The 287,578-nt window shown below is 33.4% G+C and overlaps 16 protein-coding genes and 1 pseudogene across 24 annotated transcripts; 9 read left to right on the forward strand and 8 right to left on the reverse strand.

Annotated features, from left to right (window-relative positions):
• Positions 1–12,599: 12,599 nt before the first annotated feature.
• LOC135133548 (neprilysin-11-like) lies at positions 12,600–16,413 on the reverse strand. Its single transcript, XM_064062002.1, has 9 exons — positions 16,028–16,413; positions 14,807–15,977; positions 14,605–14,762; positions 14,258–14,557; positions 13,983–14,212; positions 13,480–13,938; positions 13,369–13,433; positions 12,925–13,323; positions 12,600–12,877 (listed from the first exon to the last, which is right to left on the reverse strand). The coding sequence occupies exons 1-9, from the start codon at positions 16,220–16,222 to the stop codon at positions 12,648–12,650; spliced, it is 3,207 nt and encodes a 1,068-aa protein (XP_063918072.1). The 5' UTR covers positions 16,223–16,413; the 3' UTR covers positions 12,600–12,647.
• A 13,111-nt stretch (positions 16,414–29,524) lies between these two features.
• Positions 29,525–31,315, forward strand: LOC135133411 (FAD-dependent oxidoreductase domain-containing protein 1-like). The gene is made up of 6 exons (XM_064061792.1): positions 29,525–29,800; positions 29,852–30,307; positions 30,359–30,504; positions 30,551–30,791; positions 30,838–30,952; positions 31,083–31,315. Exons 1-6 carry the CDS (start codon positions 29,579–29,581, stop codon positions 31,220–31,222), a joined length of 1,320 nt encoding a protein of 439 aa, XP_063917862.1. The 5' UTR covers positions 29,525–29,578; the 3' UTR covers positions 31,223–31,315.
• LOC135133410 (probable citrate synthase 2, mitochondrial) lies at positions 31,301–56,456 on the reverse strand. Its single transcript, XM_064061791.1, has 6 exons — positions 56,300–56,456; positions 39,509–39,670; positions 39,076–39,462; positions 38,829–39,028; positions 32,153–32,489; positions 31,301–32,081 (listed from the first exon to the last, which is right to left on the reverse strand). The coding sequence occupies exons 1-6, from the start codon at positions 56,342–56,344 to the stop codon at positions 31,812–31,814; spliced, it is 1,401 nt and encodes a 466-aa protein (XP_063917861.1). The 5' UTR covers positions 56,345–56,456; the 3' UTR covers positions 31,301–31,811.
• A 7,536-nt stretch (positions 56,457–63,992) lies between these two features.
• Positions 63,993–76,674, forward strand: LOC135133646 (secernin-3). The gene is made up of 7 exons (XM_064062101.1): positions 63,993–64,396; positions 64,473–64,622; positions 64,668–64,861; positions 75,110–75,309; positions 75,360–75,466; positions 75,523–75,720; positions 75,895–76,674. The coding sequence occupies exons 2-7, from the start codon at positions 64,473–64,475 to the stop codon at positions 76,231–76,233; spliced, it is 1,188 nt and encodes a 395-aa protein (XP_063918171.1). The 5' UTR covers positions 63,993–64,396; the 3' UTR covers positions 76,234–76,674.
• Positions 76,675–81,294: 4,620 nt separating this feature from the next.
• Positions 81,295–83,078, forward strand: LOC135133508 (probable citrate synthase 1, mitochondrial). Its single transcript, XM_064061946.1, has 3 exons — positions 81,295–81,743; positions 81,790–82,376; positions 82,422–83,078. Exons 1-3 carry the CDS (start codon positions 81,558–81,560, stop codon positions 83,062–83,064), a joined length of 1,416 nt encoding a protein of 471 aa, XP_063918016.1. The 5' UTR covers positions 81,295–81,557; the 3' UTR covers positions 83,065–83,078.
• Positions 83,079–87,044: 3,966 nt separating this feature from the next.
• Positions 87,045–97,564, forward strand: LOC135133691 (probable multidrug resistance-associated protein lethal(2)03659). The gene is made up of 14 exons (XM_064062167.1): positions 87,045–87,463; positions 87,511–87,938; positions 87,984–88,140; positions 88,188–89,382; positions 89,432–89,601; positions 89,649–89,810; positions 89,855–90,153; positions 90,198–90,422; positions 96,290–96,453; positions 96,500–96,634; positions 96,682–96,837; positions 96,881–97,004; positions 97,051–97,430; positions 97,480–97,564. The coding sequence occupies exons 1-14, from the start codon at positions 87,063–87,065 to the stop codon at positions 97,507–97,509; spliced, it is 4,026 nt and encodes a 1,341-aa protein (XP_063918237.1). The 5' UTR covers positions 87,045–87,062; the 3' UTR covers positions 97,510–97,564.
• Positions 97,436–116,484, reverse strand: LOC135133689 (NAD(P) transhydrogenase, mitochondrial-like). 3 transcript variants are annotated; one of them, XM_064062163.1, is made up of 11 exons: positions 116,118–116,484; positions 106,735–107,135; positions 106,541–106,681; positions 106,174–106,484; positions 105,967–106,122; positions 99,746–100,166; positions 99,469–99,695; positions 99,328–99,416; positions 99,079–99,277; positions 98,083–99,025; positions 97,436–98,029 (listed from the first exon to the last, which is right to left on the reverse strand). In XM_064062163.1, the coding sequence occupies exons 2-11, from the start codon at positions 107,108–107,110 to the stop codon at positions 97,671–97,673; spliced, it is 3,222 nt and encodes a 1,073-aa protein (XP_063918233.1). In that variant the 5' UTR covers positions 107,111–107,135; positions 116,118–116,484; the 3' UTR covers positions 97,436–97,670. The 3 variants fall into 3 exon arrangements, with proteins under 3 accessions (XP_063918233.1, XP_063918234.1, XP_063918235.1); XM_064062164.1 differs by lacking the exon at positions 116,118–116,484 and adding an exon at positions 107,919–108,098; XM_064062165.1 differs by lacking the exon at positions 116,118–116,484 and adding an exon at positions 107,355–107,378.
• A 112-nt stretch (positions 116,485–116,596) lies between these two features.
• On the forward strand, positions 116,597–125,602 carry LOC135133690 (isocitrate dehydrogenase [NADP], mitochondrial-like). Its single transcript, XM_064062166.1, has 3 exons — positions 116,597–116,713; positions 124,216–125,164; positions 125,224–125,602. The coding sequence occupies exons 1-3, from the start codon at positions 116,626–116,628 to the stop codon at positions 125,504–125,506; spliced, it is 1,320 nt and encodes a 439-aa protein (XP_063918236.1). The 5' UTR covers positions 116,597–116,625; the 3' UTR covers positions 125,507–125,602.
• Positions 125,603–135,159: 9,557 nt separating this feature from the next.
• Positions 135,160–135,850, forward strand: LOC135133545 (endocuticle structural glycoprotein ABD-4-like). The gene is made up of 3 exons (XM_064061996.1): positions 135,160–135,187; positions 135,241–135,455; positions 135,506–135,850. Exons 1-3 carry the CDS (start codon positions 135,176–135,178, stop codon positions 135,774–135,776), a joined length of 498 nt encoding a protein of 165 aa, XP_063918066.1. The 5' UTR covers positions 135,160–135,175; the 3' UTR covers positions 135,777–135,850.
• A 9,461-nt stretch (positions 135,851–145,311) lies between these two features.
• On the reverse strand, positions 145,312–146,098 carry LOC135133562 (endocuticle structural glycoprotein SgAbd-4-like). Its single transcript, XM_064062015.1, has 3 exons — positions 145,955–146,098; positions 145,704–145,891; positions 145,312–145,653 (listed from the first exon to the last, which is right to left on the reverse strand). Exons 1-3 carry the CDS (start codon positions 146,081–146,083, stop codon positions 145,377–145,379), a joined length of 594 nt encoding a protein of 197 aa, XP_063918085.1. The 5' UTR covers positions 146,084–146,098; the 3' UTR covers positions 145,312–145,376.
• Positions 146,099–161,140: 15,042 nt separating this feature from the next.
• On the forward strand, positions 161,141–164,045 carry LOC135133423 (integrin beta-PS-like). The gene is made up of 5 exons (XM_064061806.1): positions 161,141–161,501; positions 161,549–161,952; positions 162,011–162,560; positions 162,608–163,670; positions 163,720–164,045. The coding sequence occupies exons 1-5, from the start codon at positions 161,364–161,366 to the stop codon at positions 163,920–163,922; spliced, it is 2,358 nt and encodes a 785-aa protein (XP_063917876.1). The 5' UTR covers positions 161,141–161,363; the 3' UTR covers positions 163,923–164,045.
• Positions 164,046–164,129: 84 nt separating this feature from the next.
• Positions 164,130–165,345, forward strand: LOC135133425 (uncharacterized). The gene is made up of 5 exons (XM_064061807.1): positions 164,130–164,343; positions 164,396–164,462; positions 164,510–164,632; positions 164,688–165,104; positions 165,152–165,345. The coding sequence occupies exons 1-5, from the start codon at positions 164,275–164,277 to the stop codon at positions 165,307–165,309; spliced, it is 834 nt and encodes a 277-aa protein (XP_063917877.1). The 5' UTR covers positions 164,130–164,274; the 3' UTR covers positions 165,310–165,345.
• On the reverse strand, positions 165,329–175,782 carry LOC135133816 (neither inactivation nor afterpotential protein C-like). The gene is made up of 11 exons (XM_064062338.1): positions 175,501–175,782; positions 170,115–170,219; positions 169,387–169,772; positions 169,250–169,340; positions 168,920–169,201; positions 168,450–168,838; positions 167,861–168,403; positions 166,652–167,814; positions 166,417–166,601; positions 166,174–166,373; positions 165,329–166,124 (listed from the first exon to the last, which is right to left on the reverse strand). Exons 1-11 carry the CDS (start codon positions 175,780–175,782, stop codon positions 165,329–165,331), a joined length of 4,422 nt encoding a protein of 1,473 aa, XP_063918408.1.
• Positions 175,783–176,869: 1,087 nt separating this feature from the next.
• LOC135133817 (integrin beta-PS-like) lies at positions 176,870–177,839 on the forward strand. The gene is made up of 5 exons (XM_064062339.1): positions 176,870–176,956; positions 177,001–177,123; positions 177,174–177,590; positions 177,638–177,759; positions 177,825–177,839. The coding sequence occupies exons 2-5, from the start codon at positions 177,003–177,005 to the stop codon at positions 177,837–177,839; spliced, it is 675 nt and encodes a 224-aa protein (XP_063918409.1). The 5' UTR covers positions 176,870–176,956; positions 177,001–177,002.
• Positions 177,840–177,896: 57 nt separating this feature from the next.
• On the reverse strand, positions 177,897–181,278 carry LOC135133820 (neither inactivation nor afterpotential protein C-like; annotated as a pseudogene).
• A 730-nt stretch (positions 181,279–182,008) lies between these two features.
• Positions 182,009–233,789, reverse strand: LOC135133606 (protein Wnt-10a-like). Of its 2 annotated transcripts, none has more exons than XM_064062058.1 (5): positions 233,542–233,789; positions 218,557–218,828; positions 188,968–189,248; positions 182,582–182,766; positions 182,009–182,523 (listed from the first exon to the last, which is right to left on the reverse strand). In XM_064062058.1, the coding sequence occupies exons 1-5, from the start codon at positions 233,589–233,591 to the stop codon at positions 182,184–182,186; spliced, it is 1,128 nt and encodes a 375-aa protein (XP_063918128.1). In that variant the 5' UTR covers positions 233,592–233,789; the 3' UTR covers positions 182,009–182,183. The 2 variants fall into 2 exon arrangements, with proteins under 2 accessions (XP_063918128.1, XP_063918129.1); XM_064062059.1 differs by having other exon boundaries at positions 182,009–182,520; positions 233,542–233,784.
• Positions 233,790–249,779: 15,990 nt separating this feature from the next.
• LOC135133666 (phosphatidate cytidylyltransferase, photoreceptor-specific-like) lies at positions 249,780–258,958 on the reverse strand. Of its 6 annotated transcripts, XM_064062136.1 has the most exons (3): positions 258,476–258,579; positions 258,338–258,390; positions 249,780–251,032 (listed from the first exon to the last, which is right to left on the reverse strand). In XM_064062136.1, exon 3 carries the CDS (start codon positions 251,027–251,029, stop codon positions 249,848–249,850), a length of 1,182 nt encoding a protein of 393 aa, XP_063918206.1. In that variant the 5' UTR covers positions 251,030–251,032; positions 258,338–258,390; positions 258,476–258,579; the 3' UTR covers positions 249,780–249,847. The 6 variants fall into 6 exon arrangements, with proteins under 6 accessions (XP_063918206.1, XP_063918203.1, XP_063918204.1 ...); XM_064062133.1 differs by lacking the exons at positions 258,338–258,390; positions 258,476–258,579 and adding an exon at positions 258,754–258,958; XM_064062134.1 differs by lacking the exons at positions 258,338–258,390; positions 258,476–258,579 and adding an exon at positions 258,750–258,958.
• Positions 258,959–287,578: the final 28,620 nt, after the last annotated feature.

A 287,578-nucleotide genomic window follows, 5' to 3' on the forward strand; every position in this document is an offset into this window, starting at 1 on the left:
TTAAGGGAAGACAAGGGTGCAAATCTCGTACGATTTTTCCCAGAAACGATCGGACGATACGGCCTATAAAAGCGAAGACACCCCACAAACAAACAAACAACAAGATAGCGTTCTGCACTAACTCAGCCGGCTGTCGATGAACCAAAGATAAGCCGAAAATTGCGCGGAGGTTCATCGATTCAATCGGAGGGTGGCTGTGGGGCATTGTGTCGGCGGAGGGTTAAAGAAAGTGGATTAAAGATGCATGCAGGGACTGGTCATTTTGTGATTGTTTCGGGTGTAGTGTGTTTAAAATAGTGGACAACTTGAAGCAAACAAAACTGACGCTGTTACGATAGTTTTATACTGAAATTTTTAAATTTGTGAATAGTTTGACACATTTTGCTTCAAAATACAATAGAATAGGAAAATATGGGAACAAATTTGTTCTAATTCGGAAGAATAAATTTTGTTCCTTAGTTTTTTCGCTACATTTTGTTTGCATCATTTCAGTTTCTTGTTATTTTATTCCATTCTCTCCTATAACATTATCTCTCAGTCCAAGTCATGTTGAATAATTTTTTGTCTGTTTCAATATTTCCATTTTCCTAATTCTCCTCTTTGTTATCATCATCTTTCTGAATAAAACTTGTTTATTTCCTCTTCAGTTTTTCACAAATCTTTCAATAGTTAAACGAATAAAATAAATTAATTGTCTCTAAAGCACTAGGGACAGAAGTATTAAAAAAATAAAATACTACGAGCCTTCAAGGCACTAAAAATAAAATTCTAGGAGAACCCAAGATTATTTCAACTCCTGCAAAAAATAAAATACTACGATTCGAATAGATTATTCAATTTTGCAAAAAACAAAAACACCTGGTGGTTCTAAAGTTATTTCAATTTCTTCAAAAAATAAAACAATATGGGTTTCAAGATTCGTTCAACTATTTCAATCGGTAATACAAGAAAAACTTGCAAGATTCTTTCAACTTTAGCAAAATAAAACACTTCGAAACCCCAAGATTCTTTTAATTTCTTAAAAAAGAACAAAACACCAGGGACTCCGAAGATTCTTTCAATTTCTTCAAAATATAAAACACTTGAGCCTCCATGATCTTTTCAAATTCTACACAAACTAAAATACTAGATATCCCGCAAGATTCTTTCAGCTTCTTCAAAAATAAAACACTATTAGTCTCCATGATTCCTTCAACTTCTGCAAAAAATAAAACACTATTAGTCTCCATGATTCCTTCAACTTCTGCATAAAATAAAACACTAGGAAATCCCAAGATTCTTTTTCAAAAAGAAAACACTAGGGATTCCAAGATTCCTTAAACTTATTGAAAAAATAAAAACTAAAAACACAAGATACTTTCAACTTCTTCAAAAGATAAAACAAAACGAACCCCTAAGCTTCATTTAATTTCTTTAAAATATAAAACACCAAGCATTTCAAAGATTCTTTCAATTTCTTCAAAAAATAAAACACCTGGGATCCCAAGATTCTTTCTTCAAAACTAAAACACTAGATACCTCCAAGATTATTCGACTCTTGCAAAGAATAAAACACTAGGAAGTCCCAAGATTCTTTCAACTACTTCAAAAAATTAAACACTAGGAACCCTCGAAGTTCTTCTTGTTTCTTCGAAAAATAAAACACCAGACACCCTCAAGATTCTTTCTTCTCAAATAAATACTAGATTCCTTAAACTTCTTGAAAAATAAAACACTAGGTGCCACCCAGATACTTTCAAATTCTTTAAAAAATAAAACAATTCGAACCACCAAAATTGTTTTAATTCCTTTAAAATATAAAACACCAGACACCTCGAAGACTCTTTCAACTCCGTCAAAAAATAAAACATTAGGGACCTCTAAGGTTCTTACTTCAAAACTAAAACACTAAGGTTATTTCAACTTCTGCAAAAAATAAAACACTAGGAATCCCCGAGGTTATTTTTATTTCTTCAAAAAGTAAAAGACCTGGAACCCCCAAGATTCTTGCTTCAAAAATAAAACACTAGGAGCCCTAAGATTCTTTAAACTTCTACAAAAAATTAAGGTTCTTTTTGTTTTTTGAAAAAGTAAAACACCAAGAACCCCCAAGATTCTTTCTTCAAAAATAAAACACTAGAGGTCCTAAGATACCTTAACCTTCTTGAAAAAATAAAACACTAGTTGTCCCCGAAATACTTTCAACTTCTTCAAAAATAAAACACTAAGGACCCCCAAGATTATTTCAACTTCTCCAAAAAATAAAACACCTGGGATCCCCAAGATTCTTTCTTCAAAACTAAAGCACTAGGTACCTCCAACATTATTTCAATTTCTTCAAAAAAAATAAAACACTAGGAATCCCCAAGATTCTTTTTGTTTCTTCCAAAAGTAAAACACCAGGAATCCCCAAAATTCTTTCGTAAAAATAAAACACTAAAGGTCGTAAGATTCCTTAAACTTCCTAAAAAATAAAACACTACGAGCGATTAAAATTCTTTTAGATTCTTCTAAATATAAAACACTAGGGGCCCCTAAGATTCTTCAAACTTGTTTAAAAATAAAACACTTGGTGGCTCTAAGATTCTTTCAACTTCTTCAAAAACTAAAACACTAGGGACCCCCAAAATTATTTCAACTTCTCCAAAAAATAAAACATCAGGAACCCCAAAGATTCTTTCTTTAAAACTAAAACACTAAGTATATCCAAGATTATTTCAACTTCTGCAAAGAATAAAACACCAGAGGGTCCCAAGATTCTATCAAACTTCTTCAAAAAATAAAACACTAGGAACTCCCGAGGTTCTTTTTATTTCTTCAAAAAGTTAAACACCAGAAACCTGTAAGATTCTTTCTTCAAAAATAAAACACTAGGAGTCCTAAAATTCCTTAAACTTTTGCAAAAAATAAAACACTAGGAAAACCCAAGATTCTTTCAACTACTTCAAAAAATAAAACACTAGGAATCGCCAAGGTTCTTTTTGTTTCTTGAAAAAGTAAAACACCAAGAACCCCCAAGATTCTTTCTTCAAAAATAAAACACTAGGGGTTTTAAAATTCCATAAACTTCTTGAAAAATAAACCACTACCAGCCATTAAAATTCTTCTTCAAAAAATAAAACACTAGGAATCCCCGAAGTTATTTTTCTTTCTTCAAAAAGTAAAAGACACTAGGAAATCCCAAGATTCTTTCAACTTCTTCAAAAAAAAAAAACACTAGGAATCCCCAGAGTTCTTTTTGTTTCTTGAAAAATTAAAACACAACGAAGCCCCAAGATTCTTTCTTTCAAAAATAAAACACTAGGGGCTTTAAGATTCCTTAAACTTCTTAAAAGATAAAACACTACCAGCGATTAAAATTCTTTTAGCTTCTTCAAAATATAAAGCACTAGGGGCCCCTAAGATTTTTCAAACTTGTTTAAAAATAAAACACTTGGTGGCTCTAAGATTCTTTCAACTTCTTCAAAAACTAAAACACTAAGGACCCCCAAAGATTCTTTCTTCAAAAATAAAACACCAGGGATCCTAAGATTCCTTAAACTTCTTGAAAAAATGAAACACTAGGTGTCCCCGAAATACTTTCAACTTCTTCAATAAATAAAAAAATACGAATCCGCAAGTTTCTTTTAATTTTTTAATTCCTTTAAAATATAAAACACCAAGTATTTCAAAGATTCTTTCAACTTCTTCAAAAAATAAAACAATAGGGACCCCCAAGATTATTTCAACTTTTCCAAAAAGGTAAAACACCAGGGACTTCGAATATTCTTTCTTTAAAACTAAAACACTAGGTACCTCCAAGAATAATTCAACTCTTTCAAAGAATAAAACACTAGGAAGTCCCAAAATTCTTTCAACTTCTGCAAAAAATTAAACACTCGAGGCTCGAGGTCCTTTTTGTTTCTTCAAAAAGTAAAACACCGGCAACCCCCAAAATTCTTTCTTAAAAAATATAATACTAGGGGTCCTAGGATTCCTTAAACTTCTTGAAAAATAAAACACTAGGTGCCTCCAAGAAACTTTCAACTTCTTCAAAAACTAAAACACTAGGGACCCCCAAAATTCTTTCCTTAAAACCAAAACACTAAGTATCTCCAAGATTATTTCAACTTCTACAAACAATAAAACATAAGAAAGTGCAAGGTTCTTTCAGTTTCTTCAAAAAATAAAACACTAGATGCCCCCGAAATACTTTCAACTTCTTCAAAAATTAAAAAAATAGGGGTCCCCAAAATTCTTTCAATTTCTTTAAAATATAAAACACCAAGTACCTCGAAGATTCTTTCAACTTCTCTAAAAAATAAAACACTAGGAACTTTCAAGATTATTTCAACTTCTCCAAAATGTAAAACACCATGAACCCCTAGATTCTTTCTTCAAAAATAAAACAAAACGAGCCCCCAAGATTTTTTAAATTTCTTTAAAATATAAAACACGAAGTACCTCAAAGATTCTTTCAACTTTTTCAAAAAATTAAACACTAGGGACCACCAGGATAATTTCAACTTCTCTAAAAAATAAAACACCTAGGACCACGAAGATTCTTTCATTAAACTAAAACACTTGTAAATTATTTCAACTTCTGCAAACAATAAAACACTAGGAACACTTGAGGATTTATTTATTTTTTTTAAGAGTAAAACAACAGAAACCCCAAAAATTTTTTTCTTCAAAAATAAAACACTAGGGGTCCTAAGATGCCTTAAGCTTCTTAAGAAAATAAAAACAAGTTTCGTTCAACTTCTTCAAAAAATAAAACACCAGGAATCCCCAGACTCTTTCAAGTTCGTCAAGAAACAAACACAACAGGAACTCCTAAGGACCTTCAACTTCTTCAAAATACAAAACACTAAGGGTTTCAAGATTCATTCCATTTTTTCAAAAGATAATATAAGAGAAGCTTCCGAGATTCTGTGATATTTTTCAAAAAATTAAATATTAGATGCACCCAAAGTTCCCGAAGCCTCTGCAAAAATTAAATAATAGAAGTTCCTTAAATTGTTTCAGTTGTTTGAAAAAATTAAACAGCACGAAAAATTGAAATTTTTACTTAATTTCAAGAAACTCCTCTGTAGAATAACATGCTTTATTTTATATATGATCGTTTTCCGGGTTGGGACCGTGTCAATTGAGTTTTTGGGCTCAACTCTTCAGAAGAGTTTCGCCTCTGGCCCTCTGGTATGGTTGACATACTGAGTTACCGCGCTCTTTTGCCTTATTCCTAATTTCTCAACCCTGCTCCTGAAGATGCCACTTACGAAAGTGTGCGAAACGTTGATTCCAATTGACGGTCCCAACCCGGAAAACGATCATATATTGACTCCGACCGTGGAAGCCTTCTAAATTATGTTTTATTCTACTTTAGAATCATAATCTTGTTTATAAGCACCCAAGTGCGGGCATAAATTGACGTTTATGGCCCAAATCATTCAAAAATTGCTAAGCAACGAAACCACAAAAAAAGGGTAGAAAAAGTCTGCATTTCCTGTTTACATGTTACGTAATGTTAAAGGAAAAATATATTACAACTGTCAATAGTTGTCTTTCACACATAAGCGTTTTTATCTACTCGAATGGATAAAGTAGAAATAACTGTATCAGACACAATCAATATTTATCAACTATTTGCAGTGAATGAACTATTAAATTTTAGTCTGCTCTGTTAGAATTTCCAAGGAGATTGCTGTATCTTATGTTATTTCACCCACTTTAAAGATAATCTCTTCAAGTGAAAACTTTGTAGATAATTTCCGCGCCATCAGTCTCCCAGCATCTGGCTGGTAAGTGCAAACATGTCCCGAAAAAAATTGATTTTCAATTACGGAAAGCAACCGTTTAAACGTAGCGATCCGTCTCGATTGCCACCCCAATCGCCCCAACCCTCGTCGCCAGCGCCGCTATGAATGACTGAATTCACCTTCCCAATCAACCATCCAAACCAGTTCCAATCAGTCGGCCTCAATCGCGTCTTGTGTTTTATGAAGTTATAAACACTGATTGTGGTAGTTCGGCCTAGGAGGGTGCATCTCCACATTTTCATAAGAGCGGCGAGCCGGAAACGGCAGCCGAAAGAATGGCACTATAATTTGTACCACGTCATTTTGGCGTTGGCGAAGGGGTGAGAGTATCTCGAGCACGCATCTTGAGATTTAAATTCGCGGTGGCGCATCTTTATGAATAATTCATCGGCAAACATAGCAATATACAGATATCGATGGCGGCGGCCCGGGAAACTGATGGGATATTAATTAACTGGGGTTTATACAGAGGCTGTACCACTATTAATCACTTACCGCAACTTAATCTCAACACTTGTCGGCTTAATGTGTCAACATCTTGGGGTAGCGGACGCGGGAAAAATTCCACGTCTTATTTTGGCGGGATGGAGGCCGCCGGAAAACCGGATTAAAATGGATGGAGTTTTTGCCGCACATAAATTATTTATTCGTGTCGTAATCGTCAACCTGGATCAGGATGGAAATTGCACTTTGGGGTAAAAGGATGCGAAATGCTTGAGGATGGAGAATGGCGTGTTTCTTTTTACTCTTTTCGGGTTTTAATTTATTGTTCTAGAAATATTAACCTTTCGTATATCTGATTGAGACTAAAACAAGTTGTTTTTTCAATTGTCAATTTTTTAAATAATAATAACTACTTTTTTAGTCCCAAAGGACCCCCGAGGTTTCCATTTCTAAAACCTCCCTCTATCAAAATTTGCTTGACTCCAGCATCTGTCAACGTTATTCATCTCCATGGGCCGTGACCAGGAGATGTATAAATTTATCTAGAAGAAAAAGATGTTTGATGTAAAATTGTGGACATACTTACTCTTCAAGAATTTCGTAGGGTTAAAACACTAAAGTTATTACCGCATTTTATGTTTTTACAATTTTAAATCTCACAGAAATACTGCCGTTTTCACTCTTAATGATTCCTTATCAATAAAAAGCAAACTGCGTTCAGAATTAAAAAATAAAGCACCAAGGACCCCCAAGATTCCTTCAACTCCTGCAAAAAATAAAACGCTAGGAGTCGCCAAAATTCTTGCTACATCTTTTCCAAAAAAAAAAAAACACTGAAGCTCTTCAAGATTCTCAACCTTTGCAAAAACTAAAACATTTAGAGCAGCCAAGATTCTTTCAACTTTTTCAAAAAAGACACTGGAAGCCTTCAAAGTTCGTTCACGTTGAGCTTTTTTCAAAAATTAAACATTAGAAACCCGAAAGATTTTTTCAAATTTTTCAAAAAATGAAACACTAAGAATCGCTAAAATTCTTTCAAATTCTTCAAAAAAACACTGAAGGCCCCCAAGATTCGTTCACGTTCAGTTTTGTAAAAAATTAAGTAAGACATTATTACTAGAAGCCTTCAAGATTCTTTCAACTTCTGCAAAAAATAAAACACTTGAGGAACCATGATCCTTTACAATTCTTCAAAAATAAAACACTAGAAGCCTCTAAGATTCTTCAGAATTTTTCAGAAAATAAAACACTGGAGGTTTTCAAGATTCGTTCATCTTCAACTTTTTCAAAAACTAAAACATTAAGAGCAGCCAAAATTCTTTCAAATTTAAAAAAATATATAACAGCAAGTGCCTCCAAGATTCTTCATGAAACTCATTCAAAAAATAAAACACCAGGTGCTTCCAAGATTATTTCAATTTCTTTAAAAAAGACACTGGAATTCCCCAAGATTAGTCCACGTTCAACTTTTTCAAAAACTAAGTAAAACATTAAGACTAGGAGCCCCCAAAATTCTATTAACTTCTTTAAAAAATAAAACACTTGAGGTACCGTAATCCTCTCTTCAACTTCTTCAAAAAATAAAACCGTAGAGATTCCAAGATTTTTTCAACTACTTCAAATAATAAAAACAACTTTTTCAAAACCTAAAATATTACGAGCGCCAAGATTCTTTCAATTTCTTCAAAGAATAAAACACTACGAACCCCAAAGATTCTTTCAACTTCTTCAAAAAATAATACACTACGCACCTTCAAAATTCTTTAAGCTTTTTTCAAAAATAAAACTCTAGGAGACCCAAAAATTCTTTGAACTTCTGCAAAAAATAAAACATTAGGAGCTCCCAAGATTCTTTCAACTTCAACAAAAAATAAAACACTTGGTAGCCCTAAGATTATTTCAACTTCTTCAAAAAATAAATACTCAAACGCCCCACAGTTCCTTTCAATTTCTTCAAAAAATAATGCACTAAAATAAAAGTGTTTCAAGATTCGTTCAACTATTTCAAAAAAATCTTCAGTTCTTTCAGTTTATTCAAAAAATAAAACACTAGATTTTCCTAAATTCTTTCAACTTCTACAAAAAAATAAACACCAACTAAGATTCTTTCAACTTGTTTTTAAACAATCTTTTAAGAACATTGAAGACCCTCACGATTCGTTCATGTTCAATATTTTCAAATAAAACACTAGGAGTGCCCGAAATTATTTCAAATTGTTCAAAAAATAAAACACTACCAACCTCCAAGATGATTTCGTTCAACTCCTTCGAAAGATGAAACACTTGGAGCTCGATGGCCCTTCCAACTTATTCAAAAAATAAAACACGAGATATCTCCAAAAAAAAAATAATTTCTGCAAAAAATAAAACACAAGGAGCCCCCAGAATTTTTCTTTCAACTTCTAAAAAAAAATTAGGACAGCTTGAAATTATTTCAAATTCTTCAAAATATAAAACACTGCGAGCCACCAAGATTATTTCCTACAACTTCTTCAAAAAATAAAACACTTGGAGCTCCACGATCCTTCCAACTCCTTCAAAAAATAACACTAGATATCGCCAAAATTTTGTAACTTCTGCAAAAAAAAACACTAGGAGTTTCTAAAATACACTAGAAATCCCCAAGACTTTTTCAACATCTGCAAAAAAAAGCGCTAAAGATTTCTTCCACGTTCAAATTTTCAAAAACTGAAATATTAAAAGCTCCAAAGATTCTTTCAACTTTTTCAAAATATGAAACATTAGGAGCGCCTAAGATTCTTTCAACTTCAAAAAAAATCCTGGAAGCCCCAAAAATTCATTTACGTTCAATTTTTGCAAAAACTAAAATATTAGAAGCCCCTAAGATTCTTTCGACTTCTCCAAAAAGTAAAACATTAGGAGCCCCTAAGATTCTTTCAACTTCTTCAGAAAATAAAGCACTAGGCGCCCCCAAGATTATTTCTTTCAACTTGTTCAAAAAATAAAACACTATAAACATCCGAGATTCTTTCAACTTCTAGAGAAAAACACTAGATTCCCCCAAAAGCCGTTCGCGTTCAATTTTTGCAAAGAGTAAAACATAAGACTTCCGAAGATTCTTTCAACTTCTTCAAAAAATAAAACACTTGGTCTCCATGATGCTTTGGTCTTCTTCAAAAACTAAAATACTACGAGTAGATATCCCAAAGATTCTATCAACTTCTGCAAAAAAAAACTTTAAGAGGCCCTAAGATTCTTTCAAATTCTTCAGAAAATAAAGCAATAGGAGCCTCCAAGATTATTTCGTTCAACTTTTTCGAAAGATGAAACACTTGGAGCTCAATGGTCCTTCCAACTTATTCAAAAAATAAAACACTAGATATCACCAAAAAAAATTTAATTTCTGCAAAAAATAAAACACTAGAAAACCCCAGAATTTTTCTTTCAACTTCTAAAAAAAAATTAGGAGAGCTTGAAATTATTTCAAATTCTTGAAAATATAAAACACTGCGAGCCACCAAGATTATTTCCTACAACTTCTTCAAAAAATAAAACACTTGGAGCCCCATGATCCTTCCAACTTCTTCAAAAAATAACACTAGATATCGCCAAAATTTTGTAACTTCTGCAAAAAAAAACACTAGGAGTTCATAAAATACACTAGAAATCCCCAAGACTTTTTCAACATCTGCAAAAAAAAGCACTAAAGAATTCGTCCACGTTCAAATTTTCAAAAACTGAAATATTAAAAGCTCCAAAAATTCTTTCAACTTCTTTAAAATATGAAACATTAGGAGCGCCTAAGATTCTTTCAACTTCTAAAAAAAAATCCTGGAGGCCCCAAAAATTCATTAACGTTCAATTTTTTAAAAAACTAAAATATTAGAAGCCCCTAAGGTTCTTTCGACTTCTCCAAAAAGTAAAACATTAGGAGCCCCTAAGATTCTTTCAACTTCTTCAGAAAATAAAACACTAGGCGCCCCCAAGATTATTTCTTTCAACTTGTTCAAAAAATAAAACACTAGAAATATCCGAGATTCTTTCAACTTCTAGAGAAAAACACTAGATTCCCCCAAAAGTCGTTCACATTCAATTTTTGCAAAGAGTAAAACATTAGACGCCCGAAGATTCTTTCAACTTCTTCAAAAAATAACACTAGATATCGCCAAAATTTTGTAACTTCTGCAAAAAAAAACCACTAGGGGTTTATAAAATACACTAGAAATCGCCAAGACTTTTTCAACATCTGCAAAAAAAAGCACTAAAGAATTCGTCGACGTTCAAATTTTCAAAAACTGAAATATTAAAAGCTCCAAAGATTCTTTCAACTTCTTCAAAATATGCAACATTAAGAGTGCCTAAGATTCTTTCAACTTCTACAAAAAAAATCCTGGAGGCCCCAAAAATTCATTCACGTTCAATTTTTGCAAAAACTAAAACATTAGAAGCCCGAAGATTCGTTCAACTTCTTCAAAAAATAAAACACTTGGGCCCCATGGTCCTTCAACTTCTTCAAAAACTAAAATACTAGATAACCCCAAGATTCTAGCAACTTCTGCAAAACGAAACATTGGGAGCCTCTAAGATTCTTTCAACTCCTTCAGAAAATAAAGCACTAGGAACTTCCAAGATTATTTCTTTCCACTTCTTCAAAAAATAAAACACTAGAAATCCTCGAGACTCTTTCAACTTCTTCAAAAAAACACTGGAGCCCCAAGATTTAATCATGTTCAGTTTTTTAAAAAACTAAAACACTACAAGCCCCAATATTCTTCAAAAAATAAAACACTTGGGCCTCCATGATCCTTTGAACTGCTTCAAACTAAAATACTAGATATCTCAAAGATTCTAGCAACTTCTGCAAAAAAAAACTTTAGGAGCCCCTAAGGTTCTTTCAAATTCTTCAAAAAATAAAGCACTGGAGCCCCCAAGATTATTTCTTTCAACTCCTTCAAAAAAAAAAAAAAAAAACACTAGAAAAAAAATTCGTTCACCTTCAATTTTTGCAAAAACTAAAACATTAGAAGCCCGAAGATTCTTCAAACTTCTTCAAAAAATAAAACACTAGAAATCCTCAAGTCTCTTTAAACTTCTGCAAAAAATGAAACATTTGAAGACCTTAAGATTCTTTCAACTTCTTCAAAAAAACACTGGAGGCCCCAAGATTCGATCATGCTCAATATTTTTCAAAAATTAAAACATAAAAGCCCCGAAGATCCTCTCAAATTCTTCAAAAAATCAAACACTAGCGGCCACATGATCCTTTCAACATTTTCAAAAAATAAAACACTAGAAGTCCTTTAAATTCTTTCAAGTTTTTCAAAAAATTAAACACTAGGAAAAATTGAAATTTTTACTTTTAATACTTTTATTACGTATTGTCATTATTAAATTATTATTAAAGAAACAGGGTAATTAAAAATTATTTACAAGAAATTCCTCTACGAAATCAAGTGCTTTATTTATTAGACAATGTATCATCATCTTAAGGATAATTTTGAGCTCGAATTTTCTATCGCGTGATCAGCAGAGATGACTAAGTTCGAAAGTTTGCAGCTGCCAGATTGACAGATTGTTGACATTTTTAAATTTACAAAATATATCCAAAACATAACCTAAATTTATCACGTCTTTCGTTATACCAACATAAACGCAAGAAAAATTCACTTTTTTATTTAAAAAGTAGTGCCAACATAATTTATTTATGTATATTTTATATTTAATCTGTGCCATGTTGTATCAAGAGTATAGCGATTCTAATTAGTCTAATTACAGAATAATAAAATTTATTTACTCGAAAATTCAGTGTTTTTCTATTTTTTAAATAACAAACTTTATACAAACCATTCACAAAAAATTGGTCTCACGTATTAGACAGAACTTCCCTCGCCCCCGAAGTACAAACAAAAAATTAAACATTAAAACAAAAATGAACAACTACAATAAATAAAGTGATAGTAAGTGAGTTCATAAATCCACAACAAATCTGTGTGTAGCAGTATTGGTAAATCTTTACCACTTCTACTTTCTCAGGTCGGATTATTAACGATTTCTGCTACGCTTGTAACATTATTCACTTTACTGCTGACCTCAGCAAATTCTTACACACTCAGAGTGATACGTACACATTTTTACCGGGAAGCTTCCAGAAAATCGCAGTCGTTTAACACGTTCATGTTTACATTTTTATCTTATTTATCGTCTCAGATTAAGTAACAATATTTAATTTTTTACTCCCAACTCGATACAGTTTGTTAATTTACATTTTAGCAGCATAAATCACGCTGTATTTTCGTGGCAATAAACTGAAAAACGGGTAGTAGAAACACGCCGCCATCTAGCGAGCGACGTCGACTCAAAGCTCCGCGGAAAGCTCCCTGAAAGCACTGATTACCACGATCAATAAATACATCAAAATCGTACTTAGTATGTTTTTATTAATTACGCTACAAACACACAACACAATTAACCCTGATACACATCATCTCCCCCTTCATAGTCATCTTCATATACCTCCAAAAACGGAAACTGTAACTTTTGGGAGAAGTCCATACCGGAGCCCACCCCACACCCGAATTTCGAAACAAACTGCTGCGAATTGCCTATGATGTTTTCAACACGTAACACCGCCGGCAGATGGCGCTCTTCAAAAACTTGCAACATGAAGTCCAACATAGAGGTCTTCTTGCACATTTCTGAAAATTAGACGTTATCACAGAAATCAGAAATCCAACCAAATCACCTTGGGCTATCGCTATAAAGAAAACTTTCTCTCTAGCGTAGTCTGAGGATATCCAGGGCAGAAGATCTGCATCTGGGGCGAAGTTCACCGAGTCGTAAATTATTCGAAAAGCGGTGTTGTCGACAATCCTCTCATTGATAGATAAAGACCCGTTTAAAGCAAAACTGATGTTCTTGTCGTTGAAGATCCGCGGACTGGAGTAGTCCATGAGGGTCTTCATGGTTTCCACGAACTCAGTGTAGGAGGATTTGGAGGTCGAAGTGAGGGTGATTCCGTAGGTCATACCAGTCGGGTCAAAATGGCGGGCCAGTTGGCGCGCTATGGCAAACCCAGCACGGGTTTTGACCATGTAGTCTGGGAGTCCGGTGGGGGTTTTTCGCATCAGACCCAACGGAACGACTGGAAGGAGAGTGTAAGCGCGGAAAAAATAACCTGGGGACTTACCAATCATGGGGTTGGCGTAGAATGTTAAAGGTTTGACATCCAAAGGGTCTAAGAAGTAGGAAAATCTGCAAAAACCAGACAGTTGAGAAGTTTCAAACAACTTCGACTCACATGGTGTTGGCAGAAATGGGCGTGCCCGCTGTGGAATACACCATCCGTTTATAATTCTCCAACAAATTAATTAAGTTCGTCGGGTAATCATCCGTGACGTTTAACTCTTGGTAGTTTTTAGCCAAAGAAGCGCTATCCAGAGGGGTAAAAGTAACCAGATTTAAATTGTTGCACTTCTTGACTATCGCCACTTTCGTGTTTTCGTCGATCCATTTAGCACCATTGAGAGACTTGCAAAAATTTAGTTTCAACTCCTCGAACAACTTTTTGAGTTTGTTGTTGTCGACGGTTTGCTGGTGGGTGGAAATCGTGTTTTGGACGAAGTACGTCCACACGTCTGGAAGCAGCTTCTTGGACACGTCCATACAGAAGCTGGGTCGTTTGAACTTCTCCTTAGGCAGGACGGTATTAACGAACAAGTCGTAGGCGTGGATTGCCAGGAAGACGTTGTTTAGCACCCTATAATTAAAATTTAGGTAGGTTTCAACACGAGTTAAACTTACTTCGGGCTTTTACGAATTTTTTCAACTTTGGTTGGGTTGAAGAGTTTGCGAAAATAGTCGGCGAAATAGACTTGGACTAAAGTGTTGTCTTGGATCTGGTGACCCGTGAGTGTTTGGAAAAGTCGCTTCCAGTCGAGGAGACCAAAGTGTTTTTGCAAGTCCACGATCCGCCTCATTTCGTACTTTTTGTTCATGAAGGATTTCAAAATGGCTCCGGAATCCAGCAGGTCCTGAAAGTTTTAAATTAAAAAAATTCCAATAAAGTTACTAGTTACCTTAAGGGTGTCCAAAACTTCGAATTCTATGTTCATTTTTGTATTTGTGGTTTCTTTGAGTGAATCGTTAGGACTCAGACTGGAAAAAGCTTTCAATTCTCTGAGCACGTTGCCAACTGAGTCCACGTAAGGACCGTAGTCACCCTGACACCCTTCATACGATGAGTACACATCCGTTAGACTGATTTGGTCTTCAAGCACGAGCGACTCTTGTTTCCGAAGACACAGTTTCTTCAGTAAGGACAACTCAGACCAGTCTTCCAAAGCCGCACGTAGAAAACTTTGATGAGGCAAATTCAACTACAACAAAGAGATGAAAAATCACCCAAATTCCACCTTCAACAAACCTGGAGGATCAAATTCGAAGATTGCTTATCCACGTCAATTCCAACATCAAACAACGGCATCGATTGACGCAGCACTAGCGAAGACACCAACTCAGTTAGATCTATCTCCGCTGACTCATTGAAGTGGAACTGACCCACCTCATCCAGCAACTCCTCAACTAAAACCACCTTATTACCTTGTCACACTACAAAATCTACTTACGTTTCTCCATCCGACTCCTATAGTCATACTTATCTTCATACCCCAAACAACTCTGGTAAAACTGGTTAAAATCTAGCACAAACTTTGCAGACGAATCATTAACTTTACTCAGTTGTTCCTCCAGAAGGTTCAACTCTTGCGAAGATTCCTCTTCAGGGTGGTAACTCCGCCCGCACGCAAACTCGTAGAAGTCCTCGCAGGGTTCCGCCGAGTGGTTCATCATACTCAGGATGCGTGAAGACGCGGCTTTGCAAGTAGGGGTCTGACAAACCGGGTTGAACGATCTTAGTAACGGAGACGAAGTAAAAGTTTCCGTTTTGACCGCGATGGGTTCAGTGAAGTCATCCGGGTCGGACTCCATGACGAAGATCTCCGTTGTGGTCGTAGATGTAGATGGTTGCGACGCGTTGGCTCGAGGGGTTGTGGTTAGAACCAGCGACAACTTTTCCGGGATTTCAGTGGCTTCAGTTAAGTCTTCTGGGTCGGATTCCATGACTGAGACTTGTGTCTGAGTGGTGGGTTCTTCTGCTTCACTAGTTGAAACGTCGTGGTCTTCATTTTGTTGTTCTTGTTCAGTCGTGCTTTCTTCACCTTCGGTCGTCGAAGTGATTAGAAGTTTGATTTTTGCAAACAAAGTTGATTCTTCTGTGGTGGTTTCTTCTTGTGCTTCATCCGTGGTAGTTGCATTTATGACGCTTTTAAAACCGTCGTCGTCTTCGTTTTGTTGCTCGAAATGTGAATCAACTGTGGTGGAAATCGCTTCAGCTTCTTGTTCAGTTGTCGAAGACACCTGGTCTTTCGTTCCCGGTTCTTCTGAACTTTCATCTATGTCATCTGTTGTTGTAACTTTCGCATATTCGATTCTTCCTTGATTGGCTTCAGTCGTGGATCCCTTTTCTTCGTCAACTTTTCTAGAACTAGAAGTGTGTCGTTCGCTTTGTGTCGTAGCGTCGACTTTTTCTTCGCTTTCCGGTTCAGTCACTTCTTCAATATCTTTTTTCGGGAAGACGTCTCTGTTTCCTTGTGTCGTTTTATCTTCCTCGAAACGACGCGTCGCTTCTGCTTCTTTCACGATTTTCTGCGTCGTCGTCTCTTCATACACCCGTATTTTCTCGTGCGTCTGATTCCTCCGTCCTTCATTTCTTCCACTATCTTCAACCACGTGGTCTCCCTAGTCAAACCCTACATTCAGCCCTTGATACACAAAATTTCAAAACCTACCCTGTGTGCTGACGATTCTCCTCCGTGGTTCGACTCCGGTTTGGCTTTTCTGCCACCCCAGTTGATTGAAGCCAACAGAACGATTAAACAAATGCACAAAAAAATCAATAAGGCACATATGAAGGATCTGTAGGAGGTGTCCTTTCTTTGTGGACTGGGGGCGTCTTCACCTACTGCATAGGAACCTTTCGTCATTTTGGACCGATATGCACTGAAAGGTCCAATCTAATTTCGGTGGAATAACGAGCTTTCTAATCTTAATAGGAAGGAAACGGTCTTATCCGTTCTAACCACCGTTGTGTTATCAACCACAAATTTTTTCCATCTTGGGTTTTAGGTTTGTGTTTTCTTCATTTTTATGCAAATTGAGTGACTTTGGAAGATAAAGTTTTTAATAATTTTTGTAAATTGCGATATTGATTGTGATGATTTGATTGGGTTTTCCGGGCGTTTTTACTTAAATGAACAAAATCGAAACTGTTAACACTGAACTGAGTGGCACTGGACAAAAATTGAAGAAAATATTTAAGTTGGAAGTTTTTATGGATTCTTGTGGCTCTAAGAACAAAAGCATCTTCTGTTTGTTGAAAAGGCAAAAATTTGTCAGAAATAGGAGTGATTTCAGCTACAAAAAATTACGTATACATGAATTAATTCTATAACAAAATTTTCTATTTTGCTGAATTTAAATAATACAAGTTCTAGAAAAAGGCAAAATTTCAGCCCGCCCACCCGCCCTGTCTCAATTGTGATGATTATTTTTATTCGTCGTGAGCCAAGAAGGCGGAGCTTAACTGCAAAATACTTATTTCGCTACGAAAAATTAAAGCCCCACCCATACCTGCCTTGATCTAAATAGTAATGAACTTGTCGTTCGTTAGCAGATCTAGGGGCGGGGTCTAATTCAAAAACCATATTTTCTTACAAAAATTTACCATTTTAAACGTGTTTTAAGTTTCTAAGAATAAAAAAATAAAAAGTCATTCTTGTTAAATCAGCACAGGTATGGGTGGGGCTTAATTTTTGGCTTGTTTTTTTTAGTATACACAGTATTCTGTGAACAATACAATACTCAAAAACATATTTTTACTTCCCGAGCGTAAGCAAAGGAAGTATTGTAATCGAGTCCGTCGGCCGACTCTCTACTTTTACGTTTTCTCGATCTTTCATGACCCCTAGAAGACGAAGAAATAGGTCTCCCATTTCCGTCTGTCTGTCCGTCTGTCCGTCTGTCCGTCTGTCCGTCCGTCTGTCCGTCTGTCCGTCTGTCCGTCTGTTGTCACGGATTTTTATTAGACAGATAATCTCCGAAAGTACTCGACCGATTGTTGTGAAATTTTGTACTTATATTAAGAATATCATGTAGATGGTAAAACGCTAACCAAAATTTGTCGAATCATCCCCACCACTAAAGCGATGACGTCACTTCAAAATTGTACATAGTAAATGGGTTTTCAATTGTATAAAATAGCATAGTCCTACACATGTAGTTTACAACTCTGAATCGACTTTTCACCCGAAACGTCCAGATTTTTGGAAAAAAAATCAAAATTATAAAACAACATTTTGAAATTTAATTTTTAATCTGCTAACCAGAATGCTTTGAAATGTTGCAGATGTTTTAAGGCTATAAAGAGCATCATAAATCTTTAGTCAAAAAATATTTGCTTATCCCCTCCAAAAACTTGATGACGTCAGCTCAAAAGTTTGTGGAATAAATCATATCTAAAATGTACAAAATATGATGAGTCTGTACTTGTAATTTATCACTCCATTCATATTTTTTGGATTTGCATATACAGGGTGACTCAAAAAAATTAATGAATGCGTAAATATATTTTATTGATTTATACAGGAACTACAAAACGGAATGCTCTGACATCTTGCAGACGTTTTAAGGTTATAAAGAGCATAATAAATGTTTAGTCAAAATATATTTGCTTATCCCCTCCAAAAACTTGATGACGTCAGCTCGAAAATTTGCCGAATAAATCATATCTAAAATGTACATAATATGATGAGTTTGTACTTGTGATCTATCACTCCATTCACATTTTTTGGATTTGCATATACAGGGTGACTAAAAAAAATTAATGAATACGTAAATTTATTTTATTGATTTATTCAGGAACTACAAAACCGAATTCTTTGAAATCCACTGCGAAAAAAAAAACATAATAGGCATGACTCCGTTTCCGACAGCGAGGGAAGTACTGTCTAAACTCTTTAGACCAATTTTTTATTTCTTGTAGAGAAATAAGGAATTTGCAATTAAACTCCGTCCCCTCGACTTACGACAAACAGAAAAAAATCATTAGAATTGAGACAGGGTGGGTGGGCGGGGTTTATATTTTGCTTTTTTTTTCTTAATATACATAGTATTCTTTAAATAACATGACACTCAAAAATATGTTTTTAATTTCTTGTAAAAAAAAGTATTTTGCAATTAAGCTCCGCTCCCTTGGTTCAGGGTGGATAAAAAAAGTCGTCACAATTGAGACAGGGCGGGTGGGCGGGCTTACATTTTGCCTTTTTGTTTTAATATGTGTAGACTTCTTTTGATAACATGAAACTTAAAACGTTTAAAATACTGTAATAAATTATGATTATTATTATTATTATTACAATGAAAAATTTGTATAAAGAAATATCGATTTTGCAATTAGACTCCACCCTGTAATTGCAAAATCCATATTTCCTTGCAAAAATGTACCATCTTCTAAGTTTCTTGTTGTGAAAAAATGGCTATGCATATTAAGAATAAAAAGGACAAAATATTAGCCCCGCCCACCCACCCTATCTCAATTCTGATGATTTTTTTCTATTCATCGTAAGCCGAGGGGGCGGAGCTTAATTGCAAATTCCTCATTTCTCTACAAGAAATAAAAATAGTATATTAAAGAACGAGTTATATAAAGGATGAGTGCCACAATGGCCTTATGAACGAGTATTTTAAATTTGCGTTTTTTTAAATCTGGGGAATTTTGTCGTGGTTGGTGATGGGTTGGTCTGACACGAACCACGTAATATTTGAAGTTCGAATTTTCACAACAACAACTGTAATTCGAATTAATTCGAGTTTTTGTAAGTTAAAATGTCTTGTGAAGAAGTTAGTGAAGTCCTTACGCCTCCCGAAATACGGGAAATTTTAATTTGACATTTGCCACTGACATTCACCTGACATTTCTCGTCATGGCTACCAATCTTACCGATCTAAATTACACCAGATCTATTTCAGAACCCCTTTCGGCTACTAACGAACCGCTTTGACGTCATTTGGGTACTTAAATAGCTCTAGAAAATCAAAAAATGTATATATACTAAAAAATAAGCCAAAAATTAAGCCCCACCCATACCTACCCTGATCTAAACAGTAATGACTTTTCATTCGTTGGCAGATATAGGGACAGAGCCTAATTGCAAAATCCACATTTCCTTACAAAAATTTACCATTTTAAGCGTGTTTTAGGTTTCTAAGAATAAAAAAATCACCACAATTGAGATGGGGTGGGTGGGCGGGGCTTATATTTTGCCTTTTTGTTTTAATATGTGCAGACTTCTTTTCACAAAATGAAACTTAAAATATATTTAAAATAGAAAATTTGTACAAGGAAATATCGATTTTGCTATTAGTCTTCGCTCCATGATTGTAAAATCCATACTTCCTTGCAAAAATGTATTATTTTAAATTTCTTGATGTGAAAAGATGGATATGTATATTAAGACAAAAAAAAAGCCGAAATAGAAACCCCGCCCACCCACCCTATCCCATTTCTGATGATTTTTTTTATTCATCGTAAGCCGAGGAGTGGAGCCTAATTGCAAAATCCATATTTTCTTACAAACATTTACCATTTTAAATGTGTTTTAATTTTCTAATATTTTGTCTTTTGTTCTTAATTTACGTAGTATTCTTTGAACAATACGATACTCAAAAACATGTTTTTAATTTCTGGTAAAGAAATAAGTATTTTGCAGTTAAGCTCCGCCCTCTTGGTTCACGGCGAATAAAAAAAATCGTCACAATTGAGATAGGGCGGGTGGGCGGGCTTACATTTTGCCTTTTTGTTTTAATATGTGTAGACTTCTTTTGATAACATGAAACTTAAAACGTCTAAATACTGTAATAAATTATGATTATTATTATTATTACAATGAAAAATTTGTATAAAGAAATATCGATTTTGCAATTAGACTCCACCCTATAATTGCAAAATCCATATTTCCTTGCAAAAATGTACCATCTTCTAAGTTTCTTGTTGTGAAAAAATGGCTATGCATATTAAGAATAAAAAGGACAAAATATTAGCCCCGCCCACCCGCCCTATCTCAATTCTGATGATTTTTTTTTATTCGTCGTAAGCCGAGGGGGCGGAGCTTAATTGCAAATTCCTCATTTCTCTACAAGAAATAAAAATAGTATTAAAGAACGAGTTATATAAAGGATGAGTGCCACAATGGCCTTATGAATGAGTATTTTAAATTTGCGTTTTTTTAAATCTGGGGAATTTTGTCGTGGTTGGTGATGGGTTGGTCTGACACGAACCACGAAATATTTGAAGTTCGAATTTTCACAACAACAATTGTAATTCGCATCAATTCGAGTTTTTATAAGTTAAAATGTCTTGTGAAGAAGTTAGTGAAGTCCTTACGCCTCCCGAAAGACGGGAAATTTTAATTTGACATTTGCCACTGACATTCACCTGACATTTCTCGTCATGGCTACCAATCTTACCGATCTAAATTACACCAGATCTATTTCAGAACCCCTTTCGGCTACTAACGAACCGCTTTTACGTCATTTGGGTGCTTAAATAACTTTAGAAAATCAAAAAACGGACGCCGTAGAAAATATGTTTTTGAGTATCGTATTGTTCAAAGAATACTATGTATACTAAAAAATAAGCCAAAAATTAAGCCCCACCCATACCTGCCCTGATCTAAACAGTAATGACTTTTCATTCGTTGGCAGATCTAGGGGCAGAGCCTAATTGCAAAATCCATATTTCCTTACAAAAATTTACCATTTTAAACGTGTTTTAGGTTTCTAGAATAAAAAAAAAATCACCACAATTGAGATGGGGTGGGTGGGCGGGGCTTATATTTTGCCTTTTTGTTTTAATATGTGCAGACTTCTTTTCACAGAATAAAACTTAAAATATGTTTAAAATGGAAAATTTGTACAAGGAAATATCGATTTTACTATTAGTCTTCGCTCTATAATTGTAAAATCCATACTTCCTTGCAAAAATGTATAATTTTAAATTTCTTGATGTGAAAAGATGGATATGTATATTAAGACAAAAAGACGGAGCCTAATTGCAAAATCCATATTTCTTACAAAAATTTACCATTTTAAATGTGTTTTAATTTTCTAATATTTTGTCTTTTTTGTTCTTAATTTACGTAGTATTCTTTGAACAATACGATACTCAAAAACATGTTTTTAATTTCTGGTAAAGAAATAAGTATTTTGCAGTTGAGCTCCGCCCTCTTGGTTCACGGCGAATAAAAAAAATCATTTTGTCTTTGTGTTTTAATATGTGTAGACTTCTTTTCACAACACGAAACTTGAAATATGTTTAAAATTGAAAATTTGTATAAGGAAATATCGATTTTACAATGAGACTCCGCCCCATAATTGCAAAATCCATATTTCCTTGCAAAAATGTACCATTTTAACCATTTTCTAAGTTTCTTGTTGTGAAAAGATGGTTATGTCACAGTATATGTGATCTTTTTTTTTTCGTCATAAGCCGAGGAGCGGAGCTTAATTGTAAAATTTATTTTTTTAGGAAAAATTACCATGTGAAATATGTCCTTAAGTAATCGTGTTATATAGAGACAACTGAATGTGTTAATTAAAAAGAAAACCAAAAAAGAAGCCCCACGATTGAGATCGAGATGCATTTTTCATTCGTTGTCAGACCGAGGGGCGGAGCCTAATTGCAAAATCGATACTTTCTTATAAAAATTTACCATTTTAAACCTGTTTTAAGTTTCTAAGAATAAAAAAATTAAAAACCATTACTGTTTAGATCAGGGCAGGTATGGGTGGCCCTTAATTTTTGGCTTGTTTTTTTTAGTATACGTAGTATTCTTTCAACGATACGATACTCAAAAACAAATTTTTTATTTCTTGTAGATATGATATGTATATATTTTGCTTTTTTTTTTCTTAATATATATCGTATTTTTTGCACGACCCGATACTCAAAAACATATTTTTTTTAGTTTCTCGACGTTTTATTTTGCGATTTTTCAACTTTTGGAATCAAAAAAATGGGAGAGTTGCAAAATCATAAAACTGAATAATCAAAAATGAAAAAACGAAAAAGTATAAAAGGAAAATTTTAAAAAATCTAAACATTCGAAATTGAAGAAACGGAAAATTGAAAAACCGGATGATTAAAAATTGAACAATTTAAAAATTAAAAAAGTGCAAAATCGAAAAAACAAAATATTGTAAAAACGAAATATTTAAAATTAAAGTTCGGAAATCGGATAAATGAGAAAACCAAAAATCACAAAATTGAAAAATTAGAAAATTCGAAAACCGAGAAACTGGAGAATCAAAAATTGAGTAAACGAAAAATTATAAAATGAAGAAACAAAGAATTGTGATATAAAATTGAAGAAATGAAAATTAAAAAATCGAAAAATTAAAAACTGGGAAGTTGAAATATAGAAAAATAAACCATTATAAAATCGAAAAATTGCAAATTTAAAACACTGGAAAATCAAAAATGAAAAAATGGAAATAAAATTAAAACTCTGAAAAATTTAATCAATGGATATTAAGAATTTGAGAAAGGTTTTTTGAATTGTAATTTTTTGATTTTCGACTTTTTCGATTTTGCAATTTTTCATTTTTTGTTTAAAATTCGGAACATGAAAAATTGTGTAATTGGAAAATAGCAAAACCGTGAAGTTGAAAAAATTTAAACATTGAAAAATCGAGAAATTAAAAATCAAATTTTGAAAAATGGAGAAATTGGGAAAAGGAAAAATTGTAAAATTGAGAAACCGGAAAATTAAAAAATTCAAAAACTGAAAAAAAATTTAAAAACTGAAAAAAAAAATAAAAAACTGAAAAAAAATCACAAATTCATGGATTTAAGCCTGATTATTGTGAAATCGGAGAATAGCAAAACTATAAAGTTGAAAAATTTTAAAATCCAAAAATCGAGAAATTGAAAAATTAAGCATTGAAAAATCGAGAAATTAGAATTTTGAAACATGAAGAAAATGAAAAAAAATTTATAAAACTGAAACAGCGGAAAATTGAAAAATTCATAAATTAAAAACAAATGCGAAAATTAATAAATTTAAAAATTGGATTAATGTGAAACTGGAAAATTGCAATAAAACTTGATAAATCGAGAATAATTGAAAAATTTAAAATAGGAAAATACTAAATTTACGGAATTGAAAAATCAAAAAATCGAAAAATTACATGTCGAGAATTTGAAAAATTGGAAAATAGCAAAATCGTAAAATTTGGAAGTCGAAAAATTTTAAAATCGGCAAATTGAAAAATTAAGCATTGAAAAATCGAGAAATATAAAATCAAATTTTGAAAAATGAAGAAAATGGAAAAAGGAAAATTTGTAAAATTGAGAAATCGTAAAATTAATTGTGAAATTGAAAAATCGAAAAACTGATACATCATGAAACTGAAAAATCCAGTGACTGAAAAATCAAAGATTGAAAAATAGATATATTGAAAAATTAAAAATTTACAAAACGAAAAATTGATAAATCAAAAAATTGAAGTCAGACATTTAAAAATGGAAAAAAAATCGGACAAATTGTAAAATTGAAAAATCGAAAAATTAGGAAATGTGAAATTAAAAAATTGAACCATTCAACATCGAAAAATTAGAATAACCAAAAATTATAAATTCACAAACTGAAGAATCGAAGTGAAACCGGATAAATTAAAAAAAAAAAATCGAAATACCAAAAAATGTAAACAATTGAAAGTTGAGAAATCTGATAATTCCTAAATTGGAAACCTGGATAATTGGAAAATCGAAGAATTGAAAAATCCAGACATTATAAATTCGGAAAATAGATCTTAAATTTATTGTATAATTGAACCATCAGACATTGAAAAATAGAAACAAAAAAAGGAAAAATTGTAAAATCAAAATATTTGAAAAATCAAAAAAATGAAAAATTTCAAAATTAAACACTGAAATATAATTAGATTGGAATATTAGTTTCTCGATGTTTTATTTTTCGATTTTTCAACTTTTGGAATCAAAAAAATGGGAAAGTTGCAAAATTGTAAAACTGAATAATCAAAAATGAAAAAACAAAAAACTAAAAAACGAAAATTTAAAAAAAATCGAAACATGACATGAAGAACTTGAAAAATTGAAGAAACTAATAATTGAAAAATCGAAAGATTTTGAGAAACTTAAAAACCGAAAAATTCCAAAATCGAAAAAAACGAAATATGGACATTTTGTAAAATCGAAATATTGAAAATTAAAGTAATTAGAAATTCAAAAATTGGAAACTCTCATTTAAATAGCACATAAATAAATAAAATTGAAAAATTAAAATAATCGGGAAATTGGAAAATAAAAACCCCGAGTGGGCGGGGTTTTATATTTTACCTTTTTTTGTTAATATACATAGTATTCTTTGAAAAACACGATATTCATTTTTAGTTTCTTGTAAAGAAATAAGTATTTTGCAGTTAAGCTCCACCCCCTTCATTCACGGCGAATTAAAAAAATCATCACAATTGAGATAGGGCGGGTGGGCGGGCTTACATTTTGTCTTTTTGTTTTAATATGTGTAGACTTCTTTTGACAACATGAAACTTAAAACGCTTAAAATACTGTAATAAATTATGATTATTATTATTATTACAATGAAAAATTGGTATAAAGAAATATCGATTTTGCAATTAGACTCCACCCTGTAATTGCAAAATCCATATTTCGTTGCAAAAATGTACCATCTTCTAAGTTTCTTGTTGTGAAAAAATGGCTATGCATATTAAGAATAAAAAGGACAAAATATTTGCCCCGCCCACCCGCCCTATCTCAATTCTGATGATTTTTTCCTATTCGTCGTAAGCCGAGGGGGCGGAGCTTAATTGCAAATTCCTCATTTCTCTACAAGAAATAAAAATAGTATATTAAAGAACGAGTTATATAAAGGATGAGTACCACAATGGCCTTATGAACGAGTATTTTACATTTGCGTTTTTTTAAATCTGGGGAATTTTATCGTGGTTGGTGATGGGTTGGTCTGACACGAACCACGAAATATTTGAAGTTCGAATTTTCGCAACAACTGTAATTCGAATCAATTCGAGTTTTTGTAAGTTAAAATGTCTTGTGAAGAAGTTAGTGAAGTCCTTACGCCTCCCGAAATACGGGAAATTTTAATTTGACATTTGCCACTGACATTCACCTGACATTTCTCGTCATGGCTACCAATCTTACCGATCTAAATTACACCAGATCTATTTCAGAACCCCTTTCGGCTACTGACGAACCGCTTTGAGGTCATTTGGGTGCTTAAATAACTCTAGAAAATCAAAAAACGTGCGCGGTAGAAAATATGTTTTTGAGTATCGTATTGTTCAAAGAATACTATGTATACTAAAAAATAAGCCAAAACTTAAGCCCCACCCATACCTGCCCTGATCTAAACAGTAATGACTTTTCATTCGTTGGCAGATCTAGGAGCAGAGCCTAATTGCAAAATCCACATTTCCTTACAAAAATTTACCATTTTAAACGTGTTTTAGGTTTCTAAGAATTAAAAAATCACCACAATTGAGATGGGGTGGGTGGGCGGGGCTTATATTTTGCCTTTTTGTTTTAATATGTGCAGACTTCTTTTCACAAAATGAAACTTAAAATATATTTAAAATGGAAAATTTGTACAAGGAAATATCGATTTTGCTATTAGTCTTCGCTCCATAATTGTAAAATCCATACTTCCTTGCAAAAATGTATCATTTTAAATTTCTTGATGTGAAAAGATGGATATGTATATTACGACAAAAAAATGACAAAATAGAAACCCCGCCCACCCGCCCTATCTCATTTCTGATGATTTTTTTTTTATTCATCGTAAGCCGAGGGGCGGAGCCTAATTGCAAAATCCATATTTTCTTACAAAAATTTACAATTTTAAATGTGTTTTAATTTTCTAATATTTTGTCTTTTTTTTTTCTTAATTTACGTAGTATTCTTTGAACAATACGATACTCAAAAACATGCTCCGCCCTCTTGGTTTACGGCGAATAAAAAAATCATCACAATCGAGATAGGGCGGGTGGGCGGGCTGACATTTTGTCTTTGTGTTTTAATATGTGTAGACTTCTTTTCACAACACGAAACTTGAAATATGTTTAAAATTGAAAATTTGTATAAGGAAATATCGATTTTACAATGAGACTCCGCCCCATAATTGCAAAATCTATATTTCCTTGCAAAAATGTACCATTTTAACCATGTTCTAAGTTTCTTGTTGTGAAAAGATGGTTATGTCACCGTATATGTGATCTTATTTTTTATTCGTCATAAGCCGAGGAGCGGAGCTTAATTGTAAAATATTTATTTTTTTAGGAAAAATTACCATGTGAAATATGTCCTTAAGTAATCGTGTTATATAGAGAAAACTGAATGTATACTAAGTGCAAAAAAATCCGAACACCTTGAAAACGTCAATATTTTTAAATGAAATTTTATACACACATTGGTTGTTGTATAAGTAAGAAATGATGAACATATGAAGACAATTGAAGAACTTTTACGTCATTTTAATTTTTATTGTCCTGATTTGAGGTCTAGCAAGATGGGGCTGTTCTGTAAAATTTTGACGTTTTTCGGTATTCGATTTCGACAATTTACATTCCTTAAAAAGCCGTTAACATGCCCCCAGTGCGAAGACGTCTTCAGTATTCACAATTAGGTGATTTTGATAAGGGTCGAATAATAGGCATGCATGAAGCAATATTGTCCTTTAGAGGAATTGCATTTCGTGTTAACAGAGTTGTGTCTACAGTGACGGAATGTTGGTAGGCGTGAAGTCAAGACGGTAGAAGACACAGAGCTACAGGATCCGGGCGACCAAGAGCTACCACTGGGCGCCAAGACCATCGTCTGCGTTTGTTAGCTCTAAGAAACCGAAAGTCTACAACTCGGGCAATTGCCAACGAATGGTTTGCTGATGTTGTTAGACCTATAAACATGCGTTCCGTATACTACCGTATTAGATCTTTTGTTCTTAAAACTTACCACCCACACTTTGTTTTACCTTTAACACCTGCACATAAGCGTCAACGACTCGAATGGTGCAGGGAACGTAGTGGATGGGACAAGGAATGGAACACTGTTGCATTCAGTGACGAATTGCGCTTTTGTTTATCCATGCATGATGGCCGTATGTTAGTGAGAAGAAGACGTAGAGAAAGACGAAATCCTCAATTTGCTGTGGAAAGACATGTACACCGCACAGTAGGATTAATGGTCTGGGGGTGCATTGCTTATGGTAGTAGATCTACGTTAGTGTTTATTAGGGGGAGTACGACCTCTCCGCGATATGTGGAAGAAGTGGTAGAACCATATCTGCTTCACTTCTTAAGAACGCAACTTGGGCTTGGTTTTCAACAAGACAATGCGCGTCCACACATCGCTAGAAACACTTTTAACTTTTTTGAAGAGTATGAAGTGGAGTTATTGCCATGGCCTCCTAGATCTCCTAACCTCTCACCCATAGAACATGTACGGGATATGATAGGACGACGTATAACTCATCTTCAGCGGCCACCACAAACTTTAAACGACCTGAAGCGTGAAGTATAAGTTACTCGAGATGAATTAAATCAGGATGACATTGATCGACTCATTAGGTCCATGCCAAGACGTGTAAACGAATGCCTCAATAACAGGGCTGCTCCAACCCATTACTAGCTTAGGTGTTAATATTTCCATTTGAATTTTTCATCATTTACTAGTAGTAAGTAGTAGACTGTAAACCCAAAAGATTTTCAAAAAATTATTATTCTATCCAAGTGTTCGGATTTTTTTTGCACTTAGTATATTAATTAAAAAAAGAAAACCAAGAAGTCCCACGATTGAGATCGAGATCAATTTTTCATTCGTTGTCAGACCGAGGGGAGGAGCCTAATTACAAAATCGATACTTTCCTACAAAAATTTAACATTTCAACATGTTTTACCTTTGTTGTTGTGAAATTACTCACAGAAATCTATAGTGTAGAAAATGAGGGTTTCGGTGAACAGTCAAAATTTGATTTTCGTGGAATTAGTGCTGCCAACCAGAAAAATCTCCCCCTTAGTTCAGGGGGTTTTCCTCCAAGGTGGCAGCACTGCACACTACCGCAATTTGATTGGTTGAAAACGGCGAACGGCAACATCAGTGACAAGTTTATAAATCGACCTTAAGAAAAATTTCATCGAATAAGTTTTTAGATTTCACTAGGGAAGAAAGGGTTAACTGTAGTAAATGTGTTTTAAATTAAAAAAAAATAACATACTCCTACACGCATAGTTTATGAATCCGTGTCGTTTTTACCCGAGACATCTATATTTAAAAAAAAAAAAATATATGACATTTGGCAATTTAATTTTGAAACTGTAAAACTTAATGCTCTGAAATCTTGCAAACGTTTCAAGGATATTGTAATAATGAGCATAATAAATCGTTAATCAATATGTAACTGTTACCCCCTCGCAAAAATTGATGACGCCATCAGAAAATTTTGACAAATAAATCCTATTTAAAATAAGCAAAATATTACTCCATACTCCATTTTTTGTAGAGAATAAATACATTGTTTGTTAATAAATTAGCTTCTCAGGGATACTAATGAATAATTTTTTAAATTATTACACTTGAACGTGCTCGCTGCGCTCGCATTTTCACCTTTTTTTTAGCTTTATTCTCATAGAAGTGTACAAAAGAGTCTCAGCAAAGTTGTTTTGGTAAGAATAAACCTCTTGACTTTTTAGCTTCTCAGGAACACTGAAGAGTAATTTTTAATAACACCCAAACACCCTAACAATAATTAGAATGATTAAGAAGCAAAGTTTTAAGAGAACGGTGACCCAACTAGCCGCCTTTTTTACCCAATATTCTCTACACGAAACTGACATTTAAACATTGTCCTTTCTCTATTGTCCGGTAGAGGGCGCCACACAAAATATATTTTTCTAAACCTAAAAATCCGCAGCACGTGCCTTTTGTACAAGAAACAAAAAATGATTACCATCAAATATGTACTTTAAGATTTTATATATCCTCTTTTACGCAAGAACTGAACAAGTAAACGTCTGCTCCACGAGAAAAACGTCACACTAAATCCCCTCACAAACAAAAAATAACAATAATAATCCAATGCGTTTATGTATCAATTGTGTATAAGAAGAGATTAGCTTTGTTAAATAATGATAAGTCAAGTTACTAACGAACACCATTAGAGAGATAACATTGTATACAACACTTCATTATTTATAACACACTTTGTACCACTTTCAAAACTAGTAGATCAGAGATGTTCTCAAAGTTACCATCCAAACTATTGCGCACTTCCAACTCTTTTAACAAAACAAGTGATAACCAAATTGTCACCACAGTACTACAGCGTTTGTACTCCAACAATGTCGTCGTCATCGGAGGCGGCGCTATGGGCTCCTCTGTGGCCTACTGGCTGAAAGAAAAATCGTCCAAAAGCTCTCAAAACGTCAACGTCACAGTCATAGAAAAAGACCCAACGGTTGTAACACTCCCAATATTTTTCTACACCTCATTAACACACAAATTTTAGTACTCCAAGTGCTCCACAGCTTTGTCAGTCGGAGGAATCCGCCAACAATTCTCGGTCCCCGAAAACATCCAGATGTCTCTGTTCGGTGCCAGATTCATCCAAAACCTCAAAGAACGATTCGGACCAGAGGCCGACATTTCGTACATGCCTTACGGCTACTTGATACTAGCAAGCGAAAAAGGAGCCCCCCAACTGGACCAAAACTTCCAACTACAGACAAAACTGGGGGCTACGAACACACTGTTGTCCAAACGGCAGCTCCAGGAAAGGTTTCGGTGGCTGAATGTCGACGACGTGGAACTAGGGTGTCTCGGGTGCGATAAAGAGGGCTGGTTTGACCCATGGGGGCTGCTGTCTTTGCTAAAACGGGGCGCTGCGGGGAAAGGAGCCACGTTCGTCCAAGGGGAAATAGTAGATTTTGTTTTTGGTGTCAGTGGTGAGCCCCAGGGGGTCAAAGTAAGACTGAGTGAGTTTTCTTCCGTTCTTCTAGTACACGAGTCAGTTTAGGTCCGGTTACCCAGCAAAGAAGAACAAACTCTTCAGTTTGATTCGTGTGTCTTAGCAGCTGGGGCAGAGTCTGGGAAGATCGCGAAGTTGGCTAGAATTGGACTGGGGTCAGGTGGTTTAGCGGTGCCTCTACCCGTCGAAAAAAGGTCTCTTTGAAAGTGTGTGAAGTTTGGGGTAATTGGGTGATTTTAGGAAGCGCTTCGTCTATAGGTTTGATAGTCAAGGTACGAAAGCCCCTCCTTTGAGGTCCCCACTGACTATAGATTTCACGGGGGCGTACTTTAGGAATGATGGGGTTTCATACATTGGAGGGGCGTCTCCTAAGCCTGAGGATGAACCCACAACTGAGAATTTGGACGTCGATTTTGACTTTTTTGATCGGTATTTGTGGACACTTTTGGCTAAGAGGATACCAGCGTTTGAGAGCCTTAAGGTTCGTTGTCAAACGAGTTAATAGAATTAATAAAGTCCGTTTTTAGGTTAAAGGTGCCTGGGGAGGGTACTACGAATATAACACTTTCGACGAGAACGGTATTATAGGAGGTCACAATGTTTATAAGAATTTGTATTTTGCAACAGGCTTCAGCGGTCATGGTAAAGTCCTTTTAGTAACTATTTTTTTGACTAACTGTGAATATAATGCTCAATGCAGATGCTGGTCCTCCCCACTCTCTCCTCCAAAAACATTGTTGCTAAAAGATGTTGACAATTGTCGTGTTTTTAGGTATTCAGCAGTCCCCAGCCGTGGGTCTCGCCATCGCCGAGCTCCTCCTCGACGGCAAATTCCAAACCATCGACCTCTCGAGGTTAGGTTTCGACAGACTCATCACACACAAACCGTTATATGAAACTGAAATTTATTAAGTTCCGATTCTTATAAAACTACCACTGAATTTGTACACCAACAATGAAAAGTGAGCAAATTTTAAATAAGACATTAAATGGCGATGATATGAGTGTATATTGTCTTATTTGTTGATTGTTTACAAGTGCGCCTAGAATGATAAAACTGTACAGTATTCAAACGCCTACAGAACAGGCTATCGAAATAAATATCCACAGCTAAAACTCCTTACTGACAATGAAATTTTTACCGGTAGCTGCGTACTATATAAATAAAATAAATAAGACTTGTTAAAATTAACAACAAACAATAAAAGGCTACAAGAAAGCCGATCTTCGGAAAATTTTAAAAATCTTACTACAACAAGTATAACAGTTTCGACAAGCATCCACTAGTAGCGATCAAAAACCCCCAGACTGTACCGGACGCTCGAATTTCTCGAATTTCTCAAATTTCAGACATTCCCCCCCCTAAACATGAACACTTGCTCTTACTGGAATCAAAGAAGAGTTCAACACAACTGTAACAATACGAAAGACGCGTTCTTCCATTCCAGTAACCTAAGAAACATAAGTATGATTTAAGTACAGTGTGGGCGTGGCGTGTGACTTAAGCAGCTTTCAGAGCCTTCATTAGACCGTCCGTTGACAACGACTTGGGCCTCTCGATGGGCAAACCCAGCGCGCGGTCCCAGACCAGCGACGCCAGCACTCCCAGCGCTCGGGACACTCCGAACAGAACCGTGTAGTAGTTCATCTCTTTGAGTCCGTAATACTGTAAAAGAACGCCGGAGTGGGCGTCCACGTTAGGCCAGGGGTTCTTCACCTTGCCGAGTTCGAGGAGGATGGGAGGGACCACCTTGAAGACGTTGGACACCAGCTGGAAAGAAAGTGTCAGATTTACGTCAGTCAGTGTCACTTTGATGTGGTTTCTGGTGAGGGTGTATGTACCTGGAAGAGTGGGTCGCTGGGTAGGTGCTTCAAGGCGAACTCTCTCTGGCAGGTGTATCGCGGGTCTGTCTTCCTCAGGACGGCGTGGCCGTAGCCAGGTACGACTTGGCCCGATTTCAGGGTCTTCCAAATGAACTCTTTGAGTTGCTCCTCGGTGGCTTTGTCGCCGACCTGCTGGCGCAGCTTTTGCAACCAGAGGAGGACTTCCTGGTTAGCGAGGCCGTGGAGGGGGCCGGCGAGGCCGTTCATGCCGGCGGCGAAAGATAAGTAGGGGTCGCTCAGAGCTGAGCCCACCAGGTGGGTGGTGTGGGCGGACACGTTGCCACCTTCGTGATCACTGGAAAGAAGAAAATGCGATGATTTTTTAATTTTCCGCCCGAGAAGCAAAGAAAAAGGGCCTATGAGAGTGAAAATATGTTGGTTTAGAGTTGGCTGGAAGTAATGGACTACGGTTGGCATTACGGGTTTTAAAATAACAATAAGCAAGTTGCCGAATTTTATTGAAGCGACTGGTTTAGTAACTGAATTTAACTAACCAAAAATTAAAAAAATAGTTAATATAACGGTTTTGCAAGTTTTCAGGTCTTCATTAAAAAAATTTTGAACAAAAAGATATTTATTCTACAGGTTTTGAGTGAAAAGTGTGTTGTGTCAGGTCTTCTTATCCATTTTTTGTCAATAAAAAGTTATACAAATTTTCTTCCGGTCTTTGACCCTTCCATTTGACAGTCGAGGTATTCTACACGTTTAAGATAATGTTCTTTCTTCTAAAAAGAAATGTTCTAGATTCTTCGCCAACTTTCAGCTTACCGCTTCCTGTATTTTTAGGTGATACTTCTGGTTTTTGAATCTTCTAGAATCGCCTTAGAACATCTGTAGAAATTACCAGATTAATGTTCTTTGTGAATGGAACCTTCTAAAATTTCCTCAATGTAGTTGTAGCTTTCTTTAATCATATATTATGTGTCATTTTTAATTCCAGTTGATCTAGATTTTTCACTTCTAGTTCTGCGAATGTTCTAGAAATTCATGGAAACTCACTCGTTTGCGACCTTTTTCTCACAATCAAATTCTCCTGGCTCTTCTGATTTCCCAATCAAAATCTATTACCTGTGTACGATTATGTTTCCAAAGTGAACTTCTCTAGCATTCCTCTAGAATCTTCTAGGAAGTATTTCTTCAGAATCTATTCTCATCTTGAAATTGAAACATCTCTTATTCGACATTTGTTTTCACTTCTATCCTTCTAAAATTTTCTGTTTCTTCTCGTTTCTGGATCCAATTCTTCAGAAACCTTTACGAATTCAGATTAACTTCCTTCTTTCTTCAACCGAGGTTAGAATAAGTCTTGTAGAATCATGTCGAACGTACACTATTTTCCATATTCCTCTCAATTCCACCCTGAAGTTGAAATTATTCTACATCTTCTCTTTTCCGTACAGAATTCTAGAATATGTTTTTTTCTTCAATTCTTCTTCAAGCTTTGAAATTCCTAGCTTTTTTCTTTGTAATTGCACTATTAATTCTCAATTGTTCTAAAATCTTATGATGACGTCTTCTTAGATGGCACTTCTGGTTTTTGAATCTTCTAGAATCTCCTACAATATCTGTAGAAATTCCTAGATTAAATGAAATCTTCCAGAATTTCCTCAATGTAGTTGTAGCTTTCTGTAATCATTATTATGTCATTTTTATTTCCAGTTGATCTAGATTTTTCACTTCTAGTTCTGCGAATGTTCTAGGAATTCATGGAAACTCACTCGTTTGCGGCCTTTTTCTCGCAATCAAATTCTCCTGGCTCTTCTCATTTTCCAATCAAAATCTATTACTTGTGTACGATTACGTTTCCAAAGTAAACTTCTCTAGCATTCCTCTAGAATCTTCTAGGAAGTATTTCTTCAGAATATATTCTCATCTTGAAATTGAAACCTCTCTTATTCGACATTTGTTCTCACTTCTATCCTTCTAAAATTTTCTGTTTCTTCTCGTTCTGGATCCAATTCTTCAGAAACCTTTACGAATTCAGGTTAACTTCCTTCTTTCTTCAACCGAGGTTACAATAAATCTTGTAGAATCATGTCGAACATACACTGTTTTCCATATTCATCTCAATTCCACCCTGAAGTTGAAATTATTCTACATCTTCTCTTTTCCGTACAGAATTCTAGAATGTTTTTTTTCTTCAATTCTTCTTCAAACTTTGAAATTTCCCGCTTTTTTCTTTGGAACTGCACTATTAATTCTCCATTGTTCTAAAATCTTATGATGACGTCTTCTTAGATGGCACTTCTGGTTTTTGAATCTTCTAGAATCGCTTACAATATCTGTAGAAATTCCCAGATTAAATGAAATCTTCCAGAATTTCCTCAATGTAGTTGTAGCTTTCTGTAATCATTATTATGTCATTTTTATTTCCAGTTGATCTAGATTTTTCACTTCTAGTTCTGCGAATGTTCTAGGAATTCATGGAAACTCACTCGTTTGCGGCCTTTTTCTCGCAGTCAAATTCTCCTGGCTCTTCTCATTTCCCAATCAAAATCTATTACCTGTGTACGATTACGTTTCCAAAGTAAACTTCTCTAGCATTCCTCTAGAATCTTCTAGGAAGTATTTCTTCACAATCTATTCTCATCTTGAAATTGAAACATCTCTTATTCGACATTTGTTTTCACTTCTATCCTTCTAAAATTTTCTGTTTCTTCTCGTTCTGGATCCAATTCTTCAGAAACCTTTACGAATTCAGGTTAACTTCCTTCTTTCTTCAACCGAGGTTACAATAAGTCTTGTAGAATCATGTCGAACGTACACTGTTTTCCATATTCATCTCAATTCCACCCTGAAGTTGAAATTATTCTACATCTTCTCTTTTCCGTACAGAATTCTAGAATATGTTTTTTTCTACAATTCTTCTTCAAACTTTGAAATTCCTAGCTTTTTTCTTTGGAATTGTACTATTAATTTTACATTGTTCTAAAATCTTATGATAACGTCTTCTTAGATGGCACTTCTGGTTTTTGAATCTTCTAGAATCTCCTACAATATCTGTAGAAATTTCCAGATTAAATGAAATCTTCCAGAATTTCCTCAACGTAGTTGTAGCTTTCTTTAATCATATATTATGTGTCATTTTTATTTCCAGTTGATCTAGATTTTTCACTTCTAGTTCTGCGAATGTTCTAGAAATTCATGGAAACTCACTCGTTTGCGACCTTTTTCTCACAGTCAAATTCTCCCGGCTCTTCTCATTTCCCAATCAAAATCTATTACCTGTGTACGATTACGTTTCCAAAGTAAACTTCTCTAGCATTCCTCTAGAATCTTCTAGGAAGTATTTCTTCAGAATATATTCTCATCTTGAAATTGAAACATCTCTTATTCGACATTTGTTTTCACTTCTATCCTTCTAAAATTTTCTGTTTCTTCTCGTTCTGGATCCAATTCTTCAGAAACCTTTACGAATTCAGGTTAACTTCCTTCTTTCTTCAACCCAGGTTACAATAAGTCTTGTAGAATCACGTCGAACATACACTGTTTTCCATTTCATCTCAATTCCACCCTGAAGTTGAAATTATTCTACATCTTCTCTTTTCCGTACAGAATTCTAGAATGTTTTTTTCTTCAATTCTTCTTCAAACTTTGAAATTCCTATCTTTTTTCTTTGAAATTACAGTCTTCATTCTCCACTGTTCTAAAATCTTACGATGACGTCTTCTTAGATGCCCCTTCTGGTTTTTGAATCTTCTAGAATCTCCTACAATATCTGTAGAAATTTCCAGATTAAATGAAATCTTCCAGAATTTCCTCAATGTACTTGTAGGTTTCTTTAATCATTATTATGTGTCATTTTTATTTCCAGTTGATCTACATTTTTCACTTCTAGTTCTGCGAATGTTCTAGAAATTCATGGAAACTCACTCGTTTGCGACCTTTTTCTCGCAGTCAAATTCTCCTGGCTCTTTTCATTTCCCAATCAAAATCTATTACCTGTGTACGATTACGTTTCCAAAGTAAACTTCTCTAGCATTCCTCTAGAATCTTCTAGGAAGTATTTCTTCAGAATATATTCTCATCTTGAAATTGAAACATCTCTTATTCGACATTTGTTTTCACTTCTATCCTTCTAAAATTTTCTGTTTCTTCTCGTTCTGGATCCAATTCTTCAGAAACCTTTACGAATTCAGGTTAACTTCCTTCTTTCTTCAACCCAGGTTACAATAAGTCTTGTAGAATCACGTCGAACATACACTGTTTTCCATTTCATCTCAATTCCACCCTGAAGTTGAAATTATTCTACATCTTCTCTTTTCCGTACAGAATTCTAGAATGTTTTTTTCTTCAATTCTTCTTCAAACTTTGAAATTCCTACCTTTTTTCTTTGTAATTGCACTATTAATTCTCCATTGTTCTAAAATCTTATGATGACGTCTTCTAAGATGGCACTTCTGGTTTTTGAATCTTCTAGAATCTCCTTCAATATCTGTAGAAATTCCCAGATTAAATGAAATCTTCCAGAATTTCCTCAATGTAGTTGTAGCTTTCTTTAATCATATATTATGTGTCATTTTTATTTCCAGTTGATCTAGGTTTTTTACTTCTAATTCTGCGAATGTTCTAGAAATTCATGGAAACTCACTCGTTTGCGACCTTTTTCTCACAGTCAAATTCTCCTGGCTCTTCTCATTTCCCAATCAAAATCTATTACTTGTGTACGATTACGTTTCCAAAGTAAACTTCTCTAGCATTCCTCTAGAATCTTCTAGGGAGTATTTCTTCAGAATATATTCTCATCCTGAAATTGAAACATCTCTTATTCGACATTTGTTCTCACTTCTATCCTTCTAAAATTTTCTGTTTCTTCTCGTTTCTGGATCCAATTCAATACGAATTCAGGTTAACTTCCTTCTTTCTTCAACCGAAGTTACAATAAGTCTTGTCGAATCATGTCGAACGTACACTGTTTTCCATATTCATCTCAATTCCACCCTGAAGTTGAAATTATTCTACATCTTCTCTTTTCCGTACAGAATTCTAGAATATGTTTTTTTCTTCAATTCTTCTTCAAACTTTGAAATTCCTAGCTTTTTTCTTTGGAATTGCACTATTAATTCTCCATTGTTCTAAAATCTCATGATGACGTCTTCTTAAATGGCACTTCTGGTTTTTGAATCCTCTAGAATCTCCTACAATATCTGTAGAAATTCGCAGATGAAATGAAATCTTCCAGAATTTTCTCAATGTAGTTGTAGCTTTCTTTAATCATATATTATGTGTCATTTTTATTTCCAGTTGATCTAGATTTTTCACTTCTAGTTCTACAAATGTTCTAGGAATTCATGAAAGTCACTTGTTCACGACTTTTTCTTAGAGCCAAATTGTCCTCAAAATTGTTCCATCTTTTTCTTCTAGAATCTTCTCAAGATCACGTTTTTTAACTTCCACCTTTAACCTTAAACCCGGAAACCCAAATTCCTCTACCTTCTAATAGCTGACATTTGAATCTTCTGTCATCATTTCGAACTCATATCAGCTTTATTCTATTTTCTTCTTAAAATAGATTTCTTCGAATCAGCAGATATTCGGTTCTTAATTCACCTCAATCCTTCTAATCCACGACCCACTAATCTAGGTCTCTTAATCCCACGCCCTTCAATACCCTTAATTCATCAAATCCCACACTGACGTCACTATTACGTCAGAACGATTTTACAGAAAGATTAATGAAATCCGAAAACGTCACAACATTTATTTGAAAATAATTCTAACTAAACTCCCTAAAAAATGACTAAATTTGACAATTTTAGATAATAATAATAAAGTCGATCAAACATTCGAAAAGCCTAGATTTATGGTTTTATGGATTAAACATTTTTAGGTAGTAAAATTTTATTAGTAAACAAAAATAGCGCGCTTACGCGCAAGAAAACCGCTTCTTGTCACGGTGTCACGCGAATGTGAGGTTAAGTCAATACCACCAGCACTGAAAATTTTATAGTCTTTTTTTTTATTTCAAGTGCGTGACTATAAGGTAATAAAAGTCAAAGTAAATAAACTTTGATTTTTATTTTGTATAAGCCAATTGATTTTTTCGTATCGTCAATCAAAGCCAATTAAGAATCAAAATTTTTTTATCCTAATATTTGACTCCAAAAGACAGTCATTTTCTATGTGTCTAGTGCCTTTCGGTTATGGGTTGGTACCAAAAATGTCAAAATAGTGTCCCATTTCAGGTGTTCAAGAGTAAGACCAACACAAAATCTGATTTTAAGACTGCATTAAATGCGGTGTTGAACTAAGTAAATGGTGATGAAACAGAAAAATTTCTCATTTTTGGCCGAAAATCCAGCTTGTGGGCAGTCACAAATTGACCTAGTTATTTTCGTTATGGAACTACGCTCCAGGCAAGCCTGATGTGAATGACATTTAGCGATTCATGTGAAACTTTTAAAAGTTGATCACATTTACATTTATCCCACTTAAAAAACGGGCTACCTTAGTTAAAAACCATAATATTTTAATATTTTTAAAGGCCGTCGAACTCACAGAAGCCATAAACAAAGTGTTTGTGTGAACTGGATGGCACACGTGTAATGTAAGTTGCATACCTTCTTTAGATATTTATTTTATATTAAATGATCATGCGCAGCCTCAAATCACTCTAAAACCCTCGATATCTTACCTGTGAATAGTTAAATATAATCTCATAAGTTCAATAAATTCAGGGTTATCATAACCCAACATCTGAGTGAAATTATAACTCCAATCCTTTGAAGTATCAATGGCACCAATTCCTGACCCGTCCTTGAAACTATTACGATAAATGGTGGCCGCGATGACCGGCAACTTGGCGATTAAATCCATGGAATCCTCATAAACATACTAAAAAAATCCAGTTACCCTCCTTCCACTGCGACCACTCGACTCACCTCCCAGTATTTCGACTTGTGCACTCCACTCGAGTACGCCTTGGCGAATTTACTCTCGCTGTTCAGGACCGTCACCGCCGCCGCAAACTGCGACATCGGGTGCACGTTTGTGGGGAGGTTGTTCAGGAGGGTGACCACGTGAGCCGGCAGCTCGGCACGTTCCGCCCATTCTTTGGAAATGGCCCTGACCTGGCCCTCCGTGGGGACGTCTCCGGTGATCAGCAACCAGAACAGGCCTTCGGGGAGGGGCTCGTTGCCGCCGGGGGCTTTGGGGAGGAGTTTTTGGCACTCGGGGATTGAGTAACCGCGAAAACGGATGCCTTCGTCGGGGTCGAGGACTGACGTTTCGCAGACTAGACCTTTGATACCGCGCATACCTCCGTACATCTAGGGACAAAGGGTTAGTGGGGGTTGGGCGAAGTGGGGGTTTTACCATGTCGACGGTAACTTCTCCAACTTTTTGGCCTCCGTAGTTTTTACGGAAGTTTTTGACCCGTTCTTGTTCTTTGGGAATTTTGGCGGCGAGAACCGCCTTGAGATCGGTCGACGCGTCACTGAGCTGTCTTAAGATTACGGATACCTGAGGGACGATTTTCTGGAAAAGAAACGTGTTGTTAATGTTTTGTCATTTTGTCATTTTTAGTTTAATAATAAAGAAAAACATAATTTTTTCACTATTGTGTTTTTATCTTATTTTTGTTTGTCTGATTTAGCAATAATCTGTTATTATTATTTTTTTTTAATTGAATTAAGTAAATCGGCGTAGATTAGATATGGCCTCATTTTTTTCTTATTATTATTTTCACTGTGGAATTTATATTCTACGTAATTGCACTGTACGCTTCGTTCGAATTAATTTTTTGATTATTATTTATTTCTTCAATTATTTTTTCAAAATACTGGAATTTTGAGAAATTATAGAAACTTCTTAAGCTTCTTAAGATTTAAGCTCAATTATTATATTATTATATTTATTTATTTATACTAACACGAATTTAATGCTCCGTAAAATTTATTTAGTCATCTCCTCCAAAAAACCGATGACGTCATTAAAAAAATTAAATATATGTTTAAATTGAATCGCTTAAAAAGAGGGTAAGACCTAAATGGACTGTTAAAACAAATGTTTATTGACTGTCTGAGTAGTACTTTGATGTTGCTAATATCGTTAGTACAACAATAGCAACAACATTTTCATTGCTTTTAAACAACTATTTGTTTGATAAATTATCAAACCTATAGTTTTAATTTATTGTAAGCATGATTGTACGCATTTAGCGGTTATTAACTTGGCTTCGTCCGATCCAGGGGCGGACTGGACCTGGTGAACCAGCGCGGGAAAAATTTAGACCGGGGTCTGAAAGGCCGAAATTTTGCTTCTTTTAAAAGTTTGTAAAATTTTGCGTTCTGGTGTATCAGAGTTACTGGCGCCTCTGGAAAATTCCTAATTTCCAGATGGCCGAGTCCGCCCCTGTCCATAATATCTTATCTTTGAAGTAATTTTTATTTTCTTGATTTTACAATTTTTAGATTTTTTTATTTTTCGATTTTTCAATTTTTCATCCATTTTGACTTTTTCGGTTTAATTTTTCGATGTTTCTTTTCTTCATTTTTTGCATAAGTATTTAATTTGCCAATTTTTGAATTTTTCGTTGATTTTGAGTTTCTCGATTTTAATTTTTCGATTGTTCAGTTGTTATTTTATTCCTCGATTTTTATATTTTTCATTTCTTCAATTTTTCGATTTGCAACTTTTTGATTTCTTCTTTTCTCAAGTTTTCGATGTTTCCATTTTTCGTTTCTTCAATTTGTTGATTTTTCATTTTTTAGATTTTTAATCTTTCGATATTCAACTTTTCGATGTTTCAATTGTTCGATTATTTGGAGTTTCTCCATTTTACAATTTGTTCATTTCTCATTTTTTCAATTTTTCATGGTTTCAATTTTTCATTACTTAAATTTTTCGATCCTTCAGTTTTTGAATCTTCTTTTTCATTTCATCAGTTTCCTTTTACTTTTCCGATTTGCAATTCTTGGATCAGTTTCCTTATTTTTAATTTTTCGACTTTACGATTTTCCGTTTCTCCAATTTTCGAAATGCAATTTTTAAATTTCACAATTTTTCGATTTCTCTATTTCTAATTTTTTGTTTTTTAGATTTTTCAGTTTTTTGTTTCTTCAATTTTTTGATTTTGTAATGACCAACGGGCGGAATTGTGTTTCATACGCTAGATCCAGTGCTGTCGCGGCGATAGTTTGATTACAAATATATTTTTCTTTTGGACTATATCAACATAATATAACATTTCAAGATCACAAATCTGTGGTCCTGTGTTTGAAAAATTAAAAAGGGCATCGAGTATTTTTATTTGAAGTAATATAGTAATATAGAAGTAATTTTTTAACAAGCTGTAAACACTCCAAGCGACGCACTGGCTACGGACCTTGTGGACCAGATCAAAGCGTCCCCGCTACTCGCCGTAAAACACACCTTGCTTCAACTGGGGAATTGCATCCGTAAGATATTTTTCCGCCCAGTGGTAATGACTCAATTTCTCCATTTTGAAATTTTTTATTTGACGTGAAATTGGTCAATTTTTCTATTTGCAATTTTTCGATTTTTCAACTTTGATTTTTTAATTTTTAGTAATTTCAGTTTTAGATTTTTCAATTTTTCTACTTTATAATTTTCGATTTTTCAATATCTCGTTTCTTCAATTTTTTATTTTTTATATTTTTAATATATAGGTATTTCTTGTTTTCAACTTTTCGATGTTTCACTGGTTCGATGATTTGCAGTTTCTCAATTTTATATTTTTTTGGATTTCTCGGTTTTTCAATTTCTCGATTTTGAGTTTCCCCATTTAAAATTTTTCAGTTTCAGTTTTCCGATTTTTCAATTTTACAATTTTTCGATTTCTAGATTTTTTAATTTTTCACTTCAATTTCCTTCTTCAATTCTTCGATTTGCAATTCTTGGATCGGTTTCCTTATTTTTAATTTTTCGATTTCTCGATTTTTAATGTTTCGTTTTTTCGATTTTTCAGCTTTTTAGTGTTTCGTTTCCTCAGTTTTTTGATTTGATGTGAAATTTTTCATTTTTTCGATTTTTCAACTTCCATATTCTTTAATTTTTGACTTTTTTAGAATTTTTCATTTTTTAATTATTGGATTTCAAAACATTTATTCGATTTTTCAATTTTCTGTTTCTCCAATTTTTCGATTTGCAATTTCTAATTTCGATATTATAATTTTTTGTTTTTTAATTTTTCAATTTTTCCTTTTTAAATTTTTCTGTTTTTCGATTTCTCAATTTTCATTTTCTTGACTTTACAATTTTTCGTTTCTTCAGTTTTTCGACTCTTAATTTTTTGCATATTTATTTGCCAATTTTTGAATTTTTCGTTGATTTTTGAGTTTCTCGATTTTAATTTTTCGGTTATTCAGTTATTATTTTATTCCCCGATTTTTCGATTTCACAACCTTCCGTTTCTTCAATTTTTCGATTTTACAATTTTTAATTTCTCGATATTATATTTTTTTTTATTTTGGATTTTTGAATTTTTCTCTTCTTCAATTGTTCGATTTACAATTTCTTGTTTTTTCAATTTTTCCTTTCTTCAATTTTTTATTTTTTAGATTTTTAATATTTTTTGTTTTCAACATTTCGATTTTTCAATTTGCAATATTTTGATCTCATTTTGATTGTTTTCAATTTGTTGATTTTTCATGTTTTAGATTTTTAATTTTCCGCGTTTCAATTTTTCGATGTTTTAATTGTTCAGTTTTACATTTCTTCGATTTTTCGATTTCTCGATTTTTCAGTTTTTCATTTTCTCAACTTTCCGATGATTTTGAGTTCTTTCATTACTTCAATTTTTCGATTTTTCTATTTTTCGATCCTTCAAAAAATTGAAAATACGAAGATTTTGAATCTTCGAATTTTCAATTGTTCATTTCATCAAGTTCCTTTTAATTTTTCGATTTTATGATTTTCCGTTTCTTCAATTTCTCGACTTTCCGATTTTTCATTTCTTTTTCAGATTTTTAGTTTTTCGTTTCTTCAAATTTTTGATTTTGTATTACTCGATTGCTCCATTTTTAAATTTTTGGATTTGACGTGAAAATTTTCAATTCTTCGATTTTTCAACTTTCAGATTTTTCAGATTTATGATTTTTCAATTTTTCGTTTCAATGTTTTATTTTTTCAATTTTTAATATGTATTTATTATTATCAAATTTTCGATTTTTCAATTATTCGTCGATTTTGTGTTTCAAGATATTTCAATTTGTCGATTTTTCATTTTTTGGATTTTTAATTTTTCGTGTTTCAACTTTTCAATGTTTCAATTTTTCGATAATTTAGAGTTTCTGGATTTGACATTTTTTCGATTTCTCGTTTTTCCAATTTTTCGATTTTTCGGCCTTTCGATGTTACGATTTTTCGATTTTTCAATTTTTTTTTTAATCTTCGATTTTTCAATTTTTCGTTTGATCAGTTTCCTTTTAATTTTTCGATCTGCAATTCTTGGATCAGTTTCCCTATTTTTAATGTGTCGATTTTACGATTTTCCGTTTCTTCAATTTCTAGATTTTACGATTTTTCATTTCTTCAATTTGCGAAATGCAATTTTTGAATTTTACGATTTCTGGATTATTAAACTTTCGTTTTTTCACTTTTTTCGCTTTTCTTTTCTTTTCTTGAGTTTTTTGAATTTGTAATTACTCGATTTCTCCATTTATAAATTTTTGGATTTGACGTGAAAATTTTCAATTCTTCGATTCAGATTTATGATTTTCCAATTTTTCGATTCAATGTTTTATTGTTTAAATTTTTAATATGTATTTATTATTATCAAATTTTCGATTTTTCAATTATTCGTCGATTTTGTGTTTCAAGATTTAAATTTTTCGATATTTCAATTTGTCGATTTTTCATTTTTTGGATTTTTAATTTTTCGTGTTTCAACTTTTCAATGTTTCAATTTTTCGATAATTTAGAGTTTCTGGATTTGACATTTTTTCGATTTCTCGTTTTTCCAATTTTTCGATTTTTCGGCCTTTCGATGTTACTTTTTTCGATTTTCCAATTTTTTTTAATCTTCGATTTTTCAATTTATCGTTTGATCAGTTTCTTTTTAATTTTTCGATCTGCAATTCTTGGATCAGTTTCCCTATTTTTAATGTGTCGATTTTACGATTTTCCGTTTCTAATTTTTTAAATTTTCGTTTCTTCACTTTTTTAGTTTTTCTTTTCTTGAGTTTTTTGAATTTGTAATTACTCGATTTCTCCATTTATAAATTTTTGGATTTGACGTGAAAATTTTCAATTCTTCGATTTTTCAACTTTCAGATTTTTCAGATTTATGATTTTTCAATTTTTCGTTTCAATGTTTTATTTTTTAAATCTTTAATATGTATTTATTACATATTATCAAATTTTCAATTTTTCAATTATTCGTCGATTTTGTTTCAGGATTTAAATTTTTCCATTTTTCATTTTTTGGATTTTTAATTTTTCATGTTTCAACTTTTCAATGTTTCAATTTTTCGATAATTTCGAGTTTCTCGATTTGACATTTTTTCGATTTCTCGTTTTTCCAATTTTTCGGCCTTTCGATGTTACGATTTTTCGACTTTTCAATTTTTTTTAATCTTCGATTTTTCAATTTTTCGTTTGATCAGTTTCTTTTTAATTTTAAGATCTGCAATTCTTGGATCAGTTTCCCTATTTTTAATTTGTCGATTTTACGATTTTCCGTTTCTTCAATTTCTCGATTTTACGATTTCTCATTTATTCAATTTCCGAAATGCAATTCTTGAATTTTACGATTGGTGGATTTTTAAATTTTCGTTTTTTCACTTTTTTAGTTTTCTTTTCTTGAGTTTTTTGATTTTGTAATTACTCGATTTCTCCATTTATAAATTTTTTGATTTGATGTGAAACTTTTCACATTTTGGATTTTTCAGTTTCATGATTTTTCAACTTTTCGTTTCTTCAATTTTTGATTTGCAGTTTTTCTAGTTTTCATTTTAAATATGTAATAATAATTTTTTAAGTATTTAATTTTTTCAAAAATACTATTTTAGAATTTTTCCATTTTTTAATAAGTGAATGACATTAATTCGACTTTTTGATTTTTCGATTTTTTTTTTTTTTTGTATTTTCAATTTTACGGGTTGCATTCCAGAATTTCAATTTTAAATTTTGCAATTTTTCATTTCTTCAATTTTGCGTTGCGGCTTTTTATTTTTTTTATGTTTTCAATTTTTCGGTTTTTCAATGTGAAATTATTCAATTTTTGAATTTTTCAGTTTTTCAATTTTAGATTTCAAGTTTTTCACTTATTCAATTTTGCAATTTTTAGGTTTTCCAATTTTTCGATTCGATTCTTTTTTTCTTCTTTACACTTTTTGCATTCATTTTTTTTTTCATATTTCACGATTTTTTGTTTTTCAACGCTTCAATTTTGCAATTTTTCAATTTTTCGATTTTTCAATTTTCGTCGATTTTGTGTTTCAAGATTTAAATTTTTCGATGTTTCAATCTGTCGATTTTTCAATTTTTCATTTTTCCAATTTTTAATTTGCAGTTTTTCTAGTTTTCGTTATAAATATGTACTGATAATTTTTTCAATATGAAATTTTTTCAAAAATACGATTTTAGAATTTTTCCCATTTTTTAATTATTGGATTTTAAGACATTTATTCGACTTTTCAATTTTTCGTTTTTTCAATTTTTCGGTTTGCAATTTTTTTTTGTACGTAGTTTCATTTTTAAATTTTTCAATTTTGCGTTACGGCTTTTTATTTTCTTTACTTTTTCAATTTTTCGGTTTTTCAATTTTAGATTTTAAAACTTTTACACTTATTCGATTTTCCAATTTTTTTCGATTTTCATGTTTCACGATTTTTTTTTATGAAAAAAAATGCAACATTGTAAAACAGAAAAATCAAAAAGGAAAACTACAATTGCAGGAGTATCTTCTTTTATAATATTAAAAAATATATAAATTTTGGAGATGACGTCATCCCATTGGTGGTGGGGATGATTAGTCAATTTTTCGTTAGCGTTTTACCATCTATTCTATTCTGTTCCATTCTTCATTGATGCCATTTAAAAAAATACAATTTTCATGGGAATAAGTCAGAGCTAAATCTAAGTAATATACATACAAAATGTGAAAACAATCGGTCCAGTAGTTTATTTTATACATATTTTTGCGCAAATTTCTCTGAGTCTTAAAACTACTCCCATTAAAAACATCATGTGACAGAAACAAAGCTTTTTATCGTTAATAACCCCTACAATTGTAAACTGCAGTGTTATCCTTATCTTTACAATTCATGATCGTTTGATTATAGCGCCAGTTATGCAACTAATCCCTACGTCATAAATCATGAATCAATCGAAAATGAGGGAAAGGGTGTGGCAAGCTGTGTTCGTCTTTGATTTTTTTTCTACCAAATTCGTGCACGTGAATATCCCACAGGTTACACAACCCAACAAAGTGAACGAAGTCACTTTTACGTAACGTCGCTCCCTATTCCCGGAATCAAGATGAAAGGGATCCCCGACCGACGTCAATTAATTAGTACACCGCCCACTTTCGCAAATACTCCAGATAAGATACTCGCTCGAGTGCTACTGAAACAAAAAGATAAACAACGGAACCATAAATGAGGCAATTAATTGCCGTCACAATTTCCATTGTTTATAGATAAACCAGACACTCCATCGAGTACATAATCAGCAGACATGCCGCAGATAATAGACAACTCCACGATCTTGTGGAACTCCAAACCACTCAAAATTAGAATAGTGCTGTCGTTAACCGACGCATTTAGACCCGAATCGAAACCGCCGTAAACAATATCAAAGTTTGAAAATAGAACAGACGTAGGTTACGGACGCGCGGACCTTTGAATCCTGCACCGACAGCAGATAACCAACTCTCAAAATAAACTCCAGTTCACTCAGAACCACCACGTGACGACGCCACATTTACCAATCTCATGGTGTCCGAATTCGAAAAACCAATGTCAGTTCGAACTTTTGGAGGTGAACTATGGCATGATCGGGTCTTCGTTGGTGCGATAAGCCGCCGAGTGCGGCCAACGTGATCGAGTAGCCCTTGGACAAACAAATAACGCTGACCTACCGCACGTGAAAGCCGGATTTAATTTCAAGTTGTGCGACTCCCAAGCGTAATTAATCAGTTGTGTAACTGTTATACAAATTTTCGTACAAAAAAAAGTGATACAATTAGTGGACTTGGCTCCGTTGTTTGGCATGTTTTGATCTTTGCACGTACAGATAAAAGTAATTCCGTTTGATCGCGTTCTTAATGGGATCAAAATATGTGGGTTCGCTTTATTGTTTTATTTGAGGGGTATTTTCTTAATCTTTTGATAATGACCTATCTGATTGTGTTGATAATCACGAGTATTTTTTTAATCCCGGAGTGTGATGTAAGGGAAATCCACCGAACAGTCAAAGTTAAACATACTTTATGTAATTGTCCGTTTTTTTGTAGATAAGTTTGTCCTCTATTTCGTGAAAATTAGTTTTACTAATGCACTTACGTCACGTTGATAAGACCAGTGAGTCATTGGAGTAAAATGATTTGTTAATGGGTCCACTTTTGTGTTGCTATCAGTGATTGTTCTTTTTGAATCACTCGTTTTACAATTGATGTAAAAAACCGCAAGATCCATCAACACTTCACTTATCATTGATTTTGCCGTTTTTGATTCAAAGCTCACTTCATTGATTTTATTTATAGCAAACTTATAATTATTGTGTGTACTGTCAGTTTCATTAAAATACGCTTTAGCACAAGATAATTTCATACCTAGAAATCATTAAATACCATTTTGTTCTTCTGGGTATATAGAATTCGATTTAAATAACCAGTGCTTACTAAAAATAAACTTGTTTTAAACTGGATAAGTTTGAGGTTTTTATTTCAGTGTAAACGTGATTCATGCGGTTAACCGCCGATTTTGACAGATAACTAACCTCACAATTAATTCCAAAAATCAAAATATTCAAAACGGTACAACAAAATTTTACAATTTAACTTATAAAACCGATTATGAAATTTTGCCTACTGAAACACGATAAATCGCTAATCAGAATGACCTGTTCATCCCTTCCAAAAATTTGATGACGTCATCACAAAATTTTTCAAAATCAATCCCACTTGGAAAATTCAAAATTCATGTAATTTCTCTAAGAGAAGGGTTAAAGACATGGATGGAGAAAGAGACATGGCAAGAAAGAAAACAGGATAAAGGAGACTGGGGGAAAGAAAACAGGAGAAAAGAGCTTGGAAAGAAAGACAGATGGGGAAAAGAACAAAGAGGAGAACTACAGAAGAAGAGACAAGACAGACGCAGAAAAACACAAACGAAAAAAAAAAAAGAAAATTAAGACGGACAAATAAAAAGACGGAACGAAATACAGAGAGGGAAATCAGCAAAGGCAAAAATAGAGGGCATAAAACACACAAAAAAGAAGAAAAAAACACCCGGGGAAAAAGACACAGAAGGAAACGACAGAGAGAGAGAAAGAAGAACGAAAATACGGAAGGGGGAAAAGACAGAAAGGAAGGACGGAAAAGTGGAAAGACGGAAGAAGAGAAAAATAACAAAGGAGAAAACGGCAGATGTAACAAAAAATAGTAGAGAAGGGCAAGGGACACGGGCGGAGAAAGAGACAAGGGGAGTAAGAAAACAGGAATAAGGAGACTGGAGAGAAAGAATGAGGGGGAGAAGAACAAAGAGGTGAAATACAGAAGGGAAGGGAAGACAAAGAGGCAAAAGACATAAACAATAGACAAAAGAAAATTGAGATGCACAACGACAAAAACGGAGAGAAATACAGAGAGACAAACCAAGAGAGATGGGGAAAGACAGGGCAGCAAAGACGAGGGAAACGACAAATAGAGAAAAAGAAGATTGGAAAGACAGAAGAGGAAAAAATACAGAAAGGGAAAATACGAGAGTGGGAAAACAGAAAAGGAGAAAAATAGACGGGTGAAATGGCAAAGGAGAGAATGACAAATGTGACAACAACAAAGACACAAGGAAGAACAAAAAAGACGAGAAAGACGGCTAGGGAGAGAACCCGGGGGGGGAAAACATGGGGGAAACGACAGAAAACGTGAAAGAACCAAAAAAAAAAAATGGGAAATGACATGCGGAGAACCGACGAACGGAAAGACGGAAGGAGAGAAAGATAAACGGGCAAGTTACCAAAGGAGGGAAAAACAGATGTGATAAAAATAGTAGGGACGAAAGATAAGGATGGAGAAAGGGACAAGGGGAGAAAGAAAACGGAAAAAAGGAGACTGGAGAGAAAGAGAGATGGGGAGAAGAACAAAGAGGAGAAATACAGAAGGGAAGAGAAGAGAAGACAAAGGGGAAAAAGACAAACGAAAGAGAAAAGAAAATTGATGAACAAGGAAAAAGACGGAGAGAAATACAGAGAGGTAAACAGAGGTGGGGAAAGACAAGGAAGGGAAAATATGAGAGTCGGAAAACAGAAGAGGAAAAAAATACAGAAAGAGAGCAGAAAGCAGATGTGATAAAAAATAGAAGGGAAGAGAGACAGATAGAGAGAGAGAGGGGGGGAGAGAGGGAGAGAAAGAGAGAATACACAGAGAGAAAGAAGAATGAAACGACAAATGGAGGAAAAAGACAGAAAGAAAGAACGGAAAAGTGAAAAGACGGAAGAGGTCAAATATAGACGGGCAAAATAACAAAGGAGAAAAAGGCAGATGTGGGAAAAAATGGTGCAAAAGAAAGACAAGGGTGGAGAGACTGGAGAGCAAAACAGATGGAAAGAAGAATAAAGAGGTGAAATACAGAAAGAAAGACAAGACAAAGGGGGAAATCAACAGAGGTGGAGAAAGACAGGGAAGCAAAGACGATGGAAACGACAAATAGAGAAAAAGAAGATCGGAAAGACAGAAGGAGGCAAAAGACAAACGGAAAATACGAGAGTGGGAAAACAGAACAGAAGAAAGATACGCGGGTAAAATAACAAAGGAGAGAAAGGCAGATGTGACAAAAATAGAAGGGAAGGAAGACAAGGATGGAAAGAGAGACAAGGGGAGAAAAAAATGGGGAAAAAGAGATTGGACAGAAAGACAGATGGGGAGAAGTACAAAGAGGAGAAATATAGAAGGAAAGACAATAGAAAGGAAGAAAAAGACACAAACGAAAATTAAAATAAATGAAGATAGGGAAAAAGATAGGCAAACCAACAGAGGTGGAGAAAAAAAATAGGGGGTAAAGACAAACAAGGAAGAACAAAGAAGAGAAGACGGGGAGTCGGGAAGAAAAGACAGAGGGAGAAAGACAGGGGGAAACCGCAGATAGAGAGAAAGAAGACCGGAAAAACAGAAGAGGGAAAAGACAGAGGCGGAGAAAGATAGAAAGAGTGAATAGGAGAGTAGGGAAACAGAAGAAGAGAATGATACGCGGGTAAAATAACAAAGAAAAGAATGGCAGATGTGACAAAATATAGAAGAGGACTAAGACAAGGATGGAAAAAGAGATTGGACAGAAAGATAGATGGGGAGAAGAACAACGAGGAGAAATATAGAAGGAAAGGCCACAGAAAGGAGGACAAAGACAAACGAAAATTAAAAAAAAATGAATATAGAGAGAAAGACGGGAAAAATACAGAGACGCAAACCAACAAAGTTGGGGAAAAATAGGGGGCAAAGATAAACAAGGAAGAAAAGACAGGAGGAGAACGACAGATAGAGAGAAAAACAGAAGACGGAAAAAGACAAAGGTGGAGAAAGATAAAAAGGGAGAATAGGAGAGTGGAAAAATAGAAGAGGAGAAAAATACGCGGTTAAAATGACAAAAGAGAGAACGGCAGATGTGATAAAAAATACAAGAGAAGGAAGACAAGGACGTAAAAAGAGACAAGGGTACAAAAAGACAGATGGGGAGAAGAACCAAGAGGAGAAATATAGAAGGACAGACAAGAGAAAGGAGGAAAAAGACACAAACGAAAATAAAAAAAAATGAAGATAGAGGAAAAGAGAGGCAAACCATCAGAGGTGGGGAAAAAAATTGGGGGCAAAGACAAACAAGGAACAATAAAAAAGAGAAGAAGGCCAATCGGGAAGAAAAAACAAAGGGAAAAAGACAGGGGGGAAACCGCAGATAGAGAGAAAGAAGACCGGAAAAACAGAAGAGGGAAAAGACAGAGGCAGAGAAAGATAGAAAGAGTGAATAGGAGAGTGGGGAAACAGAAGATGAGAATGATACGCGGGTAAAATAACAAAGGAGAGAATGGCAGATGTGACAAAAAATAGAAGGGAACTAAAACAAGGATGGAAAAAGAGACAAGGGGAGAAAAAAACGGGTAAAAAGAGATTGAACAGAAAGATAGATGGGGAGAAGAACAACGACGAGAAATATAGAAGGAAAGACCACAGAAAGGAGGACGACGACAAACGAAAATTAAAAAGAAAAATGCATATAGGGAGAAAGACGGGAAAAATACAGAGAGGCAAACCAACAGAGTTGGGGAAAAATAGGGGGCAAAGACAAACAAGGAAAAAAATACAGGGGGGAAAGACAGGAGGAGAACGACAGATAGAGAGAAAAACAGTGGACGGAAAAAGACAAAGGTGGAGAAAGATAAAAAGGGAGAATAGGAGAGTGGAAAAACAGAAGAGGAGAAAGATACGCGGTTAAAATGACAAAAGAGAGAACTGCAGATGTGACAAAAAATAGAAGAGAAGGAAGACAAGGACGTAGAAAGAGACAAGGGTACAAAAAGACAGATGGGGAGAAGAACCAAGAGGAGAAATATAGAAGGACAGACAAGAGAAAGGAGGAAAAAGACACAAACGAAAATTTAAAAAAAATGAAGATAGGGAAAAAAAGAGGCAAACCATCAGAGGTGGGGAAAAAAATTGGGGGCAAAGACAAACAAGGAACAATAAAAAAGAGAAGAAGGCCAATCGGGAAGAAAAAACAAAGGGAAAAAGACAGGGGGGAAACCGCAGATAGAGAGAAAGAAGACCGGAAAAACAGAAGAGGGAAAAGACAGAGGCAGAGAAAGATAGAAAGAGTGAATAAGAGAGTGGGGAAACAGAAGATGAGAATGATACGCGGGTAAAATAACAAAGGAGAGAATGGCAGATGTGACAAAAAAAAAGAAGGGAACTAAGACAAGGATGGAAAAAGAGACAAGGGGAGAAAAAACGGGGGAAAAGAGATTGGACCGAAAGATAGATGGGGAGAAGAACAAAGAGGAGAAATATAGAAGGAAAGACCACAGAAACGAGGACAAAGACAAACGAAAATTAAAAAAAAAATGAATATAGGGAGAAAAACGGGAAAAATACAGAGAGGCAAACCAACAGAGTTGGGGAAAAATAGGGGGCAAAGACAAACAAGGAAGAAAAGACAGGAGGAGAACGGCAGATAGAGAGAAAAACAGAAGGCGGAAAAAGACAAAGGTGGAGAAAGATAAAAAGGGAGAATAGGAGAGTGGAAAAAGAGAAGAGGAGAAAAATACGCGGTTAAAATGACAAAGGAGAGAACGGCAGATGTGACAAAAAATACAAGAGGAGGAAGACAAGGACGTAGAAAGAGACAAGGGTACAAAAAAGACAGGTGGGGAGAAGAACCAAGAGGAGAAATATAGAAGGACAGACAAGAGGAAGGAGGAAAAAGAGATAAACGAAAATTAAAAAAATGAAGATAGGTAGAAAGACGGGAAAAATACAGAGAGGTAAACCAACAGAGGTGGGAAAAAATAGGGGGCAAAGACAAACAAGGAAGAACAAAAAAAAGAAGAAAGACAGTCGGGAAGAAAAGACAGAGGGAGAAGGACAGGAAGGGAATGACAGATAGAGAGAAAGAAGATCGGAAAATCAGAAGAGGGAAAAAGACAGAGACGGAGACAGATAGAAAGGGTGAATAGAAGAGTGAGAAAACAGAAGAGGAGAAAAATACGCGAGTAAAATAACAAAAGGAGAGAAAGGCAGATGTGACAAAAAAGTAGAAGGGAAGAAAGACAAGGATGGAGAAAGAGACAAAGGGACAAGACACGAAAAAAAATAGAGAGAGGCAAACCAATAAAGATAGGGAAAAATAGAGGGCAAAGACAAACAGGGAAGAACAAAACAGAGAAGAAAGACAGTCGGGAAGAAAAGACCGACGAGGACAGGATAGGAACGACAGATATAGAGAAAGAAGACCGGAAAAACAGAAGAAGGGAAAAAACAGACGCGGAGAAAGATAGAAAGGGAGAATAAGAGAGTGGGAAAACAAGCGGAGGAAGTTAGACGGGTGAAATTGCAAGGTAGAGAAAGACAAATGTGACAAAATAGAAGGGAAGGGACAAGGAGAAAGACAGAGAGAAATATAGAGACAAACGAACAGAGGTAGGGAAAGACAGGGGAGCAAAGACACAAGGAAGAACAAAAAAGACAGAAAACGAGAAAGAACCAAAAAACAGAAGGGGGAAAAACAGAGGGGGAGAGAGAACCGAAGTATGGAAAGACGTAAGGGGAGAAAGATAGACGGGCAAAACAACAAAATAGAGAAAGACAAATGCGATAAACAATAGAAGCGGAGGCGGACAAAGGCAATGGTGGAGAAAAAAACAAGGAGAGGAAGAAAACAGGAAAAAAGGACCGGAGAGAAACACAAAGTGGAGAAATACAGAAAGAGAGACAAGAGAAAGGGAGAAATACAGAGAGGCAAACCAACAGAGGTGGGAAAAGAAGGCGCCAAAACATAAAGAAGAAGAAAGAAGAGAAAGACAGACGGGAATAAAGACATAGAAAGAGAAAGACACAAACGAAACGACAGATAGAAAACGAAGATCGGAATGTCGAAGGGGGAAAAACGCAGAGGCGGAGAAAGACAAAAAGGGAGAATAGGAAAGCGGGCAAAACAGAAAAGGAGAAAAATAGAGAAGTAAAATATAAAAAGAGAAAAAGGCAGATGTGACAAAAAATAGAAGGGGACAAAGACAAGGGTGGAGAAAGAGACAAAGGGACAAAGAAAGCAGGAAAAAGGGACTGGAGAGAAAAACAAAGAGGAGAAATACAGTAGGAGAGACAAGACAAAGGGGGAAAAGACACAAACGGAAGACAAATCAAAATTAAAATAGACAAGAACAAAGACGACGATAAATACTGAGAGGAACAGTAGAGATGGGGAAAGAGAGGGGGACAAAGATACACGAGGAAGAATAAAAAAGAGGAAAAAGACAACCGGGAAGAAAAGACACGGAGGAAGAAAACACCAGATAAACCACAGATAGAGAGAAAGAAAACTGTAAAGAGAGAAAGGGAGAATTATACGGATAGGGACAGAGCTTCAAAAAGGTAATCGGGATATAACTAAATTGAAGAAATTTTCGAAAAGGCCACAAATATAAACAAATTGACTGAGAAATAGACATGTCGAAAATGAGAGAATAAACAGCAGAAAAGTATAGTGTGATAAGAAAACAAAAATTCATTCTTGGAACATAAATATGTTTTTTCTTGTGAAAATCTGGATACCTAGGGGAAAAACTGAAGCGGATTCATAAACTACAAGTACACAATGATGTTATTTTATAAAATTTAAATGTCTTTATTACGAAAAATTTGAGGTGACGTTAGTACTATTAGACACAATATTTGTAACAACCACCGATCTAGTAGCTTCTGAGATTATCTGTCTAATAAAAACCGACACTGACAGACGACAAACAGAAAATACAGTACTTAAAAATTTACTTCTATCTGGTAACACAAAATTGGTATTATTTTTTTGTATTTTTGAAAATTGCGTACACAGCCACAGATGAAAAAACAAAATTAATTTGGCGAACAATGCAACTGCAAAAAAGTTTGGCCAAGTCCCTGAACTTAATAATATAACATTTTTTTGCCAGAAATGCCACTTGCTGAAACTATCTAGTTGTCAAAACAATAAAAAAAATACTTCCACAAACTTCTTTCTTTGGTTTGAAAAAAAAAGTATCACGGTAAGTCATTACAAAACTTAAAATATCAAAAACATGTTGACAACTTCGACAGGACAATTTTTGACTTGTAATTCTTGTTGGCGGTTTTGGTGTCTCGATTTTGTTTATCTTGCCAAGCAACCGTACTTAATGCATTAAAGGTGACTTAAGCCGGTGATAAAATGTTCAATGCGAAACTAATTTCTTGCACTTAAGTGACAACTCAATGAAACGGTAGAACATATCTCGCAACGTAATCTGTTATTTTTACGCCTGTATATCTCCCAAATGTTTACTAAAACAACAGATTCGAAAAAGCAATGTAGGTGTATCTCAAACATGTTAGCACTTAATTATTGATCCAACGAACTGGTATTTATTGGATTATTTGTTTTGTTTTCGGGCAATTTATTTGTTCAAGAAAACACGTATCACAATGTGTCAATACCGGTTTGAATGAACTCACGTCATCGGGATTTTAACCGCAGTTTCGCATTTTCACGCGAAACGAGAAAGTAGGCGTCGACGTGTCAAAATCACCTGCTTTACGACCAAGCGCGGGAAAACAACACAATTGCCAACATTCGCGAGTAAACAAGAATGACGCGAATTGGGAGTAGAATATGACCTTAAGTAGTGTACAATTTCAATGATCGAGCACAATTACTGTCATGCTAGGTTTCGTGTTTTTGTGGAGGAAATGGTGAATTTTTTAAATCCTTGACTGGGGAATATCCTTCACGAGTAATAAATCTGAGGGAGACGGAAAAGTACTAGGGATATTTTTACCCACTTGTTTAAAACCGCAGGTATTTTTAATTAAGTGCACGGTATTAAGGTTAATACTGACGACTTTGTAGTAGTCTTACGTAACGAGCACAAATAATAAAAAAAAAATACACAGAAAAAATCACTGTGGAATTAAATGTGGCTGTATGGTCGTAAAACGAGGAAAAATCGATTCACGTGGTCGCTCGGTTTTCCCCAAAATCAGCATTCGAACGGTCCCCAACTTTTGGGGTCACAAAGTACAGTCACAAGACTGGATTCCGTCCAACTGTTTACCGTACTCCAAGCGGGTGATTTAAACCCGCCATAAAACCATTAAAACAACGAGCACTTTAAGGCGGCTTCGGCTGTTGGAGTGCCGAATTTGGAGGCGTCGATATCTTCGTTGTGATAACATAAAACGGCCAAATTAGGTCGTGACACACATACCTGACCCTCCGCCAGTTTCGATGCCGTGAATCGGAAAAGCGCCATTTTCAACAATTTTCACTTTTTTTCGTCGACGATGAGTTAACTTTACACAAAACAGAACGTGCTTATGTCACCGGCAGCGGCGTCGGCTCAGTGATCATCGAAAAATGCACGATTGAATGTGTGCTGGGGGGCATGCGCAGTGGCGTGCCAAGGACGAGGGATTTTCGTCTACGGGGACCTTTCGCAAAGTTCAAGCGCGAGTGGAGGGGGGATGGGAAATGGCGACACGTGAGACGTGAGATCCTGCGTGTCCAGGTTCCAGGAGTTATGCAATGGAGATTCATGGGAACTAAAGGAGAAAAGAAGACACGTGAATAGGCAAAGGTCGGCGGTCTGTCAATGAAGAAATCGGTGTCAAGTTTTCGTTCATTTTTTTTTGTTTGTTTGTTTGTTTGATGAGGTTGGCTGATTTAGACCTTTGACTTCAAAATTTCGACTTATCAACAACATGAATCAGTGGAAAACTGATAAGTTAAGCGTGTTTTTACATAAAATGGGGGATTGTATGAATAAGTTAAATATAATACATAAAAATGCAAACAAATGCTTCTAGAATGCACGCCAACGTCATTCGAAATCAAAATAGCCACGAAATTGTGTTAGTAAATAAGTCACAATTTGCATATAAGTTTCGTTCACTTAGGTATCTGTTTGTATGTAAAACGATGGACAAAAAGGGGAAATAACACTTGAATTATTTATTTATTTAGTTAATTATTAACTGACCGAAAATAAATGAAACGTCAGTTGTCATGTTGTCAATGTCGGAATCGGTAGGCAACCCGTAATACACGTTTTCTTTTTTATTTTGGGAATGAAGTTGTTTTTTTTAATACCATACAATTTTTTGACAGAGACCTGTTATTTTTCAAGGTAAATTATCAAAAGTGTAAATGAATGACAAGAGACTATTAAAGTGTCAATTATACGCAATAGAGGGCACCACAGTGTCCACAGTCCCAATGTACTGATAATACTTTTAAAAAGACTGGATTATAGAGAGTATGTGTAATTAATTAGACTTTCACCATGATAATTAGCCACGAGGCATTCATTAACTACCGATTATCATTATCAAAATGCATTAATCACCAGTTTATCATTATTAATAACGTATTTTCCGTAAGTCCACCTAATGAATACGAAATTCCTCCTTATGTATATGGTGCATAGTGAATTCATCCAACTTTTTGTGGCACAAAATATAATTTCCATATCTTCATGGGTAACAATGAATGTCACAGTGCTAATCACCATGATGGAAGTGAAAGTATAATTAGATATGACCTTCATCACTGCCAACAATTTTTTGTTTTCCAAACAAATATTTTTATTTTTGACAATTTTCAAAAGTTAACTAAAGACATTTTTTTATAGATTTCGAACTCTGGAAGTTAGTTTCGGCCTCATTTTTTCGTTAGTTCTTTTTCAGCAGGTTCTGCAATTCTATATTCCACAATTTTTTGGAATCTTTTCAAAAGCAAGATTTGCTGTGAAAATTTCGGCCAATTTTTGAAACTTCAAGTTTTTGGATTAAAAGAAATTCAAAACGAATATTTTTAAATTTTGCACTAGGAGCATAAATACATTGTTTTTGGAAACAGCAGGAAGAAATCTGTATCCCAGATTTTTGGGAATTTTTTCAAAAGTAAAATTTTTCGATTTTTACCCTTCCTATGAAAGAAAATTTCGAGTAATTTTTGACAATTTTCGAAACTTTAACCAGAGACATCTTCTTATAGATTTCGACTTCAAGATATTATATAGTTATATCCCAGATCTTTTTGGGAATTTTTTCAAAAATAAAATTTTTCGATTTTTTCCCGTCCTATGAAAATTTCGCCTAAATTTCGACAATTTTCGAAACTTAACCAAAGTCATTTTCTTATAAATTTCGACCTTCAAAAGTTAGTTTTTGTCATATTTCTTGATAGCGCCTAATATTTTTTTAAATTCACCCGAAGTATTGTAATTTTTGGGATTAAAAAAAAAATTCTAATCGAATATTTTTAAATTTTGCACTGGGAGCATAAATATGTTTTCGGAATCAGCATGAAGAAATCTATATCTCAGATTTTTTTGGGAATTTCTTCAAAAGTAAAATTTTTTGATTTTTTCTCATCCTATGAAAATTTCGGCTAATTTTCGACAATTTTTGAAACTTAACCAAAGACATTTTCTTATAGATTTTGACTTCCAGATATTATGTAGTTATATCTCAGATCTTTTTGGGAATTTTTTCCAAGTAAAATTTTTCGATTTTTTCCCTTCTTTGAAAATTTTGGCTAATTTTCGACAATTTTCGAAACTTTAACCAAAGACATTTTCTTATAGATTTCGACTTCAATATATTATGTAGTTATATCCCAGGTTTTTTTGAGAATTTTTTCAAAAGTAAAATTTTTCGATTTTTTCCCTTCCTATGAAAATTACGGCCAAATTTCGACAATTTTCAAAACTTAACTAAAGTCATTTTCTTATAGATTTCGACCTCCAAAAGTCAGTTTTTGTCATATTTCTCGATAGCTCGTAATATTTTTTCAAATTCACCCGAAGTATTGTAATTTTTGGGATTAAAAAAAATTTCAAATCGAATATTTTTATAGTTTGCACTGGGAGCATAAATATGTTTTTGGAATCAGCATGACGAAATCTATATCTCAGATTTTTTTGAGAATTTCTTCAAAAGTAAAATTTTTCGATTTTTTCTCATCAAATCAAAATTTCGGTTAATTTTCGACAATTTTTGAAACTTAACCAAAGACATTTTCTTATAGATTTTGACCTCCAGATATTATGTAATTATATCCCAGATCTTTTTTTGGGAATTTTTTCAAATGAAAAATTTTTCGATTTTTTCCCTTCCGATGAAATTTTCGGCTAAATTTCGACAATTTTCGAAACTTAACAAAAGTCATTTTCTTATAGATTTCGACCCCCAAAAGTCAGTTTTTGTCATATTTCTCGCCTAACATTTTTTTAAATTCACCCGAAGTATTTTAAATTTTGGGATTAAAAAAAAATTCTAATCGAATATTTTAAAATTTTGCACTGGGAGCATAAATATGTTTTTGGAATCAGCATGAAGAAATCTATATCTCAGATTTTTTTGGGAATTTCTTCAAAAGTAAAATTTTTCCATTTTTTCTCATCCTATGAAAATTTCGGCTAATTTTCGATAATTTTTAAAACGTAACCAAAAACATTTTCTTATAGATTTCGACCTGCAGATGTTATGTGGGTATATCCCAGCTCTTTTTGGGAATTTTTTCAAATGACAAATTTTTCGATTTTTTTCCTTTCTTGAAAATTTCGGCTAATTTTCGACAATTTTCGAAACTTAACCAAAGTCATTTTCTTATAGATTTCGACCTCCAGATGTTGTGTGGTTATATCCCAGCTCTTTTTGGAAATTTTTCAAAAGAAAAATTTTTCGATTTTTTCTCTTCCTATGAAAATTTCGGCTAATTTTCGACAATTTTCGAAACTTAACCAAAGACGTTTCCTTATAAATTTCGACCTCCAGATGTTATGTATCTCGGATTTTTTTGTGAATTTTTTCAAAAAGCAAATTTTTCGATATTTTTCCTTCCTATAAAAATTTCAAGTAATTTTCGACAATTTTCGAAACTTAACGCAAGACATTTTCTTATAGATTTCGACCTCCGGATGTTATGTAGACATATATCCTAGAATTTTTTGGGAATTTTTTCAAAACGAAAATTTTTCAATATTTTCCTTCCTATGAAAATTTCGGCTAATTTTCGACAATTTTTGAAACTTAACAAAAGACCTTTTCTTATACATTTCAACCTCCAGATGTTATGTGGTTATATTCCAGCTCTTTTTGAGAATTTTTTCAAAGGACAAATTTTTCGATTTTTTCTCTTCCTATGAAAATTTCGGCTAATTTTCGACAATTTTCGAAACTTAACCAAAGCCGTTTTCTTATAAATTTCGACCTCCAGATGTTATGTATTTCAGATTTTTGTGTGAATTTTTTCAAAAAGAAAATTTTTCGATATTTTTCCTTGCTATAAAAATTTTAGCTAATTTTCGACAATTTTCAAAACTTAACGAAAGACATTTTCTTATAGATTTCGACCTCCGGATGTTATGTACACATATATCCTAGAAATTTTTGGAAATTTTTTCAAAACGAAAATTTTTCAATATTTTCCTTCCTATGAAAATTTCGGCTAATTTTCGACAATTTTCGAAACTTAACCAAATACCTTTTCTTATACCATTTGAAACATGTTTCAAGTTTTTGATTATGAAAAAAAAGATTAAATAAAATAAAAACCGGCAAAATATAAGCCCCGCCCACTCACCCTATCTCAATTGTAATGAATGAGGTTTTTATTGGTCGTAAGCCTGAGGACGGAACTTAATTGCAACATGTATATTTCTCTATAAAAATTTACCATTTTAAACATGTTTTTTGTTTGTGGTAATGAAAAGAAGACTAAATATATTAAAAATAGGCAAAATATAAACCCCACCCACCCGCCCTATTGTAATTGTGATGATTTTTTTTATTCTTCGTAATCTTGGGGACGGAGCTTAATTGCAAAATTCATATTTCTCTATAGAAATTTACCATTTTGAACATGTTTCAACTTTTTGATTATGAAAAAAAGACTAAATTAAATAAAAAACAGCAAAATATATTTAGATTTCAATCTCCAGATGTTATATGGTTATATCCGAGCTCTTTTTGCGAATTTTTTCAAAAGAAAAATTTTTCGATTTTTTCTCTCCCTATAAGTTTCGACTAATTTTCGAAAATTTTTGAAACTTAACCAAAGACATTTTCTTATAGATTTAGACCTCCAGATGTTATATAGGTATATCCTATTTTTTTTGGGAAATTTTTTCAAAAAAAAAAGTTTTCAGTTTGAAACTGAATTTTTTTGTTCCGTTTTTTGTCGGTTTTTTCCGCATTTTTGTCTCTGTTTTTGTTACCTTTTTCGTGGTACTTTTTTTCTTGCATTTTTTAAAATATTTTTTGTTTTGTTTTTAGAAACTTTTGTCGCCTTTTCTTCTCGCTTTTTTTGCCTTTGTTTTTGTCATCTTTTTCTTGGTTGCTTTTTTCTTGCATTTTTCATTCTTTCTAACAACTTTCGTTCCCTTTTTTGTCGATTTTTTTTATCTCTTTTTTGTAAAACCTTTTTTGGTCTCTTTTTTATCGTTTTTCTGCTGCGTTTTTTGCCATTCTTTTGTAGTCTTTTTTATCGAATTTCTTGTAACCTTTTTTTGGCGCCTTTTTTTTACTTAATTTTTTTAGTCGCAATTTTTTTGTTGTTTTTTTAATCGCCGTCTTTTGCAATCTTTTCTTCCACTTTTTAAAATTTTATATAACTTTCGTCGCCTTTTCTTATTGGCTTTTTTTGCCGTTCTTTTCGCTTTTTTATTTCATATTTTTCCATTTTTTTGTTATTATTCTAACGGTTTTTTGTTGCCCTTTTTTTTACGTCATTTTTTGTAACCCCCCTTTTTGTTGCCTTTTTGGCCAGCTTATTCTGCTTTTTTTTAGTGAAATTTTTTGGCCATTTTTTGTCGCTTTCATGTAATTCTTTTTTTGATTCCTCCTTTTTTTTGTCGTCCAATTGATCGTTTTTATTATTGCCTTTTTATTTGACACTTTTTTGTCGCCTTTTTTTATCAGTTTTTTGTCTTGTTTTTTGACACTTTTCTTCGCCTTTTTTTGTCAAATTTCTGGTGACCCTTTTTTGTTAGTTTTTATAGCATTTTTTTGTCGCCGTTGTTATTATAATTTTCTTAATCTTTTTCTTATTTTTATTGTGGCTTTTGTTTTTTATAAAGTTTCGTGGACTTTTCTTATTGGCTTTTTGTCGTTTTTCTTTTCGCTTATTTGGTCATTTTTGTGAGCCCTTTTTGTCGCTCTTTTTTTGATTCCTTCTTTTATTTGTCGTCCAATTTGTCGTTTTTATTTTTTTTTTTGACACTTTTTTGTCGCATTTTTTATCACCTTGCTGCCTTATTTTTTGACACTTTTTTTTCGTGCTTTTTGTCAAATTTCTGGTGACCCTTTTTTGTTGTTTTTATAGCATTTTTTGCCGTTGTTTTTTCTACCCCCCCCCCCTTTTCTTGTATCATTTTTAGTCGCATTTTTTATTAACCGTTTTTTGTTTTTTTTTGGGCCAGCTTATTCTGCTTTTTTTGTGAATTTTTTTGTCGCTTTTATCCAGTTTGTTTTTCTGATTTCTTCTTTTTTTGTCAGCCAATTTGTCGTTTTTATTATTGCCACTTTTTTTGTCAAATTTCTGGTGACTCTTTTTGTTGTTTTTTGTAGCGTTTTTTTTTTGTTATAATTTTCTTAATTGCTTTTTTTTCTCAGGTTTTTGTGGCGTTTTTGTTTTTATTTGCCCTTTTTTTTGGTCGCTTTTCTTTTCGCTTTTTTGGTCACATTTTTCCGCTTTTTTTGTCTGACGTTTTTTTGTGCATTTTTTTTCTGACCCCTTTTTTACGTCATTTTTTGGCACATTTTTTGTGGCCTCTTTTTTGGGCCAGATTATTCTGCTTTTTTGTGGTTTTATGTAAGTCTTTTTTTAATTTCTTTTTTTTGCCGGCAAATTTGTCGTTTTTATTATTGGCCTTTTATTTGACACTTTTTTTGTCGTCTTTTTCGTCGAATTTCTTGTTGTTTTTTTATAGAATTTATGGTCACTGTTTTTATTATAATTTTGTTGTCAAGTTTCGTGGCCTTGTCGCATTATGTCACCATGATAACTCATTTTCATTAATTACTCATTATCATTATAAAAATTGGATTAATTATCAACTTAATTATCATTCAATTATCAGTTAGATCATTAATTACTTATTTTTTCCGTAAGACGAACAAAGACAAACTATTTAATATCACTCAAAAATAGAAACCTGCCAGAGAAATTAATACGAAATTCGTCTTTATGTATATGTTGCATAGTGAGTTTATCAAAATTTTTGTGACACAAAATATAATTTCAATATTGATCATGACGGTAATAAAGTAACAGTGAGAATGAAAGTGTAATTCTAACCTTCACCACTGCCAACAAATTTTTGTTTAAATATAATTATTTTAAAAACAAATTGAATAGTTTTATTTTCGTCAGTTTTCGAAACTTAACTAAAAACATTTTCTTCTAGATTTCGACCTACAGAAGTTGGTTTGGTCTATGGCTCGTACCATTTTCCAGAATCAACCACTGAAATATTGCAATTTTTGGCATGTAAAAAAATTTGGAGCATAAATGCTCTTAAATTTTTGGAATCAGCTCTATGAATCATCGAAATAATGATCTGATTTCAGTCAAAGAAAGACAATTTTTGTCCAAAATGGTCACTTAATTTGCTATTAAAATAAAAAAAAGTTGCATGAAGAACCCATTTGTGAAAAAAAGAAAATATATACAAGCAATTTTATTGTTTACCTTATCACTCCTACATAATGCAGTAGGCTATGCTCACAATTTCAGAATAATTAGGAAACTATAATACGTTTAATTGCTGTGACGAATCATAAATATCCAATAGCATTCCCACCAACGAAAGTACCAATAACAGCGATAACGATAAACCCAGCAAACCGTACTGCATTCAACAACTGTACTCAAATTCCGTGCCAATTTCTCTCTCACAACTGTACAAAAAAAGGAGAAATGCAGCCATTTCACTGAAAGTATGCCTGACCTTCCATCCAAGCACCCAACCAACAAAATTCTTCACCCACTAACTTAAAACAAATTCGCATTTCCGGCTTCGCTCTCCTTTAAAGCACATAATTGCATCAAACCAAATTCACTACACATGTAATAATGCGAGCTATCCCGTTACGCCACTGCTTTCCGCCCGACTTTGACAGAAGTGCCTCTCTCCGTCTCTCTCCCACCCGCACCTCCAAACAGAGACCGCCGATCAGCGTCGGTTCGTTATCGATCCCGATCGGATTTAACACTCTCACCAGCTGATGGTGAGTCAGTCGATCGCCATTTAAATTTGGATCACTGACCCTGCGGTAATTTATTGCAACTAGTGGCAAAAGTAAGTGTTTGCGCCCAATCGTCCGGAAATAACCCCTTTCGCACACGCAACCCTTCAAAATGTCTGTCTGTCGTAGATGCGCGGCCCCCAGTCCTGTGATACCTTCGTCGTGTTGCCACCCCTGACGCAGCACGGGGTGGTGTTCGGCAAGAACTCGGACCGGCCCCAGGGGGAGGTGCAGGAGGTGGTGTACGTGCCAGCTTCGGAGTGCTCGGAGCCAGTCAAAGTATGGGTTTGTTGAGGGTGGCGTTGTACTGATGATGGGTTTTAGTGTACTTACATCGAAGTGGAGGCGGCGGGGGGCACCAAGGCGGTGATTCTGAGCAAGCCGGGCTGGATGTGGGGCGCCGAAATGGGGGCCAACGAGTGCGGGGTGGTTATAGGGAATGAGGCGGTTTGGACGACTGACAACGAGGGGGAGCACGATCCTTCGGTGAAGAGGCTGCTGGGGATGGATTTAGTTAGGTGAGTTGACAGTCCGGAGGGTTTTAGCCATCTGGTAAGGTGCATTTTGGATTTTGTGTTACCTAATTTAGTTAGATTATGTCAAATTATAACCTAACTTTTACTCAGAAATATGTGGTGATTTTGTGTTAACTAGGGTGGGTGCTTTAGTGATTTTTTTATTATAATGTGCATTTTTTGTGCAAGGTTAAAAGTGCACAGTCAAATTTTCGCAAATGTCACAATTGACCTTGACATTTTGGATCCGGTGAAAGTTATTCAGAAAATCGAATTAATTAAAAATATATATTTGTAATTATTTGAACTGGTTAACACCTAGTAGATGAATTTAATATTAAATTTTGAACCATGTTTTGAACCAGAACTTCATGTGCCATTACGAGGTGAATTTGGACATTTTATTGGCTGAATTTGGTCACGTGATGCGTAATTACACCAATGGCGTGGTTAATGGACCAATCATGTGGCTAATTCGGCCAATCAAGTTTTCGGGTTCACGGCTTAAGTCTTAAGTGGGGTTAAAAATTTAATTCGTCGAATTTAAAATCCATCAGTGCGACTCTTATCGGAAGTTCTTTCCTTGTTTCGACATGGAATTTTAATCAACGATTTGTGTTTATTTTATAACTAAAAATAAAATAATCTTGACACCACTATCTTAAAATGATAAATGATAGCGGTTTTAATTTATCTTACTATAAATTAAATTAAAGTTTCTGGCTTTTATAACCTCTCATAACAGAAACAAATTTAAAAAGTGGATTATTGGAGGTGGTAAATTGCGGACTTTAAAAATGTCTTCAAAATATAAAAACAAAGTATGTATCAACAATTTTTTTATCACATTTTTCCGTTTTTTGTCGCTTTTCTGACATCTTTTTTGTCAGATTTCTTCTAGTCCTTTTTTTCGCTCCATTTTATTTTTTGTTGTATTTTTGCTACCTTTTTTCTCGGTTTTTTTTATGGCAATTTTTGCATTCTTTTGCGTATTTTTCGCCTTTTTTGTCGCTTTTCTGAGGTGTTTTTTGTAAAATTTCTTTTAATCTTTTTTTCGCTTCGCTTTATTGCCGATTTTGCATTTTGTTGTCTTTTTCTTGCTTTTTTGGGTTTTTTCATTTTTTTTATCTTTTTTTTTAACAACTTTGGCCGCCTTTTCTTGTTGCCCTTTTTGTCGCTTTTTGTTTTGGTCACTTTTTCCGCTTTTCTGACACGTCTTTTTTGGGCGATTTTTTGTCTCTTTTGATTCCCCTCTATTGTCGATCTTTTTGTCTTTTTTAGCCATTTTTTATCGCTCTTTTTGTTCCCCCGTTTTTATAGTCTAATTTGTTGTTTTTATTGTTGCCCTTGTAATATCTCTTATGTACTATACACCAATCAAGTTCAATTTCAATCTTTTTTTCCTCAGTTTTGGTCTCATTTCTTCGACAGCTCCTAACATTTTTTCAAATTCACCAGAAGTATTGCAATTTTTGGGATTAAAAAAAATTCAAATTGCGTATTTTTAAATTTTGCACTGGGAGCATAAATACACTATATTTTTGGAATCAGCACGTAGAAATCTATGTTTCAGATTTTTTTGGAATTTTTTCAAAAGTAGAATTTTTCAATTTTTTTCCCTTTCCATGAAAATTTTGACTAATTTTCGACAATTTTTGAAACTTTAACGAAAGACATTTTCTTATAAATTTCGACCTGGAGATGTTATGTGGTTATATCCCAGCTCTTTTTGGGAATTTTTTCAAAAGTAAAATTTTTCGATTTTTTTCCTTCCTTGAAAATTTCGGTTAATTTTCGACAATTTTCGAAACTTGACCAAAGACATTTTCTTATAGATTTCGACCCCCAAAAGTCAGTTTTGGGCTCATTTCTTCGACAGCTCCTAATATTTTTTTAAATTAATACCAAGTATTGATATTTTTGGGATTAAAAAAAATTCAAACCGAATATTTTAAATTTTGCACTGGGAGCATAAGTACACTATGTTTTTGGAATCAGCAGGAAGAAATCAATATCCCAGATTTTTTGGGGAATTTTTTCAAAAGGAAAATTTTCATTTTTTTCCTTCCTATGAAAATTTCCGGTAATTTTCGACAATTTTCAAAACTTAACAAAAGTTGTTTCCTTATAGATTTCGACCCCCAAATGTTATGTAATTATATCCTAGATATTTTTGGTACATTTTTTCAAAAGTAAAATTTTTCAATTTTTCCTTACCAATGAAAATTTCTAATTTTTGTCAATTTTTGAAACTTAACTAAAGACATACATTTTCTTATAGATTTCTACCCCCAGATGTTATGTAGTATATCTCAGATCTTTTTGGGAATTTTTTCATACGGAAAATTTTTCGATTTTTTCCCTTCCTATGAAAATTTCGGCTAATTTTCGACAATTTTCGAAACTTAACCAAAGACATTTTCTTATAGATTTCGACCTCCAAAAGTCAGTTTTTTGGTCTCATTTCTTCGACTACTCCTAACATTTTTTCAAATTCATACCAAGTATTGAAATTTTTGGGATTAAAAAAAAATTCAAACTGAATATTTTTAAATTTTGCACTGGAAGCATAAGTACACTATGTCTTTGGAATCAGCAGGAAGAAATCAATATCCCAGATTTTTTTAGGAATTTTTTCAAGAGTAAAATTTTTAGATTTTTTCTCTTCCTATGAAAATTTCGACTAATTTTCGAAAATTTTTGAAACTTAACGAAAGACCTTTTCTTATAGATTTCGACCTCCAGATGTTATGTAGTTATATCCTAGATGTTATGTAATTATTTATATCCCAGATCTTTTTGGGAATTTTTTCAAAAGGAAAATTTTTCAATATTTTCCTTCCTATGAAAATTTCGGCAAATTTTGGAAAATTTTCGAAACAAAATTTTTGTGTTTTTTTTTTGTTCCATTTTTTTTGTCGTTTTTTCCGCATTTTTTGTCTTTGTTTTTGCCGCCTTTTTCGTGGCTACTTTTTTCTTGCATTTTTTTAAATATTTGTTGTTGTGTTTTTTTAAACTTTCGTCGCCTTTTCTTATTGCTTTTTTGCGTTTGTTTTTGTCATCAATTCCTTGGTTGCTTTTTTTTCTTGCATTTTTTATGCTTTTTAACAAATTTCGTTGCTTTTTTATCGATTTTTTTATCTCCTTTTGTAAAACCTTCTTGGACTCTTTTTTTTTTTGTTTTTCTTCTGTGTTTTTGCCGTTATTTTGTGAGTGGATTATTGGAGGTGGTAAATTGCGGACTTTCAAAATGTCTTCCAAGTATAAAAACAAAGTATTAACAATTTTTTTAATCACATTTTTCCATTTTTTTGTCGCTTTTCTGACGTCTTTTTTGTCAGATTTCTTCTAGTCCTTTTTTTCGCTCCATTTTATTTTTTGTTGTATTTTTGCTACCTTTTTTCTCGTTTTTTTTTTCTGGCAATTTTTGCATTCTTGGTCGTTTTTCTTGCCTTTTTTTGCGTGTTTTTCGCCTTTTTTGTCGCTTTTCTGATGTGTTTTTTGTAAAATTTCTTTTAATCCTTTTTTCGGTTCGCTTTATTGCCGATTTTGCATTTTGTTGTCTTTTTCTTGCTTTTTTGGGTTTTTTCATTTTTTAAATCTTTTTTTTTTAACAACTTTGGCCGCCTTTTCTTGTTGCCCTTTTTGTCGCTTTTTGTTTTGGTCACTTTTTGTTATGGTCACTTTTTCCGCTTTTCTGACGCGTCTTTTTAGGGCGATTTTTTGTCGCTTTTTGTCTCTTTTGACTCCCCTCTATTGTCGATCTTTTTGTTTTTTTAGCCATTTTTTATCGCTCTTTTTGTTCCCCCGTTTTTATAGTCTAATTCGTTGTTTTTATTGTTGCCCTTTTTGTCGGTTTGTTGTCTCCTTTTGTAATATCTCTTATGTACTATACACCAATAAAGTTCAATTTCAATCTTTTTTTCCTCAGTTTTGGTCTCATTTCTTCGACAGCTCCTAACATTTTTTCAAATTCACCAGAAGTATTGCAATTTTTGGGATTAAAAAAAATTCAAATTGCGTATTTTTAAATTTTGCACTGGGAGCATAAATACACTATGTTTTTGGAATCAGCACGTAGAAATCTATGTCTCAGATTTTTTTGGGAATTTTTTCAAAAGTAAAATTTTGCGATTTTTTTCCTTCCTTGAAAATTTCGGTTAATTTTCGACAATTTTCGAAACTTAACCAAAGACATTTTCTTATAGATTTCGACCTTCAAAAGTCAGTTTTGAGCTCATTTCTTCGACAGCTCCTAACATTTTTTAAATTCATACCAAATATTGATATTTTTGGGATTAAAAAAAATCAAACTGAATATTTTAAACTTTGCACTGGGAGCATAAGTACACAATGTTTTTGGAATCAGCAGGAAGAAATCAATATCCCAGATTTTTTGGGGAATTTTTTCAAAAGGATAATTTTTCATTTTTTTCCTTCCTATGAAAATTTCGGGTAATTTTCGACAATTTTCCAAACTTAAAAAAGTCGTTTTCTTACAGATTTCGACCCCCAAATGTTATGTAATTATATCCTAGATATTTTTGGCACTTTTTTTCAAAAATAAAATTTTTCAATTTTTCCTTTCCAATGAAAATTTCTAATTTTTGTCAATTTTTAAAACTTAACCAAAGACATACATTTTCGTATAGATTTCTACCCCTACTATGTTATGTAGTATATCCCAGATCTTTTTGGGAATTTTTTCATAAGGAAAATTTTTCGATTTTTTTCCCTTCCATGAAAATTTCGGCTAATTTTCGACAATTTTCGAAACTTAACCAAAGACATTTTCTTATAGATTTCGACCTCCAAAAGTCAGTTTTTTGGTCTCATTTCTTCGACAACTCCTAACATTTTTTCAAATTCATACCAAGTATTGAAAATTTTTTGATTAAAAAAAATTCAAACCGAATATTTTTAAATTTTGCACTGGGAGCATAAGTACACTATGTTTTTGGAATCAGCAGGAAGAAATCAATATCCCAGATTTTTTGGGGAATTTTTTCAAGAGTAAAATTTTTCGATTTTTTCTCTTCCTATGAAAATTTCGACTAATTTTCGAAAATTTTTGAAACTTAACGAAAGACCTTTTCTTATAGATTTCGACCTCCAGATGTTATGTAGTTACATCCCAGATGTTATGTAATTATTTATATCCCAGATCTTTTTGGGAATTTTTTCAAAAGGAAATTTTTTCAATATTTTCCTTCCTATGAAAATTTCGGCAAATTTTCGACAATTTTCGAAACAAAATTTTTGTTTTTTTTGTTCCATTTTTTTTGTCGGTTTTTCCGCATTTTTTGTCTTTGTTTTTGTCGCCTTTTTCATGGCAACTTTTTTCTTGCATTTTTTTAAATATTTGTTGTGTTTTTTTAAACTTTCGTCGCCTTTTCTTATTGCTTTTTTGCGTTTGTTTTTGTCATCTATTCCTTGGTTGCTTTTTTTCTTGCATTTTTTATGCTTTTTAACAAATTTCGTTGCTTTTTTATCGATTTTTTTATCTCCTTTTGTAAAACCTTCTTGGACTCTTTTTTTTTGTTTTTCTGCTGTGTTTTTGCCGTTATTTTGTAGTCTTTTTTATTAAATATCTTTTGACCCTTTTTGGCGCCTTTTTTTTTTACTCAATTTTTTTAGTCGCAATTTTCGACATGAAATTTGAATCACATTTTTCCGTTTTTTTTTTGTCGCTTTTCTGACGTCTTTGTTGTCAGATTTCTGCTATTCCTTTTTTTCGCTCCATTTAATTTTTTGTTGTATTTTTGCTACCTTTTTTCTCGTTTTTTTTTAATGGAAATTTTTTCATTCTTGGTCGTTTTTCTTGCCTTTTTTTGCGTATTTTTCGCCTTTTTTGTCGCTTTTCTGAGGTGTTTTTTGTAAAATTTCTTTTAATCCTTTTTTCGCTTCGTTTTATTGCCGTTTTTTTGCATTTTGTCGTCTTTTTCTTGCTTTTTTTGAGTTTTTCATTTTTTTAAATCTTTTTTTTGGTCGCCTTTTCTTGTTGCCCTTTTTGACGCTTTTTGTTTTGGTTACATTTTCCGTTTTTCTGACGTGTCTTTTTTTGGCGATTTTTTGTCTCTTTTTGTCTTTTTTGACTCCCCTCTAATGTCGATCTTTTTGTCTTTTTTGTCCCCTTGTTTTTGTTACATTTTTCTGGCCCCTTTTTGGGTTCCTCTTTTCTTGGTCCCCTTTTTTCTCGCCGTTTTTATCTTTTTTCTGACGTTTTTTTGTTGTAATCTTTTTTTGTCACATTTATTTCGACCACTTTTAGCCCTTTTTTAGTTCGTCTCTTTGTCGTATTTTTTGCGATCTTTTTTTGTTGCTATTTCTTGGTCGTTTTTCCTTGCCGTTTTTTCTCTTTTTTTGACTTCATATTTCTTTTCGCTTTTTTTCGTCACATTCTTCCGCATTTTTTGTCGCTTTTCTGACTTTTTTTGGAGATTTTTCCTGGTCCCTTTTTGTCTATTTTTAGTCCCTTTATTTTGGCGCATTTTTTGTGACTTTTTTTATGGCGATTTTTTGGTTCTCTTTTTTTTGTCGTCTAATTTGTTGTTATTATTGTCGCCTTTTTTGTTCCTTTTTGTTACACCTTTTTTCGTCCCTTTTTTTTGTGATTTTTTTGCCGTATTTTTTGACACCTTTTTTGGTCATCATTTTTGTCGTCTTTTTTGTCACCTTTCTTCTGGCTCTTTTTTGTCTCCGTTTTTTTTTGTTGCTGCTTTTGTCGTCGTTTTCTTGGTCGCTTTTTTTTCGCATTTTTTTTTCTCTTTTTTTTTAAACTATTTCTTCGCTTTTTCTTGCTGTTTTTTTGTCGTTTTTTAATTCGCTTTTTTTGTCACATTTTCCGTTTTTTTTTTGTTTTGTTTTTGTGACCCTTTTTGTATGATCCAGACTTTGTCAGTTTTTTAATTCCTTTATTTATTTCTCCTTTTGTTTGTCGTCTATTTTATCGTTTTTACTGTCGCCTTTTTTGCGCTTTTTTGTCCCATTTTGCATTTTTGCTCCCTTTTTACTTGCCGGGCGTAAGCTAACAAAGTATAGTAATCGGGTCCATCGGACGAATGACCACTTTTATCTTTTCTCGACGTTTCATGACCCTCACAGTACGAAAAAGTCGTCTCCCGTTTCCGTCCGTCTGTCTGTCTGTCTGTCTGTCTGTCTGTCTGTCTGTCTGTCTGTCTGTCTGTCTGTCTGTCTGTCTGTCTGTCTGTCTGATGTCTGTATCCATTTTTATTAGACACGTAATCTTCGAAACTGACGTCATGTCAAAATTGTACATAGTAATTGGGTTTCAAATTGTATCAAATAACATAGTCTTACACATGTAGTTTATGACAGCGAGTTTATCTAATTTTCATTTTTTATATTTAAATCACAATTTTTTGTTTTTTCGTTTCCTTAATTTTTTTCCCTTAATCGTCTTTTTCGTCCTTCTTCGTCTTTTTTCGTCCTTTGTCGTCCTGTTCGTCTTTTTCGTCCTTCTTCGTCTTTTTCGTCCTTCTTCGTCTTTTTTCGTCCTTTGTCGTCCTTTTCGTCCTTTGTCGTCCTTATCCGTCCTTCGTCCTTATCCGTCCTTCGTCCTTATCCGTCCTTATCCGCCCTTCTTCGTCCTTATCCGTCCTTCTCCGTCCTTCTTCGTCCTTATCCGTCCTTTTTCGTCCTTATCCGTCCTTTTTCGTCCTTATCCGTCCCTTTTCGTCCTTATCCGTCCTTTTTGGTCCTTATCCGTCCTTTTTCGTCCTTATCCGTCCCTTTTCGTCCTTATCCGTCCCTTTTCGTCCTTTTTCGTCCTTTTCCTCCTTTATCGTCATTTTCGTCCTTTATCGGCCTTTTCGTCCTTTTTCGTTCTTTGTTGTCCTTTTCGTCCTTTTCATCCTCTTCGCCCTTTCGTACTTTTCGTCCCTTTTATCAATCAATTTTTCAAAGTTTTTCCTTTCTATTTTTGACTTTCCCGATTTTTTTATTTTTATTTAGAAGAAAAAACGGACCGGAAAATTGGAAAATCTAAAACTTTAAAAGCGAAAAATTAAAAATTGAAAAATTGGAAAACCAAATAAGCTTTGGGAACCAATAATTGAAAAATGAAAAAATTCTAAAATCGTAAAATTGAAAATTTGAAAAATTATAGTAATTATTATATACTTGAAAAACCAGACAAACTACAAGTCAAAATTGAAAAATGATGAAAAGAAAAATATAAAATTGACAATTGAAAAAACGTAAAATTTCACGTTGAAAAAAAATTAATGAAAACCCGAAGAGATGCATATCGTAAATTAAAAAAAAAAAAAACAAACATCGAAAAAATTGAAACAACCAAAAGTTATAAATACCCAACATCGAAAAATCGTAAAAATAAATAAAATAAGGAGCCAAAATGAAAAATTGCAAATCGAAAAACTGAAAAATAAAAACTGAAGGTACTCAAATTAAAAATTGCTAGGTCCAATAATTGAACGCAAATTGAAAAATTCAAAAGTTGGAAAATTGAAAAATGAAAAATTTGGACCTTAAAACTCGAAAAATTGCAAATCGAAGCAATAATTTGAAAAATTTGACATTTTCCTGCTTTTCTTACCCTTTTTTTGTCGTTTTTTAAGCGCCTTTCTTTTGCTGAGTTTTTGTCGTTTTTCTTTTTACCTTTTTTGGTCACATTTTTTGTTCCTTTTGTGACATATGATATGATAGGATTTATTTACGGTAAGAACCTGTACAATTAGAAATAATAAAAATAATAACAAAGTATTAATTATATAAAAGGCGCCTAGCGAAGTTTTTTTCGTGGTCAATTTTTTGTCCGTTTTTTATAATTCCTTAATTTTGTTGCATTTTATAAAACAACATTTTGCAGCATTTGCACAGATAGCGCACGTGACAGTGACGTCCTCGTACGTCACGATGAGATCGCAAAAATTATTTTTCATATTTTAGCCGGGAAATTGCACATTTTCGGGGTTAATTTAATAATATTTAAACAAATTGCTTTGTTTTTAGTAACTTCGTGTTTTTAAGAAAACTGTGTTCGATGTAATTATCATATATTAATACTTATCGTATTTAAACATTATAAATAATATTAATTATGTTTAAATATAATTTAATTATATCGTGAAAATTTATAGCTTTGATCGACCAACTTCAATCGTTTTGAAAATTTCCCCAAAATTTAAACTTTCTCGAGTAAACGAATCACGGAACCTGATAAATTAAAACTGAAGTTACCCTGTTTTCGGTCCTTTTCGGAAAAATATCCATTTTCTTTCGTGTTCACAGCAATAACACAACACATTTTCCCTAATATTTGTTAATAATAAATTAGAAATTCGCGAAATTGCTCTACTTTTACGCCAAAAGGACGCGACCATCGAACAGAAATTAAAACTGAACACAAAGGACCGAAAAACGTGACCTTTGGACAGGTAGCTCACGTGACAATGACGTCATAGCACGTCACGAGGAGATTGCAAAAATTATTTTTCATATTTTGGCCGCGAAATTAAGAAATTTTCAGGATTAACTTAACTATATTCAAATAAATTGCTTTGTTTTTAATACCATCGTGTTTTTAGTAAAACGGTTTTCTACTTCAACCGTTTCGAAATTTTTTCCAAAACTTAAACATTGTCGAGTAAACGAACCATGGAACTTGATAAATTAAAACTGAAGTCGTACTTCCCCGTTTTCGGTCCTTTTTGGAAAAATATCCACTTTCGTTTGTGTTCACAGTACTAACACAACACATTTTCACAAATATTTATTAATAATAAATTATTTTTTCGTCTTTTTCTTGGTCGTTTTTTCTTGCCTTTTTCCCCTTTTTTAAACTTCGTCTTTATTTTCACTTTTTTCATCACATTTTTTCTGTCGTCTTTTTCTTAGTCGCTTTATTTTCGCGCTTTTTTTTGTCGGGTTTTTTAATCATTTTTTTTTAAGCAACTTTGGTCGCGTTTTTATGTTGCATTTATGGACTTAAAAATTTCTACAAAATAAAAAACATTTAACAATCTCATGGTATCAAAATAAAATATTTATTATACAACATTATACTCTACGTAGTGGTAAAACGCAAATTTTTTCTGTTCATGTCCTCAAAAATTCCGTTGACGTCATTTCAAAATTTTATCGAGTAAAAAAATCAATAAGATCGACGTGTTTGTAATTTGACTAATCACTATTTGGACGAGGCGGCACAATTCTAGCCATGCTTATTTAAAAAATATTTTTCAACTTTCACTTAAACTTTTATTGTAGGCTAGGTTTAGAAAGAGGCTCTACCGCAACACACGCCCTCGAAATCATCACACAACTCCTAGAAAAATACGGTCAAGGGGGCCCTTGTTCCCATATTGACCCTAACTTGTCCTATCACAATTCATTTCTAATAGCTGATCCTACTACTGCTTGGGTTTTGGAAACATCAGGGAAACATTGGGCTGCGGTTCAAGTCACCAGTAAGACCCCCTTTCATTGTCAAACTTTTTCATCTATTTCATTATTCAAGGTGGATATAGAAATATATCCAACGTGTTGACGATTACCACTAAAATAGATAGAAAATCGGACGGCCTGGAAGACTACGCCAAATCAAAAGGCCTATGGGACGGGGAGGTAACACTGACCAAATTACAGTTGTACTTTATGAACAAACGATACTTTGATTTCAGGGGGAATTTAATTTTTGCGAAGCTTTCAGCGGCGAGAAAAAACCCGGCGATAAGAGATATCTAGCCGGGGAGAAGTTGCTCGCTAAGCACTCAAGCTCTAATAATTTTAGGGAGACGGATATGTTCACTATTTTACGAGATAAGCATTCCGAGATTTGTAGAAGATGTGACGCTCCTTTCCCCACTCAGGGCAGTCAGGTAAACTACACAAATACAAAAAATATATTACACGTTCTTAAAAAAAAAACAAGACAAGAAATAAACCTTGAAAAACCAGATGCCTTAAGTCGTGTTTCTTAGGCAATAACGCGTGAAAGTTAACCTTATTGATAAAAGTCGATTTGGCCTAGTATAGTACCGGTCCGGTTGTAGGTGTCCACGCTGAGCTCCAGCCGCCCCAGCGTGCACTGGTTCACCGCCACCCCCGACCCCTCGGTCTCCGTGTACAAACCCTTCATCTTCTCCCCCAACGCCGTCATCTCGAACCACACCAAATGCCCCGACAGCGACAAGACCGCCCCGCACACCCTCTACTCGCTGCACTCGGAGGCGGTGAAAAAGGGGGGCGACGTTCAGAGCCTGCTGCGCACCATGGAGGCGGACTGCGTGAAGGAGCTGGATGCGGTCCTGGTCAACGTCGGCGAGGACCTGTCCGAGTTCGACGAGTTGCTCAAAGATTGCGTGGAAACCGAAGTGAAATTCTACCGTTAAATTAGGGATTTTTTATGAATTTTATGCACATGAAAGTATTTATCGAAGTAGCTTTGATATAGTCGCTTGATGATGCGCCGACAGGAATGTACCACGTGATTACTAAGAGCCTAAGCCTGACGGTGGGCCATTCCTGGGCTCATTTTGTAGCCAAATACTTATTGTGATGTGCTTAGATGTGGCAATTTCAGAGGTTGTGGTCTGTTTGCATGCTTCATCGAGATTTATTTTTGTGATATGATTAAGGAAACGTTTACAGTTACGTGGATTTAATGTTAATATTTTTTGGTTGATTTTTAGTTTATTTTTTTATTATATTTCATATTTATACACGAGTATCTTAATCAATACATTTGTTATATACTGTACTATTACAAGTATTTGACGCATATTGTTTGCACATTCCATAATGGATAATAAAGTGAGCAAGATCAAGAAAAAGTGTTATACTTCCTTAGCGAGTCCCTTTAAAGGTCGATTTATGAACTCGTCGCTGACGTTACTGGTGTCCGTTGACGTAAGGTAAGGTAAGATAAATACGCAACGAAGGTGTGTTAATGTTCTTTTAACTTTCGCCATTACGTTGCCGTTGACGTTGGGTTTTCAACCAATCAAATTGCGGTAGTGTCCAGTGCTACCAACTTGATCTCAAAAACAGGTTAGGTATTATAACTACAAAGGCTTACATTTTGCCCTTTTTTCTTAATGCTCAAAAACATGTTTTTTGTAAAGAAATAAGTAGTTTGCAGTTAAGCTCCGCCTCCTTGGTTCACGGCGAATAAAAAAAATCATCACAATTGAGACAGGGCGGGTGGGCGGGCTTACATTTTGGCTTTTCGTTTTAATACTTGTAGACGTCTTTTCAGAACATGAAACTTAAAATATATTTAAAATGGAAAATTTGTATAAATATGGATTTCACAATTAAGCTCCGCCTCTCGGCTTACGACGAATAAAAAAAATCATCAGAACTGAGACAGGGCGGGTGGGCGAGGCTTATATTTTGCCTTTTTTTTTAATATACTTAGCCATTTTTTCACAATAAGTAACTGAAAACATGCAATTATGGGGCGAAACCTAATTGCAAATATTAAAACAAAGGGCAAAATGAAAGCCCGCCCACCGGCCCGATCTCAATTGTGATGATTTTTTTTATTCGCCGTTAACCAAGGAGCTTAACTGCAAACTACTTATTTCTTTACAAGAAATTAAAAACATGTTTTTGAGTATCGTGTTGTTCAAAGAATACTATGTACATTAAGACAAAAAGGCAAAATATAAACCCCGCCCACCCACCCCATCTCAATTGTGATGATTTTTTTTATTCTTAGAAACTTAAAACATGTTTAAAATGATAAATTCTTGTATACAAATATGGATCTTGGAATTAAGCCCCGCCCCTCGATTTGACAACCAATGAAAAATTCATCACACTTGAGAATTGAGATCGGGATGGGTATGGGTGGGACCTAATCTTTGGCTTTGTTTTTTTCTTAATATACATAGTATTCTTTGAACACGATACTCAAAAAGATGTTTTTAATTTCTTCTAGAGAAATAAGGATTTTGCAGTTAAGCTCCGTCCCCTTGGCTCATGACGAATAAAAAAAATCATCACAATGGGGATAGGGCGGGTGGGCGGGCCTACACTTTGATTTTTTTTGTTAACATGTGTAGACGTATTTCGACCACAAGAGACTTACAACATGTTTAAAATGGTAAATTTGTATAGGGAAATATCGATTTTTCAATTACGCTCCTCCCCTCGGTCTGACAATGAATGAAAAATGGGTGGGGCTTCTCTTTTGGTTTTCTTTTTTAATTAATGCATTTAGTTTTTTCTGTATAACACGATTACTTGACATATTTCACATGGTAATTTCTCGTAAAAAAATAAGTATTTTACAATTAAGCTTGGTTCACGACGAATAAAAAAATCATCACAATTGAGATAGGGCGGATGGGCGGGGCTTATATGTTGCCTTTTTTTTTCTTGATAAACACAGCCATCTTTTCACAACAAGAAATTTAGAACATGGTTAAAATGGTACATTTTTGCAAGGAAATATGGATTTTGCAATGATGGGGCGGACCCTGATTGCAAAATCGATATTTCCTTACAAAAATTTTATGTTTTAAGTTTCATGTGTGAAAAGAAGTCTACACATATTAAAACAAAAAGGCAAAATCTAAGCCCGCCCACCCGCCCTGTCTCAGTTGTGATGATTTTTTTTTATTCGCCGTTAACCAAGAGGGCGGAGCTTAACTGCAAACTACTTATTTCTTTACAAGAAATTAAAAACATGTTTTTGAGTTTCGTGTTGTTCAAAGAATACTATGTACATTAAGACAAAAAGGCAAAATATAAACCCCGCCCACCCACCCCATCTCAATTGTGATGATTTTTTTTATTCTTAGAAACTTGAAACATGTTTAAAATGATAAAATCAACGAATGAAAACTTCATTAGTATTTTGATCAGGGCAGGTATGAGTGGGGCTTAATCTTTGTCTTTAATTTTTTCTTAATATAGGCGCACATAGTATTCTTGGAATAACACGATACTCAAAAAGATGTTTTTAATTTCTCCTAAGGAAATAAGGATTTTGTAGTTAAGCTCCGCCCTCTTGGCTCACGACGAATAAAAAAAATCATTACAATTGAGACAGGGCGGGTGGGCGGGCTTACATTTTGATTTTTCGTTTTAATATTTGTAGACGTCTTTTCAGAACATGAAACTTAAAACATATTTAAAATGGAAAATTTGTATAAATATGGATTTTACAATTAAACTGCGCCTCGGGGCTTACGACGCATACAAAAAATCATCAGAATTGAGATAGGGCGGGTGGGTGGGGCTTATATTTTGCGTTTTTTTTCTTAATAGACATAGCCATCTTTTCACAAAAAGAAACTGAAAACATGGTTAAAATGGTACACTTTTGCAACGAAATATGGATTTTGCAATTATGAGGCGGAACCTAATTGCAAAATCCATATTTATACAAATTTTCCATTTTAAATATGTTTTAAGTTTCATGTTGTGAAAAGACGTCTACAAATATTAAAACAAAAAGGCAAAATGAAAGCCCGCCCACCCGCCCGATCTCAATTGTGATCATTTTTTTATTCGCCGTGAATCAAGGGGGCGGAGCTTAACTGCAAACTACTTATTTCTTTACAAGAAATTTAAAACATGTTTTTGAGTATCGTGTTGTGCAAAGAATACTATGTACATTAAGACAAAAAGGCAAAAGATAAACCCCGCCCACCCACCCCATCTCAATTGTGATGATTTTTTTTATTGTTAGAAACTTGAAACATGTTTAAAATGATAAAATCAACGAATGAAAACTTCATCAGTATTTTGATCAGGGCAGGTATGGGTGGGGCTTAATCTTCGGCTTTAATTTTTTCTTAATATAGGTACATAGTATTCTTGGAATAACACGATACTCAAAAAGATGTTTTTAATTTCTCCTAAGGAAATAAGGATTTTGCAGTTGGCTCACGACGAATAAAAAAAATAATTACAATTGAGACAGGGCGGGTGGGCGGGGCTACATTTTGCCTTTTTTTTCTTAACATGTGTAGACTTATTTCGACAACAAGAAAATTAAAACATGTTTAAAATGGTAAATTTGTATCGGGAAATATCGATTTTCAATTACGCTCCTCCCCTCGGTCTGACAATGAATGAAAAATGGGTGGGGCTTCTCTTTTAGTTTTCTTTTTTAATTAATACATTTAGTTTTTTTTTTGTATAACACGACTACTTAAGAACATATTTCACATGGTAATTTCTCGTAAAAAAATAAGTATTTTACAATTAAGCTCCGCCCCTCGGCTTACGACGAATAAAAAAAATCATCAGAATTGAGATAGGGCGGGTGGGCGGGGCTTATATTTTGCCTTTTTTTTTCTTAATATACACAGCCATCTTTTCACAACAAGAAATTTAGAACATGGTTAAAATGGTACATTTTTGCAAGGACTTATGGATTTTGCAATTATAGGGAGGAGTCTAACTGCAAAATCGATATTTCCATATACAAATTTTCCATTTTAAAGATGTTTTAAGTTTTATGTGCGAAAAGAAGTCTACACATTAAAACAAAAAGGGCAAAATGTAAGCCCGCCCACCCGCCCTGTCTCAATTGTAATGATTTTTTTATTCGACGTGCACCAAGGGGGCGGAGCTTAACTGCAAAATACTTATTTCTTTACAAGAAATTAAAAAGATGTTTTTGAGTATTGTGTTCAAAGAATCCTCTGTACATTAAGAAAAAAAGGCAAAATATAAACCCCACCCACCCACCCCTTCCCCATTGTGATGATTTTTTTCTTCTTAGAAACCTAAAACATGTTTAAAATGGTAATTTTTTGTAAGGAAATGTAGATTTTGCAATTAGGCTCCGCCCCTAGGTTTGCCAACGAATGAAAACTTCATTTCTATTTAGATCAGGGCAGGTATGGGTGGGGCTTAATGTTTGGCTTTAATTTTTCCTTAATATAACTGTCTTACATGGTAATTTCTTGTAGAGAAATGATAACGATTTTGCAATTAAATCCCGCTCCGTTGGCTTTCAACGATTAAAAAAAAAATTATCACAACTGAGATAGAGCGGGTGGGTGGGGCTTATATTTTGCCTTTTGCCTTAATATACGTAGTCGTCTTTTCAGACCAAGAAACTTAAAACATGTTTAAAATGGTAAATTCTTGTAGAGAAATATCGTTCTAGCAGTTAAGCCCCACCCCTCGATCTGACAACGAATGAAAAATTCACCACAATTGAGAATTGAGATTGGGGCGAGTATGGGTGTGGCCTAATCCTTGCCTTTATTTTTTTCTTAATGTACATTGTAATCTTTGAACAATACAATACTCAAAAACATATTTTTAATTTCTCGTAGAGATATAAGGATTTTGCAGTTAAACTCCGCCCTCTTGGCTCACGACGAATAAAAAAAATCATTACAATTGAGACAGGGTGGGTGGGCGGGGCTACATTTTGCCTCTTTTTTCTTAATATGGAAAATTTTTCTAGTAATCAACTTAAATCCTCCACTTTTCTTCTACAACCCCTTTAAATACCGCAAAAGTTGAACATCAAAGTTACTATCAACGGCAACTTGGCAACGGAGTTTATAGATGACAATTTTCAGCAACTGCAACGGGAACTTCATTGTCAACACCAAGTTTATAAATCCCACTTAACCTCGGGCTAACGTTTTTGAAAGTTGTAAAATTCAAATTTTGGCGCGTAATTTTTTACTTTAATTTGAAAAAATCAAGTAGGTGCCTGTCAGTCCGTAAACTGAAAATGTCTAAAACGACACTGCTTTCAGGCTGCTTATCAGCCTCAACCACGATAATAAAAAGACTCAGCTCCTCAAAAAGCGACCTTAAAGCCGTCCTCGCCGCCAAAATCCCCAAAGAACAAGAAAAAATCAAAGCTTTCCGGAAAAGCCACGGCAAATCCTCAGTCGGCGAAGTCACAGTCAACATGGTAAGTCGCATCTGTGGCCACTTTGTTTTCACTTAATTGTCACAAGGTTTATGGCGGAATGCGAGGAATCAAGGGCATGCTGTGCGAAACCTCGCACCTAGACCCTAACGAAGGCATCAGATTCCGCGGCTACACCATTCCCGAGTGCCAGGAGAAGCTCCCGAAGGCTAGCGGCGGCGGCGAGCCGCTCCCTGAAGGGCTCTTCTGGCTGCTCGTCACCGGAGACATCCCCACGCAGGACCAGGTGAAGGGTCTATCCCAAGACTGGGCTCGTCGTGGTCAATTACCCCCGCACGTGTGCAACCTCTTGAAACAGTGCCCCAAGCACGTCCACCCCATGAGTCAACTCAGTGCCGCTTGCACTGTCCTCAACACCGAAAGCGAGTTCGTCAAGGCGTACAACAAGGGGGTGAAGAAAACCCAGTACTGGGAGTCCACCTACGAAGACGCTATGAATCTCATCGGGAAAGTGATCGGGATCGCGGCCCTCATTTACCAGAATACCTTCAAGGGTACTACGGACCTGCGTCCCATCGATGCCAGCCACGACTGGAGCTTGAACTTTTGCAATTTGTTGTGTTACGACGACCCGACTTTTGCGGAACTCATGAGGTTGTACCTCACGATTCACAGGTAGGTGGGTTGTTGAAAAGAAGGCACAATTTAGAGATGCTTTAGCGACCATGAAGGTGGGAACGTGTCCGCCCATACTACCCATCTGGTGGGGTCGGCGCTGAGCGACGCCTACCTTTCGTACGCGGCTGGGATGAACGGACTCGCGGGTCCTTTGCACGGTTTGGCCAACCAGGAGGTACTAGTCTGGATTATGAAGCTGCATAAAGAACTAGGGGATGACCCGTCGGACGAGCAAGTCAAAACTTTCGCTGAAAATACCTTGAAGAGTGGGCAAGTCATCCCGGGTTATGGACACGCCGTTCTGAGAAAAACAGACCCGAGGTTTATGTGTCAGCAGGAGTTCGCTCGCAAGCATTTCCCTGATGACCCTCTCTTCAAGATAGTCACGCAGGTGTTCAAGGTGGTTCCTCCTCTTTTGCAAGGCTTGGGGAAGGTGCAGAACCCTTGGCCCAACGTGGATGCCCATTCGGGGGTACTTTTGCAGTACTACGGGCTCACGGAGATGAGCTACTACACTGTGTTGTTTGCGGTTTCTCGGTGTTTGGGCGTCATGGCTTCGTTGATTTGGGCCCGGGCTTTGGGTCTTCCCATCGAGCGACCCAAATCTCTAAGCACTGATCTCCTGATGAAGGCAGTGGGTGCGTCTTCCAAAGGTAGTAAAAAAGAGGATAAGAAAAAGTGTTAGTTGTATTTTTCTTCGTTGACAATAAAACTTTCGTTAATTGTATTTGATTTTTTACGGTTAAGGGGGAACGCTAGACGAGATACAAGTTTGAATTGGGCGCCATTTGTTGCCTTAAACGCAACCAGCAATTCTTCTTTAAATCTACCTGACGCGCTGGGATAGACGACTACCGGACGTGGGTCATAAAAGTATCGTAAGCCGATAATGCAGAATAATGATAATTTATGACAGGCGGTCCACAACATACCTTCAGCACAGAATAATCATTTCTCGTATTCTTTTGACATATTAATTTTAATATTCGAGATAATTATTATATTATTCAAACACAATTTAGACACTGTAGAGCAAACAAGGCTTATCAAGCCCGTCTATTAGTTTCTTCGCCTAAATGTATTATTAATACCGTTTTCAAATTACACCAAAATTGAAAAATCGAAAACTTAATAATTGAAAAATTGAAACATTTTAAATGAAAAAAATCGGTAAACCGAAAAATTGAAAAATTTATAAATCGAGAAATTGAACAATCTAAAAATTAAACAATTTAAAAATCGAAACATCAAGGAAAACAAAAAATTAACGGAACATCTACCTATCGAAAAATTGAAAAACCGAGAAATCGAAACATCAAAAAATGGAAAAATTGAAGAACCGAAACATTGCAAAATCTCAGAACTGAAATACTGAAAAACTGAAAAATGGAAGGAAAATTGAAGAATCGGAAAAGTGAAAAAATCCAAAACTGAAACATTGAAAAATCCAGAAATCGTAAAATTGAAAAATCACAATTGAAGAAAGAATTGAAAAATCAAGAAATAGAGAAATGGGAAAATCAAAAAATCAGTTAATCGAAAAATTGAAAAATCGAAAAATTTAGAAACGTCAAAAATTATAAACTGAAAAAAAAAATTTTAAATCGTAAAACTGAAATATCGTGAAGTTAATAAATTGAAAAACTGAAAATTTTTGAAAAAAAAAATTGTATCAAAAACTAAAAATTCAAAAAATCGAGAAATTGAACAATCAAAAAATCAAAACATTGAAATCCCAGTAAGTTGATAAATAGGAAAATTTAAAAAACAAAAATTTTAAAAATCCAAGAATTGAACAACAAAAAAAATCTAAGCCTGAAAACTCAGAAAATTGAATGATCGAGAACAAAAAATCTAAAATTTAAAAATTCGACAAATTGAAAAATCATGGAACTGAAAAATCGAAAAGTCGAGATAGTGAGAAATCTAAAAGCCTAAAACTTTAAAAACTGAAAAATTAAAATATCGAAAAATTTAAAAACCGAGAAAACACAATATCAAAAATTTGAAAAATTGAAGAAACGAAATATTGCAAAATTCCAAAGCTGAAATATTGAAAAACCTAAAAATGGAAGGAAAATTAAAGAATCGAAACAGTGAAAAAATCCCAAACTGAAACATTGAAAAATTGAGAAATGGAAAAATGGGAAAATCAAAAATATTAGTCTAAAGAGTTTAGACAGTACTTCCCTCGCTATCGGAAACGTGACGACTGCATGCCTATTATGTTTTTTTTTCACATTAGATTTCAAAGCATTCGGTTTTGTAGTTCCTGATTAAATCAATAAAATAAATTTGCGCATTCATAAAATTTTTTGAGTCACCCTGTATATCCGAATCCAAAAAATATGAATGGAATGATAAATTACAAGAAGAGACTCATCATATTTTGTAAATTTTAAATAGGATTATACGGCAAACTTTTGAGCTGACGTCATCAATTTTTTGGAGGGGATAAGCAAATATATTTGGACTAAAAATTTATTATGCTCTTTATAACCTTAAAACATTTGCAAGATTTCAAAGCATTGGGTTCTGTAGTTCCTGATTAAATCAATAAAATAAATTTACGCATTCATTAATTTTTGGGGTCATCAATTTTTTAGAGGGGATAAGTAAATATATTGTGATTAAAACGGTCCTGGTTTAATAACAAAAAAATATTGTTCGTCTATAAAACAAACTCGTCTTAGACAAAGTATTCGTAAAAAATATGTCGTAAAAAAATTTACGTATGCTGGTCCCGACTGCGATTATAGTTTAAATATTTTTTAGAAAATCCTGTCATGGATGTAGAAACATTTGTGACAGCCAAAGAGGTTTTTTTGAGAAAATTATCTTTGAATTTAGACCAAATTTAAATAGACACTAGGCAACAGGCACATTTGGGCAAAAGAAAGAGAAATTAGGGTTACGGCTTCAAATTTTGGACGTATTTACAAACTTAGACCGACTACAGCAATAGCTAAAACTGTGGAGTCTCTGTTGTACAGTACATTTAGAGGTAACAGTCATACATACTATAGACAGCAAAGTGAGGAAAAAGCTGTCAAGTGTTTTGAAATAAATAAAAATATAAAAACTGAACGGTGTGGCTTGTTTATTTCAAAACAATTTCCTTACTTGGCTGCTAGTCCAGACAGAGTTCTCGAGGATAGGAGTGCATTAGTCGAAATTAAATGCCCTTCAAAATCGCAAGATTTGTCTCCCGAAGAAGCGGTTAGAAAAAAAATAATCAAATTTTGTACATTGACAGACAGAGAATTGAAACTAAAAAAAAAATCATGATTACTACTTCCAAGTCCAGGGACAAATGCTTGTTACGGGTATTTCACAAGTTTATTTTGTTGTATGGACACCCAATGGAATAAATATAGAAAAAATTTATAAAGACGAAGAAATATATGTAAAAAGATGGCAGATAAACTTGGCAGATTTTGCTTTGGCGCATTATTTCCCGAAATAATTGATTCAAGAAGAAAGAGGAACCTGCCTTTGCGAGAGATTTTTTTAAAATAAATAAAATTTGTTTCTATTTTTTTATGTACTTTAATAATTTATTAGTACATTTTTCATCACCAAGAGTTGCATATTTTTATTATAAATATATTTTGAAAATGATCTCTCAGCAAATGAAAACATATACGAGCACTTTTTTAGAGTAAACAATGAAGGGAGAAGTTACTGGGCGTAGGGCTTTTTTAAAACACCTCCTTTCTGGGATAAGTAGTAGATACACTTAGCTACTTATACGTGTTAAACAAAAGCTGTATTTTATATATTTTTTATTATTATTATAAATATGTTTATTAGTTTTATTAATTAAGAAAGCAAAATATATATTAACAATAATATTACAATGAATTTTTAGTAATCATGTGTATTGAATTCAGGATCCTGAGTGGAGTAAAAATATTATAGTTCCCCAGTTTTAATTCGGTTTTATAATAGTACATCATTGCGTAAAAGTTAATTTTCTTAACAATAGATTACTACGGCCGGTCCTGGCGGCTTGTTATAAAGCTGAGTTCCTTGCCATAAATTAGAAAAATCAGCCGAGAACTCTAACAATCAGCTTATGGTAAAGCAGGCGACAAGGGTTTTACCTGAAAGTCGCTTCCGTAAATTTTAGTGGCGCTCCTATCGGCAAAGTACTGAACTAACTGCTCAAATTCTGTCGAATTGATACCCATTTTTTTCAATAACTGTTAGTTTTGGTTAAAAACTCTGCTAACCAATAGATCATTAATTTTCCTCTGATATTCCTATTAAAATTATTCGACGTATTTTGCATTAATTTGTGGTATATTTTGATTTTAATAAACACATTATTATTTAAACAAATTGTACCACTAACAAACATTTAATGATTCTGCGCCCTGTAAAAAGTGATGTTTTATCCATGTGCGAATTTTCAAGCGATTTTATGATGGTTATGACTAAAAAAACTTGAAAAGAAAACAGAAAATGGTGCTTTTTTACGATATTTCTCAGCCATATTTTTTTAGTTGATTGAACTGGTCTCTGCGCCCTAGAATATGAAAAAAGCTGCAGTTTGATGTATGACACATCTATATTAATATCATTTTTTCATACAATAAACCAAAAAAATGTTATACCTCGTCCCCTTAAACCTTGGAATCTACCTTGTCTGCGAAACGTCGTTTACTTGTCAAAATCGAAATGATTGATGACGATGACAAAAATTTGGGGAAGCCAGAACACCCAGAAAAGGGTGCCAACTGGCTGTCGCGTATCATGTTCTGGTACACCATTCCCATATTCCGCCAAGGAGCCAAACGGGATTTTAATGAGGGAGATTTGACGACACCCCTAGACGCACACAAGTCGTCGTTTTTAGGTGACACGATTGCGCACTTCTGGAATCAGGAAGTGCTGAGGGCTAAAGACCACAACGAATCGCCCCAACTGCTAACAGTCTTGACTAGAATGTTCTTAAAGCCGACACTGCTTCAAGGGTTGACTTTGTTCCTGATGGAGATACCGGTGAGGTTGTGCCAGCCTTTGTTCCTAGGGATGCTCCTCAGGTACTTCAGTCCAGAAAACCAAAACGACTTGGAACCGTGAGTATTAACGATGGTAGTAGCTGGGACTCACGCGGTCTTGTTAGAGTGACGGAACCCACGTATTTGATGCGCCTGTTACAATTCTGGGAAAAGCAGAGTCCGATTCAGTTCGAAGAAGCTCTAGTTTTTGCATCGGGCGTGGTTTTTTGTAGTTTGGTGAACGTGCTGACGATACATCCGTGCATGATGAGTATTATGCACGTCGGAATGAAGATCAGAGTTGCTTGTTGCTCGCTTATCTACAGGAAGACGCTTCGTTTGGACCTGGCGTCCTTAACAGGTCCTACGGTTGGTAATGTGGTCAACTTGATGTCGAACGATGTTAATCGGTTTGACCTGGCGGTGATGTTCTTGCACTACATTTGGTTAGCACCGCTCCAGATGCTCCTGTGTTTGTTGCTCATGTACCAACACGTCGGAGTGGCCGCCGTGGCTGGAATTTCCACCATAATGGCCATTATTCCCCTCCAAGGTACCCATCCATACCAACATTTCACTCATTAACCCTTCAATTTAGCGTGGTTCGGAAATCGTACCTCTAGGTTCCGACTCAAAACCGCCTTCAGAACCGACGAGAGAGTCCGTCAGATGAACGAAATCATCCAGGCCATGCAAGTGATTAAAATGTACACCTGGGAGTCGGCTTTCGCTAAACAAATCCACGAATTGCGCAGGTACCACGTAGTACGTTGTCACTCCCCAATAACCCCTCGACTTCCAGACTAGAAATACAAGTCTTAAAAGCCACTTCGTACATCCGCGGCGCCATAATGTCCTTCATCATGTTCACCTCCCGGCTCGCCATCTTCGCCACCGTGCTACTGGTAGTCCAGCTAGGTCGCTCCATCACCGCCGAGAAAGTCTTCGTCGTCACCTCCTTCTACCAAATCCTCCGCCAAACCATGACCCTCTTCTTCCCCTACGCCATCGCGCAGATCGCCGAAACCAACGTCGCGATATCACGCATCCGAAGCTTCCTCATAATGCCGGAATCCAAAGTCGGCGACCGCCGGCCCATGGAGCCCGTAGAAGAACCCCTACACAACGTCAGCACGCAATCTCTGGGCGAAGCACCGCTTCAAAAAAGCGCGGCTGGACTCCAACACGAAAACACGAAGATCCTCCTCAGCAACGTTTCGGCGAAGATCGACGACGAAGTGTGCGTGCAGAACGTGTCGCTGGACCTGGAGATGGGAGAATTAGTGGCGGTGATAGGCCAAGTGGGGTCCGGGAAGTCGTCGCTCCTGAACATAATCCTAGGGGAGTTGAATCCGTGTCTGGGTACCGTCGAAGTAACCGGGGTCATTTCCTACGCGTCGCAGGAACCTTGGTTGTTCGCTGGGTCCGTTCGCCAGAATATTCTTTTCGGGAGAGAGTACAACAAGCGCAGGTACTACTTCGTGGTGATGGCGTGTGCGTTAGCCCGCGACTTTGCCTTGTTGCCGCACGGTGACCTGACCATAGTTGGTGAAAAGGGTACTTCGCTGAGTGGCGGCCAAAGGGCGAGGATCAACCTAGCACGGGCTGTGTACAAAGAAGCCGATATATACCTCCTGGACGACCCTCTGTCTGCCGTGGACACCAACGTCGGGAAGCACCTGTTCGATAGATGCATTACGCAGTTCCTCCAAGACAAAATCGTCATTTTGGTGACGCATCAGTTGCAATTTTTGAGCGAGGTCCACAAAGTGGTGCTGATGCACGACGGGCAAGTGGAAGCCATAGGGTCGTACCAGTTTTTACAGAGTACCGGGCTGGATTTCGCCGAGTTTTTGCGCAACCAGTTGAGCGTGGATGTTGACGACACTCCCGACGTTAGCATGGTCGGTCCGGGCAACAAAGTCGACACGATTATGAAAGACCTGACCATCCAGAGTAACCTGAGCTTGAACGTTATCGACAAGGAGGGAAAAAGGGTTTTTGCTTAACTTTTCTAGTACCATTATCTCTCAGTTCGCTTTTCAGTTCAAGCCGCAGCACGTCGCCGAAATGCGAACTGAAGGCTCTGTGGAGTGCGGCGTGTTCATGGAGTACTTTAGAGCTGGGGGGAACTGCTGCGTCATTCTCTCCGTGATGCTGTTGTTCGTGGGTGCGCAAGCTTTAGCCAGCGGCGGTGACTATTTTCTATCCATATGGTACCTCTCCGCGACTTCAATTTTCGTTTTATTGACTCCCGTTCTAGGATCAACGTGGAGGAACACCGTGGGAACGACACCATCAATGACGGAATCTTAAGTCAAAATCTTTACATCGACGTCTACTCCGCTCTGATTTTTATGACGATGGTGGTCGCTTTAACCCGATCCTTCGTCTTCTTCAACGTTTGCATGCGAGCTTCTATGAAGTGAGTACCCCGATGGTACTTCTCTTGTCACGCGAGTGTTTCAGTTTGCACGATCGCATGTTCGGAAGCATCATTACTGCGTCAATGCAGTTCTTCAACACTAACACGTCTGGACGGATTTTGAACAGGTTTTCTAAGGATTTAGGGGCAGTGGATGAACTTTTGCCCAACGCGATGATCGACTGTGCCCAGATTTTGTTAAATCTGGTAGGAGCTGCGGCTATCGTTATCACCGTTAATTATTTCTTAGCCATACCGACGCTCATCATATGTGTTATATTTTACTTGTTGAGGAAGTACTACATCAAAACTAGCAGAACCTTGAAACGGCTCGAGGGAATCAGTAAGTAGTACCGGCGTAGTGCTTCGGGTACGACTATGTTGTAGGCAGAAGCCCGATTTTTGGCCACGTTAACGCCACCATACAAGGTCTAATCACAGTGCGTTCCAATGGGGCAGAAATGTTACTAGTTCAGGAGTTTGATGAACTACAAGACGATAATTCCAGCGCTTGGTATATGTTTATAGCAACATCAAGGGCGTTCGGGTACTGGCTCGACGTACTATGTTGCGTCTACATCGCGATTATTGCATACAGTTTTCTCGTGTTTTGTAAGTTCTGAAAAATCAGTACTACCATTGTTTAAGTATATTATAGTTGGACAACCTATACGGAGAATCACTTTCCTATGTAGAAAAGAATGAACATATATTTTACATCTCACTCGCTTCACTGTGAAGTGGCGGTACCTTACGAAAGGAGGTAAAAATAGTCTGTAAGCACGTGATGTCGATAAGGTAGTAAACGGACGTATTAGGCAGTAATAATTCAGTATGAACATCTTACGTCCTTTTTTTATTAACAGTAGTCAAATCACTAAATACAGATTATCTTTGAAACTAAAATGCATTTTATCACAAAATATTTACCACCATTTAAATATATACGATTTAGACATCAAGAAATAAATTTAAATCGCAAAAATTAAATGTAGCAGACTTAAAACAGCCTTAAATGCGTCTTGTATGTACGTGCTTATCAGTATGTAGGCATTTGAACGCACAGCAATAATCGTTCTTGATGAGTGATGACTACTGTAACACAGTAAATTCTCGAAATCGAAAATTTAAAACATTGAAAAATTCAAATATGGGAAAATTGTAAAATCGAGAAATCGAAACATAAAAAAATAAAAAAAATAAAAATTGGAAAATCTAAAATTTAAAAATCGAGAAATTGAACAATCGGTTCATTCAAAAATCGAAATATCGAACAATTGGAAAATCGAAAAATAAAAAAAAATTGGACAATAGAAAATTGAAACATTCCGAAAATTGAAAAATTAAAATATAGAAGAACTGAAAACTCAAAAAATCGAAAAACTGAAAAATCACAAAATTGAACGAAATATCCAAAAATTAGGAAATTAAAAAATTGAAAAACAGAAAAGTCAAAAAAGCAGAGTCGAAAAATCGCAAACTTAAAAAATCGAAAAATTGAAAAATCAAAAACCTGAATAATTGAAAAATTGAAGAACTGAAGAACTGAAAAATCCAGAAACCGAAAAATCTAGAAATTTAAAAATTAAAATATGGAAAAGTTGAAAAATTGAGAAATTGAAATATAAAACAATCGAAAAATTGAAAAATTTAATGTATAAAAAACGAAAAACTGCAAACCCAAAAATAAAAACTCGAAAAATCTAAAAGTCGAAAAATTGAAAAATATCAAAACTGAAAGAAATATCCAAAAATTGAGAAATCGAAAAACCAATAAAGCGAAGTCGAAAAATTCAAGAATTAAAGAACTGAAAAATCGAAATTTTGAGAAGTGGGAAAATCAAAAATAGATTAATTGAGAAATCAGAAAACTGAAAATTTAACGTCAAAATTTTTTCATTGAAAAATTTAAATACTGAAGAACTGAGAAGTCAAAAAACCGAGAAATCGAAAAATCTAAGATTTAAAACATGGAACAATTAAAATATCGCAAAAAAGAATCGAGAAATCCAATTCAATTTAAAAAATTGAAAAATTGAAAAATCGGAACATTAAAAAATTGGAAAATCCAGAAATTGAGAAGCTCAAAAGAAAAAAAATCGAGAAACCGAGAAATCCAAAAATCGAAACATCGAAAAATTCAAAAACTGAGACATTGAGAAATCGAAGGATCGAGAAATTGAGGAGTCGTAAGTCGAAAAGGAAAGTTAAAAATTGAAAAATTGAAATATCGAACAATTGGAAAATCGAAAAATAAAAAAAAATTGGACAATAGAAAATTTAAATATTCCGAAAATTGAAAAACTAAAATATAGAAGAACTGAAAACTCAAAAAATCGAAAAAACTAATAATTTAAAAATTGAAAAGTTAAAATTGAGAAATCGAAAAACTGAAAAATCACAAAATTGAACGAAATATCCAAAAATTAGGAAATTAAAAAATTGAGAAACAGAAAAGTCAAAAAAGCAGAGTCGAAAAATCGCAAACTTAAAAAATCGAAAAATCGAGAAACCGAAAAATTTAGAAATTTAAAAATTAAAATATGGAAAAGTTGAAAAACTGAGAAATTGAAATATAAAACAATCGAAAAATTGAAAAATTTAATGTATAAAAAACGAAAAACTGAAAACCCAAAAATAAAAAATCGAAAAATCTAGAGGTCGAAAAATCAAAGAATCGAAGTATTGAAAAATATCAAACTGAAAGAAATATCCAAAAATGGAGAAATCGAAAAACCAATAAAGCGAAGTCCAAAATTGGAGAATTGAAGAACTGAAAAATCGAAACTTTGAGAAGTAGGAAAATCAAAAATAGATTAATTGAGAAATCAGAAAACTGAAAATTTAACGTCAAAATTTTTTCAATGAAAAATTTAAATACTGAAGAACTGAGAAGTAAAAAAATCGAGAAATCGAAAAATCTAAGATTTAAAACATTGAACAATTAAAATATCGCAAAATTCAAGAATCGAGAAATCCAATTCAATTTAAAAAATTGAAAAATTGAAAAATCGGAACATTAAAAAATTGGAAAATCCAGAAATTGAGAAGCTCAAAAGAAAAAAAATCGAGAAACGGAGAAATCCAAAAATCGAAACATCAAAAAATTCAAAAACTGAGACATCGAGAAATCGAAGGATCGAGAAATTGAGGAGTCCTAAGTCGAAAAGGAAAGTTAAAAATTGAAAAATTTAAATATCGAACAATTGGAAAATCGAAAAATAAAAAAAAATTGGACAATAGAAAATTTAAATATTCCGAAAATTGAAAAACTAAAATATAGAAGAACTGAAAACTCAAAAAATCGAAAAAACTAATAATTTAAAAATTGAAAAGTTAAAATTGAGAAATCGAAAAACTGAAAAATCACAAAATTGAACGAAATATCCAAAAATTAGGAAATTAAAAAATTGAGAAACAGAAAAGTCAAAAAAGCAGAGTCGAAAAATCGCAAACTTATATTATATAATCTGTTACCCTCTTTTACCCATTGGGTGTCGAGGGAGGAGACGCACCGAGCCGCTCAGATAGGTATGGCGATCTTGGCCACCCATCCACAAAGTGACTGCGGACAGCGTTGCTTCATGAGCATTATCGCTGTGCCGCGCTAGGGGCTATCTGAGCCGTACTGCTCCCAATCGCAAACTTAAAAAATCGAAAAATTGAAAAATCAAAAACCTGAATAATTGAAAAATTGAAGAACTGAATAACTGAAAAATCGAGAAACCGAAAAATCTAGAAATTTAAAAATTAAAATATGGGAAAGTTGAAAAATTGAGAAATTGAAATATAAAACAATCGAAAAATTGAAAAATTTAAATGTATAAAAAACGAAAAACTGAAAACCCAGAAATAAAAAATCGAAAAATCTAGAGGTCGAAAAATCAAAGAATCGAAATATTGAAAAATATCAAAACTGAAAGAAATATCCAAAAATTGAGAAATCGAAAAACCAATAAAGCGAAGTCGAAAAATTGAAGAATTGAAGAACTGAAAAATCGAAATTTTGAGAAGTGGAAAAATCAAAAATAGATTAATTGAGAAATCAGAAAACTGAAAATTTAACGTCGAAATTTTTTCATTGAAAAATTTAAATACTGAAGAACTGAGAAGTCAAAAAATCGAGAAATCGAAAAATCTAAGATTTAAAACATGGAACAATTAAAATATCGCAAAATTCAAAAATCGAGAAATCCAATTCAATTTAAAAAATTGAAAAATTGGAAAATCCAGAAATTGAGAAGCTCAAAAGAAAAAAAATCGAGAAACCGAGAAATCGAAAAATTCAAAAACTGAGACATCGAGAAATCGAAGGATCGAGAAATTAAGGAGTCGTAAGTCGAAAAGGAAAGTTAAAAATTGATAAATTGAGAAACTGAACAATCAAAACAACAAACATCTGAATTCGATAAATTGAGAAATTAAAAAATTGAATAATCGAAAAATTTTAAAAAAGAAAAACTGGAAAATCGAAAATTAAAATTAAAAAATTGGAAAAATTGAAATACAGAAATATTGAAAACTCGAGATATCGAAAAACCTAGAATTTTAAAAAATGAAATATTAAAACATCGAAGTATAAAACAGTCGAAGAATTGAAAAATCTAAAGTTTAACAATAAATTGAAAATCCAAAAAGTAAAAATCGAGAAATGGAAAATTTGAAGAATGGAAGAATTGGAGAAGCCCAAAATTGAAATATTGAAAAATTGAGACATTTAAAGTTGAAAAATCGAGAAATCGAAAAGCCTAAAAGTCTCAATAGCGTATTTATAAATCACAAGATCAGGACTATGCTATTTTTTTAAATTTAAATAACATTATAAATTGGAAAATGTTCTTTTTTTTTCCAAAAATCTTGACGTCCAAGGTGAAAACTCAACACAGATGCATAAACCGTAAACGGAGGATTAGTATTGTAAAATTTGGAGATTGCGTCATTTCATTGTTGGTGACAAATTTTGGTGAGTGTTTTACCATTTGATAATACAATTTGAAATGTAAATTTTGTCATTCGGAAACATTATGTATTAAATCGTTAAGATGTTCAAGAACTTTGTTCACTTGTAAAGTCCAATGGTCGAAACGGGTTAGTTCTTCGTAGTGGATGTGTATCAGATCAACTTCAACGAATGTCAACTTATAGATAGATCGCTTAAAGCCGATATTGGCCTGAGTGTGGTTTGGTCTGTAGATCAAACAAGTTCTCAGGCGACGAAAAATTGCATGTGGAGGGAGACTTCGGATTACAAATCGTGCCAAGAAAGTAATAAATTTATATCGGTGTAAAATATTTGGGAGAGATGGATTTTCATTCAGATGGATTAAAATTATCATAATCACTATTGATATTAATTAACACAAAATGGCGCGCAAGTTATCAGTTGATTTCGTTAATAAATTCATAGAAACCTATATGGGATTTTTTCATGCCTTAGAAAATTAAAAAGTAAAAAATACAATAACAAAAATTTTAAAATGCGATTTACGAAAAAATACTTGACCTGTGCAAAGAGGAAAATTTTGGAAACGCTGACAAATATTACATCTTAAAAAAATTAACACTTGAAGAAGTGTTTTCGAAATATAGTAAACATTTCAAACAATGTCTGTAACTTATTTTAATGTAAATTATATTCATGTGGTTGACAAAATCAGATGTAATTAATATCACATCTGATTTAATAATTTAATAGTAACATCACACTAATGTGTGATTTTGACCTTATTCTAGATTTTATTACAACAGAATGCCGTATCCTTTTTAAATTTTAAAAGTTACGGAAACTAGTTCAAGAAACAATTAGTTATCTCGTATTTTTGGAACAAAATCTACCAAAACGTCGGATTTCATCAATTGTTTTTCATAGAAACAAACAGTCTTCAAAGCAGCCTTTAACAACCCGGTATTACAAACATGCGTTTTTTTTTTTCTGTCTTGTAATTATTTGTAATGTCAACGCCGAAAGTTTGTCATTCTATTATTTACTTTGAATATATATTTTCATTTTGTGTTAATATTTTTGTGACACCAACCTTTTTTAAAGTTTCTGTCAGTCTTCAGATAGTCAAATAAAAATAGGCGTCAAATTCATTTAAATACAATTCTTTCGTATCACGTTACAACGCGTTGCTTCATATTTTTTATGTCAAGTATATTTTCATATTTTGTATATATATGTCTATACACATTACTCCTTACGAAACAATGTTAATTATGGATTTATGGATAACTCCTCGTATAAGAGCAGAGTGAAGGGTGTTTGCCTTTGCTAATGTTTGATGGCGCCATCTGAAGTAGAGTAAAATAAACCTAATACGTTCGCTCACTGTAGTGAAAATGCGCGTTGACGAAAAATTTGTCCCACGCCCCCTGGATTCCTTGTCCTAAAGCTCACTATTTAGGCGAAGTAAAATTTGTATTAGGTTGTCCAACTATAATATACTTAAACAATGGTACTACCCTAATTAAAATTCTAGTCAACACGGGCAGCAGCGTCGGTTTAGCGATAACCACGAGCATTGGTTTAACCGGGTTGTTCCAATGGGGGATGAAGCAGTCCGCCGAACTAGAAAATCAAATGACATCAGTTGAAAGAATACTAGAATTCTTGCGGGTCGAGCACGAGCCGGATCTAGAATCGGTACTACCTTTACCGATTTCTTGTTTTAGTCGAACCAAATTTTTAGAAACCTGACGAAAAACCGCCGCCGGAGTGGCCAGACAAGGGCGAAATCCAGATTCAGAACTTGGTTATGAGATACCGGCCCGACGAGCCGCCGGTACTCAAATCAATCAATTTGGAGATAGAGTCGAACGAAAAGGTATATATAATAATGGGGTACTACTGGAGTACCAACCCTATTTCTAGATAGGTATTGTGGGGCGAACAGGGGCCGGGAAGTCTTCGCTCATCTCCGCTTTGTTCCGACTGGCGTACTTCGAAGGCGCTGTTATCATCGACGGAATCGACACCAGGTACATCGGGTTGCACGACCTCAGGAGAAAAGTGTCTATAATCCCCCAGGTGCCACCGATACTTTCGCACTACATGACGATTGTCCCAGTAGGAACCAATCTTGTTTTCAGGGAGTTTGAGGTACAACATGGACCCTTTTCACAACTATGCGGACGAAGACATCGTCGCGGCTTTGAAAGTTGTCGAAAGTAGAATGGCAATGATGGAAGGGACTAGTGAGTAGATGTACTAAATTTGAACGTCTTAGTTCGCGTTCCGTAGATTGTTTGAAGCACCACGTGTCGGAAGGTGGAGTTAACATTAGTGTCGGCGAGCGCCAAATGATATGTCTCGCGCGCGCGGTACTCCGTAACAACAAAGTCCTAGTACTGGATGAGGCGACGGCCAACGTCGACCCGCAAACCGACAAATTCATCCAAACCACGATACGCCAAAGATTTGCGCAGTGCACGGTACTAACAATCGCCCATCGACTGCACACCATCATGGACTCGGATAGGGTTTTAGTGATGGACGGCGGAAGCGCGGTAGAGTTCGACCATCCCCACATCCTCTTACAAGACAAATCCGGCCACTTCTCCAGCATGGTCCAAAAAACCGGCAAAGCCATGGCCAAAAACCTCAGAGAAGTGGCCAAAATGGTACGTATATTACAAGTGAGTTTATTTCTTTAATATGTACACTTTGCAGAATTACGAACGCAAACAAGGCGCCGTATGAACTCGTACAATATTGTAATTAAGTTTTTAAAATAAAGTAGAGTTGAGTTACTTAACCTAGTATGTAAAAGACATTAGAAAAAGAAAACACTCGTCAAGCGTTGCGAATTTAAAAATAACACGTTTTTCCTGAGTTGCACGCACACGGTCAGCCGGCTGCGACTAATTGTTGGCAGCCATGACCTTCGCCAGAAGCTGTTCGCACGTCTTCTTGGCATCCCCTAACAACATCGACGTGTTGGCTTTGTAGAAGACGGGGTTGTCGACGGCGGCGTAGCCCACCCCCAGCGACCGCTTCATCACGATGACGTGATCCGACTTCCACACGTTGAGCACCGGCATGCCCGCGATCGGAGAGTTGGGGTCGTCGACGGCCGCGCTGTTAACAGTGTCGTTGGCTCCTATAACTAATACCAGGTCGGTTTCGGGGAAGTCGTCGTTGATTTCGTCCATTTCGAGGACGTCGTCGTAGGGGACTCCCGCTTCGGCGAGCAACACGTTCAGCTGTCCAGGCATACGACCTAAAAACAACCACATAGTTGTTTTTGTTTCAATACAATGGGTGAGCACTCACCAGCGACTGGATGTATGGCGAACCTGACGTGTTTCCCTTGACTCTTCAAAACGTTGACCATTTCCGCTATCGGGTACTGCGCCTTCGCCACACATAACCCGTAACCCGGAACGATGATGATATTCCTTGCGTTACTGATCGCATCAATCGCGCCTTCGATGTTAATTTCCGTGTGGGTCCCGGTGATTTCCATTGGTTTCCCGGTTCCGGTACTCGAGGTACCATACCCTCCAAGGATCACGTTCGGGAGAGACCTGTTCATCGCTTTGCACATGATATACGACAGAATGGCTCCCGACGATCCAATCAGCGCCCCAACAATCGTCATCAAGTTGTTATTCAACATGAAACCTTCAGCACATAGTGCCCACCCCGAGTAACTATTCAACACCGTGATGACTACGGGCATGTCAGCTCCACCTATCGCTGCAGTTAGTGTTACCCCCATCGCGGTTGACAACGCCGCCGTGGTACCCAAGGCGCCCAACCCGCCCATCATAGTCGGGTCGTAGAACAAATAGGCGCCCGCTCCTATGTTTCCTAGCAAAAGAGCGGAATTTAGTGCGTGTCTCCCGGGTAAAAGTAGCGGATTCGACTTGAGTACCCCTTGAAGCTTGCCATAGGCGATCAAGGACCCGCTGAACGTCACCCCTCCGATGTAAGTACCCAGAAATAGCGCCGTCTTGATAACATTGGCAGCTGGGTCGGTCGCGAAATTGGGGAAGTCATGGATGAAAGTCGCCGTGCACGTCAACACAGCCGCCAGTCCGACCAAACTGTGGAAACCGGCGACCAGTTGCGGCAGGTCCGTGATTTGAATTTTTTTGGCGATGAGGGTGCCCAAGCTACCGCCGCCGATTAGGCATGCCGCCATTTGGGCTAGAACGTCTACGTCTGGAGCCATGTGGCCTAAAGTAGCGGCGATGCCTCCAGCCACTCCGATCTGTAATTAAAACTTGTAGAATTGGCGCAGTCGGTGGGATGACGGGTGGTTACCATGCCGATGTTGTTGCCCAGTCTTGACGTCTTCTGGGAGCTTAGACCAGCTAGAGCTCCCACGCACAGTAAGGATGAGGCTAAGTAGGCGGCTTGGTGGATTTCGGGTAGGCCTTGGAGAGCCGCCCAGGCGTAGCCTCCCAGAAAACCGGCGGCCGGGATTGCGTAAAGACCGTTGTATTCTGGGGGGTCTTCGGGCCTGAAAATCGTTTACTTAGTGAAAAAAGTGGGTCAGTTGATTGTGGGTACCTTTTGAACATGTCCAGCATGCGTTTTGTGACGACGAAACCGCCGAATACGTTTATAAACGAGACAAAGGCTGCAGCAGCAGCTAACGCCTGAAACAACACCACCAATAATAACACTCGCAGTCGCTAGTAAAACACGTACCTCAACGGAGTTAGTGGGGTAGTACCCGCCTCCCATGAGAAGCAAGCCCCCAACTGCTGTAATACCTGAAATAGCATTAGTTACGGACATAAGAGGAGAATGTAAAGCAGGAGTTACTCCCCATACAGTATGGTATCCAACAATGCCAGATAAACCAAATGTGGTTAACATGGAAGTAAATGCTGGATTGGGCGACAAGACCCCGAGTCCTAATATCGATCCAATACCTGAACAAAAACATCAGACTGTTTCCCTTTTCGTGTCACACTATACGCACCAGCAGTACACATCAACGTATCTTTCACAGTCACCATCAGCGGCGTGTCTTGAACTGCGACTTCCTTCACAGCCGCTTCGACTTTCTTCGCGGGCGCGGTGGTAGGCGGAGGTCCTACTGGTGCCGGCGGTGGCCACATCAGTTTCCCCTTGTCCAGAATAATACTCCCTCGGATCACCTCGTCCGACAAATTAATATTAAAGTGGTTCTTCTCCCCCATCGACAACAGGAACTTCGACACGTTATTGGCATACAGAGTCGAACTTTGGGTTGGCAGACGACTAGATAAATCAGTGAGACCCACATGGGTCACGTCATTCAAAACATAAACCTCTCCAGGTTTCGTCGTTTCCACGTTTCCTCCAGTTTCGGCCGCCAAATCCACGACCACGCTCCCGGGTTTCATGGAGAGTACGTGATCCTGCAATTCCAGCGTCATTATAGTCGGTACAATCGCACGCAAATGTTTTGAGCCTATGGGCGGATCGTTTTTGCCGGTCGTCACCGAACGAGGCGGTACAAATCGTCCAAGGGCAGAATTTGTAGGTAGGCTCAAACTACACATACATATCTAAAATGTTCAGAATATGATGAGTCTATACTTGTGATTTACCATTCCATTTATATTTTTTGGGTTTGTTTATACATACAGGGTGACTCAAAAAAAGATCACTTCGATTTTCGATTTTTCGTTTTTTCGACCAATCGTTTCATCTAATTAGATTTTTCAGTTTCCATTTTTCTATCAACTTTTCGATTTTTTTACTTTCCCATTTTCTGATTTTTCAAATTTGCGGTATTTTGAATTTTCGAGTTTTCGGTTTTTCCGTTTTTCGATTTGTTGATTTTTCTGTTGGTCAGTTTTTAGACTTTGCTGCAACTTTTTTGCATTTTTCGATTATATTTTACTTTCCGATTTTTTTGATTTTTGAATTTTCCATTTTACGTTTTTAATTCTTCGATTTCCGATTTTTCAATTTTCCGGTTTTTTAAATCTTCTATTCTCGATTTTTCGATTTTCCATTAATCATTAAATTTTTCGATTTTTCGGATTTTTTATTTTTCGACCTTCAATTTTTCAATTTTCGAGTATTCGATTTTCCATTTTCTTATTTTACGATTTTTCGATTTTCGTTTTTCCGATTTTGTGGTTTTTCGATTTTTCTGTTTGTTTCAGTTTTTATGGTTCTGCGATTTGTTTTATTTTTTCATTTTTCGATTATTTTACTTTCCGATAGTTTGATTTTTGAATTTTTGGTTCTTTTACTTTTCGATTTGGGATTTTTCAATTTTTCGGTTTTTTAATTTTTCGAGTCTCGATATTTCGATTTTCGATTTTTCAGATTTGTGGATTTTTGTCCGTTTTTTCGATTTTTAGAATATTGATTAATCGAATTTTCGATTTTTGAGCATTTCGATTTTTCCATTTTTAGATATTTTTCGATTTTTTTAATTTTTCGATTTTTCTGTTCGTCATTTTTAGACTTTGCAATTTTCACTTTTCCACTTTTCTATTGTTTTAGTTTCGGATTATTCGATTTTGAATTTTCGTTTTTTTTTCATTTTTCGATTTCCGATTTTTTAATTTTTCGATTTTTCGGTTTTTTAATTTGTCGATTCTCGATTTTTCGATTTTCGATTTTCCAATCTCCGATTTTTCAATTTCCAGTTTTCGATTTTCCACTTTATGTTTTTACGAGTTTTCGATTTTTCTGTTCGTCACTTTTTAGGCTTTGAAATTTGTTTACTTTTCAATTTTTGAATTGTCGACTTTTAGAGTTTTCAATATTATGAATTTTCGAATTTTCTGTTTTCCTATTTTTCGATTTTTGAATTTTCCATTTTTCGGTTTTGATTTTTCGAATTTTTGATTTTTAATTTTTCCATTCTTCGGTTTTTAGACTTCAATTTTCTTTCTTTTAAATTTTTCGATATTCTATTTTCCGCTTTTCAGAATTTTCGATTTTCAGTTTTCAGACTTTCGACCATTAGAATTTTGGATATTTCGGTTTTATGATTTTTCGATTTTTAGAAAATTTCAGTAGTCGAATTTTCGATTTTTCAATTCATCGATTTTTCTATGTTCAATTTTTCGATTTAAATTTTGCGATTTTCAATTTGTCCATTGTCGATTTTTAGAATTTTCGGTTTTTCAATTTTTCCATTCTCACCTTTTAGACTTCAATTTTGTTTCTTTCCGATTTTTTGGTTTTCGATTTTCCAATTTTCAGAATTTCCAAGTTTCTTTATTCAGATTTTCGATTTTCAACTTTTGCGATTTTAGATTTTTCGAATTTTTGTTTTTCCAATTTTTTGCTTTTTCGATTTTTCTGTTCGTTTCAGTTTTTAGGCTTTGCAATTTTTTCTACTTTATATATTTTGATCATTTTAATTTCCGATTTTTTTTAATTTTTGTTTTAGATTTTTTTATTTTCAGTATTACAAATTTTTGACGTTTCGATTTTTTGGTTTTTCCGTTTTTCAATTTTCGATTTTTCGATTTTTGAGGTTTGTGAATTTCCACTTTTCGATCGACCTCGGTATTTGATTCATTGAATTTTCGATTTTTTGGTTATCCATTTTTAGATTTTCGATTTTTACGATTTGTATTTTTCGATTTTCTGTTTTTTGCATTAGTGAATTTCAGTTTTTCCGATTTTCGATTTGCCGCATATTTGATTAATCAAATTTTCGAAAAAGTTACCATGCTTACAAAAACTTTAAAACATCTACAATATTTCAAAGTATTTAGTTTTGCTATTCTTGATTTCTTCAATAAAACAAATTGACTCAATCATTAACTTTTTTGAGACACCCTGTATAACCAAATCTAAAAAAATATTAATGCAGTGATAAATCACAAGTATAAAAACTCATCATATTTTATACATTTAAGATAGGATTTATTCTGCAAAATTTTGAGGTGACGTCATAAATTTTTTAGAGGGGATAAGCAAATATATTTTAATAAAAAATGTATCATGTTTATCATGCCTTTAAAACATCTGCAAGATTTCAAAGTATTCGATTTTGCAAATTCAAAATTAAATTGCAAAATATTGTTTTATAATTTTGATTTTTTTTCCAAAAATCTGGACGTTTCGGATAAAAATTCAACACGGAGTCATAAACTACATGTGTAGGACTATGTTACTGTATACAATTTAAAACCCATTTACTATGCATAAATTTGAAGTGACGTCATCACATTATTGGTGGGGATGATTAGACAAATTTAATAATTTTGCGACATTTATGAAAAAAATATCAGTTAACAAAAATGGCACGTTTTTATTATTATGCCAGTTACATGTCACTCAACGACAATATCGTTTTTTTTTTATGTGATGAGTCAGTACCTGTGATTTATCATTGCAGTAATATTTTTTAGATTTACTTATACAGGCTGTTTCAAAGAAAGATCACTTCGATTTTCGATTTTTCGTTTTTTCGACCAACCGTTTCATCTAATTAGATTTTTCAGTTTCCATTTTTCTATCAACTTTTCGATTTTTTTACTTTCCCATTTTCTGATTTTTCAAATTTGCGGTATTTTGAATTTTCGAGTTTTCGGTTTTTCCGTTTTTCGATTTGTTGATTTTTCTGTTGGTCAGTTTTTAGACTTTGCTGCAACTTTTTTGCATTTTTCGATTATATTTTACTTTCCGATTTTTTTGATTTTTGAATTTTCCATTTTACGTTTTTAATTCTTCGATTTCCGATTTTTCAATTTTCCGGTTTTTTAAATCTTGTATTCTCGATTTTTCGATTTTCCATTAATCATTAAATTATTCGATTTTTCGGATTTTTTATTTTTCGACCTTCAATTTTTCAATTTTCGAGTATTCGATTTTCCATTTTCTTATTTTACGATTTTTCGATTTTCGTTTTTCCGATTTTGTGGTTTTTCGATTTTTCTGTTTGTTTCAGTTTTTATGGTTCTGCGATTTGTTTTATTTTTTCATTTTTCGATTATTTTACTTTCCGATAGTTTGATTTTTGAATTTTTGGTTTTTTTATTTTTCGATTTGGGATTTTTCAATTTTTCGGTTTTTTAATTTTTCGAGTCTCGATATTTCGATTTTCGATTTTTCAGATTTGTGGATTTTTGTCCGTTTTTTCGGTTTTTAGAATATTGATTAATCGAATTTTCGATTTTTGAGCATTTCGATTTTTCCATTTTTAGATATTTTTCGATTTTTTTAATTTTTCGATTTTTCTGTTCGTTATTTTTAGACTTTGCAATTTTCACTTTTCCACTTTTCTATTGTTTTAGTTTCGGATTATTCGATTTTGAATTTTCGTTTTTTTTTCATTTTTCGATTTCCGATTTTTTAATTTTTCGATTGTTCGGTTTTTTAATTTGTCGATTCTCGATATTTCGATTTTCGATTTTCCAATCTCCGATTTTTCAATTTCCAGTTTTCGATTTTCCACTTTATGTTTTTACGAGTTTTCGATTTTTCTGTTCGTCACTTTTTAGGCTTTGAAATTTGTTTACTTTTCGATTTTTGAATTGTCGACTTTTAGAGTTTTCAATATTATGAATTTTCGAATTTTCTGTTTTCCTATTTTTCGATTTTTGAATTTTCCATTTTTCGGTTTTGATTTTTCGAATTTTTGATTTTTAATTTTTCCATTCTTCGGTTTTTAGACTTCAATTTTCTTTCTTTTAAATTTTTCGATATTCTATTTTCCGCTTTTCAGAATTTTCGATTTTCAGTTTTCAGACTTTCGACCATTAGAATTTTGGATATTTCGGTTTTATGATTTTTCGATTTTTAGAAAATTTGAGTAGTCGAATTTTCGATTTTTCAATTCATCGATTTTTCTATGTTCAATTTTTCGATTTAAATTTTGCGATTTTCAATTTGTCCATTGTCGATTTTTAGAATTTTCGGTTTTTCAATTTTTCCATTCTCACCGTTTAGACTTCAATTTTGTTTCTTTCCGATTTTTTGGTTTTCGATTTTCCAATTTTCAGAATTTCCAAGTTTCTTTATTCAGATTTTCGATTTTCCACTTTTGCGATTTTAGATTTTTCGAATTTTTGTTTTTCCAATTTTTTGCTTTTTCGATTTTTCTGTTCGTTTCAGTTTTTAGGCTTTGCAATTTTTTCTACTTTATATATTTTGATTATTTTAATTTCCGATTTTTTTTAATTTTTGTTTTAGATTTTTTTAATTTTCAGTATTACAAATTTTTGACTTTTCGATATTTTGGTTTTTCCGTTTTTCAATTTTCGATTTTTGAGGTTTGTGAATTTCCACTTTTCGATCGACCTCGGTATTTGATTCATTGAATTTTCGATTTTTTGGTTATCCATTTTTAGATTTTCGATTTTTACGATTTGTATTTTTCGATTTTCTGTTTTTTGCATTAGTGAATTTCAGTTTTTCCGATTTCCGATTAGATTAATCAAATTTTCGAAAAAGTTACCATGCTTACAAAAACTTTAAAACATCTACAATATTTCAAAGTATTTAGTTTTGCTATTCTTGATTTCTTCAATAAAACAAATTGACTCAGTCATTAACTTTTTTGAGACACCCTGTATAACCGAATCTAAAAAAATATTAATGCAGTGATAAATCACAAGTATAAAAACTCATCATATTTTATACATTTAAGATAGGATTTATTCTGCAAAATTTTGAGGTGACGTCATAAATTTTTTAGAGGGGATAAGCAAATATATTTTAATAAAAAATGTATCATGTTTATCATGACTTTAAAACATCTGCAAGATTTCAAAGTATTCGATTTTGCAAATTCAAAATTAAATTGCAAAATATTGTTTTATAATTTTGATTTTTTTTCCAAAAATCTGGACGTTTCGGATAAAAATTCAACACGGAGTCTTAAACTACATGTGTAGGACTATGTTACTGTATACAATTTAAAACCCATTTACTATGCATAAATTTGAAGTGACGTCATCATATTATTGGTGGGGATGATTAGACAAATTTAATAATTTTGCGACATTTATGAAAAAAATATCAGTTAACAAAAATGGCACGTTTTTATTATTATGCCAGTTACATGTCACTCAACGACAATATCGTTTTTTTTTATTTATTTATTATGAACATTTAAAAGTATTTTATTTGAAAAAGTGATGAAATTTTTTATACGCCTTCTTCGGTGAAGGCAGGCAAAAACGATCCGCCCATAGGCTCAAAACATTTGCGTGCGATTGTACGATTGAACAAGAGTACCTTCAAGATCAACACGGGCGCTTTTTTCCCGGGGATGAGCGCCGTGGTGATGAGGACATCCACTTCTTTGCATTGTTTGGCGAAAAGGGCGTGCTCGGCGTCGATGAACTCCTTCGACATCTCTTTGCTGTAGCCGCCAGCGGTACCACCTTCTTCCTAAATCCAGACAACGTTTGTGTGGAATAAAGGGACGTGCCGGGTACTTACTTCGATTTCGATGGTTAAGAATTCGGCCCCCATTGATTCCACTTGTTCCTTGACGACCGAACGGGTGTCGAACGCTCGCACGATGGCTCCCATGCTTTTGGCTTGACCGATGGCGGCGAGGCCCGCCACGCCGCCCCCGATTACCAGGATTTTGGCGGGGGGTACTTTCCCGGCGGCGGTTATTTGACCCGAGAAGAACCTCGGGAAGTGGTTGGCGGCTTCGACTACCGCGCGGTAACCCGAAACGTTGGCCATGGAGCTCAGAGCGTCGAAAACTTGAGCTCTAGAGATACGTGGAATGCAGTCCATTGCTAAAAACTGTCGTTCGTACCACCACAACAACAACAACAACAAAATAAATAAGTACCAAAAGCGTTGATCTTCCTTTCTGCTAATTTGTCGACTAGACTCTTGTTCTGGGCGGGGTACAGGAATGATATAAGTGTGCTACCTTCTCTAAATTTGCTAACTTCATTGTCTAACGGCTGCCTAACTTTTAGTATAATATCTGGAAGCGAATTGAATGAGTGATGGATTAACGGGTACCGTTGTGGTACCAACCAGACTCGAAGGTCTTTTTAGCGTCGACTACTTTCCCCCCGGCTTGTTCGTAGTCCTCGTTTCTGAATTTCGCCCCCAAGCCGGCGTTCTCCTCGACGTTAACCGTGAAGCCCTTTTTTGAGAGGGTTTGAGCGACTGCTGGAGTCAGTGCTACACGTTTTTCGTTCTGCCACAGCTCTTTGGGAATGCCGATGGATAGCTTGTTGTAAGGGGTTCCTTCGACGGCCTCTCCCTGAGTGGAGAAGTTCCTCTCCAAAGTACATCGTCTGTATTTGGGGCATTCGGTGTGGAATTTCGATGTTCGCACGATTTGTTTGTCTACATTAGTTAAGAGATTCCGTCTGGTGTAATAAACGCGAAAAATTCCTCTAGCCATTGTGGTGGTTGGCGTCAGCACATCTCTGGAAAACACAATCAGTAAGATTTACGGCAATTGTACATATGTCTCTTATCTCGGTACGCCAAAGGATTAAGCAAATATTGACTCAAGTACGACACGTACTTAATGCTTTTTATTTAATAGTAATATATCAGGTCAGGTGATAAAAGCCAACCAGAAATTTAATTTGTGCAAGTCGTAACACGGTCTAATTGACAAAATTCCTTGGGTAAATGTTTACCGAATCAATTGGCAGTCGTAGAACGCGCGATCAGTGTAGGTAGACGCTATTAATTTTTTTCTTGTCAATGGTTATAAATGGGGCATCTGTCGGATATTTACGAAGACGTGTGACGCAAATGGTTCGGATTTAAATCCGCAAGCTTATAATTCATTTCAAAATAAACTCGTACTTGAAAACTCGCGTAATCTATAATACAGAGCTTAAAAATGACTTATAGCTCCCGATTACAGAATGTCGCACTAATTGAGCAATTATTATTTACAACATCGTTGTTTGTGTTTAAGGCGATACACTTTTACTGTGATCTCTAACACAAAAATAGCCGGATTTTCGTACATATCTGGTAGAACAGACCTAATCCTGGAAAAAGTATTTTTGGAAGCGAAGATTTACCGTTGATTATGCTACTCTGCCAAGACTTTTTTATCATTAGCTCTAATACTAGTTTCAGACAAAATGATCGATCGGAGGAATTTCGTTCCACTTTTACTTTCCCCGATAACCGATCGAGATTGAAAAATCGAAACTGGAACAATATCGAAATGCGTTTCAAAGACATACCCACAAAGCCAATCCTGAACTTTCAAACTCTCGGCCAAAATGCGATGCGCAACTGAGGATTATTTTAATAGCGTTGTTGTGTTTGTAAAAATTTGATAAAAGCGGGAAGGGACGTGTCAAAGGTTGTGTCACAGTCCAATTTGTTAAAGTGGAGCAGAAAGTGAGGTGCAGCTTATTGACATTTTCTCCGATTGCACCATCGATCTTGTTATTTTATTACTGGTGGAATTTCACTCAATCGCAACATGTTTTTAAAGCGACTTTTATCACGAGAGCTATTGTTCTTATTGTTTTAATAACACACTCCGTGTTTGCGTGACCAACGAGCTCATACAATCCCACAAATTACAGAATTAGCGAATTTTGTCGTCAAGAGACACCGAGGAAACGCTTTATCTGCGAATCTAGAAATAATCCGATCTTTATCTATCAAGAATTGAGTTCACTAATAAGATAATCGAAATTAAGTAATGATATAGCAATATCGTCGATTTGGTAACACCTGGAAGAGGGTACTCAACACGAGTGTTTAATTGTAATTTTGCTGATATTAGCAAAATGACACTCATTTTTAGACGAAACGCCGACGACTGATTGACGGTTTCGTCACTTACTTATTACAAATAACGGAATATAAAATTAATAGTAAACCAGATACGAAAATAAATGTCAATTGTCACACGAGCGCATAAAACAAGGCGCCGTCATGTGAAAGTACCGGTGATAATCGAAATACTGGCACAGTTTCGCTGTTTATTTTATCCCGTTAATTGTTAGCTCAATGTTGTAGCCTTGAAACCTGAAAAATCATTCTGTTTTTACGTCGATTCAGGAAAAAATAATTTCGGGTTAGCGAATCAAGAAACCGAAACGGATTTGTTGCGAGTTTTATCGGGAAATGATAAGGACGAAAAACGCATAACAGGAAGTGTTTAGTTTGCGGACGAACGAAGATAGCAACAGCTGGGTAAAATGATACGTGTGTAAAGTGACACGACAGCCGATATGTACAGGTAGCAGTGGCGGCACACTGAATGTCTCGTTTTTGAATCCCTCAGATGGATAAAGATTATGTGTAGTTAGAGGGAATAATAAAAAAGTACGCTTGTTTTTTTATTTCTGTTCTTTTTGAGTAAACAAAATTGTAAACAAACAGCATTTATTTAACAAACAAATTAAACATTTCCAGTGTATTCTTTCGTAACAAAAAATACATACACATAGAGCATAACTGATATAATGTTTGCAGTGGCGTGCACCCTGACCCACAATATCTTATTACTGCCACATTTAATAAATACTAGTCACAGTTCTAAGAATGTGATTATACAATTTAGATTGTCTTTTATACTGAAATTCACAGTGCTTTACATTTACTGTAAAAACGTAACCTTTTTATGCTAAAATCGTTGCGCCACTGTCGTCTAGAAGCCACGCTTCATAAGCCCCGCCCCTAAACGGGTATAGTTCGCATTCACAGAGTGCGCTAAATGTGTTCACCTACAGGAACCTTCACCGTTAAAAATTTAAATAAATTATTTAAAAACAACAGGTGTCTTATTTTCATCTTAATACTAACACAATTAATTTCAGTCACTTTAAACTTTTTGAACAAAATCGTATGGTTATCTTCGGAGTCAACAGTGACTAATTAAAGAAATCAAAAATTGCAAAATCGAAAAATTGAAACTTAAAAACTTTAAAATGAAAATTCGCAGAGTTTCATGTCGTAAAATTAAAGAAACCAAAGAAAAACGAAACATTTTTTTGTTTGTAGTTTTAGTTTTTCGTTTTTTTCCTTCTTGTCACTTTTTCGATTTTTCGTTTTTAGAATTTTTCAATTTTTGATTTTAATTTTTCGATTTTTAATTTTTCAATGTCTCGATATTTATTTTTTCAATTATTCGATTATTCAATGTTAGTTTTTCAACTTTATAGTTTTGACTATTCTATAATTTTTCAGTTTTTTGCTTCTTCAATTTTTTTTTTGTTTTTTCATTTTTTAAACTTTGCAATTTTTCAACCTACAATTCAGGAGTTTTCGATTTTTCTACTTTTTCAAATTTTCGATTCATTTTTCATTTATTAAACTTTTTCGTTTCGGTTTTTATTTGCTTTATTTTTATAATTTTTCGATGATCCGATTTTACAATTTTTTTTGATGATTCTATAATTTTTCTATTTTATAATTTTTTGCTTTTTTTAATTTTGATTTTTCAGTTTTTCGCTTCTTCAATTTTTCAACTTGAATTTTTTCAAGTTTCATTTTTTTGTTTCTCGTTTGGAAAATTGGAAAATCCAAAATCTGTAAAATCGAAAAACTGAACAATTAAATACTGAGTACATATATAGTTGAAAAATTAAAAATCCCAAAAATGAAAAAATTCTGAAATTGTAAAATTGAAACAATTTTTAAATTATAATTATTATTGAATATTTATGATGAAAACTAGAAAAATTGCAAATCGAAAATTGAACAAACGAAAAATTGAAAACTTTTACATTGAAAAATGAAAACTTATAAGATCGAAATACTGAAAAACGGAAAATTTTAAAAAATAAAGAAATAAAAAATCTGAAGCGAAAAATTAAAGGAATAAAAAATTGCAAAATCGAAAAATGGAAACATCCAAAAGTTGAAAAATCGAAATTTAAAAATTTTAAACACGAAAACTCGCAGAATTGTATGTCCTAAAACTAAAAAAAAACACGAAAAAAAAATAAATAAAAAATTACAGATCGAAAAATTACATAATCGTAACATTCAAAAATCAAAAACTTGTAAAAATAAAGAAAATAAAGATAGGAAACGAAATACTGCAAAACCGATTGATATTTGAAGAAATGAAAAATTTTAGAATCGAAAAATTGAAAAATAAAAAACCGAAAAATTCAAAAGTCGTAAAATTGAAAACGTGAACATCTTTTTTAATTATTATTATCATTATTATTACCTGTTTAAAATGAAAACTAAAAATTGCCAATCAAATATTGAAGAAATGAAAAATAAAAAAATTTAAAACTTGGAAAATCGGAAAAATGAAAATTTGTGAAATTGCACATCCAAAAGTTGGAAAATCGGAAAACTCAAAAATTTTAAGTTGAAAACTCAAGAAAGTGCATATCGTAAAATTGTAAAAATAAAGAAAATAAAAAGTAAACGAAAAATTAAATAACTAAAAACCGAAAACTCGAGAAATTGCAAAATCGAAAAAGTGGTAGTCGAAGAACGGATGAAACGAAAAATTGAACCACTAAAAAACTAAAACCCAAGGATTTTAAAAATCGAAAAAAATTAATGAATCGAAAAATTGGAAAAAAGAAAAAAACAATCGAATCGAAAAATTGGAAAAGTCAAAATTCGTAAAATCGAAAAACTGAAAAATTAAATAGTGAATATATTATTCAAAAATCAAAAATCGAAAAAAAGAAACAGTTTGAAAATCCAATAATTGAAAAATAAAAAAATTATAAAATCGTAAAATTGAAAACGTGAAAAATTGCAAATCGAACATTGAAGAAACGAAAAATTGCAAAATTTCACAATAAAAAAGGAAAAATTATAAGATCAGTGATCACAGAATAAACGAAAATTTAAAAAAATTAAGAAAATGAAACACCGAAACGAAAAATTGAAGAAATGAAAAATTGCAAAACCGAAAAAAAAATGTAATTGCAAATCGAAAAATTGAGAGAAAAATCCAGAGTTAAAAATCTAAAAACTTAAAAAATAAAAATGAAAACTCGAAGAGTTACATCTCGTAAAATTAAAGAAATAAAAGAAAAACGAAAAGTTGTAGAAATGAAGAAAATAAAAACAGAAACGAAAAATTGAACAATTAAAAACTGAAAACTCGAGAAATTGCAAAATCGAAAAAGTGGTAAATCGAAAAACTGGAAGTCGAAGAACCGAAGAAACGAAAAATTGAAACATTGGAAAACTAAAAGCTGAGAAATTTAAAAATCGAAAAAAATTAATGAATCGAAAATTAGAAAAAAGAAAAAACCAATCCAATCGAAAAATTGGAAAATCCAAAATCCGTAAAATCAAGAAACTGAAAAATAAAATAGTGAGTATATAATTCAAAAATTAAAAATCGGAAAAATGAAAAAGTTTTAAAATCCAATAATTGAAAAATGAAAAAATTGTAAAATTGAAAATTTTTTTAAATTATAATTTAATTATTATTACATATTTATAATGAAAACTTTCACATTGAAAAATGAAAAATTATAAGATCGAAACACTGAAAAACGGAAAATTTGAAAAAATAAAGAACTTAAAAATCCGAAACGAAAAATTAAGGAAATAAAAAATGCAAAATCGAAAAATTGAAAAATAGAAAAAAATGAGTAATTGCAATTCTAAAAATTGCAAAAATTAAAAATTGAAACATCCAAAAGTTGAAAAATCGAAACTTAAAAATTTAAAAATGAAAACTCGTAGAGTTACTACATGTCGTAAAGCGCAATACACAAAAAACACGAAAAAAAAATAAAAAATTACAGATCAAAAAATTGAAGAAACGAAAAACCTAAAAAACTTAAATCGAAACAAAAAATTATAAAATCGGAACATTGAAAAATCAAAAACTTGTAAAAATAAAGAAAATAAAAAAGGGAAACGAAACATTGCAAACCGAATGACATTTGAAGAATCGAAAAATTTTAAAATTAAAAATCCATTAATTCAAAAATAGAAAAATTCAAAAATCGTAAAATTCAAAACGTGAACATCGTTTTCAATTATTATTATTATTACCGGTTTAACATGAAAACTCAAGAAAGTGCATATCGCAAAATTGAAGAAACCAAAGCAAAACGAAAAATTTCAAATCGAAACATTGTAAAAATGAAGAAAATAAAAAACAGACAAAAAATTGAATAACTAAAAACGGAAAACTCGAGAAATTGTAAAATCGAAAAATTGGAACTCGAAGACCTGAAGTAAAGAAAAATTGAAACACTGAAAAACTAAACCCGAGAAGCTTAAAAGTCGAAAAAAGTTAATGAATCGAAAAATTGGAAAAAAGAAACACCAATCGAATCGAAAAATTGGAAAATCCAAAATTCCTAAAACCGAAAAACTGAATAAGGTAATTAAATAGTGAGTATGTATATAATTCGAAAATTAAAATTCAATAAATGAAAAAGGTTTAAAATCGTAAAATTGAATACCTGAAAAATTTTAAAAATCATAAGTATTATTACATATTTAAAATGAAAACTAGAAAAATTGCAAATCGAAAATTGAAGAAACGAAAAATTGATAACTTTCACATTGAAAAATGAAAAATTATAAGATCGAAACAATGAAAAACTGAAAATTTGAAAAAAAAAAATAATTAAAAATCCGAAACGAAAAATTGTAAATCGAAAAACTGAAAAAACAAACAATTATAAAATCGCAACACTGGAAAATCGAAAAATTGTAAAAATGAAGAAAATAAAAAACAGAAACGAAAAATTGAAATCTTCCACATTGAAAAAAGCAAAAATTATAAAATCGCAACGTTGAAAAATCAAAATTTGAAAAACCCGAAACGAAAAATTGTAAATCGAAAAACTGAAGAAATGAAAAACTGCAAAATCGAAAAACTGAAATAAGAAAAAATTGAAATTGCAAACCGAAAACTTGCAAAAATGAAGAAAATAAACAGAAACGAAAAATTGAATAATTAAAAACTGATAACTAGAGAAATTGCAAAATCCAAAAAGTGATAAATCAAAAATTGGAAGTCGAAGAACTGAAGAAACGAAAAATTAAAACACTGAAAAACAAAAACCCGAGAAACCTGAAAATCTAAAAAAATAATGAATCGAAAAACTGAAAAATTAAATATAACTCAAAAATGAAAAAAAAAAATAAAATCCAATAATTGAAAAAAAAAAAATTCTAAAATCGCAAACTTGAAGTGAAAAATTTGAAAATTCTAATTATTATTACATATTGAAAAGGAGAACTAGAAAAATTATAAAATCAGAACACTGAAAATCGAAAATTTTTAAAAATAAAGAAAACCAAAAATCGAAATGAAAAATAGCAAAATCAAAAAATTGAAAAATAAAAAAAATGCAGAAACCAGAAATTGAAACATCAAAACTTGAAAAATCGAAAAACTTATAATTTTTAAAAAAGAAAACTCGAAGAGTCGTAAAATTAAAGAAACAAAAAGCTGAATAATTAAAAATTGAAAACTGAAGAATTGAAAAATTCTAGTCAAAAAAGCTGCGGAAGTGTATTTACACCACTGCTTTCAACGTTATAGAGGTTATAAGAAAATAAAAACCGCAAAAATTTTTCATAATTTTCAAATTTGTAAGTTATAGGGGTTAAAAGCTCATTTTTTGGACGTTCTTACAATACTTCCTTAGCTTACACTCGGGAAGTAAAAAAACACGTTCACAAATTATGACCGAGTATTTAAAAAAAAATCATATTTACATAAATAATGAGTTCGTGATCTTTACAACTGAAAGTTTCGGCCTGCCATTAATCCGCAAAGTGAAAGAACCCACGGACGTCACACATCCGTGGACGGTACGTTTACCTACTTTTGCGGGAATTTATAGGTCATGATAAAACAATCGTATCTATGTGGACAAACAAACCACCAACAATTCCATCGATAAAGAAAAATCGTTTTTTTCTGTCGAAGAAGTGATAACGTCAATTTTTTGACCGACATAAACGTGTAACCAAAAGCTCACGTAAATCTAGCAGCCGTTCCTCAAATAACCACAAATAAATCAGTTTATACACATTGTTTTTAAATAAATAAACAAATCTACTAAATCGTACGTCAAACAAAATTTCAAAGCAAGCTTTGATGTGTTTGGTTTAAAATAGTGACAGCAGAAAGCATGTCAGTTGCACATTTGCAGTGAGATTTATTTAACCTAATTGTGACGTCAAAAGTTTATCGAAGAGGATTAATGCACACTTTGTTTAGCGATTTTGTAGCTTCATGTTAATCCCAATGTATACATAAAAGTTTAGTTGTCGGTTATGTAATTTCAAACAAAACAAAATTTGACCACATTTATTTTCCATATGCATTAATTTAATCACTCGTCGTCCACTTGCAACTAATTGAATAATTACGTAAGTAGATGATAATAGGTTCTCAGAAGTAATTCATCGAAGATATCGTCGAACAATTAATTATAAAAGACAATGAGAGAACAAACTACCGAGATTATACTAATGCATGCTAGTTAAGAATAACTGTTTAGGGGAAACAAGCTATTGAACCCAGATATAGCTTCAATAAACTATTGATAAAGATCGATAAATATTCACGACTTCGCAGAAAGCTTTCTATCGACATTTAAAACGCAGGTAGGATTCTTGGACTTGTGCCTTGTTGCTCGCAAGTACGAACTTTTAGTAAACAAACGACTATTCTGGAAAACCGCCACAAGCTAGTAGATAAACTAGCGAACGATTTGAAGAATTCACACAATTAACATTTCCTACGAACCTTTCGAGTTCTTATCGCTTACATAAGCGATATTTTATCAATAGTTATCTAACTGCATTCACAATAGATCGAGTACTTCCCATTCACATGGCAACTATGTATATAACGTCGACACTTTCTCATCGACCACGTGTTTGTTGCGATAATAGCAGCAACAATAAATTGTAATAAAAAGTATGACGCTTTTATTTCGTCGATTTGTGACCCTGACCATGACTCTGGGTACCTGCAGGTCCTCATTGAACCCTTTTTTGGTGACCAGGTCGTCTCAGTAAAGCTTTGCTTTCAATGGGTTTACGACCGATTTATGGGGGGTCTCCCGTCTACCTGCCAGCATAACGACCTTTCTTGCCAAAACTTGTCTGCATAAAGTGTTCCAAGCGAGGGAAAAGTGAGTAAAAGCAGTCGATCAAAAAAAGCGGTTATATAAATTCTCGTTTGGGACGCTGGGTCAAGTACCTTCCAACTAATTGGTTTTTGTGCGAGTAATATCGTAATTTATTCACGTGTCGAGTCTAACAGTTCCTCTGGACCCACCGTGAAACGCAAAAAGGGTTATCGACCTAAATACTCGTCTGCTAAATAATTTTAGAAATAGAACTAACCACTTTCTGTGGTACTTGTAGCGCTATAATTAACCAGAATTATAATAAAGAAAACAATCGCCGCAATAAATATACTCTCCCATCCTATCACCATATTTAAAAATACTCACCAAAATTTCACGAAAGAACAGAGACCCCTTCAGACTTCCCGAATTCCTCCTCTCAAAGCTTAAACCCCTCACTTCGAACTTCTCCCAGCCACAAACACATCTGTTTTATCAGCACCCGCACTGAAAGCTCCTGCTGCATGAAAAACCCGGCTTAATTCATCCGTTTGCCGCGTTTACACTGTGCGAGTGACGTAGGCGCGCCGCCCCTCCACCGATGGGCGTAGCCCCTCCACGGGGGGCAATCGAGCCCCCGGAACGCCTCATCGACCAATCGCGGCCTGCCAAATCGACAAAAAGGGTTTTAGTTGCGGTCGTCCGGCCGCGACCCCCGCAACCGGCAATCATGGACGCCGGTGACGCCGCGGGCGTCCGGTCCAAGCGCCCCGTGTAAACGTGGTAGGTGGAGTCGTCGAACCTCGGCCGTTTCCGCCGCCTACTGCCGCCGCAGTAACTTCAACAAGTTGTTTTTCGATTTTCAGTTTCTCTCCGGGTCGAAGAGGTTGAGGTTATGATGGCCGGCACTTTGACGAAATTCTGTAAGAGCTTGGGGGCGAAAAGCCGGTCGGGGGCGGCGGTGTTCCACAGCACGAGGAACTGTGAGTATTGTTGAGTTTGGTTTGTGTGGGGTGCGGGGGTGGGACGGTGGGGGTGGCAAAGCACGGACCTGCGGCCATGTTGAGGGTGCGCAGATTCACTTCGAGCCAAAGTTCAGGTTGAGGGGTTATCTCAGGTTTTTCTGGGTTGGATGTGTCCGGTGACAAGGGGGCTAACTATGCAATAAATTATCGGAGATAAGGGGTTAACCTTATCAAACTCGTGACAACGATTTAGTAATAACTATTTAATTGTTAACCTAATAATAGGAAACTCACCCAGTACCAGATACCACCATGGTACCGCGTTTTCACCACCCAAAAACTTCCATTTTCGTGTAGCATTGACGTTTTGAAAACCCGCTCACTAGATTCAATTTTTGGCGAGTAGAACGTGGCGTTGCCAACCTAAACCAGCGCGCCAAATTCGAATTTCGCCACGCGCTATTTTTTAATCTTGTTTATAATGAAGAGGGCGATTGACGTCAAAACCTGTTGAGTACAAATAGAAAGTCGTATATGCAGTTACTACAACGGGAACTGTGCATGAATAAGATCGTTGTGTAACACTCAATTTATCGTGTTTTTAATTGAGTCGGACGAGATTAATTTTTAAAAACACATCCTACGTGCTGTTTTATTTCTTGAGTATTTATTTTTGAAAATCCCGTGGGGTGTAAGCGAGCTGATGTCGTCAATACGTAAAAAAATCGACGTTGCTTACATCAAATAAATATTTGCTCAATTAATTTTGGTATTTTTAACTGGTTTCGAAATAGATCGGTGAAGATGTTTTGAAGAGTCGATAAATTGCGTGTTGAGGTATTAATAACTACATAAAATCCATCACTTCGATGTAAACATAATATTTTTTTGTCAAATTTGGTGGATTTCGGGTTGAATATTGAACGCACTTTGTGCTATGCGGAATATCCAAAATAGGAAATAGAAGTAAACTTGAATTAGAGAAGTTAAATTTTATTGTTTCGCACGCAAAGTTGACTCTTAAATTTCAACTTCTCATGAATTAATTTTAATTAAAGACAATGAGCGGTCGTCGGAAGTTTTAATTATTGTTTAATTCTTGGGTTGCGTTTTTTTAAGCATGTGGAAAAGTAAGAGTGTACGTATAATCTTTGATACGTAATGTTTTGACTGTTGGGAAATAAGAGATACAGTTTGTTTATTGTTTCGCTTGAATTTCATTATTAAAAGTTATTATTAAATTGTTGTTGGAGATTTGCAATGTTGCAACAATTTCTCGTGTTTGTATATGTTACCAATTTTTATTAATGTTTGTGTTTTTTGCTACTATTAATTTAGTTTTTCGTTTCTCAATAAAGTTCAAATGACGATGTAGGCAACCAAATATATACGTGTTTTGCTAGTTGCCAGGTATATACTTGATTTAAATAATTTTATGTACGATGTTTTATGTTTGTTAAAGTATATACAGAGTGTTAACAAGTACTATACTTGACTTACAATAAAATTTTCATTCGTGGATTCTTTAAATATTAAACATTCTAAACTTCTAGTAATTTTAAAGTGTTCAAAATGGCCAATGATTCTAAAGATTCCAGACATTCTTAATACTTTACAGATTTTATACATTAGAAAAAAAAGTGAAATTCCAAAATGTGAATAAACTAAAGTTTTAAAATCCTAAATTTAAGAAAGAATCAACAAAAACCTAAAAATTTAGAAATTCTAAACATTCTTAACTTCTAGCAATCCGTAAGTGTCAAAACTATCCGATGTTTCAGGACTCCAGACTTTCTAAAAAATTTTAGAATTCTAAAAAAGTTGGGAAGATTATAGATATAAGAAAGATCCAAAAAAATCCTAAAAATTTTAAAAAATCCCGAGGATCCTAAAAATCGTAGAAATTCTAGAGGCCTGTAAAGATCCTGGAGATTTCAGAAATCCCAAAATGTCCAATAATTTTAAAGACTCCAGTAATTCTAAAAATCTGAAAAATCCTGTAAATTATAAAGATTAGAGAAATTCCAAATTTTAAATAAACCAAGGTTTTAAGATTCTAAATTTAAGAAAGATCCAACAAAATTCTAGAAATTTGAAGATCCCGGGGATCCTAAAAATCCTAGAAATTCTAGGGAAGATCGTGGAGATTCCAGAAATTCTAAATATTTTAAATTTATAGTAATTCCAAAGTGTCCAAAATATTCAATCTCCAGTAATTTTAAAAATCTGAAAAATCCTGTAAATTAGAAAGATTAGAGAAATTTCAAATTGTAAATAAACTAAGGTTCTAAGATTCGAAATTTAAGGAAGATACAACAAAATCCTAGAAATTTAAAGATGCTGGGGGTCCTAAAAATCCTAGGAATTGTAGAGAGTCTTAAAGTTCGTATAAATTATTAGTATAAGAAAAATCTAAATATTCCTAGAAATTTAAAGATCCTGGGAGTCATAAAAACTCCTAGAAATCCTAGAAATTCTAAACATTCTAAAATTCTAGTAATCCCAAAGTGTCCAAAATATCCAATTATTCTAAAGGCTGCAGACTTTCTTATCTTAAAGATCCTATGAATTAGAAAGATTAGAGAAATTGAGTAAACTCCAAATTGTAAATATATTAATGTTCTAAGATTCTAAATATAAGAAAAGTCCAACAAAATCCTAAACATGTAAAGATCCTAGAAATTCTAGGGAGTCTTAAAGATCATTGAAATTCTAGGAATTCTAAACATCCTAAATTTCCAATAATTCTAAAGGGTCCAAAATGATTAATGATTCTAAAGATTTCAGACTTTCTAAAGACTTTAAAGATCCTATACATTAGAATGAATAGAGAAATTCCAAATTATAAATAAACTAAAGTTCTAACATTCTATATATAAGAAAGATCCAACAAATTCCCAGAAAGTTAAAGATCCTGAGAGTCCTAAAGATCTTAGAAATTCTAGGGAGTCTTAAAGATCCTGGAAATTTCAAAAATTTTAACTTCTAGTAATCCGAAAATGTTCAATGATTTAAAGACTCCAGAAGTTCTAAAAATCTTAAAAATCCTGTAAATTAGAAGGATTAGAGAAATTACAACTTTATTATACATAAACCAAAGTTCTAAGATTCTGTATATAAGAAAAATCTAACCTAGAAAGTTAAAGATCCTGAGGGTCCTAAAGATGCTAAAATTTGGAGGGAGCTTTAAAGATCTTGGAGATTTCAGAAATTTTTAATTTCTAGTAATCCCAAAATGTCCAATAATTCTAAAGACTCCAGAAATTCTAAAACTCTGAAAAATCTTATAAATTCGAAAGATTAAAGAATTCTCAATTGTACATAAACTAAAAGTTCTAGAATTCTAAATATAAGAAAAATCCAACAAAATCCTAGAAATTTAAAGATCCTAAGGGGCCTAAAAATCCTAGAAATTCTAAACATTCTGAACTTCTTGTGATCTTAAAGTGTCCAAAATGTCCAATGATTTTAAAGATTCCAGATCTTAAAGATTGTACATATTAGAAAGACTAGAGAAATTCCAAATTGTAAACAAACTAATGTTCTAGGATTCTAAATATAAGAAAGATCCAACAAAATCCTAGAAATTTAAAGATCCTGAGATCCTGAGGGTCCTAAAAATTGCAGAAATTCTAAACATTCTAAACTTCTAGTAAACCTAAAGTGTCCAAAATGTCCAATGATTTTAAAGATTTCAGATCTTAAAGATTCTATAAATTAGAAAGACTAGAGAAATTCCAAATTGTAACCAAACTAAAGTTCTAAGATTATAGATATAAGAAAGATCCAATAAAATTCTAAACATTTAAAAAAATCCCGAGGATTCTAAAAATCCTGGAAATTCTAGAGAGTCTTAAATATCTTGGAGATTTCAGAAATTTTAAAATTTTAGTAGTCCCAAAATATTCAATGATTTAAAGACTCCAAAAATTCTAAAAATCTTAAAAATCTTGTAAATTAGAAAGATTAGAGAAATTCCAAATTATAAATAAACTAAAGTTCTAAGGTTCTTTACATAAGAAAGATCCAACAAAATCCTAGAAAGTTAAAGATCCTGAGTGTCCTCAAAATCCTAGAAATTCTAGAGAGTCTTAAAGATTTTGGAAATTTCAGAAATTTTGAGCTTCTAGTAATCCCAAAATGTTCAATGATCTAAAGACTCCAGAAATTCTAAAAACCTTAAAAATCCTGTAAATTAGAAAGATTAGAGAAATTCCAAATTGTAAATAAACTAAAGTTCTAAGATTCTATATATAAGAAAGATCCATCAAAATCCTAGAAAGTTAAAGATCCTGAGTGCCTTAAATATCCTGAAATTTGTAGAGAGGTTTAAAGATTCTGGAGATTTCAGAAATTTTAAACTTGTAGTAGTTCCAAAATGTTCACTAATTCTAAAGAATTCGGAAATTCTAAAAATTTAAAAAATCCTGTAAATTAGAAAAATTAGAGAAATTCCAAATTGTAAATAAACTAAAGTTCTAGAATTGTAAATATAAGAACAATCCAACAAAGTCTCAGAAATTTGAAGATCCTGGAAGTCCTAAAAATCCTATAAATTTTAAAGATTCTAAACTTTTAGTAATCCTAAAATGTCCAAAACGTCCAGTGATTTTGAAGACTCCAGACATTCTAAAGACCTTAAAGATCCTATAAATTAGAAAGATTAGTGAAATTCCAAGTTGTAGATAAACTAAAATTCGAAGATTCTAAATATAAGTAAGATCCAAGAAAATCTTAGAAGATCTTGAGTGTCCTAAAGATCCTAGAAATTCTAGAGAGCCTTAAAAATCTTGGAAATTTCAGAAATTTTAAACTTCTACTAATCCCACTAATGTTTTAAAGACTCCAGAAATTCTAAACATCTAAAAAATTCTGTAAATTCGAAAAATTAGAGAAATTCCAAATTATAAATAAGCTAAAGTTCTAAGAAGATGTAAGAAAGATTCAACAAAATCCTAGAAAGTTAAAGATCTTGAGGGTTCTAAAGATCCTAGAATTTGTAGAGACTTTTAAAGGTTCTGGAGATTTCAGAAATTTTAAACTTGTAGTATTCCCAAAATGTTCAATAATTCTAAAGATTCCAGAAATTCTAAAAATCTGAAAAATCGTGTAAATTAAAAAGATTAGAGAAATTCTAAATTGTAAATAAATTAAAGTTCTAGAAATCTAAAATAAGAAAAATCCAACAAAATCCTAGAAATTTAAAAATCCTGAGGGTCCTAAAAATCCTAGAAGTTCTAAACATTCTAAACTTCTAGTAAACCTAAGGTGTCCAAAATGTCCAATGATTTTAAAGACTCCAGACATTCTAAAAACCTTAAAGATCTTATAAATTAGAAAGATTAGTGAAATTCCGACTTGTAGATAAACTAAAATTCGAAGATTCTACATATAAGTAAGATACAACAAAATCCTAAAAATTTAAAGATCCTGAGGGTCCTAAAAATCCCAGAAATTCTAAACATTCTAAACTTCTAGTAATCCTAAAATGTCCAATGATTCTAAAGACTCCAGATATTAAAGATTCTATAAATTAGAAAGACTAGAGAAATTCCAAATTGTAAACAAACTTTAGTTTTAAGATTCCAAATATAAGAAAGATCCAACAAAATCCTAGACAGTTAAAGATCCTGAGAGTCCTACTCTTAAAGATCGTAGAAATTCTAGAGAGCCTTAAAAATCGTGCAGATTTCAGAAATTTTAAACTTCTAGTAATCCCAAAATGTCCAATAATTCTAAGGACTCCAGAAATTCTAAAAAATTGAAAAATCCTATAAATTAGAAAGATTAGAAAAATTCCAAATCGTAAATAAACTAAAGTTCTAAATTTCTAAATATAAGAAAAATTCAACAAAATCCTAGAAATTTAAAGATCCTAAGGGGCCTAAAAATCATAGAAATTCTAAACATTCTAAACTTCTAGTAATCTTAAAGTGTCCAAAATGTCCAATGATTCTAAAGACTTAAAGATTCTGTAAATTAGAAAGACTAGAGAAATTCCAAATTGTAAACAAACCAATGTTCTAGGATTCTAAATATAAGAAAGATTCAACAAAATCCTAGAAATTTAAAGATCCTGAGGTTCCTAAAAATCCTAGAAATTCTAAACATTCTAAATTCTAGTAACCCTAAGGTGTCCAAAATGTCCAATGATTTTAAAGACTCCAGACATACTAAAGACCTTAAAGATCCCATAAATTAGAAAGATTAGTGAAATTCCGACTTGTAGATAAACTAAAATTCGAAGATTCTACATATAAGTAAGATACAACAAAATCCTAGAAAGTTAAAGATCCTGAGGGTCCTAAAGATCTTAGAAATTCTAGAGAGCCTTAAAGATCTTGGAGATTTCAGAAATTTTAAACTTCTACTGTTCCCACTAATGATTTAAAGACAAAGAGAAATTCTAAAAATCTTAAGAATCTTGTAAATTAGAAAGATTAGAGAAATTCCAAATTGTAAATAAACTAACTAACTAAGCTTTTAAATTTAAGAAAGATCTAACAAAATCCTAGGAATTTAAAGATACTGAGGGTCCTAATGTTCCTAGAAATTCTAGGGAGCTTTAAAGTTTGTGGAAATTTCAGAAATTCTAAACATTCTAAATTTCTAGTAATCCTAAAGTGTCTAAAATTTCCAATGATTCTAAAGCCTCCACGCTTTCTAGATCCTATAAATTAAATTTCTAAGATTCTAAATATAAGAGAGATCCTACAAAATCCTAGAAATTTAAAGATCCTGAGGATTCTAAAGATCGTCCAGATTCTAGAAATTCAAATTCTAAAGAGTCTTAAAGATCGTGCATATTCTAGAAATTCTAAACATACAAATTTATAGTAACTTGAAGTTTCGAAAATGCCAAACTCCTAAGACCTTAAAGATCCTACACTCATAAATTAGAAAGAGTAGAGAAATTAATATAATAAATATAAAAGTAGACGGCGGAAAAAGCATCTGTGTTCATATTCATACCCAAGTGACGTTATGTCATGATCATACATTTTTTAATGATGATATTATTTTCTTTTTAAAATTTTTATTGTTTTATTATCATTCTATGTTTATTTTAAACTATATAAATTCTGCATTTATGGCGATGTATAAATAAGCTTTTTAAATCGTTACGTATGAACGGATTCTATTATACTTGAAAAATAAACATGTACAACCTTGTAAAATTATTTCGAGTCATGTTAATAGCAAACCTAAATATTTCTGTGTTTCATCTAGTTAATGTCAAATATAAACTTTGAATGCATTTACAGAATTAGTATACTGCAATCGAACTATACTTTATTCAAACTTAGTACTTAGTGAGAGTTTAAAATTTTTCCTTCAATGTAGGTGTATTCGTCTCATTTTTGCCTTGAAATCGAGAAAAATCTGTATTAGTTTGATTTATCCATTTAGTGTGTATAGGCAACCAAATATGCACACGTGTATTGGTGGTTGCATGACAGATAAAAAATGAATAATAATAATTAATTAAAATTGGTGAATTGAAAACAAATTCGTTGTAGATGGCGCCCAACGCGTCGTGGCCAAGAACCCCGTCGTCGAGATGGACGGCGACGAAATGACCCGCATCATCTGGGAAAAAATCAAAGAGCGCCTCATCTTCCCCTACGTAAAAATCGAAGCCCTCTACTTCGACCTGGGGCTGCCCTACCGAGACCAGACCAACGACCAAGTGACCATCGACGCCGCCCACGCCATCCTCAAACACAACGTAGGGATCAAATGCGCAACGATCACCCCCGACGAGCAACGAGTAGAGGAGTTCAAACTGAAGAAAATGTGGCTGTCGCCCAACGGCACCATCCGAAACATCCTCGGCGGCACCGTCTTCCGCGAGCCCATCCTCTGCAAGAATATTCCTAAACTAGTACCTGGATGGGTCAACCCCATCATCATCGGGCGTCACGCCCACGGGGACCAGTACAAAGCGACCGATTTCGTCGTAACCAAGCCCGGGAAAGTCGAGATGGTGTACACCCCCAACGAGGGGAAGGAGGTGAGGTACGAGTTGTTCAATTACAAGACGGGGGGCGTGGCTATGGGGATGTACAACACGGATGAGAGCATCAAGGCCTTCGCGCATTCGTCATTCCAAGTAGCTTTAAATAAGGGCTGGCCGTTGTATCTGTCGACCAAGAACACCATTTTGAAGAGGTACGACGGGCGGTTTAAGGATATCTTCCAGGAGATTTATGAGAAGGAGTACAAGGGGCAGTTCGAGGCCAAGAAGATCTGGTACGAGCACCGGCTGATTGACGATATGGTGGCGCAGGCGTTGAAGTCCGTCGGGAAGTTCGTGTGGGCGTGCAAGAACTACGACGGGGACGTCCAGTCGGATATAGTGGCACAAGGGTACGGCTCGCTGGGGATGATGACCTCGGTGCTGATGTGTCCGGACGGGAAGACGATCGAGTCGGAGGCGGCTCATGGTACAGTTACCAGACATTACAGGTACCATTACCGTTATTATTGTGTGTACCATGTATGGTTATGGGTCTGTTTTTGTTTAGAGAGCACCAGAAAGGTAACCCCACTTCTACCAACCCCATCGCGTCTATATTTGCCTGGACTCGGGGTTTGGAGCACCGGGCGAAGTTGGATGGTACTCCCGATCTGGCCAAGTTTGCCCAGACTCTGGAGAAGGCCTGCGTCGACTGTGTCGAGTCCGGGAAAATGACCAAGGATTTGGCAGCTTCTATACATGGCTTGCCTAATGTTAAGCCAGACATGTATTTAAATACTCAGGACTTTTTAGAAGCAATTGCTGAGCAACTAGAGAAGACTTTTAAGTAATTTTATACTTCCGACCGTTCTTAATAAATTGATATTTATTAACTTTGTGGATTTCTGTAAATAATTTTGAAGTACACACTTTTTAAAGAAACTGTATCTGTGAGTTTTTTGTCTTTGATACGGCCCTGTACGGTACACTGCAAGTGTCAACTTGAATAATTAGTAGCGTAATTAAATTAATTACTGGAATTAAAAAAAAATGATAAAATTGCTTAATAACGTACATATAATGTTAAATTCCAAAACGATTTTAAAATGTCTTGTAGAACATAACATGAATATTTTCACCATGTTTTAAGATATGTTAATAGCCCTGACATAAGGTAACCGCAATACAAGAGGAGAACGGAGATGGTGAAGAAGTGTTAAATTAAAATATTAATAAAGTTGTTCTTGTTTCCGACTTAATTTTGATTCAGTGACCTCGTATTTTCCTCTTTCTTATGGATGCTGTAACCGCATTATGTTTTATTTATTATTAAAAAGAATGTTGGAGATTAGACAAGTTGATAAAACGGTAAATACAAGAGCGTCATTTTTTGGGCCTAACCTATGTATACTTAGCAGCTTTGTGGCGACTTCTATAAATAGTTAAATTATTTTGATTAGGGAGTTCTTTCAATTACCGACTAAACCAATTACGAAATTTCCAGTGTGACGTTTCGTTGTTTTTTGCGGAAATTCCGTGGCAAAAAACTAGAATATTACTGTTAAGCTTAAAATATCGATAAAACGCATCTCAATAACCACTTTCAAGGATAGGAAATCTTTCTTTGTCATGTCATGAATGATTTTAAAGTACGCATCGGTATCTACACATCTACACTTCTTAAAATAGCGAAAACTGGTCTAAATAAACTATGAAGTTTAATTCAGTGAATTGATAAACCGTCAATCTCAACTTTCAACGATAAATGTTATTTTAGGAGTTCTACAAGGATGCCATTTTATACCTGTTTTATTTTTCATCCATATGAATGACGTCGGAATATTGCAGGAATAATTATTATAATTTGTGTTAAATTGTAGATGATCTTCCGGGAATTACGAATCCGAAATTTCCGTCACGACATCTGTTCAAATAAATGTAAAAACTGAGTTAATAATTTTCAAAATAATAATATATTAAGAAAAAAATAAGATCATTGATAATCGTGCTTTATTACTTGATTACTACACTAGTGAAATTATAAACACGTAAACATACCTAACATTAAAATTTCGCTATGTTCAACTCACACTGCAATTTACTTCCACATTACACAGCAAAAATAGCATATTTTGGAAGTTCAAGTTCAGTTCCGTTGAATGTCCGCAATAAAAAATCTGTAGAGGATTTTAGACAGAAAAAGTAATAAAAAAACGTTAAAAAAGCGACAAAATCTAAGAAAAAGGTGACAACAAGGAGTATAAAAAAGCCAAAACGACATCAAAATGTTCGCAAAAAATGTAACTAAAAAAGTTGACAAAACATGTAACAAAAAAAAAATAAGAAGCTACTACAAAAGTAACTAAAAAGGCGAAAAAAAAAAATGCGAAAATGGACGAGAATAAAAAAAGTGCGAAAAGAAAGACCAAAGATGCGACGGAAAGAAGGAAGTCAAAAAAAGCGACAAAAAAGAAAACAAACTGTTTTAAAAAAGTGACAAAAAATCTACAAAATAACGACGGAAACGGACGACAAAAGAAGAAGAAAAATGACAATAAAAGAGAAAAAAAATTACAAGAAAAAATAGACACAAAAATTCAACAAAAAAAAAAGTAACAAAAATGAAACAAAAAAAGCAAAAAAAAAGTATCAAAAAAAGTTCATAAAAAATGTAAAAAAGGCGACAGCGAAAAGGCAACAAATAAAAACAAAAAGCGGCTGCAAAAGTGAAAAAGTCACAAAAAGAAAATAAATACAATAAAAAAAAATAGCTACAAAATGCCAACAGATACAGACGACAAAAAGTCAACAAAAAAGACAATAAAAGGGGAAAATACAGGAAGAACTACATAAAAAAATTCAACAAAGAAAGTGACTGCAAAAAGTGACAAAAACGATATAAAAAACGTATCAAAAAGTTTACAAAAAAAAAGTAACAAAAAAAGGCGACAACGAAAAGGCAACAAAAAAACAAAAAACGGCTGCAAAAGTGAAAGAAAGTCACAAAAAGAAAAATGAGAAGGACTAAATGGAGAAAAATATTGTTACTTTGATCGATGAATAATATCGACGTGGGTAAAACTCAACAATTTATTTTTTATATAGTAGCTTAAATCTGCACGTCTAATTACACAGCGACTATGTACAAAATAATTCCGGTGCAACTGGGTTTTCTCGACACTCGTTGGGTTCGGCTTGTTAACTGAATTCAGCTCTCGTTGTCTGAACTACTGACTGCTCCCGACGGTGGTGTTCTCATTTAAGCAGGACGAGGTCCTTCTCGAAACGCTAAAGTCACCGCTTCTAGACTTCTGTGGAGCACCCATTCGCGACTTCCGCTTCCAGGCTCGTCTCCAGCCGCCGCCACCGATAATGAGTCATCGGTGATGTACACTCATGGGCGTCGTACCGGGGCGGCCTATGGCTTTATTTCGTAACAATATAAAAACGGATAACAATTAAAAAAAAATGCGAAAAAAGACCAAAACAAAAAGACAAGTAAAAAATTGCGTCAAAAATACGACTAAAAGAAGGAGGTTAAAAAAGGCGAGAAAAAAGTGACAATAAAAGGAAGACAAAAAAAATCTATTAGAAAAAGTGGCAACGAAAACTATAAAAAATGCCAAAAAGACAATAAAAAGTTCACAAAAGGCAGCAGCAAGAAGATAACAAAAACAAAGAACGCAAAAAGAGGTGACAAAAAAAAGTCACACAGAAGAAAATAAAAAACAAAAACTCCACAAAAAAATCCAACTAAAAAATGGTGACTAAAAAATGACGAAAACGATATATAAAATGAGAAAAAACGCAAAAAGTCCACAAAAATGAAACAAAAAAGACGACAAAAGAGATAATAAAAAAAGCAAGAAGTGGCTACAAAAAGTGACAAAAAATGCGAAAACAAACGCAATTCTTAAAACAAGTGCGAAAAAAGACCAAAACAAAAAGTGTAAAGCTTCTTTCAGTCGCATTTTTGGAAATGCGACTGAAAGAAGGAAGTCGAAAAGATGACAATAAAAGAAGACATAAAACATTTAAACAAGCCATAGAAAGTCTACAAAAATAGTTACAAAATGACAACAGAAACAGATGACAAAAAAAATCAACAAAAAAGATGATAAAAGGAAAAAGATACAGGAAAAAGTACACAAAAAAGTGTGTAAAAAGTGATAAAAACGAGACAAAAAAAAGCACAAAAAAAGCGACAAAAGAAAAGACAAGAAAAAAATAACAAAAAGCGGCTGCAAAAGTGAAAAAGTCGCAAGAAGGAAAATGAAAAGTACTAAAAATCCACTAAAAGGATAAAAATTTGAAATTTGAATTAAAAAAAAAAATGTGAGAAGGACAAAAAAAGTTAAGTAAAAAACGCCAAAAATACGACTAAAAGAAGCAGGTCAAAAAGACGAGAAAAAAAGGTGACAGAAAAAGGAAGACAAAAGACACACCAAAAAAGATAAAAGATCCACAAATAAAGTATAAACAGGGAACGAAACCAGAATAGAAAAAAATCAAGAAGAAAGGATATTAGAAAAGTGACAACGAAGACTATAAAAAAGGCCAAAAAGACAACAAAAGTCCACAAAAAATGCAACAAAAAGGTGACAAAAATTACAACAAAAAGAAGAAAATAAAAAGGAACAAAAAGTCGCAAAGAAGAAAATAAAAAAGAATAAAAAGTCCAAAAAAATTAAACAGAAAATGGTAACCGCAAAAAAGTGACAAAAACGAGACAAAGAAAACGACAAAAAACGAAACAAAAAAGCGAACAAAAAATACAAAAAAAGACGACAACAAAGAGGAAACAAAAAAGGCGGCTATGAACAATGACATGTTATAAAGGACAGATTACGTAAATAAATCTTTATTATTATTTATCACAAAGAACAAAAAAAAAATACATCAAAACAACGACAAAAATGTGAAAATAGAGGACTAAAATTGAGAAAAAGAGCACCAAAAGTGATTGATAAAATGCGTCAAAAGCACGCCAAAAAATACGATTAAAAGACGAAAAAACTCCAAAAAATGGAGACAAAATCAAAGAACAAAAAACAACAAAAGTAACATTAGAGACGATAAGAAGGCAACAAAAATCCACAAAAAATGTGATTACAAAAAGTCACAAAAAAACAATGAAAAAGGACAAGAAAGTGAGAAAAAAATGCAAGAACAGAGAACAAAAAAAATTTTTTTAAAGTGCGAAAAAGACCAAAACAAGAGGGCAAGCAAAAAAAATGCGCCAAAAATGAAGCTAATAAAGGAGGTCAAAAAAGACTACAAAAAATGACAACAATAGAAGACTCAAAAATGTTACAAAAAACAAAAGAAATACAAAAAAACGTCAAAAATAGAAGACAAAAAAATTTAACAAACAAAAAGGCAACAAAAATGTGACTACAAAAAGTCACAACAAAGACAATAAAATAAAAGGACAAAAAAGTGAGCAAAAATGCAAGAACAGAGAACAAAAAAAAAAATAAAAAAAAGTGCGAAAAAACCAAAATAAAAAAAGGGCAAACAAAAAATTGCGCCAAAAAAGTGGCTAAAAGAAGAGGTCAAAAAATGCTACAAAAAACATGAAAAAATACAACAAAAAGTCCACAAAGCATGCAATAAAAAATGTCATTTGAAAAAGTCACAAGAAAAACAAGTGAGAATAAATGCAAGAACAGAGAATAAAAACAATTAAAAAAAAGTGCGAAAAAAAAACGAAAACAAAAAAGGGCAAGCAAAAAAATGCACCAAAAAAGAGGCTAAAAAAGGAGGTCGAAAAAACCTGACATGAATAGAACACTAAAAAATGTAACAAAAAACAAGAAAAAAACACACAGAAAAAGGTGAAAAAACGTTAAAAACAGAAGACAAAAAAATTAATAAAAAAAGGCAAATAAAAGTCCACAAAACATGCAATAAAAAATATGATTACAAAAGTCACAAGAAAAACAATGAAAAGTCAAAACCAGAAGACAAAAAAATTTAACAAACAAAAAGGCAACAAAAAATGTGACTACAAACAGTCACAACAAAGACAATAAAATAAAAGGACAAAAAAGTGAGCAAAAATGCAAGAAAAGAGAACAAAAAAAAAATATATAAAAAAGTGCGAAAAATCAAAACAAAAAAAAAAAGGGTAAGCAAAAAACTGCGCCAAAAAGGCGGCTAAAAAAGGAGGTCAAAAAATGCTACAAAAAACATGAAAAAATACAAGAACCAAAAACGCTACAAAAAAATGAAAAAATCCATTAAAAAATCTTAAAAAAGCGACAAAAACAGAAGACAAAAAATTAACAAAGCATGTAATAAAAAATGTCGTTACAAAAAGTCACAAGAAAAACAATGAAAAAGGACATACAAGTGAGAATAAATGCAAGAACAGAGAACAAAAAGAAATTAAAAAAAAAGTCCGAAAAAAAGACCAAAACAAAAAGGGCAAGTAAAAAAATGCAACAGAAATGAGGCTAAAAAGGAGGTAAAAAAAACCTTACATTAATAGAAGTCTCACAAATGTGACAAAAAACAAAAAAAACACAAAAAAAAAAAAAAACGTCAAAAACAGAAGACAAAGGAATGAGCAAAAAAGGCAAATAAAGTCCACAAAACATGCAATAAAAAATGTGATTACAAAAAGTCACAAGAAAAACAATGAAAAAGAACAAAAAAGTGCGAATAAATACAAGAACAGAGAACAAAAATAAAATAAAAAAAAAGTGCGAAAAATAGACCAAAACAAAAAGGGCAAGCAAAAAATGCGCCAAAAATGAGGCTAAAAAAGAATGTCAAAAAAAAGCTACAAATAAAAACATGAAAAGAATACAAGAATCAAAAACGCTACAAAAAAAGCGGAAAAATCCATTAAAAAATCTAAAAAAGCGACAAAAAATCCACAAAACATGCAATAAAAAATGTGATTACAAAAGTCACAAAAAAAATAATGGAAAAGGACAAAAAAGTGAGAAAAAATGCAAGAACAGAGAAAAAAAAGTGCGAAAAAAAGGCCAAACAAATAAAAAAAGGACAAGCAAAAAATGCGCCAAAAATGAGACTAACAAAGGAGGTCAAAAAGGGCTACAAAAAACATGACAAGACCCAAAAACGCGACAATAAACGGAAATGCTAAAAAAGCGACAAAATAGTCACAAAAAAGCTATAAAACAGTCACAAAAAAATTTAAATAAGAAAGTTCACACCAGAGAACAAAAAAAAGTGCGAAAAAAGACTAAAACAAAAAAGGGTAAGTAAAAAATTGCGCCAAAAATGCGGCTACGAAAGAAGGACAAAAAAAGGCTACAAAAAAGGTGAAAAGAATAGAAGACCCAAAACGCTAAAAAAGGAAACAAATCCATAAAAAAAAAAACTAAAAAAACGTCAAAGACAGAAGACAAAAAAATTAACAAAAAAGGCAATAAAAAGTCCAGAAAAAATGCAACAAAAAATGTGATTACAAAAAGTAACAAGACAGATAATAAAACAAAGGAAAAAAAATGCCGAAAAATGAGAGAACAGAAAACAAAAAAAATAAAAAAAAGTGCGAAAAAAAAACAATACAAAAACGGCAAGCAAAAAATGCGCCAAAAATGAGCCTAAAAAAGGAGGTCAAAAAGGGCTACAAAAAACATGACAAGAAAAGAAGACCCAAAAACGCTACAATAAACGGAAAAGCTAAAAAAGCGACAAAATAGTCACAAAAAAGCTATAGTCACAAAAAAAACTAAAATAAAGAAAGTTTAGAACAGAAAAGAAAAAAAAAAGTGCGAAAAAAGACTAAAACAAAAAAGGGTAAGTAAATAATTGCGCCAAAAATGCGGCTACGAAAGGAGGACAAAAAAAGCCTACAAAACACGTGAAAAGAATAGAAGACCCAAAAACGCCACAAAAAATGAAAAAAAAATCCAGAAAAAAAAACTAAAAAACGTCAAAGACAGAAGACAAAAAAATTAACAGAAAAGGTAACAAAAGATCCAGAAAAATGCAACAAAAAATGTGATTACAAAAAGTAACAAGAAAGACAATGAAAACAGAATGCGAGAGCAGAAAACAAAAAAAATAGGCAAAAAGTGTGAAAAAAAGACCAAAACAAAGAAACAGGGTAAATAGAAATTGCAGCAAAAATACGGCTAAAAAAGGAGCTGAAAGGTTACAAAAAACATGACAAGAAAAGAAGATCCAAAAACGTACAAAAAACGGATAAAATCCAGAAAAAAATTAAAAAGGCGATAGCAACAGAAGGTAAAAAAATAACAAAAAAGGCAACAAAACTCCACAAAGTCCAAAAAATGCAAGAAAAAACATTGTAAAAAAAATGCGAAAAAAAGAACAAAACAAAAAGGGTAAGAGAGAATTTTAACATAACACATACAAAATTCAAACAGACGGACGGACGACAGATGGGAAAGGGAGACCTATTTTTCCTTTCTCCACAATTAATAGATTTTAGTTTAAAAAAATTACACCCATATTTCCCAAAGGCTTATAAACTAATTTGCCGATTTATGTTAAAATAGCAACTTGTAAACAATGTACTCGTACATACAATTTTTTATAGAGCAATTAATTTTCAGATCGTTAAATACTATGCTGTGACATTTATTTATTTTTTTCACGTAATTTTAACATTTACTCTGTCATTTTTTGTTCTAATCATTCATCGCTTCCTGAAATAAACTACCCACACTTTTTGGAAATGTCTTCGCAGAATAATTACTTTCAATTGCATTTATACTCAAGTGTTTTAAAACTTTCCGCACTTTTTTTAAATATGAATAAAAAACCCTGAAACATTCTTGCCGATGATTTCACATCTATTTCCAAGATTACCTAAAACAAGAACAAAGAACTGCAACGGATGAGTTGATGCTCTCGTTACAAGAACACAGGTCTTGGTCACATTATTTATTATGTACAATGTATCGTAAAGTTGTTTTCCTTCTGCGGTTACACCAACCAAAAATATTTTAACTGCAAACGCGTAAATCTAGGCCTAGGTTCCGGCCACGTTTGACTGACAATCCCCCAAAGCAAGAACCTTGGTAATCCAATCCACACTGAATAATTACTAAGCATCTCGAATTAATAAAATTTTGACACGATAGCGTAAACCGTCCGATGAAATAAACCTCAAATACCAAACCATTAAAAGCAAAATGTTATCCTGAAATGCGCTGATGTCATCCCCGCGAAAACACCCAAAGGTCTCCGTATAAACCAAACGACACAACCGATTTTTGAATAAGTGTTTTATTGAGAAACTTAATATCATTGCCCCAATCATTTTATGTAAATTCTCGTCCAGCCTCATTGCTTTCTAAGCATTATGTAACGCGAGGAGACATTGTGATGAATGCACCCAAATCGAGGTAATGTCCAAAAATGCTCAATTCGTGAAATAGGTACATGAGAACGCGCAAGATAGGTGAGCATTGCGCAAAAAATGGTAATTTTTCTTATCTGGACGGTGTGTAGAACATAATTTCTTAATTAAAGGTGGTCATGTAGCAATGTAAACAATGATAAATTGCCGGTTTACACGTGTTTGGCGCATAATTGAGCAATCTGGTGCATAGGGTGTGGCAAAAAAGATGATTTTGACCGATTTTTCGGCTTGATTAGTTTTTCGTCGTGTAAGCCGGGCATTGCCCTCAGTGTCCGGTTTTCCCGAAGGCGATTCATTGGTGGTCAAACGACGTAATGATAAAATTTGGAAGTCGTTTGACTAAGCGACTTGAAATTTTTGCGGTCTTGTTCTTGAGAAATCCGCCCAAATGCCACTGAGCTAAAGAGCAAGAAGAAATCCTAGCCCCTATTAATTATGGTGACTCTGAACCTAAGCATAATATTTCCTGTTTGTTGCAAAATTGTGAAATGCTTACCAAATATCATTTCTCCTGATTTGCATAAATGTGCATTTCTATTGTTGTGAACCTCATCTTCGACCGTTCTGATGGGTATTGCTTTAATTACCGAAAACTAATAGGCTCACGATTTGTTTGTATTTCTACCGTTCCTGCTAATTAGCGCCGTCACTCGCAGACTCTTCAGCGCCGAAAAAATTAAACTTGACACTGATGCCTTTGAAGAGTGAAGAAAGTTAAAGGTTGGCGTCAAATGTTTTAGGACATCACGCAGAGGGAGTCGTCTAAGTTATGAAATAGTCTACGATTCCAAGTGTGTAGTAATTTATTGAAGCTTTGAGTACAGTGGCGTGGCAATAAATTTTCATTCCAATGGGCGGTTTGAATGAACCGCAAAACAAGAACGAAATTTGCATGTTTTCGACATTAACTTTGTGCACAACACGATGTTGCAAAAGCATTTTTGTGTCCCACGGTTAGAGATATTCAAGTAATTAAAATAGCGAGGGATTAGTAATGGTTGAAGAAGAATCGTCGTGTGAGACAATAAGAAGACGAGACGCCGCTGGACCGAGTTTGGGGGATTCCGCGCACAGACGTAACTTTTGGTATAAATATCCACAATTTTGGGGATCTCTTTACAATCTGCAAACATCAGCTAAATCGTGCACAATGCTGGGTCTGGTAAGTACAACCCCCTATTTTTTTTTGTCAAACCACAAAAATTGTCGTTGCAGATTTTCTCTTTCACGTTGTTCCTGTCGGTCTTCGCCGACGTGCGCGACTTGTACCAGAACCAGGACAGCCGCCTCCTCTCCCCCTTCGGGAACCGGCCACCCTTCGCCGTCAACCCCGGTCCAGCTATAAAATTCGAGACCCACCACCCGGGTCAAGAGATCGCCATTCTGCGCCAGGAGCAAAGTGTGGAACCCGATGGTAGCTACAAATGGGCGTAAGTGCATCATTCTTACTCAAAAATGGGTGCAATTATGGTTGTTCTAGGTATGAAACTGCCAATGGTATCGCGGCGCAAGAACAAGGGGGTCTGAAGCAACAAGGGAGTGCTGAGCCGTCGATTGCCGCACAAGGGTCGTTTTCTTACACGTCCCCTGAAGGACAACCCATTTCTGTGAGTTATGTTGCCGATGAAAATGGTTTCCAGCCACAAGGTGCCCATTTGCCCACACCTCCTCCCATTCCTCCTGCGATTCTTAGGGCTCTCGAGTGGATCGCTGCTCATCCCGAGGAGCCGAAAATTAATCCTAGGTTCTAGAGACTTGTGTAGTGTGTGTGTTAATATAACGAAAGTATTATTTTTATAAATAAATAAACGATTTTTGTATTGAAGTGTTGGTAAATTTCCTGAAGCCCTTAAGTGGGTTCCTTGTGTTTAAAAGGTTGCATAATCTTCAATAAAGATCGTTGGTCCGATTTTTCAGGTTTGTCACAAAATGTGGAATGGAATTTATGATTCATGATTTATTCAGTCGTTTTGCTGAAATCTCTAGATATTTCGATTTATGTATGCAACCAATTATACACCATCGAGTCTCCAAGACTATGCAAAGTTATGATTATAGCACAGATAGAGATCATTCAGGTGATCGTATGAAGGCGTGTTTTGTGTGTATTTCGTGTTTAAATGGTTGCATAATCTTCAACAAACATTTCCTACATTATTCAGTCGTTTTTCTGCAATTTCTTTAATATATTTGACTTTGTATGCAATCAGTTATACATCGACGAGTCTCCAAGCTCTAAGGTGTGGTCCGGTGAGGTCTGTGCTAACTTATAATTAACATGCCAGTGTTGCCATCTTCGAAATTAGAATGTTAATTCCTGAATGTTGGTGTTACGGATGCCAATGGGAACCTGCTTTCCGATAGATATATAACCACATTTGTTGATAAGGTATTTATCGTAAACACAGAGGAACTCGTGTCTATTTAAAATTCAGACGTCGTCAAACCACTGCTTCCTTTTTTAAAACAGATATCACTTGTCTGTGTTTTTGAATGTTGTGATCATTAAAATTAGTGTCGAAGTTTGTAACAGCCATTATTTTTTAAATAAGAAGTCGAATTTGGGGTCTAATTTGGAATATTATAGGCAAATATGCAACACAACTTCACTGTCAAAAGTGTGAAAAAACAAAAAATAAAAAAAAAATCCAGAATCGACCTTTGAAATTTCGAAATTTTTGAAATTTTCAAAAATTCGCATTTCGCAGCGATTTTTTCGAAAATGTTGCTTCGTGACCATCAACATGCTATCTTTTTGGAATCAGCGTGTCGAGATCTACGTCCTCGAATTTTTTCATAATTTTTAGACAATTTTTTTAAAATTGAAAATTTTTAATGGTCCCCCCTTCTTCAAATTTCGCAAAAATTTTGACATTTTCGAAACTCAACTAAATACATTTTCTTGTAGATTTCGATTTCTAGGACTCAAATCCGGCTTCGGTTTTTTGATACCTGCAACCGTTTGTCCAGAATCGGCCGTTGAAATTTCGAAATTTTTGAAATTCGAAAAATTCGCATTTTGCAGCGATTTTTTCGAAAATGTTGCTTCGTGACCATCAACATGCTATATTTTTGGAATCAGCGTGTCGAGATCTACGTCCTCGAATTTTTTCATTATTTTTAGACAACTTTTTTAAAATTGAAATTTTTTAATGGTCCCCCCTTCTTCAAATTTCGCAAAAATTTTGACATTTTCGAAACTCAACCAAATACATTTTCTTGTAGATTTCGAGTTCTAGAATTCAAATCCGGCTTCGGTTTCTTGAAACCTGTAACCGTTTTTCCAGAATCGGCCGTTGAAATTTCGAAATTTTTGAAATTTCCAAAAATTCACATTTTGCAGCGATTTTTTCGAAAATGTTGATTCGTGACCATCAACATGCTATATTTTTGGAATCAGGGTGTCGAGATCTACGTCCTCGAATTCTTTCATAATTTTTAGACAACTTTTTTAAAATTGAAAATTTTAATGGTCCCCCCTTCTTCAAATTTCGCAAAAATTTTGACATTTTCGAAACTCAACTAAAAACTTTTTCTTGTAGATTTCGAGTTCTAGAACTCAAATCCGGCTTCGGTTTTTTGATACCTGCAACCGCTTTTCCAGAATCGGCCGTTGAAATTTCGAAATTTTTGAAATTTCCAAAAATTCGCATTTTGCAGCGATTTTTTCGAAAATGTTGCTTCGTGACCATCAACATGCTATATTTTTGGAATCAGCGTGTCGAGATCTACGTCCTCGAATTTTTTCATAATTTTTAGACAACTTTTTTTTAAAATTGAAAATTTTTAATGGTCCCCCCTTCTTCAAATTTCGCAAAAATTTTGACATTTTCGAAACTCAACTCAATACATTTTCTTGTAGATTTCGAGCTCAACAACTAAAATCCGGCTTCGGTTTTTTGATACCTGCAACCGTTTGTCCAGAATCGACCTTTGAAATTTCGAAATTTTTGAAATTTCAAAAATTCGCATTTCGCAGCGATATTTTCGAAAATGTTGCTTCGTGACCATCAACATGCTATATTTTTGGAATCAGCGTGTCGAGATCAACGTCCTCGAATTTTTTCATAATTTTTTGTCAACTTTTAAAAAATTGAAAATTTTTAATGGTCCCCCCTTCTTCAAATTTCGCAAAAATTTTGACATTTTCGAAACTCAACTAAATACATTTTCTTGTAGATTTCGAGCTCTAGAATTCAAATCCGTCTTCGGTTTTTTGAAACCTGCAACCGTTTTTCCAGAATCGGCCGTTGAAATTTCGAGATTTTTGAAATTTCCAAAAATTCGCATTTTGCAGCGATTTTTTCGAAAATGTTGCTTCGTGACCATCAACATGCTATATTTTTGGAATCAGCGTGTTGAGATCTACGTCCCTGAATTTTTTCAAAATTTTCAGACAACTTTTTTAAAATTGAAATTTTTTAATGGTCCCCCCTTCTTCAAATTTCGCAAAAATTTTGACATTTCCGAAACTCAACTAAATACATTTTCTTGTAGATTTCGAGCTCTAGAACTCAAATCCGGCTTCGGTTTTTGATACCTGCAACCGTTTTTCCAGAATCGGCCGTTGAAATTTCGAAATTTTTGAAATTTCCAAAAATTCGCATTTTGCAGCGATTTTTTCGAAAATGTTGCTTCGTGACCATCAACATGCTATATTTTTGGAATCAGCGTGTTGAGATCTACGTCCCTGAATGTTTTCATAATTTTCAGACAACTTTTTTAAAATTGAAAATTTTTATTGGTCCCCACTTCTTCAAATTTCGCAAAAATTGTGCCATTTTCGAAACTCAACTAAATGCATTTTCTTGTAGATTTCGAGGTCTAGAACTCAAATCCGGCTTCGGTTTTTTGATACCTGCAACCGTTTTTCCAGAATCGGAGGTTGAAATTTCGAAATTTTTCAAATTTACAAAAATCTACATTTTGCAGCGATTTTTTCGAAAATGTTGCTTCGTGACCATCAACATGCTATATGTTTGGAATCAGCGTGTTGAGATCTACGTCCCTGAGTTTTTTCATAATTTTCAGACAACTTTTTTAAAATTGAAATTTTTTAATGGTCCCCCCTTCTTCAAATTTCGCAAAAATTTTGACATTTTCGAAACTCAACCAAATACATTTTCTTGTAGATTTCGAGCTCCAAAACTCAAATCCGGCTTCGGTTTTTTGATACCTGCAACCGTTTTTCCAGAATCGACCGTTGAATTTTCGAAATTTTTGAAATTTTTAAAAATTCGCATTTTCTGCGATTTTTTCGAAAATGTTGCTTCGTGATCATCAACATGCTGTATTTTTGGAATCAGCGTGTCGAGATCTACGTCCCCGAATTTTTTCATAATTTTTAGACAACTTTTTTAAAATTGAAAATTTTTAATCAACACGCTTCTTCACTTTTCGCAAAAATTTTGCCATTTTCGAAACTCAACTAAATACATTTTCTTGTAGGTTTCGAGCTCTAGAACTCAAATCCGACTTCGGTTTTTTGATACCTGCAACCGTTTTTCCAGAATCGGCCGTTGAAATTTCGAAATTTTTGAAATTTACAAAAATTTACATTTTGCAGCGATTTTTTCGAAAATGTTGCTTCGTGACCATCAACAGGCTATATGTTTGGAATCAGCGTGTTGAGATCTACGTCCCTGAATTTTTTCATAATTTTCTGACAACTTTTATAAAATTAAGATTTTTTAATGGTCCCCCTTCTTCAAATTTCGCAAAAATTTTGAAATTTTCGAAACTCAACTAAACACCTTTCTTGTAGATTTCGAGCTCTAGAACTCAAATCCGGCTTCGGTTTTTTGATACCTGCAACCGTTTTTCCAGAATCGACCGTTGACATTTCGAAATTTTTGAATTTTCCAAAAATTCGCATTTTGCAGCGATTTTTTCGAAGATGTTGCTTCGTGGCCATCAACACGCTATATTTTTGGAATCAGCGTGTCGAGATCTACGTCCTCGAATTTTTTCATAATTTTCAGACAACTTTTTTAAAATTGAAATTTTTTAATGGTCCCCCCTTCTTCAAATTTCGCAAAAATTTTGACATTTTCGAAACTCAACTAAATGCATTTTCTTGTAGATTACGAGCTCTAGAATTCAAATCCGAATTCGGTTTTTTGATACCTGCAACCGTCTTCCAGAATCGGCCGTTGAAATTTCGAAATTTTTGAAATTTCCAAAAATTCGCATTTTGCAGCGATTTTATCGAAAATGTTGCTTCGTGACCATCAACATGCTATATTTTTAGAATCAGCGTGTCGAGATCTACGTCCTCGAATTTTTTCATAATTTTTAGACAACTTTTTTAAAATTGAAAATTTTTAACGGTCCCCCCTTCTTCAAATTTCGCAAAAATTTTGACATTTTCGAAACTCAACTAAATGCATTTTCTTGTAGATTTCGAGGTCTAGAACTCAAATCCGGCTTCGGTTTTTTGATACCTGCAACCGTTTTTCCAGAATCGGAGGTTGAAATTTCGAAATTTTTGAAATTTACAAAAATCTACATTTTGCAGCGATTTTTTCGAAAATGTTGCTTCGTGACCATCAACATGCTATATGTTTGGAATCAGCGTGTTGAGATCTACGTCCCTGAATTTTTTCATAATTTTCAGACAACTTTTTTAAAATTGAAAATTTTTATTGGTCCCCACTTCTTCAAATTTCGCAAAAATTTTGACATTTTCGAGACTCAACTAAACACATTTTCTTGTAGATTTCGAGCTCTAGAATTCAAATCCGGCTTCGGTTTTTTGATACCTGCAACCGTTTTTCCAGAATCGGCCGTTGAAATTTCGAAATTTTTGAAATTTCCAAAAATTCGCATTTTTCAGCGATTTTTTCGAAAATGTTGCTTTGTGACCATCAACATGCTATATTTTTGGAATCAGCGTGTCGAGATCTACGTTCTCGAATTTTTCATAATTTTTAGACAACTTTTTTAAAATTGAAATTTTTTAATGGTCCCCCCTTCTTCAAATTTCGCAAAAATTTTGCCATTTTCGAAACTCAACTAAATACATTTTCTTGTAGATTTCGAGCTCCAGAACTCAAATCCGGCTCCGGTTTTTTGAAACCTGCAACCGTTTTTCCAGAATCGACCGTTGAATTTTCGAAATTTTTGAAATTTTCAAAAATTCGCATTTCGCAGCGATTTTTTCGAAAATGTTGCTTCGTGACCATTAACATGCTATATTTTTGGAATCGGCGTGTCGAGATCCACGTCCCGGGATTTTTTCATAATTTTTAGACAACTTTTTTAAAATTGAAAATTTTTAATCAACACGCTTCTTCACTTTTCGCAAAAATTTTGCCATTTTCGAAACTCAACTAAATACATTTTCTTGTAGGTTTCGAGCTCTAGAACTCAAATCCGACTTCGATTTTTTGATACCTGCAACCGTTTTTCCAGAATCGGCCGTTGAAATTTCGAAATTTTTGAAATTTACAAAAATTTACATTTTGCAGCGATTTTTTCGAAAATGTTGCTTCGTGACCATCAAGATGCTATATGTTTGGAATCAGCGTGTTGAGATCTACGTCCCTGAATTTTTTCATAATTTTCTGACAACTTTTATAAAATTAAGATTTTTTAATGGTCCCCCTTCTTCAAATTTCGCAAAAATTTTGAAATTTTCGAAACTCAACTAAATACATTTTCTTGTAGATTTCGAGCTCTAGAACTCAAATCCGGCTTCGGTTTTTTGATACCTGCAACCGTTTTTCCAGAATCGACCGTTGACATTTCGAAATTTTTGAATTTTCCAAAAATTCGCATTTTGCAGCGATTTTTTCGAAGATGTTGCTTCGTGGCCATCAACACGCTATATTTTTGGAATCAGCGTGTCGAGATCTACGTCCTCGAATTTTTTCATAATTTTCAGACAACTTTTTTAAAATTGAAAATTTTTATTGGTCCCCACTTCTTCAAATTTCGCAAAAATTTTGACATTTTCGAGACTCAACTAAACACATTTTCTTGTAGATTTCGAGCTCTAGAATTCAAATCCGGCTTCGGTTTTTTGATACCTGCAACCGTTTTTCCAGAATCGGCCGTTGAAATTTCGAAATTTTTGAAATTTCCAAAAATTCGCATTTTTCAGCGATTTTTTCGAAAATGTTGCTTCGTGACAGATCAACATGCTATATTTTTGGAATCAGCGTGTCGAGATCTACGTCCCCGAATTTTTTCATAATTTTTAGACAACTTTTTTAAAATTGAAAATTTTTAATCAACACGCTTCTTCACTTTTCGCAAAAATTTTGCCATTTTCGAAACTCAACTAAATACATTTTCTTGTAGGTTTCGAGCTCTAGAACTCAAATCCGACTTCGGTTTTTTGATACCTGCAACCGTTTTTCCAGAATCGGCCGTTGAAATTTCGAAATTTTTGAAATTTACAAAAATTTACATTTTGCAGCGATTTTTTCGAAAATGTTGCTTCGTGACCATCAAGATGCTATATGTTTGGAATCAGCGTGTTGAGATCTACGTCCCTGAATTTTTTCATAATTTTCTGACAACTTTTATAAAATTAAGATTTTTTAATGGTCCCCCTTCTTCAAATTTCGCAAAAATTTTGAAATTTTCGAAACTCAACTAAATACATTTTCTTGTAGATTTCGAGCTCTAGAACTCAAATCCGGCTTCGGTTTTTTGATACCTGCAACCGTTTTTCCAGAATCGACCGTTGACATTTCGAAATTTTTGAATTTTCCAAAAATTCGCATTTTGCAGCGATTTTTTCGAAGATGTTGCTTCGTGGCCATCAACACGCTATATTTTTGGAATCAGCGTGTCGAGATCTACGTCCTCGAATTTTTTCATAATTTTTAGACAACTTTTTTAAAATTTAAAATTTTCAATGGTCCCCCCTTCTTCAAATTTCGCAAAAATTTTGCTATTTTCGAAACTCAACTAAATACATTTTCTTGTAGATTTCGAGCTCTAGAACTCAAATCCGGCTTCGGTTTTTTGATACCTGCAACCGTTTTTCCAGGATCGGCCGTTGAAATTTCGAAATTTTTGAAATTTACAAAAATTTATATTTTGTGGCGATTTTTTCGAAAATGTTGTTTCGTGACCATCAACATGCTATATTTTTGGAATCAGCGTGTTGAGATCTACGTCCCTGAATTTTTTCATAATTTTCAGACAACTTTTTTAAAATTAAGATTTTTTAATGGTCCCCCCTTCTTCAAATTTCGCAAAAATTTTGACATTTTCGAAACTCAACTTTGTACATTTTCTTGTAGATTTCGAGCTCTAGAATTCAAATCCGGCTTCGGTTTTTTGATTCCTGCAACCGTTTTTCCAGAATCGGCCGTTGAAATTTCGAAATTTTTTAAATTTCCAAAAATTCGCATTTTTCAGCGATTGTTTCGAAAATGTTGCTTCGTGACAGATCAACAAGCTATATTTTTGGAATCAGCATGTCGAGATCTACGTCCTCGAATTTTTTCATAATTTTTAGACAACTTTTTTAAAATTGTAAATTTTTAATGGTCTCCCCTTCTTCAAATTTCGCAAAAATTTTGACATTTTCGAAACTCAACTAAATACATTTTCTTGTAGATTTCGAGCTCTAGAACTCAAATCCGGCTTCGGTTTTTTGATACCAGCAACCGTTTTTCCAGAATCGGCCGTTGAAATTTCGAAATTTTTGAAATTTCCAAAAATTCGCATTTTGCAGCAATTTTTTCGAAAATGTTGCTTCGTGACCATCAACATGCTATATTTTGGAATCAGCGTGTTGAGATCTACGTCCCTGAATTTTTTCATAATTTTCAGACAACTTTTTTAAAATTGAAATTTTTTAATGGTCCCCCCTTCTTCAAATTTCGCAAAAATTTTGACATTTTCGAAACTCAACTAAATACCTTTTCTTGTAGATTTCGAGCTCTAGAATTCAAATCCGGCTTCGTTTTTTTGATGCCTGCAACCGTTTTTCCAGAATCGGCCGTTGAAATTTCGAAATTTTTGAAATTTCCAAAAATTCGCATTTTGCAGCGATTTTTTCGAAAATGTTGCATTGTGACCATCAACATGCTATATTTTTGGCATCAGCGTGTTGAGATCTACGTCCCTGAATTTTTTCATAATTTTCAGACAACTTTTTTAAAATTGGAATTTTTTTATGGTTCCCCTTTCTTCAAATTTCGCAAAAATTTTGACATTTTCGAAACTCAACTAAATACATTTTCTTGTAGATTTCGAGCTCTAGAATTCAAATCCGGCTTCGGTTTTTTGATACCTGCAACCGTTTTTCCAGAATCGGCCGTTGAAATTTCGAAATTTTTGAAATTTCCATAAATTCGCATTTCGCAGCGATGTTTTCGAAAATGTTGCTTCGTGAACACAACATGCTATATTTTTGGAATCAGCTTGTCGAGATCTACGTTCCTGAATTTTTTCATAATTTTGAGACAACTTTTTAAAATTGAAATTTTTTAATGGTCCCCCCTTCTTCAAATTTCGCAAAAATTTTGCTACTTTCGAAACTCCACTAAATACATTTTCTTGCAGATTTCTAGCTCTAGAACTCAAATCCGGCTTCGGTTTTTTGATACCTGCAACAGTTTTTCCGGAATCGACCATTGAAATTTCGAAATTTTTGAAATTTTCAGGAATTCTCATTTCGCAGCGATTTTTTCGAAAATGTTGCTTGGTGACCATCAACATGCTATATTTTTGTAATCAGCGTGTCGAGATTTACGTCCCTGAATTTTTCCATAATTTTAGACAACTTTTTTAAAATTGAAATTTTTTAATGGTCTTCAAATTTCGTCCAATTTTTGACACAAAAAATTCCCACATGCTGATTCGAAACATTCGATTTAAAAGTCAAATTAATAAAAATCTTAAGTATGTTCACATTTCAGAAGACGGAAAATTTGATGAATTTTAATGTTCAGATTCCAGCTTATTTCTATATTTTCAAAATTTTCAAATTAAATTCTGATAACATTGAAACTAACAAACATTGGCGAAAAACGCCTTTAGATCTTTAGATTACTACCAAACATTCAACAGTTGTTATGGAACCTGAACACAATTATGACGTGGAAAATTTTAAGTATCATAATCCTTGAATTTCTTGTTCAGTTGGACGATAAATTAAGATCGCTGGTATTTCAAATAAATGTCTGTAGCTGGTCTAGACGAAAGGTTATACACATTTACCGTTAAGAAAAACCACAACGAATCTTAAAAACCACAACGAATTTTAAAAATCCCGATTTTTTTCAACTTGACGACCACTGGGGTTTAAATAACTTACATTCCTCTTATAAAACTTATTTTATTATTTTACAACAAAACCTCAAACAACTGTCATAATCATATCCGGATTAAAATCTCCTATAAACAGGTTCACGTTCAGCAGGCTGGGGGTGAGCGGCGATCCAATCCAAAGCCCTCTGGATCGCAGGCGGGATTGGGGGCGCTACCGGCAAGTGACTCCCCTGGGGCTGGTACCCATTCCCGTCCGCCACATACGACACCGAAACCTGCTCTCCCTCGGGAGAAGTCCAGTGGAACGCCCCTTGAGCGACCTTCTCCAGCTCGTTCCCTGCAGCCCTCACTTGAGCCCTTTCTTCAGCCGCGATCCCGTTCTCCGTTTCAAAACTGCAACCCTGAAGATGTCACCGCGTCGAAACCGGTAGCCGCTCACTCACCTGAACTGGTATCCGCCGTCGGGGTCCACGTCCTGGCTCTGGCGCAGAATGGCCACCTGGCGTCCCGGCGAGTAGGACGCGGGGGCGGCTGGCGCGAACGAGCGACTGGGGGCGGCGAAGGGGCGGTTGGACCTGAGCAAGTGCGAGACGTCGGCGTGCGCCGCCAGCGCAAGGGCACACAACAATATCTACAATTTGAAATTTTCAAAATAAAATTTGAAATTTTGAAAACGTGGATCGCGAGCACTCACCAGTCGGAACATGTCTGGGTGAAGATCGGATCGATAGTAATCTAGTTCCAGGAGGTGCTGATATTTATAGTGGATGCTAATTAGTCGGAGCTTCGGATTCACGGAGAAAATCAGGTGCGACTCGTCCATGACAATAAAATGACTCATAAATAATGGAAATTACGAAGGTGGTGTGATCTATTGGGCCACTTGGTGCCAAACTGGTACCCGAAACTCGATTTTGGGATACTTGGTATTACCACACGGATTTTGATTTAAGAAGTTACCTAACGTGTGGCGCAACGCAGATTAGATTTTCATCGAGCGGAGAATAATAGCGTTCAATTAATAACACAGAGCGATGATTTTTATAAAGGCTGTAAATCTTCGGCGTGACACCGTTTTAGCATTATTTTTTTAGCGTCACGTTTTCGATCCTCAAGCCATTATTTCGAATATGTCAAATTTAATTCACAATGAGCGGAGACGGGTGCATTTGCACTTTGTAAACGTGACTGTTATAGTGTGAAAAGCCATTAAAATGCAAATTCTTTCGGTAGTGGTCTGCGCCACTGGTGGTACAGAATTATTGATACTTTGAAAGGCGGTACGAAATTTAAAATGGTTTCATAACAGATCCATCAAGAAACCTTTATCAAGGCCGGTCACTATTTGCTGCGACCTCTTCAAAAGATGATATTACAATGTATGGTATGTGACATTTATAAAAAGTGGATACAATTATGTAAAATTGTAGCAGAGAGTGTCACCATAGTTTTAATTGTACCATGGAAAGTTTATTTCCTTTGGGAAAAATTCACACTCTTAATGGTCACATAAAATAACCGTAAATCATTTCGATTTTTACATAATGTTCAAAATCGTCAACTGCAATGACGCTTTCGATTGTGGTTTTGAAAGAATCACTTAATTCTGGATATGGCTTTTTGTATGTAAATCATGATCGTCTTTGAATAATGTAAAATGTAATCAAAGATCCTTGTATCTTCACAAATTTGGAGACATGACATTATTTATTTTTATCATTGGGGACTTGCGTCATGCGACTGTTGCAAAATTCTTCAGGCGAAGCTTAAAACAGGAAGATGCATTTTGAAACGTCGAAAAATGTTGCTCGGATTTTATTTAACAAATTGACGTCATGAATTCTAAAGGGGATGAACTGAGAAATTTGCTGCCGTTTTGCCAACTAAGTGAAAACTTGTTTACATTTTTACATAGAGAATGGTTATAAAATTAATGGACGTGATATAAATATATATTATACTTAACCATGACCTGAAAACTGAAGAAAGATCATCAATCAAAGGGAACTAAGTTGATAACAAATGTAAATATCTACACGAAAAAAAGAAAATCGTGATTTAGACATAAGTGTGAATAACAAAAGATCTTAAGATATTTTAAAGCAGATGACACATGATCTGAGATATGCCGAACCAAAGTAGGATTGGCAATGAAATGCTAATTTTCATAATTGTGTGACTATCCTTTGTTTAGGAAAATCAATAAATCTTGGTAAATTTAAGATTGTTTAAGTTCCTTATTACTTGCCGCCACATTTATAACAATTTATAACAACAAACTCGAAGCTACTTTTGGATTTTTTTCTTCGAAAATTCGTACAATTTTTCCAGAATCGCTAACAGAAATTTCGAAATTCTTTGATTTTTTGAAAAAAATTACTTTTAAACTCAATAATTTAGAAACCTTCCGGGACCTTAAACATGTTACGTTTTCAAATCAATTTCAAATTTGTGTGGCCTTTTAGACAATATTTCCGAAAGCTCATTTTTCCAAAAGTTAACTAAAACTACTTTTTATCAATTTCAAATTCTAGAAGGTATTTTTGGTTTTATTTGTTGGAAAATTCCTACAAATTTTCCACAATCGCCAACTGAAATTTGCCAAAAACAGTCTTATCTTATCAAAAACTAGCCCCGCCCACCCGCCCTCTAATTTTTTAGAGGGTATGTTAATTGCCAAAATCAGTCTTATCTTATCAAAGACTAGCCCCGCCCACCCGCCCTCTAATTTTTTAGATGGTATGTTATTTTCCAAAATCAGTCTTATCTTATCAAAGAGTAGTCCCGCCCACCCACCCTCTATTTTTTTAGGGAGTATGTTATTTGCCAAAACCAGTGTTATCTTCTCAAAACTAACTCCTAAAATCAGTCTTATCTTAACAAGTACTAACCCCGCCCACCCACCCTCTATTTTCATGGAAGGTATATAATTTTCCAAAATCAGTCTTATCGTAGCAAGAATTTTTTGTGTTTTTTTAGCAACTTCTCCGAAACTTCAATTTTTGACACTCCTCTTATGAAATATTCAATTATTTTTTAATCGCATTCAAAAATTGTTTTAAAACATTTTTTTGTAGGGTTCGACCTCCAAAAGTCATTTTCGGTGCCATTGTTTTGAAGATGTTACTTCCATAATAGTCTATAAAATATGACAATTTTTAGAATTAAAAAAAAATGAGTTTCGAAGTGAATATTTCGAAAACTTTGCTCCAGGATCTCAAACATGCTTTATTTTTCGAGTCAGCATGCTTAGAATTTTTTGTGGATTTTTAGGTAGTTTTTCCGGAAGCTCAGTTTTTCAACTGTTTTTGAAATTTTTTGACAATTTTTCCACTAGTTTCAAAAATCTTTTTTAAATCTAGCATGTTTTTTTGTAGGTTTCGACATCCAAAAGTAATTTTCGGTTCCTTTATTTTGAAAATCTTAGCTTTTTTTTGAAATATGGCAATTTTTAGGATAAAAAAAGACTTTCGAATTGAATATTTCGAAAACTTTCCTCCAGGATCTTACACATGCTTTATTCAAATCAGCTCGCCTAGAATTTTTTGTAGATTTTTGGTTAATTTTTCAACTCGTCTTGAAATTTTTGGACCATTTTTCGACTAGTTTCAAAAATTAGGTACAACTATTTTTTGTAGATTTCGTGCTCTAGGAGCTATTTTCAGATTAATTTCGTACAGTTTTTCCATGGCAAATTTTTGGATTCTTAAAAATTTGACTCTCAAAACGAATATTTCGAAAACCTTCCTAAAGGAATCATAAAGATAATATAATTTTCATTAATTAAAGTTGAGGTCAATCTCCTAAAATTTTCTGTGTAATTTTAGGCAACTTTTCCAAAAGCTCTATTTTTCAAATAGTTTCCCTCATGAAATTTTTGGACGATTTCTCGACCACCGTCAAAAATTTGCTACAAATATTTTTTGGACATCTAGAAGTCATTTTTTCAAAAATTCCTACAATTCTTCTAGAATTGCCACTTGAAATATGGAATTTCTTTGATCTTTGAAAAATTTCTACTTTCAAACTCAATAATTCAAAAATCTTCTTCCGGGACCCTGAACATGTTATATTTTTCAAATCAACTTCGAGATCAATTTTCCAGAAATTTCTGCAGACTTTTAGACAATTTTTTCGAAAGCTGAATTTTTCAAAACTCCATTTTTATCAAATTTTCGACCACTTTTCAAAAAATTATCTGATGCTACTTTTTGTCGATTTCGCACTCTAGAAGTTATTTTTGGTTTTATTTTTTCGAAATTTTCTATAAATTTTCCAAAATCCCCAATTGCAGTGTGAAAATTTTTGAAATTTTAAAAAATTTGACTGAAATCAAAAAATTTCTCGAAATCTTTCTTCCGGTACCCCAAATAAAATGTTATAGTTTCGAATCAGCACGGAAATTTTCAATTATTTTTCAACTGTATTCAAAAATTGTTTTAAAACATTTTTTCGTAGGGTTCGACCTCCAAAAGTCATTTTCGGTGATATTTTTTGGAAATGTTACTTCCATAATAGTCTATTAAAATATGACAATTTTTAGAATAAAAAAAAATGACTTTCGAACTGAATATTTCGAAAATTTTGCTCCAGGATCTTAAACATGCATTATTTTACGAGTCAGCATGCCTAGAATTTTTTGTGGATTTTTAGGTAGTTTTTCCGGAAGCTCAGTTTTTCAACTGTTTTTGAAATTTTTTGACAATTTTTCGACTAGTTTCAAAAATTAGGTACCAATATTTTTTTGTAGATTTCGGCTTCTAGAAGTTATTTTCGGCTTCATTTCTTCGAAAATTCCCACAGTTTGAACAGAATTGTCAAGTGAAAGAAATGACAATTTTAATAATTTTTGAAAATTTTTTAATTCAAACCAAATATATCGAAAACCTTCCTTCGGAACCCTAAACATGCTATATTTTTCGAATCAGCACGTCGAGATTAAAGTTCTAGTTTTTAGTGGATTTTTAGGGAACTTTTGCGAAACCTCAATTTTTTACTAAGTATTATACAGGGTGTCTCAGAAATAAGTACATTAATTTTAATCAGTTATAGAGCTCATTGAACTCAACAACTTTTCTTAGTAGAGTTTTGTCAAGAACTTTTTAATTATCAAGTTAAAAATTGTTAAAGTTATACCCCAATTAAGGTTACCCGCCCATGCATCCTCAGTCACCCATGGACACTAATAATTATTATAATTAATAATTTATGGTCAAAAACAGTTACTAGGATACGTATTTTCCTAATCTTGTCAATGTGACAAACATTTAGAGAGAAATTGAAAATCCTGCTCCCTAATGGCGTACGGAATTTCAACGGCCCAAATGTGGGTGTTGAACACCTTCCCTCGTGTAACCGACCTCATCAGTTGATGGTATAAGAGATACAAAATTTGCTTGTTTGTTTATTTTTCTATTAACCCACTCACAAAAGTTTTGCCTATGTGGTAAGTCTGTTAGTTTCAATAACTGAACTTTCTGGTCCTGAAAGGGGTACATTTGTTCTCTGAGTATCCTCCAAATACTACTCTCCGATACATCACACTAGACAGTGATACGTGCTAGTGCTCGGTTGAGCTTCGACACTCTTCAAAACAGTCTCTTCAATATTAGCAATTCTATTACTACGTAACGTCCTGAGGTGCAGGTTTAAAAGATCCGTACTCTCGAAAATGCTGCAACGCTCTTAAAACTGCGCACATTTGGCAGACGATTTGGGAGGTTTTTTGAAAAAATTCCTTGGGCGCGAGTGCCGTTTCCCCGAGCTTCACCGTACGTTAAAACGATATCGATGCATTCCAGATTTGAAAACAAAGCCATTTCAACACATTTCGTCTATAAATTAGAAATCTGTGCCAAACAAACTTTAAAGAGACAACGTTTAATAAAAACATTGACATAAAAATGATTGTCAGTGTCAAAACGGTTGCTACGGTACCTTCTTCATTGTTGTAGTGTTGCTATTATTTAAGTTATTATTTAAGGTGAACATAGACGGCTCGTGAATATATGGGTGGGAAAATTCGAAATTCGACTTGAGTTTTCGAAAAAATGCTAGATAAAAAAGTTGTTCCGTTTCACAGGTTCTGCTACTGGTTAAAATTAATGTACTTATTTCTGAGACACCCTGTATACTGAATCATGAAATTTTTGACCATTTTTCGACTACTTTCAAAAATCAGCTAAAAATATATAGCTATAAAAAATAAATAAATGGTCAAAAATTTCATGATCGATTTCTAGAAGTAAGTTTTTTACAGTTTTGCCAGAATCGCCAACTGAAGTGTGTCAATTTTTAGGATTTAAAAACAAATTGACATTCAAAACGAATATTTCGAAAACTTTTCCGCAGAACCATAAATATCCCACAATTTTGCAGAATTTTTAGGCAATTTTTCCGGTAGCTAAATTTTTCTTGAAATCTTTGGACCATTTTTCGATCAATTTCAAAAATTAGGTACAAATATTTTTAGGCTTTAGTAGTTATTTCGGTTTCATTTCCTCAAGAATTCCAGTTTTTACAGAGTCGCCAACTGTAAAATGGCAATTTTTTGGATTCTTAAAAAATTTGATTTTCAAAACGAATAACTCAAAGACCTTTCTCAAGGAATCATAAACATTGTATATTTTTCGAATCAGTACTCTGAAGTCAATCTTCTAGAATTTTCTGTGTATTTTTGGGCAACTTTTTAAAAAATGGTTTCGATCAGGAAATTTTTGGACTATTTCTCGATTCGATTAAAAAATTAGCCACATTTTTTTTGTAGTTTTCGGTATCTAGAAGTTATTTTTGACTTCATTTCTTCAACAATTCTCACAACTTTTGCGAAATCGCTAACTGAAATATGGTAATTTAAAAATTTTTTTTAAATATCACTCTCAAAACTAATATTTCGAAAACCTTCCTTAAAGGATCATATATATAGTATTTTTTTCCCAGAATTTTTGGTGTATTTTTAAGCAACTTTTCTGAAAGCTCAAAAGTTTTTTTTGTAGATTTCGATTTCTAGAAGTTATTTACGGCTTCATTCTTCGAAAATTCCCACAGTTTGACCAGAATTGCAAACTGAAAGATATGACAATTTTAACAATTTTTGAAAAATTTTTAATTCAAATCAAATATTTCGAAAACCTTCCTTCGGGACCCTAAACATGCTAGATTTTTCGAATCAACACGTCACTTTTCCAAAACATCAATTTTTCAGTATACAAAGTTATGAAAGTTTTGACCAATTTTCGACCACTTTCAAAAATTAGCTGAACATATTTTTTCGTAGAGTTGGAGCTCGAGCAGTTATTTCCGACTTCACTTATTTTTAAGCAACTTTTTCGAAAGCTTTAAAAGCTTTCATGACATTTTTTGACCATTTTTCGATCACTATAAAAAATAAGCTAAACATATTTTTTTGTAGATTTCGATTTCTAGAAGTTATTTTCGGCTTCATTTTTTCGAAAATTCTCACATTTTGACCAGAATTGCCAACTGAAAGAAATGACAATTTAAGGATTTTTGAAAATTTTTAATCCAAACCAAACGCTTTGAAATTCAGCACGTCGTGATCAAAATTCCAGAATTTTTGTGGATTTTTAGACAACTTTTCCGAAAGCTCAATTTTTCTGTGTATGAAGTTAGGAAAGTTTTGAACATTTTTCGACCAATTTTAATTTTTTTTGTAGGGTTCGACCTCCAAAAGTCATTTTCGGTTCCATTTTTTTGGAAATCTTACTTCCATAGTCGTCAATTAAAATATCACAATTTTTAGATTAAAAAAAAATTGGCTTTCGAACTGAATATTTCTAAAACTTTGGTCCAGGATCTCAAACATGCGTTATTTTTCGAATCAGCATGCCTAGAATTTTTTGTGTTTTTTTAGCAACTTTTTGGAAACTTAAATTTTTGACACTCTTCCCACCCTCATGAAATTTTCAATTATTTTTCAACCGCATTCAAAAATTGCGTTAAAATATTTTCTTGTAGAGTTCGATCGCTAAAAGTCATTTTCGGTTCCATTTTTTTGAAAATATTACTTCTACAATCGTCAATTAAAATATGGTAATTTTTAGAATTAAAAAAAATTGACTTTCGAACTAAATATTTCGAAAACTTTGCTCCAGTATCTCTCACATGCTTTATTTTTCGAATCAGCATGCCTAGAATTTTTTGTGTTTTTTTAGCAACTTTTTGGAAACTTCAATTTTTTACGCTCTTCCCACCCTCATGAAATTTTCAATTATTTTTCAACCGCATTCAAAAATCGCTTTAAAACATTTTTTTGTAGGGTTCGACCTCCAAAAGTCATTTTCGGTGCCATTGTTTTGAAGATGTTACTTCCATAATAGTCTATAAAATATGACAATTTTTAGAATTAAAAAAAATGACTTTCGAACTGAATATTTCGAAAACTTTGCTCCAGGATCTTAAACATGCTTTATTTTTCGAGTCAGCATGCCTAGAATTTTTTGTGGATTTTTAGGTAGTTTTTCCGGAAGCTCAGTTTTTCAACTGTTTTTGAAATTTTTTGACAATTTTTCGACTAGTTTCAAAAATCTTTTTTAAATCTAGCATGTTTTTTTGTAGGTTTCGACATCCAAAAGTAATTTTCGGTTCCTTTATTTTGAAAATCTTAGCTTTTTTTTTGAAATATGGCAATTTTTAGGATAAAAAAAGACTTTTAAATTGAATATTTCGAAAACTTTCCTCCAGGATCTTACACATGCTTTATTCAAATCAGCTCGTCTAGAATTTTTTGTAGATTTTTGGTCAATTTTTCAACTAGTCTTGAAATTTTTGGACCATTTTTCGACTAGTTTCAAAAATTAGGTACAACTATTTTTTGTAGATTTCGAGCTCTAGGAGCTGTTTTCAGATTAATTTCGTACAGTTTTTCCATGGCAACTTTTTGGATTCTTAAAAATTTGACTCTCAAAACGAATATTTCGAAAACCTTCCTAAAGGAATCATAAAGATAATATAATTTTCATTAATTAAAGTTGAGGTCAATCTCCTAAAATTTTCTGTGTAATTTTAGGCAACTTTTCCAAAAGCTCTATTTTTCAAATAGTTTCCATCATGAAATTTTTGGACGACTTCTCGACCACCGTCAAAAATTTGCTACAAATATTTTTTGTAGATTTGGACATCTAGAAGTCATTTTTGGCTTCATTTTTTCAAAAATTCCTACAATTCTCCTAGAATTGCCATTTGAAATATGGAATTTCTTTGATCTTTGAAAAATTTCTACTTTCAAACTCAATAATTCAAAAATCTTCTTCCGGGACCCTGAACATGTTATATTTTTCAAATCAACTTCGAGATCAATTTTCCAGAAATTTCTGCGGACTTTTAGACAATTTTTTCGAAAGCTGAATTTTTCAAAACTCGACCACTTTTCAAAAAATTATCTGACGCTACTTTTTGTCGATTTCGCACTCTAGAAGTTATTTTTGGTTTTATTTTTTCGAAATTGTCTATAAATTTTCCAAAATCCCCAATTGCAGTGTGAAAATTTGTTGAAATTTAAAAAAAATTGACTCAAATCAAAAAATATCTCGAAAACCTTCTTTCGGTACCCCAAATAAAACGTTATAGTTTCGGATCAACGACGAAATTTTCAATTATTTTTCAACCGCATTCAAAACTTACTTTAAAATATTTTTTTGTAGGCTTCGATCTCCGAAAGTTATTTTCGGTTCCATTTTTTTGAAAATATTACTTCCACAATCGTTAATTAAAATATGGCAATTTTTAGAATTAAAAAAAAATGACTTTCGAACTGAATATTTCGAAAACTTTGCTTCAACATGCTTCATTTTTCGAATCAGTAGAATTTTTTGTGGATTTTTAGGAGTTTTTCCGGAAGCTCAGCTTTTGAAATTTTGGACAATTTTTCGACCGATTTCAAAAATTAAGTACAAATATTTTTAGTAGATTTCGGGCTCTAGTAGTTATTTTCGGCTTCATTTCTTCGAAAATTTTCAGTTTGAACAGAATTGCCAACTGAAAGATATGGCGATTTTAGTAATTTTTGAAAAATTTTTAATTCAAAGCAAATATTTCGAAAACCTTCCTTCGCAACGCTGAAAACATTTTTTCGTATATTCCGAGTTCGAGAAGCTATTTTTCGCTTCGTTTCTCCAAAATTTTCCACAGTTTTTCCACAAACGCCAACTGAAAAATATTGCAAATTTTAGGATTTTTAAAAAATTGACTTTTTAAACGAATATTTTGAAAACTTTTCTACAGGTTTTTAAACATCTTTTATTTTTTAAATCAGCACGCTTAGAATTTTTTGGGGAATTTTAGGCAATTTTTCTGAAAGTCATTTTTTCAAATACCTACACTTGAAATTTTTGGACGATTTTTCGACTAGATTAAAAAATCAGGTACAAATATCTTTTTTGTAAATTTTGGGCCCTACTAGTTATTTTAGGCTTCATTCCTAACGCATTCCTACAGTTTTTCCGGAATCGCCTATTGAAATACGGCAATTTTTTGGATTCTTAAAAATTTGACTCTCAAAACGGGTATTTCAAAAACTTCCTTCAAGGAATCATAAACATAGTGTATTTTTCGAGTCAGTAGGTTGAGGTCAGTTTCCTAGAATTTCCTGTGTATTGTTAGCCAACTTTTCCAAAAGCTCGATTTTTCAGAGAGTCCTCATGAAATTTTAGACTCTTTATCAACCACCGTCAAAAATTAACTACAAATATATTTTTTTAAATTTCGGAATTTAGATGTTTTTTTTAACTTCATTTCTTCAAAAATTATTACAAGTTTTACGGAATCGCCAGTTGAATATGTCGATTTTTTAATTTTTGAAAAATATAATTCTCAATTAATATTTCAAAAATCTTCCTTAAATGACTATAAAGGTTGTATATTTTTCCAATGAGCACGTTGAAATCCCAGGATTTTTTGTGCATTTTTAAACAACTTTTCCGAAAGCTCAGAAGCTTTTATAAAATTTTTTGACCATTTTTCGATGGCCATAAACAAAAATTAGCTAAAAATGTTTTTTTGTAGACTTCGACTTCTAGAAGCTTTATTTCTTCCAAAATTCCCACCGTTTGAACAGAATTCCAAACTGACAATTTTAACAATTTTTGAAAAATTTTTAATTCCAATAAAATATTTCGAAAATCTTCCTTCGGGACCCTAAACATGCTGGATTTTTCGAATCTATACGTCGAGATTCTAGAGTTTTTTTTTTCTGGATTTGTAGGTAACTTTCCCGAACCTCAAATTTTCGTAGTTGATGTTATGAAAGTTTTGACCATTTTTCGACCACTTTAAAAATTATCTGAAAATATTTTTTTGTCTATTTCGAGATCGGGAAGTTATTTTCGAAATTTCCTACAGTTTTTTCACAAACGACAACTGAAAAATATGGCAAATTTTAGGATGAAAAAAAAAGACTTTCAAAACGAATTTTTCGAAAACTTTCTTCTAGGATCTTAAACATGCGTTATTTTTCGAATCAGCACGCCTAGTTTTTTTTGAGGATTATTAGGAAATTTTTCTGGAAGCTCGATTTTTCGACCAGTTTCAAAAATTAAGTACAAATATTTTTTTTGTTGATTTTGCGCTCTAGTAGTTATTTTCGGCTTCATTTCCTCAAGCATTTCTACAGTTTTTCAAGAATCGCCATTTAAAATATACCATTTTTTGGATTCTTAAAAAAATTAACTGTCAAAACGAATATTTCGAAAACCTTCCTTAAGAAATCATAAATATAGTATATTTTTCGAATCGGTACGTTGAGAATTTTCTGTGTATTTTTGGGCAACTTCTTCAAAGTTCAGTTTTCCCTCTTCAGGAAATTTTTGGACTATTTCTCGACCACATTCAAAAATTAGCTACAAATATTTTTTGTAGATTTCGGTTCTAGTTATTTTTGCTTCATTTCTTCAAAAATTCCTACAATGTTTCCAGAATCGCCAACTGAAATATGCAATTTTTTTTTTTTTTTAATATGACTCTCAAAACAAATATTTCGAAAATCTTTCTCAAAGGACCAAAAACATAGTACATTTTTCAAATTAGAACGTTGAGGTGAATATCCCAGAATTTTTTGTCTTATTTTAAACAACGTTTCAGCTCAAAAGCTTTCATGACATTTTTTGACCATTTTTTGATCATCACAAAAAAATTAGCTACAACATTTTCTTCTAGATTTCGAGCTCCAGAAGTTATTTTTGGCTTAATTTTTTCGAAAATTCCAGGAGTTTGACCAGATTTGCAGAATGTCTAGAATTTTTTATGTATTTTAGGCAACTTTTCCAAAAGCTCAATTTTTAAAATATGAAAGTTTCGGACTATTTCTTGTCAAACTTCAGTTTGACTTTTGGATCTAGACGTTATTTTTGGCTTCATTTCGTCAAAAATTCCCACAGTTCTTCCGGTATCGCCAACTGAAATATGCAATTTCTTTGATTTTTTGAAAAATACTACTTTCAAACCCATTAATTCAAAAACCTTCTTCCGGGACCCTGAACATATTATATTTTCAAATCAACTTCAGGATCAATTTTCCAGAAATTTTTGCGGAGTTTTAGACAATTTTTCCGAAAGCTTAATTTTTCGAAACTCCATCCAAATTTTCGACGACTTTTGAAAAAAATAACTAAAACTACTTTTTGTCGATTTCGAATTCTAGAAGTTATAAGTATTTCGTTTTATTTCTACGAAAATTCCTACAAATTTTCCAAAATCGCCAATTGAAGTATGAAAATTTTTTGAATTTTTAAAAAATTTGACTCAAACCAAATATCTCAAAAACCTTCTTTCGGCACTCCAAATAAGTATGTCATATTTTTCAAATCAACACGTGGATTTTTAGCAACTTCTCCGAAACCTAAAGTTTATCAAGATTTCTCCTATTCAAAAATTACTTTAAAATATTTCTTTTGTAGGCTTCGATCTCCAAAAGTTATTTTCAGTTTCATTTTTTTTTAAATCTGACAATTTTTCCAGAATCGGCAATTGAAATATGGAATATCTTCGATTTTTTGAAAAATTTTATTTTCAAACCAAATACTTTCTTATCTTATCTTATCTAATAAAAATTTCAATTTTTTTGTAGACTTCGACATCCAAAAGTTACTTTCGGTTCCATTTTTTTGAAAATCTTGGTTCTCAAAACGAATATTTAGAAAACCTTCCTCAAAGAATCATAAACATAGTATATTTTTCCAATCAGTACGTTAGGTTGATCTCCTGGAATTTTCTGTGTATTTTTGGGCAACTTTTCCAAAAGCCCAATTTAAAAAAAAATGGTTCCCCTCAGGCAATTTTTGGACTATTTCTCGACCACATTAAAAAATTAACCACAAATATTTTTTGTAGTTTTCGGGATCTAGAAGTTATTTTTAGCTTAATTTGTTAAAAAATTCTTAAAAAAAATTTTAATTATTGAAAAATGTGACTTCAAATCTAAAAACATTTTTTGTAGATTTCGACCTCTATAAGTTATTTTCGGTTTCGTTTCTTTGAAAATTCCCAGAATTTCGCCAAAATTGGCATATTTTTGAATTGCCAATTGAAAAGTATGACAATTTTAAAGATTTTTCGAAAATTTGAATTCAAGCCAAATATTTCGAAAATTTTCCTTTGGGACACTTAAACATGCTCGATTTTCCAAATCAGCTCGTGGAGATCAATATTCCAAAGTTTTTTTTTTATTTTCAGCTAACTTGTCCGAAAGCTCAATTTTTCATTATATGAAGTTCGAAGTTTCGACCATTTGTCGACCACTTTCAATAATTAAAAAAAAAAGTTTTCCATAGATTTCAACCTCCAGATGTTATTTTCACAGTTTTTCCACAATCACCAATTGAAAAATATGTTAATTTTTAGGATTTTTAAAAAATTTGACACTCAAAACGAATATGGACAACCTTCCTTCGGGACTTTAAACATGCTATATTTTTCGAATCAGCACGTCGAGGTCAATGTTTAATGTGTAATTCCAGAGTTTTTTGTGGATTTTTCGGGCAATTTTTCGAAAGCTCAATTTTTCAGTATGTGAATGAAGTTCGCAAAGTTTTGACCATTTGCGACTGCTTTCCAAAATTAACTAAAACTATGTTTTCGTAGATTCCGACCTTGAGAAGTAATTTTCAACTTCATTTCTCCGAAAATTTCGAGTTTTTCCACAATCGCTAATTGACTTTTAAACCGAATTTTTGGAAAATCTTCCTCCGGGAGTCTAAACATGCTACATTTTTGAAATAAATACGTCGAGATCAATATTCTAGAATTTCCTGGAGATTTTTATCCAACTTTATCGAAAGCTCAATTTTTCATAATATCATTTGCCAAAATCCGTCTTATTTTAGCAGGTACTAGCCCCGCCCACCCACCCTCTATTTTCTTATCGGGTATGTCATTTGCCAAAATTACCTAAAAATATTTTTTTGTATATGTCGACTTCTAGAAGGAAGTTTCTTATAGAACCATAAATATCCTACAATTTTTTATGACTTTTTAGGCAACTTTTCCTAAATGTCAATTTTCCAACCCTTTTTCCTTTTTAAAGATTTTTAAATTTTTTTGTTCGACCCCTAAACAAGAAAAAAACGAAATTTTCACAAGATAGTAAAACTAATTTAGAGATTAGAACCGACTGAATTAAAAAATAAAACTTGATTTTTCATCCTCTTCATCAAGTTTATGACGTCACCTCAAAAAATACGTTTCAAACAATGAATGTATGTTTTGAATTTTTAAGTTGTTTGCAGAAACCTCTAGTATAAAACTCTCACGAGTATCATTTATTTATTAGGTAGATAAGAGTCAGTTAAGCAAAATACACATGTTCTGTGTCGCAAGTCCATGTTTATACTTTTGATAAATCACAACATCAACAACGTGGTTTTTCCGCTGATACTGAAAACTAAACTTTGGAAAAACCATTTACCCGAAACGACTACCCAAACTAAAACAATTTTAAACTGACAAAATCTTTAACACTTCTCTTGCGAGATCGCTAATTAGACGCCGGTTTTTGCCACTTGTTTGTTAACGTTAAGCAATGCACTTATAAATAAAAGGTGCCGAAAACAGTCACTTTACGAGAGCTTAAAAAAATAATTAATCAATTAACTTTAATTTTTATTTACAATTATCTTCTTGCTTTTCAAACTTTAATAGTTTCTATTCATGGCCAGTCAATCTCTGTCTACCGGTCTTACGTAAATCAAATTAACCTCCATTTAACCATTGCAACAAACGAAGAAATAGGAAATCGCTTGTGGTATTCTTCAATCGAATTTTATTTCAGAATTTTATGCACTAAAGGTCAGAGTGTACAGAAAGGTCAAGGATGTACAGATGGTTGAAATTTATTGCTTGTACAGGATTCCCAAATGCAGAATATCGCCGATTTTTTATTTTATTTTCTTAAAAGTTGCTCAAGTTATTGAAGAGGCAAGTGTCTATGAATTTGAGTGTTTGCATAAATATGCGAGAAAATGTGCATCTAAGGTGGGTGGAGACGGTGATTGTTCAAATATAAATATCAAAGAGAAAGTTACCGAGATGCTTTTATTATATACATATATATATTTTTTAAATTATTAGTTAATACTTCACACTAGGTTCAAGGGAGAAAATTTTTAGTGTCACTACAGAGCACTTGACTTTTAGTGCATTATTATTATTATTATTATGGTGATATTTTTCTTCGAAGTACTTGCGATGTTTCACTCCTAGTTTATCTAGTGTTTAGAAAAATAAACAATTACTAGTTTCCGTTTCGGAAACAATGTTGCAATCATTTAGTACCTAAAAATTATCTCATTATGAGTAAGTACTTCTGCTTCCCCCACTACTCCACACTGTTATTAAGAAATGAATCTGGATTATTTCCTGAATCAGAGAGTTTCCTGACAGCTTACAGAGCGCCGGGACATAGTTGACACAACTATCAGAACTACCAATCCCGATAAAACGCATTATCGTTAATATAACATGAATCTATCGACAATATTTTTTTAGTTGTAAGAAATCACTCCTATCACCATTTTAAACTCTTGATTCATCGACCTTCCGGTCACTCGCCACAACTTATCATTCTTATTTCCTTCTGCGTCATTCGTACCACGATGGTTCCACTGAACGTACTGTTTTTGCTCTTCTTGACAGCAAAATTAATTTCAGGTGACTCCACCAACAACTGCAAATCCAAAGAAACATGCAGCGAGTGCATCCAAGAAATCGGGTGTCTGTGGTGCATCAATCCGGTGAGTAAAACTAACGGTGGTACCGCCGGTACTAACTCCATTTGTAGAAAACGGAAATCCACTGCGTGCACGAAAGCGAAGTGAGGGATAGCTGGTGCGAGGACAACTTCGTTATCAATCCGCAAGGGTCGGACGAAGTACTCCAGAACAGTCCATTGGCGAGTACCGAAGGAAACGCGGTACAGATTAGACCGCAGAGGGTCAAACTGACCTTGAGACGCGGAGAGGAGTATAAATTACACTTTCAGTATGCACAGGCGGAGAATTACCCCGTCGATTTGTACTACATCATGGACCTGTCTGCTTCCATGGAAGAACATCGGGAGAAGTTAGCCAAACTTGGGGCAAAACTGGCCCAAACGATGATGAACATCACTAACAACTTCAAACTGGGTTTTGGAAGCTTCGTCGATAAAGTGGATCTACCTTTTGTTAGCACGGTCCCGGCAAAGTGGGTACTTGTTGTTCAAAAAGCAAAAATTATAGTACCGTTTGTTTGTTTGTTTCAGGCTTGAACACCCCTGCAACTTGAATAAGAAAAACGGGCAAAAAGTCGTCTGCGTGTCTCCTTATAGTTTCAAAAACCATATGTCACTCTCGACTGACTATAACAAGTTTTCTCAAGAAGTGTTCGACGCTAAAGTTTCCGGAAACCTGGATGCTCCTGAAGGAGGGTTTGACGCTCTAATGCAAGCTATTGTTTGTAAAGATGTGATTGGCTGGAGGGCTCAAGCTAGACATTTGATTGTGTTTTCCACTGACGCCGAGTTTCACATAGCTGGTGATGGTAAACTTGCTGGGGTTGTGGAACCCAATGACGCTCGTTGTCACATGGTCAAAAATAGCTACACCGACTATCTCAAACTTGATTACCCTTCCATATCCCAGATTAACAACGTGGCGAAAGAAAACAACATCAACATCGTCTTTGCCATCGTCAACAAGAGACGAATCGTCGATTCCTACAAGAAGTTGTCTCAAGTCGTGGAAAATTCCAACATGGGAGCTTTGGATGAAAAATCCGAAAACGTGATCAAACTAGTGGTGGAAAACTACAACGTGAGTTTTATTTTAACAATTGTCAGTATGTAATTTTGTGATTGTAGAAAATCGTCGATTCTGTGACGATTTCGTCCAACTCTTCGAACGACGTGGAAGTCAAAATCTCGTCGACTTGTCCACACCCGAAAGCCAATGGTTGCACCAACATCCACGTTGGCGAGATAGTCAACTTCACAGCAACCATTAAACCACTGGAGTGTAGTAAAGGCTCCAACCACAAAACCATAACCATTAAACCAGAAGCTCTAGACGAAAGTATCACCATAGATTTGGAAGTTTTGTGCGACTGTGGCTGCGAGGCTACAAACAGCCAGTTCTTCATCCCCAAATCTGACAAGTGCTCAACCAACGGGACCCTAAAGTGTGGGGTCTGTGACTGCGATTTTGGTTTCTTTGGAAAGAGCTGTGAATGCAGTACTGAAACCTCACAGTCAAACGACGACACCACCTGCAAACCCAACAAAAACGACACCACTGTGTGTTCGGGTTTGGGTATCTGTAGGTGTGGCCAATGCCAATGCAACCGAAGAACCAACCCTGAGGAAAAAATCTTCGGAAAGTACTGCGACTGTGACAACTATTCTTGCAAAAGAGTCAACGGTAAGTTGTGCTCTCAGCGAGGCACGTGTGAGTGTGGGGGCATTTGCAACTGCGAGGCAGGCTGGACGGGTGATGCCTGTCAATGCCCTGATAGTACCACCGTGTGCGTTAAACCCGACGGCAACAACTTAATTTGTAACGGGCATGGTACTTGCAACTGCGGGAAGTGCGAATGCCTTGACGAAGAAGTCCGGTACTCGGGGAAGTACTGCGACGAATGCCCCACTTGCGAGGGACAACGGTGCGAAGAATTGCGACCCTGCGTCGAGTGTCAAGTTTACAAGAGTGGGGTTTACAACCAAGACGAGTGTAAAGCCAACTGTACAAACTTTTTGACTGAAGTTGTCGACAAAATCGACAACCATCAAGATAGCGATGTCAAAACTTGTACAATTGTCGACGACAACGACTGCACTTTCGTGTTTCAGTACGAGTATTTGGATGAGAAGCAGCTGAGGGTGGTAGCTGAGAAAGAAAAGGTGTGTCGGGGACCACCCGATGTTCTAGGTGAGTGTGACAATTTTGTCTGTATTGGGTTTGACAAGGTGGTTTTTAGCGTGGGTTTTGGGGGTGATTGGGTCGATTTTGCTGGCGGGGTTGATCTTGTTGCTTATTTGGAAAGTTTGTACCACGGTTCACGACCGGAGGGAGTACGCCAGGTTCGAGAATGAGCGGCAGAAGATGAAGTGGCACAGGAATGAGAATCCGTTGTACAAAGAAGCGACATCGACTTTCGCTAACCCGTTGTATCATAAGTGAGTTGGAAGGATAATCTTGTGAAACTTGATTGATCTGAGGCTGTTTGAAATTTGTAATTTATTTGTTATTGTACGTATTTAGTGTTTCTGTAGATTTGAGAAATATATTGTGTGTCGAAATTAATTAACCCAGCCTAAGCGTGCACCCTTTCCTGAGTGGAAAGGTTAAAACTAATGTGTTTTTATAACGATAAGAAATGAATGTGCTAAGGCGCAACTTTCTGCAGAATTGTTTGAATATTTATTGAACTTGTTTGATTGCAAACGCCGCTTATCTTATCAAAACGTCAAAAAAGTAAACATTGAGCGCTCTGACACAATATTTTGTTCCACATTTTTACTTCAAACACAAAATGTTAAAAATGTGTGTCGCGATGTTGTGCCTTTTCACTAAAGTTGACCCTCTTTTACAAACTCAGAAGGTATGTAGTTAAAAAAAAAAGTGGTCATTAAATTTTCGATCATGTGTTCAAGGAAGTTGATTTAATAGATATAGACGTCACTCCATCTGGATTAAACAAACACGAAGAAGTCATTCAAGGTAGTAAGTTTAAATTATCATTACTGGATTTAATATTTTTAATTTAGAAATGGAGAGCGAGGAACTAATTCTAGCAGAAATGGAAGACTCACCACGTTCTGATTTTCTGGAAAGTAGCGGCGACTCAGAAGGTAGCGGCCTCACAATAATTACCACCAAAGATGAAGACAGTAAGTAACGAACAAAATGGTTATTAAAAGTTGTTCAAAAATGAAAATTTTGAAGATGTCAAAAATTGCATAGAGGAAGGATATACTTCTGTGTGTTCAAATAAGGGTCGCTGCATCGACAATAAATGCGTTTGCCACTCCTTTGAAACCGAAGTCGACAACCAAACGATTTTCTATCGCCACACAGGAAGGTACTGTGAAGAATGTCCATACTGTAGAGCACAGAGGTGTCACCAGTACCTTCCATGTATCGAATGCAACTTATTCCAAAAGGGCGCCAATTGTAACCCTTATTGTCAATTTCAGTACGAAATAGTGAAAAAAGTCACCCGTAATGTAGACAGTGACGAAAAGTTTTGTGATATCGAAAACACAGACGGGTGCTTCTTCAGGTTCAAGTACCACTACAACTCTCAACACTCAGTGGTGGTTCAGTACGAAGAAGACATATTTTGCTTCGATGGGTACAAATGTAAGAAAGAAACGAGACCTTATATAGTTTACTTTATTGATTTGTAGTTCTAGTTCTAACGTTTGGAGCCGTAGTTGTTTATTTATTTGCACTAACAGGACTAGTACCAAGGATTTGTGGGTTGTCAAGACACACGAAAATATGCAAGAGTAGAACTTCGTTGCCGCTAGGACACGACGTGCTACGCTGTAGATTTTTTCGTTAATGTATTATTGTGTAATAAATTAGACTTCTACTTCGATGCCTTCAATGACAATCCCTGGAGCTACCTCGAACGTGACCATTTTTCCCACCAATTCCGTTTTGTCAAAGTCTTCAATAAGTCCATTCATCGTTGCTACCGTTTTTTCATTTTCTTTGTTTCTTTGGTTTTTGGCTTCTTCTTCTTGCTTTATTTTCTCATCAGTTTTTTCATTTTTGGCATCGTCGTCGTTTTCTTCTCGTGTCTTTTTCAACGAGTTCAGCGAATACACAGGTACATTTTCACTCTCCTTGACTGGTTCTTTCTTGAAGTTGGTTTTTCGCAACATTCCTTGAAAATTGAAGGGAGGATCGTCTTCAGACGTGTTCTTTTGGCCGATTTTTCGTAGTTCTGCAATAGGGTCTACAGCTTTGGGTTTATTCGCGGGTGGAGGTTTAATATAGTCGAAATCTTTATTGGCTGGTTGTGTGTCGCTATTCATCTTGGTTGTACTAGACTCATCTTTATTCTCATCCGTCGCTATGTTCATTGTTTCTTCTGTTATTTTCTTCAGTACTTGGTTTTCTTCCTCTTTTTCCTCTTTACTTACAAATTCCTCTACTACAATCTGGATGACATTTTCCGCTGCGTCTTCAACCTCTGGTTCTTCAGTCACATCTGGAACTTCCTCAAGAGGCGCCACAGGGTCTCTGCTGAATGGTACCTCAAGCAAACTGTCTTCATTCCGGGTCATCTCATCAAGTTTGATTGGCTGTGACGACACCAGTTCCCTCCAACGGTACGGCGAGTCCCACATTTCTTCTTTTTCTATGGAAGTTCTAGAAGGCACAAAGTCAACCTATGCACATTTATTTATTGAAGTAGTACCCTGAATTGGTAAGCAAATTGCACATCCCTGAAGTATCGTAGAAGGGTATTTCGTCCAAGCGGAACGGTATTTTTCGTAGTGGGAGTTTTGGGTCTTCCAACCAGTTGGCAACCTGTGCCTTGGAGTCAATGGATTCTAGTGGAACTTTAATACCGTTTTGTTGTAAGTTGTAGAAGACTCCGATGTTGTAAAGGTGCACCTACTATCAATATTAGTGGTCTGTATAATACAATGTGTAGTACCTGCTGAGAAAAGTTGTACATTTCTTGGAAACAGAAAGCCCGATAAAGTACCAGGACGTGGAAAAGGCTGCTTCGTCTCCACTTTTTGGCATAATCTCGAATAAAATTGCAAGTTTCTTCATCTAGAATTTTATAGTCTTTGGCGAAGTCTGGGTACGACTTTCGTATAGTGGATTCTCGGTACGCTACAAAACGACGTGAATGAGCAGAATTTTACAAAAAAGTTATACCAAACCTTTCTGGATGATAGCAGCTGCTTCTTCTTCGGTCATTCTACGTTCCTCTGGGTACTCACTTTTTTCGGTCACAGTTATTCGCTTCGCCACCAAACACTTGGCCAAGAACCTCCTCAAGATGCTTTGAATCTTGACAATCTTCTTCACTTGCGTTTCGTATAACCTGGCCAAGTACTCTTCGTGGTAGTACTTGAGAAAGACCTTCGATTTTCCGATACCCCAGCCTTCCATTTTGAGACGAACCAAAAGCAGTCGACAGTTTTCCCTATTCACATCCACAGCCTCGTTAAAATCGAACGCCAGAAACTGGTACCGCCGCAAGAACTCCTGGAACGGGATTCTGTGGGAGTAGCCCCACTGGCGCGCTTTGGCGGTTTCAGTCACCGCCAAAGCTCGAACTTGTTGCTTGACTAACTGGTAGTCAAAATTTTGTGGTTCGTTGGTTAAGTTAGTTCTAATGCATCGGACAAAGTGGGTACCACCAGAACCACTACCAATGGACAATTCTTTAAGTATTTCCAAACTTAGTGCTTTGAATGTTTGTATGCAGGTCCGCATGCGTCGGATTTGCGAGTACTGGTAGGTGGTGGCTTTATCCGACTGGAATTTGTACCGTCTGGTACTAGTTTCGTCATCGTCAAAAACGAGTTTCAAACTTCCAGTTTTGTCTAACTTGTTAGTGAAAAGCATCTTCACAGTGGGATTGTCAGACAAACGAAGAGTCTCTGTTACTTCTGGTGGAAGAAAATCTCGGTTTTTGTCAGGCATTTCGGCTGCGTAGTACGTCACTTTTCCGGTATAGTGAGAGACAGAAAAGTCAGAAGTACCGACAACGGCAATGAATTCTTTTGCGTTGTCTTGGAGACAATCAGTGATATATTTTGCGTCACGTCCTGTCTTAGAGGCATCATCTATCACACAAAAGAGACCTTCGGGTTTACCTAACAACTGATCTAGAGTTTTTTTATTGTCGTAGTAACCAAACGGTTGGTACTCCAACTCTTCCTCCTTGGTGTCTAAGTACTCCCAAGAGAAAAGTCTTTGCAAGTAGTGGTACTGCAGCTGCTCGTTGAAACAATTGACAAAAAGCTGCGCCAAGTGGTTGGTCCTTACACACTCAAACCCAAAGTAGTCGATAATTTGAACCGAGTACTTCTCTCCACTGAAACCGCGAATCAGAATAACCCCCACACTATACAACAACTTACAAAATTGCTACCCCAGCCTTCAACTTACTGTTGACCAAACCAACCAAATAGTCCACCAAGCGTGCGTATAAATTGTTAGCAAACACATCTCTGGCATCACGTGCTTCATCCACGGTACTTCCTTTCCTAACAGCAGTACCTCTACCAACGAAACAGTAGTTCGTAAGCGCCCATTCAAACTTCCTCGGGTCGATTTTCAACAACAACCCAATTTTCTCAATCGCATCAACATTTTCAACAACAGCACCTCGTGTTTCCGTTTCCTTGAAACGTACTTCCCCGGTGACCAAAATGGCAGCTACGATTGAGAAAATGGTGTCCATTTCGTCGTACCCTAGATCGAAGTCTTCAAAAATCTTTAATAATTTTTTGAACTTGGTCAAGTTTTGGTTTACGTTGAATTTAGGGCTGTTGGTGTTTGAGAGGGTGTCCACTCGCAAGTACCTGTATTGACGGTCGGGGTTGAGGTGGTACTGATCCAGTTTTTTGTTTTCGCGGAGACCGTCGTAGATGTAGTAGAGGAAGTGGTAGTTTCCTTGAAACCTGTAGGGGTTGGATTGAATTGACTACCAAAAAAGGGGTGACTTACATGTCGACCGATGACACTCTCCATTTTTCTAGTTGATAGACGTTGAAAACGGCACCACTTACTTTTCCGGTGGTACCGTATTTGATGTCGGTTTTGAAAACGCACCGGGTGGAGTAATTGTTGATGGGGGTTGAGGCGTGTGTTAACGAGTGGATGAGTTTAATACCACCTCTGATTCTCTCAAGGTTAATATTGTTGTTGTGACCCAGAAAAAGCAAGTGGTTTATTAAATGTAGGTAGTTTCTGGTCTTCCCAGAACCACTTTCTCCACCCAGTAGAATTTTTTGAGGAATTTGATGGTGAAGGGCGTACTGATAAGCACTGTCAGCAACCGCGTAGATGTGAGGGGAGTTGTCAGACCGTGATTTTAAACGGTACTTGTCGTGGTACTACAAAACGTGTTACATTATAGGCAACCCACTATACTCGTCGTTAAATTAAGTAGCATATACGTGACCACCAACTCTTACCGCGTCTCCAAAAATCTCTTTCTTTTCAAAGGGATTAAGTACCAGTAGTACGTCTCCCACGAAAGTGTGGAATAAACCACATTCCAGTCGAGCTTCCAACAATTTTAAGACGTTTTTCTCACTGATGTGATCTAGAGAAGCCAAATCTTCAATCAACATTGGCTCTAAATCACCGTCGTGTCCACATTTCAAAAAAGTTTCGATGATGGCGGTTTCGGGCTCGGATTTGGGTAAGTCGAGCTTATTTATATCATCGATTAGAGCTTTCATTTCAAGGGTTAGCTAAAAACGAAGTGACAAATATGAGTGGTACTAAATTTAAATAAGTACGTGGTAGTTGTTCTCTGGGATTTGTTGCAAAAACGGGTGGTCCAAAAGTTCTGTAACGTAAGGGCGATGTTCTGGGTTTTTGACCAAACATCTGAAATTGAGTTGTTTTTAATAACCAAACGAAAATGGGTACGTACTCGTCGATGAAGTCAATGTAACTTTCAGACCAGTTGCACGTCCTGTATAAAGTGGGTGGTGGGTTTGTGACTATTTGAAATAAAGCTCGAGTTGGGTGCATTGACTCGAACGGGGGTTTGCCATCCCCTAATTCTATCGCGGTGATCCCCAGCGACCACACATCCACTCTATTATCATACTTTTCCCTTTTTCGCCTACTTGAGATAATTTCAGGCGCCATCCAACACGCGGACCCAACAGTACCATCAGTTTTTCCCAATCTCTCCTCTAAAGTCGCCCCAAACCCAAAATCCACCAATTTCACCTCTCCACTCCCCGTCAACAAAATATTCCTCGCTTTGATATCCCTATGCAGCACACTCTTCTCGTGCAGGAACGCCACTCCCTGACAACAATAGCAGGTAAAACTACAACCAACAATTCATCAGGACTTTCTCATTTCTGACAAGCCAAGTGTTTAAATAGTATGTGTTTTGTCTGAGATCGAAGAGCATCGTATATCACTTTTATTTAAGTGAGTAGCACTTACGGACTTAAATATTCGCTTTTATCGCTATAAATTGCTCATAATTATAGTAATAAAGCAGGAGGTTTTGAGTAATTTATTGCTTACGTTTACAGGTCGAGCTGGAGAAGTATGCGGATAATTGGGATTGGGAAGAAGTGGAGGTTTTGCTGGGGCGGGATTGGCGGGACGGACATGGGTGTTGGGTGCGAATTTACTCACTTTGACTGTTTCTTTGAGGATGTAGGCGATGTGGTCTTCGGACATGCGGCGGTTTTGGGACAGGAGGCCGGTGACGAGGTCTAGGACGGGACCGCCTTGGCAAATCTGAAAAGTTTATTTGTTAATAATTAAAACAACATTGTACTGGGAAAAATACGATTAATCAATCTTTTTTTCCCAAAGATGTATTCAATCCAGTAAGAATGTTAACTTTGTATAAAAATGTTGATGAAAGAGATTAAAGAAATTAAATACCTATAGAAAGAACAAATAATGTGTAAGTTATTTACTTTTTGTTTTTTCCTTCCTCACTTTCCTGTTCTCTGAAATATAATCGCTTTGGAATTAGTCGCGCTTCATGGATGAGCGATTCGTTGTAACAACTTAACATATTTGTTTCTTTTTGTAGACACACTGTATACAAGAAATGACCTTTTGCCAACGGAAACTAAATCAATTTATAAGTTTTTGAATATAGTGACGTTATCTTGTTTTTTTTTTTTATTTAGAATTTAGGATTTCAACTCTAGTGTAGGTCAGAAAACAAGAAAATCATCATTGACAAAGTGGAAGATTTTGAAAAATTCTATGGAGAAAAAAATGAAAAAGTGGGGTAACGAGAAACTAAGCATTATCAAGAAAGGGATGAGAATAGAAAGTTTCCCCATAATTTTGGAATCACTGGAAAATCTAGTGGTGTTCTAGAAGAATTTCTAATTTCTACAAAAAAATTCTAGACTTTAAAAATATGGATCAAGTTCATTGTTAACAAAGAGGAACTCATAGTTTTTTGATAAAATTCTGGAACAATTGTAATTCATTAGTTACACTGGAGAAGAACAAAAGAGAGTGAAATTATTATCCTGGAAGGATTAATAGATCATTGGAAAGAAGATTCTTCCAAGGTGGTGAATTTACTGTTGGTTCTACTGAGATAGATTTTGAAGGTATCCATGGAAAAAACCAACGAAATCGCAATAAAAGAACAAGAAGCATAAATAGACGTTTAGTTCTAAAATTTAAGATTTAGACAATAAATTATCTAAAATCAATTGATTTATGGCGATTAGAAGAAAAGTAAGAATGACCAAAACACTCAGTCTTGGTCACAAGATTGTACAAGAAATCCACTTAACTTATAGGAATATTCTTTTTTGGTTATATAAAAAAAAATTCCACTCTAAAATCCGGTCACTTTAACACTGGAGACAGAATTAGAATTTGATAGATATAACAGAAGCAGAAGAGGAATAATCAGAAAAAGTGGATTAGTGAAACGTAGATGTAAAGGCTGGAGGGCAACGAAATAATCTGAGATTCTAGAACAATTTCATTTGATGACAAGAAAAAAATCTATAGAAGATTAACACTGAATAAAATAAGTTATATAATACAACCTAGAAAAGATTCTATGTCTCTTGTGTCAGAACTATAGAAGAATTAAAGAAATTTCGACTTCAGCCTCGAATTCCATTTGAAAAACTATGATAGTGATTACTTAAATTTTCGAAGATTTTTGAAAAATTCTTATCGAAAACTATAAACTGTAAGTAGATAATAAGAATATCCAGAAAGTTTCGTGAAGATTCTAGAATTTATTGTAGCCAATAGGCTAAGCAATCTCAGATTTTATAAGATCTTCATTTGATGAGGACAAAAAACAGAATTTGAACTAAGATTATTTATTACTCAAAAAAAAAATCTATTTAATGAAACTTTGGAAAGACACTATGAAGCTTCTGTTATCAGATCGGAAGAAATAGAGATATTTCGATTTTAACCAGAGATTTCATTTGGAGGAAGACTTTAATCTAAATTTCAAAAGATTTTAGAAGAATTCGAGATCTGAAAGAGTTAGAAGTTCTACCACTACTGAAGTTCAGAAAAGCAGAGTATTCAGTAAGCTGCGTGACGATTCTAGAATATATTGTAGATTATTAGGCTGGGCAATCTGAGATTTTACAAGATCTTCATCTGATGAAGAGAAAAAAAAAGTCTTTGGTTTAAGATTAATATTGAAGAAAAATCTATGTAATGAGACCTCGGAAAGACAATAAGAGGCTTCTGTTATAAGATTAGAAGAAATCGAAATATTTCGACTCTAGCGTGAGATTTCATTTGGAGGAAGAATTTAATCTAAATTTGAAAAGATTTTGGAAGAATTTTTTTTGGAGATCTGAAAGAGTTAGAAGTTCTACCACTATTGAAGTTCAGAAAAGCAGAGTATTCAGTAAGCTGCGTGAAGATTCTAGAATATATTGTAGATTATTAGGCTGAGCAATCTGAGATTTTAGAAGATCTTCATCTGATGAAGAGAAAAAAAAGACTTTGGTTTAAGATTAATACCGAAGAAAAATCTAAGTAATGAAACCTCGGAAAGACAATAAGACGCTTCTGTTATAAGATCAGAAGAAATAGAGATATTTCGATTCTAGCGTGAGATTCCATTTGGAGGAAGAATTTAATCTAAATTTCAAAAGATTTTGGAAAAATTCTTTTCGAGATCTGAAAGAGTTAGAAGTTCTACCGCTACTGAAGTTCCGAAAAGCAGAGTATTCAGTAAGCTTCGTGAAGATTCTAGAATAAATTGCAGACAATAATCTAAGCAATCTGAGATTTCAAAAGATTTTCATTTGATGAAGAGAAAAAATAGAATTTTGTCTAAGATTAATACTGAAGAAAAAATCTATGTAGTGAGATCTCGGAAACACAGGCTTCTGTTATAAGATCAGAAGAAATAGAAACATTTCAACTCTAGCGTGATATTCTATTTAGAGTAAGAATTTAATCTAAATTTCAAAAGATTTTAGAATACTTCTTTTCCAGAACTTAAAAAGCTCGAAGGACTACCACACCACTAATGTCCAGAAAAGAAAAGAATTCAGAAAATTTCGTGAAGATTCGAGAATATATTGCAGACAATAAAATAAGCATTTCGAGATTTTAGAAGATCTTCAATTGATGAAGAAAAAAGTCTGCGATTAATGCGGCAAAAAAAATCTATGTAATGAGACTTCGGAAAGTTATTAAGAGACTTCTATTATACGATCAGAAGAAGTAGAGAAATGTCTCTCTTTTCTAGGACCTAAAGAGAAAAGAGAAAAAGAAAGCTTCTGAATGTTCTAGAATATAACGCAGGTAACAGATTATTCTAAGTCAAGGCTATCCATGATTTTAGAAGAGCTTCATTTGATGAAGAGAAAAACAGATTTTGGTCTAATATTAATACTGAACAAAAATTTTTGTAGTGAGATCTCGGAAAGACACTAAGAGGCTTCTATTATAAAATGAAAAGAAATAGAAACATTTCAACTCTAGCGTGAGATTCTATTTGGAGGAAGAATTTAATCTAAATTTCAAAAGATTTTAGAAGACTTGTTTTCCAGAACATAAAAAGCTAGAAGTACTATCACACCACTAAAGTCCAGAAATGAAAAGGATTCAGAAAGCTTCGTGAAGACTCGAGAATATACTGTAGACAATAAAATAAGCAGTCTTGATGAGGAAAAAATCTACGATTGATAATTCAGAAAAATGTATGTAATGAGACTTCGGAAAGACACTAAAAAACTTCTTTTATAAGATCAGAGGAAGCAGAGAAATATGTCTCTTTTCTAGAACTTAAAGAGAGTAGAAGTATATTCAGAAAGCTTGGTGAATGTTCTAGGATATAACGCAGGTTACAGATTATAATCAAGGCAATTCATGATTTTAGAAGAGCTTCATTTGATGAAGAGAAAGAAATCGAATTGTGGATTTCGACGTGATGATTCTAAAAATGTAGTGTTCGTGGTTTCGGGGCAAGATTTTAGAAATTTTTCACTTGAAAACCTATTTTTCAAAAAATCTAAAAATCCGTCAAATTTCAATGTGCGATTCTGGAAAAATAGTAGTTTATCGAAAAAATAAGGCCGAAAATAACCTCTAGAAGTCTAAAATTACAAGAAATTCTCTTCGGTTAAATTTTAAAGGTGATTAAAAAGTTTCGAAATTTTCCTAAGGAAAACTAAAAAATTTTGATTTCAAAAAAATTGACGAAAAATTCACAAAAAAAAATTCTGGAAATGGATTTCGACGTGTTGATTCTAAAAATGTAGTGTTTGTGGTCTCCGAGCAAGATTTTAGAAATTTTTGACTTAAAAATCAATTTTTGAAAAAATCTAAAAATTACAATATATATTTCAGTATTCGATTGTTGAAAAATGGTAGATGTTTGGGAAAAATTGACACCGAAAGTGACTTCTAGAGATCGAAAATTACAAGAAAATGTCGGTAGTTAAATTTCGAGGGTGGTCAAAAAATTCCGAAACTTTCCTAAGAATTTTGAAAAATTATGGTTTTAAAAAAGCTGACGAAAAATTCACAAAAAATTATGGAATATAAATTTCAATGTGCTATTTCCAAACATACAATATGCTATAGCCCCGGGTCAAGATTTTAGAAATATTTAGTTTGAAAATCAATTTTTCAAAAAAATCCAAAAAACTCATGTTTATGTGTACGATTCTGGAAAAATCGTTGGAATTGTCAATGAAGTGACACTGAAAGCAACTACTAGAAGTCGAAAAAAATATCTTCAATTAAGTTTTGAAAATGGTTGAAAATTCCGAAATTTTCAGATTGAAAAATTTTGATTTTAAAAATGTTTCTTAAAAATCCGGAAAAATTCTGGAACGTAGATTCCGACGTGCTGATTCCAATAATACACAGTGTTTGTGGTTTCGGGACAAGGTTTTAGAAATATTCACTTTAAAAATAATTTTTTAAGAAATCCCAAAAACTGTCATATTTCAATGGACAATTCTAAAGAAATGGTAGAAATTATCGAAAAAACTGAGGCCGAAAGTAACTTCTGGAGGATGAAAATGACAAGAAATCGTCTTTGGTTGAATTTTGAAGCTGGTCGAAAAATTCCAAAATATTCCTAAGAGGGAGCAATTGAAAAATTTTGATTTCATAAAAGTTGCCAAAAAATTCGGAAACAAAAATCTGGAATGTGGATTTTGACGTGAGAATTCTAAAACAATAGTGTTTGTGGTCTCGGGGCAAGATTTTAGAAATTTTTGACTTGAAAATCGATTTTTGAAACAAATATTCGTTTCGAAAATCTTCTCTTTTAGACAAAAATTCACTGCACCATTCTAGAAAATAAATAGTGAGAAGTTATCGAAGATTAATACTGACGAAAATAGCTAAGCAAGGTTTCGGAAAGATACTGAGGTTTTTACAGATAGAGAAATTTCTAGTCTAGTGTGAAATTCAGAAGATTTTAGAAGAACTCTTTTCCAAAAACTAAAAGAACTAGAAGTATGGCGAACTTGAGGAAGCAGATTTTTGGAGTAAATAAAACAAGAAATTGTGGTAATGAAAGACAGTAAAATATTACCTCCATGACAAACCACAGTTCGTCTTCTTTCCGGTAAACCCCATAAAAATCTGGCAGATTCCCATGACTACTCAAATCCCGTAAAACCTTGTACTCTTGTTCAACGAAAACCGTCGTGTTCTCGCTCAACTTCTGAACTTTCACAGCGACTTTTTTATTGCTGGCTTCTGAATCCGTGGCGGCAAAAACCCTCCCGAAAGCTCCACACCCCAAACAGTCTTCCAACCCATATCGGTCCTTCGGTTCCGGGAATCCATCAAACGCACCTTTCTTCAGCGCCATCCTCGCTCGAATACTTTTTCAATATTTTCCAAAAAAGGCAGCCGTGTCAGTCGCCTGTCTCCAGCATGGAATGCCTGTAATTAAGAAATCTCTCCGTTTAATTGGAGACACGTAATGCACATGAGGGAATTCAAACCTGACGGTCTACATAATAACATGTTAACTTAACAAATTAGTCGCTAATTAAATCTCTTAAATGGCCCTCGCCGAGAAACTCGGCAATTAAGCTAATTAAAATTTATTGTTAATTACGTTTTTATACAAACATAACGACACCAGATCGAAGCACTGACTATTTGTGAATAATTAATGGACGGGCCGTCGTGCAGTCGAAGAAGCCTTACGGTAATTAGATTAGGCCAAATCGGCCTCGACCTGGCCTACATTAATTACCCCATCGGCCACATAAATCGAATTAAAATTCTTCGGATGATGTTCGGATTCGAGAGATGTCGCCAGCATTAATTTGAGAATTATGGTCCGGTGCGGTCGCTGGCTTTTTGTTTAGCAGCATGTAACGTATGTTTGTTTTTGAAATTCTGGTTTGTTGCGATACCGGTGCGCGTTTGTCGGCTTGTAAGTAAGATAATTCAGCTATTTGTCGTCGAAGCGCTCGCCGACAACTTTCAGGGAGCCATTTTCAATAAATCTATTGCGCTGCTAGAAGTGGAGGTGAGTGATGGATGTAATTTTAAAAGCCCCTGTGCAGCATCTAAAACATGGACGAGATGGTAGATTTTTTTAGGGACGTGTGATCCTCGGAAGATCGCTTAATGCTTTTCCCGAATACAGCAAGATTTTGATTACAACTGTCGAAATCGTTGTTTATGTATTTGGTATTTTGCTCCTTATCCCAGGGGAAAACAGTCGATTGAATGGTGAATGCTCTTTAAACGTTATAAAATATCATATATTTTGCTTGTGGTTTATGAATCAGCCTTGGATTTTCCCCAAAAAATTAAAATTTTGTCCACTTGTTGGCATAGCGATGGATTAAATTACGAGATTCTTCTCCTATAATATTATTAATAAAATCCTCTTCTACAAAGTCAGAAGGTACGTATTTAAAAAAAAAGTGGTAATTAAATTTTTGATCCTGTGTTCAAGGAAATTGATTTAATAGATATAGACGCCACTCCATCTGGATTAAACAAACACGAAGAAGTTGTTCAAGGTACGTTTAAATTATTATTATTGGATCTAATACTTCTGATCTAGAAATGGAGAGCGAGGAACTAATTCTAGCAGAAATGGAAGACTCACCACGTTCTGATTTTCTGGAAAGTAGCGGCGACTCAGAAGGTAGCGGCCTCACAATAATTACCACCAAAGATGAAGACAGTAAGTAATGAAAAAAATTATTAAGTTGTTCAAAAATGAAAATTTTAAAGATGTCAAAAATTGCATAGAAGAAGGATATACTTCTGTGTGTTCAAATAAGGGTCGCTGCATTGACAACAAATGCGTTTGCCACTCCTTTGAAACCGAAGTCGATAACCAAACGATTTTCTATCGCCACACTGGACGGTACTGCGAAGAATGTCCATATTGTAGGGCACAGACCTGCCACCAGTACCTTCCATGTATCGAATGCAACTTATTCCAAAAAGGCGCCAACTGTAACCCTTATTGTCAATTTCAGTACGAAATAGTGAAAAAAGTCACCCGTAATGTAGACAGTGACGAAAAGTTCTGTGATATCGAAAACACAGACGGGTGCTTCTTCAGGTTCAAGTACCACTACAACTCTCAACACTCAGTGGTGGTTCAGTACGAAGAAGACATATTTTGCTTCGATGGGTACAAATGTAAGAAAGAAACGAGATCTTATATAGTCTACTTTATTGATTTGTAGTTCTAGTTCTAACGTTTGGAGCCGTAGTTGTTCATTTATTTGCACTATCAGGACTAGTACCAAGGATTTGTGGGTTGTCAAGACACACGAAAATATGCAACAATAGAGATGTAGATTTTTTCGTTAGTGTATTATTGAGTAATAAATTAGACTTCTACTTCGATGCCTTCAATGACAATCCCTGGAGCTATCTCGAACGTGACCATTCTTCCTACCAATTCCGTTTTGTCAACGTCTTCAATAAGTCCATTCATCGTTGCTACCGTTTTTTCATCTTCTTTGTTTTTTCATTTTTGGCATCGTCGTCGTTTTCTTCTCGTGTCTTTTTCAACGAGTTCAGCGAATACACAGGTACATTTTCACTCTCCTTGACTGGTTTTTTCTTGAAGTTGGTTTTTCGTAACATTCCTTGAAAACTGAAGGGAGGATTGTCCTCAGACATGTTCTTTTGGCCGATTTTTCGTAGTTCTGCAATAGGATCTACAGACTTGGGTTTATTCGTGGGTGAAGGTTTAATATAGTCGAAATCTTTATTGGCTGGTTGTGTATCGCTATTCATCTTGGTTGTAATAGACTCATCTTTATTCTCATCCGTCACCATGTTCATTGTTTCTTCTGTTATTTTCTTCAGTACTTGGTTTTCTTCCTCTTTTTCCTCTTTACTTACAAATTCCTCTACTACAATCTGGATGACATTTTCCGTCGCGTCTTCAACCTCTGGTTCCTCAGTGACACCTGGAACTTCCTCAAGAGGTACCACAGGGTCTCTGCTGAATGGTACCTCAAGCAAACTTGCTTCATTTCGGGCCATCTCTTCAAGTTCGATTGGTTGTGACGACACCAGTTCCCTCCAACGGTACGGCGAGTCCCACATTTCTTCTTTTTCTATGGAAGTTCTAGAAGGCACAAAGTCAACCTATGCACATTTATTTATTGAAGTAGTACCCTGAATTGGTAAGCAAATTGCACATCCCTGAAGTACCGTAGAAGGGTATTTCGTCCAAGCGGAACGGTATTTTTCGTAGTGGGAGTTTTGGGTCTTCCAACCAGTTGGCAACCTGTGCCTTGGAGTCAATGGATTCTAGTGGAACTTGAGTACCGTTTTCTTGTAGGTTGTAGAAGACTCCGATGTTGTAAAGGTGCACCTACTATGAATATTAGTGGTCTGTGCAATACAATGTGTAGTACCTGCTGAGAAAAGTTGTACATTTCTTGGAAATAGAAAGCCCGATAAAGTACCAGGACGTGGAAAACGCTGCTTCGTCTCCACTTTTTGGCGTAATCCCGAATAAAATTACAAGTTTCTTCATCTAGAATTTTATAGTCTTTGGCGAAGTCTGGGTACGACTTTCGTATAGTGGATTCTCGGTACGCTACAAAGCGACGTGAATGAGCAGAATTTTACAAAAAGTTAAACCAAACCTTTCTGGATGATAGCAGCTGCTTCTTCTTCGGTCATTCTACGTTCCTCTTGGTACTCACTTTTTTCGGTCACAGTTATTCGCTTCGCCACCAAACACTTGGCCAAGAACCTCCTCAAGATACTCTGAATCTTGACAATCTTCTTCACTTGCGTTTCGTATAACCTGGCCAAGTACTCTTCGTGGTAGTACTTGAGAAAGACCTTCGATTTTCCGATACCCCAACCCTCCATTTTGAGTCGAACCAAAAGCAGTCGACAGTTTTCCTTAGTCACATCCACGGCCTCGTTAAAATCGAACGCCAGAAACTGGTACCGTCGCAAGAACTCCTGGAACGGGATTCTATGGGAGTAGCCCCACTGGCGTGCTTTGGCGGTTTCAGTCACCGCCAAAGCTCGAACTTGTTGCTTCACTAACTGGTAGTCAAAATTTTGTAGTTCGTTGGTTAAGTTAGTTGTATAAGAAATGGGTAACACCGGAACCACTACTAATGGTCAGTTCTTTAAGAATTCCCAAACTCAGTGCTTGGAATGTTTGTATGCAGGTCCGCATGCGTCGGATTTGCGAGCACTGGTAGGTGGTGGCCTTATCCGACTGGAATTTGTACCGTCTGGTACTAGTTTCGTCATTGTCAAAAACGAGTTTCAAATTTCCAGTTTTGTCTAACTTGTTAGTGAAAAGCATCTTGACAGTGGGGTTGTCAGACAAACGAAGAGTCTCTGTTACTTCTGGTGGAAGAAAATTTCGGTTTTTGTCAGGCATTTCGCCTGTATAGTACGTCACTTTTCAGGTATAGTGAGAGACGGAAAAGTCGGAAGTACCAACAGCGGTAATGAATTCTTTTGCGTTGTCTTGGAGACAATCAGTGATATATTTTGCGTCACGTCCTGTCTTAGAGGCATCATCTATCACACAAAAGAGACCTTCGGGTTTGCCTAACAACTGATCTAGAGTTTTTTTATTGTCGTAGTAACCAAACGGTTGGTACTCCAGCTCTTCCTCCTTGGTGTCTAAGTACTCTCAAGAGAAACGTCTTTGCAAGTAGTGGTACTGCAACTGCTCGTTGAAACAATTGACAAAAAGCTGCGCTAAGTGGTTGGTCCTTACACACTCAAACCCAAAGTAGTCGATAATTTCAACCGAGTACTTCTCTCCACTGAAACCCCGAATCAGAATATCCCCCACACTATAAAACAACTTACAAAATTGCTACCCCGGCAGACACCAGACCTTACTGTCCAAACCAAACCAACCAAATAGTCCAAACACATCTCTGGCATCACGTGCTTCATCCACGGTACTTCGTTTCCTAACAGCAGTACCTCTACCAACGAAACAGTAGTTCGTAAGCGCCCATTCAAACTTCCTCGGGTCGATTTTCAACAACAACCCAATTTTCTCAATTGCGTCTACATTTTCAACAACAGCACCTCGTGTTTCCGTTTCCTGGAAACGTACTTCCCCGGTGACCAAAATGGCAGCTACGATTGAGAAAATGGTGTCCATTTCGTCGTACCCTAGGTCGAAGCCTTCAAAAATTTTTAGCAATTTTTTGAACTTGGTCAAGTTTTGGTTTACCTTGAATTTAGGGCTGTTGGTGTTTGAGAGGGTGTCCACTCGCAAGTACCCGTATAGACGATCGGGGTTGAGGTGGTACTGATCGAGTTTTTGTTTTCGCGGAGATCGTCGTAGATGTAGTAGAGGAAGCGGTGGTTCCTTTGAAACGTGTGGAATTGAATTGACTATCAAAGAAGGGGTGACTTACTTGTCGACTGATGACACTTTCCATTTTTCTAGTTGATAGACGTTGAAAACGGCACCACTTGCTTTTCAGGTGGTACCGTATTTGATGTCGGTTTTGCTAACGCACCGGGTGGAGTAATTGTTGATGGGGGTTGAGGCGTGTGTTAACGAGTGGATGAGTTTAATGCCACCCCAGATTCTCTCAAGGTTAATATTATTCTGACCCAGAAAAAGCAAATGGTTATTAAATGTAGGTAGTTCCTAGTCTTCCCAGAACCACTTTCTCCACCCAGTAGAATTTTTTTGAGGAATTTGATGGTGAAGGGCGTACTGATAAGCACTGTCAGCAAGCGCGTATATGTGAGGGGAGTTGTCAAACCGTGATTTTAATCGGTACTTTTCGTCGTACGACAAAAACGTGTTATAATGTAAGCAGCCCACTATACTCTTTGTACAATTTCGACCAATTTTGGCCATTTTCTAAACTTAACTGACACATGTTCTTGTAGATTTCGAGCTCTAGAAGTCACTTCCGGCCTCGTTCGTTCAATAACGCCAACCGTTTTTCCATAATCACCCATTGAAATATCGCATTTTTTGAAATTTAAAAAAAATTTGAATTTAAAATCGGATATTTGGAACAAAATGCCCCGTGGTCATAAACGTGCTATATTTTTGTAATTACCATGTTGAGATCTACATTGCACAATTTTTTGGGGATTTTTAAACAACTTTTTCAAAAGTGAAATTTTTCCAATAAGTAGGGGCGGGTGGGCGGGGCTAGTACTTGCTAAGATAAGACTGATTTTGGCGAATGACATACCTTCTAAGAAAATAAAGGGCGGGTGGGCGGGGCTAGTTCTTGTTAAGATAAGACTAATTTTAGCAAATGACGTATCTTCTGAGAAAATAAAGGGGGTAAACGAATAAATTTTTATTAGATTTCAGAGCAAAATACAAAAAAGTGGGTCTTCACAATATTATGGCTCATTTGAACGTCTTCGTCCCAACTCTAAAGTACTCATAATTTTTTTTATTTTGAATTTAAAATTGAATGTTTGAAAAATATTGATCCAGAAACATAACACGCTATATTTTTGGAATTGGCACGTCGAGGTCTATATCCCAGAATTTTTGGTGGATTTTCAGACAACTTTTTCAAAATTTCGAAAAGTACCACCAAAACACCCCCAATAAAACTCCTTCCAACGTCAACATTCTGGTTTATTCCACGCTTACAATTACAAGGTAATACTGTTGCACCTTACACGTCTAGACTAATTTACATCAGTTCGAATAAATTACAGTTACAATACAACCGCATCGCGCTACAAGCGCGCTCCGGTCCTGAGTGTCCATTGCGAGAAATTACAAGTTACAGATTATTTACAGATGGTAACCCACTCCTCCACTGTACAGTTCTCACACTCCACGTCACAACACCAGTGGAACCTGCAGTTGCAGGCTTGGGTCCTCCTTTGCTTGATCATGTTGTAGCCCCTTCCGCAGCAGAGGCTCGAGCAGCTGCCTTCTCCCGTGTGCGTTCTGTTGCAGTACCGGCCGCTGGTACCCGGGACGTCGAAGGTTCGGTCGCTGTCGCAGAAATTTGGCGAGGTCTCGTAGAAGAGCAAGTCGTTGCGAAGGCCTCGTTTGCGCTTCGGCTTGTAGGGTGTCCACTGCTTCAGTCTTGTGCGCTGCTTCCGCTTTTTTTGGTTCGGTCTGCTAACACAAACAAGAAAAATCATGTTCTATTTTAGTAATTTAATAATAAATTAATTACTTGTTCTTTTGAAGATCCCTATTCACCAGATTCGACTGGTACACCAGGACTGCCTGCCTGAACTTCTCCTTCAGCGCTCTCCCAACCACTCTGATATCCGGGACGGCCCTCCAGCACGTCTTGAACTCGCACGCCCCCGACACTCCGTGACACTTACACTTCTTCTGCATGTTCTCCGCGACCACCTGCAAAACCAACAAACACGATGTCACCACAGCTCATATAAAGAACGGAGTTTGGGCAAGTTTTTAACATTTTAAGTATTTTATTGTTAAAAGAGGAGTATGTATCTTACAAAAAGACAGTGAAATGATAAGCCCCGCCCAGCCGCCCTCATCTCAGTTGTGATTATTTTTTTATTCCTCGTCAGACGAGAGGCGGAGCTTAATTGAAAAATTTATATTTCTTTATAAGGAATTAACGTGAAACATGTTTGAAGTATGATGTTGTTGAAAGAAAACTATACATATTTAGAAAAAGAAGCCGAAGATTATGCCCCACCCACCCGCCCGATCCCAATTGTAATCAATTTTTTATTCGTTGTGAGAATAGAGGGCGGTACTTAATAATAAACTTTACTTTTGGGAGAATAAAATTATATCGTTACTTTTACGTAAAATAGTCCATTTTCAACAATACTGTAATACCACAAACATGCTTTTCTTGGTAATTTCTTATACAGCAATATAGACTTTGCAACTAAACTCCACCCCCTGGGCTCACAACGAATAGAAAAATATATAAAGTTAGTCCTTTTCCTAATTCGAGCCCCCTGAGTAAGAATCAGTGACCAAAAAATTATATAAAGAGCTCTAAGACTGATTTTGGATTTTGGCAGATGGCATACCTCCTAAGAAGATAAAGGGTGGGTGGGCGGGGCTAGTTCTTGCTAAGATAAAACTAATTTTGGCAGATTACATAATTTCTAAGAAAATAAAGGGCGGGTGGGCGGGGCTAGTACTCGCCAAGATAAGACTGATTTTGGCAGATGACACTCTCTAAGATGTTTAGGATCCTTATTAACTGAAAGATCTTTAAAAAGCCTATTTATGATTTTTAAAGTTTTTATGATTTTTAGAACTTTCAGTATATCAAGTATCTCTAGAATCTCCACGATATCTGTGATTTATAGAACCCTAAAATTTTTGGGGACCGTAAGATACTGTAAGGTTTCTTTTGAAGATCTTTCAAAGTTTACTTTAGAGTTTGCAAGATCTTTTGGGTCTTTACGATCTTCTCAGGTTTTTAAGAAATGTAAAATCTTTTTGATGTTGTTAATATCTTTAGAATCTCTAAGATCTTCAAGGTTTTTAAAAGGTCTGTTTAGGATCTGTAGAATCTTTGGTAATCTCTAGAATGTCTAGATCTTCATTATTTTCAAGATTTGTAAAAGATCTATTTAAGATCTATAAGGTCTTTAGGGTGTTCAAAATGTGTAGTATATTAAGTAACTCTAGGATCTTTAGCATTTTTACGATTTTTAAGATCCAGAATTCTTTTATATTTTTGGGAATTTTAACATAATTGTAAGGTTTCTTTTAGCGTTTTTAAGGTCTTTGGGCTTAGAACCTTTAGAATATTTCCAGAATCTTTGTATCTTTAGAACCTTCAAAATCTTTTAAAACTTTATAGACTTTAGAACTTTTACATACGTTTTGAGTTTTAGGATCTTTGGAATTTGTAAAATTTTTGTGATTCTTAATTGTTTTGAGGGTTTTCATATCTTTGTTATTCAAATAACTTCAGAATTTCTAGAATGTCTAAAATCCTCATGGTCTTTAAGATCTTTAAGAGATCAACATAGGACCTATAAGATCTTTAGGTTTTTAGAATCTTTGGTATACCTAGAATCTTCACAAGTTCCGTGATTTCTAAGATACAGGTATCTTTTATATTTTTGGGATACTTTAAGATCATTTTAAGGCTTCGTGTTATGGTTTTCAAGAGTTTATTTTAGAATTTTCGGGATATTTGGAGTCTTTACTATCTTTTCAGATTTTTTAAGAGTATAAAATGTTTAGGATATTTCCAGGATGTTTAAATCTTTAGAATTTTCGAATTCTTTTATAACTTTACAGATTTTAGAAAATTTAAAGTCATTTTAATCTCTAGGATTTTTAAGATGGTTAACTTTGTTGTGATTTTTAGGATCCAGAAATGTTTCGAATTTGTGGAAATTTTGAGATACTTTTAACTGAATATTAGCGTTTTTAAGTGTTTATTTTAGGATTCGCGGGACCTTTTGGGACTTTACTATCACTTCGGGTTTTTTAAGAGCTTAGAACATTTAGGATATTTCCAGGATCTTTGTATTTTTAGAATCTTTGAAATCTTTCAAAACCTTATAGGCTTTAGAACTTTCAGAGTCGTTTCGATTTTTAGGATCTTTAGGATTTTTAAGATTTTCAGATCTTTGGGATTTTTGGTATCTTTGTGTGATTCAAATCTCCAGAATGTCTAAGACCTTTCTTATCTTCAAGATCTTTAAAAGGTCTATTTAGGATCTTTAAGGCCTTTAGGTTTGTTTGAAATCTTTGCTATATTTCTAGAATCTCCACGATTTCTGTGATTTATAGGTCCGTAAAATTTTTGATATTTTTGGGGACCGTAAGATATTGTAAGGTTTCTTACGAAGGTCTTTCAAGATCTTTTGGGTCTTTACTATCTTCTCAGGTTTTTTAGAAATTTAGAATCTTCTTGATGTTGTTAATATCTTTAGAATCTCTAAGATTTTCAAGATCTTTAAAAGGTCTGTAGAATCTTTGATAATTTCTAGGATGTCTAGATTATTTTCAAGATCTGTAAAAGATCTATTTAGGATCTATAAGGTCTTTAAGGTGTTCAAAATCTTTAGTACATTAAGTATTTCTAGGATTTCTAGGATGGAGGAATTTTTATATTTTTGGGAAATTTAAGATACTTTTAAGGTTTCTTATTAGCGTTTTTAAGAGTTTATTTTAAGATTCACGGGATCGTTTGGGTCTTTGGGCTTAGGACCTTTAGAATATTTCCAGAATCTTTGTATCTTTAAAACCTTTGAAATCTTTCAAAACTTTATAGACTTTAGAACTTTTACAGCGATTTTGACCTTTAGGATCTTTGGGATTTGTAAGATTTTTGTGATTCTTAATTCTTTTGAGGTTTTTCATATCTTTGTTATTCAAATAACTTCAGAATGTCTAGAATGTCTAGGATCCTCATTATCTTCAAGATCTTTAAGAGATCTGCATAGAACCTATAAGGTCTTTAGGGTTTTTAGAATCTTTGGTATATCTAGAATCTTTACGAGTTTCATGATTTCTAAGATCCAGGTATCTTTAATATTTTTGGCATACTTTAAGATCATTTTAATATTTCTTGTTATGGTTTTCAAGAGTTTATTTTAGAATTTTCAGGATCTTTCGAGTCTTTACTATCTTTTCACATTTTCAAAAATATTTAGGATATTTCCAGGATCTTTAAATCCTTAGAATTTTCGAATTTTTTTATAACTTAAAGGAAGATGTTTAAATTTGTTGTGATGTTTAGATCTTTGAGGTTTTTGGTATGTTTGTGATTTTTGATATTGCTAATATCTTTAGAATCTTTAGAATCTTTGGTATATCAAATATCTCTAGAATTTTCAGGAATTTTACGATTTATAGGATTCAGAAATGCTTCGTATTTGTGAGAACTTTGAGATACTTTTAAGGTATCTTATTAGCGTCTTTAAGAGTTTATTTTAGGTTTCGTGGGATCTTTTGGGTCTTTACCATCACTTCGGGTTTTTTAAGAGCTTAGCACATTTAGGATATTTCCAGGATATTTGTATTTTTAGAATCTTTGAAATATTTCAAAACTTTATAGGCTTTAGAACTTTCAGAGTCGTTTTGATTTTTAGGATCTTTGGGATTTTTAAGATTTTCAGATCTTTGGGATTTTTGGTATCTTTGTGTGATTCAAATATCTCCAGAATCTCTAGAATGTCTAGGAACTTTATTATCTTCAAGATCTTTAAAAGGTCTATTTAGGATCTTTAAAGCCTTTAGGTTTGTTGGAAATCTTTGCTATATCAAGTATCTCTAGAATCTCTACGATTTCTGGGGTTTGTAGGATCGTAAAATCTTTTATAATTTATGGGACCGTAAGATATTGTAAGGTTTCAATATCTTTTGGGTCTTTACAATCTTCTCAGGTTTTTTAGAAATTTAAAATCTTCTTAATGTCATTAATATCTTTAGAATCTCTAAGATCTTCAAGATTTTTAAAAGGTCTGTTTAGGATCTTTAGAATCTTTGGTAATCTCGAGGATATCTAGATCTTCATTATTTTCAAGATTTGTAAAAGATCTATTTAGGATCTATAAGGTCTTTAAGGTTTTCAAAATCTTTACATTTTAGTACATTAAGTAAATCTAGGATCTTTAGAATTTTTACGATTTCTAGGATCCAGAAATTTTTACATTTTTGGGAATTTTAATATAATTTTAAAGTTTCTTATTGGCGTTTTTAAGAGTTTATTTTAAGATTCACGGGATCTTTTGGGTCTTTGGGATTTAGAACCTTTAGAATATTTGCAGAATCTTTAAAACCTTTGAAATCTTTCAAAACTTTATAGACTTTAGAACTTTTACAGTCGTTTTGATCTTTGGGATCTTTGGGATTTCTAAGATTTCTGTGATTCTTAATTCTTTTGAGGTTTTTGTATCTTTGTTGTTCAAATAACTTCAGAATTTGTAGATTGTCCAGGATCCTCTTTAAGAAATCTACAAGGTCTTTAGGGTTTATAGAATCTTAGGCATATCTAGAATCTTCACGAGTTCCATGATTTCTAATATCCAGGTATCTTTTATATTTTTGGCATACTTTAAGATCATTTTAAGGTTTCTTGTTATGGTTTTCAAGAGTTTACTTTAGAATTTTCAGGATCTTTCGAGTCTTTACTATCTTTTCAGATTTTTTAAGAGCTTACAATCTTCAGGATATTTCCAGGATCTTTAGATCTTTAGAATTTTCGAATTCTTTTATAACTTTAAGCATTTTAGAAAATTTTAAGTTGTTTTAATCTCTAGGATTTTTAAGATGTTTACGTTTGTTGTGATTTTTAGGATCCAAAAATTCTTTGTATTTGTGGGAATTTTGAGATACTTTTAAGGTATCTTATTAGCGTTTTTAAAAGTAAGATATTGTAAGGTTTCTTATGAAGGTCTTTCAATATCTTTCGGGTCTTTACTATCTGCTCAGGTTTTTTAGAAATTTAAAATCTTCTTGATCTCTAGAATCTCTAAGATCTTCAAGATCTTTAGAATCTTTGGTACTTTTTAGGATGTCTAGATCTCCATTATTTTCAAGATTTGTAAAAGATCTATAAAGTCTTTAGGGTGTTCAAAATCTTTAGTACATTAAGTAACTCTAGGATCTTTAAAATTTTTACGATTTCTAGGATACAGGAATTTTTTATATTCTTGGAAAATTTAAGATACTTTCAAGGACTTTTAAGAGTATATTTTACGATTTGCAGAATCTTTCGAGTCTGTATTATTTTCTCAGGCTTCTTAAGAGCTTAGAATCGTAGGATAATTGCCAGATCCTTGAATCTTTGAGGTTTTTGGTATCTTTGTGACTTAAATATTTTCATGATCTTCGATATTGTTAATATCTTTAGAATCTCTAAGACGTCGATGATCCTTATTATTTTCAAGATGTTCAAGAGTCTATTTAGATAGAATCTTTAAAGTCTTTAGGATTTTTAGAATATTTGTTATATCAAATATCTCTGGAATCCTCAGGAATTCTACCATTTCTAGAATCCAGAAATTTTTTACTGAGGGTTTATAGAAACGGTTAAATATCTTAAGAATCAACTGCAAAAAAAAATCTCTTCTCCGTTTCTATACATTCTTTTACCCATTTACCCCAGAATCAGCTTTTAGTTATACTTATTATAACATGGGCCCTTTAACAGCGCACTGCGTGCGGCGGCGGAAGCAGCACGCGTCTTCGTCTACCTGCTATGTAATTAAAAGAGTCGGATGGTCGTCTGCGAACGCACGTGTTTTATTTTGGTGTTGCGTGTTATTTAGGAGTGTTTTCGCTCGGAGGGCACGAACAATGGCCAGGAATGTGGAATAGAGATATAGTGACCGTATATCAAGCCGGCAACAAAACAGTTAATGAGAAGATCGGCGCGTGTGGTCCATAATAATCATAATAACACGAGAGCAGCGATGGCGGCCCTTTGTCAAGGGGACTAGGCGGGGTTTTGGACGTCACGGACGTCATTAGAATGTACAGGCGCTTGGACGTGGGGTCCGGCGCGGCTACCGGTAGACTGAAGAAACCACGGCTTTGGATTTTTCCGTACGTCTGTCTGTTTCTCGTTGTTAAAAATTAGCGCTAAATATTTACCATCCGCCCGACGTGGTTGTTATGGAGGTTGATTTCCGAATGTATGTCCGCGCCGCTCTCCCTCGAGTCAAGGAACTTCTTCGAAAAGCGAATCCCGTAGTGGAGATTGTGAGAGCAGCCGCCCATCTTCCACGCCGAATTCAGGTCCTCCGCCACCTTCATCTTGTACTTATGTGTATCACAGCTGCAATTTTTCAACGATCCTTGACTACAGGCCTTCGCCACCGACAGGACGACTCCGGCCGTGGAGATGGCGTAGGCGAAAGCCGTTTCCCTGAAACCTGAAAAAATTCATTAGGAGCTGACAGCGCTCGCAAATAAACTGGGAATACATCGCTAATAAATCTAAAGAGACGCACGTAAGGCAGCTACAAACAAGGTATGAAGGAGAGATAAAAATTTTGAGGACAAGTACTATATAGGGTATTGGCTACTGTTTTATAATGCAGCATTGAGAAATGTTGACGATCGTAAATCTTGAGCAGCGGGTCGCTCTGTTGCGAGTTGTTCGCGTTGCGATTACGCATGCCGAAGAAGATGGATGGGCATGGGCTGATGGGGTCGGGAAAAATTTCGCGGTTGGGTAAGCGCGCGGGAATGGCCAAAATTGGACGGAGATGGTGAGGGTCTGAGTGTTTGTAGAGTAAATTTTGAGCACAGGATTTTCCATTTCAGGTCAAACTTGCGCAATTTGGCCCCGTTTTTTACACGTTTTTTAGAAAGTTGGCGGTTGTGTGAAATTTGTACAACAATAAATCGTTAGAGTTTCCTTAGAAATTACGACACGTTATAAAATTAATCGAAACTGCAGCCAGTAACATCATTAACTACAGACTCGTGGTCCGAGTGGATATGCGTTGTTTAAGTATTATTTATACATTATTTGAAAATTACTGAGTCTGTTTTACTTTTTAATCAGTTGAATTACACTTTGTTTGTTTCAATCTAAGAGCATTTTTTTTTATAAAAGCCAGCTTAGATCAAGCCAGGTTAGGCCTGATCAGGTTACATCAAGTCAGATAGTGTCAAATCAAGTCATATAAAAATCATAATTTAATGAAACTCGGGTCACGTTAAGTCAGGTCAGGTCTGGTCAGCGGAAGTCACAGAATAAAATCATAATTTAATAAAACTCAGGTCAAGTTAGATCAGGTCAGGTATGATCAAGTCAAGTCACATTTTATTATTTAACGAGACTCGAGTCAGTTCAACAAAACACCAGCGGCCTCCAAGATTCTTTCAAACTTTTTGAAAAAATTAGACAGCAGAGGCTTTGAAGTTTTTTTTTGAACTTCTTCCAAAAACGAACAACAAATGTCCTCAAGATTCTTTCAAATTCTTTAAAATCGGAGATACCACGGTTCCTCAAGAAGATTCTTTCAAATTTTTAAACACTCACGACCTCCAAGATTCTTTCAGCTTTTTCCCAAAGAGAAACACCAGGGAGCCAGATCATTGAACCGTCTTTCAAAAACAAAACACCAGAGACCCCGAAGATTGTTTCAACTTCTTCATCATTTCTTCGATAATTCCTCCCATTTTTTCAGAATCGCTCTTTGAATTATGAGTTTTTTCGATTTATTGCAAGAATCGTATTTCAGACCAAAGTTCTTTATAATTCTGCTCCGCGACCAAAACACGTACATTTTTGGAATCAGTACGTCAAAATCTACATCCCAGAAATTTTTGAGAATTTTTTGGTATACTTTTTCTGAAGCAAAATTTTTCAATTTTGCCCAATTTTCGACAGTTTTGGAAATTTAATTAAAAACATTTTCTTATAGATTTTGAACACTATGTTTTTGGAATTAGCTGAACAAAATCTACATATGTCCGAGAAGTTTTTGGAAATTTTTTCAAAAGCAAAATTTTTCGGAACCCCCTATGATTTTTGATAATTTTCAAAATTTAGCTAGACATTTTCTTTCAGATTTCGATCTCTAGAAGTTAGTTTCGGACTCGTTTCTTCGATAGCTCCTACCATTTTTCCAAAATCGCCCACGGAAATATTGCAATTTAAAAAATATATGTTTTCTCAGACCGAATATTTTAAAATCTTGAACATTATATTTTCTGCTACTACCTGCTAGATAACACTGATCTTAGCTAATGACATACACTCTAAGAAAATAGGGAGCGGATGGACAGGACTAGTACTTGTTAAAATAAGACTGATTTTAGCAAATAACGTATCCTGCAATAGAGGGTGGGTGGGCGGGGCTAGTGATTGCTGAGACTGATTTTAGCAAATAACATATTATCAAAAAAAAAATAGAGGGTGGGTGGGCAGGGCTAGTACCTGCTAAGATTGACTTTGGCAAATGACATATCCTCTAAGAAAATATTATGCATTTTTGGAATCAGCACGTCAAAATCTACATTCCAGAAATTTTTGAGAATTTTTTGGTAACTTTTTCTGAAGCAAAATTTTTCAATTGTGCCTAATTTTCGACGATTTTGTAAATTTAACTAAAGACATTTTCTTCTAGATTTTGACCTACAGAAGTTAGTTTCGAAATCATTTCTTCGATAGCTTCTATCATTTTTCAGAATCGTCTGCCCAAATACTTGAGTTTTTTGGATTAAAAAAATTATCATTTTTTCGATAATAATTCCCCCCATTTTTCCAGAATTGCCTCTTGAAACAAATACGAGATTATCGGATTTTTTACAAGAATTTAATTTCAAACCAAAGATTCTTACAATTTTGACCCGGGACCAAAACTCGCTGTATTCTTGGAATCAGCAAATCAAAATCTATACCTACCCCAGAAATTTTGGAAAATTTTTTGGATTAAAAATTGTTTTCAAACCGAATATTTTTAAATACTCAACACTATGTTTTTGGACTAGCACGATGTAATCTACACAATGTCCTAGTATTTTTTGGTAACTTTTTCAAAAGCAAAATTTTTCAACTTCGGCCAATTTTCGACAATTTTTGGAAATGTAACTAAAGAAATTTTCTTAATGATTTTGATCTCCAGAAGTTAGTTTCGAATTTATTTCTTCGAAAGCTATCATTTTTCATAATTGCCTACTCAGACTACAGTTTTTTGGAATAAAAAAAAATATTTTCAAACCGAATATTTTTAAATCTTGAACACTATGTTTTTGGAATTCGCTGAACAAAATCTACATATAACCTAGAATTTTTTGCAAATTTTTTCAAAAGCAAAATTTTTCGGAACCCTCTATGAAAATTTCGACAAATTTTTGATAATTTTCAAAATTTAGCTAGACATTTTCTTTCAAATTTCGATCTCTAGGAGTTATTTTCGGACTTATTTCTTCGATATCTCCTACCATTTTTCCAAAATCGCCCACCGAAATATTACAATTTAAAAAATATACTCCTATGTTTTTTCAGACCGAATATTTTAAAATCTTGAACATTATATTTTTTGCTACTATCTGCTAGATAAGACTGATTTTAGTAAATGACACACTCTAAGAAGATGGGGAGCGGATGGACAGGACTAGTACTTGTTAAAAAAATACTGATTTTAGCAAATAACGTATCTTGTAATAGAGGGTGGGTGGGCGGGGCTAGTGCCTGCTGAGACTAATTTTAGCAAATAACATATTATCAAAAAAAATAGAGGGTGGGTGGGCAGGGCTAGTACCTGTTAAGACTGACTTTGGCAAATGACATATTCCATAAGGAAACAGAGGGCGGGTGGGCGGGGTGGGTACCTGCTAAGTTAAGACTGATTTTGGCAGATGACATATCCTCTAAGAAAATAGAAGGCGGATGGGCGGGGAGGGTACCTGCTAAGATAAAACTGATTTTGGCGAATGACACACCCTCTAAGCAAATATTATGCATTTTTGGAATCAGCACGTCAAAATCTACGTTCCAGAAATTTTTGAGAATTTTTTTGGTAACTTTTTCTGGAGCAAAATTTTTGACGATTTTGGAAATTTAACTAAAGACATTTTCTTATAGATTTTGACCTACAAAAGTTAGTTTCGAAATTATTTCTTCGATAGCTTCTATCATTTTTCAGAATCGTCTGCCCAAATACTGGAGTTTTTTGGATTAAAAAAATTATAATTTTTCGATAATAATTCCCCCCATTTTTCCAGAATTGTCTCTTGAAACAAATATGAGATTATCGGATTTTTTACAAGAATTTAATTTCAAACCAAAGATTCTTACAATTTTGACCCGGGACCAAAACTCGCTGTATTCTTGGAATCAGCAAATCAAAATCTATACCTACCCCAGAAATTTTGGAAAATTTTTTGGATTAAAAATTGTTTTCAAACCGAATATTTTTAAATTTTCAACATTATGTTTTTGGACTAGCACGACGAAATCTACATAATGTCCTAGTATTTTTTGGTAACTTTTTCAAAAGGAAAATTTTTCAATTTCGGCCAATTTTCGACAATTTTTGGAAATGTACCTAAAGACATTTTCTTAATGATTTTGATCTCCAGAAGCTAGTTTCGAATTTATCTCTTCGAAAGCTAGTATCATTTTTCATAATCGCCTACTCAGACTACAGTTTTTTGGAATAAAAAAATATTTTCAAACCGAATATTTTTAAATCTTGAACACTATGTTTTTGGAATTAGCTGAACAAAATCTACATATAACCTAGAATTTTTTGGAAACTTTTTCAAAAGCAAAATTTTTCGGAACTTTTATGAAAATTTCGACAAATTTTTGATAATTTTCAAAATTTAGCTAGACATTTTCTTTCAGATTTCGATCTCTAGGAGTTAGTTTCAGACTTTTTCTTCGATATCTCCTACTGTAAGAAAATATAGGGTGGGTGGGCGGGGCTAGTGCCTGCTGAGACTGATTTTAGCAAATAACATATCTTCAAAGAAAATAGAGGGAGGGTGGGCAGGGCTAGTAGCTGCTAAGATTGATTTTGGCAAATGACATATTCCATAAGAAACCAGAGGGCGGGTTGGCGGGGCGGATACCTGCTGAGATAAGACTGATTTTGGCAAACGACATATCCTGTAAGAAAATAGAGGGTGGGTGGGCGGGGCTAGTGCCTGCTAAGATTGATTTTGGCAAATGGCATATCTTCTAAGAAAATATAAGGCGGATGGGCGGGGCTGGTACCTGCTAAGATAAAACTGATTTTGGCGAATGACATACCCTCTAAGAAAATATTATATATTTTTGGAATCAGCACGTCAAAATTTACATTCCAGAAATTTTTGAAATTTTTTGATAACTTTTTCTAAAGCAAAATTTTTCATTTCCGCCAATTTTCCACAATTTTTGGAAACGTAACTAAAGAAATTTTCTTACAGATTTTGACCTCCAGAAGTTAGTTTCGAATTTATTTCTATATATTATATATATTTTTCATAATCGCCTACTCAGACACTGCAGTTTTTTTGGATTAAAAAAAATATTTTCAAACCGAATATTTTTAAATCTTGAACACTATGTTTTTGGGACTAGCTCAACAAAATCTACATATAAGTATCCTAGAATTTTTTGGAAACTTTTTCAAAAGCAAATTTTTCGGAACTCTATGGAAATTTCGACAAATTTTTGATAATTTTCAAAATTTAGCTAGACATTTTCTTTCAGATTTCAATCTCTAAAAGTTAGTTTCGGACTCATTTCTTCGATATCTCCTACCATTTTTCCAAAATCGACCACCCAAATATTGCAATTTAAAATAATACGTTTTTTCAGACCGAATATTTTTAAATCTTGAACATTGGCAAATGACATCCTCTAAGAAAATAGAGAGTGGGTGGGCGGGGCTAGTGCCCACTAAGATTGATTTTGGCAAATAATATACGCTGTAAGAAAATAGAGGGCGGGTGGGCCGGGCTAGTACCTGCTAAAATAAGACTGCTTTTAGCGAATGACATACCCTCTAAGAAAATATGTATTATATATTTCTGGAATCAGCACGTCAAAATTTATATTTTAGAAATTTTTGAGAATTTCTTGGGAACTTTTCCTAATACAACATACAACTGATTTTAGCATAAAATATACCTTCAAAGAAAATAGAAAATGGGTGGGCGGGGTTAGCACTTGCTAGAATAAGACTGATTTTAGCAAATGACATATTCTCAAAGAAAGTAGAGGGTGGGTGGGCGGGGCTAGTTCTTGCTAAGATTGATTTTGGCAAATGACATTCTCTAAGAAAACAGAGGGTGGGTGGGCGGGGCTAGTGCCTGCTAAGATTGATTAGGGCAAATAATATACCCTGTAAGAAAATAGAGGGTGGGTGGGCGGGGCTGGTATCTGCTAAGATAAAACTGATTTTGGTAAATGACATACACTCAAAGAAAATATAGGGTGGGTGGGCGGTACTAGTACTTGTTAAAATAAGACTGATTTTGCCAAACAACATACCTTCCAAGAAATTAGAGGGTTGGTGGACGATAATAAGACTAATTTTAGCGAATGACATTTCCTCTAAAAAAATATTATATATTTTTGCAATCAACACGTCAAAATTTATATTTTAGAAATTTTTGAGAATTTTTTGGTAACTTCTAAAGCAAAATATTTTAATTTCGGTAAATTTTGAACAATTTTGGAAATTTAACTAAGACATTTTCTTATAGATTTTGACTTCCAGAACTTAGTTTGGAACTTATTTCTTCAATAGCTCCTATCATTTTTCAGCATCGCTTAGTCAGATACTGTAGTTTTTTGGATTCAAAAATGATTTTCAAACCGAATATTTTTAAATATTGAAGACAATGTTTTTGGAATTAGTACAACGAAATCTACTACGAAATCCTAGAATTTCTTCAGAAATTTTTCGAAACAAAACTTTTCAGTACCCTCTATGAAAACTTGAACATTTTTGACAGTTTTCTAAAGTTAACTAAAGACATTTTCTTATAGATTTCGACTTTCATAAGTTAGTTTCCAACTCATTTTTTCAGTAGCTCCTACCATTTTCCCAGAATCGCCCCCTGAAATATTGTAATTCGAAAAAATATATTTTTTCAGACCGAATATTTTTTGGACTAGGAGCATAACACTTTTGTTTTGGGATCAGCACAACGAAATATATCTCACCACAAAAATTAAAAAAATACGATTTTTAGCTTAATAGATTGTATATTCTTAGAAGTTTCGGGACCACCCTGTATAGTTGTGAAGTCGTTTCTCATTATGTAGGTAAGTTATGTACTAAACACATCATTTTTCTTTCATTTATTTTATACATTTCAATGTATATAAACATTTAAAACAAAGAGTGGAAATAAGACCAGCATCTGCGTTGAACATTATGCTTTAATTTTGCGAAAATATCGAAAATGTTTCCAGCGATAGACTTGCTGCTTTCCTTCTTGTGGTTTATACAAGACTCAAAAAGTTTTTTTTTATTTTTTTTTTATAGTAAATCTGTGGATTTAAGCCTGAATATGTGCTATTGTTTTATTTTCAGAAATAGTGAAGAATTTTCAACCATAAGAGCACTGAAGGATCATAATATTTACAAAACTAAAAAAAACTTGTTGTTCACTAAATAGTCACTACCAAGATTATCAAATTCCCAGAAATCCAGTCACTTTCGTCAAACTCCTCTCATTTCTGACTTCGCTTCCCCACACCCATCCACCAGATAATACCAGCAATTCGCAGTCCGTCCGCGCCCGCTCTTCGTTGTATCTGCAGCTTTTTGCCCAACATCTTTTGCTCGTGACGTGTAACTAAATCGGAATTAAACGCCATCCCTACATTTCGCATATTACCTCGCCGCCATAAAGACCTACTCTTAAGGCAACCCATATCATTTGAATCGGTCCAGTTTGAGCCCGCTCTGCCGACCACCAGCACTGATTATCTAATATCGCCAAGAATGGTATAATTGTCGGCACGTATGCTGTCCGCCATTTCCATATAAATTGAATCACGACAATGCGGATGGCCTCCAGCTCAAGATGTAGACACGTCCTCCTGTTGGTCCGTGACGGACGACTCTTCAACGCCGCTGTCACCGGTGTCGACGTTTCTTGGGTCGTAATCAGAGCTGCCGAGGAGGAAAGTGGACAGCGCGGACGTGCTCCTGGAGGCCATAAATCCGCCGGTCCCTCAGGAGAGTTTCGATTGTTAACATCCTTATTGGGTTTTTTCTGCCCAGCTGGAGACGGCGCGGTTATTTCAAAGCGTTGAAACAAAGCGAATTTAAGGGTGCGTCTGCCGCACCACGTCCAGAAAAATCTACACCCACTCCGCTCCTCTTTTGGTAACTTTTAGTCAGTTCGACCATAAAACCCGAAGAATAGTAAATTACTATGTAAAATTATGCGGTGTTAAAAGCATCGCATATTGCTTTTAGTTAATTCATTAAATTAGTGAGTTCGAGAGCTTTAATGTCCTGATAAGGTAAACCAACACTGAAGAGTGTCTATCAGCCAGCTCCATCCAATTATGTTTATTATTAGCACTCGAATTCCTCCACATAATTAAAACAAAATTGCCAACAGGCGCTTGCACCTTGGTGGTCCTGTCAAAGTACCCCCCGAAACTCCTAGTCCGCAGATCGACACAATACGCAATCACCAAGTGCTCAACGCGAATTAATTGTTTCGCGAAATAAACACCATCAGGTTTAAAATGGACACCAATCAAAATTCTTCACCGTATAAATGCCATCGATGCCATAAAAGTAATCGTCACGTGTGCTGGATTGTTCTACGAAGAGATCTGTGTTTTGTTTTCGCCAAAATTCGCGGCGTGAGACGTGATTGGTTTTTAGTAATTGGCGTTCGGCGTTTTTGAGTTTGGTGTGTGAACGGGTTTCTCAGGAAGTGGTTGTTTATTTCCTGAAAGTGGCCTTTTCAGGCGGGGTTATTTCTCGAGGCGTTGCGATGAAAGGAGAGATTAGGAGTTAAAATATGCAAATCATATGTGATTTAAATAATGAATTGGTTTCGAATTACGCGCTTTGCGGATGTTGTTAGATTTGTTTATGAATGCGTTGGACAAATTATGTGTCGCAGGCCGATAATTACGCGATCGTTTCGTTTAGTTTATTACAGTGCGAGGAATATTCAATTAGGTGTATTTATACTTAGTGAGACTGTCAACGGTAGTTTTTTGGGTTTTGTTTAGAAGTTTTCTTGGTCTTGCTGCGTAACAGGCGTTTCTCACTACTGTTTTTGTGTTGTACAGCGTTTTCAGGTTTTTTGATTATGATTTTTGTTTCCTCTTTGGCACCACAAGTTCAAAAATTAAGCAACAGGTGTCGCCAAGTTTCTATCAAATTCTTAAAAAACTCTAGAAACGATGAAGATTCTTTCAAACCTTTCAAAAACACACCCGGGCTTTCAAAATTCTTTCAAAAAATACCAGAAATCTTCAAGATTTTTTGCAGATTCTTCTAAATATAAAACACCAGACATTACCAAGAATTTTTGAATTAAAAAAAAAAACACCAAGAATCTTCAAGATTTTTCTCAAATTGTAGTAAAAACTGAAATATCAAGGGTTCCCCAGAATTTCTGAAATTTAAAAAACACCAGGACCTCACAAGCACCTTCTTTTCAAACTCTTGCAAAAATAAAACACCAGGAGTTCGCAAGATTCTTTCAAACCCTTTCAAAAATAAAACACCAGGGATCCCCAAAAATCTTTGAAACAAAAAACACCAGGACGTCCAATGGTCTTCCTTTTTTTTTAAACACTACAAACCGGCAAGATTTAAATAATACACTAGGGATCATCAGGAATTTTTGAAAGACGACCCAATATTTTTCAAGTTGTATTTAAAATTAAACCACCAGGTGTTCCCAAAAATTTTTTAAATTGAAAAAAACACCAGGGTTTCCAAGATTCTTTCAAACCTTTTTAAAAATAAAACTCTGGGATTCTCCAAGAATCTTTGAAGTAAAAAGAAAACCTGAAACTTATAAAGTTCTTCCATATTCTTAAAAAACACCAAAAGTTTTTCAACAGTGAAACACGAGGGGTCTTCAAGAATCTTTCAAATAAAAACAAAACACCAGGAATCTTCAGGATTTTTTTCAAATTCTTTGAAATATAAAACACCAGATATTACCAAGAATTTTTTAAATAAAAAAAAAACACCAACAGCCTTCAAATTTTTTTCAAATTGTAGTGAAAACGAAGTTTTTCAAGAATTTCTATAATTTAAAAAAAACACCAGGCGCTCTAAGATTCATCCACACTAAAGGAAACACTTCTTCCTTTCAAAAACTTGCAAAAATAAAATACCAGGAGTTTGCAAGATCCTTTCAAACCCCTTCAAAAATAAAACACCAGGTGTCTCCAAAATCTTTGAAACAAAAAACACCAGGACCTCCAAGATTCCACCACACTAAAAAAACACCAGGGCCTCTCAAGATTCCTTCAAACCTTTTTGAAATCAAAATATTGGATTTCCCAAAAAAAAAAAACACCATGGACTTCCAATATTCTTCCATTTTCTAAAAAAAGCACTACAAACCGCTAAGATTTGTTCTAATTCTGTCAGAAATAAAACACTAGAGATTATCAGGAATTTTGAAATTACAAACACCCCAGTGCCTCCAATGTTCTTTCATAGTCTTAAAAAATCACCAGACGACCCAATATTTTGCAAGTTGTATTCAAAATTAAACCACCAGGTGTTCCCAAAAATTTTTTAAATTGAAAAAAACACTAGGGTTTCCAAGATTCTTTCAAACCTTTTTAAAAATAAAACTCTGGGATTCTCCAAGAATCTTTGAAGTAAAAAGAAAACCTGAAACTTATAAAGTTCTTCCATATTCTTAAAAAACACCAAAAGTTTTTCAACAGTGAAACACGAGGGGTCTTCAAGAATCTTTCAAATAAAAACAAAACACCAGGAATCTTCAAGATTTCTTTCAAATTCTTTGAAATATAAAACACCAGATATTACCAAGAATTAAAAAAAAAAAAAAAACACCAACAGCCTTCAAAATTTTTTCAAATTGTAGTAAAAACGAGGTTTTTCAAGAATTTCTATAATTTAAAAAAAACACCAGGCGCTCTAAGATTCATCCACACTAAAGGAAACACAAAAATGTTCCTTTCAAAAACTTGCAAAAATAAAATACCAGGAGTTCGCAAGATTCTTTCAAACCCCTTCAAAAATAAAACACCAGGTGTCTCCAAAATCTTTGAAACAAAAAACACCAGGACCTCCAAGATTCCGTCACACTAAAAAAAAATACCAGGGACTCCCAAGATTCCTTCAAACCTTTTTGAAATCAAAATATTGGATTTCTCCCAAAAAAGAAAACACCATGGACTTCCAATATTTTTCCATTTTTTAAAAAAAGTACTACAAACCGCTAAGATTTGTTCTAATTCTATCAGAAATAAAACACTTGAGATCATCAGGAATTTTTGAAATTAAAAACACCCCAATGTTCTTTCATGATCTTAAAAAACCATCAGACGACGAAGATTTTTCAAGTTGTATTCAAAATTAAACCACCAGGGGTTCCCAAAAATTTTTGAAACTGAAAAAAACACCAGGGTTTCCAAGATCCCTACAAACCTTTTTAAAAATAAAACACTGGGATTCTCCAAAAATCTTTGAAGGAAGAAAAACACCTGGAACTTCTAAAACTTTTCCATATTCTTCAAAAAACACCAAAAGCTTTTTCAACAGTAAAACACAAAGTGTCTCCAAGAATCTTTCAAATAAAAAAACACTAGGAATCTTCAAGATTTTTTTCAAAAATGAAACATGAAGAGTGCTCAAGAACTTTACAAATTTTTTCAAACAAAATACACCAGAGATTACCAAGAATTTTTTAAATAAAAAAAACACCAACAGCCTTCATTTTTTTTTCAAATCGTAGTAAAATTTGGAACATCAAGGATTTTCAAGAATTTCTCTAATTAAAAATACACGAGGAGCTCTAAGATTCTCTCACACTAAAGAAAACACAAAAACATTCCTTTCATAAACTTGCCAAAATAAAACACCAGGCGTCTCCAAAAATCTTCGAAATAAAAAAACACTAGGACCTCCAAGATTCCACCACATAAAAAAAACTCCAGGAGCTCGCAAGATTCATTCAAACCGTTTTGAAATTAAAACATCGGAATTCCAAAAAAAAAAACACCCTGGACTTTCAAAGTTCTTCCATTTTTTTTTAAAAAGTACCACAAACCGCCAAGATTTGTTCTATTTCTTTTAGAAATGAAACACCAGCAATCCACGGTATTCTTTAAAACTCTTTCAAATATAAAACACCATGGATCGTGAGGAATTTTTGAAATTAAAGAACACTCCAGTGTCTCCAACATTCTTTCATATTTCTTAAAAAACTACCAGACGTTTCAAGATTTTTCAAGTTGTATTCAAAATTAATTAATTAATCATCAGCGGTTCCCAAAAATTCTTGAAATTGAAAAAACACCAGTGTCTCCAAGATCCTTCCAGATTCTTAAAAAGAGCACCAGGAGCACCGAAGATTCTCTTTATCTTTTCAAAAAATAAAACACCAGTGCCCCCGGATCGTTTCAAACCTTTTTAAAAATAAAACAATGGGGCTCTCCAAGAATCTTTAAAGTAAAAAAAGAAATCTGAAATTTTTTTCATATTCTTAAAAAAAAAACACCAGAAGCCCCTAAAATTTTCAACAGTAAAACACCATGGGTCTCCAAGAATCTTTCAAATAAAAAAGAACACCCAGGAACCTCAAGATTCCCATATTCTTAGATAAATATCAGGAGTCTTCAAGATTTTTTCATATTCTTCAGAAATCTTTGATATTAAAAAAAAACACTAGGACGTTCAAGATCCTTCTAAATTAAAAAAAAACACTAGAAGCCGCCAAGATTTTTTTCAAATTGTATCAAAACTAAACCACCTGGGATTCCCAAAGTTTTTGAATTAAAAAAAAATACCAAGACTTTCAAGATCCTTTCACATTAAAAAACACTACGACTTCCCAAGATTCTTTCAAATTCTTTCAAAAATAAAACACCAGCCGTCCTCAAGAGTCTTTCTAACTTTTCGGGAGTAAAAACCAGGGATCTCCAAGAATCTTTGAAATAGAATACGAAGACTTCAAAATTATTCCACATTCTTAAACAAAAAACATCAGGAGCCCCAGGATTCTTTCAAATTCTTAATAAAACACCACGATCCCCTAAGATTTTCAAAAATAAAACACCAACAATTTTCAAAAATATTTGAAATTAAAAAAACGCTAGAAGTTCCCAGTTTTCTTTCAACTTTAAAAAATAAAACACCAGAGGTCTCTAAGAATCTTTGAAAAAAACCCTGGAACCCCAAAATTATTCCATATTCTAAGAAAAAATATTAGGAGTCTCCGAGATTTTTTCAGATTTGTTTAAAAAACACCACAGGTCCTCAATATTCAAGAATTTTTGAAATTAAAAAAAGACACCAAAAGCCCCAATATGTTTTTCAAATCCTATTAAAAAATAAAACATTATTGGTTTCTAAAAATTTTTGTAAGTGAAAAAAATGTCAGGGCCTCCAAAACCCTTCTACATTCTTAAAAAAGGACCATGAGCCCCCAAGGTTCTTTTGATCCTTTAAAAAAATGAAACAAAACATTCTTTCAAACCTTTTTAAAAATAAAACACAGGAGGTCTCGAAGATTCTTTGAAATAAAGAAGAACACCCGGGGCAATAATTCTCACATTCTTGAAAAAAAACATCAAGAGCCCCCAAGATTTTTTCAAATTCTTAAAAAAAAACACCAGGATCGCTTAAGATTTTCGAAAATAAAACACTAACAATTTTCAAAAATATTTTTATCCTTTCCAAAAATAATACATCAGGGAGCCCCAATTTTCTTTCAAACTTTTTAAAAATAAAACACCAGAGGTCTCTAAGCATTTTTGAAACAAAAAACCACCTGGAACCACTAAGGTTATTCCATATTCTAAGAAAAAACCTCAAGACTTTTTTAAATTTGTTGAAAATACCATGGCCTCCCAATATTCTCTCAAACCCCTTGAAAAAAAAAAGAAGTTTCCAGGAATCTTTGAAATTAACAAAAGGACACCAGAAGCCCAATTTTTTTCAAATTCTATTAAAAAATAAAATACTGGTTCCTAAAAATTTTTGTAACAGACAAAAAGCACCAGGAACCTTTCAAAAAATGAAACACTCTCCCCCCCAAGATTTTTTCAAACGTTATTATTAAAAAAACACCCGACACTTCGAAGATTCTCCATATTCGTAAAAACAAACATCAGGGGCCGCAAGATTTTTTCAAATTCTTTCGAAAAAAAAACACCACAGGCTCCCAGGTCTTCAAAAATTTTTGAATAAAAAAAAAAATACACACCAAGAACGTCAATATTTTTTCAAATTCTATTCAAAAATAATACATTGTCAATCACCAAAAATTTTTCAAATTGGAAAGAAACACGAGGGCATCCAAGATTTTTCAACATTTTTAAAAAGAGAAGTACCAAGATTCCAAGGGATTTTTTTAATGTTCTAAAGTTATTTGGACCGAACTTTCTTCGCCTGTGAAGCATAATCAAAGAAGTCACGTTCCGTAAATAAATTGTAAAAAGTTATATAACTGTATATTTAAATAAAAAATTGTCCTGGAACTTTGGAAAACTTATTAAATAGCTAACCATTTTTTACTTAATCAATGCAATTTACGGGGTCATTTATTACTTTTTTAAACATCCAGTTCTGTTCCAAAAAAAAATCATATTACTAAAGGACAAAAAAAATATTTCACCTCGAAGGGTATTTTTTATTACATTTTTGAAGATGACATCAAAATTTTTGGTGAAGAGTATCAGACAATTTTGGTTAGCAATTTACCATATGAAATGTACTCGTATCAAACAAATATAAAATTTCACAATAATCTGTCCAGTAGTTTCTGAAATTATTTGTTTAAGAAAATCGCCACTAGACTAGAGACAGACGGAAACGGAGGACCTACTTTTTCCTGTTCCAGGAGCTTTGAAACGGCCAGAAAACATGAACTTGACCGTTCGTTAATTAGAGATTAAGAACAATTTTATTTATTAAAATTTATTACAATAATCCTCAAATTTTGTTGAATAAGTGTCTCTAAAATATTTAGAATATCGTGTTGTTTTAATGATAGTTAAAAATAAATAAAAATTTCTTATAAATCCATGACTAAGAACTTTAAACAATAAAAGAATAAAAACTGCCAGACAATGTTGCAAACTAGCAAAACAATGTTAATCTTCTGTTTTTTTCGCATTTATTGCGTCGATATTTCATAAAAACAACGGGAAAATCCTAGTAATTATCCTCGCTCCTTAATCCGCTTATGCAAAACCCCGCCTGCACTCCATCCCAATAAAACCTTCTAACAGCCCAATAAAACGCAAAATGTCGCGGATATGGCAAATTTAATCGCCGCCACCTGTATTGCTCGACCCGACCGTCGTATATGGAGTAAAAGTGCTCCATTAGCTCCAATTATCGCTCTCCTAATGCGTGTCCTTAATCGAACGCGCAAAAGGATAACAACCAACGCCTGATATTTCTCTTTACGCTCTGTGAGTTTATAACAAAATAATTAGTCGTTATAAAACAATTCGCTCAGAGCTGCGCCTCCGTTTTGCAACAGGCAAGACGATGGTGGTAATTAAATGCAATGAGCTGTGGCAAATTTTATGTTGCTAATCGACAATAATGGGTTGTAAAAGTATTCGCGTTTAGCGGTTAAGATTAAATTTGCATTGGCCGCAAATGCGGTCGCAAGACCGCTGGTATGCATGCGGGGCCGTTACATGTGTGCGAGAGTCCAATTTAAATTTCTGCGCTTCTTTAATGGCTGTGGGAATAATTAAGGTTTGGGGGTATTGTTGGTTGCCTACGTTGCGAACCCTCGAAAAATTTATTTTCGTCAAGTCTGTGGTCTCTCGGTCTGATTTTACGTATACAGGGTGATTCATAATTTGAAAATTGGTAAATTTGTTGAAGCATACTTTTTAACATAACCTAGAAATTAAAAAATCTCACTATTATTTATTTTTACTTCCCGAGCGAAAGCTAATTTTTAAATTTTTCAGTTCTTCAGTTTTCCACGTTTTCAATTTTTCAATTCTTCAATTCTTCAATTTTTGGATTTTCATTATCTGATTTACCAATTTCTTTATTATCCAATATTTTGATTTTACAATACAATCATATGTAGTTCGCTTGTTAGATTTAGCATTTTTCTTATTTTCAAATTTCTAATATTTTTTTGGAATTTTTCAATTTTGCAATTTGTCTACATAACAATTTTTCATTTTTCGAATTCCAATTTTCTTTTTTTTCGTTTCTTAATTTTTTCCAGACCTTGATTTCCATCCAATTCTTCGATTTTTAAGAGTTTTTAGTTTATATGTTTTTGTTTTTCCATTTTTGATTTTATTTTTCAATTTTTTCAATTTTTCTATGCGAAAAGTTGAAAAATCAAAAGATTTAAAAACTAAAAAGTCGGAAAAAATTGAAAAATGGAAAAATTCAAAAATTGAAGAAATGAAAAATTGAAACATTGAAACATTAAGAATTGAGAAACTTAAAAATTGAGAAAAAATAATCCATAAATTGGAAAGAAGAAAAAAAGAATCGAATAGAAAAATTAGAAAACCCAGAAATTGTAAAAGCGAAAAATTATAGAATCGTGAAAACTGTAAACTTGAAAAGATCTACAGGTTGAAAAAAAAATCAAACATTGATAAACTGAAAAATTAAAAGTTGCAACAATTAAAAATTGGAAAAATGGAACTGATAATTGAAAAATGGAAAAATTCTAAAACTGAAAAAGTGAAAAGTCTAAAAATTATAATTAATTTATTTTATTACTGCATTTAAAATGAAACATAGAAAAACTGTAAATCAAAAACCCAAAAAACGAAGAACTGAAAAATTGAGAAACTAAGAAATCCAAAAATAAAAAAAAAACGAAAACTTAAAAAATCCGAAATTTGAAAAATCGAAGAACTGAGAACCAAAAAGTTGCAAATCGAAAAATCCAAGAACTGAAAAATTTCACATTGAAAAAGAAACATTATAAAATCAGAATATTGAAAATCCGAAAATTTGAAAAATAAAGTAAATAAAAAATCGAAATGAAAAATTGAACAACCGAAAAGTTAAATAAATTAAAAATTAAAAATTAAAAAAAATAAAAATTGGAAAACTGGAAAATCGAAGAAATAAAAAAGTTTTAAAATGCAAACATTGAATTTGTTACCACATTTAAAATGAGAACTGGAAACTTTTTTTATCAAAAACTGAAAAAACGAAGAACTGAAAAATTGAGAAACTAAGAAACCCAAAATTAAGGAAAACGAAAATTGAAAAATCGGATAATTGAAAACCAAGAAAGTGCAAATCGAAAAAACAAAGAATTGAAAAATTTCACAATGAAAACGAAAAATTATAAAATCAGAACATTGAAAAACCGGAAATTTAAAAAAATAAAGAAAATTAAAAACCGAAACGAAAAACTGCAAGCCGATTATTCGAAAAAACGAAACATTCAAAAATCGAAAAATTAAAATTGAAAACTTGAATAAATGAAGGAACTTTAAATTGAAGAAATGAAAAAATTTTAAAATTATTATTGTTATAATCACCTTTTTGGAAATAAAAGCTGCATTCAAAAAGTGAAGAAACGAATTATAAAATTTTTCAATAAAAAACTGAAAAAATAAAACAACAAACCGAAACAAAAAATTTTAAGATACAATAATTATGATTTTTAGATCATTCACTTTTTCAGTATTAGAATTTTTCCATTTTTCAATTATCAATTCCATTTTCCCAAATTTTTAATTTTGTTAACTTTTACCTTTTCAGTTTATCAATGTTTAATTTTTTTTTAATCTTTCGATCTTTCAGTGTTACAGTCTTTCAAATTTTTTCTTCTTTCCAATTTATGGATTCATTTTTTTTCGATTTTTAAGTTTCTCGTTTCGGTGTTTCAATGTTTCAATTTTTCGTTTCTTCAGTTCTTCGATTTTATAATTTTTCATTTTTTCAATTTTTAATTTTTTCATTTCTCGATTTTTCAATCTTCTTATCTTCAATTTTTCGATCTGCAATTTTCCTTTCGGTTTGTTGTTTTCTTTATTTTTTCAATGAAACATTTTATAATTTGTCCTTTTTGGAAGTAAAATTTTTCAATTTTTCGCTTTGCAATTTTTTGGTTTTAAATTTTTCCAAATTTCAACTTTAAGATTAAGATTAAAATCGAAAAAAATAGAAACTCGAAAAAATGAAGAAATTTTAAAATAGAAAACATGGAAAAATTATAAAATCGTAAAAGTGAAGAAGTGATAAACATTTTAAAATTATTATTATTATTATTACATCTTTACAATGAAAACTATAAAAGTTGCTTTTCAAAAAGGGAACAAACGAAAAATGTAAAAATCTGAAAGATGAAAATTCAAATATGTAATTTAAAATCGAAAAATTGCAAAGCGGAAACTTGAAAAGTTTCACTTTGAAGAAAGCAAAATTACAAAATTTTTCATTGAAAAACTGAAAAATTGAAATTGCAAGTCGAAAAATTGCAAGATCTAAAAATGGAAACATCCAAAAGCTGGAAGATCGAAAAATTTAAAACCCAAAAATTACAAATCGAAAAATTGAAAAATTTAAAAATTGAAAATTCATGAAACTGTAAATCGAAAAATTGCAAAATCTAAAAATTAAAACAACCAAACCAAAAATCACAATTTGAAAAATTTAAGAATTGGAAACCAAAAAACTGCTAACGAAAAATTTAAGAATTGAAAAATTTCACAGCGAAAAAAGAAAAATTATAAAATCAGACCATTGAAAAACCGAAAATTTGAAAACAATTAAAAAAAAAAAACGAAAAGAAAAATTGCAAACCGCTTATTCAAAGAATCGAAGAATTGAACAATCGAAAAATTGAAACATCAAAAATTGGAAAATGGAAAACTCGAATAAATGAAGAAATTTTATAATCCAATAATTGAAAAAATGGATATATTCAAAAATCGTTAAATTGAAGAATTAAAAAAATTTTAAAATTATTTTATTATTACATATTTAAAATTAAAAAAAATATAACATTTTACATTGGAAAACTGAAAAATTACAAATCGAAAAGTTGAAAAATTCAAAAACAGAAAAATTTCAATTCAAAAATAAGAAAGATTATAATATCAAAACATTAAAATACTGAAGGAAAATTTTTAAATTTTCAATTTTTCAGTTTTCCACTTTTTCAATTTTTCAATTTTTGGATTTTCGTTATCCGCTTTCCCAATTTCTTTAATTCTTAATATTTTGATTTTACAATACAATCATATTTTAGATTTAGCACTTTTTTTTATTTTCAACTTTCTAATATTTTTTGCAATTTTTCAATTTTGCAATTTGTCTACATAACAATTTTCAATTTTTCAGTTTCTGGATTTTTCATTTTTCGAATTTTTAATTTTCCTTTTCGTTTCTTTATTTTTTTCAAAATCTTGATTTTCAATTCTTAGATATTTAGAGTTTTTATTTTATACGTTTTTGTTTTTCCATTTTTGAATTTATTTTTCAATTTTACAATTTTTCCATTTTTCCATTTTTTTTATTCGAAAATTTCAAAAAATAAAACACTGAAGAAATGAAAAATTGAAACATTGAACCACTAACAATTGAGAAACTTTAAAATCGAAAAAAATTAATCGATAAATCGGAAAGAAGAAAAAAAGGATCGAATAGGAAAATTAGAAAACCTAAAAATTGTAAAAGCGAAAAATTATAGAATCGTCAAAACTGGAAAGTTGAAAATCTGTAGCATTGACAGATCAAAATATTGAAAAAAATTAAACACTGATAAATTGAAAAATGAAAAGTTAAAAAAATTAAAAATTGGAAAACTGGTACTGATAATTAAAAAATGGAAAAATTCTAAAACTGAAAAAGTGAAAAATCTAAAAATCACAATTATTATTATTACCACACCTAAAATGAAAACTAGAAAAATTGTAAATCAAAAACCGAAGAAACGAAGAACTGAAAAATTGAGAAACCAAGAAATTCAAAATTAAAAAAAAAACGAAAACTTAAGAACTGAAAAATTTCACGTTGAAAAAATAAAAATTATATAATCAGAACACTGAAAACTCAAAAACTTGAAAAAATATAGAAAATAGAAAACCGAAACGAAAAATTGCAAACCAATTATTTGAAGAAATGAAAAATTAAACAATCGAAAAATTGAAAAATTAAAAATTAAAAAAATTAAAAATTGGAAAACTGAAAAATTGAAGAAATAAAAAAGTTTTAAAATGCAAATTTGAATTTATTACCACATTTAAAATGAGAACTGGAAAAATTGTTAATCAAAGACTGAAGAAACGAAGAACTGAAAATTTGAAAAACTAAGAAATCCAAAATTGAAAACGAAAAATTAAAAAAATCCAAAAATTGAAAAATCCAAATGTAAACCAAAAAGTTGTAAATCGAAAAAGCCAAGAACTGAAAATTTCACGTTGAAAAAAGAAAAATTATAAAATCAGAATATTGAAAAACCGAAAATTTAAAAAAATAAAGTAAATAACAAAATAGAAATGAAAAATTGCAAACTGAACTGGAAAAATTGTTAATCAAAAACTGGAGAAACGAAGAACTGAAAAATTGAGAAACTAAGAAATCCAAAATTAAGAAAAACGAAAAATTAAAATAGCCAAAAATTGAAAAATCGAAGAATTGAAAACCAAGAAAGTGCAAATTGAAAATTTCACAATGAAAAAGAAAAATTATAAAATCAGAACATTGAAAAACCGAAAATTTGCAAAAATAAAATAAAAAACCGAAACGAAAAACTGCAAACCGATTATTCGAAGAAATGAAACATAGAAGAATCGAAAAATTAAAATTGAAAACTTGAATAAATGAAGGAACTTTAAAATTCAATAATTGAAAAAATGGTAAAAATTCCAAAATCGTAAAATTGAAGAAATGGAAAAATTTTAAAATTATTAATGCTATATTCACGTTTTTGATTCAAATTCAAAAAGTGAAGAAACGAATTATAAATTTTTTTAATAAAAAACTGAAAAAATAAAACAACAAACCGAAACAAAAAATTCTAAGATACAATAATTATGATTTTTAAATCATTTATTTTTTCAGTTTTAGAATTTTTTCATTTTTCAATTATTATCAATTCCATTTTTCCAAACTTTTAATTTTGTTAACTTTTGACTTTTCAGTTTATCAATGTTTAATTTTTTTTTTAATCTTTCGATCTTTCAATGTTGCAGTTTTTCAACTTTATTCTTCTTTCCAATTTATGGATTCATTTTTTTTCAATTTTTAAGTTTCTCGTTTCGGTGTTTCAATGTTTCAATTTTTCGTTTCTTCAGTTCCTTGATTTAACAATTTTCATTTTTTCAATTTTTAATTTTTTCATTTGTCGAGTTTTCAGTCTTCTTGTCTTCAATTTTTCGATCTGCAATTTTCCTTTCGGTTTGTTGTTTTCTTAATTTTTTTCAACGAAACATTTTATAATTTTTCCTTTTTCGAAGTAAAATTTTGCAATTTTTCGCTTTGCAGTTTTTTGGTTTTAATTTTTTTTAAATTTCAACTTTAAGATTAAGATTAAAATCGAAAAAATGGAAACTCGAATAAATGCAGAAATTTTAAAATTGAAAACATGGAAAAATTATAAAATCGTAAAACTGAAGAAGTGATAAAAATTTAAAAATCTTAAAATAAAGTGATAAATAATTTAAAACCGAGAAATTGCAAATCGAAAAATTGCAAGATACAAAAATGGAAACGTTCAAAAGCTGGAACATCGAAAAATTGAAAACCGAAAAATTACAAAAGGAAAAATTGAAAAATTTAAAAATTGACAATTTTCGCTTTAAAAAAAAAGATTATAAAACAAAAACATTAAAAAACTGGAAAACAAAAAAATGAAAAAATAAGAAACCGAAACGAAAAATTGCAGATCTAAAAACTGAAGACCTGAAAAATTAAAATATTTGAAAATTGAATTAAAATGCAAATCGAAAAATTGCAAAATGTAGAAATTGAAACAACTAATCGTTAAATTGAAAACCGAAAAACTGGAAATCAAAAAATGGAAAAATCAAAAGTTGAAAAATTGACGAATTGAAAACCAAAAAATTGCAAATCGAAAAATTCAAGAAATGATAAATTTCACAGCGAAAAAAGAAAAATTGTAAAATCACAATATTGAAAATACGAAAATTTGAAAAAAAAACAATGAAAAGCCAAAGCGAAAAATTGCAAACCGATTATTCGAAGAATCGAAAAATTCAAGAATCGAAAAATTGAAAAATTCAAAAATTGTAAAATTGAAGAATTGATAAAATTTTAAAATTATTATTATTATTACATACGTATATAAAATGAAAACTATAAAAATTGCTTTTCAAAAAGTAAAGAAACGAGAAATTAAAAAATCTTAAATTTTGAAAAAAGAAAAATTATAAAATTTATCACTAAAAAACTGAAAAATTGAAAAAATAAAGAAAACCAGAAATCGAAACGAAAAACTGCAGATCGAAAATTTGAAGACATCAAAAAATTTAAATCTGGTGAAACTGGAAATCGAAAAATTGAAACATCCAAAAGCTGGAAACTCGAATAATTGAAAAGTGAAAAATTACAAATTGAAAAATTGAAAAATTCAAAACCTAAAATATTTCGATTTAAAAATAAGAAAGATAATAAAATCAAAACATTAAAAAACTGGAAAAAAATGCAAAATCTGAAAATTGTAACAACCAAAAGTTGGAAAATCGTTAAATTGAGAACTGAAAAATTGTAAATCGAAAAATTGAAAAATCAAAAAATTTAAATATTTCACAATGAAAAAAATAACAACTTAAAACCAGAGCATTGAAAAACTCAAAAAATTGAAAAATAAAGAAAAAAAAACGAAACAAAAAATTGCAAACCGAAAAACTGAAGACATGGAAAATTGAAATATTAAAAATTGAAAACTTGTGAAACTGCAAATCGAAAATTTGAAATAACCAAAAGTTGGAAAATTTTTAAATTGAAAACCGAAAAATTGGAATACCAAAAATTGAAAAATCAAAAAATTTAAACCTTTCACTTGAAAAAAATGGATAGTTATAAAGCCAAAGTATTGAAAAGCTCAAAAAAATAAAAAAATAAAGAAAACAAAAAACCGAAACAAAAGTTTGCAAATCGAAAAACTTGTGACATGAAAAATTTAAAAATCGAAAAATTTGAAACAAAGTAGGAAAGTCGAAAAACTGAAATATTTGAAAATGAAAACTTGAAGAAACAAAAATTTTTAAAATACAGAAGACAAAAAACCGAAATGAAGAATTGCTACCCGATTATTTGAAAAATAAGAAATTGAAGAGTTAAAAAATTGAAAAATTCTAAAATCGTGAAATTGAAAAAGTCAAAAATTTAAAAAAATATTATTATTACATGTTTAAAATGAAAAACTGAAAAAAAAAATCTAAAAGTTCAAAAATCGAAAAATTGAAAAAGTTCACATTAGAAAAAAAGAAAAATTATAAAATCATTTCCAAAACACTCAAAAACCGAAAAATTGAACAAATAAGTAAATGAAAAACCGAAACGAAAAAAATCGAAAAATTGAAAATATGAACAGAAAAATAAAAAAATTGAGAAATTAAAAACTGAAAACTCGTGAAACCGCAAATCGAAAATCAAAGTCTAAAAATTGAAACCTCCAAAATTTGGAAAATCGAAAAATTTAAAATCTCAAAAATAAAAAAAAACAAAAAAAATATCGAAAGAAACAAATCGAATAATCAAAGACATGAGAATTAATAATGCAATATCTAAAAATTGAAACAATCCAAAGTTGGAAAATCGAAAAACTGAAAAATTTATTAATGAAAGCTGAGTGTATATCGTAAAATTATTGAAAAACTGCAAATCAAAAAACCGAAAAATTAAAAACTGAAAACTCGAGATTATTAGTGTTATTTCACGTCACTGGTTTTCAGGAAAAAAAAACACAAAAAAGATTTGTTCTGTCGACACAACCTCCGACCAATTGTTTAAAAAAATGCGCATTGACCTAGACCAAGCAGAAGCTTCTTGTCCCCGAAACCATCTCTCCTCTACCTAAACAAATTCCCCCAAGAAAAATAAACAACCATAATTCATAAACATCTTCCCATATCGATTAAATCGTGTAAACGTCGAATCGTCTAGACATTATAAACTTTTAATATGAATTTACGACCATAAAAAAGCGTAGACAGAGGTAAAAATTCCTCTTTAAATCAACACCCACAGACCCCCGAACGCTTCCCACCTTTCGCCTCTACCTTCCATTAATTCGTAATTTCGTCAAAACAAATAAACTCGCTTGCCTCTATTTATTAACATAATGCAAATCTGCAACAAATCACTCCGCACTCCACATAATGGAGGCACTTCACAGTTGCCACCGATTTTGAACGCCTCACGAGCTCAATTACCATTTTTCGGTAAAGAATAAGTAGCAATATATTTGCAAACAATAGTCGCATAGTAGTGTCCAGGTGTCACCGCTGTAGGTATCTCGATGACAGCTTTATTCATGACCGTGGTGGAGCTGTCACTAAACGCCCAGAACGGTGCACCAGGGTCACCCCTGCGGGGTCGACAATAGGTGAATGACGTTATTAGGGTGGCTCTTGTCAGGAAGTGGATGCTACGCACGATTATGATAGCTATTGTGGGGCACAATGGGGTTTTTGTACCTTTGTGATGGTGAGCTTGGAGCTAGGTGATATCTATGTTTGGGGTTGGACGGGGATGTGGCAGAAGACAGTTAAAGGAATTCTTGAAGGAGCAGTTAGGGTCACAAGGAATTTAAAGTATTTTAAAATTAATAGATAATAATATGATGATTATAAAACATTTTAGATCAAGTTACTCGCAGTCTGTCACTAATGTCAATCTAAACCTGAATTATACTAATATTTAATAATTTATTTATTTATATTTCGGTAAAGTATATAACTCATGTTCGTGTGGTGGATTATTAAATTTAATTCTGAAACAAATATGTGATGTCATCACTTTTTTAGTGGGGGCAAATACAAGGTGGATCAAAAAATTGTACGTCAAACTAGGTTCGATAAATCAGTGGTTTTTCCCTTTTTGGGGATAGGTTGGTATCGAATCGACAATACTATTTGAATTATTGGTTGCCTATACACCCGGCGGCAACAACATCGAAAAGTCATGACATCAAAATTATTATTATTTTTTTTTTATAATAAACGACAGATATTTTCATTTATTTTTTGGGACCTAAAATATAAATAGAGATTTTTGTTTCAAATAAAAAAAGCTGTGTTTAGGTAACAAGTTATTTTAATTATAGTGGACTTGTCCTGTCAAGAATAAAAGTAGATTTGGTAATTTTGAAAACAAATTGTAAAATTATATTCCACAACTTTGATTTTTTGTTGTCTAAAAATCTACATCCCGAAAGATAGGAACGGATTAATAATCCACAAATACAGAAGCATAATATTTTGTATAATTTTAAATAATATTTGTTTTTGAAATGATGTCATCACGATTTGGCAGAAACATTCATGATTGCAAAATTTCAGTTGAATTTTGGAACTTATAAAATTTTGTTGTATTTTTCCCAAAAACCTACTTACGGTAAAAAAAACGACATATTATTAGTTTTTCTTAGGCAGAAGATTTTTTTGATGATTTTTGGAATAAACCTAAGACAGGTACAAATTTTCGAAAAATGTGAATGTTTGTTTCAGAAATAAATTAGGTTGCGTTTAGAGAATGCACATTTTCTCGTGGTAATGGACTTAGATTGTCAAAAATAAAGATCGATTTAGTAATTTTCGAGATAAATTAGAAAATTATATTCCACAAATTTGATTTTTCTTGTCTAAATATCAACGTCTCGAAAGATGAAAATAAGAACGGATTAATAATCCACAAATAGAGAAGGATAATATTTTGTATAATTTTAAATAATATTTGCTCAGCAAAATTTTGAAATGATATCATCGCAATTTGGCAAAAATATTCATGATTTCAAAATTTCAGTTGAACTTTGGAACTTATTAAATTTTGTTGTATTTTTCCCAACAACCTACTTACGGTAAAAAAAACAACCTATTATTATTTTTACTTAGCTACAAGATTTTTTTAAGTATTTTTGAAATAAACCTAAGATAGGTAAAAATTTTCGAAAAATATGAATGTTTGTTTCAGAAATAAATTAGGTTGTGTTTAAAGAATGCACATTTTTCCCTGATAATGGACTTAGATTGTCAAGAATAAAGATCGATTTAGTAATTTTCGAGATAAATTAGACAATTATATTCCACAACTTTGATTTTTTTTGTCTAAATATCTACGTCTCGAAAGATAAAAATAAGAACAGATTAATAATCCACAAATAGGGAAGGATAATATTTTGTATAATTTTAAATAATATTTGCTCAGCAAAATTTTGAAATGATGTCATCGCGATTTGGCAAAAATATTCATGATTGCTAAATTTCAGTTGAACTTTGGAATTTATAAAATTTTGTTGTATTTTTCCCAAAAACTTACTAACGGTAGAAAAAACGACCTATTATTATTTTTTCTTAGGCAGAAGATTTTTGAAATTATTTTTGGAATAATTCTAAGACAGGTATAAATTTTCGAAAAATATGAATGTTTGTTTCGGAAATAAATTGGGTTGTGTTTAGAGAATGCACATTTTCCCTTGATAATGGACTTAGATTGACAAGAATAAAGATCGATTTAGTAATTTTCGAGATAAATTAGAAAATTATAATCCACAAATTTGATTTTTCTTGTCTAAAAATCTAGGTACGTCCCGAAAGATGAAAATAAGAACGGATTAATACAGAAGCAAAATATTTTGTCTAATTTTAAATAATATATGCTCAGCAAAATTTTGAAATGATGTCATCGCGATTTGGCAAAAATATTCATGATTGCAAAATTTCAGTTGAATTTTGGAACTTATAAAATTTTGTTGTATTTTTCCCAAAAACCGACTTACGGTAAAAAAACGACCTATTATTATTTTTTCTTAGGCAGAAGATTTTTTAAATTATTTTTGGAATAATCCTAAGACAGGTATAAATTTTCAAAAAATATGAATGTTTGTTTCAGAAATAAATTAAGTTGTGTTTAGAGAATGCACATTTTCCCTTGATAATGGACTTAGATGGACAAGAATAAAGATCGATTTAGTAATTTTCGAGATAAATTAGAAAATTATATTCCACAAATTTGATCTTTCTTGTCTAAAAATCTGCGTGTCGAAAGATAAAAATAAGAACGGATTAATAATCCACAAATACAGAAGCATAATATTTTGTATAATTTTAAATAATATTTGCTCAGCAAAATTTTGAAATGATGTCATCACGATTTGGCAAAAATATTCATGATTGCAAAATTTCAGTTGAACTTTGGAACTTATCAAATTTTGTTGTATTTTTCCCAAAAACCTACTTACGGTAAAAAAGCGACCTATTATTATTTTTACTTAGCCACAAGATTTTTTTAATTATTTTTGGAATAAACCTAAGACAGGTATAAATTTTCGAAAATATGAATGTTTGTTTCTGAAATAAATTAGATTGTGTTCAGAGAACAAATTTTCCTCTTATAATGAACTCAGTCTGTCTTGAAGAGCAATCGATTTTTTAATTTTCATTATAAATTTTAAAATTTTATTCCACAATTTTGATTTTTTTATCCAAAAATCGACGAGTCAAAAGTTAAAAATAAGAACGGATTAATAATAGACAAATACAGAAGTATAATCTCTTGTATTATTTTAAATAGGATTTACTCAGCAAAATTTTGAAATTATGTCATCACGATTTGGCGAAAATATTCATGACAGCAACATTTCAGTCGAATTTTGGAAAATGTGAAACTTGGTTGTGTTTTTCCCAAAAACCTACTCACGGTGAAAAATATCACCTATTATCTTATAGACATAATAATTTTTTAATTACTTTTGGAAAAAAACATTTCTAAATTTTTGAAAAATATGGATCTTTATTTCAGAAATCAATTAGGCTGCCTTTCAAGAACACATTATTTCCCTTACAAAGGGCTTAACTTGTCAAGCATAAAAATCGGCTTTGTAAGTTTCAAGATAAATTGTAAATTCCTGTTCCAAAATTTTGATTTTTTACTCCAAAAATCTACGTGTCGAAAGTTGAAAATAATAACGGATTAATAATCCCCAAATACAGAAGGTTAATATATAATTTTGAATTGGGTTTACTCTTGAAAATTTTTAAATGATGTGATCACGATTTGCGAAAATATTCACGATTGCAAAATTTCGGATGAATTTTGGGAATTGTAAAACTTTGTTGTATTTTTACCAAAAACCTGCTTAGTCTAAAAAGGACCTATTTCTAGTTTTTCTTTTATAGAGAAAATTTTTTATTTATGGTTTTTTGGAAAAAACCTCATGTATAAACTTTCAGTTGAACTTTGGAAATTGTAAAATTTTGTTATGTTTTTTCCAAAAACCTATTTATGGTAAAAAATACGACCTATTTTTATTTTTCTCTTATAGGCACAAGATTTTGTAAATTATTTTTGGAAAAAAACCTAAGATAAATATTAAGTTTTTGAAAATATGAATGTTTGTTTCTGAAATAAATTAGATTGTGTTTAGAGAACAAATTTTTCTCTTATAATGGACTCAGTCTGTCATGACGAGCATCGATTTTTTAATTTTCATTATAAATGTAAAAATTTTATTCCACAATTTTGATTTTTTTGTCCAAAAATCGACGTGTCAAAAGCTAAAAATAAGAACGGATTAATAATACACAAATACAGAAGTATAATATTTTGTATTATTTTAAATATGATTTACTCAGCGAAATTTTTTAAAACGATGTTGTCACGATTTGGTCGAAATATTGACGATCGCAAAAGTTTCACTTAAATTTTAGAAATTGAAAAATTTTGTTGAATTGTTCCAACCCACTTACGGTAAACAATGCGGCGCATTTTAATTTTTTCTTACATGCACAAGATTTTTAAAAATTATTTTTGAGAAAAAATCCAAGATAGGTATAAATTTTTGAAAAATATGAATGTTTGTTTCAGAAATAAATTAGGTTGTCTTTAGAGAACACACATTTTTCTCTTATAATGTATTTAAGCTGTCAAGAATAAAAATCGATTTTGTAATTTTCAAGATAAATTGTAAAATTGTATTTCACAATTTTTGTTTTTTTTTGTCTAAAAATGTACCTGTCAAAAGTTAAAAATAAGTACAGATTCATAATCCACATGTACAGAAGCATGATATTTTGTATAATTTTAAATAGGATCGATTTCCCTCATAAATCAAACTTAGCATGTCAAAAATAAAATCGGTTTTGTAATTTCCAACATAAATTTTAAATTCTGTTCTACGATGTTGTTTTGATTCAATAAAAAATATATAGAATTATTGAACAATAAAATATACTTAGAACTTTATGAAAAATGTTATATTTTCAAATAAATTAGCAGATAAAAAACATTTTTTCTAGGTATCTAATAGAACCAAAAAAGTGGGCACTAAAAAATTTGTCCCGAAAATTGTTATACGATTTGAATTACTAGTTCATCTTCTACCCTCACTCACCTTTCTGAAAGATGGCGCTCGTGTACGGATTCTTCGCCCTCGTGGCCAGCGACGAGCAGTTCCACCTGTGGTGGCGGAACTGGTGCTGGCACTCCTTCACCGCCACTTGCAGCCCCTGCAGCGCCGCCCCCGTCACGTCCGGCAGCCGCCGGCACAACTCCACCTGGGGGCGGCGCAGGCCCGGCGTGGTCTGGCACAGCGTGGTCTCCGCGTGAAAATCCGCCCTCATCAGCGGCTGCTTCTGGTGGGCCGAGTATTTCCCCAGTACGGCGCTGCAAGCAAAAAAACGATTCGACACACTGTTTTACTGGCATTCCGGCACAAGAATGCTGGGAGTAAAATGTGGGAAAATTCATTTCGGATCTCGTGTCCACAAATCATCGGATTTTCTCCGTCGTACTAATTAGAGAGACTAGTGTTGTTCTCGTCGGGCCGTGAGTGAAAAATGCCAAAGTTATGTTGATAAAAGGTCTGATAGCGGCGGGATGGATGTGGGACATTCGTCAGGTATGGGATGCGCTATGTGGAATGGGAGTACGGGACAACGACAAATTAAGGGCGATTATTCGAGGGAAATTTTAATTGCTGTACTAATAACTACTAAAGATCGGATACTTTTTTATTTTGCTTGTATGTACGGAAACGGTTAAATATCTTGACAACAAATTGTACAAAATCACTTGAAATTAGGTATAAATAGTAATAAAAAAAAGATTGCTTCGACCCAGGGACGTACGGATAAAATTTTAACTCTGCTTTGTTAGTTTATATAAATTAAAGACGTATACGCGGTGAAGTCATTAATTTTGCATTTGTATTTTTCGACAAAATGATGATTAATGATAATCATTGGGTTAATTAAAGTATATAAATATCCATGAACTGTCAATTGTTGTTTATTATAAAATATACTTTTTTTATTTATTTATCATATAGAAATATCTAATTATTATAATATAGCGCGGCAATACATGGCTATGTTCAGACTCAGTTCAGACCGGTGTCAGTGTCGGTGTCGGTGTCGGTGTCGAATTCGACATCCTATTCCGGCGCACGTCGTATACGTGTTCTATAATACGAAAAGAAGGGAGTTAAAACTTCAATAAAAAGAGAAAGATGACACAGTTCCTTTTGAAAATAGTTTTAAGTTGATATATAAGGTGTTTCTTGCTTCTTCTGATTCTAGCAAATGAGATACCTTCTAAGATAAAACTAATTTTGGCAGATGACATATCCGATCTTCTCTTAGAGCGTATATTATTTGCCAAGATCCATTTTTTTGAAAATCTTACTTCCATAATCTTCAATTAAAATATGGCAATTTTTAGAATAAAAAAAAAATGACTTCCGAACTGAATATTTCGAAAACTTTGCTCGAGGATCTTAAACACGCTTTTTTTTCGAATCAGTATGCCTTGAATTTTTTGTGGATTATTAGGAGTTTTTCCGGAAGCTCGGCTTTTGAAATTTTTGGACAATTTTTCAACCGACTTCAAAAATTAGGTACAAATATTTTTTGTAGTTTTCTGCTTCTAGAAGTTATTTTCGGCTTCATTTCTTCGAAAATTCCCACAGTTTGAACAAAATTCCCAACTGAAAGATATGATAATTTTAATAATTTTTGAAAAATTTTTGATTCAAACCAAATATTTCGAAAACTTCCTTCGGAACTCTAAATATGCTAGATTTTTCGAATCAGCACGTCGCGATTAAAGTTTCAGTTTTTAGCGGATTTTTAGGCAAATTTTGCGAAAGCTCAATTTTTTAGTATTATATACTGAATCATGAAATTTTTTACCATTTTTCGACTACTTTCAAATATCAGATAAAAATATGTAGCTATAAAAAATATTTTTTAGAAGTAAGTTTCTTACAGTCTTTTCAGAATCGCCAACTGAAATGTGTCAAATTTTTAAGATTTGAAGACAAATTGACATTCAAGACGAATATTTCGAAAACTTTTTCGCAGAAACATAATTATCCCAGAATTTTTTGAGACTTTTTGGGCAAATATTTTTTTGTAATTTCGGGCTTTGGTAGTTATGTCGGTTTCATTCCCTCAAGAATTCCAGTTTTTTTCGGGGCGGCGATTGTAAAATGGCAATTTTTAGATTATTAAAAAATTTGACTGTCAAAACGAATAATTCGAAAACCTTCCTCAAGAAATCATAAACATTGTATATTTTTCGAATCAGTACTTTGAGGTCAATCTTCTAAAATTTGCTGTGTATTTTTGGGCAACTTTCCAAAAGCTTAATTTTTAAAAAAATTAGGAAATTTTTCGACTATTTATCTCATTTACCAAAATCAGCTTTAACACAACAAATACTGATGACTAACTTTTGCAAAAAAGATAGGGTGGGTGGGCGGGGCTACTAGCTACTAAGATAAAACTGATTTGGGCAAATGACATACCCTCTAAGAAAAGAAAGGGTGGGCGGGCGGGGCTAGTACCTGCCAAGATAAGACTGATTTTGGCAAATTATATACCTTCTAAGATAAAACTGATTTTGGCAGATGGCATAGCTTGTAAAAAATGAAAGGGTGGGCGGGCGGGGCAGGTATCTGCCAAGATAAGATTAATTTTGGCAAATGAGATACCTTCTAGGGTTCTAAGATAAAACTGACTTTGGCAAATTAGATACCCCCTAAGAAAAGAAAGGGTGGGTGGGTGTTGATACTAGCTGACAAGATAAGAGTGATTTTGGCAAATGATATACCTTCTAAGATAAAACTGATTTTCGCAGATGACATAGCCTTTAAGAAAAGAAAGGGTGGGCGGGTGGGGCTAGTATTTGCCATGATAAGACTGATTTTGGCACATGAGATACCCCCTAAGATAGAACTGATTTTGGCAGATGACATAGCCTTTAAGAAAAGAAAGGGTGGGCGGACGGGGCTAGTATCTGCCAAGATAAAATTGGTTTTGGGAAATGAGATGCCTTCTAAGATAAAACTGATTTAGGCGGATGATATAGCTTATAAGAAAAGAAAGTGTGGGCGGGCGGGGCTAGTATCTGCCAAGGTAAGATTGATTTTGGCAAATGCGATACCTTCTAAGATAAAACTGATTTTGGCAGATGACACAGCCTTTAAAAAAAGAAAGGGTGGGCGGGCGGGGCAGGTATCTGCCAAGATAATACTGATTTTGGCAAATGAGATGTACTTTCTAAGATAAAACTGATTTTGGCAGATGACATAGCCTTTAAGAAAAGAAAGGGTGGGCGGGCAGGGCTAATATCTGCCAAGATAAGATTGATTTTGGCAAATGAGATACCTTCTAAAATAAAACTGACTTTGGCAAATTACATACCTTCTAAGTAAAGAGGGGTGGGGGGTGGGGGGATAGTAGCTGCCAAGATAAGACTTGTTTTGACAAATGAGATACCTTCTAAGATAAAACTGATTTAGCAGGTACTAGTCCCGCCCACTCGCCCTCTCTTTTCTTGGGGGGGATCTCATTTGCCAAAATCAGTTTTATCTTAGCAAGTACTGATGACTAACTTTTACACAAAAAAAAGATGATGGATGGGTGGGGATACTAGCTGCTAAGATAAGACTGATTTTCACTAATGAGTTACTCTCTAAGAAAAGAAACGGTGGGTGGGCGGGGCTAGTACTTGCTAGGATAAGGCTGATTTTTGCTGATTTGTACCTTTGCCCTATAGGGTATCGTAATTAAACATGGTCATGGGCGAGAGAAATATTTACTAAAAGTTTTATTATTAGTTATTGTGATAATGGATGTTTTGTTTAGTTGTTAAATGTAGCAAAACAACCAATTTTAAAACCATTCTAGCTCCGCCAAAATGTGAGAACGATTTTTTTACTATTTTTCCCAGACTCACCAGTTGATTGTTAAAATGTTACTTATTTGTTTTTGCCTATTGTCCTATTTCTTATCATGAGTGTCTTTTTTGCATTTTTTCAACTTAGTTTACTTTTTTCTGTGTATTTTGTTGTAAAATTTGAATTTTCTATACCCCTAAGCACATTTAACAAGGATTTCCGGTACTATAAAGAAAGATTATCCAAGCCAGTTCAAAATCCAAATCTATTTTTCTGCGTAAACCATCAAAGAACAAATTTTATTGCCCAGCTAACTACGAGCATATAGGTAGGTTTTAAACTTATTGAAACACCCATTAACAGACCCCTTTTACAAGTTGATAATTAGTTTGGTTTTCAGAAAGTGAAGTTCAAAAATGTAAAAGTGTTTTAAAAATTATTTACCTATCATCTAACATTTTGTGCCATTTTTAAAAATGCTCAAAGTCAAATCGTCTTTAATGGACAAGTTAAGGGAATTAACGAAAAACAAAGACATTTTTCAAGTAGACGACGGCGAATAGCCCCACCCACTCGCCCTCTCTTTTCTTAGAGGGTATCTCATTTGCCAAAATTAGTCCTGTCTTAGCAAGTACTAGCCCCGCCCACCCACCCTCTCTTCTTTTAGAGCGTATGCTATTTGTCAAAATCAGTTTTATCTTAGCAAGTACTAGCCCCACCCACCCCCCCTTTCTTTTCTTAAGGGGTATCTTATTTACCAAAATCAGTTTTAAGATAACAAATAGTGATGACTAACTTTGCAAAAAAGAGAGGGTGGGTGGGCGGGGCTAGTAGTAACTAAGATAAAACTGATTTTTGCAAATGACATACCCTATAAGAAAAGAGAGGGTGGGTGGGCGGGGCTAGTATCTTCCAAGATAAGACTGATTTTGGCAAATGAGATACCTTCTAAGATTAAACTGATTTTGGCAGATGACATAGCCTTTAAGAAAAGAAAGGGTGGACGGGCGGGGCTAGTATCTGCCAAAATAAGACTGATTTTGGCAAATGAGATACCTCCTAAGATAAAACTGATTTTGGCAGATGACATAGCCTTTAAGAAAAGAAAGTGTGGGCGGGGGGAGCAGGTATCTGCCAAGATAAGACTGATTTTGGCAAATGAGATATCTTCTAAGATAAAACTGATTTTGTCAGATGACATAGCCTTTAACAAAAGAAAGGGTGGGCGGGCGGGGCTAGTATCTGCCAAGATAAAACTGATTTTGGCAAATCATATACCTTCTAAGATTAAACTGATTTTGGCAGATGACATAGCCTTTAAGAAAAGAAAGGGTGGGCGGGCGGGGCTAGTATCTGCCAAGATAAGACTGATTTTGGGAAATGAGATACCTTCTAAGATCTAAAACTGATTTTGGCAGATGACATAGCCTTTAAGAAATGAAGGGGTGGGCGGGTGGGGGTAGTATCTGCCAAGATAAGTTTGATTTTAGCAAATGAGATACCTTCTAAGATAAAACTGATTTTGGCAGATGACATAGCCTTTGAGAAAAGAAAGGGAGGGCGGGCGGGGCTAGCATCTGCCAAGATAAGACTGATTTTGGCAAACGAGATACCTTCTAAGATAAAACTGATTTTGGCAGATGACATAGCCTTTAACAAAACAAAGGGTGGGCGGGCGGGGCAGGTGTCTGCCGATATAAGACTGATTTTGGCAAATGAGATACCTTCTAAGATAAAACTGATTTTGGCAGATGACATAGCCTTTAACAAAACAAAGGGTGGGCGGGCGGGGCAGGTGTCTGCCGATATAAGACTGATTTTGGCAAATGAGATACCTTCTAAGATAAAACTGATTTTGGCAGATGACATAGCCTTTAAGAAAAGAAAGGGTGGGCGGGCGGGGCTAGCATCTGCCAAGATAAGACTGATTTTGGCAAATGAGATACCTTCTAAGATCTAAAACTGATTTTGGCAGATGACATAGCCTTTAAGAAAAGAAAGGGTGGGCGGGCGGGGTAAGTATCTGCTAAGATAAGATTGATTTTGGGAAATGAGATATCTTCTAAGATCTAAAACTGATTTTGGCAGATGACATAGCGTTTAAGAAAACAAAGGATGGGCGGGCAGGGCTAGTATCTGCCAAGATAAGACTGATTTTCCCTAATGAGTTACCCTCTAAGAAAAGAGACGATGGGTGGGCGGGGCTAGTACTTGCTAGTATAAGGCTGATTTTTGCTGATTTGTACCTTCGCCTTATATTAGGCAAACATTGTTGTTAAATGGAATTTTATCAAATAATTACAAAAATAACACAACCATATCTTTGTGCAGCCTAACTGAAATGGTGATTAAACATGGTCATGGGCGAGAGAAATATTTACTAAAATTTTTATTACTAGTTATTGTGATAATGGATGTTTTGTTTAATTGTTAAACGTAGCAAAATAACCAATTTTAAAATCATGCTAACTCCGTCAAAATGTTAAAATTTGCCCATTTTCCTATTTCTTATCATGAGTGTCTTTTGCATTCGACCTCTTTTACTTTTTTCTGTGTATTTTGTTCTAAAATCTGAATTTTCAATACCCCTAAGCACATTTAATAAGGATTTCCGGTACTATAAAGAAAGATTATCCAAATTATTCAATAATCCAAATCTATTTTTCTGCGTAAACCATCAAAGAACAAATTTTATTGCCCAGCTAACTACGAGCATATAGGTAGGTTTTAAACTTATTGAAACACCCATTAACAGACCCCTTTTACAAGTTGATAATTAGTTTGGTTTTCGGAAAGTGAAGTTCAAAAATGTAAAAGTGTTTTAAAAATTATTTTCCTATCATCTAACATTTTGTGCCATTTTTAAAAATGTTCAAAGTAAAATCGTCTTTAATGGACAAGTTCAGGGAATGGACGAAAAACAAAGACGTTTTTCAAGTAGACGACGGCCAATAGCCCCACCCACCCGCCCTCTCTTTTCTTAGAGGGTATCTCACTTGCCAAAATCAGTTTTATCTTATCAAATATTAGCCCCGCCCACCCGCCCTCTCTTTTCTTAGAGGATATCTCATTTGCCAAAATCAGTCATATCTTAGCATCTACTAGCCCCGCCCACCCACCCTCATTTCATAGTGAAGACCATTAGAAAAAATTTTACTATGAATTATGATCCAGTTTCTGAAATGATAATGTTAATTCAAATACATTATAATAATACAGGTAAATTATGGACAATAGGAATCAAATACGAAAAACTAAAACATGGTTTAATTTCCAACGTAAATAAATTATTTCTTAAAGTTCATTTGAGGATCCAAGTCTTCCGGGAAGCCTTACCGGATTGTCCATTGCCTCCAGAACCTGTTCCGACAAGATGGGGTTCATGGACTGAGCGGCAATATATTATTAAAGTCATTTTGACGATATAAACAAGGTTCGTTTATTGCTATTCATAATTTTGTTGTGTAATTCTAAATTAAACGAAACATTTTAGGTTATTATGGAATTTGACCCCACAGTGTTGAAATCCATCGCTGATGCTCAATACTATTTCCAACACAAGCATCTAAACATAATTTGGCTTATTAAAAACCCATTTTACGATCTTAAAAACAAGTATAACTAGATTAGAGACCATTGGGCTGACCTAAGTCAGTCTGTGGATATAGTAGAACAATTGTATGAACGACCCGTAAGGAAAAAAATACCGGATACCAACATCTTAAACTTGTCAGCAAAGTATTACAAGGCCAAAATGTAGGAAAAGATTTAAAAACGAAACCCATTGAAATTTCTAATTTTTAATATTTAACAAAAAAATTTTCTATCGGAAATTTATACAAATAACTAATTAGTTATGCAAATTTTAACGAAGATTAGGATCGCCGATTATGTAAAATAATAAAAAATCTTTAATTTGGCTTTTTAGCCTAAAATCCGCTCTTTACTAATAAGTTAATAACACAAAGCTCGTCATTAACTCCACACCAGTAAACCGCGCAATGAATATTCAAATTCTCACCCACAACCTGGTTGCGTACACCCAATTAAAGCATTTAAAGCAAGTGTTAATTTGTCCACTTCGTCTAATAACCCGAAACAATCGTAATTCTTGTGCGAAACAAAGAGCTTCTGATTCCAAGCAGTAAAGAATCTGTGTCACGAGTTCCTTCTCCTTATCTCTCAGCCACTGTCAGCTTTGCTACAACGTCATTTAAATGTTTTCGAAGAGACGACATAAATTAAAAGCGACTTTGTCTAAGTCGGTCTCCATAAACATGAGCCTGAAACGTCACCAGTTTAAAGAAGGGTTAAATTTTATAGGACGGGATCGCAAAAGATTGATCAGTCGAGATAAAGATACGTTCGTTTGGATTGATTGCAGTTGACGCAATTGAATGCTAATCAATCCAGATGGGGCGAAATTGAAGTGGGTATTGACAGAGCGACTTTGAATATGGAAAGGATCGACGGCAATTCAGACCGAGTGTTTGATAAAGACCAAGTTAAATAAGAAAAATGGTAATTAAGTCACAACGAAACACTAAATTATTTTAATTATAACGCCAATTACAATCCTCCAAGTGAACGTAAATAGTCTTCCAGTAGCATATGCAGAGAAAGTCCCACTTTTCAAAAACTATCATTACACTTTATACTTTCAACAATTCTCTATTGATTTTAATAAACCAGGCCGACTGGCAACGAGACCACGTGTTTAAAAAACCTTGAAAAACCACAACTACCTGTTAAATCAATAAAACCATCAACCATATTAACAACAATTACGATTCCAGGAGTATCCGCTTAATTATAATCGCCTATTACCGTGCTTGTAATTTAACGGAGCCTGTAATGAGAGCCGTCATTACAGTCTTGAGCTAAATGCTGGGAAAATATTTACACCCATTTTGCTAACAAGATAATGCATATTTGAGGGAACGGAGTTGTGCAAACACGGTGTATATTCAAGAACAATGCCAAAAAGTGTGTTTGTTTGTGTTCGGGGTGTTCTGGGAAAATCGAGAGTGGAAGCTGTGGATGTTGGAAATGAAGACGTTTTTGTTTGATGCGGTTTGCTTCTGCTTGAGTGAATCAAAAATTAATCAGGGCAGTGAGGTGTTAACGGTCTGATTTCATCTTTTTCTGCTCATTTTGTTGAAATTTACTGACAACTGGTTTTACAAATTTAATGTGGGCAATAATAATAAAAAGTTTGAAAAACGTTGAACTGATTCTTCGACTTTTACTTGAAAAAATTAAGTGTGTTTCGACTCATTATTTACGTAATGATCAATTATTGTGTTATTACGGCGTTTTCGTGGATGTTGCGAAATCCGATTTGTTTACACCGTATTAAGAAAGAACTGGTTACGAACAATTAACTTTCGGAATAACATACATTTTCGCATTCGCATAAATTTCATTTCGCATGCATAATTATCTCTGTTAGGAAAAATTTGTATTTAAATTTTCCATGATTGTGTTTAAAATATCTTCAAGTTAGTGGAGTGGATAAAAAGTGAAATTCTTTTAGCAATTTTGGAATAATAAGTATGGACCAAATTTTTTGGACATTCTTAAAATTACGTGGATACTACAAAAAATTTATTTCTTTTTTGTTAATTTGAACCAGAGGGAAATACTGACTTTGCTATTTGTGTAGGTATATGAAAATTTAAAACTGGCTTTAAGGTGATCATTGACGGATACAGAATAAGCTAAACTTCCACAAGTTAAAGCTAATTAATTTATAACAATTATGTAATTTTTGTTTCATTTTTCTGGTTTTCTGTTTTATTTTAAGTATAAAGAATATTTCATCTCAACGGAACTTTATCGGTTAGTTGAGATGAAACATCCTGTATATTAAATATGGTGACTGCGTTTTATTCTTCTTTAGATTTCTCTGTTAATTTAAGTTTGTCGACGATTAATTGAGGTTATTAATTTATGATGATTAATCCAATTTTGTAATAATTTTCGATTATTTGCTTTTATTAAAAAATAAAAGAAACCAACATCTCAAATTAAAAAAATTATTCATCCAAAGCATATGAATAAATAAAATAATATGAATTTTAAAACTCAGCTTAATAAACGCTTCTGGTTTTATTAAACATTAGATTATGGAAACAAAAATTCTATGCAGTCCTCAAAAATATTATATACAGGATGTTTCCTCTCATAGGAACTTTGGCCGATGAGTTGAGATGGAACATCCTGTGTATAAAACAAACTGACAGCTTTTTATTTTTTTATTTCTTCAATTTTATTTTAAGTTTGTCTGCGACAAATTGAACTTAAGTTATGATGATTAATGCAATTTTGTACTAATTTTCCAGTATTTCCTTTTATCAAAAAATAAAGGAACCTAAAAAACTTATCGACTTTACAAAATTATTCATTTAAATCAGACAAATAATTCAATAACTTTAATTTTAAACCTCAGCTTTATAAACACTTCTGATTCTATTAAACTTAAAATTATGAACAAAAAAAGCTATAGGGTCTTCAAAAATGTTATATACAGGATGTTTCATCTCAACGGAACTTTATCTATCAGTTCAGATGAAACACCCTGTATATAAAATATGACGAGTGCGTTTTATTCTTTTTTAGATTTCTCTATTTTAGTTTAAGTTTGTCGGCGATAAATTGAGGTTAAGTAATTTATGACGATTCATGCAATTTTGTAATAATTTTGGATTATTTGTTTTTATTAAAAAATAAAAGAAACTAAAATCTCAAATTAACAAAATTATTGATCTAAAGCATCTGAGTAAATAAATAATGTAAATTTTAAACCTTAGCTTCACAAACGCTTCTAATTTAATTAAACTTTACATTTTGAAAATAAAAGTTCTATGGAGTTCTCAAAAATGTTATATAGAGGATGTTTCTTCTGGTCAGTTGAGATGGAAAATTCTGTGTATAAAATACACTGACAGCTTTTCTTTTTTTTTAATTCGATATTTTATCTTAAGTTGTCTGCGACAAATTGAACTTAAGTTATGACGATTAATGCAATTTTGTAAAAATTTTCAAAAAATTTCCTTTTATCCAAAAATAAAGGTACCTAAAAAAACTTATAGACTTTACAAAATTATTCATTTAAATCAGACAAATAATTCAATAACTTCAATTTTAAACCTCAGCTTTATAAACACTTCTGATTCTATTAAACTTAAAATTATGAACAAAAAAAAAGCTATAGGGTTTTTAAAAATGTTATATACAAAATGTTTCATCTCAACGGAAATTTATCGATCAGTTCAGATGAAACATCCTGTATATAAAATATGAGGACTGCGTTTTATTCTTCTTTAGATTTCTCTATTTTAGTTTAAGCTTGTCGTCGATAAATTGAGGTTAAGTAATTTATGATGGTTAATAACATTTTTGTAACAATTTTCGAGTATTTCTTTTTATCAAAAAATAAAGAAAACTGAAAAACTTATCAAATTTACAAAATTGTCAATCTAAATCATACAAATAAATAAATAATGTAAATTTGAAACATAAGCCTTATCAACACTTCTGATTATATTAAATTTTAAATAATGAAAATAAAATGCTATAGGGTTTTTAAAAATGTCATATACAGGATGTTTCATCTCAACGAAACTTTGTCGATCAGTTGAGTTGAAACATCTTGTATATAAAATATGGTGATTGCTTTTTATTCTTTTCTAGATTTCAGTACTTTGGTTTAAGTTTTTTGGCAAGAAATTGAGGTTAATTAATTTTGATGATTAATGCAATTTTCGAATATTTCCTTTTTTAAAAATAAAGGAAACTAAAAAAATTTATGAAATTCACAAAATTATTCATCCAAATGACATAAATAAATAGAAAATGTAAATTTTAAACGTTAGCTTTATTAACACTTCTGATTTTATTAAACTTCAATTTATAAAAGTGAAAAAGCTATAGGGTTCTCGAAAATGATATATACAGGATGTTTCATCTCAACGGAACTTGTCGATTAGTTGAGTCGAAATATCCTGTATTTAAAATATGGTGATTGCATTTTACTCTTTTTTAGATTTCTTTATTTTACTTTAAGTATGTCCTCGATAAATTGAGGTTAAGTAATTCATGATGGTTAATAAAATTTTTGTAACAATTTTCGAGTATTTCTTTTTATCAAAAAATAAAGGAAAATGAAAAACTTATCAAATTTACAAAATTGTCCATCTAAATCATACAAATAAATAAATAATGTAAATTTTAAACATAAGCCTTATCAACACTTCTGTTTATATAAAATTTTAAATAATGAAAATAAAAAGCTATAGGGTTTTTAAAAATGTCATATACAGGATGTTTCATCTCAACGAAACTTTGTCGATCAGTTGAGTTGAAACATCTTGTATACAAAATATGGTGATTGGTTTTTATTCTTTTTTAGATTTCAGTACTTTAGTTTAAGTTTTTTTGCAAGAAATTGAGGTTAATTAACTTTGATGATTAATGCAATTCTCGAATATTTCCTTTTTCAAAAATAAAGCAAACTAAAAAAATTTATGAAATTCACAAAATTATTCATCCAAATGACATAAATAAATAGAAAATGTAAATTTTAAACGTTAGCTTTATTAACACTTCTGATTTTATTAAACTTCAATTTATAAAAATGAAAAAGCTATAGGGTTCTCGAAAATGATATATACAGGATGTTTCATCTCAACGGAACTTGTCGATTAGTTGAGTCGAAATATCCTGTATTTAAAATATGTTGATTGCGTTTTATTCTTTTTTAGATTTCTCTATTTTAGTTTAAGTTTGTCGTCGATAAATTGAGGTTAAGTAATTTATGATGGTTAATAGAATTTTTGTAACAATTTTCGAGTATTTCTTTTTATCAAAAAATATAGAAAACTGAAAAACTTATCAAATTTACAAAATTGTCAATCTAAATCATACAAATAAATAATGTAAATTTGAAAGATAAGCCTTATCAACACTTCTGATTATATTAAATTTTTGAATAATGAAAATAAAAAGCTATAGGGTTTTTGAAAATGTCATATACACGATGTTTCATCTCAACGAAACTTTGTCGATCAGTTGAGTTGAAACATCCTGTATATAAAATATGGTGATTGCTTTTTATCTTTTTTAGATTTCTTTACTTTAGTTTAAGTTTGTTGGCAAGAAACTGAGGTTAATTAATTTTGATGATTAATGCAATTTTCAAATATTTCCTTTTTCAAAAATAAAGGAAACTAAAAAAAATTATGAAATTCACAAAATTATTCATCCAAATGACATAAATAAATAGAAAATGTAAAGTTTAAACGTTAGCTTTATTAACATTTCTGATTTTATTAAACTTCAAATAATGAAAATAAAAGAGCTATAGGGCTCCCAAAAATGATCAGATGAGATGAAACATCCTGTATATAAAATATACTGATTGCGTTTTATACTTCAATATCTTATTTGTAATTTGTAGGCAACAAATTGAGGTTAATTAAGTTTAGTAATTAGTGTGTAATAATTTTCGAATAATTCCTTTTATCAAAAACTAAATTTACATACTTATTTTATCAAAGGACATGAATAAATAAATAATGTAAATTTTAAACCACAGCTTTATAAACACTATGAAAATAAATTTGCTATGAAGTTCACAAAAATATTGTATACAGGATGTTTTATCACATTGGAACTTTTCAGATGAGATTCTGTATGTGAAAAATATACTGACTGCGTTTTTTTAAATTCTTTATTTTATTTTATGTTTGTCATCAATAAATTGAAGTTAATTAATTTAGGAACATTAATGTAATTGTCTAGTAATTTTAGAGAAAATAAAGGAAATTAAAAGCTCAAATAAATAAATAAAATTACAATAAATTACGCAACAAAATTCTCATATAAGTAGAAATGGATAATTAATTTTCAATTATGTTGGATACTTTGTAGCCATATAAATTTATAAAAAAATCACTATTATAACTCTGTTCGTATAGTTACCACTGTTTTAGATTTTGTTGAAATCTTTTTTGTAAATTTTGCTTCCTAGTAACGAATTCATGACTGATAAGTAGAGATGAAACACCCTGTATATAAAATAGTGCCCTCTGATCTTGATAGGCTACCAGATTTAAAGCCGCAAGAAAAGTTTAAAAAGAAACACAAATTTAAATTTATATTATTTTAATTACTTTCAATATTTAATTTGTGACAATTTATTTTAATCCAGATTTATGAAAGAATAAACATTTCTTTGTTATGGTGTGTTTTTTTGCGGTGTATTTTGTTTGTTTCAAGGATTCTGCATATTTTATGGGATTATTCAAAATTTAAACACGACGTTAGAGATGTTTTTATTTTTAACATTTTTTTCCTCAAAATTCCTGAAACGTTAAATATAATTTAATGTGGGTTTTTCTTGGACAGTTATGCACAAATCCAGCAAAAAACGAAAATGTAAATTTCCCGGGTACGTTTGTCTGTCCGTTAATAATTTTATTGGACAGAAAACCCCAAAGCTACCAAACCGATCACTTTGAACTTTTAAATGCGTCACTTCAAGACTATCCTGTGAATGGTAAAACGCCATTTAAAATTCATTCAACCCCTCCAAAATCTGATGACGTCACTCGCAAAATTTTCACACACCTAGGTATATTTTTTTAGACAATTGTTTGTTTTTTTACATATTTTTTGCATCTGTTTTTACAATGTTAGAAGACGTTTTGCTCCTTCACACGTAGCTTCAACAGGTTTTCGATTTCATTAAAATTGACTTTTTTTAATCCTGCAAGGATTTCCCTAAATGACTTAATTATTTAAAAAGGAAGTCATTAAACAATTAGTTGATAATTCATGCATGAAATACCCACACCGAGAAACAAATTTGTTTAAACTTTATTTTAATAATTATTATTTGTTAAAAACGATTTATAAAATTCCACAAAAATAAAACAAGATTGTAAGTTTGAGTTCGTGTGTGTTAAAATTGATCCAAACTAATTATTATCCGAAAAAACCACTTTTCAAATAACACTCAAAATACTTAATTCCGTACCGTTTGTCCAAAATCCAAGGCTACCAATTCAATTATCTCTAAATAAAAAAAAATCACTACGTATCAAAAGTGCGAACTCTTCCTCGTTATAACAACTACTTAATTAATAACACAGTCTCTCCAAAATCCACTTTTTCCTTTTCGGAAGCACTCACCAGGACAGCAATCCCGAAAGGACCAGCACCGCCGGTACGCCCCTCGCCATCCTTGCAGCATCTCGTCCGGGTTATCCTTGGTGGACGCGCGTCGTCGGCATCGTCCGGAGGCGGAAGCGGCGGCAGCGGCGGCGCGACTAACTCGCCATCACCGACAAACGAGAACAAGAGACGGCGGCACTTTGACTAATAATCGCTGTCAGAACGAAGACGTAGAGATGGGGTGCGGAGACTCGCGCAGTTCGTGGGGTGCCACGGGAGGGGTACGGCACCTGGGGCCGGGGGCCGACAAAGCGAGTGGGGGACCTCTAATTACTACCTCCATTGATTACGCCGCCGACGGCACTCGGTCAAAGAGTACGAGGTGCTCGTCGCCGGTGCCACTCGTGCTCGCCGGCCTTTGTGGGGCTCCGGGAAAGCGCTGGGCATGAGCGCGAATATGCAGAGGGGCATTTGCATGCGTTTTTCACGACCGATTTGCATGGCTCGGGCACAATGAGCGCGAAGCGGCGCGGAATCGCACTAAAACTGTCGACACGGTTTTAATTAATATTTAAATTAGGCGGCGATGGAGATGGGGGCGGCTGGGACGAGGATTGGGTAGTGAAGGCCGGGGTATTGGTTAAAACGCAAAAAATTCTATAGACACTAAATATTCAAATTCTCTTCAGTGCCGTGATATTAAAAGAGAATCGGCAATAAGTAAAGTGGTTTAAAAACGGCAAGAAGAGTGGCCTGTGTGTCTAGAGCCAATTTGAGAATTGCGCAACGGTGGCATTTTTTCCCTTGATCTTCATTCAGTTTCCCTGCTTCATACGAAAATTTGACGAAAAACAGACCTGATACTGAATTATATGATCTAAGAATAACATTCTCTGATAAAAGTCTCCAGCATCAATAACACTATCGACCGAAAATTTTCTGAACAATTAAAAATTTTTATATTTCATGCTGTTTTGCCTATTTTAAATTAAATTAAATTACTCTTCCAGAGAAATACAGAAAATAAATATAAAAAAATGCGATCAAAAATTTAGGAAAAACTTAGTAAAATCCATTCTTCATTTTATATTTGAAAAAAAAAAATAACGTAAACTCTTCTTTATTCCATTTTATTTCAAAAATACCATCAAAACATAACGAAAGTGCGCTCCGTGGTTTCCATCATCTCCAGGACGAGCTCTATTTATTGAATACATTAGAGAGATGTCCAACTTTATTTGTTTTATTTTTTTATTGCTTTTTGTACATTATTTTTTAATTTTTTTATTATTTATGGCAATTTGACAATTTCGTGCTTTAACTATTCTATTTTCAGAATTTTCAGGTTTAAGAATTGTTTTGCTGAAATATTCAGGTGGATTCTTTAAGATCGTTAGAACCACCAGATTATTGAATCCTGAAATTCCTAAAATCTTCAAAATATGAATACATTGAGCATGTTTTTAGAATATTTAGATTTTTCTTATTACCTAAAACTTTTAACAACTTCAGAATGATTAGAATATTTTGAAATGTTAAAATTGTTTGTGAAATCTTTGGAATCTGTAAAATCCCTAAAGTTTACTGAATTTCCAGTAGTTAAAATCTTTAGAATTTTTGAGATCTTTGGTACATCTAGGATCTCTTGAATTTTCAGGATCTATACGATTTTTAAGATCTTTGATTCTCTAGAATCTTTGAATTTTTTAATAACTTTATAGGCTTTACAACATTTAGAGTCGTTTTAATTTTCAGGATATGTAAGATTTTTGTAATGTTATAAATCTTTCAGGATTTCAGGATCCTTGTTTAAATATCTTCAGGAATTTTGAATTTTTTAATATCTTTAGAATCCGTAGGAAGTTTAGAATTCTTATAATCCTCAAGATCTTTGAAAAGTCTATCTATGATCTTGATCTTTAAGGTCTTTGGGGTCTTTTTCACATTTTGTGTATATCAAATATCGCTAGAATCATTAGAGTCTTTAAAACTTTACTTGACAATTTACAAGATCTTTTGGATCTTTACTATCTTCTCATGCTTTTTAGGAGCTTAAAATGTTCAGGATATTTCTAGGATCTTTCAATCTTTAGAATCTTCGAATACTTTCATAACCTTGTAGATTTTAAAACCTTTAAAGTTGTTTTAATCTTTAGTATCTTTACGAATTTTATGATTTTTTAAGATTTTGAGTTTTTGAAATCTTTGTCATTTAATTATCTTCATTTGATATTGTTAATATCTTTACAGTCTCTAGTTTTCAGGTTTCTTATTAGTGTCTACAAAAGTTTACTTTAGAATTTACAAGATTTTCAGGCTTTTTAATAGTTTAAAATCTTGAGGATATTTTTAGGATCTTTCAATCTTTAGAATTTTCGAATATTTTTATAACTTTATAGATTTTAAAATCTTTAAAGTCGTTTTAATCTTCAGTATCTTTAGGCTTTTTATGATTTTTTAAGATTTGGAGTTTTGGGAATCTATGCGATTTATATATCTTTATTTGATATTGTTAATATCTTTAGAATCTCTAGGATATCTAGGATCTTCATTATCTTCAATATCTTTAAAAGATATATTTAGAATCTATAAGGTCTCTAGAGTCTTTAAGATCTTTAGCCTATCAAGCAACTCCAAAATTAAGATTATTTTTATTTAGATAATTATCTTAAGATATTTTCAAGGCTTTTTATTAGAATTTTTAAGAAGCCTAGAATTTTCAAGATAATTAAAAGATCTATCTAGGATCCATAAGGTCTTTAGGGTCTTTAGAATCTTTGGTATATCAAGTGTACCTAGAATCTTCAGGAATTATATGATTTCTAAGATTCAGGAATCTTTTATATTTTTGGCAAATTTAAGATCCTGTGAAAGTTTCTTTGTATGGTTTTTAAGAGTTTATTTTAGAATTTTCAGGGTCATTCGAGTATTTAGTATCTTCTTAGGTTTTTAAGGTCTTAAAATGTTTAAAATTCTTCCAGGATCTTTGAATATTAAGAATTTTCGAATTTTTTCATAACTTTTTAGATATAAGAACCTTTAAAGCCGTTTTAATCTTTAGAATCTTCAGGATTTTTATGATATTTTAAGATTTGAAGTTCTTGGAATCTTCGTGATTTAAATATCTACATTTGATATTGTCCATATCTTTAGAATCTTCAGGATTTCTAGGATCTTCATTATCTTCAAGATCTTTGAAAGATCTATTTAGGGTTTGTAAGATCTTTACGATCTTTAGAATATTTAGTATATCAAATAATTCTAAATTCTTCGAAATCTTTACGATTTCAAGAATGCAGGAATCTTTTATATTTTTGGGAATTTTAAGATTCTCTCAAGGTTTTATATCAGGATTTTTAAGACTATATTTTACGAGTTGCAGGATTTTTCGGATCTTTACTACCTTTTCAGGCTTTTTAGGAACCTAGAATCTTCAAGATAATTAAAAGATATATCTAGGATCTATAAGGTCTTTAGGGTCATTAAAATCTTTGGTATATCAAGTGCACCTAGAATCTTCACGAATTTTATGATTTCTAAGCTTCAGGAATCTTTTATATTTTTGGTAACTTTAAGATCCTGCGAAAGTTTCTTCTTATGGTTTTTAAGAATTTATTTTAGAATTTTCAGGGTCTTTCGAGTATTTGCTATCTTCTTAGGTTTTTAAAGTCTTAAAATGTTTAGAATAGTTCCAGGATCTTTGAATCTGTAGAATTTTCGATTCTTTCATAACTTTATAGATTCAAGAACCTTTGAAACCGTTTCAATCTTTAAAATCTTTGGGACTTTTATGATATTTTAAGATCTGAAGTTCTTGGAATCTTCGTCATTTAAATAACTACATTTGATATTGTCAGTATCTTTAGAATCTTTAGGATGTCTAGGATCTTCATTATCTTCGAGATCTTTAAAAGACCTATTTAGGATTGGTAAGGTCTTTACAGTCTTTAAAATATTTAGTATATCAAATAATTCTAGATTCTTCAGAATTTTTACGATTTCAAGAATGCAGGAATCTTTTTTATTTTTGGGAATTTTAAGATATTTTTGGGGTTTTGTATTAGGATTTTTAAAACTACATTTTACGATTTGCAGAATTTTTCGTATCTTTACTATCTTTTCAGGCTTTTTAGGAGCCTAGAATCTTCAAGATAATTAAAAGATATATCTAGGATCTATAAGGTCTTTAGAATCTTTGGTATATAAAGTTTAACACGAATTCTATGATTTCTAAGATTCAGGAATCTTTTATATTTTTGGAAACTTTAAGATCCTGTGAAAGTTTCTTCTTATGATTTTTAATAGTGTATTTTAGAATTTTCAGAATCTTTTGAGTCTTAACTATCTTCTTAGGTCTTTAAAGGTCTTAAAATCTTTAGAATGCTTTCAGGATCTTTGAATTTTTAGAATTTTCGAATTCTTTCATAACTTTATAGATTTAAGAACTTTAAGTCGTTTTAATCTTTAGAATCTTTAGAATTTTTATGATATTTTAAGTTTTTGGAATCTTTGTGATTTAAATATCTACATTTATAAATATCTTAAAATCTTTAGGATGTTTAGGATCTTCATTATCTTCGAAATCTTTAAAAGACCTATTTAGGATTGGTAAGGTCTTTACAGTCTTTAGAATCTTTAGTATATCAAATAACTCTCGGATTATTCAGAATTCTTACGATTTCAAGAATGTAAGAATCTTTCCTATTTTTGGGAACTTTAAGATGGTTTAAGGATTTCTTATTAGGATTTTTAACAGTATATTTTACGATTTACAGGACCTTTCGGATCTTCACTATCTTCTTAGGCTTTTTAGGAGCCTAGAATATTCAGGATAATTCCAGAATCTGTCGATAGACTTCAGGAATTTTAGAGACGTTTTAATTTTTAGGATCTTTAGAATTTTTAAGATTTTTAACGTTGTTGTGATTTATAAATCTTTGAGGTTTTTGGAATCTTTGTGGTTTAAATATCTTCAGGGTTTTCGATATTTGGTAATATCTTTAGAATCTTTAGGATGTCCAGGATTTTTAAGATCTTTAAAAGATCTATTTAGGATCCATAAAGTCTTTAGGGTTTTTAGAATCTTTGGTATTTCAAATATGTCTGGAATCTTCACGATTTCTATGATTTCTAAGATCCATAAATCTTTTATATTTTTGGCAACTTTAAGATGCTTTTAAGGTTTCTTGTTTGGTTTTTAAGAGTTTATTTTAGAATTTTTTCCATCTCAGGCTTTTTAAGAGCTTAAAATCTTTAGGATATTTTCAGGATCTTTGATCCTTAGAATTTTCGAATTCTTTCATAACTTCAATGATTTTAGAACATTTAAAGTCGTTTTAATCCTTAGGATCTTCAGGATTTTTAAGTTTGTTGTGATTTTTAGATCTTTGGGCTTTTCGGTATGTTTATGATTTTTGATATTGTTAATATCTTATCTTCAAGATCTTTAAAAGGTCTGTTTAGGATCTTTGAAGTGTTTAGGATCTTTGGTATGTCAAGTATCTCTAGAAACTATAGGAATTTTACGATTTCTGTGATCCAGAAATCTTTGTTATTTTTCTGAATTTTAAGATAATTTAAAGTTTCTTATTAGCGTTTTTAAGAGTTTATTTTAGGATTCACGAGATCTTTTAGGTCTTTACTATTTTTTCAGGGTTTTGAAGAGCATAGAATCTTTAGAATATTTCCAGGATCTTTGAATCTTTAAAAACTTTGAAATCTTTCATAACTTTATAGACTTTAGAACTTTTAGAGTCGTTTTGATCTTTAGGATTTTTAAGATGTTTAGAATTTTTATGATTTTTAGACCTTTGGAGTTTAAGGTCTTTAGGGTTGTTTGAATCTTCGGTATATCAAATATCTTAGAATAATCAGGGTTTCTACGATTTCTAGGATACAGAAATCTCTTATATTTTTTGGAACTTTAAGATACTTTTAAGGTTTCTTATTAGGGTCATTAAGAGTTTATTTTAGGTTTTACTATGTTCTCAGGCGTCTTAGGAGCTTAGAATGTTTAGGATATTTCCAAGTTCTTTGAATCTTTAGAATCTTCGAATTCTATCATAACCTTATAGACTGTAGAACCTTTAGAGCTTTTTTCAGTTTTTGGATAGTTAGGATTTTCAAAATGTCTAGGATTTTTGTGGTTTCTTATTAGATCTTTGGGGATTTTGGGATATTTGTGATCTAAATATATCCAGGATTTTTGATATTACCTATTAATTTCTTTAGAAACTTTAGTATGTTTAGGATTCTCGTTAATTTCAATATCTTTTAAAAGTGTATTTAAAATCTTTAAGGTCCTTGGTGTCTTTAGAATCAAGTATCTCTATCTAAAATTTCTACGATTTCTACGTTCTTTTTTTAAGATTTCTAAGACTATCTGAAGAAATATTGTACATGAAATTATCGAAAGTGAACTCATTAAAAAATTTAAAAAGGACTATATTTTTCGGTTTCGATATTGTATTAAAAAACACAAAATTCAGATTTTTTGTTACTTTAGTTACTTTTCAATCAAAGTATTGCGGCTTAATTGCGACTCAACTTGCGGTAATTTTTACGCGTTCGTCACAGTAGGTTGCAATAAATCCGCCTGCCTGGAAGACCTTCTCCTATTGTAAGATTAGCCAGTAAAAATTATTCCAAGACGCCACGTGGTTAATAAATTTCTTTATTACACAGAATTGTGGAAAATTATAGATTCGGACTTTATCGCGATTTAAAAAAGTGTGTTTTATAAATTGCGTAAACTTAGAAGCTCCCATTTTAAAGTTAACTGCAACGTAAAAACCAAATCCAAACCTTGAATTCAGTGTCTTGCACAAAAAAGCAACTAATATCACTAACGTATCATTATTTTGGTATTAGGTTGGTACTACTGTAAGGTGATGACATGGCTCTCTGAGAATTGTTACCATTCACCTATCCCTTCATTACTCTAATAACTACCAACCGTGGTCGTTATTTTCTCAATTTGTCATTTTAATTTGTCGCAATCGTGAATAAATTGTATTGCAAACAGTGAAAGTACAAAAATTGGATGATTTATTGACAGAAGCTAAGAGATAAGTAACTGTATTAATTTTATTTCACTCGAGATTGTGTGTGGAACGGCAGTGGGAAGCTAATGAAGGTATAAAACTAATGTTACAACCACATGAGATCGCTCATGAAAACTTTACGACTTCAGTAAAAACATCGACAGTTACAATATTTCCACTTTAAATCGTCGATTCTGTAAATGTGTTCTGGGACCAACTTTGCTTACAAATAATTTAGTATTTGCCGAAAATACCATAACAAGACTCACTTTCATGCGTCTCTTTTGGCATTCACGTTAGCCACACTATGTCTACTTTTCGGCACTACCAGAAATCCAAATTTTTGATTTTTTAAGGTTAAGCTATCATTCATAAAATTTTCTGCTCCAAAATGATTTTTTTGCACTTAAAAGACCATATTTCGCCCAGATTTTCCACAATAAACCCACGTCTGTGCAAATACAGTTGTCATAAAGCTGTCATTCATCGTTTTTCATCGTCACAAAACACATCAACGGATGCCGTTTCTTGTATTTTGCTTAATAATGACTCTAGGTACAAACCCTTGTAACTGCACCACAGAAATAAACTCCCGCTAATGGCAAATAAATTATTAAAGAAAAGCCTCTTAAGCGCGTAAAAATAAACTCACCACAGCGTCTTCAAACAACATCATCACGACACGACCAAGAGATTAATCATTTCTTTGACGCTTATTTTGACACAAAATGGCAGTGTGAAGCAACGCTTGAGCGAGTCCACGCAACGAAAAACCGCTTTCGCAAGCACTCCCGTGTTTGTTATTACACCAAATTAATCTCGCCAACATCTTCACTTATCCGATATCCGCCCAAATAAACCCGTCCGGATTTTATTTATTCGGCCGTCACCTGGAATGGCCGAAAAAAGCAGCAACGTGGTGGTTCTAAAGGCAAACAATAGGTGTTATAAAAATAGAAAGATTTCGGGGTTATTTGTGAGTTATAAACCATGAATATTGGGTTTAGGATGGGCATATTAGGCATGGTTGTGATTTTTTATACAACCACCATCGGGAGTCAGTTCAGTGAGCTTCGAGCTTCAAGACCCCACACAATACAATTTCATTAGAGGTATACTGTTGAATTTCGCAACGGTCCACTGGCGAGCATTTTCGACAACAATTCGCTAATTGTTCAAGAACGTTCTTTTATGCACTTGAAATGGTAATGTTAGGAGTTTCCGTAGAGGGACGCTGAGATTGAGAGAGGAAGTGAAGAGTTGGTTCATTTGGGCGGATTAGCTGGATGGGTCGCGAATTATGCGGGAATTCTTCAAGGTATTATGCGGATGGAATTATGGGCGGCGGTAATGGCGCGTATTTACGCTGTTTTGGTAATTAGCGACGTGGGAAACGTTCTCCATGGGTGGAAGAAAAATCGCTAAGGAATTACTTTTTTCTTACATAAATTGAAATATTTTCGTACGATTTTGACTTTTTTCCCAAAAATCTAGACATTTCATATTTTATATAGTGTGGTAAAATTTTTAAATGTGGTCCTCAAGTTTGTCACGGAAAAAAAAAACGATTTGTGAAAATCGTTTAATTTTAATTTCAGAATAATCAAGCTGTTCGAACACGAAATTTGTCAAAAATTTAGAATATTTGTAACTAATGCTGAATTTTTGAGATAAAAAAAATAGACAAAGTATTAGAAAAACTCTCGTCAGAATAAAACTAAGCATATAACAATCTTTCCTTGGCTTGTGTCCAGAAAGTAGAAAATTATTTTATCCTAAGTTATACAATACCTGAGATGCTTTTTAACAGATTCCATACTTTTGTACTAACCTGTATATTTTTCTTTTTCCTAATTATTCTAAAAATATATATTTACCAATGAAGTCTCATGCCATTCTTCTCAAAGTGGAATTTATTTAACACAATTCTAAGATATCATTAATTTTTTTGAGGGGATGAATGAATGGTAAATTCACTTCTATTTTATTTTAACATAAAGCGGGCATTTAAAAAAATTGAGATGCATTTTTAAATCAAAATTAGAAGCAAGTTCTGTCTTACGTTTACTGTGAAATTTTATGAATAAAATTTGTTTCTAAGAATAAAAAAATCATCCCAATTGAGATGGGGTGGGTGGGCGGGGTCAAAATTTTGCCACTTTTTCTTAATATACATAGTTTTCTTTGAACAACACGATACTCAAAAACATGTTTTCTATTTCTTGTAGAGAAGTAAGGATTTTGCAGTTAAGCTCCGCCCTCTCGGCTCACGATGAATAAAAAAATCATCACAATTGAGATAGGGCGGGTGGGTGGGGCTTATATTTTGCCTTTTTTTTCTTAATATACATAGTAATTTTTTCACAACAAGTAACTTAGAACATAGTTAAAATTGTACATTTTGCAGGGAAATATGGATTTTGCAATTATGGGGCGGAGCCTATTTGCAAAATCAATATTTCTTTATAAAAATTTTTCATTTTAAACATGTTTTAAGTTTCATCTTGCGAAAAGAAGTCTACACATATTAAAACAAACAGGTAAAATTTCAGCCCGCCCACCCGCCCTGCCTCGATTGTGATGATTTTTTTTTTATTCGCTGTGAACCAGAAGGGCGGAGTTTAATTGCAAAATACTTGTTTCTTTACATGAAATTAAAAACATGATTTTGAGTATCGTGTTGTTCAAAGACTACTACGTACATTAAGGAAAAAAGAAAAAATATAAACCCCGGCCATCCCATCCCAATTGTGATGATTTTTTTATTCATAGAAACTTAAAACACGTTTCAAATGGCAAATTTTTGTAAGGAAATCTGGATTTTGCAATTATGCTCCGCCTCTAGATCGACCAACGAATGAAAATTTCATTATTATTTAGATCAAGGCAGGTATGGGTGGGGCTTAAGCTTTGGTTTTAATTTTTTCTTAATAATTGTATACAGTATTCTTTGAATAACACGGTACCAAAAACATACTTTACATGGTAATTTCTTGTAGAGAAATAATAACGATTTTGCAATTAAATTCTGTTCTTCTGGCTCTCGACGATTAAAGAAAAATCATCACAATTGAGATAGGGCGGGTGGGCGGGGCTTATATTTTGCCTTCTTTTTTAATATATATAGCCGTCTTTTCAGAATAAGAAACTTAAAGCATGTTTTAAAATGGTAAATTTGTGTAGGGAAATATCGATTTTGCAATTATGTTCCGCCCCTCGGTTTGACAACAAATGAAAAATTCATCACGATTGAGATCGTGACGGATGGGTGGGGCTTCTCTTTTAGTTTTCTTTGTATAACACGATTACTTAAGAACATATTTCACATGGTAATTTCTCGTTGAAAAATAAGGATTTTTCAATTAAGCTTCGCCCCTCGGCTTACGACAAATAAGAAAAATCGTCAGAATTGAGACAGGGTGGGTGGGTGGGGCTTATATTTTGCCTTTTTTTCTTAGTGTACATAGCCATCTTTTCACAACAAGAAACTTAGAACACAGTTAAAATGGTACATTTTGCACGGAAATATGGATTTTGCAATTATGGGGCGGAGCCTATTTGCAAAATCGATATTTCCTTATAACAATATTCCATTTTAAATATGTTTTAAGTTTCATGTTGTGAAAATAAATCTACACTTATTAAAACAAACAGGCAAAATTTCAGCCCGCCCACCCGCCCTGTCTCGATTGTGATGATTTTTTTTTATTCGCCGTGAACCAAGGGGGCGGAATGTAACTGCAAAATACCTATTTCTTCCCATGAAATTAAAAACACGTTTTTGAGTATCGTGTTGTTCAAAGACCACTACGTACATTAAGGAAAAAAGAAAAATATAAACCCCACCCACCCACCCCACCCCAATTGTGATGATTTTTTTATTCATAGAAACTTAAAACACGTTTAAAATGGCAAATTTTTGTAAGGAAATCTGGATTTTGCACTTAGGCTCCGCCTCTAGGTCTACCAACGAATGACAACTTCATTATTATTTAGATCTATAGGCAGGTATGTGTGGGGCTTAATCTTTGGTTTTAATTTTTTCTTAATAATTATACATAGTATCCATTGAATAACACGATACCAAAAGACATATTTTACATGGTAATTTCTTGTAGATAAATAATAACGATTTTGTAGTTAAATTCCGTTCCTTTGGCTCTCGACGATTAAAAAAAAAAATCATCACAATTGAGATAGGGCGGGTGGGCGGGTCTTATATTTTGCCTTCTTTCTTAATATACGTAGTCGTCTTTTCAGATAAGAAACTTAAAGCATGTTTAAAGTGATAAATTTGTGTAGGGAAATATCGATTAGCAATTACGCTCCGCCCCTCGGTTTGACAACGAATGAAAAATTCATCATGATTGAGATCGTGACGGATGGGTGGGGCTTCTCTTTTCGTTTTCTTTGTATGTATAACACGATTACTTAAGAACATATTTCACATGGTAATTTCTCGGTGAAAAATAAGGATTTTTCAATTAAGCTTCGCCCCTCGGCTTACGACGAATAAGAAAAATCGTCAGAATTGAGACAGGGTGGGTGGGTGGGGCTTATATTTTTCCTTGTTTTTTCTTAATATACATAGCCATTTTTTCACAACAAGAAACTTAGAACCTGGTTAAAATGGTACAATTTGCACGGAAATATGGATTTTGTAATTATAAGTTTCATTTTGTGAAAAGAAGCCTACACATATTAAAACAAAAAGGCAAAATTTAAGCCCGTCCACCCGCCCTATCTCAATTGTGATGATTTTTTTTTATTCGCTGTTAACCAGAGGGGCGGAGTTTAACTGAAAAATACTTGTTTCTTTCCAAGAAATTAAAAACATGTTTTTGAGTATCGTGTTGTTTAAAGAATACTATGTACATTAAGGAAAAAAGGCAAAATATAAACCCCTCCCACCCACCCCATCTCAATTCTGGGAAATGAGGAATGATAAAGTCACCTGTATTTTATTTTAATATTAGGGGCAAATTCTCTCCTACGTTTAATGTGAAAATTTATTAATAAAATTTTATTGTTGAAAAATATAAAAAAAATTAATACGTAACTAAAGAAAACTTTGTGTTTGTAAAATTCTAGAAGAATTAAATAAGATGTTTTTCGTTGAATTAATGAATTATATTACTAATTTCTTCTAGATATTTAACGTAATTTAAAAAAAAAATATGAGGAGAAGACAGAAGCTTATTTTTTTTTTATTTTCGAATTCTACAAATCTGTAGAAATAAAAAAAAACAATAAATAAACTCTCGTCAAAAGAAAACTAGAATAATTTTTCCATGGTTTCTGCCCGGAAAGTAGAAAATGACATTGACGTTAAATCTCGGAAACTAGTCAAAATATTCAAATTTGAAAAATTACATCTTAAACGTAACTAAAAAATCTGAATTTTGTATTTTTTGGTACAATATCCAAACCGCAAATAAAAATAATATATTTAATTATTTAAAACTTACACTATGTACCCTAATTTATTTCATAGTCTACCTAGTTAAAACGGTTCTAAAGTTCCTAAAGTGTATAAGGTTAGGACAGAATTCAAAGATTCTAAAGATTCAAAGATCCTGGAAATATCCTAAAGATTCTAAGCTCCTAAGCGCCTGAGAAGATATCTAGTAAAAACTCAAAATATCTTGTAAATCCTAAACTAAACTCTTAAAGATCCTAATTAGAAACCTGAAAAGTAACTTAAATTCCCCAAAAATATAAACAATTCCTGTATATGCTAGAAATCCTGAAGATCCTAAAGATACTTTATACCAAATTTTTCAAACAAACCTAAGACCCTAAATAGATGTTTTAAATATCTTGATGATAATAAAGATCCTAGAGATTCTAGAGATTTTGAAGATATTTGGATCACAAAGATATCCAAAACCTCAAAGATGTAAAAATCACAAAAAGACCCAAAAGATTGCGTACATTCTAAAATAAATTCTTAAAAACGCTAATAAGAAATCTTAAAATTATCTTAAAGCTCCCAAAAATATAAAAGAATTCTGGATCGTAGAAATCGTAAAATTCCTGATGATTCTAGAGATACTCGATATACCAAAGATTCTAAAGTCTTTAAAGATACTAAAAAGCCTTTTTTAAAGATCCTGAAAATAAGGCACCTTAGAGATTCTAAAGATATTAACAATATTAACAATTAAAAACATACCAAAAACCTCAAAAATCTAAAAATTACAACGAACTTAAAAATAATAAAGATTAAAACGACTTTAAATGTTCTAAAATTCTTAAGGTTATGAAAGAATTCGAAAATACTAAATATTCAAAGATCCTGCAACTACCTTGAAGATTTTAAACTCTCAAAAACCTGAGAAGATAGTAAAAACTCGAAAGAAATGAAAATTCTAAAATAGATTCTTAAAAACCATAAGAATAAACTTTAAAAGGATCTTAAAGTTGGCAAAAATATAAAAGATTCCTAGATCTTATAAATCATAGAATAGATCTTGAAGATAATGAGGATCTTAGACATTCTAAAGGTCCTGAACATATTTGAATCAAAAGATACCAAAAACGCAAAAACAATTAAAAATCACAAAATTCTTAAAAATCCCAAAGATCTTAAAGATCGATTCTAAAACGACTCTAAAAGTACTACAGTCTATAAAGTTTTGAGAGATTCCAAAGATTCTAAAGATACAAAGAATCTGGAAATATTCTAAAGGTTCTAATCTAAGCTCAAAGGCCCAAAACACCTCGCGAATCCTAAAATAAACCCTTTAAAAGGCTAATAAGAAACCTTAAAAGGATGTTAATTTTCCCAAAAATATAAAAGATTTCTGGATCGTAGAAATCGTAAAATTCCTGATGATTCTAGAGATACTCGATATACCAAAAATTCTAAAGTCTTTAAAGATCCTAAACAGACTCTTTTAAAGATCCTGAAAATAACACACTTTAGAGATTCTAAAGAATTAACAATATCAAAAATTAAAAATCCCAAAGATTAAAACGAGTTTAAATGTTCTAAAATTCTTAAGGTTATGAAAGAATTCGAAAATTCTAAAGATTCAAAGATCCTGGAACTACCCTGAAGATTTTAAACTCTCAAAAACCTGAGAAGATAGTAAAAACTCGATAGAAATGAAAATTCTAAAATAAATTCTTAAAAACCATAAGCATAAACCTTAAAAGGATCTTGAAGTTGTCAAAAATATAAAAGATTCTTAGATCTTAGAAATCATAGAATAGATCTTGAAAATAATAAGGATCTTAGACGTCCTAAAGGTCCTGAAGATATTTGAATCAAAAGATACCAAAAACCCAAAAAGAATTAAAAATCACAAAATTTTTAAAAATCTCAAAGATTTAAAGATCGACTTTAAAACGACTCTAAAAGTACTAAAGTCTATAAATTTTTGAAAGATTCCAAAGATTCTAAAGATACAAAGAATCTGGAAATATTCCAAAAGTTCTAAGCTCAAAGGCCCAAAACACATCGCAAATCCTAAAATAAGCTCTTTAAAAGCCTAATAAGAAACCTTAAAAGGATCTTAAATTTTCGTAAAATCTTTGAAGTTTCTAGAGATACTTGATATACCACAGGTTCGAAAGATCCTAAAGACTTTACAGATTCTAAACAGACTTTTTAAAGATCTTGAAGATAAGATATCTTAAAGATATTAACAATATCAAAAACTTCAAATATCTAACAATCACAACAAACTTAAACATTTTAAAAACCTAAAGATTAAAACGACTTAAATTATCTTAAATTATACCAAACTTGTTCAAAATTTGCGATATTTCTAAAAGCAGGATTTTTGAGATACTCTTTAACAGATTCTATACTTTTGTCCTAACCTGTATAATTCTCTCTTTTTGTAATTAAAGTAAAAATACTTACATATTTACCACAGATGAAGTTTCTGTCATTCTAAGCATTTAAAGCGAAATTTGTTTAGCAAAATTTTAAGAAGTCATCAATTTTTTTAAGGAGATGAATACATGATAAATTTTTTTTATTTTATTTTATTTTGGTATAAATAATTTCTTATATAAAAATAGAAGCACATTTTTAAACCATATAGCAGAGGAACAAGTTTAATGCTAAATGTTATTAATTAAGTGTGGAAAAAAAATTGTGAAACTGTTTAAACAATAATACAATAATATTTAATTAGCTTACACTCAGGAAGTAATAACTGTGGTGTTTGTTAAAAAAGTGCAAATTTGTACAACAATTTTATTTGTTATCTTTGTTACGCGAGTATTTGCATAAGTTAAGTATTATTCAGGTTTTAAAGTTGAGTAAAATTCACCACTTCAATAAATTTGAATTCATGCTTTTGTAGGTTATATTTCGTTGATTTAGTATTAATAGAAAACAAACAATCGTGGCGTAACAACAAACTTGCAGACACTAAAGCACACATTAGCATAATCAGAATCACCAAACAAATCCAGTTTGACGAAAAAGCTAATGTTTTTTTTTGTAAATAAGTACGCCGACGCAACTTTAAAATCATTAATTTAATAATAACAAAAAAAACATCATGCAAATGTTAGTCCTTTAAAAATAAATTTATTTGTGTCCCAAATATTTACATATTTTCAAGCGCCCGATTAACCCCCAATTTATCCAAAGCCCGGCTCCAATTACCCTTCAACAACCGACCTCGTCGATAATAATAAGCAGGACCTTGATCTTGAGCGAGGGGCGGGCGTAGAATCCGAGGCGGGGCCTCCTCCTACAACCTCCCAGCAAGTCGCTCCAAGAGCCGACTTGATTGATTCGCCTTTGCTGCCAAAATATTAAATACACTAGCAGGGAGCACGATTTCCCACGGCCAATGGTTCAAAATCGAGATTGGATTGTGAAAGGAATCCCCACTCGGGCACTCAACGGGCCTCAATTAAATAGCCGCTTTTTGGCCCGCCATACGGCGATTTGTGATGGGCTGTAATTTTTTTCTTTGTTTCGAAACTTGTGAAATTGCGTGAGTACTGATTGGCGGGTGGAGTGACGGACCGACTAATTTCGGGACATGGAGTGAAAAATTACAAATCCAGATGGAATTCGTGGAACTTACCTTCAAATATTTGCTTTAAAATTTTTCTTTGTTGTGTGTACTTTGACAGACGCGGAATGTAATCATCGAAAAATATTTTGCATCCGAACTTAAAGAATGCTTTCAAGGTAAAAATAATTAAAATCCACCCCGACTCTGAAATAAAACACAAACGCAGAATTAACCAAATTCGTTTATTGTCTTCACAATATTTTCATACTTATTTATTACTACACCCAGAGGTCAACTTACGTCAGTCGAATTCAATAAATAACTATCTTGTAACATATCCTTCAACAAATAATAAAACTCCACTTGCCTCCCCTCATCCAACCCTAATACTTTATCAAAAATCACCCCCACACTCGGGTTTCCAACGAACGTAAAAATATAAACATTAACAAACGTCGCCATCAAAAATTGACAGTCGAAGCGATCTGTGATCCCCCCGTGCCCTGGAATAACCTCCGCGAAGTGCTTCATCTTGAAAGCCCTCTTGAACCCCGACGCACAAAATCCCCCAAATGGTGCCACGACGCTGGCAAACAAAGCCATCCAGAAAAAATGATACGTAAAAGGGTAAAAATTAATACTAACCACCCCCAGCGAGTAGGTCGTGGGGGTAAATAAATACCCGAGGGTGCACTCCGACATCATCTTTATGCCGCCCCCGGTTTGATAATACTCGACCGGACACACTAAATACTGATACTGGCACATGTAATTGGACAACAAGTAGCCCAACAAGAACGTGCCGACAATCCCCCCCACGAAACCCTCCCACGTCTTCCTGGGGGAGAGTTGAATCAAGGCCGTCCGCCCCCACAAGCGACCAAACATGTAGGCGAAGATATCATTGACAATCACGAGGGAGCTGGGTAGGATAAGCCAGATGATTCCATTGAACATGTTGGCGATCACCAGGTAGGACTGCAGCACGATGATGATGAGCAAAGTGTGAGTCCAGGCGAGGATCTTAAACTGCTGCAGGTCATGCTTGCGCACGAGATTCACCACGAAGAGCACAATCCCGATGAAGTAGATGCAGAAGGAGATGAAGCGGTTGTACTTGATGACGATCTCCAGGTGGGGGTAGTTCTTGTAAATATCGTCGAAGTGGGGTGCGATGGTCTCGATGGAGAGGAAGTAGTTGGCGGCTACAAGGAAGTAGCAGCAGAGGGAGCGGAAGAACGGGAGACTTGGAGGGACTCGGTTGCAGTTGTAGCCGACGTTGAGGATTTCTCTGAAGCATGAGACTTGGATGGCGAGGACGGTGAGGATTAGCATGAAAGGGCCGAGGTAGATTATGAAGAACCAGCTCGAGGCCATGACGATGCCGAAGATGATGCGCTTTATCACATTGCTCAGGTAGTGGAAGAATGGACGGTGGGGGTTGGCGTTTCTTGGTCCAGCAGGGACGTTCATTTTCTGGAAAAAAAGACGTTAGTGAAGGGTTGGTTGTGGTTGGGGGGGTTACGAGTGACGGGGGCATGGTGTGACGTTTTGGGATGTTTTGAGAGTGACGGGTTCCAAATGTCATACTGTTTTGACATAGTTTGATGGGTCTAGATGTCGCTGTTGCATATTGTCAAGGTTACTAGATATATTAGTAGGTTTACGGTGTGGTAAATTTCGAATTCTAAAAATGACAAAACTTTTTTTTTGATCTTCAAGATTGTTAAAATTGTTGCACCCATAACCTGATCTATACCTATAATTAATATAAAAAAATCTTTTTTTTTCTTTGCACTTTGGATTCCTAATTTAATAAAAAAGGAAAATCGTCAAATTGGCTACGTTTATGCAAACATTTCTTAATCGGTCAACTACTCTACAACTATCTACATATTAGGTACTTACAGAGTAAAGATAACAATTTATCTCGGATTTCTCGAACAACACTGTTCGTTTGACAATTGTACCTTTCTGAGAACACGTGCTTGAGTTTTATAACGACCCTCTTAAAATATCGGAAGTTTTTCTCCGATTAGGTTTTTTATAGGTAGACATTCAGATTTAATAGAAGATCCACAACACTGTCTAAATTTTAATAAAAAAAAAATACTTAAATTAAAACTCGCCGCTGTGATTACTAACTTAATCGATTTTTCACCTTATTCACACATTTATTCCACCACAAGTCGCTGTCTATTAATAGCACAACCTTTAATATAAAATTGCTTCAACACTCAATACACAACCAACTTTTACTGTTCCATTTTATTTAATGTCTTTATCAATACTTTATCTTCTGTTATATCGTTCAAAGCTTCGTAAAATCGTGTATTTGTATTATGGAATCTTGTTTTAATCAATAATCATACGTACCTAATCAAAATTTACAGATATATAATGGAAAATCGTAAACTTTTGTGTTCCAATGTTATGCTTTCTTATTGTTCTACTAATTGAATTTTTATCTTGTGTTTACAGGGGCGGACAAATTTAGACTGGCCGAAATTTTACTTCATTTAAAAGTACTTATAAAAAAATTGGATTCCGGCACCACAGCTTGTCTTTGAAGCAATTTGAAAGAACCTTGGTAACGACTTGTGTCTTGTTTTTGAAGTAGTTTGAAAGAATGTTGTGGACTCATTGTTTCTGGTTTTTGAAGTGGTTTTTATTTTGTTTTTGAAGTACATAGTTTGAAAAAATCCCGTTTTGTTTTTGAAGTAACTTGAAAGAACCTCGGATCTCCTTGTATCTGGTTTTTGAAGTAGTTTGAAAGAATCGCGGGGCCTCTTGTTATGATTTTGAAGTAGTTTCAAGGATTTCGGGGACACCTTTTATTTTGTTTTTGAAGTACATAGTTTTAAAGAATCTCGGAGACCTGTTTTGTTTTGTTTTTGAAGTAATTTGGAAGAATCTCTGAGACCTCTTCTGTTTTGTTTTTGAAGTAATTTGAAAGAATCTCGGATACTCCTTCTCTGGTTTTTTAAGTAGTTTGAAAAAATCTCGGGGACTTCTTGTTTCTGGTTTTTGAAGTAGTTGGAAAGAATTTCGGTGCCTCTTTTATTTTGTTTTTAAAGTAATAATAATAATAATAAATGCGTTTATTGTTCTACAAAAGAGACAATATGAGAACAAAAGGTTCGGCTACAGCTTAACATTTTTAAAGCTGATACATTTTTAAAGTACCAAACCCGTAAATAGACAGAGAGTACACAAAATAAAATAAGACGACAAAAAAAACACATTAAAATTTAATTGTATCAATGCTGAAATTATTACTTAAGATTTGTTTATTTATTTTGTTTTTAAGAATAAAATTAGAGCAGCCACTTGATAACTCAGAGCACTTATTGAAAACGTAGATAGTTTTAAGGAATGTCGGGGACTCATTGTCTCTTGTTTTTAAAGTAATTTAAACGAATCTCAGGGACTCCTTTTGTTCTGTTTTTGAAGTAGTTTAAAAATAATCTCGGAAACCCCTTTATCTGGTTTTTAAAGTAGTTTCAAGGATCTCAGCAACCCTTTTGTTTTTTTTTAAGTACATAGTTTGAAAGAATCACGTGACCCATTTTGTTATGTCTTTGAAGTACCTATTAAATCTCGGGGACTTCTTGTTTCTGGTTTTTGAAGTAGTTTCAAGTATCTCGTGGACCTCTTTTGTTAGTGATATTAAAGAATTTCGGGGACTCCTTGTCTCTGATTTTTGAAGTAATATGAAAGAATTTCGAGTTCTTGTCTCTGATTTTTAAAGTAATTTTAAAGAATCTCGGGGACCTTTTTTGCTCTCTCCTTGAAGCAGTTTGAAAGAATCTCGAGGAGCCATTTTGTCTTGTTTTCAAAGTAGTTTCAAGGACCTCGGCACTCCTTTTATTTTATTTTTGAAGTGCATACTTAGAAAGAATCTCAGGGACCTGTTTTGTTTGCTTTTTGAAGTGATTTGAAAGAATCTCGGAAATTCTCTGTCTCTGGTTTTTGAAGTAGTTTGAAAGAATCTCGGGGCTCCTTTTGTTCTGTTTTTAAAGTACTTTGAAAGAATCTCGGGATCCCTTTTTTATGTTTTTAAGTATAAAATCGCGGGGACTCCTTGTTTCTGGTTTTTGAAGCAGTTTGAAAGAATCCCGGAGACCCATTTTGTCAGGTTTTTGAAGTAGTTTCAAGTATCTCGTGGAACTCTTTTGTTAGTAATTTTAAAGAATCTCGAGGACTCCTTGTCTCTAATTTTTAAAAGGAATTTGGGGGCACTTTTTTGCTCTTTTCTTGAAGTAGTTTGAAAGAATCTAGAGGAGCCCTTTTGTCTCGTTTTCGAAATAGTGTCAAGGATCTCGGCACCCCTTTTATTTTGTTTGTGAAGTAGATAGTTAGAAAGAATCTCGGGGACCTGTTTTGTTCTATTTTTGAAGTCATTTGAAAGAATCTCGGAAATTCTCTGTCTCTGGTTTTTGAAGTAGTTTGAAAGAATCTCGGGGCTCCTTTTGTTCTGTTTTTAAGGTAATTTTTAAAATATCTCTGGGATCCCTTTTGTCAGGTTTTTGAATTAGTTTCAAGGATCTCGGCCCCCTTTTATTTATTTTTTGAAGTACATAGTTTGAAAGAATTTCGGAGATCTCTTTCGTTTTGTTTTTGAAGTAATTTGAAAGAATCTCAGGGACACCTTGTGACTGGTTTTTGAAGTAGTCTGAAAGAATCTCGGGACCACTTGTGTTATGTTTTTAAAGTACATTTAAAATATCTCTGGGATCCCTTTTATCAGGTTTTTGAAGTAGTTTCAAGTATCTCGTGGAACTCTTTTGTTAGTAATTTTAAAGAATCTCGAGGACTCCTTGTCTCTAATTTTTAAAAAGAATCTCGGGGAAATTTTTTGCTCTTTTCTTGAAGTAGTTTGAAAGAATCTCGGGGCTCCTTTTGTTCTGTTTTTAAAGTACTTTTTAAAACATCTCAGGGATCCCTTTTGTCAGGTTTTTGAATTAGTTTCAAGGATCTCGGCCCCCTTTTACTTATTTTTTGAAGTACATAGTTTGAAAGAATCTCGGGGATCTCTTTCGTTTTGTTTTTGAAGTAATTTGAAAGAATCTCAGGGACACCTTGTGACTGGTTTTTGAAGTAGTCTGAAAGAATCTCGGGACCCCTTTTGTTATGTTTTTAAAGTACATTTAAAATATCTCTGGGATCCCTTTTATTAGGTTTTAGAAGTAGTTTCAAGTATCTCGTGGAACTCTTTTGTTAGTAATTTTAAAGAATCTCGAGGACTCCTTGTCTCTAATTTTTAAAAAGAATCTTGGGGAACTTTTTTGCTCTTTTCTTGAAGTAGTTTGAAAGAATCTCGAGGAGCACTTTTGTCTCGTTTTCGAAGTAGTGTCAAGGATCTCGGCACCCCTTTTATTTTGTTTTTGAAGTAGATAGTTAGAAAGAATCTCGGGGACCTGTTTTGTTTTATTTTTGAAGTCATTTGAAAGAATCTCGGAAATTCTCTGTCTCTGGTTTTTGAAGTAGTTTGAAAGAATCTCGGGGCTCCTTTTGTTCTGTTTTTAAAGTACTTTTTAAAATATCTCTGGGATCCCTTTTGTCAGGTTTTTGAATTAGTTTTAAGGATCTCGGCCCCCTTTTATTTATTTTTTGAAGTACATAGTTTGAAAGAATCTCGGGGATCTCTTTCGTTTTGTTTTTGAAGTAATTTGAAAGAATCTCAGGGACACCTTGTGATTGGTTTTTGAAGTACTTTTTAAAATATCTCTGGGATCCCTTTTGTCAGGTTTTTGAATTAGTTTCAAGGATCTCGGCCCCCTTTTATTTATTTTTTGTAGTACATAGTTTGAAAGAATCTCGGGGATCTCTTTCGTTTTGTTTTTGAAGTAATTTGAAAGAATCTCGGGAATTCTCTGTCTCTGGTTTTTGAAGTAGTTTGAAAGAATCTCGGGGTTCCTTTTGTTATGTTTTTGAAGTAGTTTGAACAAATCTCGGGGACCCATTTTGTCAGGTTTTTGAAGTAGTTTCAAGTACCTCGTGGACCTCTTTTGTTAGTAATTTTAAAGAATCTCGGGGACTCATTGTCTCTGGTTTTTGAAGTAATTCGAGAGAATTTCGGAGACTTCTTGTCTCTGGTTTTTAAAGTAGTTTGAAAGAATCTCTTTTCCTCTGTTTTTGAAGTAGTTTCAAGTACCTCGTGGACCTCTTTTGCTAGTAATTTTAAAGAATCTCGGGGAATTCTTGTCTCGGGTTTTTGAAGTAATTTGAAAAACTTTCTGAGACTCCTTGTAAGTGGTTTTTAAACTAGTTTGAAAGAATCTCAGGGACCTCTTTCGTTCTATCTTTGAAATAGTTTGAAAGAATCTCGGGGACCCCTTTGTCGGGTTTTTGAAGTAGTTTCAAGGATCTCAGAGACCCCTTTATTTATTTTTTGAAGTACATAGTTTGAAAGAATCTCGGAGACCTGTTTTGTTTTGTTTTTGAAGCGATTGAAAAAATCTCGGAAATTCTCTGTCTCTGGTTTTTGAAGTAGTTTGAAAGAATCTCGGTGCCCCTTTTGCTATGTTTTTGAAGTAGTTGAACTAATCTCGGGGACCCATTTTGTCAGTTTTTGAAGTAGTTCCAAGTATCTCGTGGACCTCTTTTGTTAGTAATTTTAATGAATTTCGGGGACTCCTTGTCTCTGGTTTTTGCAGTAATTCGAACGAATTGCGGAGACTCCTTGTCTCTGGTTTTTAAAGTAGTTTGAAAGAATCTCAGGGACCTCTTTTCTTCTATTTTTGAAATAGTTTAGAAGAATCCTGGGAATCACTTTTGTCCGGTTTTTGAAGTAGTTTCAAGGATTTCGGAGACCCCTTTATTTTGTTTTTGAAGTACATAGTTTGAAGGAATCTTGGGGACCTCCTCTGTTTGTTTTTGGAGTGATTTGAAAGAACCTCGGGAATTCTCTGTCTCTGGTTTTTGAAGTAGTTTGAAAGAATCTCGGCGCTCCTTTTGTAATTTTTTTGAAGTAGTCTGAACAAATCTCAGGGACTCCATGTTTCTAGTTTTTGAAGCAGCTTGAGAGAATCTCGAGAACCCATTTTGTCAGGTTTTTCAAGTAGTTTCAAGTATCTCAGGGACCTCTTTTGTTTTGTTTTGAAGTACATAGTTTTAAAGAATCTCGGGGACCGGTTTTGTTTTTGGAAGTAATTTGAAAGAATCTCGGGGACTTCTTGTCTCTGGTTTTTAAAGTAGTTTGAAAAAATCTCTTTTCCTCTGTTTTTGACATAGTTTGAAACAATTTCGGGGACCGTTTTTATCCTCTTTCTGAAGTAGTTTGAAAGAATCTCGAGGACCCCTTTTGTCTGGTTTTTGAAGTAGTTTCAAGTAATCTCGATACCCATTTTATTTTGTTTTTGAAGTACATATTTTGAAAAAATTTAGGGGGACCTCTTTATTTTTGTTTTTGAAGTAATCTGAAAGAATCTCTGGTTTTTGAAGTAGTTTGAAAAAATCTCAGAGCCCCTTTTGTCAGGTTTTTGAAGCAGTTTCAAGTATCTCGGGGACCTCTCTTGTTTTGTTTTTGAAGTACATAGTTTCAAAGAATTTCGGCAACTCCTTGTTTGAAAGAATCTCTGGAAATCCTTGTCTCTGGTTTTTAAGGTATTAGTTTGAAAGTTTCTCGGGACCCCTTACGTCTGGTTTTTGAAATAAGTAGTTGCAAGGATCCGACCCCTTTTATTTTGTTTTTGAAACACATAGTTTGAAAGAATCTCGTTGTTTTGATTTTATTTTTTGATATATTTAAATGCATCAAGGTCTTTTATCAAAAAGAGAATCAAGTCTGATATTTTAACTGTTCGCGACATCAATGTTAAGGTTCGTCGATTTTAAGTTTGATTATGTTTATTAGGCTGTTTTATTTATTTTATTTATTGTCGTATTTTAATTGTATATTGTACGTTTTGTGCAATAAACTTATTCTTATTTTTATTTAAAGTATGTAGTTTTATTTTTTTTACATAATTTTAAGACGGTTTAAAACCCGTAAACTACTTACGTTGATAAAAATAATGTTTTTTTTATTGAAATAAATTAAACCAAATTTGGAAACTTTACGGTTTGCCGTCACAACGAATGGATTCTGACCCATTAATAATATTGTTTTTACGACGGAAACACTTTTATCGCTACGTTTTTAAATTTTCAAATTAATTTTAAAGTAACGTAATGAAAAACAAGCACCATTCAAATTGTTATCTTGTCTATTACTCTTATCAGTTGTTGGTGTAAATAATGATATATTATTACTACCTACTTGAAATTTCGACAACGCAATTTTATGACAACCATAAGAATACAATATAGGTTGATTAGGGATGCTAATCAAACTACTTACGTATTCAGCTCAAGCCATAAAACACATTTAGTAGTTCTTAAGACAATAAATTGATCAGTGACATAAATAAATAAAATGTTTACTACTTGAGGAAGACGTCAGCGTTCTGAAACGTCGTAACGTGAAGAATTCTTAATTCATTAACATACTCCACACTTCAAGGTTCCATTCTCAGTTATTACTGCACGTTTATTGCTTTGAGGTAAGCATTTAATCATTTTTCTCGACCTTTTAAAATTCTTGCAGTAAGTTATCGCCGATTAAACTTTTCTTGCCAACGATATAATCGCTCGTGTATCATTAAGTAGCCAATTTAAGTGAAAATGGCTCATTAATGCTTTAGTACTCCTCAATTACACCAACCTTCCACAAGTGCATAAAATATTTGCACCATATTTCAAAATAGCGGCAAGGTTACACTATCCTAACCTACCTACCTTCGGTAAATATTTCGTAAAACTTATCAGATATCAAGTTTGGGCGGCCTTATCTGGAAAAAACCGAATGTTTACTTATCGCATCGTTACACAGCCTTTACTATCATTACATAGGTGTGTAAAAGTGTATGCACATACCATAATAATTGTTAATAATTCACACCTATACACCTCGTCCGTGTGTACTATAAATACGTTGCAATATTAGTAAAGCAAATACGTAAGTGAGTTACTTCATCGAACGACGCCCCGATTACTAAACTGTTACACTTATCAAGTGAGTCAGTTTGACGACAGCGGACGCAAACCCACAGACACATTCAAAATTGGCGCCGACAATTATTCAATCCCGACTCTTCGCGGCGCCCCGCCAATCACAGCGCACAATTCCGAGCAATGAAAATGACAATACCTACGTGATGGTTTCTACTTCACATCGCTCCTTCCGCAGCAATTTCCATCCTTGATCGCTGGCCTTGACACGGGTGACTCCGCGACGACGGCTACTTCTCGCCCATGATGGTCACTGGTCACACTCGAGTAAAACTACCGAACCGAAGAAAAACGCAAATCTGATCAGTTTCGCACAAAGTGCGACACTGTGTTTATCAATAACAACACAAAGATAATAAAAACATTCCGCGGTTATGCAACCCGTGCATCGCGGGTGTGCGCGTGGCTGCCTCCCGCGCCGTGACCCCATTGATTGCTTATCAAGCATCGATTTCCCACGGTCCACCCATGACAATGGTACTTTTGACGCTTCCACGCCCGGAATTCCGTGCGTCCATTAGCAGATGGGCCGATATCGGCGACCTTCTAACGAAATTACCTTGCAATTCTGGCGCGGATGGGAAAGCGGTCGTTTCCCAGTCGATGGGAATATGGAGGTATAATTTAATGAATTCGAGGTGCCGTCATCTACCACGAGGTGTTGAGGGCGGTACCATCACATCTGAATTCCGGACCTCACACGCAGAAACCGTAAATTAGGTTTTTTAAAGCGCCCTCGGGTTTTATGCAAGAATTATCATTTATTGAAAATTACCCACTTGGTATTAAGGAGGATGGAATGACGCTTCCATTTTTTTCTTCTTCCGTTATTAGCCGACTATTATCGAATTGGGGTTACGTGCGGAGAATTTCCAATGCTGATGGGGATTTTACGGTTGTTTGGGTAATTAGCGAGATGGGCGAGGTGGAAGAGGAGTTTTCCGATGAGTGGAGCGGTGAAGATGGTAATTTATGGCGGAAATATCTTGAGGATGGAATCATAGTACAGGCATTTGCAGAAATTTGAAAGATACGGAACTGCAACTGAAGTTTTATTTAGAAAAATTCGAAGGGGAGTCCAAATTAGTTTTCTGTCATAGCTTTATATTTTGATGAAAATAAGTAACAAGTTTTGTGGTTTCTAAGTAAACTGCAAAATTTTGTTGTAAAATTTTATTTTTTTTAAATGCACATTTATAAACTAGAGATAATAGGTATAAAAGCACATTATTTTACAAATTTTAAATAGGATTTATTTCGTAATTTTTAGGATGACGTCACTAAAGTTTAGTTCTTCAAATAAGTCTAACATTTATTTCACAACCATCAGCCCAATAATTTCAGATATTATCTGGAAGGTCTACTTTTTCGTATTCCAGGAGCTATGATGAAAAATAAAATTAGCCATTTGTTACATTCTTAAAGTATACAGTTAAGAATTTAATAAAAACCGAAAACTTAAATATGTAGTCGTAGAAAAAATTATAAATATGTTAAATTAATACAAAAATAAAATAACAAAACTGTTTCATATTCCCTGGACCCTGAACAAGTCAACCAAACAAATCCTGTTCTTAGAAAAATAAATTTAAATAATATTAATCATACTGTAGAAAAAAAGGGGCCTATGAAGAGATGGAATAGCATTATTAACACGACAGTCTAGCCAATAGAGTTAACAAGTGCTTTTTTTGGGGGAAAATCTGGTTACTGAGGGTAAAAAATCAAGGCGGATTCATAAACCACGAGTACAAGAGTATTTGACAATAATCAATCTAGTAGTTTGAGAGACGATAGACAAACAGACGACAAATAGACAGATGGAAAGGGGAGACTTACTTTTTCATATTCTAGGGGTCATGGAACGTCGACAACATGGGAAGTAAAAACAGAAATCTGGTGTAAAAATACAAAAAATACACCACGTTAGGGTTATAAACATTAATTTAATAACTTTTGGAATGACGTCACCTGCTTTCTGGAGAGGAGGAACAGCCAATTTTCTTATTTTTTATAGACCAAAATTTTCAAAATAGAACTGTTTGTGGTTTGAGTAAAAGCAGGGTTTTATCTTATTTTTTTTTACTTCTTTAACAATATTTCGATTTGACGTCATCAATTTTTTGACTTTTTTTTGATTTCATAAAACAAACTGATTTTAATTTAATCCAAATCATCAATTTTGTGGAGGGAAATATTGAAAAAATTTTGATTTATTTTAACATATTTAAATCACTCTTAAAAAAAAAGTGCACTAAAAAAAGACACTCAGGGTCTTGAGATTCTTTGCAACCAAAAAAAAGAGACTTACGATTCCGAGATTCTTTTGAAACTAAAAAAGATACTCAGAATCCCTGAGATTCTTTTGCAACTAAAAGAAAAACATTCAGGTGCCCTGGGGTTCTTTGCAACTAAAAAAATACACTCAGGATCCCCCAGATTCTTTTGCAACTAAAAAAAGACACTCAGGATCCCAGAGATTCTTTTGCAACTAATGAAAAGACAGTCAGGGACACGAAGATTCTTTTGCACCTAAAAAAGGCTTTCAGAACCCCGAGATTCTTTTGCAACTAAAAATACACTCACGACCCCTTCCCAGATACTTTTGCAAGTAAAAAAAGACACTCAGAGCCCCTGAGATTCTTTTGCAACTGAAAAAAGGTTCTGAGGGCTTCCAATATTCTTTTACTATTAAAAAATACACTCAGAGCCCTCGAGGTTTTTTGCAACTAAAGAAAAGACGCTCAGGGTCCCGAGATTCTTTTGAACCTAAAAAAGACACTCAGGATTTCTGAGATTCTTTGCAACTAAAAGAAAAACACTCAGGGGTCCCGAGATTCTTTTGCAACTTAAAAAAAAACACTCAGGATCTCCCCAGACTTTTTTACATCTAAAAAAAGACACTCAGGACCCCAGAGATTCTTTTGCAACTAGTGAAAAGACAGTCAGGGACACTGAGATTCTTTTGCAACTAAAAACACACTCAGGGCCACCGAGATCTTTTTACATCTAAAAAAAGACACTCAGGACCCCAGAGATTCTTTTGCAACTAATGAAAAAACACTCAGGGACACTGAGATTCTTTTGCAACTAAAAAAGGCATTGAGAACACCGAGATTCTTTTGCAACTAAAAATACACTCACGATCCCTTCCCAGATACTTTTGCAAGTAAAAAAACACACTCAGAGCCCCTGAGATTCTTTTGCAACTGAAAAAGGGTTTTGAGGGCTTCCAATATTCTTTTACTATTAAAAAATACACTCAGGGCCCTCGAGGTTCTTTTGCAACTAAAGAAAAGACGCTCAGGGTCCCGACATTCTTTTGAACCTAAAAAAGACAATCAGGATTCCTGAGATTCTTTGCAACTAAAAGAAAAACACTTAGGGGTCCCGAGATTCTTTTGCAACTTAAAAAAAACACTCAGGATCTCCCCAAACTTTTTTACATTTAAAAAAAGACACTCAGGACCCTAGAGATTCTTTTGCAACTAGTGAAAAGACACTCAGAGGCCCAGAAATTCTTTTGCAACTAAGAAAAGACACTCGGAAGCCCGAGATTCTTTTGCAACTAAAAAGATAATCGGAGCCCCTGACATTCTTTTGCAACTGAAAAAAGGCTCTGAGCTCTCCCAAGATTCTTTTGCAACTACAAATATACACTCAGGGCCCCCGAGGTTCTTTTGAACTAAAGAGAAGATCCTCAGGGTTCCCGAAATTCTTATGCAACTAAAAAAAGACACTCAGGGCCCCCGTGATTCTTTTGCAACTAAAGAAAAGACACTCAGGGTTCTCGAGACTTTTTCGCAACTAATAAAAATTGCCCCAGGGTTCCCGAAACTCTTTTGCAACTAAAAAAAAAGATACTCAGAATTCTTGAGACAGTCTTGCAACTTAAAAAGATGTCAGAAATCTCTAGATTTTTTTGCAATTAAATCCAAAACTCTCAGGGCATCCGAGATTCTTTGTCAATTAAAGGGAAAGACACCTAGGGTCCTAAGACAAGCAATTAAAACAAGACACCTAGGGTCCCTGAAATTGTTTTACAAGTAAAAAAGACACTCAGGATGCCAGAGATTCTTTTGGAGCTAATGAAAAGACGGTCAGAGGCCTCGAGTTCCTTTTGCAACTAAAAATAGACACTCAGGACCCCTTCCCAAATACTTTTGCAAGTTAAAAAGACACTCAGGGCCCCCGATATTCTTTCGCAACTAAAAAGGGTCACTGACGGTTTCCAAGATACTTTTGCAACTAAAAAAGACACTCACAACCCCCGAGATTCTTTGGCAACTAAAGAAATAAAACTTAAGGTTTCCAGAGATTCTTTCGCAACTAAACAAAAGATCCTCAGGGTTCCTGAAATTTTTTTGCAATTAAAAAAAGACACTCAGAACCCCCAAGATTCTTTTGCAACTAAAAAAAAACACCAAGGGCTTCCAAGATTCTCTTGCAACTAAAAAAGACACTCAGGGTTTCTGAGATTCTTTCGCAACTAAACAAACGATCCTTAGGGTTCCCGAAATTCTTTGGCAACTAAAAAAAAGATACTCAAGACTCTTGAGACAGTTTTGCAACTCAAAAAGATGTCAAAACACTCGAGATTCTTTCGCAATTAAACACAAGACCCCCAGGGCATCCGCGATTCTTTGTCAATTAAAGGGAAAGACACTCAGGCTCTCCGAGATTGTTTAGCAACTGGAACGAGACACCCAGGGTCCCTGAAATTGTTTTATAACCAAAAAAGAACCCCGGGACCCCAGAGATTCTTTTGCAACTAATGAAAAGATACTCAGGGACCCGGAGATTCTTTTGCAACTAAAAAAAAATACTCAGGATTCCCTCCCATATACTTTTGCAAGTAAAAAAAAACACTCAGGCCTCCCGAGACACTGAGGTTTCCAAGGATTCGTTTGCTACTATAAAAACACACTCAGGGCCCCTGAAATTCTTTTGCAACTTCAGAAAAGACACTCAGGGTACCTGAAATTCTTTCGCAACTAAACAAATGATCCTTAGGGTTCTCGAAATTTTATAGCAATTAAAAAAAGACACTCAGGACCCCTGAGATTCTTTTGCAACTAAAGGAAAACCACTCAATAGCCACAAGATTTTTTGCAACTGGAAAAAGACACTCAGTGCTCCCGAGATTCTTTCGCAACTAAACAAAAGATCTTCAGGGTTTCTGAAACTCTTTTGCAACTAAAAAAAAGATACTCAGGACTCTTGAGACAGTGATGAAACGCAAAAAGATGTCAGAACCCTGGAGATTCTTTTGCAATTAAACACAAGACCCTTAGGGCATCCGAGGTTCTTTGCAACTAAGAAAAAGACACTCGAGGTTCCTAAGATTTTTTTGAATATTTTTGAGGAAAATTTTTGGAAATTATTTTCCCATTTTCCCCCATTTTTTTCGAAGAACTTACAACAAAGATAACTTCAGATTCATAATCTACGAAAAATTCTCTAAAAAGCAGAATTTTTTCTTAGCTGTATTTTTAATGTAAAATTCAACTAATAGTTTCAATTTTTTTGTAAAATTTTCGGGAAAATATTTTGAAATTTTTGTTCATTATTTCAAGACCAGTAATAAAAGAGATTTCAGACTCGTAATTTATGAAAAATTTGCTACAAAATCCTTATTCTTGTTAACAGAGTAATACAATTTCAGTTTTTTTTAATTTTTTTTATGATTTTGCTATTTTACTCAATAATTTCAAGACCCACAACAAAAACCACCTCAGATTCGTTATGTACGAATTATTCTTTGTAAGACTTTTTTCTTAGTCGAACAGACCTTCAAGTAAATTTTTTTGTAAAATTTTTGGAAATTATTTTGACACTTTTCTTCATTATTCCAAGACCTGCAATAAAAATGATTTCACACTCTTAGCCTATGCAAAATTAGCTACAGAATCGTGTTTTTTATTTTAAACCGAGACTCTTTCCACCTTTTTTGGAAAATTTTTGGAAACGAGTTTGCCATTCTTCTCTTTGGAAATATTTATCCAAGTTTTTGTAATTTCTTTGAAAAACTTATAAGAAAAATTACTTCAGATTCCGTTGATCAGAACTTGACTTAAATTTTTTGTAAAAGTTTTGAAAATTATTTTGATTTTTTTAACAGAAACCCGTTCATTTTTTGAGAATTTTGGAAAACTAATAATTTTAAGAGAGAAAAAATTTTCAAAATTCCAGTAATTCTTTCACAAGTAAATAAAAAATTTCAGAGCTCTCGAGATTGTTTTGGCCCTCGAGATTCTTTTGCAACTAAAAAAAAGACGCATTCAGGTCCTCCGAGATTCTTTTGCAACCAAACAAACAACACTTAGGACTCCCGAGATTCTTTTGCAACTAAATAAACATGCTCAAGGCTCCCGAGATTCTTTTGCAAATGAGAAGAAGACACTCAGGGCTCTCTAGATACTTTTGCAACTAAAAAGACACTCAGGGCTCCCGAGATTGTTTTGCAACCTAAAAAAGGCACGCAGATCCCCGTCATTCTTTACGACTAAACATAAGGCCTTCAAGATTCCCGAGATTCTTTTGCAACTGAGAAAAATACGCTCAGGGTTCTCAAAATTCTTTTACAACCGAAAAAATACACCCTAAAAAAGCTCGTAAGTCCCTATATTCAAGAATCTAGGAGGTCACTAGTGTTTTTTTAAATTTATTAAAAAATATGTATATGAAAAAAAATTCTAAAGCCACTGGTGTTTTTTATACGAAAAAATCTCGGAAACTCCTCATGTTTTTCTTAATATGAAAAAGGTTTTCCTGGTATTTTTCTTAAAAAAAAATATGACAAAATTTCGCAGGCTGCTAAAGTTTTATTAAAAAAAAAATACGAAGCCATTATTTTTTTAACAATCTGTCAACAGGAAGACCACAGACGACTCAAACAAACTTAGACATTCTTCAGAGTAATTGATCCTATTGTTAATAATTTTGCTAAAAAAAACGCAATGACAAAGCTATAAGTAGACCACCAAAACAAACGTTAAATTATAAAGTGGAAAAATAATAATAGCAAATCAGTCAAAAACAGTAATTTTTTTAATGACGGAAATCGTTTTGGGATCTTAGTGAGGTACTAAAATTATAGTATTCAATAGTCAAGGCGAGAACATAAAGAATGACAAAAAGTAACCACAAACACCGAAGGATAGAAAGCCGGAAAATGACGTCGAAATCTCTGGAAGGTAAAATAAAAAAAGCATTGTAGTACCCGACTTCTGGTCCGCTACATCCAACAGCGTTGGTTGCAGACCGTACCCGTGGCGGCCTCTCGCGCGCGAAACCGCAATTACCCGCACCGACTAAAATCCGGCGCTGCGGTCAGAAGAGAAGAGTTAATTAACGGTGTGATGCTGCTTGTCTAGACCATCGACTATAAAAGTAGTAGACGTGCTTAGCACTCTTCTCTAAATAACTCCACCCTTCTCGCTTGGTAACAATTAAAAAACAAATTACGGCGAGTAGTGATGCGGTTGGAGAAAAAAACGACATAATGGAAGCTAAAAGAACCGACATGACTATTTACAAATTCCCAGGTGTTGGATGTGTGGGATAAACTAACGCAATAACCAGTCGGTCGTTTTTATTAATTGCAAGTGACAGCGTCTATCAAAGATAATTAGTGTAGTCTTTTTAACACGACAAGGTCGAATCTACAGCTATAATTACTAACTACTTACCGAGAAATTGAAACACGTAATTAATATTTCTGACATTTCTGAAATGGAGGTGGAATTGGTTTTCTTAATTACCTCCAAGTGATAAATACGAGTTATTGTGGTCGGGCTTCTCACCTTGCCAACCCTAATGAAGGCTGCCGAGGAGATTAGGAGCTTCCGCGGAGGCGAATTTTTGTTTTTTTTTTTTTTGTACAACAAACCGACACACAAAATAAGAAATTAATATCAATTTCTTCCGACTATATTGGGGTTTTCGATTAGTCAGGAGCTTCACTTATTCCTGACACGTCCACCTGGTCTTTTTTTGTCTCGACCATAACAAAGTTTGTGTTAATCGTGAGTCATTTGATTCAGTGATTTATTGCCGAGTGAATGACGTTATTGGTATTTTGCTTGGTACGCTGAAAAATGACATATGCAGGTCATCATATTGATAGCGAGTACGTGAAGATATCTATAAACAGATAACTTCACGGTTGACATAATGATCAATGGCTCGACAGTTTCGGCTCGATTGTTATTCGCTCGGAGTATTTAAGTTTTTTTCTGGAATTATTAGCAAATTATTATCTACAATCGAACACATGAACAAATTTGTTCTTAATTTTGTTGGATTTAAATCCCTTGAAATGTGTATAATAATAATAATAATAATAATAATGATGATGATCTCCCCGACGGATCAGGAGATTAGTAGATCACCACCAGGATGATCCCGATTAAGTAGATGCAGAAGAAGATGAAGCCGTTGTACTTCATGACAATGTCCAGGTGGGGGTAGGTGTTGTAGATGTCGTGGAAGTGGGGTACGATGGTTTCGATGGAGAGGAAGATTTCCCTGAAGCTTGAAACTTGGATGGAGAGGACGCTGAGGATTAGCTTGAAAAAGTCCTGGTGGATTATGAAGAACCAGCTTCAGGACAGATTGTGCGTTTTATCACGTTGATCAAGTAGGGGAAGAGTGGACGGTGAGGGTTGACGTTGTTTTTCGCTCCAGGAGGGATGTTCCTTTTTGGAAAAGAAGAAGTTAGTGAAGAAGAGTTGGTTGTGTTGAGCGTTTTACGAATGAGGAGGGCATCAAATTTTTGAGGATGATCTGGGGTTTCAACAAAAATATGTGGATTTTCATGTTTTGAGAATTATTGTAGCCAATCACTCAAATGACGACAAGCTTCGTCTGCAAAAAGCGTAACCCGTCAAAATAGCCCAGTATGAAATTATTGTTACGATTATCGTTGATTAAAATTGGCGTGGGTAAAACTCAACAATTTTATTTCTTAATAACTGCAATTTACACAACTAACTATACAGCGATTATGTACAGAATAATTCCGACTCGAATGGAATGGATTTGACTAGACTTCTCCCATTCTCTGGACTACACTAACTCCTCCTGACGGTGATTCCGATTTGAACACCCGCGCGGTGCTTCTCGAAGGTCCCCGTCACCGCTTCTAGGCTTGTTCTCGAACACCCGTCGGGACATCCGCTTCCAGGCTCTTCTCCGGCAATGAGTCATCATCACCGTACATACTAGAATCCATAAACTTTTATAAGGATGTACTTTTTTGTTTAGAATTAGTTTATTTGAGGGAATAGATAGGTCAGTGGAAAGTTAGCCTATAGGCCAATTTGCTTATTAAATTGTCTGAGCAGGTATCTGATCAACTTTATACAGAGTTACTTCGAAGGAAGGAAGATCTCCATCGATAACATTCAGGTGGACACATGGACGAGGTACCTCTGGCGTCAGTCCTTGGTCCGTTGCTTTAGATCGTCTTCTACTACGATCGACTGAGGCTCAAGATTCTCGGAGTGAGCCAGATAGGTTTTGTGGATGATCTGGTACTGACTGTTGCGGCAGATACCCAGAATAATCTGGAATACATAGCCAATAAAGCCCCTGGATATGGTGGTCACGTTTCCCACTTGCCGGGCAAGGATCCCTGACCACTAGACTACAGAGCGGCTTATCTTTCTTCGCTTACCAACCTGTTATTGTGCCGTCACATAATAAAATATTTTAAATGAGATTCATTGGTCAAAATTTTGAGATGATGAAATTTTTCTTAAAAATTCACTATATCAACACGTGTAGGATTATCTTATTTTAACATAAGTATTTATATAACATTTACTAAGTAAAATTTTGAGGTGACGTCATCACATTGTTGAAGGACATGATCAGACCAATTTCATTTAGCGTTTTACCATCTACATCACAATGCCAATCTTATCAAATACTAGCCCCACCCACCCGCCCTTTATTTTCTTGGAAAATATGTCATTTCCCAAAATCACCATTTTCTTAGCAAGTACTTACCCCGCCCACCCGCCCTCTGCTCTCTTGGAAGGTAAATCATTTGCGAAAATTAGTCTTATCTTAGCAAATACTAGCACCGCCCACCCCCTTCTTCTTATTCTAACTACTAATTTTGTTTCTGTTGACTACAAGATAATTCATTTCAACAGTTTGCATAAAAAATGAAAAGGAGACAGGGTGGGTGGGCGGGGCTAATTATGTTTTTCTGTCCAGTGGGAGTGGAAACTAATAATGGAATAATGGGACAAAAATTAATAAAAATTTCCTTGTTTATCTACAAAATTTTTATAGAGAACTATTTTGACGAAACTAAAAATTGCTGTATTTCATTTCATTAAGACTGGATAAACCAATCACTGAAAAGAATACAGGGTGGGTGGGTGGGGCGCATCATGTTTTTCTGTTGAGTGGGAATGGAAACTAATTATATAATCTAGAATGTGAAAAAGTAAAAAAAAAAAACGCTAATCGTAATTTTTTTTGTTAAAATCAATCTTAGCAAGTACTAGCCCCACCCACCCGCCCTCTGCTTTCTTGGAAGGAAAACTATTTGCCAAAATCAGTCTTATCTTACCAAGCACTAGCCCCACCCACCCTCCCTCGATTTTCTCGGAAAATATGTCATTTGCCAAAATCATTAATATCTTAGCAAGTACTAGTCCCGCCCACCCGCCATTTATTTTCTTGCAAGATATGTCATTTCCCAAAATAAGTCTTATTTCAGCAAGTACTAGCACCGCCCACCCACCCTGTTCTTATTCTAACTACAAATTTTGTTTTCGTTGACTATAAGATAATTCATTTCAACAGTTTGTATAAAATCTATCACTGAAAAGGAGCCACGGTGGGTGGGCGGGGCTAATTATGTTCTTCTGTCCAGTGGGAGTGGAAACTAATACTGGAATAATGGAACAAAAATTAATACAAATTTCCTGGTTTATCTACAAAATTTTTATAGAGAACTATTTTGACGAAACTACAAATTGCTGTATTTCATTTCATTAAGACTGGATAAACCAATCACTGAAAAGAATACAGGGTGGGTGGGCGGGGCGCATTATGTTCTTCTGTTGAGTGGAAATGGAAACTAATTTTATAATCTAGAATGTGAAAAACTAAACAAAACGCCAATCGTAACTTTTTTTGTTAAAATCAATCTTAGCAAATACTAGCCCCACCCACCCGCCCTCTGCTTTCTTGGAAGGAAAATTATTTGCCAAAATAAGTCTTATTTCAGCAAGTACTAGCACCGCCCACCCACCTTCTTCTTATTCTGACTACTAATTTTGTTTCTGTTGACTATAAGATAATTCATTTGAACAGTATGCATAAAATCGATCAATGAAAAGAGACAGGGTGGGTGGGCGGGGCTAATTATGTTTTTCTGTTGAGTGGGAGTGGAAACTAATAATGCAACAATGGAACAAAAATTAATAAAAATTTCATTGTTTATCTACAAAATTTTTATAGAGAACTATTTTGACGAAACTACAAATTGCTGTATTTCATTTCATTAAGACTGGATAAACCAATCACTGAAAAGAACACAGGGAGGGTGGGCGGGGCGCATTATGTTCTTCTGTTGAGTGGGAATGGAAACTAATTTTATAATCTAGAATGTGAAAAAGTAAAAAAAAAACGCTAATCGTAACTTTTTTTGTTAAAATCAATCTTAGCAAGTTCTAGTGACACCCACCCGCCCTCTGCTTTCTTTTAAGGAAAATTATTTGCGAAATTCAGTCTTATCTTACCCAGTACTAGCCCCACCCACCCTCCCTCGATTTTCTCGGAAAATATGTCATTTGCCAAAATCATTAATTTCTTAGCAAGTTCCAGCCCCGCCCACCCGCCCTTTATTTTCTTGCAAGGTATGTCATTTGCCAAAATAAGTCTAATTTCAGCAAGTACTAGCACCGCCCACCCACCCTCTTCTTATTCTAACTACTAATTTTATTTCTGTTGACTATAAGATAATTCATTTCAACAGTTTGCATAAAATCGATCAATGAAAAGGAGACAGGGTGGGTGGGCGGGACTAATCATGTTTTTCTGTCCAGTGGGAGTGGAAACTAATAATGGAATAATGGAACAAAAATTAATAAAAATTTCCTTGTTTATCTACAAAATTTTTATAGAGAACTATTTTGACGAAACTACAAATTGCTGTATTTCATTTCATTAAGACTGGATAAACCAATCACTGAAAAGAACACAGGGTGGGTGGGCGGGGAGCATTATGTTCGTCTGTGGAGTGGGAATGGAAACTAATTATATAATCTAGAATGTGAAAAAGTAAAAAAAAAAAGCTAATCGTAACTTTTTTTGTTAAAATCAATCAAAGCAAGTACTAGCCCCACCCACCCGCCCTCTGCTTTCTTGGAAGGAAAATTATTGGCCAAAAGCAGTCTTATCTTACCAAGTACTAGCCACACCCACTCTCCCTCGATTTTCTCGGAAAATATGTCATTTGCTAAAATCATTAATATCTTAGCAAGTACTAGCCCCACCCACCCGCCCTTTCTTTTCTTGCAAGATATGTCATTTGCCAAAGTAAGTCCAATTTCAGCAAGTACTAGTATCGCCCACCCACCCTCTTTTTATTCTAACTACTAATTTTGTTTCTGTAGACTATAAGATAATTCATTTCAACAGTTTGCATGAAATCGATCAATGAAAAGGAGACAGGGTGGGTGGGCTGGGCTAATTATGTTTTTCTGTCGAGTTTGAGTGGAAACTAATAATGGAGTAATGGAACAAAAATGAATAAAAATTTCCTGGTTTATCTACAAAATTTTTATAGAGAACTGTTTTGACGAAACTAAAAATTGCTGTATTTCATTTCATTAAGATTGGATAAACCAATCACTGAAAAGAACACAGGGTGGGTGGGCGGGGAGCATTATGTTCTTCTGTGGAGTGGGAATGGAAACTAATTATATAATCTAGAATGTGAAAAAGTAAAAAAAAACGCTAATGGTAACTTTTTTTGTCAAAATCATTATTAGCAAGTACTAGCCCCACCCACCCGCCCTCTGCTTTCTTGGAAGGAAAATTATTTGCCAAATTCAGTCTTCCCTTACCAAGTACTAGCCCCACACACCCTCCCTCGATTTTCTCGGAAAATATGTCATTTGCTAAAATCATTAATATCTTAGCAAGTACTAGCCCCGCCCACCCGCCCCTTATTTTCTTGCAAGACATGTCATTTGCCAAAATAAGTCTAATTTCAGCAAGTACTAGCACCGCCCACCCACCTTCTTCTTATTCTAACTACAAATTCTGTTTTTGTTGACTATAAGATAATTCATTTCAACAGTTTGCATGTTTATAGAGAACTATTTTGACGAAACTACAAATTGCTGTATTTCATTTCATTAAGACTGGATAAACCAATCACTGAAAAGAATACAGGGTGGGTGGGCGGGGCGCATTATGTTCTTCTGTTGAGTGGGAATGGAACAAATTATATAATCTAGAATGTGAAAAAGTAAACAAAACGCCAATCGTAACTTTTTTTGTTAAAATCAATTTTAGCAAGTACTAGCCCCCCACCCGCCCTCTATTTTTTTGGAAGATATGTCATGTGCCAAAATCAGTCTTATCTTAGCAAGTACTAGTACCGCCCACCCACCCGCTTCTCATTCTAACTACTATTTTTTTTCTGTTCAGTATAAGATCATTCATTTCATTCAGTTTGTATAAAATGAATCACTGAAAAGGAGACAGGGTGGGTGGGCGGGGCTAATTATGTTCTCCTGTCGAGTGAGAGTGGAAACTAATAATGGAATAATGGAACAAAAATTCATAATAATTTCCTTTTTCGTCTACAAAATTTTTATAGAGGGCTATTTTGAGGAAACTCTAAAAATTAGTGTATTTCATTTAGCGATTTTAAAAAAACGGTAGACATTTCCGAAGAAATGAAGGCGAAAATGACTTCTGGATATCGAAATGTTCAAGAAAATGTCTTCAATTTTCGGATATATGTATTTGAAAAATGATCGAAAATGTCAAAAAGCTACAGTTTGTCTTTTCTTATCAAATACTAGCTCCGCCCACCCACCCTCTATTTTCTTTGAGAGTATTTCATTTGCCAAAATCAGTCTTATCTTACCAAGTACTAGCCCCGCCCACCCCCTCTCTTCTCATTTTAACGACTAATTTTATTTCTGTTCAGTATAAGATCATTCATTTCATTCAATCACTGAAAAGGAGACAGGGTGGGTGGGCGGGGATAATTATGTTCTTCTGTTGAGTGGGAATGGAAACTAATTATATAATCTAGAATGTGAAAAAGTAAAAAAAAACGTTAATCGTAACTTTTTTTTGTTAAAATCAATCTTAGCAAGTACTAGCCCCACCCACCCGCCCTCTATTGTCTTGGAAGGTATGTCATTTGCCCAAATCGTTATTATCTTAACAAGTACTAGTCCCGCCCACCTGCCCTCTATTTTCTTGGAATATATGTCATTTCCCAATATCAGTCTTATCTTGCTTGGCAAGTACTAGCACCACCCACCTACCCTCTTCTCATTCTAACTACAATTTTTTTTCTGTTCAGTATAAGATTATTCATTTCATTCAGTTTGTATAAAATCAATCACTGAAAAGGAGACAGGGTGGGTGGGCGGGGCTAATTATGTTCTCCTGTCGAGTGAGAGTGGAAACTAATAATGGAATAATGGAACAAAAATTCATAATAATTTCCTTTTTCGTCTACAAAATTTTTATAGAGGGCTATTTTGAGGAAACTCTAAAAATTAGTGTATTTCATTTAGCGATTTTAAAAAAACGGTAGACATTTCCGAAGAAATGAAGGCGAAAATCACTTCTGGATATCGAAATGTTCAAGAAAATGTCTTCAATTTTCGGATATATGTATTTGAAAAATGATCGAAAATGTCAAAAAGCTACAGTTTGTCTTTTCTTATCAAATACTAGCTCCGCCCACCCACCCTCTATTTTCTTTGAGAGTATTTCATTTGCCAAAATCAGTCTTATCTTACCAAGTACTAGCCCCGCCCACCCCCTCTCTTCTCATTTTAACGACTAATTTTATTTCTGTTCAGTATAAGATCATTCATTTCATTCAATCACTGAAAAGGAGACAGGGTGGGTGGGCGGGGATAATTATGTTCTTCTGTTGAGTGGGAATGGAAACTAATTATATAATCTAGAATGTGAAAAAGTAAAAAAAAACGTTAATCGTAACTTTTTTTTGTTAAAATCAATCTTAGCAAGTACTAGCCCCGCCCACCCGCCCTCTATTATCTTGGAAGGTATGTCATTTGCCCAAATCGTTATTATCTTAACAAGTACTAGTCCCGCCCACCCGCCCTCTATTTTCTTGGAATATATGTCATTTCCCAAAATCAGTCTTATCTTGCTTGGCAAGTACTAGCACCACCCACCTACCCTCTTCTCATTCTAACTACAATTTTTTTTCTGTTCAGTATAAGATTATTCATTTCATTCAGTTTGTATAAAATCAATCACTGAAAAGGAGACAGGGTGGGCGGGTGGGACTAATTATGTTTTTCTGTCGAGTGGGAGTGGAAACAAATAATAGAATAATGGAACAAAAATTAATAATAATTTCCTTTTTCATCTACAAAATTTTTATAGAGAGCTATTTTGAGGAAACTCTAAAAATTGCTGTATTTCATTTAGCGATTTTAGAAAAACGGTAGACATTTCGGAAGAAACGAAGGCGAAAATGATTTCTGGATATCGAAATGTTCAAGAAAAAGTCCTCAATTAATTTTCGGATATATTGTATTTGAAAAATGGTCGAAAATGTCAAAAATGCCAAAGTTAGTCTTATCTTATCAAATACTAGCCCCGCCCGCCCACCCTCTATTTTCTTATAGAGTACGTCATTTGCCAAAATCAGTCTTATCTTACCAAGTAGTAGCCCCGCCCACCCCCTCTCTTCTCATTTTAACGACTAATTTTATTTCTGTTCAGTATAAGATCATTCATTACATTCAATCACTGAAAAGGAGACAGGGTGGGTGGGCGGGGATAATTATGTTCTTCTGTTGAGTGGGAATGGAAACTAATTATATAATCTAGAATGTGAAAAAGTAAAAAAAAACGCTAATTGTAACTTTTTTTGTTAAAATCAATCTTAGCAAGTACTAGTAACACCCACCCGCCCTCTATTTTCTTGGAAGATATGCCATTTGCCAAAATCAGTCTTATCTCATCAAGTACTAGCACCGCCCACCCACCCGCTTCTCATTCTAACTACTATTTTTTTTCTGTTCAGTATAAGATCATTCATTTAATTCAGTTTGTATAAAATCAATCACTGAAAAGGAGACAGGGTGGGTGGGGCTAATTATGTTCTCCTATCGAGTGGAAGTGGAAACTAAAAATGGAATAATGGAACAAAAATTAATAATAATTTCCTTTTTCATTTACAAAATTTTTATAGAGAGCTATTTTGAGGAAACTCTAAAAATTGCTGTATTTCATTTAGCGATTATAGAAAAACGGTAGACATTTCCGAAGAAACGAAGGCGAAAATGACTTCTGGATATCGAAATGTTCAAGAAAATGCCTCGAATTAATTTTCGGATATATTTGAAAAATGATCGAAAATGTCAAAAATGCCAAAATTTGTCTAATCTTATCAAATGCTAGCCCCGCCCACCCACCCTCTATTTTCTTAGAGAGTATGATATTTGCCAAAATCGTTATTGTCTTAGCAAGTACTACACATGTCTTTGTTATAAGTTTGTCATCAGTTTTTCAAAGAAATCGAAAAAATGGGAAAATAATTTCCAAAAATTTTCCTAAAAAATATTCAATCCTGCTATCGTAAGAAAGAAAGCATTAACGTATATAGAATATCTCTGTGCTTACAAATCTGAAGTTATTTTTGTTCCTGGCCTTCAAACAGTCGAAATGATCGGAAACATAATTTTCAAAAAGACCCAAAAAATGTAACCGGGTTCTACTGCAATGAAAAAAAAGACTGACTTGATTTTTGCAACGGGTCTTGAACTTATTGAGAAAAATGTCAAAAATTGAAGAAATAAAAAACTGAAATATCGAAACATGAAGAATCGAGAAACGGAGAAAACGAAAAATTATGAAACCGAAACATTGAAAAATGGGAAAATTGTAAAATCGAAGAAAAAGTAAAACGAAAAATTGTGATTTGACGTCATTAATAATTAAATTTATATTAACGATATCTCATGATAACTGTAAACCTTAGTGTAACAACTAACCATGATAATAATGAAAGTAGAAGTTAAAATTTGTGGGAACAAAAAAAATAATCATAGCAGGATGTGTGTAAACGCGTTTAAGAATAATTGTAATAAATCATTTCGTCGAAGTAAACTTTGGTCTGCAATGAATGTACTTCCCCGGTGGTGACTAACATCATAAATTTTCCTTTATTAGATCCGGTAATTAATTGCCATCAATTTTAACTCGTCAACTGAGAAAATAAATTATAACTTCGGAAAACTGAAACATTAGACGTTTTTAAAATAAACACTTTTAATAAATAGATTCGCTGGAAACAAGCCAAAACTATGATAAATTAAAGAAGGTATATGAATCTGACTCAAATGAAACGTGTTCAAGAGACACACTTGAAACAATAATCCAAAATTACTCACACCCCGACGTAAATAGAGTCAATGTCAATGTTTTCGCTAAAAATAGCCGTACTTATAGTAATTAGCTCTAATTATAGTGACATTTTTTACGCGCCGTGCGGTCATCTGGTTTTTCGTCAAACTTGATTTCGTCAAAATTCCTCGATCATAAAATTTTTTGTAAGTGGCATAAATTCGCCCAGATTGCGCTTCACATAAATTCCGCTTGAGTGAGTACGGACACGACTTTCGGAAGACCGGGCGTTGTGGGTGGCGCCTTTCACTCTTAATGATCATTAAACGAGCCCAACTCAAAAAATATATTTTCAATTCGACGGCCGCTTTTTCCGAATTGAAATCTCGTGGACGATGCGTTCGATCATTACGGTTTGAAATGAAATCGTGGGCGGTGTCCCCGCAAAGCTCCGTAAAACCAGAACCTTTAATAAAGCTAATCTCTGTGAATATTATGGCGAAAACACACGTTATAAAAACTAACCGGGAATTTTCTGCTCAATTAGGCCTGGATGAAGGTTGAAAATAATAAGAGAGTTGTGTGGTGCGGTTGTGTGTTGGTGGCATGACGCATTTTTTGGCACAAGAGAGCGCGAGAGATTCTGGGAGGGCCAAGCCGCAGGGCCGGCGTCTTGATTATAGGCCGCCTGATAGCTTCATTATCTCGGTGCTTTGGTTACCGTACGAGGCCCCCGGATGACCTCTGCGTAGGGTACTCAGATGGAGACGACCTCTGCCGAGAGGGACACGAACCGCGCCGGCCAGGAGGTCAGCTGGACGACTAATTGGGGTTTATGGTGGCACGATGGGCCGGCGTGATTTATGACGCAGGGAAAATCGCAGGAAAGTGACGAGGGGGCCAAATTGGAGCAGAGAATTCTTTTCGGAACTTCATTTTAGAATTCGGGAAGGACGCACCTTTTGGTTTTTATTTATTCGCAGAAAAAACCTTGTCCCGAACGTAAATCGTTGATCGACGCGGCAAATTATCGCTTCTGGTTCGAATGTGATCGTGGGCTGCAAAGGCCCGTCCTCGCCGGCGAAAACAAGGCTCGCTGACTGATTCGGTCTGGTCTCGTATACATTTTTTGGAAAAATAAACGAAAGTCGGGAAAGTCGCGTCGCGAAAGTCCGGAAGGCCGGTGCCGTTGTTGAAATAATTCTAACATTATGCAGGACTTTGACGTTACTCGCCGATAAACAAATCATTAAAAATGTTCTCCAGTCATGAAATTATGAAATGATTTATTGACACGTTACTGGTCCGTCATTAACACCTCATCTCTGGAATGTTTACGCGGCCGTTATTTTCGGAAATTTTGATCAATTTATTTTGATAGGGGTCCGGGGCGCGGATCCAGGGGCCGACGGTTAGGTAACAGGACGTCTTAACTCGCGAATAAATTGTGAATTTAATTTGACAGATATAGTGTGATTCTTTAGTTGCGGTAATATACAAATCTTGCGATTGCCGGTCGAGGATAAACATGAACAATTCTTAAATAAACATTACGGGATTTTTGAAAGATTTATTGGAGCGTTTATTTACATATTTTTGCTTTATTTACGCGTTTCCGCTACCGAGATGAGCGAATTTTCGTTTTTACTACGCGAATCGAGAACCAAATAAATGTCACGAACCAAACGGTTTCGATCAGTATTGACGATCCGATTTATTACGGGCGATGCCGTTTATCATCTCGTGAGTATCTAGCGCTGGCGGTTACTACCGATAGGGTAAATAAGCTACTTAGTATCCTCTCGTGCGGGAGCGATTTTATTTTAAACCTGGTGCCACTAGTTAACTTACGAATTTCGTTAAATAAAGTCTAGTACTTCAGATCAGCTCAAGTCAGGTCAGATCAGCTTCTTTGATCAATAAAATACACGTCCTTATATAGTTAACTTGTTTGATTTTTGTTACAAGTCTTAAAATTATTAGTTTTCCAAAATTCTTAAAAAATGAATGGGTTTCTGTTAAAAATAAATCAAATAATTTTCAAAAATTTTACTGAATCTGAAGTAATTTTTAAGTTTTTCAAAGAAATCGGGAAAACTTGGAAAAATATGTCCAAAGAGAAGAATGGCCAACTCGTTTCCAAAAATTTTCCAAAAAAGGTGGAATGTTTCGTTTCTTCAATTTTTTGATTTGCAATGTTTTCATATTTTTTTGTTTCTTCAATTTTACAATATGCTCCGAGATTTTACTTTCTTCAGATTTTAAATTTTACAACTTGAATTTTTCAATTTTTAGATTTTGATATGAGTTTCTTGAGTTTTCTATTTTTAATTTTACATTTTTGGATTCGTAATTTTTCGCTTCGGGTTAATAAAGAAAGGAAATAAATTCTTTAGTTTTTCAATTATTCAATTTTTTCAACAATTCGACTTTATAACTTTTTTGTATTCAATTTTCATTTTTTCAGTTTTTCGTTTCTACGGTTTTTCGACTTGAGACTTTTCCATTTTTCATTTTTTTGTTTCTTCAATTTTTAGATTTTGATCTGAGTTTCTCGAGTTTTCTATTATCAAATTACAATTTTTGGGTCTACAATGTTTCGTTTCCGTTTAATAAAAAAAAAGAAAATAAATTCTTTACTTTTTAATCATTCGATATTTCAGTGTCTCAAGTTTTTAATTTTTTGCATTTTCAATTTAAATTTTTTCATTTCTTCATTACTTCAGTTTTTCGATTTACAGTTTTTCAGATTTTCCTTTTTTGTTTATTCATTTTTTAGATTTTACAATTTTTCGGTTTAATGTAACTTGAGTTTTCAATTTTTAATTTTTTAATTTTTCGATTCTTCAAATTGGAATTTTTCGTTTCGATTTAATTTATTATTTGATTTTTTGATTCTTTAGTTTTTCATTTTCTCAAAGTTTCGATTTTCAATTGTTAGGTTCGATTTTTTATTTTCTTTATTCCTACAAATTTTTGATTTTTCAATATTCCGATTTCATAATTTTTTGTTTTTTCAATTTTTTTATTTGCAATTTTTTAACTTTTTCATTTTTGATGTTTCTTCAATTTTACGACATTTCGAGTTTTTACTATTTTTTTTTTATTTGACTTTCTTAAATTTTCTGTTTTTAATTTTCTATTTTTAATTTTCAATTTTTGGATTTGCAATTTTTCGTTTTAGCTTAATAAAAAGAAGGGAACTACTTCTTTAGTTTTTCAATTATTCGCTTTTTCAACATTTTGATTTTATAACTTTTTGTATTTTCAATTTTAATTTTTTAGTTTTTCGTTTTTTCAGTTTGAGATTTGAGTTACTCGACTTTTCTACTTTTAATTTACAATTTTTGGGTCTGCAATTTTTCGTTTTCGTTTAACAAAAAAAAATAAGAAGAAAATAAATTCTCTACTTTTCAATCATTCGTTTTTTTCATTTTTTGTTTTTTCAATTTTAATTTTTTCATTTCGTTGTCTCTTCAATTTTTCGATTTGCGGTTCTTCTGTTTTTCCTTTTTTGTTTCTTCAGTTTTTAGATTTTGCAATTTTTCGGTTTAATATTACTCGAGTTTTCAAATTTTACTTTTTTAATTTTTCATTACTTCAAAATTTCGATTTGCAATTTTTCGTTTATTTTCTTTATTTCTACAATTTTTCGATTTGCTATTTTTCAATATTTAATTTTTTTGTATCTTCAAGGTCACAAGCTTCATTTTAAAATTTTGCGGTTTTTCGATTTACCAATTTGGCAATTTCATGAGTTAGCAATTTTTCGTTTCGATTTTTTATTATCTATATTTTTAAATTTTTCAGTTTTTCAGTGTTATGATTTTATAATTTTCCTTTTTTTTTCCAATGTGAAATTTTTTCATTTTCTGGATTTTTCGATCTGCAATTTTTTGATGTTGTAACTTCTAGATTTTTAATTTTTCGTTTCTTCAGTTCTTCGATTTGCAATTGGTTTTTCCAATTTTTCGATTTTTCAGTGTTTTCCGATAGAATGTTTCGTAGATTACAAATCTGCAGTTACTTTGTTTGTTATTGCCCCTCAAACAATCCAAAAGAACGGAAATATAATTTCTAAAAAGTTCCAAAAAAAATTTAACAGGGATCCGTGGGAATGATAAAAAAATGCTAGACTTAATTTTTGTTAGAGCTCTTGAGAAAAATGGCAATTTAAAATAAAAAACCACAATATTCCCATTTTATATATTTTTTCAATTTCGATTTCTTCAATGTTTCGTTTCTTCGTTTCTTCCATTTTCAGATTTACAATTTTTTCAATGTTTCATTTCTTTAAATATTCTGATTTGAAATTTTTCATTTTCTTGTTTCTTCAATTTTACAATAAGCTCGGAGTTTTTGCTTTTTTCAGATTTTCGATTTTACAACTTTTGAATTTTTCAATTTTTAGATTTTGATTTGAGTTTCTCGAATTTTCTATTTTTAATTTTCAATTTTTGGATTTGCAATTTTTCGTTTCGGCTTAGTAAAAAAAGGAAATAACTTCTTTAGTTTTTCAATTATTCGATTTTTTCAACATTCCGATTTTATAACTTCTTTGTATTTTCTATTTTAATTTTTTCAGTTTTTTGTTGCTCCCAGTTTTTCGACTTGAGATTTTTCCACTTTTCATTTTTTTGTTTCTTCGATTTTTAGATTTTACAATTTTTCGGTTTTACTTTCAATTTTTAATTTTTCGTTTCTTCAAATTTTCGATTTGCAGTTTTTCGTTTCGGTTTTTTATTTTCTTTGTTCCTACAAATTTTTGATTTTTCAATGATCCGATTTTATAATTTTTTTGTGTTTTCAGTTTTGTGATTTGCAATCTTTTATTTCTTTTTCCATTTTAGGGTTTCTTCAATTTAACAACATGCTTCAAGTTTTTACTTTCAAATTTTTCAGAATTTCGATTTTTTTAATTCTGAATTGTTTAATTTTTTTTTATTCGACGTTCTCGATTTTTTTGTTTTTATTTTTCTATTTTTGGCTTTGCAATTTTTCGTTTCAGCTTAATAAAAAGAAGGAAACTACTTGTTTAGCTTTTCAATTATTCGATTTTTCGACATTTCGATTTTATAAGTTTTCGTATTTTCAATTTTAATTTTTTCAATTTTTCGTTTCTCTAGTTTTCCGACTTGAGATTTTTCCGCTTTTGATTTTTTTGTTTCTCCACTTTTTAGATTTTAATTTGAGTTACTCGACCTTTCTATGTTTAATTTACAATTTTTGGGTACGCAATTTTTCGTTTTCGTTTAATAAAAAAAATTATAAGAAAATTAATTCTTTAGTTTTCATTTGATTTTTTCATTTCGATTTGCGATTCTTCTGTTTTTCCTTTTTTGTTTCTTCAGTTTTTAGATTTTGTGACTTTTCGGTTTAAGTTCGAGTTTCCAATTTTTTATTTTTTAATTTTTCGATTCTTAAAATTTTTGACTTACAATTTTTCGTTTCGATTTTTTATTTTCTTTATTGCTACAAATTTCCGATTTTTCAATATTCCGATTTTATAATTTTTTGTTTTTTCAATTTTTTGATTTGCAATTTTTTAGTTTTTTTTTTTCATTTTAGATATTTTTTCAATTTTACGATATGCTTCGAGTTTTTTTTTATTTGACTTTCTCGAATTTTCTGTTTTTAATTTTCTATTTTTAAGAGTTGCAATTTCTCGTTTCAGCTTAATAAAAAAAGGAAACTACTCTTTAGTTTTTCAATTATTCGATTTTTCAACATTTCGATTTTATAGCTTTTTGTATTTTCAATTTTAATTTTTGTCAGTTTTTCGTTTATCCACTTTTCCGACTTGAGATTTTACCACTTTTCATTTTTTTGTTTCTTCACTTTTAACACTTTGATTTGAGTTACTCGACTTTTCTTAAGGATTTTTGGCTATGCAATTTTTCGTTTTCGTTTAATAAAGAAAATAATAAGAAAATAAATTTTTTACTTTTCAATCATTCGATTTTTTCATTTTTTGTTTTTTCAGTAATTTTCTTCAATTTTTCGATTTGCCATTCTTGTTTTTCCTTTTTTGTTTCTTCAGTTTTTAGATTTTGCAATTTTTCGGTTTAATATTACTCGAGTTTCCAATTTTTAATTTTTTAATTTTTCGATTCTTCAAATTTTCGATTTGCAATTTTTCGTTTATTTTCTTTATTTTTACAAATTTTCGATTTTTCAATGTTCCGATTTTAAGTTTTTTTACAGGCTCGATTTTTTTTGTACAATTTTTCGATTTGCTATTTTTTAATATTTCATTTTTTTGTTTCTTTAAAGTCACGACATACTTCATTTTAAAATTTTGCAATGTGCCAATTTCATGAGTTTTCAACTTTTCGATTAGCAATTTTTCATTTTGGTTTTTTATTACCTATATTTTTAAATTTTTCAGTTTTTCAATGTTATGATTTTATAATTTTTCCTTTTGTTTTTCAATGTGAAATTTTTCATTTTCTGGATTTTTCGATTTGCAATTTTTCGATTTTTCAACTGCTAGATTTTTAATTTTTCGTTTCTTTGATTTGCAACTCTTGGTTTTTCCAGTTTTTCGATTTTTTACTTTCTCGATTTTTTATTTTTCGGTTTTTCAATTATCCGTTTTTTCAACTTTTCGGATCAAAAAATTGAAAAGTTGCAAAATTGTAAAACTGAATAATCAAAAACGAAAAAACAAAAAGTATAAAACGAAAATTTTTAAAAATTTAAACATTCGAAGTTGAGAACTTGAAAAACTGAAGAAACGAAAAATTGAAAAATGGGAACATTGAGCAATTTAAACATCTAAAAAACAAAATATTATAAAAACGAAATATTGAAAATTAAAGTTCGGAAATCGGATAACTGAGAAAACAAAAATCACAAAATTGAAAAATTAGAAAATTGGAAAACCGAGAAATTGAAGAATCAAAAATTGAAAATTTGGAAAATTGAATAAATGAAAAATTATAAAATGAAGAAACAAAGAATTGTGATGTAAAATTGAGGAAATGAAAATAAAAAAATCGAAGAATTAAAAATTGGGAAATTATAAAATCGAAAAATTGCAAATTTAAAACACTGGAAAATCAAAAATGAAAAATGAAATAGATTAAAATTAAAACTCTGAAAAATTTAATGAATGCAAATTAAGAATTTGAAAAAGTTTTTTTTAATTGTAATTTTTTGATTTTTTAATTTTTGTCGATTTTTTAGTTTCTCGATGTTTTATTTTTCGATTTTTCAACTTTTGGAATAAAAAAAATGGGGAAGTTGCAAAATTGTAAAATTGCATAATCAAAAATGAAAAAACGAAAATTTAAAAAAATCGAAACATATGAAATGAAGAACTTGAAAAATTGTAGAAACTAATAATTGAAAAATCGAAAGATTAAAAATTGAAAAACTCCAAAATCGAAAAATTCCAAGATCGAGAAAAATGGAATATGTATGTTTTGTAAAATCGAAATATGGAAAATTAAAGAAACTGGAAATTCAAAGATTGGAAATTTTCATTTACATAAAACATAAATAAATAAAATTGAAAAATAAAGGAATTAAAAAATCAAAGATTGAAAATTTGGAAAATTGAATAAATGAAAAATTATAAAATGAAGAAACAAAGAATTGTGATGTACAATTGAGGAAATGAAAATTAAAAAATCGAAAAATTAAAAATTGGGAAATTATAAAATCGAAAAATTGCAAAACACTGGAAAATCAAAAATGAAAAATGAAACAGTTTAAAATTAAAACTCCGAAAAATTTAATGATTGGAAATTAAGAATTTGAAAAAGTTTTTTTTAATTGCATTTTTTTGATTTTTTAATTTTTGTCGATTTTTTAGTTTCTCGATGATTTATTTTTCGATTTTTCAACTTTTGGAATAAAAAGAATGGGGAAGTTGCAAAATTGTAAAATTGCATAATCAAAAATGAAAAAACGAAAAACTTAAAAAGAAAATTTAAAAAAATCTAAACATGAATTGAAGAACTTGAAAAATTGAAGAAAGTAATAAATGAAAAATCGAAAGATTAAAAATTGAAAAACTCTAAAATCGAAACATTCCAAAATCGAGAAAAATGGAATATGTATGTTTTGAAAATCGAAATATTGAAAATTAAAGAAATTGGAAATTCGAAGATTGGAAATTTTCATTTAAATAAAACATAAATAAATACAATTGAAAAATAAAGGAATTAAAAACTCAAAGATTGAAAATTTAGAAAATGGAATCAATGAAAAATTATAAAATGAAGAAACAAAGAATTGTGATGTAAAATTGAGGAAATGAAAATTAAAAAATCGAAGAATTAAAATTTGGGAAATTATAAAATCGAAAAATTGCAAAACACTGGAAAATCAAAAATGAAAAATGAAACAGTTTAAAATTAAAACTCTGAAAAATTTAATGACTGGAAATTAAGAATTTGAAAAAGTTTTTTTTAATTGTAATTTTTTGATTTTTAAGTTTTTGTCGATTTTTTTGTTTCTCGATGATTTATTTTTCGATTTTTCAACTTTTGGAATCAAAAAAATGGGGAAGTTTCAAAATTGTAAAATTGCATAATCAAAAATGAAAAAACGAAAAACTTAAAAAGAAAATTAAAAAAAATCTAAACATGAATTGAAGAACTTGAAAAATTGAAGAAAGTAATAAATGAAAAATCGAAAGATTAAAAATTGAAAAGCTCTAAAATCGAAAAATTCCAAAATCGAGAAAAATGGAATATGTATGTTTTGTAAAATCGAAATATTGAAAATTAAAGAAATTGGAAATTCGAAGATTGGAAATTTTCATTTAAATAAAACATAAATAAATAAAATTGAAAAATGAAGGAATTAAAAAATCAAAGATTGAAAATTTGGAAAATTGAATAAACAAAAAATTATAAAATAGAAGAAACATTAAAAAAAATAAATGAAATGCAAAGAGGAAGAATTGTATTATAGAATCTAGAAAAAGAAAATAAAAAATTGAAAAATTGAAAAACAGGAATCAAGATTTTGAAAAATCGTTTCCAAAAATTTTCCAAAAAAGGTTGCAAGGGTCTCTGTTAAAAATAAAAAATTACTACTTTGTAGCTAATTCTACATAGATTACGAGTCTGGAATGATTCTTATTACAGATAACGAATCTGGAGTAATTTTAGTTATAGGTTCTGTAAAAAAATCCGGAAAACTGGAAAAACAGTTTCCAAAAATTTTTCTAAAAAATACTCAATCGTGCTATCGTAAGTAGGAAAACATTATCTTATATAGAATGTTTCGTAGATTACAAATTTGCAGTTATTTTTGATCTTGCCCTTCAAACAATCCAAAAGAACGGAAACATAATTTCCCAAAAAGTTCCAAAAAGGTTTAACAGAGATCTCTCGGAATGATAAAAAAATGCCAGACTTGATTTTTGTTAGAGCTCTTGAGAAAAATGACTCAAACCATTTCAAAAATTTTTCCAAAAAAATGCTTAATTTTCAAATAGATAATCATTGATCTGACCTACGCTGATCTGACCTGACCTGATCTAATTTCAAAACAAACACAGCAAGCCTAATCTTTGACGATCTTCTCTTGTCACTATCCCAAACAAGTTCATTCTCGAAAAAATAACCACTTAATAAAAAAGCTCCCCGCCGCTGCAGAATGCAGAAGCTATCTAAATTAGCCCAATTAAAAGCAGGCCCGCCAGCCTTTCCCGTTTCTTAAAAACATGATAAACATTATCAAAATAAATCGCCACAAGTGGAATTTCCATAAAATTTTACGCAAATAACTCCATTTAATCTCAAATAATAAACGCGAAGCCCACACTGGATCGTGGGACAGGTCGCATATGGGAGAATCTCACACACGCTCGGGCCATGAAAATTTTATTGCGGCGCAAAAAATTGCCAAAAACCGAAAAAACCACCTCAGCCGGTAAGGGGTACTAAAACTGGCAAAAACCACCATAAAGATAAGAATCGGAGCGGAGTTTTTCCTGCTGGCCCAGTCGGCCGATCGGCTTTTAGCGAATCTGACTGACAATACCACATTCTCGATTCTCCTCACATAGTGAAACAAGTGAACGGCTACAAATGTAATCATAAATATCTCAGTCGGCCGGGGATCTGTTCGAGAACTCGTTTCGGTTATTTTAAAAATGTTGCCTTATCAGAAATTACGGTAGGCGAAGATACGGTTGTATACAATTATAAGCTCGGGATCGCGGAGCGGATTTTAGTGCTGATTATATTGTAAAAAATTGGGAGAAGGTTATTTCGATGAACTTTCCTAGTCTCTGAAGTGTAGCCAACATTTTTTTTTAATAACCAGTAGCGTAAATTAGAATGTAGGGAAATAGGCCAAGGAAGTTATTGAAAAAGATTGGTCTAAAAAGCGAAATGAACATCAAGGTTGCCCCCTTAATTTTTGGTTCAATAAAATTGGGTTTTTGAATTCCTTGTATAAAGACAGGTAATTTTTATGAAATATTTAGTCGGGAAAGATTGTAATTAAAATTTGATTTTTGAGTAAAACAGCTTAAATTTTATAGAAATACGAGAAAGCTCAAAGGTTTTAGACGTCTCCCATAGGTTCTTTGTTAATTCTTCAGTTTTTAATGTTTTTGTTGCTTCAGATTTTCAATTTTCAATTTTTCGAGTTTTTTTATTGATGAATTTTTCAAATTTTTAATTTGCAATTTTTCGTTTCGGTTTAATGAAAACGAAGAAAATAAATTTTTTACTTTTAAATTATTCAATTCTTCGTTTCGACTTCATAATTTTTTGTTTTTAATTTCGATTTTTTTCCATTTTTCAATTTTTTGATTTTTATGTGTTCAATTTTTTCATTTGCAAATTTTCGTTTCGGTTCTTTATTTTCTTTATTTTTTCTGATTTTGTAACTTTTTTTCAACGCGAAATTGTTGTTTTCCGATTTTTCAATTTTAGATTTCTCGGTTTCCTGATTTCTCAATTTTTTATTTTCTAGATATTTCGATTTGCGATTTTTCAATTTTTAATTTTTTGTTTCTTGATTTTTTAGTTTTTGCATTTTTTTGATTTTTTTTTTTTTGATTTTCCAGCTTTTGGATATTTCAATTTTAAAATTTTTAGTTTCTTTAATTTTTTATGTCTTCAATTTTTCGTTTCGGTTTTGTGTTTTATGTATTTTTCAATTTTTCGATTTTTCGATGTTCTGATTTTCCAATTTTTCTTTTTTTCAATGTTAAATTTTCAATTTTTTGGATTTTTCATTTCTTGATTACCAGTTTTTCGGTTTTCAATGTTTCGATTGTTCAACTTCTAGGTTTTTTAATTTTTCGTTTTCGAGTTTTAGATTTCTCAGTTTTTCGACTTGAATTTTTTCAAATCACAGTTATTCGATTCTTTCAAGTTTTTAATATTT

The sequence above is a fragment of the Zophobas morio genome, unplaced genomic scaffold (genome assembly GCF_036711695.1).
Source record: "Zophobas morio isolate AGI-343-1 ecotype UQ-CSIRO unplaced genomic scaffold, CSIRO_AGI_Zmor_V1 ptg000022l, whole genome shotgun sequence".
Classification (NCBI taxonomy): Eukaryota; Metazoa; Arthropoda; class Insecta; order Coleoptera; family Tenebrionidae; genus Zophobas; species Zophobas morio.

What these genes read in the sequence shown, in the direction of transcription:
- LOC135133411 (XM_064061792.1), top strand. Translation starts at nt 29,579, where the DNA reads ATGTTCTCAAAGTTACCATCCAAACTATTGCGCACTTCCAACTCTTTT. An exon ending in CCTCTACCCGTCGAAAAAAG is followed by an intron (nt 30,505 to 30,550) that starts GTCTCTTTGAAA and finishes GGGTGATTTTAG; the next exon opens with GAAGCGCTTCGTCTATAGGT. An exon ending in AACAGGCTTCAGCGGTCATG is followed by an intron (nt 30,953 to 31,082) that starts GTAAAGTCCTTT and finishes TCGTGTTTTTAG; the next exon opens with GTATTCAGCAGTCCCCAGCC.
- LOC135133548 (XM_064062002.1), bottom strand. Translation starts at nt 16,222, where the DNA reads ATGACGAAAGGTTCCTATGCAGTAGGTGAAGACGCCCCCAGTCCACAA. An exon ending in CCCATTTCTGCCAACACCAT is followed by an intron (nt 13,434 to 13,479) that starts GTGAGTCGAAGT and finishes TGGTTTTTGCAG; the next exon opens with ATTTTCCTACTTCTTAGACC. An exon ending in CTTTATAGCGATAGCCCAAG is followed by an intron (nt 12,878 to 12,924) that starts GTGATTTGGTTG and finishes TCTAATTTTCAG; the next exon opens with AAATGTGCAAGAAGACCTCT.
- LOC135133689 (XM_064062163.1), bottom strand. Translation starts at nt 107,110, where the DNA reads ATGGCTAGAGGAATTTTTCGCGTTTATTACACCAGACGGAATCTCTTA. An exon ending in TACGTTGATGTGTACTGCTG is followed by an intron (nt 99,696 to 99,745) that starts GTGCGTATAGTG and finishes GTTTTTGTTCAG; the next exon opens with GTATTGGATCGATATTAGGA. An exon ending in ATGCTGGACATGTTCAAAAG is followed by an intron (nt 99,278 to 99,327) that starts GTACCCACAATC and finishes AACGATTTTCAG; the next exon opens with GCCCGAAGACCCCCCAGAAT.
- LOC135133690 (XM_064062166.1), top strand. Translation starts at nt 116,626, where the DNA reads ATGATGGCCGGCACTTTGACGAAATTCTGTAAGAGCTTGGGGGCGAAA. An exon ending in GTTCCACAGCACGAGGAACT is followed by an intron (nt 116,714 to 124,215) that starts GTGAGTATTGTT and finishes AATTCGTTGTAG; the next exon opens with ATGGCGCCCAACGCGTCGTG. An exon ending in ACAGTTACCAGACATTACAG is followed by an intron (nt 125,165 to 125,223) that starts GTACCATTACCG and finishes GTTTTTGTTTAG; the next exon opens with AGAGCACCAGAAAGGTAACC.
- LOC135133817 (XM_064062339.1), top strand. Translation starts at nt 177,003, where the DNA reads ATGGAGAGCGAGGAACTAATTCTAGCAGAAATGGAAGACTCACCACGT. An exon ending in TACCACCAAAGATGAAGACA is followed by an intron (nt 177,124 to 177,173) that starts GTAAGTAATGAA and finishes AAAATTTTAAAG; the next exon opens with ATGTCAAAAATTGCATAGAA. An exon ending in TTGCTTCGATGGGTACAAAT is followed by an intron (nt 177,591 to 177,637) that starts GTAAGAAAGAAA and finishes ATTGATTTGTAG; the next exon opens with TTCTAGTTCTAACGTTTGGA.
- LOC135133816 (XM_064062338.1), bottom strand. Translation starts at nt 175,782, where the DNA reads ATGGCGCTGAAGAAAGGTGCGTTTGATGGATTCCCGGAACCGAAGGAC. An exon ending in TACATTGACTTCATCGACGA is followed by an intron (nt 169,341 to 169,386) that starts GTACGTACCCAT and finishes ACTCAATTTCAG; the next exon opens with ATGTTTGGTCAAAAACCCAG. An exon ending in TCCCAGAGAACAACTACCAC is followed by an intron (nt 169,202 to 169,249) that starts GTACTTATTTAA and finishes CTTCGTTTTTAG; the next exon opens with CTAACCCTTGAAATGAAAGC.
- LOC135133425 (XM_064061807.1), top strand. Translation starts at nt 164,275, where the DNA reads ATGTTAAAAATGTGTGTCGCGATGTTGTGCCTTTTCACTAAAGTTGAC. An exon ending in CTCTTTTACAAACTCAGAAG is followed by an intron (nt 164,344 to 164,395) that starts GTATGTAGTTAA and finishes CATGTGTTCAAG; the next exon opens with GAAGTTGATTTAATAGATAT. An exon ending in TACCACCAAAGATGAAGACA is followed by an intron (nt 164,633 to 164,687) that starts GTAAGTAACGAA and finishes AAAATTTTGAAG; the next exon opens with ATGTCAAAAATTGCATAGAG.
- LOC135133691 (XM_064062167.1), top strand. Translation starts at nt 87,063, where the DNA reads ATGATTGATGACGATGACAAAAATTTGGGGAAGCCAGAACACCCAGAA. An exon ending in ATACAGTTTTCTCGTGTTTT is followed by an intron (nt 90,423 to 96,289) that starts GTAAGTTCTGAA and finishes TTAAAATTCTAG; the next exon opens with TCAACACGGGCAGCAGCGTC. An exon ending in TCAGAGAAGTGGCCAAAATG is followed by an intron (nt 97,431 to 97,479) that starts GTACGTATATTA and finishes TACACTTTGCAG; the next exon opens with AATTACGAACGCAAACAAGG.
- LOC135133562 (XM_064062015.1), bottom strand. Translation starts at nt 146,083, where the DNA reads ATGGACGAGTCGCACCTGATTTTCTCCGTGAATCCGAAGCTCCGACTA. An exon ending in ACCCAGACATGTTCCGACTG is followed by an intron (nt 145,892 to 145,954) that starts GTGAGTGCTCGC and finishes TTCAAATTGTAG; the next exon opens with ATATTGTTGTGTGCCCTTGC. An exon ending in GACGGCGGATACCAGTTCAG is followed by an intron (nt 145,654 to 145,703) that starts GTGAGTGAGCGG and finishes TCAGGGTTGCAG; the next exon opens with TTTTGAAACGGAGAACGGGA.
- LOC135133423 (XM_064061806.1), top strand. Translation starts at nt 161,364, where the DNA reads ATGGTTCCACTGAACGTACTGTTTTTGCTCTTCTTGACAGCAAAATTA. An exon ending in TAGTGGTGGAAAACTACAAC is followed by an intron (nt 162,561 to 162,607) that starts GTGAGTTTTATT and finishes TTGTGATTGTAG; the next exon opens with AAAATCGTCGATTCTGTGAC. An exon ending in GGGACCACCCGATGTTCTAG is followed by an intron (nt 163,671 to 163,719) that starts GTGAGTGTGACA and finishes GGTGGTTTTTAG; the next exon opens with CGTGGGTTTTGGGGGTGATT.
- LOC135133545 (XM_064061996.1), top strand. An exon ending in GATGGTAGCTACAAATGGGC is followed by an intron (nt 135,456 to 135,505) that starts GTAAGTGCATCA and finishes TGGTTGTTCTAG; the next exon opens with GTATGAAACTGCCAATGGTA.
- LOC135133508 (XM_064061946.1), top strand. Translation starts at nt 81,558, where the DNA reads ATGTCTAAAACGACACTGCTTTCAGGCTGCTTATCAGCCTCAACCACG. An exon ending in GCGAAGTCACAGTCAACATG is followed by an intron (nt 81,744 to 81,789) that starts GTAAGTCGCATC and finishes AATTGTCACAAG; the next exon opens with GTTTATGGCGGAATGCGAGG. An exon ending in TTGTACCTCACGATTCACAG is followed by an intron (nt 82,377 to 82,421) that starts GTAGGTGGGTTG and finishes GAGATGCTTTAG; the next exon opens with CGACCATGAAGGTGGGAACG.
- LOC135133646 (XM_064062101.1), top strand. Translation starts at nt 64,473, where the DNA reads ATGCGCGGCCCCCAGTCCTGTGATACCTTCGTCGTGTTGCCACCCCTG. An exon ending in AAGGCCTATGGGACGGGGAG is followed by an intron (nt 75,467 to 75,522) that starts GTAACACTGACC and finishes CTTTGATTTCAG; the next exon opens with GGGGAATTTAATTTTTGCGA. An exon ending in TCCCCACTCAGGGCAGTCAG is followed by an intron (nt 75,721 to 75,894) that starts GTAAACTACACA and finishes GTCCGGTTGTAG; the next exon opens with GTGTCCACGCTGAGCTCCAG.
- LOC135133410 (XM_064061791.1), bottom strand. Translation starts at nt 56,344, where the DNA reads ATGGCGCTTTTCCGATTCACGGCATCGAAACTGGCGGAGGGTCAG. An exon ending in GAGAAGTTACCGTCGACATG is followed by an intron (nt 39,463 to 39,508) that starts GTAAAACCCCCA and finishes CTTTGTCCCTAG; the next exon opens with ATGTACGGAGGTATGCGCGG. An exon ending in ACAAGTCGAAATACTGGGAG is followed by an intron (nt 39,029 to 39,075) that starts GTGAGTCGAGTG and finishes GGATTTTTTTAG; the next exon opens with TATGTTTATGAGGATTCCAT.
- LOC135133666 (XM_064062133.1), bottom strand. Translation starts at nt 251,029, where the DNA reads ATGAACGTCCCTGCTGGACCAAGAAACGCCAACCCCCACCGTCCATTC.
- LOC135133606 (XM_064062058.1), bottom strand. Translation starts at nt 233,591, where the DNA reads ATGGCGAGGGGCGTACCGGCGGTGCTGGTCCTTTCGGGATTGCTGTCC. An exon ending in GAGCGCCATCTTTCAGAAAG is followed by an intron (nt 189,249 to 218,556) that starts GTGAGTGAGGGT and finishes GAATTTTTTCAG; the next exon opens with GTTTCAGGGAAACGGCTTTC. An exon ending in AGGGATCTTCAAAAGAACAA is followed by an intron (nt 182,524 to 182,581) that starts GTAATTAATTTA and finishes TGTTTGTGTTAG; the next exon opens with CAGACCGAACCAAAAAAAGC.